Source organism: Ceratotherium simum, chromosome X (genome assembly GCF_057802395.1).
Source record: "Ceratotherium simum simum isolate JZ-2026a chromosome X, ASM5780239v1, whole genome shotgun sequence".
Classification (NCBI taxonomy): Eukaryota; Metazoa; Chordata; class Mammalia; order Perissodactyla; family Rhinocerotidae; genus Ceratotherium; species Ceratotherium simum.
The window spans coordinates 121,697,148-121,985,505 of record NC_141940.1 but is presented as its reverse complement, the minus strand read 5'-3'; the positions used below and the strand labels follow the sequence as shown (position 1 = coordinate 121,985,505).

The following is a 288,358-nucleotide window of genomic DNA, read 5'->3' as shown; positions in this document are numbered from 1 at the left end:
AAAATTCATATGTTGAAACCTAATGCACAATGTGATGGTATTTGGACACGGGGCCTTCGGAAAGTCGTTTGGTCATGAGGGCAGAGCCTTCATGAATGGGATTAGCGCTCTTATAAAAGAGATGCCAGAAAGCCTCCTTGCCCCTTGCACCATGTGAGGACACAGAGAAAAGTAGCCATCTATGAGCTAGGAAGTGGGCTCTCACCGGACACCAAATCTGCCACTGCCTTCATCTTGAACTTCTTAGCCTCCAGAGCTGTGAGAAATACATTTCTGTTGTTTATAAGCCACCCAGGCTATGGTATTTTTGTTATAGCAGCCCAAACAGACTGACACACACTTTTCTGTATATGTTTTGTATTTCACAATAAAAGTGATTGTAAACTACGTATGTTTAAACAGCAGATTAGACATAGATGAAGAAAGATTTAGTGACATTGAATAAATATCTGAAGAAATTACCCAGAATGAAGCAGTGAGTAATAAGGAGTTGGAAAATATGAAAGAGAGTGAAGAGACATGAAAGATAGAGAGAAAGTCTAATGTACATCTAATTGGAGTTCCATAAGGAAAGGACAGAAAAAATGAGGGAGAGGAAATATTGGAAGAAATAACTGCTGAGATTTGCCAGAACTGATGAAAATCATGAATTCGTAAATGGAAGAAACACCATGTATAGCAAGAATGGTAAATAAAAAGAACTCCAATGATCACTTTGTAGTGTATACAAACGTCGAATTCTAATGTTGTATACCCGAAACTTACATAATAAAAAAAGAAAGAAAGAAATCCACCCCTAGACATATAGTTATAGAACTGCAGCCATTGAGAAAAGACATTTTCATCTTCAAAGGAACGAGTCAGGTAATGGGGAATATCTTTTAAATGTTGGCAGAAAATAGCCCTCAGTCTAGCACTGGATTCTCAGCAAAACTATCCTTCAGGAACAAAGGTGAATTATAGGAGCTTCTCTGGGATTTATTTTAGGGTGAAGGAAAATAAACTCTGTATAAATATTTGAGATGCAAGAACAAATGATGATCATATACATTTATAAAAGCATAGGGAAATATAAATGAACATTATCTTTATAAATTAACAATATGAAAATGTTGTCTAAAATACTTCAGAAAAGTAGTGTGTCAGGTGGGAAGGAATTATTAGAGTTAAGTGTTCTCAGGTCTTTGAATTTGTTGGGAAAGAGTTAAGATATTGGTGAATTTTATACTTTGTTAAGTATTCATGGTAAATTTTTAAGGCTTTAACTTCTAAGACAGTAGAAGAGAAAAGGAAATTTAAAAAAAATCAAACATAGGAGGCCAGCATTACCCTAATATCAAACCCAGACAAAGACATTACAAGAAAAGAAAACTACAGACCAATATCTCTCATGAACATGGTTGTAAAAATCCTGAACAAAATATCAGCAAATCAAATCCAACAAGGTATAAAGTGAATTTTACCCTATATCACAACCAAGTGTGACTTATCCCAGGTATGCAAAGCTGGTTCAACATTTGAGAATCAATTAAAGTAATCCATCCCATCAATAGGCTAAGGAAGAAAAATCACCCGATCATATCAGTAGATGCTTTGAAAGGTCTTTGACACTCTGAGATCTCAAAAATTGCCCTGTGATTTCTTCTAGTACTTTTACATTATATATATGTTTATGTATATATATATATATGTTTATGTACATATATATACAAACATAAAAGTACACATACGTACGTCTCATTTATTTATCTGATATTTATCCTTGTATGATGGGTGAGTTATGAAACTTGTTTTTTTATTTATTTTATTTTTTTTGTGAGGAAGATCAGCCCTGAGCTAACATCTGATGCCAATCTTCCTCTTTTTTTTGCTGAGGAAGACTGGCCCTGGGCTAACATCCATGCCCATTTTCCTCTACTTTATATGGGACGCTGCCACAGCATGGCTTGACAAGCGGTTAATTGGTGCACGCCAGGGATCCCAACCGGTGAACCCCGGGCCGCTGACGTGGAGCACAAGCACTTAACTGCTTGCGCCACCAGGCAGGCCCCAGAAACTTTTTGTATTTTTTCCCAGATTTTTAGTCTGTTATACCGTGTCCAATTTATTGACTAAGCTATCTTTTTTCATTGACTTGAGATGTCAATTTTATCAGATACTGAAATTCTTGGATGCCTTTGTATCTATTTCTGGACTTTCTATTCTGACTCAATGATCTTTTTATACTTCCATGCTAAACCTTGTTTAAGGTGTTGTGGGTTTATAATGTATTTTAATATGTTATAGGGCTAGTACCCTTTTATTATTCTACTTTGTTCAAGAAATTTTCTGGTTATTTTTTCTTATTTAGTTTTTCATATCAACTTTAGCACTTCTATTAAAAATATTTTTTATTTTTATTGAGGTAGTTTTATATTTTGGGATTAATCCAGGGCAAACTTGACATCTTTAGCCATCTATTCAACAATTATCTATTGTGCACCTACTACGTGTCTGCAGTGTTCCGGGTGCAGAGATAGAACAGTGAATAAAACAGAAAAAAAATACTGCTCTAGAGGACATTATATTTTAGGTGGGGAAAGAGGCAATAAACAAGAAAAATGAAGGAGAATGTATAGTATGTTAGACAGTAATATGTGCTAAGGAGAAAATTAAAGCCAAGATAGGTTATTGGGAATATGGGCAATTGGGTTGTAATTTTAGGAGAAGTGGCCAGAGATGGCTTCCGTGTGAAGGGGCATTGGAGAAAGACCTGAAGGATTGAGGGAGCAAGCCATGTAGATATTTGGAAAGAGCATTCTGGGAAGAGGGAACAGCCAGTGCAAAGGTCTGAAGCCCTAGCATCTCTGGAGTGTTCAAAGAAAAACAAAGGTGGGGGAGGGGATTGGCTGGAGCAGAACAAACAAGGGCCAGAATGGTCTAGATGATGCGGAGCGAGAACTGGGGCTGCAGCATTCAGGGACTGATAGCCATTCTAAGGACCCTGGGTTTCACGCAAAACTCTAGCTGCAAAGGAGTCTGGAAAGGTTTTCAGCTTTCCAGCCTCTGTGTTACAGAAAGCCAAGCTGGAAGTCAAATGGAGTGAGTGTTGGAGAGACAGTTTTCAGTACTTGCCCTGAAAACTAGCCCTGTGTGTGTGTGTGTGTGTGTGTGTGTGTGTGCGCGCGCGCGCGTGTGTGTGAGATGGTGGGGACGGGGGGATGTTTAAAATGTAAAGGCCACTTTAAATCCAATTTAGTAATTGTCAGGTATAAATAGCCTATATAGGACATGCAAGGTGACCAGGAAAATTATTTGCACTTTATGCAAATAACTATGTGTGAACAGGAACAAACTATGACACGTGAGTTGGGGAAATGTGAGGAGAATACACAGAAAGGGAGATGAGTCAATTCATCAAAAATATGGGTCAGTTGGTCTAGTGACCAATTTGACTATAGATGCAATTTCCTCAAATTTATCTTTTCATCAATGTGTATTGATTATTGCAGAAGATATGCCTTATTGTTGTGGCTACTCATCATCTTTTTCAAATTCTTTCTATAGTTGGGGAAAGGCACAGGTTATGAGTTCTCAGTAGAGTGATCAACTGTCCCAGTTTGCCTGGGACTGAGGGGTTTCCTGGGATGTGGGACTTTAATTGCTAAAACTAGGAAAATGCTGGCCAAGTTGGGATTAGTTGGTGACCCTAGGTCTTAACTCTCAGATGTAGAATCAGAGCTCAAATTTCCAGGCTCTTTGGGGGCTAGGGTGTGGCATTTAATCAAGGCTCTGCCATCTAGAATAAAAAAGCCACCCAAGACCTGGATTCAGAGCTGAACTAGGAAAGCAACAGGCTTGCAGTGAGCTTCCACCTTGCTGGCAAGGCCGAGGGTCCGGCTGGCTGCCTTTCAGGGGTGGAAGCAGTGGCTGCAAGTTTGAGCTCCTGATGCAGAAGAACCAGAGGCGAGAAGCTCTATCACTTGCAATCAAGCTGAAATCCTGGCATTAGGGGGTTGGTGGCGGCAACAGTAAAGCAGCACTGGCGTCTCCCCCCAAATCAGGCTAATTTGCAGTGTGGTTTTGGCATTTTTCCTGGAAGCTATGCCTTGGATTTGTTTCTCCAGCCCTCCCAATGATTCCGGAGCTACTGAATATCTTTCAATAAATCCTTTTCCTGCTTAAACTCACCAGAGAATGGATTCCATTGTTTGCTAGTCAGAATCCTGACCAGTAAAGTAAAATGTGAGTACTTCATATGTGAGATGATGGATATAGCTCCTTTTAAGTATATACTTTCTTCACTAAAAGGATTTTTTTTTAGATATTTGGAGGGAGAGGTGAGACAAACTGCCTCAGGGAGGTTCTGCCCTAATTTCATATTCCTAACATATATTTACCAAATTTCTGCTACTGTAGTTTGATTACTCATTCTCCTTTTGTTCTTTTTGTGATTCCTTTGTGCCCCATTGGGTTTGCCAAGCAAATAGGTATGTGCTGTCACGACATAGGGTGACAAGATGCAGTGAATGTGTGAAAAGTGTTTCCATTGCTCTATTTTTTCTCACTTTTTATATATTTAGCTCTTTAAATAATATCATCAGAAAATGTTTTTTTGGGGGGGTCATTTTCCTAAATTGCAAGCCAAATTTTGTATTTTTTTAAAATAAGCTTTTTATTTTGGAATAATTTTCAATTTACAGAAAATTCGCAAAGATGATAGTACAGAGTTCCCACATATCCTTCACCCAGCTTCCCCTAATGTTAACATCTTACATAATCATGGCATTGCTCTTAATTTTCCATGACACCTAAATCACAAAGAAATGTTGGACCTTGAAATATCACATACTATCAGTACTTTGAGAACTGCTTCTCATAAATAAATAGAGGGCATTTGGATTATAACAACGATGGCTTTCTTTATTCTTTGCATCCAATCTTGCTATTTATTTTGATGTGGAAGCCTCTGCTGCCTGTGGACTTTGCTCCAGGTAGACCTCATTCTGGCCTTGCTGTTTCTCATTAGCACCAACGTCCTTGGATGGTGTGATGATCATAGCTAGAACTCGAGGAGCCACCCAAAGATAGAGTTTGTTGGAGGTAGCCCATAACAAACATAAGCTCAGCATTTCAACATCCACTTTACAGAGACTAGGAAAGAGAGGAGAGCTGGCAACAAAGGCTAGATGTTCACTTCACCTGGACTTACAGTACGCCATGGAAAGAAGCTTCTCCAATGTTATTGTGCATATGAGAAGCTCTCGTTCAAGTGCAGATTCTGATTCAGCAGGTCTTGGGTGGGGGCTTGGATTCTGCATTTCTAACAAGCTCCCAGTGATGCTCATGCTGCTCGTCCACAGACCACACTTTGAGTGGCAAGGCTGTGAAGACTGTGTTTCATTCGTCATGATGCAACTGTTTTAGATGGCGTTAAAAGAGCCATCCTTGGGGGCCGGCCCCCTGGTGTAGCAGTTAAGTGCGCACACTCCGCTGCTGGCAGCCCCGGTTCGGCTCCCCGGCGCGCACTGACACACTGCTCATCAAGCCATGCTGTGGCAGTGTCCCGTATAAAAAAGTGGAGGAAGATGGGCACGGATGTTAGCCCAAGGCCAGTCTTCCTCAGCAAAAAGAGGAGGATTGGCATGGATGTTAGCTCAGGGCTGATCTTCCTCACACACACACACAAAAAGCCATCTTTGCTGTGGTTGCTAGCTCTAAGGCCAGAATCAAGTGGAAATTCAAAGTGACATTGTCTTTCTTGTAATATGGATTTGCATCGCAAGCTTGTGTATTTCTCTTCGTATATGGTCAGTCTCTGAAAACAATTAAATATTACAAAAAAATGGAATGGATTTAGATGACCAATTACGACCATTTAAGTTCAGACTCTAAGATCCCGGAGAGGAAGAAAACTAAAATTTATGGAGAGTTTACCATGGGACTTGGGAGATGGTGGAAACATTTACGGGTTTGTTGAATGTCAGAGTTGAAAATATCCTCCATAGTCACACACCACATTAAGGATAAAACATGGAATAGAATGAATTATTTTATATTAGGACCTATCTTGACATTTCATAGAAGACTTTTATGTAGTTTGCTAATACTCAGGGGCCAGTTATTTAAGGAATTCATGAACATGTGACAGTAGAGTAGGTAGGGAAAACAGTGTATTTTGGGATATTTATAAATTAAATCAGTTCTCAATGTGGTCAAAAGAATTGTTCTTACTACTGTTTTAGAATTTTCAAGCCAGACTGAAAGTTTGACTAAGAACAGCTCATGAGATTTGAAATAGAATCTGCTATCCATGATATAAAAACGTGATTTAAGTTTAGGAATAAAAGAACCATTTTACATCAAAGCTAATATAAATTTTTTGTGTGTTTATATGCAGTTTATTTTAAAGGACCAAATTTTAAAAACCATATGCAACATTTCTATTTTCTGTAAGCTATTAAATACCAAACCAAGGAACCTGGAATCTACATTGAAAAACCAGTCAAATGCCACAAAACATGCTGGAGGTTACAATTCTCCAACATTCATTCCTGCAGATTCTCTGTCCTACTTGGGAAAAGGAGAGTATTTTCTAATATAAACTCTTTGAATGCTATGAGAGTTCAGAGGTGAATGTGTGCTTGAGGGCAACTTTAGTGCAGTAATAATCGAATTAGATGATCATAAAGGAGCCTATGTGGATCTGTGTTATTCAGAGAATCGATGGGCTTCTGGCTATGGGCTGCCAGTGAGGGGGGCATCCCTGAGGGATTTCCCACTCCGCCCAGGTGACCTCTGAACAGTATGCATGTTATTTATAAGAAAAGAGCTGTTGGGTGGAAAAGTCCAGCTTCTCTTTTCGACTCCATGTTAAAAGCCCACAGCGGGTTTCTCTCTCTGGATAGGACATACCTTAGATTCTGATCTATCAGAGAATTAAACTGATGATTAATTATAATAATAATAGAAATCACTATAGTATTATACGTATATAGCATTATAGGTATTAGTTTCCTATTGCTGCGTAACAGCTTACCACAAACTCAGAGGCTTCACAAGGCTGCAATCAAGTTACCAGCCCAATTGCATTCTCATCCGAGGCTTGACTGCGGAAGATTCTGCTTACAAGCTCCTTCAGGTTGTTGGTAGAATTTGTCTCCTTGTGGCTACAGAACTGAGGTCCTGGCATCTTCCTGGCTATTGGCTGGAGGCTGTTCTAAGTTTCTACAGGCTGCCAGCAGTTTCTTGCCATGTGGCTCATTCCATAGGTAGTTCACAACATGACTGCTTCTTCAAGGCCAGCAGAAAAGTGTCTCCCTCTCCAGTGTGCTAAGATGGAGTCTTCTATAATGTAACCATAGGAGTAACATCCTGTCACCTTTGCCATATTCTATTGGTTAGAAACAAATCACAGTTGCCACTCACACTCAAGACAAGGGAATTATACAAGCGTGTGACTCATTGAAGGGGTCACCTTAGGGTGTGTCCACCACAAATAGTGAGAAATGGGGGCAAAATTTGGGACACTGCATTGTTTTTGTTTGAGTGCTTCTGCCTCATTCTATATGGCATCTCATTTACCTTTGAGTGCCTGGCTCAGAGTAGGTGTGTAATGAACTGAGGGACAGTGATCCTTCTGGAATGGGCCCCTTTTTGCTCCCTCCTCTGAGAGGTGATGCTGGAGGCAAACAGGAAGGGAGTAAAAGGGAAGATACTTCCCCTGCTGCCTCCCAAACAAAACCTTGAAAAATGACAATATTTATAAAGTTATAAGAAAACTTCAAAGTCATACGAAAAATGACAACTGCACTGCTTCCATCACCTCACTGATTGGGGGATCATTCTATTTGTGTCTGAAGAGTTTTTAAAAATTATTATTAACGGTGACGCAGAGTATTTTTTCTACCAACTTCAATCAAGAACTCACTCAGTGAATATGGTGGTGACTCCTGGTATGTTTATACCATCTTTGAAAATCTGTTCATCAGTGTGGACTTTAAGTGCTACCATGGCCAGGGCAGGGGAAGTGAGGCAGCCCAGCATATAGCTGTAGAGGCTGCACACTGTAAAACCCCATTTACCTAAGCCATACCGTCTATTCCAACCAGTCCCTCTGAGGGAAGAGGGTCCATTACACAATTCTCCCCAGTGCCAATATTATTCCTAGTAAGACTATTCTGCATATCAATGGGCCATTTCACAGACAAATCCAGCTAAGCTTCAGAGCCACCCAGGTATATTATCCTGATTCTGTAGACGAGAAAACCGAAACTGAGAGGGTTTACATGACTTGCCTAGTGTCTAACAGTGGAAGACACAGGGCCACGGCTGGAACTCAAGACCAGGAATTTTAACAATACTCATAGAGCTGTCCTGCCCATGGCTCTTCCCCAGATAAATCAGGATGATGCACACAGCCTGTGCAGGGAATTCCCTCTAAGGTATTAGAATCTCTTACCCTGTTAGAAAGTCTTCAACTAACTTTAATCCACAAAAAAAGTGGTAGGGAAACTGCACCGCCCTCTTGGATGGAGTGCCTCTGCTTGCTTCTACATGCCTGTTACGTGGCGACATGCTCACCTTTGAATATCTGGCTCATGGCAAGTGGGCGGACAATGATCTTTCTGTAATGAGCTTCCTTTTGCTCCCCTTTCAAAAGGATATTGAGCTTAGAATTTGCCAGTTACTTGGCATCTTAAGCAGAATCCATGTGTTTTCAGTTCAACAAACATTTATTGGGCCCAATGTTGCAGCCACTGAGCTAAGGAAATGAAGGCTCTCTCAGTCCTGTCATCAGGGGATTTTAAGTTGCCATCTCAACCTCCTAGGGTATGATAGTCTTGTCCCCAATCCTATAATGATTCCGTGCCTGGTACATGATTAATTCTGTTAGTAGTGGCAGACTTCACTGTATCTTCAGGGAAGATATTTTTCTTATTCGCTCTTGCCAGTTGAATGTGGTTAGCAAGTCAATGATGGGAATTTAAGAGAGTTTTCTTTTAAAAAACATAGTAGGAGAGAAAAATATTTGGTCAGCTTTTCAAAGTGGAAATAACCATGGGGGAAAATGCTGTAGCAGGTATTTCCCTTGATTTTTTTTTTTTTAAGTTCATACTGCATATGTTCTTTAGAAGTAGAACCAGAAAGGAAATGTGGACGGAAATTCTTTGTCTAGGGTTTATCACATGAATATGAAAAGAATGACAAAAACCGTCTATAGGCTGACTGCTACTCTCCTGAAATATCTGGTATTCTCATTTGATTACCATTGTTAGCCTAATAGAATTTAATTGCATTTAATAGCTGGCAAGGTCTTCACTAGGTTTATGTACCCATTGTCCCAATGTGGTCTATTAGATTTTTGTTCAGCAGATATTCACTCCCCTTTCTCGCCTCTCCCCCAACAATCACATCTGTGGGAATGTATTTCTCTACCCCACTGGGCTTGGCCATGTGTCCAACTTGGGCCAATGGGATGAGGTCAGAAGAGATGATGTCTCAGTTCTGAGGTTAGGCCTTAAGAAGATTGGCCCTCTGGGAGCTTCTGACTTCTGCCATGAAAATTATATGCCCAGGTAGTTGCCGCTCCTCCAGCCTGAACCCCAGAATAAGATGTATGGAGCACACCTGGGCTCAACCTGCTATCTGAAGTGGAGCTCCCCAGCCAGCCTGCAGAAGCAGTGAGCAAGCCATGAGTGAGAAAGAACTGATTGCTGTTGCTTGTCACTGAGGTTTAGTGGCGGCACATTTCATAGCTAATCTAATACACCTGGTGATAGCAGATCACAAAAGTTACAGGATAACTGCAGTTAATCTACTCTAGCACTTCTCAGACTTGAGCTCACTTCATATCCACCTGGAGGGCGTGTGAAACGTAGATTCCTGGGCCCACGCCCAGAAAGCCTAAGTCAATTGGTCTGGATTGGGGCCCAAGAATTTGCATTTGTATCAATCTTCTTGGGGCTGCTAGTCCAAGGACCCACTTTGATAACTATTGATGTAAACCACTGAATACTAATTGGATCAACCATATTGGGCAGGTTGTGCTGCACAGATAGAAATGATTGAGTTCTTCAGATGTAGCCATTTTTTGATATGATATAAGCTGGGAAGAGGATCAATTATCCATAGAAAATAGACTGCAATGAAGAGAATACAAGTAGTATTGGTGGTGGGGTGGTGAGGTGGTGGGAAGGGGACTCTTGTCTTAAAATGGATTTTGATTCCTGAAGGAACGGAATGTAAGGCTCTGAAGATAATAATCTATGAGGAGTAGCCCAGTTAGACCTAGGCGTTAAGAGGCCAGATCGGGGGTGGTGGTACATGGACTAGCATTTTAGTCTTGTTAATAAACATTTATGTGTCTTCTGTCTTAGTCTGGAGATATGGAAGATAGGATTGGAACACTTAGTTTATTGGAACACTTTTAAAATATATAATAAAGACCATGAATGTAGCCATCTTTACGTCAAGATGAAAAAGGAACAACTTAAGGAATCATCTGGAAGTTATCAAACATCTGCAGACTTGGCCTCATGTTGATTTTGCCTGAATAAAATAAGTGTGTAATTTGGAAATGGGAAGAGACAAGTCTAAAACATTAACTGTTGGATCGTCTTGCACATTCTGCTCTCAGTGTAGATGAGGTCCCAGTGGCCTGATGCTGATGTATTTATTGATACAATGAGAGGCAGGAAGCTGATCACAGCTTGGCCAGGCACAATTCCTAGGAAAAAGAGTAATGAAATCAGATCACTTATTTGTAAAATGCACCCAGCTTTGAGTTACATGGATTCCCCTGATAGCCCTAATTAGTTATGTAATATAGGACAGTTTATAGAAATCACTTGATGGGTCAATTTGATTTTTGAATTAATATTAGCTTTATTCATATTTACCAATAATCTCAGAAGCCATTGCTGATCCAACTCCAATCCTCACCTTCTGAGCTCTAGAACGCTACGTTGCAAACTTCGCTGCGTATTAGAATCACCTGAGGAACTTTGTACATCTGCACCCCAGGCTGCACCCCAGACCAAGTTCATCAGAATCTCTAGGGGCAGGACCCAGGCATTAAGATTTTTTATAACTCTCCAGGGGATTGCAAAGAGCAGCCTTGTTTGGGGACCAAAGTGCTCACCTTGCTATTCAAAGAGTGGTGCTTGACCCAGCAGTGTTGCCATCTCCTGGGAGTTCGTGAGAAATGCAGAGTCTCAGGCTCCACCCCAGACCTACTGAATCACGATCTACTTTTTAACAAGGTCCCAGGTGACTTGCTTGCACATTAATGTGTGGATAAAAGTCGCACAGGACAGCACCAGGTTTCCATCCACCATCAACTCCAGCTGTGCAGACCCTTTCCTGACTTCCAAGCAAGGTGGATCTTGCTGCCACCTCTGCACCCGGCAATGAGCAGAGCACTGTTGCCCTCACCTGTTCTGATAGGTGTAGAACGTTTCTTCTCCCTTTGTTTAGTGAGCAAAGATTGGCATTTTTCAAAGAGAGGGAAAGAAGGAGGGAAGAGGGAAGAGGGAGAGGCAGAGAGAATGACAGGAACAATCACCAACACATAGTTCTTATTTAAACTCCAAATCTGCCACATCAAGTCTTGGCCATCACGAATTAAAGGAAAACTCCAGTTCCTTTCACCAACGACCAGAAGAAAAATAGCTTAGGGTATGCACCAGATCAAGATCTGAAGGATGGGGATGGCATTTCCTCTAGTCCAGGGGTCAGCAAACTTTTTCTAAGAAGGGCCAGATAGGAAATATTTTTGGCTTTGCAGCCATGTGTTCTCTGTTGCAACTACTTAGCTCTGCCATTGTAGCATAAAAGAAGCCATAGATGATGTGTAAATGAATGAGCATGGCTGTGCTCCAATGAAATTTATTTTCAAAAATAGGCAGCTCTTCCACTTGGGGGTATATACAAAAAGTAAGTGGAAACAGGTAAGCAAACAAATCTGTGTATGCAAATGCTCGTAGCAGACTATTCATAACAGCCAAAAAGTGGAATCAACCCACTGCCCATCAATGAATGACTGGAAACACAAATTGTAGTCCACCCATACAATGGAATACTATTCAGCCTTAAAGAGGAATGAAGTACTGATGCGTGCTACAATGTGGATGAACCTCAAAATCATTATTCTAAGTGAAAGGAGCCTGACACAAAAGGTCACATATTGTATGATTCCATTTATATGAAATATCCAGAATAGGCAAATCCATAAAGACAGGAAGCAGATTGGTAGTTGCAAGGGGCTGGGGGAAGGGAGAATGGGGAATAACAGCTTAATGGGTACAGGATTTTATCTTAAAGTGATGAAAATGTTTGGGAACTAGATGGAGGTGGTGGTTGCACAACAATGTGAATGTACTAAATGTCACTGAATTGTTCACTTTAAAATGGTTCATTTTATATTATGTGAATTTTGAATTATACCTCAATAAAAAAAAAGTTAAAAAAAAAAAAACAAAATAGCAGGCAGCTGCTGGATTTGGCCCAAAGGCCATAGTTTGCTAGGCGCTGCTCTATCCCATTCAGACCCCACTTTGATAGTTGATAGACTCTCCAACTCTGCCCAGACCTGTTTCCAAGTCTTCTCTGTGAGCAGACATCATAGTCACAGGGTCCAACTCTGGCCAGTCCCCTTCATGTCGTCTCTACAGCGGCACATACTCTCCTGGGTCCTGGCCTGGTTCTGGCTCTCCAAGCTGGGAAGGAGGCTCCATGTCTACTATAAAACGTCTTCCATGGAGCTTTGGAGACTTCACAACTGACCTTGCAAAAGTCTCCTTTCTCTCCATGGGCTCTTCATGCCTGAAGCACCTTCCCTAGATAGGGCTAGACTTGGCCCCTCTCTTTGGTGACACCCCAGTCAGCTTTTGGGCTTTGAATCTACCACCGTTTACAGCAGTCAGACAGACAGACACCCAATACGTCCCATTTCTCTTGAGGTCAGCGCTGTTACAAACAGACTTCCTGTTTTTCTTATTTCAAAGGGGCCCTAATTAAGTTCCTGTTTCTTCTCCAAGGAATGTTAGTTTGTAGGATAATGTCAGTCTCTGTTAACGCCTGGCCTGCCCCACGCACAGTGAATGACACAAGATTTTCCTATGTGAGGGTGATGGGTCTGCTGAAATAAAGGGTAGGACAGCAGACTTCAGTGTCATTCCTGCTAGTTCTACCTTTGTGGTCTTTGTGCACCATTTAACAGTGAGCCTGATTTTTCTTGTCTCTAAAGAACACCTGATCCTCTTATGTATTTTTTCATTTCGTACTTGAATTAAATGAGTTAATATATGTGTAAAAACTGTATAAATGGTAAAACTCTATGCTAATTATCAACTAAGGGAGTCTTAAGGGCCCCAGGAAAGCAATTTATGGTTTTATATTAAGATTATATTCTGAATGTAGTAAGGATACACATTTCCCATACTCGAGAGAAGTGTCATTCTCCCTATAGTAGTTAGGGTAACACTATAGGTTATATTGTACTAGTAAATAAACCTTGAAATACTAGTGACTCAACAGAAGAACATTTTATTTCTCACTCACATCGCGGACTGATACAGATCAAGACACTCTCTACCAAGACAACTCAGGGATCTGGACTGGTCCCATCTTGTTGCTTTATCATCTGGAACATAACTTCTGTAAATAGTGCTGCTAAGCTTTCCCTCTCATTTTCCTCCTGGTGGATGGAACACCATCTTGGTTTTCTTCCCGTAAGTGGCATGGTGCTAAAGCACTGAGGAATCACAATCCCATTTCTTGACTGACGCATCTTGCTTATATTAATTTCAAAACGTCGTCGGGTTAGTGTTGAAAACTCTCCAAAAATATCAGAGTTAACCACAATTCAGATCTGGCATTTCCCAACGTTGATATCAGGAAATACAAATAGAAACAGACTTGTACAGAATTCCTCCCCACTCAAAACCAAAGCTGCCATCTGTGTAGTTATTATACCATTAAGTCTCCCCATTAACTTTGCGCCCACCTTCCTGACAACCTTAAGATAGTATTTCTTAGTCCCTGTAGTAAGAGAAAATTTTATTTTACTTGTGAAAGTAACATACATACAGACATAATTACTGTAAACTATTTTTCTTTTTAATTCAGACAAAACAATGAATAGGAAACACATACACATTGAAAAGCTTACCATATCGAAGAGAAACATTTTGAAGGAGGCCATTTAAAATTCAAATTGCAGGCTTGCTTCCTGTGGTTTGAAGTTCTAAAATGGAAAACTGAAGGCCCTCATGCTTTCACTTGTCATGATTTCTCCATAATTATTAAAATTTCTTGTTGCATTAAAATAATAATAGAAAAAGTAAAATCTCTCCCCTGATACTGGAGCCCTGCTCATCTTGTTCCCATGGCACAGTTGCTGGTGCAAGGTTGAAAAGATAAGGGGAGGAAATTAGCCTGTCACTTCAGGAAAACAAGGTCTATGGATATACAGAAAATGGCTAATATTAGCATCTTTTCCAAACAGTTTGCTTCAAAGAACAACACCCTTTGGGAAGGAAAGATGAAAGTGATTTCTGCTGGAAGCCAACTTGATTTTATTTTGTTTGTTTGTAATGGAGAGATATAGTTTAAAAGAGGAGATTTAAAGGAAAAATGTGGTAAAACTATAGAAAGACTAAGCTGAAAAGGAACTTTCCGAGGTTTAGCCAATTTCCTTAATTCAATTCACTCGGTTCAGTTCAATTGAATTCAATAAAATCCACAAACATTCACTGAGCATCTATTATGTATCAGCCTTGGGGATGCAATGACAAGTAATATCCAGTTTGCCACCAAATATCTCAGTCCTTGGGTGAAGAAACAACCTGGAGATCTGAAGTGATTTATATAAGTCCTACAACTCGTCAGTGGAGAAAGCAGGACTAACCCCTTTGCCTCATGATTCCTGCTTCAGCAATCTGCCATCCAGACTATTTCTTCCCTATGCCAAATCAGAAACAAACACAGAAGAACTCACCCAATATTCACATGCTTCATCCATGCAATGCTCAAAAGAAACAAGCAAAATGATTGTTGAGGTGCTAAATATGAGAGGTGAGATTCTATAAGAAGGGAGAAAGGAGAAGGGAAGAAGGGACTAACAGTGCCTTAGAAAATTTTGGTGATTTAGATATTGGAGTCAGTTGTATCTGATAATCACTGAATTTTGTGGGTTGGAGAAATTGTGGGTCTCAGTAATAGTTATAGTAATAATAAGAGTAGCCATAATATGAGTAGATAATACTTTTTGAGTGCTTACTATGTACCAGTGACTATTCTAAGGGGGCATACTTAAAATAACTTATTTAAGTCTAAAAATAAAGCTATGAGGTAAGTATTATAATTATCTCCATGTAATCATTAGCTCTTATCACACTTAATGCTGTGTAACGAACCTCCCCCAAACTCAGTGGTTTATAACAACGGCCATTTATTATGGCTCTGGAGTGTATGGGTCAGCTGGTGGTTCTACTAGTCTTGGCTGGGCTTGCTCATTCATCTACAGTCAGCTAAAGGTCACCTGGGCAGTAGATCTAGGATGGCCTCAGCTAGGTTAACTGCACTACATGTCTCTTACATCCCTCCAGCAGACTAGCTCAGGCATTTTCCCATAGTAGAGGTAGGGGTGCATGAGCAATCAATAGGATAAGAAGAAATACACACTTTTTAAGCCTGCTTGCATCCTGCTTTTTTGAGGACCATCACTACAATCCTCTACCACAGAGGTTAAGTAACTTGTTATTTTAGTTAGGATATGGGTTAGCCTGTGTGTAATAAAGGTCTAAAACAATGGTGGATTATTAATACTCCACATAATAGTCCAAAGACAGGCAGTCTAGGCTTGTACGTTTGGTGTGCTCAACAAGGCCTCCAGGTGCCTGGGCTCTGTTTGTTTGGTTGCTCTGCCTTGCCCTCAAGTGGTGTACTCATTTGCATGGTCTAAGATTGGCCATCACTTCAACCATATTCCAAAGTAAAGATGGCTATCAGGGAGGGAAGAAAAGTATGCCTCCCCTCTTCCTGAAGAATAGAAGTAGGAATCTCAGGATTTCCACTTCTGGTAATGTGAACTAGGTAATATGGACCAATCCTCCCACAACTAAAAATGCTGTACAGATTATTTTTAAAACCTAAGGAGCATCCAAGAGCTAATAAGATACTGAGCAATTATTGGTCTGATCTCCTAGAGGCTGAGAACTCAGAAAAAATGAGCAAAGCACTTGGAGTTGCATTTGCCCTAGGGGCATTTTCAGTTGCCATACTTAGTTGTCCTTTTGGTGACCCCAAGGGAGTAGGAGAATAAATATCTGAATCCTCTTTAGGCTGGGGCCCAAAGGATTGTGCCCTAGAAGTAAAGGTAAACTGGAAGTAAACTAACCCTTGCCTCATCTGAAGCCCAACTTTGCAAATATACGATTTTCCATCAGAAAATCTCAAAACTTGATCTAAAACTTGATCAAGGTGATACTAAACTGCAAGCACCAGCCCCAGGTACCTAACAGAGATAAACATAACTAAGAAAATATTGCCTTAGTCTTCAAATTATTCCTACAAATAGTATTTTTAATATAATGTCAAGCACGTGATCAGAGTTAACTAGGCACACAAGGAGACAAGACCATATGGGCAAGAACCAACAAAAACAACAGACAGTAGAAATATGCCTGCAGACTACGATGATTGGAATGATCAGATATGGACTGTAAACAACCAAGATTATTATGTTGGAGAATAGGAAGGCAAATTTTTAAAAAATTGGCAGGGAACTGGAAGATATAAAAATTGACATGGCAATTTTGTAAAAGAGCCAAATAGAAATTCTTGATCTGAAAAATACAACAATAAAAAAATAGCAAGATTACCAACAGATTGAATGTAAGCTCAAAGAAACAGTCCAAAATGAAGCACAGAAAGTCAAAGGATGAAACTCAGAAGATAGGAGAGACAGAAGATAGTGATAAAGCTTAATATATGTTTAATTGGAGTCTCAGAAACAGAGGAGAGAGTGAGATTGGGAGGAAGTAACTTTGAAGAGATGAAGGTTGAGAAACTTTCAGAAATGACAAAAGACACCAATACACAAAAGCTCACTGAATCCTAAGCAGGATGAAAAAAATACACATACAAACTCATCTTATTAAACACTTTAGAAAACAGAATTAATAAATCATATCACTTTTGTTCTCACTGGCTAGATCTTGGTCATGTAGCTGCAACTACATACAGGAGAAGCTGAAAAATGTAGTTTTTTTTCTGTTGTTTATTCAGAACTATATGCCTGACAAACATTGAGAGTTTATTACCATAAAAGAGAAGAGAAGCATCAATATTGACATTGACATCTTTCCAAAGTCACACAGCTAGTAAGGGGCAGTTTGGATATTTGATTCAGTATGGCCCGGCTCCACAGTTTGTCCTCTCAGTTGCTATGCTACAGCAGCATATGGCTATGGTCCAAGGTCCAGGTTTGCAACCATTGACCACGAATCACCTTAGTGTATTAATAAAGCAAAAAGACTGTGAAAGCACATTGGAGATAGGGTAATCAGACCAGGATCGTGTTAGTAAAAATACTAGCTTACGCTAGTAAAAACTAGCTCTTCTCAAACATTTCAATGTTGTTCATATTCATTAAGAATATGCTGCCCATCATACAAGGTCTGAAAGTGCACAATTGGCTGCAAATACACCCACTTCAGAAGGGTTAAATTTGCGCTGGTAACTTTAGGCATCTGATTAATGTCTCTGAGTACAAAGGACATGGTTTCAGTCTCTTCACAAGTTAATTCTTTGGGTCTCAAAATGAGAGTCTGAAAAATGCACATAGTGGGAGAAGAGATGAAAAGCTGATTCTTGTCTTTCAGCATCCAAAGTCAACTTTTTCAAATATGGCCTTAGATACACACCAAATAGAATTGTATGTTTTGTTAAGTAGCCCTAAGCCAGGGCCCTTAGCAAACTATGGCCCAGGGGTCAAATTCCTCCTGCCATCTGTTTTTGTTATTAAAGTTTTATTGGTACACAATCACATCCATTCATTTATGTATTGCCTATGGCTGCTTTTGCACTACAGTGGCAGAATTGAGTAGTTGTGACAGAAACCACGTGATTTGCAAAGCCTAAAACATTTACTATCCAGTCCTTTTCAAAAACGGTTGGCGGATTCCTGCTCTAAGCCAATGACGATTTCATGATCCTAGGCAAAGATAAATTTATCTTCATATTTAGCCTCATTATAAAGGAACATCTGGGGTCTTTATCTCCTCTTGGCCTTCCTTAATTTCAGATGGGAGATTTTTGACTGTGTGAAACCTCCTCATGTTTAACAAACACCAAGAGTTGAACTTGACAATTTTGGGTATGGTTTTTAATACACAAGCATTTCATAGATTCTCATTTTCTGGTTTTGTTTTGTTCTTTTTTTTTACTGAATGAAATCATTTTCAAAATTTAATTTGGTCAAGCAGCTTGATAAGTGTAGGCAAAATAAAACCTTCCTATACAACGAGAACTCAGTCCCCTAAAAGGCCTGTTTGGTACTGGTTTCTCAAAAGCAAGGGTGTTTTCCTCTACAACCAGTGATTGAAAACCAAAGATATGTTTTTCTAAAGTCAGCATAAGGAATCATAAAATCAATATTTCTAGCATTTGCTCTCACTAGTTTTTGGCAATACACAACTTCTTGATTTTTGAAAAGCGGTACAAAATGGTGCAGAAAGCTTCTGGAACATGAATAAAATATATATATATATATATTTCTAATTTTAATGTAAACAAATTCCAAACATATGGATTACATTTCCTTTTAAAAATAAAGGGTTTAAGCATTTAATGGGAAAAGCGATTTGCAAAATATGCTTTGGATTTTGCCAAAACTGAATCACTCAAAATACACAATTAACTCTAAACAAAACCAAATTCAACTGTCTTTGCTTTAACTGACTAAAAAAGACATCTCCCATTGTTCATGCCTTTCAGTTTCCAAGTCGAGAGAGGGAAGTCAGAATGTGCTGTGAAATGTACTGTTCTTCGTAAAGTCATGCATCAAAATGTAGTTGAATGGGAGAGTGTTTCCCAGGGGAATATGTGTGACCTTCTCAAGTGTAAATCTATTTTGACTAGTTATGATGTTTAGGAGGAATTATAGAGAGGAACTGACGTGTTTCCTGGTAAGGGATCAAGTTGTTAATTTCCACCGGCTATGAAATGCTTATTTTTGTCCTGAGAGCTGAATAACCTGACAAAAGTCTCCTACATTTTAATGACCTTTTATATTTGTAATGAGAGCAGTAGAGTGGTAATAAATGTACCATTAAAAAATACATTAGGTTTTTTTAGGTTTTTCTCTTAGATCAGATTCATTTGCAGAAACAAACATTGCTGTTTTAAAATCAAGTGGGACTGACTAACTAATTGTTAGGGTGATACACCAAGGAGTACTTTCGTCCTTGCAATTTCCAGTTATTCATTCTCCTTTGCAGGAAGCAAGCTGACTGTGGAGTAGGCACAAACCCAAACCGGGAGCCCAAGGCTCCTGAGAACTCTTGTATCTACCAGTCTCTGCTCTTAAAATAATACATGTGCCTCCTTTGAGGAAACATAAAATTATGAATTAGGAGTGGTTTGGAATATGCAAGTGATTCTCATGAGAATTTAAATTTTAAATGGAACTTGTGGTAGGAGAAGATCTGCAAGCCATTTGCAAAGAGTTGAAGATAGTAATAAAATTGAGGAGTACATTATAATGTTGCTAATAAATTCTTAGTTCCGGACAGAATGGGGGAAAACAAAGGGACACTATTTAAATATTGAAATCTAGGAGCATAATTAGAACAGATGCAAACCCACTATACACACAGAAGAATAAACAATATAAATAAATACGAGTGTGAGAGAGAGGAGGAAAATGATAGGAAAATAAAAGGAGGGAAATGAATGAACACTCTGCTTGCTTCCCTTCCAGCCTTGTATCACATATCAAAGCATTCATTTTACTGTCTCACAAAGTCTTTCATTTTTCAAGGAACTATCTAGTAAGGAGAGGAATTTTATATTTTCATATCCATTTCTCCACTCTTCGATGCAACAAAAAGGGCACAAGAGCAAGAGAAAACATGTAAATTTGGCATCTCAGAGGTCAACTTCTTTCATGTTTCAGTAACATATTCTTATTATATTGGCACTTTCAGAACTTGGTGGGTCTAACAATTCTTCATGCTATATATATCCATTTTTAAATTTCTTGCCTCTTACAAACCTCACTATGTCCATTAGTATTTAGGTTCGCTATTTTAAGTTACCACCAAAACTGATCTAAATGTGGAACCTACACTGTTGACAGAGCAGCCAGGCTGCAAGGGGCAATAATCACCACTGTTCCTTGTGAATCAAATGCTTTTGCAGTTTGAGAGATTGGTCCCAGCAGTCACATCATTATTTCTTGAGTTGCCCATGATGTGGTTAAAATTTACATAAATATTAGGTACACTCAGTCCCTTCCCTGTGGCTTTTCCAGAAGGACCACATTCCTGTATATTTATTAGCCATTTTCAAAGCTTCTTGTTGTTATAACTTGCAGAAAGGAGAAAGTCAGAAATATAAAGAAGTCTTAGATTTGTATAAATCAGGGCTGTGTTCATCTAATCTTATGTAGATTTAATAAGTAAATGCATAACTGAACTCTAGAAGGCAGTTGGGACAAGAGTAGCATTCTCCATCTCTCTTTCTGGAAGATATCCATGGGTCATTCCTCTGGTCGTTACAGACTTCTTCCCCTCTGCCTTTATTTTTAGGGGTTACTTTCCCTCCTGATATTATATCACACATGACTCCTTGTCACCTTCCATTAGAGCCCTCGGCCTCTCTAACTTTGCTCCTTACTTTAAACTTCCTGTTTGGTTTCCCTATATTTTCACTGTATTAGGACTTGCTAGTTTCCTCTGCCTGGTTTACTCTCTCATTTCTGGTGCTTGTGAAGGCATCAATGCAAGGTTCATGAAATTGTTTCAATTTCCTCCTGGGCCCACCAGAAGACTCTTACATTGAGTGGGCCATGAGATGATGTCTACATGATGGATTTGGGGTGATGGTGATGTTGGCCCCTTCCAGGCCTGGCCTCTTGAAAGTCCTGCAGAATCTTCCACCTTCATCCTCCCTCACCGGATTGGCCTGTTGGAAAAATTCAGCAGTGTGGTTCAAGGCTCTGGAGGTCTCTGAGGCTGTAGGGTTGGTGGAACCCCAAAATAGGAGAAGACCGGTTGAAAGAGAGCACCTTGGTTTGCTATAAGGGTACACAGTTCATTCAATTCTATGAGTTGAAACTAGTATCTTACCTCTTGCTTTTCTTTCTTCAAGACAGCAACTTTGTGTTCTAGTGCTTACTGCAGTGCCTGGCACAGAGCAGAAAAATGCTCACTAAATCTTGGTAGACGTCACCCCTCCTTGAAAAGAAGGCATCACAAATGGGAGAATTTCAGGCACTGGAGCCCTCGGGGATGGAGTGGGGTTGGTGATAATTGAAGGTGTGTGGGGGATCAGCCACATGTCCTTCAACACCATCACTTACTCTTGTTTATTACACAAGGACTGCTTTGTCATCCTTCACTTTATACGGAGTGTAAACAAAGACAAGTTTACATAATATAATGATTGTTCTTACATAATCATTCATTCACAGTATCTGTCTTTGACTAAGCACTGTTCTAGATACTAGGAGAAAAGAGGTGAATATGACCGATCAAGTCCCTGCCTTCGTGAGTCTATTTTCTGAACCATTAGCATTATGATGTCATTTCTGAAACTCATCTTTTCTTTGCATGAATCAGGGTTGTTGATCAGCGTATGAAACATCGTGTATCCCTTTTGGGCAAAACATAGAGACCAGGCAAACAGTAGAAGCCAGCGGAATTCCAGACACTATAAATAGGGTATCCATATAATTGCTCCTATCCTATCTTCTCCTGTTCATTTGTAAGGACTTTATTATCTGATTACAGAGGTCACACATAATTTATAATTTAATTTCTCCACTTGCATTTTTTTCTTCTTTTAAATGTTTGAGAGCTCCTTAAGGATGGAGACTAAGTCTCTAATTCAGTTCAACAAACATTTATTGAACACAATGATCTATTTAATTCCTTTGGAAAAAAAAAAGATTACAGTTTCCTCTAAATTCATTTTATACTACTTACAAATAATCCCTGTCAAGTACTAAGCTTTCTTTCAAGCATTTACTGCTCAGTATTCTTTTTTGCTGCAAAAGTTTTTACTTGTCCCAGAATTCTTTCTCCCACCTTTTTTATCATACTTATTCCCCCTACATTTTTTGAGTCCACATTTTTGAAAAATTATATCATTCAACTAGTAAATTAAATCAGATGTTGAATGTCGACGGGAAATTTTCTATATGAATGAATTGTATGAAGAATTCAATCATTTAATTATTCATATTTATTATAAAGCAAAACTTTTTAAAAACCAGGTTTGATTAAAATAGTAACATGTTTGCATTCAGTTTCAATTCATTTCATTTTCCTAATGTAAAGCTCTTCAGAATGAGGTTTCTGATGCCTACCCCACAACCACTCCTCAACTTTATCCATTTTTCCATTTTTGGTGGAAAGGGGGATTAAAAAATGTGTCAAAGTTACTCAGGAGAGTGGTCTAGAGTGCCACAAGGAGAGAGTCTGCGCTCATTTTAGGAGGGGGAGTTGGGAAGTCAGAGGAAGGGAAGAGAAAAGTCGGAAGAAGCCATCTGAGGGAGAAGGAACTCAGAGACTCGTACTCGATACTGCCCTGAATATACAGAAAATAGAGTTGCGAGATTTGGCCAAGAAACAACAATAACATAAAACAGGATACCCAGTTAAATTTGAATTTCAAATAAACAATGAATAACTTTTTAGTATAAATATGTCTGAAATATGGCCCTATGACATTGCTGAGATCCTATGATTGCATGGGACATACTTATACTAAAAAACTTCATGGTTTATGTGATATTCAAATTTAACTGGGAGTCTGTATTTTATCTGGTGACTCTAACTAAAAAAGCCACTCAGGGGCTGGCCCCGTGGCTTAGCGGTTAAGTGCACGCACTCCGCTACTGGCGGCCCGGGTTCGGATCCCGGGCTCGCCCCGACGCACCGCTTCTCTGGCAATGCTGAGGCCGCGACCCACATACAGCAACTAGAAGGATGTGCAGCTATGACATACAGCTATCTACTGGGGCTTTGGGGGAAAATAAATAAATAAATTAATTAATTAAAAAAAAAAGCCACTCAGTAAAAAAGTGAAGAAATGTTTTTGAAATCCTTTGTGTGTGTTCATGATTGGCTAGAAATGGGGCATCCAAAGGCCCACTTATCCGAGATGTCATGAGCTACAACAGAGGGTTAAGTACAACTCACATGTGGTCCTACCCTTTGCTCCTGAGCTAAGGAGTGTGTTAAAGAATCAAGAAGCAGCATGGAAAGAAGCGATTGTTTGGTTTCCCAAGAGGGACCAGTCTTGTTGGTGGCACTGCCTGGAGGCCAGTTCTTTACAACACAAAGGATGACTTTCTGGTGGGAGGGTGAAGAGCCCTGATCCCTGTCCAGGTTGAAGGGGCTGGAACGGGCAGAGGGGACGGGGTGAGCTGAGAATGAGTCCCCACCGGTCAGAGCCCAGAGACAGAAAGTGGCCTCCCCTGGAAGATGCCTAGGGGAGCATGGAGCCCCAGATGGGCATCCTATGGCAAATTTTCTCAACCTCGGCTCTATTAAAAATTTGGACCCGGTAATTGTTGTACAGCTGTCCTGTGCATTGTAGGATGTTTAGCATCATCCCTGGCCTCTACTCACTAGATGCCAACAGCATCCCCCTCCCCCAGTTCCAACAATCAAAAATGTTTCCAGCCATTGCCAAATGTCCCCTGGGGGGCAACATCACCCCAGGTTAAGAATCCCTATCCTACAGAGAGAGAAGCCAAGGAACTGAGAAGCCAAGAACAGAATGGGATATAAACCAATGTTACCTCAATAAAAAAGAAAGGGAGAGAGAGAGAGGGAAGGAGAGAGAGAGAAAAGGAGAGAGAGAAAGAGAGACAGAAAGAACAGAATGGGGAGATGAACCTAGAAACAAATGGGGCCAGCAAGGACCGTGAGCAAGGGTAGCAAAGCTTCATAATCATAGCAAAATCTCACCATTACTTGTTTGCTCAGGAAGCCCACCCCTCCCTACCTGCCGCCCACCCTCACCACCTGCAAAGCCTGTGAGAAATGGCGGCCTAACCCACAGGATCTCCGAGGGCATAGAGGGAAGCTTTAAGAGAGGACCATCACTACTATGAGAACTTAACCACCGACCATAACCTCTAACTGATCTTCCTGCTTCCACTCCTGCCTGCTGTAGTCTTCTCTCCATGTAATCGCCAGGGCGGTCTCTGAAAAAACAGAAATCAGACCTCGCGACAACCCGCATCAGACTCTCCAGTGGCTTCCCGCTACACTCAGGCTAAACCCGAGCTCCTCCCCGCCGCCTGCCAGGACCTGCGTGATCTGGCCCCGCCTCCCTCCCCAACTTCGGGCTGCCCAGATTGCCTCTTTGATCACTACCCTCTAGCCACCCTGGCCTGCTTGCTGGGCTCACTCCAGGGCTTCTGTGTGTGCTGTTCCCCGTGCTTAAGATGCTTTCCATGAGGTCTCTGCTTAAATGTTACCTCCTTGAATTTTATCTCCCTGACCACCATATCTAACCAGCTAATTAGCAACCCCTTGTAAAGTTATACTTTTGCCCCTTACTATGACTAATTTTTATAGCATTCACCAATATTTATATTTCATTTATATTACTTATTTATTCATTATATTCATTTATATTATTCAACTTATTTGTGCTTACTTGCCTCGGCCTGCATTTCCAGGACCTAGAAGAGAGCCAGGCAAATAGTAGCAGGTCAATAAACATTTGTTGAACAAAAGAGTAACTAGCAATTGACAAAGCTAATTATGGAAATGCTGTAACGAATTGTATATGTTTAATCTAAGCATTTATAAATGCAGCTAGTATTTCTCAGTTTTTCTCCATAATCTCTTTGTATTTTAAGTGCCGTTGAGAACATCAGATCAATATCATTGACAGCTTAGGAGGAAGGACCGTATGTCCCAGGATGCCCAGGAGTGTCCCAATTTGTTCCTATTGTCCCAATGGAATTATTAATAGCACTCTCCCTCTCAAGAACATCCTCGTTCTTGAGACAATAAATTAAACTTATACAGGGTATGGATGTGTCTTTTAACAGGTATGGGTGATGAGTAATAGAAGTTGAGACTAAAAAGAGGTGAGTGGGAGGCTGGAACTGCCAAGCATGACTTCACGGAAGATTTAGGACTAAAGTTGAGCCTGGAAGAATTGATAGGAAGAAGGAAGGGCTTTTGGGATGGAGAAAGTCACATGTACAAAGGGACAAAGATGGGATTGTGCTACAGTGGTTACACCAGGCAAATTGTGATGGAAGGTTTAGGCAAGAGCATGATCAGGGGTAAAATACAAAGGCCGATAAGGGGCAGATTGTGAATGGACTAGATTCCAAGGCTAAGACTTAGGGCTGCGTCCTATAGGTGATGTGTCTATTTAAGGGCATTATTATGCCTTATCACTTAAACATAGATTTAGATGGCCAGGTTGGAATGTTTGACACTCATTGAAAAAACAATTTCTTAAAAACAAATGACTTTCTCAAATCAGCCCCAGGTAAGACAGGAGAGAAGGTGATATGGGCTTTAGGGAAACCTAGATGAGGTAGAATTGGTTCGTTAATGGGAGCTGTTCCAACAATTAGAATTAAGTTCAGCACAATGATTCAATTTAGTTTAACTAAATCAGTCTTACATTTCAGCTTCTTAATAGCTTCCACCCCTCCAGCGAGCCAGGAGAGCTTGGTTTTTGTGTTAAGTCACTGCCGCTCTTGTTTAGTCAACATTAAGACAACAAACCAGAAGGAGAAGGTCTGCTCTTGCACTCTTGAGAAAATAATCAAGTCACTAAGGACTTAATCCCAAGCAACTGGAAGAAGGTGGGCATGGCAGACTCATCCATTGAAGTTGGTAATTTTTATTGTTGGGCCAAGTCTTACTTCCCAAATAGGTCAACAACGTTTTGAAGTTTCATTAAAACAAACAAGCAAACAAAATCCCTCTTTCAGTCAACTTCACCTCTCTGAAAGTTTTGTTTTTATAAAAAGGATATTTTATCATTCAGATGCATTTTATCCAGTAGATGCTTTTTCCAGACCAGATGGATCCCCCCCTCCTGCCATTGTCGGCTAGAGACAAAAGAACGTTGCTGACACAATGATCCACAACACAGCTATGGATTACAGCCTGGAGTCTCTAGTCACAGGTGTTTCCACAGAGACAATGTTTTTTTGGTTCAAAAGCATTTTTGTTCTCAGAGTTACCTTCTGGGTTTCTTTAGAGAAAACTTGCTTTATGAAACAAAGGAAAAACAAAGATAGAGGCAGATAAAGGTCTGATACCATCTCTACCACCACAAAGTGGCTAGAGTAGGAAAAATGTGATAAGTTATCCTAATTGTCACTAAAGGATTTGAACTTTGGCTGACAGTCCTTCATCTACCTTTTGGGGCAAAGTTGGGGAAACCAAAGTCCCCTGGTTCTTACATTTCCATTGCTGTTTGAAATGTTCAGTTGCAAAGGATCGTTCTCTCAGATAAATGATAGAGTGGCCTTTAGACGGCCAAAACCCAAGCGCTGAGGTGAAGGCTAGGGTGGAGCCGAGGAGTCAGTGACAAATGATTCTATACACAATAAAATCCACTTTAGTGTGGCATTCTTTTTGTGATGAACTCAATTTAGAACTTTTTATTGTGCCATTGTTGGTGGTGGGGGAGGTGGTGGTGTTTCTGGGGATGAAATAAAATTCAGAGCTCTGTTTGGATGAATGTCTTCAATTTGCTCAAAAATAGACTAGGAAGATTAAGAGGAGAGATGGAATGAAAATCTACACATACAACAAGCAATTAAAGTGAAACCAATTATCTTTAAAAACTTAACTAATCTTTCTTTTCAGAGTTGGATTCTATTTTATTTTCATTAAAAAGAAAAAAATCAAGTTATTGGAAAAGAATTAGATTTTTTTTTTTTCTCAAAATACAAGAAAAAAATAGTCAAAAGAGAACACTTCTACTTAATATGGTGGAATTGACATTCTGGAATTTCCCAGGCTAGGGCATAAGAAGCCTTTCCAGGTTCTCTTGGAATGCTTGGTCTGGGTGAAGGCTGTCACCGTGCTGTGAGGAAGCTCAAGCTAGCCATCTGGAGAAGCTGCGTGGAGAGAGAGATGACTGACCAGCTCCAATAATCCCAGCCATCCCAGGCACCACACATGTGAGTGAAAAGCTTTCAGAGGACCCCAGCCCCAACCTCCATCTGACAGCTACCACCTGAGATGAGACTTTGAGCAAGAACCATCAGCTGAGCCCAGTCCACCCACAGAATCATAGAGATAATACGTTTTATAAAAGCCACTAGGTGTTGAGTAGTTTGTTATGCAGTAATCCATAATTGGAACAGTCTCTGAAAGTAACTTCCAACTTGAAAATTTGGTGGTAACTAGAAAAACAAGATACAGAGGTGGCTGAGAGCCACAGCTTTGCTGCCAGCCTGCCTGGGGTTGACTCATGGGTTCAAATGCTGACCCCACCACCTTGGGTAATTACTTGCCCTCTCAAAACCTCAATTTCTTATTTTTAAAATGTGGATGATGATAATAATAGTATCTTTGAATGGTGGTTGTGAGGTGCAAATAAATTCATGTAAAGCACCTAGCACACAGCTTGTCAAAGGATACACACTAAACAAATTTCATCTGTTTTTATTATTAACTAAAATGACCCATAGAAACCCATAAGCTTTTGGGGGGAAAATAACCTGTTTACTTATTTAGATAAATGGTCTCTATATTTGGATGGTTTGTTCTGCTGTTTCCAGTGGGCTGACCAACTCTTTGGAAAAGAATCATCTCTAAGATGGTAAACTTGGAAAAGGAGCAGGCACATTCAAAGATCGTTTTTGGGAAATGATGTTCTCTGTTTTATGGGAGTGAAAAGCTTAATGTTTCTTCTAAAAACCCACCAACAGAGAAGCAAACACAGAAATGAGTCTTAAGGTGTCTGTGGCAAAGTTAACTCCACTGGGCCCTGGGTAATGTATACTGTACATTCCAGGACTGGTGCTGCCTTGGAAATTTATTATGTGTAACATTTAATAAAGGGAAGAGTTTAACAAAACACTCCAGAGACCTGCGTTCTAATTGAGTATCTGCTTTGATGTCTGACTTAGGGCAAGTCACTGGAGCTCTGTCTCTTATTTCCAACTACTATAAAACAGGATTACGAGCACATTCAGAGCACACTCAAACACTGATAAATAAACGGAGTGGGGGTGGAGGACCTGAAAACACGGATGCTTAAAAGAGAATGGCCAGAAGGTGCACATGATAATACTGTTAGCATCAGGACAGTCAAGAGTCCCTCTGGGTTTCAGCAAGAGCAGACTAGGGGAAGGAGCATGATGAAGTCTAGGGGCATGGACACCTTCCAGCTTGTTACTTATTGATGCTGGAATGTTCAGAGACTAGAAAGGACCACCTTCTTATCTGTGGAATGAAGTGGTATACAAGGTATATACCATGTGATCCATATACCACATATATGGTGTATATCATATAGTCCATATACCATACCCAGCTATATGGACACTGGGGTATCATTTAGAAAACTCCAGTTGAAGTCATACTCACCTGGCTCTGATCAAACACAAGCCTTTAAAATCAGTGGAGCCTGTGGTTGACACCTTCAATAGGTCTTTGAAATTTACCCTATGAAAAGTCAAGCAACTGGAGAATTCTCCAATGGCCAGGAAGGGCATGTCTGTTGGATATATTAATGACAGAGTGTCAACTGCAGAGAGCACTAGTCACATTTCACCGAGAGAGACCCCTTCCATTTTGGGAGAATTGCCACTCCAAAGCAATTGTTGGCAAATACTTGGCTTTTCTCTGGTATTTGTATCTCTTGGTTAGGCCTAAATCACCTTTGTTAGCATCATAATTCATTCCATATTTGGCACATTCTTTTGTAGACTCTCAAAGTCATATGTCTCCCCAAATCATATGTGAATTAGAGATCAACTGATATGGAGCTGGAGTAAATAAAAGACACTTCCATTTAAAGATCTTCCATTTAAAGATCAAAGAGATAGTCATTGGAGCCCCAAGTGGTCCCTGAGACTATTGAATAGGCCCAGAGACTGGAAGCTCACTGGAGGAAGGGCCAGGCACTTTGTCTTGGTCACAGCAGAAATTCCAGCACCTAGGACAGTGTCCAGCAAACAGCAGGTGCTCCATAAATACTTGTTGCAAGGATGGTAACTTGAAGGCAGTGTTGGGCCAGAGATGCAGCTCTTTGGTGGCAGGTAGAGATGTGAAGAATGTGTGACCTTCAAGGGATCTTGTTTCAGAAACAATCAAGTAGGACTAAAGAAGAGAAGACAGCATCTTATGTAGGGTCTCTGCTCTGACCTTTGGGTCAGGGAAGGGAGACTCTAAGGCAGAGAAATTGTGTGCACAGACTCCAGGGGGGGACTGCCAGGTAAGGGTTCTGGTGTTTGTGAGGAGAAAGTTTCAGCCTGAAGTCAAGAAATAAAGAGCATTGTTTCTTCTGGAACAGGAGCAGCTCCCAGAGTGATCTTGGATGTGGGAGCCAATGACCACCTATGCCTGATGTATGTTACACTGAGCTCAGTGGAAAACAAGACCCATCCAAATCTCCACACAGCAGTAAAGGAGCCTTTGTTTCCTAAGTGGCCAAGTTAGAGTGGAAACTAGGGAGAGGGGGTATTTATAAGAGAAGACAGACAGAAGACTTCATTATTGGGCCACCGTCTTGGTTGGGCCACTAAGACATCCATAGTTCTTGTAGAAGAAATACATTATTTAATTATGGCGAAAAAAGAATTCCCTTGCTCTCTAGTAGAGGTGAGGGGGGCTATTCTAGCAGATGATTGATCCCACATTTGGTCATCTTTTTTCTTTTATTAGTCCTCTGGGTTTATTACCTTTTTCTTGGTCAACTCCTTTTAAAAACATGTTTGGGATTGCAGAACCTAACCATGCAATATGTGTGAGGCTCTTTATGGATTTCACACCATCACCACATCACATGCTCAACAGACTTGTATGACCATGTCATGTAACTGAGTCCATAAACCTTTTCCATAAAATGCCAGATTGTAAATATTTTCAATTTTGTGGGCTATACAGTCTCTCTCAACTCTGCACTGTAGCATGAAACCAGTCTTTGAGAATACATAGAAGAATGAGCGAGGCTGTGTTCCAATAAAACTTTATTTACAAAAATGGGCAATGGGCTAGATTTGGCCCACAGGCTGGAGTTTGCCGACCTTTAGTCTAGACTCTTGCTATTCAAAATGTGCTCTGTGGACCAGCAATATCAGCATCATCTGGGATCTTCTTAGCAATGCAGAATCCTGGTCCCAGACCTCCTGAATCAGAATCTGCATCTTAACAAGACCCAGGTGATTGGTACGTGGGCACATTAAAGTGTGAGCAGCACTGACCTGAACCGCATAGGGTTTCCTAAGGGAATGATTCTATTTTCCTCCCCTCATTGCCCCTAAAATCTACTGGGGTGCATCTATCTTCCTTACCCATGTCCCACCAGATCATATCTCAGGCAGAGCCCCTATTCTTTTTTGTTTCTTCCGGGCATTAGAACAGTCTCATTTTTAGCTATTAAGAAATCTGGTCCAATCTAAATTGATATTTTGATAGCAAATGCAATTCACAGGTTCTTGGTTCCCATTGCTCAGCCTGCCCAGCTTGGAAACCTTAGTGAAGACAAGGGGAAGGTCTCTTGCTCTTACTTCCACCTTCAGCCTTTCCCTTCTCCAGCTGCCTGCGGCTTCTGCCTCCTCCGCAGTGTCCAGCTGGAGGAAATCAGGGAGCAAAACCTTCTACTGGTTTGACACCCTTACAATCTGGTGTGGGGGCCCTGTTTGGGCAGCTGTCCAAAAGCTGGCTCTTTCTCGTGTGTGGTGCTTTTGTGGGATATGGGGTACCCTGCTCCCGTGGGACCTCAGACTCTTCCTAGCTTCCCAATGCCAGCCATTCTCTTCCCAGCTTATCTCTGACTGTGTGCCCCTCAAGGCCACCTTGTTTTAGGATCATCTCATTCTGGCAGGCATGTCCTTGGGCAGGTTGCTCTGGCCCAGCTACCTTCAGTATCACTCTCTTAGCCTCAGGAAAACTCAGCCCCCTTCCCCACCAAGCTCTGGAGGTGTAGGCTGTGCCAATCTCAGCCTCTGACTTCTCTCCTCATCTTTAAACTTGCCCAGCAGAAGAAGAGTCAGGTGCCAGTCTCTATGGCCCAAATGTTGGGACAACGGGGAAGATCAGGGTCCCTGAGGCTGGCTTCTACCCTTGGAGGAGGCAGAGAAAGCACTCTGATCACTCTCCCAAAGGGGACAAGAGCAAATGCACGGCCCTCTCCTCTCTTTCTATGTGCCGCTTCCTTCTCTCAGTGCCCGGGCTACCCTCGGGCGCAGGCAGGTGGTGGGCAATGATTAAGTGTCACAGGGTCAGTTTTGAGCCACTTAGCAAATTCTGCTTGGAGAGTCTAGTATCATTTATTGTTTTCAGCTTCAGGCCCCAGCCAGAGTTCCAGATAGGGAAATTCCCACGGAACAGCCTGTTCAACCGAGTTAATTCCAGTCCCTTTATACAGAGGAGGACAGTGGCACTTAGTGAAGTTAAGTGACTGGCACAGGGTCCCTCAACTAGTAAGGGGAAAGCCAAAGATCTATACCCCGGACTCCAAGGCCAGGCTCTTCCCCTCCCAATCCTTCGTTTTACATAGAAGCAAATGAACCCAGAGGTAAAAGCCAAGTTGCTTGATTTCCAGCCGAAACTTTGCCATTACACCATCTTTCCATTTGTGGGGAGTGGAAGATCCAGCATCAGATAAATAAGGGGAAATTTAAAAAATTCAATCATTTAAGAAAACTCTGCCTTTTACGTTTGCATGTTGAGAAGCCAGGAGTGAATTGACAGGGAAAAATGTTTACCCTGTGAAAAAAGCAGATCTCCAAACAGAATATATTAAATGATTCCAGTTTTGTTTTAAAAATATACTCACATGCATGTAAAGGTGCCTGCAATAATACGTCACGTGTTACCATTCTTGTTGGTCTCTAGGAGGTTGGTTATGAGCTCTTCTATATGTCTACCTATTTTGTGCTCTTCTTAGTGTTGGACGGTTATTCTAATGCTCATGTTACTTTTATAATAAGGAATAAGACACATATTTATCTTGACAAAATATAGAAAGGAGGGCTGTTTGTTTGTTTTTAGCTTTTGTTACTATCAATTTTCTATCCTCTGTAATTTCAGCATCAACCTAGAGAGGGAGAGCAATAACCAGCCTTTGGAATTTTGGCACCTTTGGCATTTAGGATCTTATCTGGGATCCACAATCTATGTTATAGGAAAAAGACAACCATGACTTTGATGAAATATGATTTTCAGGGAAACGTATGATTTCAGGAAAAATGATTTACCGAAAAAAATCCCTTCAGGGAGAAAAAGCCCCATATATGTTGAGGTGAATTTAGTGTTTGTTGGTTCCGTGATTGGCAGGGCCTTAGGATTGGAATCTTCTGTGTATATAATGAAGCTGGCAGGAGCCTTGAACTGCCTTCACCTTTGATCAGCAGAGGTCAAGGTTTCAACAGGGAAGTTTGTTGATTCTGCAGCATTTATTTCTTGGTTTCCTGATGGCCAGTTTGAAAATCACAAACTCAGTCCAAAACTCACAAACTCGACTCAAATTGCCATGCTGAATGCATTTAGATGACAATCCAACTTGGTCATCATAACCTTGAGATGGGTGAGCCCCCATAATATTGAGGGGCAAGGACATCCATCTCATTACCAAATCTGAGTGCTCTTCTGCACATGTCCTCCCCCTCCCCACATACCTTTCATTTTATCTTCATCCCAGCTGGGGAAAACCCACCTCATCCTTCCAGCTCCTCCACAAGGCTGCCACTGATAGCCCTACTTTCAACTTCCGGTCCCAAGTAAGAAGCAATTCTACCTTCCTTTATGGTTCTCCACACTGTGGCTATTTATTTGCGTGTTTTACCTCCCCTATGATGTACACTGCTTGAGTTTTGGGACTATGTGTTATTAATCATTGGGTTCCCCAAATGGCTTAGCACAAGGTCTGGCACAAAATGCACACACAGTAGCCTTTCTTTTGAAATCTAGTTATTATTTTTCCTGCAAGCTATGCATGCACACAGTTAAAAAAGGGTATATAGTCCCACAGTGTTGATTCGAAAAGCAGCACTCCTCTACCCTTCTCCTCACTTCTTATTTCCTACTTCCCAAGGCAACAACCTTAACTGATGGTTTGGAAGTTGATCTTCATGCTTCTAGGTTCCATGCTTATATCGCTACTTCTTAATTTTTCACTTTCTGCATTATCCACGGCTTTCCATTTTGGAGGTTGAGGATTGAGCTCTCTTTTATGTCGCTACCTCGTCGCCCCTGCCACCCACACGCATGCACACCTCCTATCCTCCCATCTTGGAAATACAATCATTCTGTAACTTTGGTCAGATCAAGATTCAGAGTTTGAGTGATTGTGATGAGGTAATGCTGTTCACTACTGAGCCAGCCTAACTGTTTGTTCTCTCTGGAGGTAGAAATGGTCTTTTTGTTTTTCTTGCTGGCTTAGTTTTCTAGGCACATATCAGATGCATTCTCAAGCATTACATTGCTTTTACATCTCTCCTCTCATTGCATTCAAACACACCAGGAAGTCTATCTGTGTCATCTTCTTAGGAAAATCTCTCCAGAGCTTCTGCCTGCTTTGTCTCTCCACCACTCTGATGTTTCCCTTCCTCAGAATCTTAGGGTTTCCCCCTTGCCCCAGATGTCCTGTTTCCTCTGTCTTCTTCTTTCTGATTTACTTCTTTCTGTGGTGGAGTGTATCTCTTGGTTGATTCTTGAGAATGGGTGCATGGGACATAAATTTTTTTTAATTTTATTTATTTTTTTCCCCAAAGCCCCAGTAGATAGTTGTAGGTCATAGCTGCACTTCCTTCTAGTTGCTGTATGCGGGACGCGGCCTCAGCATGGCCGGAGAAGCGGTGCGTTGGTGCACGCCCGGGATCCGAACCCGGGCCACCAGCAGCGGAGCGCCCGCACTTAACCGCTAAGCCACGGGGCCGGCCAAGACAAATTTTTTGAGACACTGCATGGCTGAAAATGTCTTTACCCTTTATTGATTGCTTTCTCTGACTATAGAATTCCATGCTAGATGTCATTTTCCCTCAGAAATTTGAAGATATTCTTTAGTTTCTTTCAGCTTCTGGTGTTGCTGTCGAGAAGTTCAATACCATTCTGATTCCCAATCCTTTGTGTGAAATTGTTCCTCTTTCCTCTGTCTCTCTAGATACTTTGACCATCTTCTCTTGGTGCGTAGTGGTCTTAGATTTCATGATGAGATATCTTGGTATGCGTCTATTGTCAAGCACTGTGCTGGATGCACTGCAGGGAATTCTTTCATTGGAAAATCAAGCCTCTCGTTTCTGGGAAATTATTTTGAATTATCTATTTGGTAATTTCCAACTCCCTGTTTTCATTGTTCTCTACTTCGTAACCTCTATTTTTTGAATTTTGTGTCTCTGGACGTTTTGTGTTCCCTCCCCCTCCTTACTATTTTTTTCTCCTCCAATTTTCCTTAACTTTGTCTTTTAAGGTGATTTCGTGGCAGATTTTCTCAACTTTACTTTCAAATACTTAAAGTCTTTCATTTCTGCTATTACCTTTTTGTTTCTAATAGCTGTTATTTTTATTCTTCAAGTGTTCCTTGTTCATAGCATCTGTCCTTATTTCATGCATGTGGTAGTGTCTGTTTTTCTTCAAGGATATTAATATCCTTGAATTTCCTTCTCCTTGCATAGCCTCTTTTAGCCCCAGACTGCTTCTTTTCTTTTTTATATTAATGCCATGTCCCTCAAATGTTTGGCAATCCTCGACTGTTCAAGAGTTGGGCACTAAGACTGACAGGCAGCTCTGAGCACACGGGTGGAGCTGTTTACTATGGGCTTCATTGACTTGTCTGCTTAATTGGGAACCTTCTGATATCAGTCTCTTTTGATATCTTTCTCTCAAGCTAATAGAATTTCTTTGAGATGACTCCTCCTCTCCTACCTGGTAGGAGCATGCAGAACTACCAGCATTGTGGGTGCTGTGTGTGGGAAGCTGGGAGGAGTTGTAGTGTTGATGTCTCAGTATTTAGAATATATATGTTTATTAATTCCATTCTTGCCAATGTGGAATTCTTGCCGTGACCTAGAGTTTCTCAACCTCGGCACTATTGACATTTTGGGGGGGATTATTCTTTGTTGTGGGGCTGCGCTGTGCACGTAGGATATTTAACAGCATCCTTGGTCTCTACCCACTAGATGCCAGTAGCATCCATCCCCCTAGTTGTGACAAGCAACAATGTCTCCACATATTGACAAATGTCCTCTGAGGGGCAAAATTGCCCCAAGTTCAGAAGCACTGACTTTACTCTACCTGGTGTTTCCCAGACTAGAGGCTCTCTGTTTGTCTCCTAAGAATAAACACTCATTTTTGTTCTGGGTTTAGTGGACATTAGATCCTTAGTTGTCCAGAGGATCTCAGGGTTTAACAGTTTCTTAAATAAACATTCCACTAACGCTTCTATCATTAGCTCCACGTTTGCACTTTTTTGCTGCAGAATCTGGGCCAATCAATTCCTGAGCCTTTGGGGGGTTCCATAATACTGGTGTTCCCTTGGCTTTCTCCACTGCTGATGTAGGTTCCCACTTTCTTGGGCCTGCTAAATCAATTAGCACATCCATCTGGCTCACCAGCTGCTGAAATTTTGTTCCGATTATCTCCTCTCTTTTCTTTGTTGTCCTGGGTTTCTGCCTTTTGTTTTGTAAGTGTGTTTACAGTCATGGGAGTTAAGGAAGGGATTTCAGGAAGGGGAAGAGGTACAAGTGTATTCTAATTCATTGTCTGTAATGGGGAGCCGAGTCAACCATTTTCAAGTTGTAGAAATGTTATCTATAATTTTTTTCGAGGGGGCACAGGTAGGGAGCTGCCTTATATGAGGATTGTAGGAAGGAGCAGTGACTAATATATGCATTCAACCCACCAGGTTTAAGTGCTAGTGCCCGCTCTATGGATATATGTTGAATGAATAGATGAAAAAATATTGGTTATTTTGCATCATTTTTTGGTATTAGCTTGAGTAATTTAAAGTCAGCCTATTTAAGTACTCCCAAGACCAACCAACATGTCATGTTTCCAACAAATTATGCTGACAGTACACACAAAGCACTTAAAAGGAAGGTGGGCCTGGGGAAGAAGCCTATTACTTGGCTCCCACCTCAGCTCCACGATAGGATTCTTTAGTGGATGAGTCGCTCTTTCCTTTAGGATGTGGCTTACACTGGTGTGGTATTAATCCCCTCTCATGTTCCATGGTTGAGTCATGAGGGTCTGTCCTCATCTCTCCTATCCGAGAAAAGCAGAGGAGAATTGAGTCTCAGGGAAATGTGAAGATGGTGGATGGAATACTTCAGTTCCAGCGGCCTTAGTTTCAGACCTTTCCCTGCTGCTCTCTGTGCCCCATCCCCACTTCTGTCTATTACATGAAGGGTGGGGTGGTCCTTCACCAGCCCCTCCCTTCCTCAGCTCCAGATTCTGTCCTTTCATTGGTTTAATTTCTCCTCAGGCCCGGTCAGAGGAGTGAGGGGTGGAAGGATAGTCTGTGTACCTTGGCTCAACTGCTTTATCTAATTTAGGGAGACAAATTCAGCAAATCATAGCAGTCTTCTGACTAGGTTATGTCGACTGGTACAACGATCACTGCTGTGGGATGCAGTTTATGCCAAAACATACTCACTGCCTGAATCATAAATATGACTAGTTTGCCTTAACCTTTCTTCTTTAAAAAACCAGAAACTAAATAATATTTTGTAGGAAAATTCCTGATACAGACTCTCCTCATCCTCTGAAATTAGATAATCCCAAACAGAACTTTAAGTAAACTCCTATTAATCGTTTTATAAAACATTTCTCACATGATTGTAACCTAAGCAATACAAATGTTATGGATATTTTTAGTGCTGTCACAAATATTCTAATTCTCCTTTCTTTCCTGGCATGCCATAGGATGTCACTCCTCTGATTGCTCTGAAGGTAAGTGTGGCCAGGTGACTTGCAGTGGTTAAAAAAATTGGGGGAGATGCTTTAAGAGTCCATATGAAATTTAGCATTTACCTTTTGCTTACCTTGTTTATTATGGAAGAATGTCCACATGGAGCTTCCATCAGCCTGGTTCCCTGAGTGACTGCAATGAGCATAAACCTGTGCAAACTTACATTGGACATATGATATGGGAAAGACTGAGATTTTATTGGGTGAAGCACTAAGATTTGGGGGCTGTTTGTTACTATAGTATAATCTAGTCTCTACTGACTGATACAAACTTGATACCTGATGGAGTTTGTGTAATTCAGAAATGTTTATAATATTTTCCTGTGAAATGTGTGTGTGTGTGTGTGTGTGAGACACAGAAGCAAAACTACTTTGTTTGAAGCCAGGTTGGGAGTCGGGAGACCCAGCTTGGCCTCTTCATCCTTCCCTGTGTACTCCTGAAACATCTTCTCACAATCTTATCAGAAGACAGATTGAAAACTATTACCAAAGACCCCCAAACAAATATCAAGAAGTTTTCATGATAAGAGTTTTATGCTTCCTTTTTATCCAGCAGCAATGTGAAAAATCCCTCCATAACCACTAAATAATAAGCTAAAGTGAATTATAATCAGGCAAATGAAATAAAAACTAAAACAATGGGGGTCTTTTCCCAGTGACTGTATCATAATCACATACACATGGGTTCAGTATGAAGCCAGCATTATGTGTCTGCATTTCTAGATGCAGTGGAACTTTGAGAACAGGACTGACTATCAGTATGGGAACCCTGAGACACCACGTTAACTTGTCCTGCCCTGGGTCTGCTTTTGCCTTCTCCTCCTCAGCTAATTCCTCATCTCCATGTCAGCTCTGCTGTCAGCTTAGTGATTACATTTTAGTCAAAGCTAAAGGTTGCAATGCTTTCAGGCATCTTTAAATGTCACAGTGTCTTAGTCCTTCGAGAATCTGAATTAAACCATGGACTCCAGGAAAAAAATCACATCTACATACTTAATATGTACATCAAATTGCAGGAGTTTCAAGGCCTACCTGAACCCTAGCTTAAGACATCCTGATCAAATAGGTCTTCAAATTTACCCAGAATGAAGTTGGCTTCCTGAAGATGTGTAAATGTCTGTATTTAGTCAAGATGTGTGTGAAATAGGGAAACTATATTTAATAGTTTCACATATTAGTTAGTATTTCAAAAGTATCTCAAATGGTAGAATTCTCTAATTCGATATCTTTTTTATGGTGGTAGAATATACATAACATAAAATTTACAATATTTAAGCATACAGTTCAGTGGCATTAAGGACATTCACATTGTTGTGCAACCATCACTACCATTCATCTCTAGAACTTTTTTCATCCTCCCAACTGTAACTCTGTACCCATTAAACACTAGCTCCTCATTCCTTCTTCCCTCAGCCCCTGACAACCACCATTCTACTTTCTGTCTCTATGAATTTGACTACTCCAGGTACATCACATAAGTGGAATCATACAGTATTTGTGACTTTTGTGACTGGCTTTTTTCACTTAGCATAATGTCTTCAAGGTTCATCCACGTTGTAGCACGTGTCAGAATTTCCTTCCTTTTTAAGGCTGAATAATATTCCATTGAGATCACATTTTGTTTATCCATACATCCATTGATGGACAGTTGAGTTGCTTCCATCTTTTAGCTCTTGTGAATGGTGCTACTATGAACATGAGTGTATACATATTATTCAAGTCCTTGCTTTCAATTATTTTGAGTATATACCCAGAAGTGGACTTGCTGGATCATATGGTAGTTCTATTTTCAATTTTTTGAGGAACTGCCTTACTGCTTTTCACAGAAGCTGCACCATTTTACATTCCCACCAGCAGTGCACAAGGGTTCCAATTTCTCCACGTGCCTGCCAACACTTGTTATTTTCGTTTTTTTTAAATAATGGCCATCCTAATGGGTGTGGTTTTGATTTGCATTTACTTAGTGATTAGTGATATTGAGTATCTTTTCATGTACTTATCGGTCATTTGTATACCTTTGGAGAAATGTCTATTCAAGTCCTTTGCCTATTTTTTTAATTGGGGTTTTTTGTTGTTGAGTTGTAGTTGTTTTTCATCTATTCTGGATATTAACCCTTATCAGATAGATGATTTGCAAATATTCTCTCCCATTCTGTGGGTTGCCTTTTCACTCTGTTGATAGTGTCCTTTGATGCACAAAAAGTTTTAAATTTTGATGTAGTCCAATTTATCTGTTTTTTCTTTTTTTTGGTGTCACATCCTAAGCTAATGTCATGAAGCTTTCCTTCCAAGTTTTCTTCTAAGAGCTTTATAGTTTTAGCTCTTATGTTTATAAGTCTTTGATCCATTTTGAGTTAATTTATGTATATGACGTAAAATAAAGATTCAACTTCATTCTTTTGCATATGTATATCTAGTTTTCCCAACACACTTTGTTGAAAAAACTGTGTTTTTCCCATTGAATGGTCTTGGCACTCTTCAAAATTCATTTGGCCATATATGCAAGGGTTTATTTCAGGGCTTTATATTCTATTCCATTGGTTTATATGTCTATCTTTATGCTAGTACCACACTATTTTGATTACTCTAGCTTTGTAATAAGTTTTGAAATCAGGAAGTATGAGACTTCTAAATTTGTTCTTCTTTTTCAAGATTGTTTTGGCTATTTGGGGTCCCTTGAGATGTCACATTAATTTTAGGATGGATCGTCGGTGGAATTCAATGGGGATTCATTGGGGATTCAATAGGGATTGCATTGAATCTGTAGATCGTTTTGGGTAGTATGGCCATCTTAACAGTATTAAGTCTTCTAGTCCATGAACACAGGATATCTTTCCATTTATTTGTGTCCTCTTTAATTTCTTTCTGCAACGTTTTGCAGTTTTCAGTGTAAAAGTCTTTCATGTCCTTGGTTAAGTTTATTACTAAGTTTTTTGTTCTTTTTGATGCTATTATAAATGGAATTTTTTAAAAATTTCCTTTGTGGATTGTTCATTGTTAGTGTATAGAAACACAACTGATTTTTGCATGCTGATTTTGTATGACAACTTTGTTGAATCTGTTTATTAGTTCAAACAAAAATTGTTTTGGAATATTTAGGGTTTTCTATATGTAAGATCTAGTCATCTGTAACAGAGATATTGTTAGTTCTTCATTTCCAATTTAGATGTCTTTTATTTCTTTTTCTTTCCTGATTTCTCTGGCTAGGACTTCCGGTACTATGTTGAATATAAGTGATAAAAATGGGCATCCTTGCCTTGTTTCTGATCTTAGAGGAAACGTTTTTCAGTCTTTCATCATTGAATATGATGTTAGCTGTGAGTTTTAATATATGGCCTTTATTATGTTGAAATTGTTTCTTTCTATTCCTAATTTTTAAGTGTTTTTAACATAAAAGTGTGCTGAATTTTGTCAAATGCTTTTTCTGCATCAATAGAGATGATCATGTGGTTTTTTTTCCATTCTTTTAATGCACTGTATTACATTGATTGCATATCTTTTTAAAATATAGAGTTAAAGATATTCTCAAATAAAATCTAGGCTAAAGGAAGCTTTGATGCATCATCTCATTGCTATCTGTGCACAAAGACTAGGCCTCTCCACTCTTCTTTCTAAGAAGTATCCTTGATTTTCTAGGTTTTTATCTTTTGCTTCTCACTTTCCTTGTGGTCTCCTCATGAAAAAATATTTTTCAAGTACTGATTATTTACCTCTTGAGAAAGATGCAAATCTGCAACACTAGAATCACAGGCGATTTTCACAAACTGAAAATGACTTCAGAGTTTATTTTGTCTGCCTGTCGCAAGGGCACAGAGCTTGCTTTTTTTTTAAAAAAAATGTGCCATTGACATATATTTCAACAGTCCAGGTTTCATATCTCATTATGTGTTTAAGGCTTGGTACACACACAAGAACAGAGAGAAAAATGATTACATATATAGGACTAGCTATGAGTAGATTCAAAACCATTTAACTTCAACTAGAACGTTTTCTTCCCAGTTTTACTCTTGTGAAAGCTATTTGATTATTTTTATACGTTAGTATGCTAATCAAAAAAGGACAATTTACTAAAATTTTCACTTACATTATCTCATTGAGTCTTTAAAACAACCCAGTGAGGTAGATATGATAATTTCCCATAGACACATACAGGTCAAAAGAGTGATTACAAAATAGTGGCCAAAAAGACATGTGGAGAATTCTAGAGAGAAGCGATATGAGTATAACTTGGGAAAGGAGTTGAAAGTGTAAGTTGTTGGGGCTGGCCCGGTGGTGTAGTGGTTGGGTTTGTGCACTCCACAGCCATGCTGTGGTGGCATCCCATATAAAGTAGAGGAAGATGGACATGGATGTTGGCCCAGGGCCAATCTTCCTCAGCAGAAAAAGAGGAAGATTGGCAACAGATGTTGGCTCAGGGCTAATCTTCCTCAAAAAAAAAAAAGTGTAAGTTGTTATATTGTACAGAAAATAAGGATTAAAAATTTAGACGCAAACAAAAATTTAAAAGAGATTTATTAGTGTTAGTATTATGATGGAAATTACCATATGAACTCATGACCTTAAATAGAAAAATCATTCTAACTCTATCACTAAAGTGACCTGGAAGCTAACTGCTCTTACACATGTAGAAGTCCTTACTACGTACCCTGAGTTCCCAGATTTGGGCTTCTAATTCTCTTTTCCATTAAAAGAGCATTTTGTGAGTATTGGATTTTATATCTTGCTGGAGGGAAAAACAAGGTGGGTATGAGATATTTGTTTTTACCAGAAAGTTGAGTCTATGGAAGGCTAAGAGTCCATGGTGAATACTAAAAAGGAAAACAATTAATATAAAGTGTCCAAAAAGAAGTTGTAATAAAAAAATAAAGATGACAAGAATGAGAAATATTCCATTCTACATTAATTTTATTACATAAGTGAGTACCGATTTAAAAATGTGTTTGTAAATGAGCTGCTGATATGCTTGGAGTTCCCCCTACTCTCATCAAGAAAATTAAAATGAACAGATTTTATTTATGGTGGCAGAGCCAGGATGATATTGACAGAATGGAGAAGGGATGGGCTACATGGAGATTGTCTATTAAAAACGTAAGGATTTTGTCTGTGTGTCATCAATGCTGTTGGGGGGAGATGATGTTCTCACCACCCATCAGATATCCTACCTCAGGGAAAGTCAAGAACTGGACCTTGTTACCATCAAGGTGTGCACACCTGGATGCTTGGTCTGAGCTGCAATCTGGCCTCTCTCCCTAAACCATGGGTCCCCATCTTTCTTTGGAGCAATATCCACACACACCACAAAGTGACAGGAATTTACTCTTGCAAGGGACCCCATTGGAAGCAGGGGAATTAGAATTTCCTGGCAACATATATACCAGGTAAAAGCCCCCAAGTGATTCTGACCCCTTCCTGCTTGGAAGGAGCTAATTCTCCCTGTCGAGAATCACACTTCTCACCAACCTAATTCCAAGGGCTTCAACTGTTGCAACAGGAAAAATAATACTCCATGAAACAGCACAAAGTATCTGGTTTCCAAAAGGAACTTTTCATATGAACTTAAAGAATTTAAAATAAGGACATTACGATTTAAGTGATTAAAGTGGACTAATCAAATCATCTTGCAGGCTACACTCCAAAGTCCCTAGTTTCTTGGTGTAGATAAAACAGTTCCACCAATTTCAGTTAAACTACTGAAGGATATAAGTATTGTCAATGAAGACAGTTAACTTGAAGAGAGCTACTTTGCATTTATTAATCTAGGAATTAAATAAAATGTATAAAATGCCAGTGATTTGAAGTGGCAAGCTTTTATTTTTTCCGTAATGTGCCTAAGCTAGCAATGAAGAATAGATTTTATGTCTTGTGTCAAATGCAGTTGATTTCTGTCACTGTGTTGGGCAGGATGCTGAGGTGTGCCCTGGTCTGGGGAAAGAGGGCTGTACTCAAAGGAAAGATGTCTGCCCAGGGTACTGGTGCGCATTTCCCATGCCAGGCTAGGGGTTCTTTTCTGTGAAGTGAGTAGAAATTACCCTCCCAATGCTTGAATAGCTTCCAATTTGGTTTGGGAATTGAAACACAAAAAGGTGAGGAAATAGAACATTTCTCAGGCAATGTAGACACTTCCGTAAAGCTCTCCTGTGCCCCTCTTGTGGAACTAATTGCTCCTTTTTTGTTACTTCCATTAGCATTTTATGGGCGTTGTTACAAGACTACTGCTTTCACTCTTGTTCTTACATTGTGATTGCTCCCTGTTCGTTTGTAATGCCCTCGAGGGCAGTGACTGCACTCCATTGCCCTCAGCGCCCTCAGCGCCCGGGTCTGTGCTTCCTGAGCTGAGGGGCCTTTGCTGACAAGAGGATGAGCATGTAAAGAGGCTTAAAAGAAATCAGATGAACAGAGTGTAAATACCAGGCTTTGCTCTCAGTTACCAGGCCCCTCTTATTCCTTAGCCCCCAACCCCAGGTTTTCTGGGCCTATTTCTACAGTGTCCCATTGCATCTATCAGATACACTTTCAATTTCCAAATAAATTCCTCTTCTCTTTAAAATCCTCAGAGTTGAGTTTCCATTGCCTGAAACCAAGCACCCTGCCTGGGACCTTCTTCCACAAATATCTAGCTTTTTCTCCCTTCATGTGTTTGCCCCCATCACCCTACCTCTTCTACCATGTGGGGTGATCTGAGAGCTGATGAAAACTCCCAGAACATGGGATTTCCAGCCAGTTGACTCTGGGATCAAATTCCAGCTCTTACACCCACTGCCAGATCTTGGGCAAGTGAATTCTCCTTCCAGACGTCCAGTTATCCAGGATGGAGTGGACACACTGTTTCCCTCAGGAAGTTCCTGTGAGAATCAAGGCAGATAGTACATAGCAGGCACACAGCTCAGTCCACACTGGTTACTCGGCTCCCCTATTCCCCTTACTCAATTAGCAATAACTGAGTCATTGCCATGTGTATCTTGGATATTGTGACCATTTAAATCCTTTATTATTTATCTTCTTAGGTACTGCAGCCTTATTCCCCTCCTTGCAGGGAAAGAGCCTGACCTCCCCCCAGCCTCTGAGAGTGCCCTGTCCACGGTAGGAGCTCAATACATATGTGCAGACTGAGTGCCTGCTTCTCGTGCATGTTCACAGCCACAGGGTGGGCTCTTCTTGCTTTACTTCCTTAGCATTGTGCTGCCTGCTGTCTGCGCTCTTGCTGACTGGTCAGATTTGCAGTCCCACTCCTGGAGGGGCCTCGGGGGGTAACGGTGGACAGATTACGACTGATTTCAGGGTCTCCCTGGTGCAGATCCTTGCAAACTGACTCTGGACAGTGTCAATGGCCTCCAGCCAAAGACCCCTAGGAACACACTTGGAGTTGAAGAAGTTGGGTTTCTTACTCCCAGTGAAGGAGAATGCACAGCTTTGGGACCAGTGGGCCATCTCAGTAAGAGGGTGCTAGAAAAGACCTGTGCAGAAAACAACAAAGCAGGCCTGAGACTGCTATCCTTTCAAAGGCCCATTTGCAAGGCTGGCCCTTGGCTTTCATCTGGGAATCTGGACTCCGGGAATGTTCCCACCATTCTGTAACTTATGAGTGGCTCACTGTGCGTAGAATGTCTATGCAAACAATGTGGTTTATGCTGAGCAACTGCTTTCCTTCTGGAAGTCTAGAATTTTGGTGCATGCTAGTCAGGGAGTGCCTGTGTAATCAGCCCCCAATAAAAACACTGGGCAGTGAGTCTCTAATGAGCTTCCCAGGTGACAACATTTCACATGTGTTGTTACAGCTCCACACTGAAGGAATGAAGCGTATCTTGTGTGACTCCACTGGGAGAGGACTCTGGAAGCTTGTGCCTGGTTTTCTCTGGGCTTCACTCACGCACCTTTTCCCCTTGCTGATTTTGCTCTGTGTCCTTTCACTGTGATACGTCTTAGCCAGGAGTATGACTATACGCTGAGTCCTGTTAGTCCTCCCAGTGAATCACCAAACTTGAGAGTGTCTTGGGGACCCTTGACACGTTTGTTATAGGATTTGAACTTATGTTAGGTGACTTTGGGGAGGGTGTAAGGAAGCGGGACTTTGCTCTGGATCACATGACCTCAGGGAGCGGGGGTAATGCTGGGATTGGGCATCACAATAAATCTCATCTAGGAAGAGGGAAGACTAGAACAAGGCCAAAGCTGTAGTTGATAAAGCAGCAATCACTTATATTAGCCGGGAGAGGGGGAAGTTTTGTATTTTGTGGCTTGGACGACGTTCTTGTGTTGTCTTATGTTCAGATATGATTACGGAGGACTGATTTTTGTCTTTGACCTTGTCCATCATGGTCACAGAGTGGCCTTGTCTGATGTTAATGTCCTGTAAAAGGGTTCATGTTCAACAAGAGAACACCCAGGGCTGGCTGGGAGTGCCTGCCAGCTCCTGGATGTCAGGGGCTCCTTTTCTTTTTCTCAACAGTAATTCAATCTGAAATTGTCTCATCTGTAATGCTACAGCTTTTGTTTATATGGAAAATTTTCTCCATAATGGTTTAGTTTTCTCAAGCCTTTATAATCATAGCAGACCTCCAATTTCCTGTATTCATTTAGTGAAAAATCCTTACTGATAGAGACCACGTTACTGGAGGAGTCTCGACCCATAGGATACAGATCAGATGATTTTGCTCTTCGTAATAACTGCTAACCAGTGAACTGCATTCCCCCTGGACAGCGGGCTCTCTGAATATTCAGTTCAGTCTAATTGAGGACTTTTGTCACTTGCAGTTACTTCAACAGTCTCGCGTTGGCTGAGAAGATACAGTCCTGTGCATTTTAAGGCAGCACTGTCCAAGTCCATTCACAGCACTCCTTCCCACAGCCCAATGATAGGGTTGCCACTCTAGCCATCTCTGCAGGCAGTTTCTTAAAAGATCCAGCACTGTTTTTTAAAAGAATCAATTACCAACTTATTAGTATTAATTAACAATAAATAAGTATTAAACCCAATGTAATAGTTTTCTACGCTGCTGAAACAAATTCAGTGTCTTAAAACAACACAAATTTGTTATTTTACAGTTCTATAGGTCAGAAGTTGAGTATGGGCGTCGCCAGACTGAAATTAAGGTGTCAGCAGGCTGTGTTCCTCTCTGGAGGTTCTAGAGGAGAATCCATCTCTTGTTCATTTGGGTTGTTGGCAGAATTTAGTACTTTGCTGTTAAAAGATTGAGGTCCTAGTTTTCTTAAGATCCAGCACTTTTTGACTCCAGCCGACAGCTCCACAGGCATCCGTCCAGCTGATGGGCGTGCCTCCTGGCCCTCTGCTCTGGATGAGCCTGCAATCCTAATGCCAATGAATCTCTGGCAGTACCAGCTCTGGGGCTGGCAGGCGCAGCTGGGATCCATCTTCGAAACCCACCAAGGAACTGCACCCTCCCCGCTGTTCACTCGAATATTCCGTTTCTCCCCAGGGCTCCTCTTCCCACTCCTGTAACCCAGGGGCAGGACTGCAGATCTAGTAGCTAACAAAGTATTCCACCACGGAACGGGATGTTCGGCTCCCCTCTTGCAGGTGGTTGTTTGAGATTTTTCAGGGATCTCTCTCCCTTGGTTTTAGGAAGGAATCTGGTCTAAGAGCTCTGCTGCTTCCTGGAGGGGAGAGAGCATCTTTTCCTTAAATCTGCATCTCTCATAATGACCTATTTGATATCTTCTGGGATGGGGGTTGTTGTGCCCATTCTGCTGACAGGGCCCCTCTCAGTGTGTCCCCCGGGGGATCGGTGGCTGCCAGCAGTTGGTGGTCCTCTGAGCTTAGGATACGGGAACCCACTGCCTTTTCTCTGCGGTGGGTCCTAACTCTAGTTCCAGGGAAGGATCCCATGTAGCACTTTGCACCAATAATTCTAACTTGATCAGTTAGCTGTAGTGGAGGACAAAATTTTAATATTAAGGAATTGATTACAATTGTGGCAAAGCTTCTAAATTTGCACTGTCCAAAACAGTAGCCACTAGCCTCTGTGGCTACTGAGCTCTTGAAATGTGACTAGTCTGAGTTAAAACGTGCTGTATTTGTAAAATACACACTGGATTCCAAAGACTTAGTATAAATCAAGAATTTAAAATATCTCATTCATAATTTCTATGTTAATAATATTTTTGATATATTGGGTTAAATAAAATAGGCTATTGAAATCAATTTTACCTGTTTCTTTTTAATGTTTCTTAAGGTGGCTACTAAAAATTTGACACCTCCTCTGTGGCTCCTGTTATCTTTCTCTTGGGCAAGGCTGTTCTAGACCAGGTGCCGGCAAACCATGGCCCACTGGCCAAATTCAGTTCATTGCTTGTTTGTGTACATAAAGTTTTATTGGAGCACAGCCATGCCATTTGCTTCCATATCGTACAAGAGCAGAGTTGAGTAGTTGAGACAGAAATCATATGGCCTGCGAAGACAAAAATATTTATTATTTGATCCTTTACAGACAAAGTCTGTCAACACCTGTTCTACACTAATAAATAAAATGCATTTTCTAAATTTGTGGAATTTATTGAGTTTTTAATTCAATATTAAATATATATTAAAGTCTTATTTCACAGAAAATTGATGCATTTAGCCTAATCCTATATTAAACTGGGTAGTTAAATAACCATAACACCCCATTGTCCAAATTAGTGGGTAGCAGAGGATTTGCTCAATTAGTTTTGTCATGCCAGTATCCTTATGAGAGAATCTGTGCTCACTTCCTCATTGATTATCCCCACCACACAGTGAAACTGGTAGGCGCTCATGAATTGGGGACTGGACCTGGGGAAATCCAGATTACCGCTTTCACATAAGTCTGAGTGACTAACAGGGCTCCATATCAAGATAAGTGTCCACTGTGTTTGAGCAATAGCCACGATGATTAAATGGCAATGCCTGTCTCAGCCTCCAATCACAGGCTCGAGGTCCACACTGAAATTACGGTTATGCAGAGAGCAGTGTCCTTTCAGAATGAGAGCAGAGCCTTTTGCATTATCATAGAATCGTATCTAACAACATGTGGTCTGTTTTCTTGAACTCATGCAGCAGAGCCAATTGTCGCAAATGATTATACTCTTCATCTCCCTACTGACCTTTCATCTTTTTTATTCTTGTCAATTTTCCTTGTGAAGCGTTACCATTTTGGTGGGGGTGTGTATGTCACGAAAGCACGTTCTGCATCGCACGGAAAATTATGGCTGCAAAGCCTCCTTAAATTACACTCTAATAGTATTTTCTTGGAAGTCTTTATGAATTTTGGTTCTTCCTAACCTTTGCCACTGGGGATCACATAGCACAGCTCAACGTTTCCGTTGCTGTGTTTTATAATGGTGGTAATGTAAGAATTTACTGGAGACTTTATGTACAGAGACAAAAGCACGCCACTTTATGAAGCTATTAAACACCATGGATTTTCCCACATGAGAGATCAAGCTTATTGCATTTCCCCAGTCTCCCAGCAGCTTCCCCCCGCCGCACAGCTCCATTGTGTGAGATGGTGTGGTTTGCCCAGCAGTCCCCTAGCCCAGGGTTGTTAGCGTCTTGACTGCAACCCAGCAAGATCACCAAAGTATAGCTGTCAGAGACGACTCGCCGCTCTATCACCAGGCTTGTTGCCGCAGGACACCTGGTCCCTACGCAGGAAAGGTTATTATATTTCCTTTTGACAATGGAAGCTTTTCAAGGGCCAACGATGCAATTTTTTTATAGCAGAGATTAAAGTTAAAAACATGACAAGCTGAGAGCAGTGTGCTTTTGTGCGCGGATATCCAGACATTTTCAGCCAAAGATGGCAATAAGCTGCATGACGAAAATTCTAACTTGAAACTCCCAGGGCTCTCCAATTAGGTGCTTATCTTTTCTTTTATGGGAGAGACTTCGTTTAAAACAAGATTTCTAATGGGGAAAATATGGTTTCACTACCAAAATGCATTGGCCAGGGAAATGGCAGGCCACTGAAATATACGAGACATTATTTGCATAAAAAATGATCAAGTAATATACTTTTATGTTCATATGATCTTAAAATTTTAGAACTATTTTCATTTAGGGGGAGCAAAGGTACTCATTAAGGCTCTCTTTGGGGTAATTTAGTTATTAAAATCTATTGTGTTTTATGGAAATGACCAGAACGTTTCTTAGATTTGACGGTTTGTGTTTAAAAAAATTAAGAGTTCTCCAAATCTGGAGGTATTTACTGTGTGGTTTTAGTCACTGATATAACTCTGAAAATATGTGAAGCTGCCTATGAGATATAAATCATTCCACTGCCAAATGTCCTCCTTCTTCTTCGATTAGAAGAAGAGGTAAGTGCTTTCTAAAGGTGGGCTGGTCGGTGAGCTGTGTCACTGTGTCACTGATATCAGGATATCCAAGTGGAAACTGCAGCTAAGTAAATATAAAAAGCAGAATATTGGTTGTGCATGGTTAAATCGCAATTGGGCAGAGACATCTGCCTGTTGGATGGACAGCTCACCAACAACATGAAGATTTTGCTTCTAATTCAGAGAGGTTTACAAAGGCGTAAGAGTCCCCTCAGTGACCTCCACCGCATCGTGTGCTTTTCACTTCCTTTCACAGTCCCCCTGAGACCTGGACCCATTCCACAGTGAGCCTGTAGGAAAAGCAATCACATACTGGGTGTACTCAATAGTTTTTGATTTTATAATCCTCATCCACATAAGTTTTCTTGGGACTCCGTGTTCACAGTCAAGTCCAATGGGAATGTCTCCGAGACAGGGAAAGTGAACGCAGTGCTGCTGGCGCTCAGAATTGGATGGAGTCACAGGACCTGCTGGGTAGAACTGTCTTCTATTGACTTATATTTGCTGACAGGATGCTGTCAGGGGAATCAAGGTGCTGTTGGAAGGACAGACTTGGTGAACGGGAAATACAAGACGTTTTAAGGTCCATCTCCTGAAAAAATAAACTTGAAAGAAAGTGAAATGACAGAGGACCTGACCCGATCCTCCAGCACTATTCAGGCGGCACATATTTTCAGCATCTGTCATAAAAGCTCACAGTGTTATGAGGGACTCTAAGTTTAATGGTGCGTAAATTTTTTTTAACTCTCTTGTTGCTTCTTAGCTGCTGTCTGTAAATGTGGAAAAGCTTTTTTTTTGAATTTAGTTTTACAAGCACAAAGAGGAAAATACAAAACACTAAATGCCTTGAGTTAAATGCACAGAGAATTTTGTGCTCAGAAAAACATCCAAATGCCAGGTCTCCTTGGCTTGTGGAAATTTCCAGACCCCAGGTGACCAGGGCACTGATATTCATTTTCTTTTGGCTGCTCAGACCTCCCTACCCGCATCTACCTGTAGTCACTGAGGACCCCAAATCACTGATTGACACCCCCTCAAAACTCTCCAGGGATCTGGTCACTCTTCGGTGGAGGAACCCAGTTCTCCCTTGCTCACTCAATCTCTCACATGCTTGGGAACGTGGGGGGAATTGGATTCAAGGAGAAATGAGAAGGAAATACTTTTTAATTTCAAAGAGAATCCGAGATATCTCTACACTGTGAATATATGAATACTGTACAATTTATGAGGTGCTGGAAAATATACTACATTACATAGTCCAATTTAATGCAATCCATGGAGCTCCAAATGCCCTTTAGAGTGTTTGAAGCCAACATTTACAAATACAATTTTAAATAGAGGATAACTAAATGGGTGTTACTATTCTGTTCTGAGCCTGCTAACGAATTCTCAAGAACGTAGCATGAATTGGTTGTCAAGGTAATGTCTGGGAAGGTGGCAGAAACTGTCACTAAGCCAAGTGGAAAAATTAAACCCTCTCTCCGTCATATTCCAGGAATTCTCAAGCAAAAAGAAATTCCTAGACACCTCTCGGAGCCCTTTTGTGTTCTCCTCTCTTTCATCCATCAACCCTCTTTTCTATTTCCCCATAGATGACCAAATGAAATAGAATGTTCCCCAAGAAAACTCATTTAAAGAAGTTGAGTTCAGGGTCAGTCTTTTATTTTATTTTATTTTTTTCCATCTACAGGTCTTTCTTTTAGTTCATACCCTCTGGGCTGATTCAAATTAGAAGAGTATTTTGGACTCTCTACGGAGGACACATGGTGGAATAACCTAAATTGGAAATGCATGTTTCATGATAACAGACATTTCCACTCTTGCTGGGCATTTCCAATTGCTGGAAAGCACCTCTGTGACATGAACTAATCCACAGACCCTCTGGAGACTCGGCAGAGAAACTGAGGCCATGAAAGTGATTACAGGGCCATTAAGCATAAATGGTGGAAAAGAAATTACATTTGAACTTTTTTTCATGTTCTGCTTTCATATAAATTACATAAGACAATGGAAAGAAAAGACCATCTGGGTTTGGATTTCATAAAATGAGACTCACATCTGCTTTGGTATGTCATATGAATATTCCCTCATTAGAAGGTTCAGTCTATGAAACACTTTTGGTCAAAAAGCATTAAGAAAAAAGGGGGAGAGATTGCTTTTCATGGATGCTGATTATTTTTAAGTCCTCAGTTCTAAATATTAACTGGCGAACACCGCATAGGATTGTATGTAACTTCATTTTTAGAAATTAAAATATCTTACACTGTGTCTACTTTGGCCAAATAGTGCACATTGCTTTTTTATTTGTTAAACAGGAGATCTGGTGCTTTTTTCGTCAAAAACAAGGGGACTTTCGTGTTCAGCTCAGCTTTTAAAAAGGGCCAAGTGTGTAAAGGTGTATGTTTGTAGATATATCCTTTGGCCTCATCAACATGAGATGAATGTTTCTAGCCATATGAGATTATTCAGCTTTCCAGCAATCTCTTTTGCCTCCTCCTTTTCTTACCTTCCATCTCTTGGTTCCATCTACTTTGTATTGGTTCCATCTCAAACTTCATGTGGTAGCAAGATGGTGGCAGCAGGTCCAGACTTCGACACCCTCTTAGGTTCAAGCCCATGGAGAAGAGTGAGAGGTACCTTCTCAGAATCTTATTGATGCTGAATGGGTGATATGCCTATCCTGGAACTAATCAGTAATCATGAAGCCTGGGAAATGTGGTGTTCTGATTGGCTGGGGCCTAATCAACTGCCCCACTCCTGAATCAGGGGAGTCCCATCCAATACTTATGGGCCAAGAATGAAGGAGGGATGATCCCTGTAGTAGGCAGTTTCTAAGATGGCTCCCAATGACTCCTGCCTCCTGTATTTATGCCTTTGTGTATTCCTCTCCCCTTGAGTCAGGGCTGGGCCTGGTCACTAGCTTCTAACCAACAGAATACAGCACAGGTGATGGGATGTCACTTCTGTGATTAGGTTACATAAGATAGTGACTTCCGTCTTGCTATCAGACTCTCTCTATTGCCCTCTGAGCTTGTACACTTTGATGAAGCAGGCTATCATGTTGGAGAGGCCCAATGGCAAAGAATTGAGGGCAACCTCTGGCCAATAGCCATTGAAGGGTGGAGGTCCTTAGTCCAACCCCCTTAAATGGAACTGAATCTTGCCCACAACCATGTGAACTTGGAAGCAGATCCTTCTCCAGTCAAGCCTTCACATGATACCCCAGCCTTGCCTGGCCACTCAGTTGCAGACTTTTGACAGACTGTGAAGCAGAGGACCCAGCCAAGCTGTGCTGAAACTCCTGACTCAAAGAAACTGTGTAATAACAGAGGTGTGCTATTTTACACTGCTGGGTTTGTGTTAATTTGTAACGCAGCAATAGACAACCAATACAGTGCCCCAGAGAGAACTAGGGGTACAGGAGAAGGGTAGTGTGTTAAAATGTACCGGAGATTTGTTTTAATTGGGTGTGGTAAGACATGGAAGGATTGTCATAAAGGGAGAACTTCATACTCACAGATCTCACAGATACTCACAGGTCTCTAGAAACAGGAGTCATGACGCACCACACAGGGCCACATGGGGAAGGATCAGAGTTGGTCAGGAGGCAGAGAGGCAAGGGAAAAGCATGGACGAGACCTTTGTTGTGGTTTTCACAGCAAGGAGGGGGCAAGGCAGGATAGATAGATTTGGGATTGGCTAGTTTGAGTAATTTCAGTGGGTTTAAGGATGTAGGGACTGCTCCTAGTTGCCTGGTAGCTGGTCTGGCGGTGATATTAGGGCAAGGGGACTGTCTTAGTCCATTCAGGCTGCTATAACAGAATGCTATAGACTTGGTGGCTTATGAACAACAGAAATTTATTTCCCACAGTTCTGGAGGCTGAAAGTCTGAACTCAGAGTGCCAGCACAGTCAGATTCTGGTTAGGGCCCTCTTCCGCGTTTCAGACTCTTGTTGTATCCTCACATGGTGGAAGGGAATAGAGAGTTCTCTGGGGTCACTTTTATAAGGGCTAAGGGCATTAGTCCCAAGCAAGTGGGCTCCAGTCTCATAACCTTATCACCTCCCAAAGGCCCCACCTCCTAATACCATCACACTGGGGGTTAGAATTTCAACATATGGATTTTGGGGGCACACAAACACTCAGACCGTAGCAGGGATAGTGGCTCAGCCTGAGAGAGCTCTGTCAAGGAGGTAGTTGGCAGGTAGGGGCTGTAGATTGATTGGTTTGATGTCTCTAGGAACTAGCTAGCTCTAGGAGAGGCAGTCTCTCCAAGATCAACAAGGCCCCAGATGTCAAAGCATCATAAAATACAGACAATAAACAACATAATTAATACAAGTAGGTAAAGTCTGGGCAGCAAAAACAATAGGTGCCTACAACAGTACATTATAGGCATGAGCTCATTAACTGTCTCAACAGTCCTATGAGGTGGCTCAACACTGCTTTCCCCACATTTTTGTAAGATGAGAAGACTAAAGCACAGAGAAATTAAATAACCTGCTCAAAATCACAGAGCGGGTCAAAACAGCACTATGAAAATGAGACTAGAGAGGGTAGAATATGCTACTGGCAGAGCACATTTGAACCTTAAGTAGTGTGAAGTATGATTGCTTCCTAGTCTCTGCATAGTTTGTTAGACTCAGGGAATTTGTTTCAGATTTTAGAGATTTTAGGTGCGAGACTAAACAGGAAGCTTCTCTATGCAAACTACTGATCTGTACCAAGCAGCCACACCAGGGTTCTTAAGAATCAACTAACCTTGTTGGCCAATACTGGCAGGAATAACAGGTCATTGTCACGCATCGTCAACCCTGCCTTCCCTCCCCAGCCTGCCCTGGGGCTGCCAGTATATGTTCTTTCCTGAGCAGTTTCTGGGCCAGTCCTGACCAGGACTGAGAGTGTCTCACCAATCTCCAGTCCACCGGTGGAGGGATCTGGAACTGGTTTTGCTTTCCTTGACCCAGTTCCTGCATGCTAGGGCTGAGCCTTTAAAATTGTGACTCCTCTGTCCCAGCTACGTTAGCACAGCATGCTTGCCTGGGAAGTTCCTAGTTTCTCTGCCAAGAACTGCATTTTCCTGACTGAGTAGGGTCTCTGGGACGTGGGACATCTGCAAAGAACTGAGAACTCCCCTTTTCAGGGATGTAATACAGTCATGAGCCACATAATGATGTTTTGGTCAATGACAGGCTGAATGTATGACGGTGGTCCTATAAGATCAGTACCATACAGCCTGGGTGTGTAGTACACTATACCATCTAGGTTTGTGTAAGAGCACTCTATGATGTTTGCACAATGACGAAATCACCTAACAATGCATTTCTCAGAGTGTATCCCGGTCGTTAAGCGACACATGACTGTAATGCAATCCAAGCACAGGGCAGGGACAAGACCAGATGGACTATAAGGGCTCTTCCCGTCTTGAGAAGCTGTGGCTCTACATTTGCTTGCCTTACCCTATCTTATATTATGGTAGTTTCCGTTCTCATTTTATCTTTCCTATTAGATTGGGACCTTTTTGAGATCTATGTATCTTGCACATAAATAGTTTTAATTTTTAAAAAATGTAAGACACAATTTTGGTAGTTCTTACTTTGGGGATGGAAATGGATTTAGGAAAAATGACATTTCAAAGAAAGGTAAATAATCCTAGAGATAAAAATAGCCTTTTATTTTTGGGAAAATATTTCCCTTTTATGATTTATATTTATCCTATATGATTAACTTTATATTTATCCTATATGATTATATTTATCCTATATGATTAACTCAGTGAGCACAGAATCCCAATGACCTGTGCTGTGTATATAATGATGATGGAGGTTTTGTTTCAGTTAAGACCAAACCATCTCACAAAAAAGGGCAAAGGTGTCCATTAATATTATTGATTACTTCTAGTACATTCTGGAGGTCCTAGCCGAGATTAGAGGCATATTGCTTAGTTATATTTTTAATATAATGACTAAAAATTTTCATGTTCTTTAACAGAATGGAATGACCTCAGATATTATTTCTTAACATAGAGCAGGAGTTGGCAAAGTATAGACTTTAGGCCAAATCTGGCCCTCTGCTTGTATTTGTAAATAAAGTTTTATTGGAACACCACCATGCTCATTTGTTTACATATTGTCTATGGCTACATCTGCACTATAATGGCAGCACTGAGTAGTTGTGACAGAGACTATATGGCTGGCAAAGCCAAAAATATTTCTCTTTGTCTCTTTACAGAAAGTATTTGCTGACAACACATCTTAACTTGAAGAGCAGTTAATAAAGTTCTAAGCTTTTATTTTATTTTATTTTATGGTGCTCATTTCCTTTGGAGCAATGAGCAATTGGCGGTTTTTCAGTCCATTTATATGATACCTTCCTCTAAAGAATTTTAAGTCTATTTGCTTATAGATTTGCACATCTGGTACAAGGCTTATAAGTTCTTTTCCCAGACTCAGAGAGGTTAATTAGCCTTCATAAATTTGCACATACAGACAGTAGGGGGAGCCCAGAAGAGAGCTCAAGTTTACAATTCCAAAGTCAGGCTCCTTGTGATGACCATTTGTGTTTGAAGTCATGACTCCTACATTGCACTAAAACCAATGTAAAAGGAAACTATTTAGTCAACTAACTGGTTCTCAGTATTCCAGTTAACCTGAACAATACCAATACCAATACCAATACCAAAATGTGCATCAATGCCAACAATCATGCTTCTAGACAAAGGCATCTTTCAAGAGGCAGTACCAGTGTCATCTAGTCCATGATGCCTTTTCTAAGTGGCTAAGTTAGAATGACACTTCCACTTTGTACCCCAAGCATGTCTCCCTTAGACCTAGGGAACGCACCCCCGTCCTGGGCCTCATGCTTTAAGCGTCCTCCTCTGTCTATCCCTCTCCCCAAGCCCAGGATTCTGTTGGGCTAAGTGTATCTGAAGCCTCCTTCTGGACCATGCCCCTTGTACCTGAGACCTAGGAATTCCCTGCCCAGATGCCCAAGCCTGCTTTCCAGCCTGCATGGATTCTTCCCAATGTCCCCCAAGTATCCAAGAGCAGAGAGCAGACTACGCTGCTGTGCACATCCTTAGGCCTGAAAGCTGGCCAAGGGGGCAGCTGTCTGCAGAATATTCAGATGGCCCTTGGATGTGCAAGCAGGGATGTCCACTGTCATGTGCCTTAGGCCCTTCATGGTTTGCAATGAAGCTGAGGACAGGAAGAGAAGGGGATGTGCTCTGGACAGGCCTCTATTTAGACTCTTGTCCAGGCCCTGCAAACTCATCAGGTTACCTAAAACCCATTTGCACTAATTGGTTTACAAGCAGTCTCTCCCTGCTAAACTGTAAACTCCTGGAATGCAAAAGCCGCCTCTCCTATGTTTCCACATGTCTGGTACGCACACACACAGTGGTTGGGACATTTCAGGTGCTCAGTAGATATTTGAGGACTGAAAGAACAACACCATCTTGTCACTTAATTGACAACCAAATGGAAAGTCAGTGTTCCTGTTACTATTGTTGTATAGCAGACCACCTTAAACTTAGTGCCATGAAAAAACCATTTTATTATGTTCACAACTCTGTGGGCCAGGAATTTGGATAGGGCAGAGACAGATGGCTTGTCCCTGCTCTACAATGTCAAGGGCCTCTGCTGGAAAGAGTCAAAGGCTGGGGTGACTCAACAGCTGGGGGGCTGGAATCATCTGGAGGCTCACTCACTCACATGTCTAGCAGTTGATTCTGGTTGAGACCGGAAGACTACCTGTGGCCTCTCTCTGTGGCTCCCTGGGCTCCCTCACAGCATGGTGTCTGGGTTCCAAGAGTGAACATCCCCCAAATAATCAGGCTTGGAAGTCACAAGCTCAACGAAGTTCAAGTGGAAGGAACCTAGACTCCTAGCTTTTTTTTTTTTTTTTTTTATTGCAGTAACATTGGTTTATAACATTGCAAAAATTTCAGGTGTACATCATTGTACTTCTATTTCTGCATGGACTACATCATGTTCACCACCAAAATACTAATTACAACCCATCACCACACACATGTACCGAATTATCCCTTTCACCCTCCACCCTCCCCCCTTCCCCTCTGGTAACCACCAATCCAATCTCTGTCCCTATGTGTTTGTTTATTGTTGTTATTATCTACTACTTAATGAAGGAAATCATACGGTATTTGACTCCTAGCTTTTGATGGGAGGAGACCCTAAGAAATTTTAAGAAGAGCATATGGGACAGGAAATATAGATGTGGCCAATGTTAGAAAAATAAAATCTGCCACAGTTAGGTAGATGTTCTTTTAGAAAAATTAACACATCTACCCAGACCTATGGAGAGGGGGAGAAAGCTTTTCAAATAAAACAAAAGAAGTAAAAAATAGAAGACCTACTTTTCACCACTCTAGTGTTTAGAGAGAGTGTGAAGAACCTATTGTGGAAAAAAGTATGGGCTGCATCTATGAGGTGAGAGATCTAAAATGGGCTCCATTTAAAATAATGACTAGTGGTTGCAATGGTTTCTTTCCCACTGAGTGGTTGATCGTTTCATTGTGTTCGCTATGTCCCAGTGATATACAGTTACTTTTACATGAAGTACTAAAATAGCTTTTCAAAAATAAGACGGGAAGTTTCATGCTCTAATGAACTAATACAGTAAAATGTCAATATCATTAACTGGAAAAAATAGCAGACAAATGTTTGAGTTAAACTCAGCTATGAAAGTAAGTTCTTTCCTTTGGAAAAGTTTTTGTATTAAATAATGTTTAATCTGACATTATCAAGAATTTATAGTCATCACCATTAATACAGCAAAAATGTATGACAAATAAGGAGACGCTGTGCATAAAGATTCCATGAATTCGTTGTCCAAATGATTTAATTTAAGTTTGAGGCACGTGAACAAAATATAATGATTCTATGAAGTCTTCAGAAATTTAAAAATGTATATAAATTTAAAGTAACAAAGTGAATTCAAAGAGAAGGAAGAATCTGAACTGGTAGACGCCATGCTGACACACCATTATAAAAATCCAAAAAGGGTAGCCTCCCACAGTTTCTGAAATTTTAAAATTTAGTTTTCTCTTTTTGATTCTGAAAGTGGCTCTCAAGAAACTGGAGACAAGTGCTTCCAAGATTGGGTCAGAAGTGATTTTACATGGTGTTTTCCAGACTCTCACTTTAAGTATTTCTTTCTACACCTCATCTTCCTCCCAGCTCAGCCTTCTTAGGGGTTGATGAAGTCCCTGCTACCATTTTGTTTGGGTCTCAGAAGGGGCAAACTCTTAGCTCCAAGACATCCAGCCTCTTCCAAAACACCCTTCTCTAAATGCAACTTCTAGGTCTTATCTGACAAGCACTGGCCTGCCAGAATCTCCAGGGTGAATAAGCAGACCAAATTTACCTTGGAGATTAAATGCCCACAAAGATAAAGGAAGAGAACCTTCCAGTTGTGTAGCCCCGTGGTTTTCAAATCCACTCTGCAGAACATCTTTCGTGCCCACTTGTGGGAAGTAAAGGGGGCTGTGGAAGACCGAGTTCTGTGTGCCCCACCCAAATTTTAATCAGAGGGCTCTGAATTTATTTGTTTTATGGAACAGCTTTCTTTGCAAGTTTTCATTTGAAGAACTTTTCTAAGTTAGTGTAGCACTTCACTATTTATATTCATCTCAGTTGGTCCTCAAAAATACTGGTGTTACAGAATGGCTTCTGGGCATCTGTAAATAATTTAAAGAAAGCTCATTTCAGTTCTCCACCTTCCACTCATGGTTTAGCCTAGTTAAACCTTTTTAACAGCAAGAACTAAAAAAAAAAACCCAAAAGAGGTCAATTGTTGTTGGAATTATGGATGAAGTAGTGGTGCCAGATGCTCTAGATCTCCTGCTTTTGGTCCCCAAGTAGAAGATGCTCAGGATTTGAACCTTCTTTTTATTGAACCTTCTTATTATTTTATTTTATTTATTAAATAATTGAAAATTATTTAATTGTTTAATTATGAAAAATACATAGACAAATATATCCTGGGCGATGATACATGTTGACTGTGCCTTGGTTCTGACTGGAGTCTCACTATTTTGTTTGTTTTATGAGGCAGTTTGGGGAAGGAAAAGGGAAGAAGTATTGAGAATGTCACATTGAATCTCAAGTTTCAACCGAAGAAGATCTTGTTTACTTGAACAACATATATGTGCACTGTGGCTGTCCCATCCTTTTATTGGGACCCTGTCCTTTCATAGTAGCTCCCCCCCAAAAAACCCTCTTCTTCAAGGTAGCTCTCTGCCGATTCTTCTATCTCAAGGCAATTACTTTATCATAAACAGGGAGAGAGGAATTTATATTTCATTATTCCAACTACTTTATGTTACTTAGTGCGGCGAGCCATCTCTAACGTGGCCCCCAATGACCCTTGCTTCCTCATATTCATGCCCTGTGTAATCTCTTCCTTTTGAGTGTGGGCTGCCCTAGTGACTTGCTTCTAACCAATAAAATATGGCAAAGGTGATGGGAAGTCACTTCTATGAGATTGTGACCTGCAACTCGTTAGCCAGATAGGGGTAGTTGATAAATGTTTGTGTGGCCCACCAGATCACCCTAGAGTGTGTTGTCTCATCTGGGGTTCAGGTTTGTATTAGGGTAGATCAACTGCTGTAACAAAAGGTGCCAAAATGTACATTGGCCCTAATGCACCAAGTTCATTTCTTGATTATGACACAGTACTGGGCAAGTTAAGAGGTTGGCAGGATGTCCCTCCCTCCTCCACACAGTCATTCAGGGACCCAAGGTGACAGAAACTCTGCCATCTTTAACACAAAACTTCCAAGTTTGCTCTGGGTGGGGGAGTCATCTTTATTCCAGCCAGTTGGAAGGGGAAGGGCACATGGAGAAATTCCACGTAGAAGATTTATAAGCCAGGCCTAGGAATGGGCACGACACTTCTGCTCACATTCTTTTGGCCAGATCTCAGCCACCTGATCACATCTAACTGCAAAACAGGCCAGGAAATACAGCCTTTGGCTCAATGGCTATTTCCTAGTGACAATGCTATACCAAGGAGAGGGCGTAAGAATTTTTGGTGGGCAGTTACACTTTCTGCCACACTGCTTCTGGGAAATTGAACACTTTGCCATGGGGTAGCCAGATTAGCATTCAAATGTGACACAAAATGTTTAATGCTCTAGGCCCATTCAGCAAGGTCGATTCCTTCCCACTCTTATCACCAATTCCTCCATTCTTGCTGCTTCCACCCAAGAACCACCCAACAAGACCTTTAGCTACTACCTCTGATTCAGTATTGAAACTAATTCAGACCTTCTGTCTTCCCATCCCAGGAAAAGGAGGAAATGAGATGTCCTGCTTGACTGTATGTTGGGGGGATTTCTTTTCTCCACTGTTCCTCAGGGCCACCTGCAATTGGGACTGTAACATCCGGCAATCTGCATCAAGCCAGTGCGACATATCCCTTATAGACCTGCCTCTGAAGTTTCCCTCATCAGAGTCACTTCCTCATTCTTAAACCACTTCTTCCTTTGGCTTCCTTGGATATTACATTTCCCTCACTCCTTTCTCCTCTCTCCTGAGATGCCCAGGGATTTAAATTTCTCCTTATAGACTTACTTACGACTTCCAATTTTCTATCTCTAGCCTTAATGTCTCCTTTGAGCTAAAAGACTGTCCACTTGACATTTCCAGGCCAGTGTCAATGGGTAGTCCACATTTCATGTGGCCTCCTCAGTGACACCATTCCTGAATACTAACTTACATTAGCCAACCTCTCCCACTCCTTGTCAAATATCCACTTTTATTGCCTTTGTGACGTTTATCACTACCTGAAGTTACTTGTCCGTTTATTTGTTTGGTTATCAACTATCCTAGATATATACACTCCACAGGTGCTAAATTGCACAGTGGCTGGAAAATCGGAGACGCTCCATAGATATTTGTCAAATGAATATATAAAGAATTCATTGTAGGGCGGTCCCCTGAAGTCACAGATGCAGATCGTGGGACACTAAGCTGGAAGTAGCAGACATATTAGCTGGGTGAGTTGGGAATTACTTTCCCACCAAGACCACTCACAATAGGGGGGCGGTAATTGCCCATCAGGATACTGGAGTGCTATTCTGTCGGAGTGCAGTGGTGAGGCAGGTAAAACTCAAATAATTACAAACTTTTAGTTTGTAAAAACTTTACTAAAAGTTTGTAATTATTGCATAGAAAAAAATACAGTGTTGAGTCCCTGGATCCCTAGATCAGGGTGGACAAACATTTTTCTGTAAGAGGCCAGGTAATAAATATTTTGTGACTTATAAGCCATATGGTCTCTGTTGAAACTCAACTCTGCCATTGGAGCACGAGAGTAGCCATAGACAATATGTAAGCAAATGGGCATGGCTGTGTTCCAATAAAGCTTTCTTCATGGACGCTGAAATGTGAATTTCATATAAATTTCACATGCCACCAAATTTATTATTTTAACTTTTTTCCAACCATTTAAAAATGTAAAAACCATTTTGAGCTCACAGGCCATAGAAAAACAGGCAGCGGGCTGGATTTGGCCTGTGGGCTGTAGTTTGCTGACCCCTAACCTAGATGATCAGACAACTCAGCTTTGAATATACTGGGATTGTCTTTTTCCAGCTCTGATGGCTACTTTGTAAATAAAGTTTCATAAAATATTTTCCTGTAATCCTTGGACTTGAGTCTCTAGGGGTGTTCTGGGTTGGGGGGAGGGAGTAGGAAGAGAGTCTCCCAGGCCTAAATGGTTAACGTTTATATTGCAACATAAATTATTCTTTGCTCCAGATTGCCTGGCTATCCATGTAGAATGATTAATGTCAAGATGATAAAATGATGCAGTCTCTTGAATTTGATTCCAGCTGTTCCAGTCTTTGATATGATTTGTGAATGACATTTGTATTTTTCACTGGTGATTAGTTAATGCTGGGAAGGACAGCCAGATGATAGCTGTCTAGAATTCTAAAGCCAAAGATTTACTTGGCTGGAAAACTGTTCAACAGAATATCGTTACAACATTTACCACAAATTCATTTGGTATTTGTCATTAGAAGGTGCTTAGCATCGGGGAAGCAATCTATAGCCTGACGAATTTCTTAGACTCTTTGATTTTACTGTGATTACAGAACAATGGTAACCAAAAAATCTTCCATTCACATGATGCTTTGCTCTTGTTTAGAACACAAATGAACTCTTAAAGAAATGATTTCACTTTTTCTGAAAGCCTTTTACTGACTTGTTCATGGATAGAGGACATCTCAAGTGTGCGTCTGAGTTTGAAAGCCAAGTGTCAGAAGTCACTGGGTTTAGCCCCCGATGATGACAGTGACCATTTATTGAACCACTTATAATGTGCCAGGCACTAAACCATTTTTAAACTCATTTTGTCTTCACATCAGTGCATTTAAACGTTATGCTACACCGTCAGGATGTTTGTCCACCCACCAAGTCATTGGAAGGGCGGGCAGATTGGTCTCTTGTTCTCTCTGCATGCATGTGGACTCTTAGATTGTGATTCTGTGTGGATAAGCATGAGATGAGTTTAACTCAGAGTTCCTCAACGTCAGCACTATTGACATCTGGGGCTGGGTCATTCTTTGTTGGGGGGGATGTCCTGTGCATTGTAGGATGTTGAGCAGCATCCCTGGCCTCTACCCATAGATGCCAATAGCAATTCCCCAAGTTGTGACAACCAAAAATGTTTCCAGACATTGCCAATGTCCCCTGGGGGACAAAATCACCCCAAGTTGAGAACCATTGGTTTAACTCAATCTCCTCAGTTGTAGCATTGAGCATATAAAATTGTCCTTGGGGCTCAGCCTGTATTTTCACTTCCTGCTTGAGACCACCTGGTAATGAATTTCTCTTCAGCAATTGAAATCTGAGCTGTGTCTAATTTATCATGAATTCTGCTTCATGGAAAGTAGAGTTCATTATGATGTTGAGAAGAATGACTGAATTCTCTACTCTCCATCTAAATTAGTATAAAGGAGGTATCAACTTGTTTTGATAAGTGAAAAGAGCAGATAATAAAGAAGTCTCTCTCTCTTTCTTTCCAGCTCTCCTTCTCTCTCCCCATCTCTTCTAGATCAACATCTCCATAACCTTGAGGTAAATAAAGCAGTGTTTTCTCCTCATGTGGGATCACGGGAATATTTTTTGTTTTCCTTTGTGCTATTCTTTATTTTCAAACTCTCTGCAATAAACATATATCATCTTTTAAAATCAGATAAAAATTCCTTTAAAAAATGGAGTCACTAATCCATGCTTAGATTTCTAGGTTATGTTAACAATTTCTTTGAAATTGGAATGTGAGACTTAGCTTTCTGATCAGAACACTAATGCCATTGTAGCTCCAATGATGAAACTTCGTAGGGAGAACTTGATTGGCGGATATGGGAAAATAATATCTGTTATTCAATCATGAAAATAAAATTAGAGCAACATCCTGAAAGTTTGAAATGCCAGGGACCTGGAAAAATAAACATCCCATCACCAGTTTTGAGTTATTTAATATTTTCACTGAGGAACAATGGAGGACAGGAACAGCAGTTGCTTTGAATTACATGCTGTTTGGGATCCGCGATAGTGGATTAACAAGGTTTTACTATGTTTCAGATGTTTGTCAATGATTGATTGTTGGCATTCATATCTACATATGCTTACCAGGCTTTCGGGGCACCGGGTCTTTGAGACAGAGGTTATGTCTTTTATTGATTCTGCAAAAGGCCAAACCACACTGGAGAGCCCTAATACGTTGGCAGAGTATTTTGACCATTGATAACAGCGTGAGGACTATTTAGCTCAGAATCCCAAGGCCAAGGTGGAAACAGCCTGGGAACAATGCCTGCAAAGGCCTTTTATGACTAAAAGACCCAAGCAAGCATCCAGCTTTCCCAATCAGCAAAGGCACTTGGCTCCAGCCTGTCATTAAAGTGTGGGCATGGACCCAGCCCCTAGTCTGGGAAAGCAGTCCCCCTCCAGCTCCATGAGCAGGCTTCCCTGAGTAGAGCAGGAAGCCCTGGCCGCGGGCCCTCTGGAAGCTGAGAAGGTTCCTGAGTGGCCCGGACGCCAGCTCCAGCCTAGAGAAGTTGAAGTGACGGCTTTTGGGCTGAGTCTTGCAGAAGTAGAATTCCCAGCCAAAGAACATAACCTGGAAGTGGAAAAACAAATGAAATCCACACAAAGTGAACCCAACAATTCCCTTTCCTCATTGGAAAGGGAATGGTTGGGAGATGGTTGTGGATGAACACTACAGAGGGGCCACACTCCTTCCTTCTTCTTAAGGCAGAAGCCGGAGGAAACTCGGCTGAGAGTTAACGAGGTCAGGAGGGTCCATCCATCTGTTGGTCCTTCTGATTGGCAGCACCCTCCATGGGGTTCCCTACGCCATCATGACAGATTTCCTTTGGTTCTTAATTTTTGTTTAGCTTCTGGCTCTTTGACTGATGGAAGCAATTGGATTTCTTAATCAGAATTAAATTGTTAAGTCTCTTACTGCGCAAGGGAGGAAACGTTCTCAAGTAATTTTCATTCAGACGAAATGGGGAGAAACTGGTTTTGAAATAGAAGGAAAGAATTAAAGTAGTAACTCTATTCCCAGGTATGTTTTTCTCCCGTAGGAAGCAGTGGTTTAAAGTTTATGGAGCAGGTTAATGAGTTGGAGAACCTTGCCTTTTGGCCCATGTCCTAAAATAAGACTTTTAAACACACTTCAAAAATATACAACACTTCTCATTAATGGCGAATAAAGAATTAGGTCTTGAATCAGGATGTAAAGGCAGAATGATTCATATAGTAATGTGGAGGAGAAATGAGGTTTTTCAGAAAAGAAAAATTTCATTGATTAAATGATTCCTGGAACACCATGGGCATTTATTTTGCTTTGATTTTTTTGTGTTCTTTGATATTTTTCAGAATTTTCTTCAATAAATATACATTACTAGACTGGAGAAAACGGACTAAATTTGAGAGCTGAAAGATTGACGTGGTATAAAGAAGACCTTTCAAGAAGTGGAGTTGCCTTGAAAAGTCTGTAAAAAAGGAAAATAGTATTTTTTTCAGCTTTGCTTGAAGGTCGTGGGACAAATTGGAGGACCTTTAAGCCTGTTCTTTTACCCTAATTCTGTTTCTCTTTTGTGGCTCCAAAGCAGAAGCCTTTGTCTTCTTTCTAACATTACGTTAATGGGAATATGTGTAACTCGAAAAGCTGAGCATCCATTGACTCGTTACAGTTGCTCATTTTCTCTTGCTGTCAGCTTTCACTCAGCCGTGTCTCTTGGACCACCTAAACCAGCATATTGCTCCTTTTTGCTCTGCACGAGTTGCTGGATGCCAGAAGCACTCCTAGTCTCTGGGTAATATGGTGACAATGAGAGTGGGTTAGGCTAACTACCAGTTGTATAAATTCTTTAGATCTTGGAACAAATTTGAATTGAGTAATATATAAATCTAACATTGATATCCTCCCTCCCTCTCTTCCTCCTTTTCCTTTTTCCTTTCCTCCTATTTTCCTTCCTCTCTCCCTTTCTCCTTTCTTCCCTCCCTCTCTCCTTTCTCTCTACCTCTCTCTTTTCCTCCCTCTCTTCCCTTGTCCCTCCCTCCCTCCCTCATTCTCTCTGTTCCTTCCTCCTTCCTTGCTTCCTTTTCGTATTAAACATCCACTGAAGACACATAACAAACTAGGTAATGTGTTAGTCACCAGAGATATTAAAAAGTAATAGTTAAGCACAATTCCTCCCTTCAGGGAACTTATGTTCTAACAGGGGAAAAAAATCCCTCAGGGGAAGGCAGACACGTGTGCATCCTTCTGAATTGTGTAAGGGAGGAAGAAAAAGGAAAGAGAAGATATGATAGCTATACTTTAGGGCTACCATATTCTTTCAAAAGCAGCCCCTCCCCCATATTCTATGTAGAATATGTTTCTAGCCATTAGGAAAAAACCACTATTCTCTCAAGTTAGCCTTGGGAAAAGAAGCTTAATTTCCTGACAGCAGAGCCATAGTGTGGCCATGATCGGAGGCAGTGTCTTACCTTGAGGTCTAATTTGGAAGGTGAGGGTGCCAGGATTTCCTGTGCTGCAAGAAAGTCCAGAAATAATCCATTTTTGCAGTGCAAAGAAATATTCTGAGAGCTTAAGTAAATTCCTTTTAAGTATTTTTTTAAAAACACACATTGTAATCTCAATCTCTTTTTTTTTCAACAATAATAATTTTTATATTATCAGCAAGTATACCAAAGTTTCTTCTATCTGAATTCCACATATGGGTGGGATCAGATCTCTTGGGCATTTGCTCATTGGTGGCCTCCAGATCCAGGGAGAAGCTGGAGGTGTTTATTCTTTCCACATCCCTGCCCCCCTCTCTCCTGACTTGGCTGATATACCCTGGGTATGCCCAGAACATTGAATCAGTGAGCTGGACACTGGCGGTATTACCAACAGACACCCCACAAGTGACCCAGCGGCCTGGGAGCAGAGAAGAAGGAATAGAAAATTGGTAGGTAAGTGATATGAGAAGATTCTGTGGACAGAAGGAATGTTATAATGATAGAACATTGACATAACATATATAACATTATAATGTTGTAATGATATAACATTGATATTATGACCGAAGTGTTCACCTAGGCCAGTGGTTCTTAAACAGGAGTGATTGTGCCCCCCAGGTGACGTTTGACAGTGTCTAGAGACCTATTTGGTTGTCACAGTTGGAAGGGGGTGTTACTGGCATCTAGTGCGTAGAGGCCAGGGATGCTGCTCAACATCCTACAATGCACAGGACAGCCCCCTCAACAAAGAATTGTCCAGCCCCAAATGTCCATAGTGCTGAGGTAGAGAACTGCTTTAGAGAAGGGAGAACTGGAGAAAAGACTGAACCACGAGGAAAAGGGCATCCGAAGACTTTGTCCACAGAACAAGTGAGGTGAGGAAGAAAAAGTATCACAGAAAATATATTCAACAGATACTGGCTTTCCTGTCTTGGGTATCCATGAGGGTAGAAGATTGTACTTGGCAATCTCATTAGACCCAAAATACATAGGCAAACAAAGTTTGTAATATCCTGTGTAAATTGAAAATGAAAACTTGACACCCAGACTGGAACTGGCAAGAATGAACAACTTCCTCATTTTTACCCAATTCACCAGGGCATTTTAACACTCAGTCATCTCATTTCCTTCCAGAGCTGTAGAGGTGTCATGATTTTAATCTCCCTTCAGTGGAATTTTTCTGCAACACGGAGCCTGGCCATTCCACTTTGGGGATGTTTTTGATGCCTATGTCCGATGGCGTGAAGGAAAATTGTTCACATTTGTGTCTTGGACGCTGTCATGAGCTGTGTTGATTTTCCTCCAGTCGGAGCTGTCCCTGAGGATTTCCTGGTTTTAAGGGCAAAAACCTCAGATAGAATGAACTGCCTTTGAAAGTCGGCTGCCTGGCATGAGCAGTCACCCTCTGAAGTCATTCAGACAGAAGCCCAGAGTGCTGCTTCTGTGTTGGTCCAGAAGCATCTCTTGGGCCTGGTTCCCTGCAGGGAGTGGGAAGCCTGGGGGGTTTCTCTGGGCTGTCCTCCATGCACAGGATGTCTCCCATGTGGCTCTCTGGGAGGATAACTGTACTCTCATCCCTCGCTCAACAAATGTTAGCATTGCTTGAACAATTCCACCAAGAAAAGAGTGATTGACTTGGAAATTTTAAAAATACGTGTATTTCAAGGCCTAGAAATCTAGCCCAGGAGGGAGCAAGGCGGCCTTATGTTTTTGGCACCAAATCCAACGGCATTGCTTAATGAGAACTGCCTGTCCAGAGGGATCAAGGGCTTGGGCTCTGCAGGCTGGTTGGCCTCTGTGAACTCTGGGGTTGAGGGTTCACGCCCTGGCACTTCTGCTTCCAGTCAATCATGTGAAGGTTTCAAACATATCCCCACCAGCAACCTTCTCCATTTCAGGACGTCCTGCGTGCCAGGTCTGGAATGCGGGCAGGGAGCAAGAGGCAACGGGTAACAGATGCTGCGATTTGGACACTCTCCCCTCCTTTCTCTGCATGTACCAATTCCCCAGGGGCCGAAGGTCAGAAGCCTTGTTTGGGCTCATTGTTACACGCTGATGGTTGGACGTTTATTCTTGTCTGTGTCTCTTGTTGCTTCTGAACCTGGCCTCGCCAAGATAGGGTCACCTCAAGGCCTGACATGGGGATTTAAACGAAGAATATTCATCTCTGTCATCATCTACAGTAACTTATTTATTGGGTGCTGACACCAGACTCCAAAAAAGTAGTAGGCCCAAGCAAAAGGCTGCATAGCCAACTTCATTTGGATAGTCCTGCTCCAAATTTTCCAACTCCAAACCCTGTGTTCCTCAACTAACCCCGTCTTCGCTCTCACTCTCATTCTTTTGGGGGTGAAAGAAAATGGGATTAGGAGGGAATCCTGCTTTATTTATTAAGTGAATTGACTCCAGGAAATGTTCCTTGTTCAGAAGTCTACTTTGTTTCCCGTTAATATAGCTATTCCAGCTTTCTTTTGATTACTGTTTGCATGCTATATCATTTGCCATTCTGTTAATTTTAACCCACCTACGTCTTGTTTAAAGTTAAGTTTCTCGTAGATTGAATATAATATAGGATAGATGAGCCTGGAGTTGTTCTTGAGTCACTGTATCTTTGAGAAATGTGGATGTGACCAGTTTATTTAAAGGGCCTGAATGGCAAACCGACCTGGGAACACTGAAACAGACTCTGAGGTGATGAAGGAAACAGAGAAATCAGCCCAAGCAAAGAAGCCTGGCAGGAGCACCCAGTTGGTGACCTAAGATCAAGTTGAGCAAGCAGGCAACCTAGGCATTGGGTGGAAATCCACGTGGAGATCAAGTCAGAGGAGTTCAAGGACAGAGAACCCAGCTGCTGAGAGGACATGAGAAAGGAGGCTGGGACTCCGCAATGCTGTAGTGAAGAATAGGGAGTCTGGTTTCCGGGAAATTGGGTGGAACTACCAAGGAGGTGGGGCACCAAGGCCAGAGGGGACCTTCTTCATGACAGGGGTTGACAGTGGTACCTTAGAGCCCATTTTATTTGCACCTGGATTGTCTTAGAGTGTGGGATGAGCCGAGCCTGCAGGCGGGAATTGCATAAGTGCAACTCCAGACTGAGAATTCAGAGCCAGGAGCCAGGCAAGGGATGATAAAATACACCAATGGGAAGATTCACTTGCCCAAATTCAAGGTTTTATTTTTGCTCAATGACCTGCAGCCGCTATAGGGAGAGGATGGAATTTGCTAGAAGGTAGATTTTCTAGCTTTTATTTTGATATTATTTTTTATTCTGTAGGTATATGTGGTTTCTGCAAATATGAAGCACTTTTTTTTTTTAACACAAGTGTTTTAAAAATAGTGGATGCTTCGGGTTTAAGGGAAAGTTACAAGTAGAACACACTCATGAGAAGCTGGAATTCTACTCTAAATATCTATTGAGCACATACTACGTGGCAAACATTGAGCTAAGTCATCCTGATCTCAGACTTCAGGAATATTACTGTCTAGTGGGGGCAAAGGAACAGAAATAGTAAACAAAATTTACACAAACAAGTGCTAAATTGCAACTGTGACAAACATTATGAAGGAGGCTTTGTGAATCGATATTAGGGGAACGTGGCTCAGGCAGGGAGATCAGGGAAAGACTCTTTGGGAAGTGATGGTTGAGAAGTAATCTGAAATATTAGTGGTAGGTAAGAAGGTGAGGGAAGAGTGGTTCAAGTAGAGGTCTGTAGCAAACCCGAGCATGGCTACAACAGCCAGTGTGGCCAGAGTGCAGGGAATAAGGGGAGAATGGTCCAAGATGATGCTGGGGAAATACGCAGGGACAAGACCCTGGAGGATCTTATGGGCATTGTGGGAGAATTTCATGATCAGTAGATGGGAAACTTTGAAAGTTTTTAAGTCAATGTGTGGGGGTTGGGAGCGGGGATAAGAATGGTGAAAGGAGTGCAGGGGGGTATGTGTGACATGAACCAATTTAGAGATTGCCTTGGCTGCTCTGGGGAATGAATTAAAGGAGGAGACGCAGTGTGGATTACAGGTAGACCAGTTAGCAGGTTATGTCAGCTGTAGAGTGAGAGATGTGAAAGCTTGGACTGGGAGGTTGTGTGCAGAGGTAGAGAAGAGTAGGTCAGTTAAGGAGATATTTAAGAAATAAAATCAACAGGACTTGGTGATCCATTGGACATAGAGGGTGAGGGGGGCGTCAAACATGACCCTTTGGTTTTTGGTTCATGAAACTGGTTGGATAGGGCAAGGTTTGGGGGAGAGATCATGGATGCAGTTTTGGACATGTTGAATTTGAGGTGCCTTTTAGGCATCCAAAAGAGATTACCAAGGAAGCAGGTCAATATTTGGGGCTGAGCTTAGCAGAGAAATTAGACCCAGAGATTTAAATTTGGGAGGCATCTGCATAAAACAGCGAAGGAGGTGATGGTGTGGATGGCGTTGCCTACGGAGGGATTAAGAAAGAACCAAAGTAGTCAACATCTCAAAAGCTGCTGTATATCAAGATGAGGCCAATCAAACATCTATGGGAATGTGTGTTGATGCGGATGCCATTTTTGACATCAGGGAGCGCTGTTTAGTGGAGTGAAGATGCTGAATGCCTGACAGAGTGTGGGGAGGTACAATGAGGTGAGGAAACAGAAGTAGAACGTCTGAACAGCCCTTTGAGAAGCTTGACAGAAAAGCAGAGGCGAGAAAGAGCAGAAGCTGAAGGGAGAATAAGATTGGGGAAGGGGTGAAATAAGCTTTATTATCTGAAATACTTTACTAAAATTGAACAGCTTTTAACGACCATAATCAAAAATTGAGCTTTGAGAATAAGTAGACTGTGCAAAAGAACCAATGTTCATTAAATAATTTTTCTGTGCCTCCCCTTAATTGGTAATTGGTTTTCCATCATGACATATTTGCTTGTTAATTGCTGTACTTCCTATTTAATCATGCTTTTATAATTCTCTTAGGAGAACATGACTGAAAAAGATCCAAAGTGAGACCAGAATTCCTTTCCATAAATCGCCCATATTAAGACAGGACAACTACAAGAAAGTCCTCGACCCCATTTTTATTTTATGTTCTTGAATGTGCATCCTACAGTGAGAATGATGCTCAAGGGAAAAGCATTTTGCAAGTTCCACATGTCTCTCTTTTTATGCTTCTATTAGAATCATGAGCAACTATCTTCTTCGACGTATTTCACTTGAATATTTTTGAAAATAATAATATACTTTTTTTTTTGTGAGGAAGATTAGCCCTGAGCTAACATCTGATGCCAATCCTCCTGTTTTTGCTGAGGAAGACTGGCCCTGGGCTAACATCCGTGCCCATCTTCCTCTACTTTATATGGGATGACGCCACAACATGTCTTGACAAGTGGTGCGTCGGTGAGCGCCCGGGATCCGAACCTGTGAACCCTGGGCTGCCGAAGTGGAGCGTGCGCACTTAACTGCTACACCACTGGGCCGGCCCCTGAAAATAATAATTTAAAAAAGAGGGGGATGTTGGCTACTCTCTGGAGTGTATGACATGCCTTTCAAGTTGTCTTTGAAAGGTGATTAATTACAACAGTGTTCAGTTTCAAAAGTTCAAATTAAATGTACTTCAAAACTCTTACTAAAGGGAATATATTTTACACACCTGTCACTTGTGAAAAGGGCTGATTCAAGTCAAAATTATGAAAGAGGTAAAGCTAATCATTAGAACTGGCACCCCCTATTCTGTTGAATGAAAGAATCTTCTAATAACCCTTGAGTGGCCCAGTCTTAAGCACTCCTTAACTAATTCTCCATGAGTTCTGTGATGTCACAGAATTGCTGTCACTCAAAGTTGGAACGGACTTGAGAGCTCACTGAGGCCCAGAGCCATGAGGGGACATGGCTGAGTTCTCAGTGAGTGAGGGGATAGTTGGAGAATGCCCTGATGGCTTTGGGCCACCAGTCCAATATTGTATCTGCTATGGCAAGAGTTGGGAAATTACAGCGTGGGCCAAATGCAGCCCAATGCCTGTGTTTGTAAATAAAGTTTTATTGGAACACAGCCACCCATTCATTGACATATCCTCTATGGCTGCTTTCACTCTACAGTCATAGAGTTGAGTAGTTGCCACAGAGACCACCATATGGCCCACAAACCCTAAAATATTCACTATCTGACCTTTATAGAAAAGGTGCTGAGCACTGTGATTATAGCATTGGCTGCCAATCCTGGCTGCACTTTATAATCACTTCCTAAAAAAAGTACAAGGTGCTGAGCCACACTCTAGACCTTCTCATCCCCAATCTTTCAGGATGAGATCAAGGAATTAGCATTTGTAAAAAAGGTGATTTTAATGCTCAACCATGTCAAGAATCACTGCATTACATTAAGCTGCCTCTAAAGCACATTGCCTTGAAAACACGTTTCAGACTATAAGTGCATTTTCATGTGGGATACGAGACTGGATAAAGCCCTCCAGAGTGGGCCTTCACACACTTTTAAATCCTCTTGAAGAGCTTGTTAGAGCTGATTGCTGAGTCCCGCCCCCAGAGAGTCTGATGAGCAGGCCTGGGGTGGGGCTGGAGAACTGGCATTTCTAACAAGCTCGCAGGTGGTGCTGATGCTGCAGACTCCTGACTACACTCTGCATAGCACTGACCTACACCAATTGCGTCTCAAATGCAAGTCAAGTCTTGTGAGCCATGGGATGGAGTTGGGGATCGATTTATGGACCAACTGCTGGGATTGTTCCAGACCACACTGTGAAAACTCCCACTTTTCTGCTCCAATCATCCTTGTTCTCCCCGCCTCCACTCTGTCTGTAAGACTGGAAATCAAGCCATTCTTATTCTGGATCTCCACTCCTGTATAGGTTTTCTTTTACTGTAGTTTTATATTCTCTGGGGGATATTTTGAATCTTGTAAAATAACTATTTTGACTGTAGAGAGGCAGGATGGTGGATGTGAGAAAGTTTAGGCACAAAAGAAAACGAATTTTACTTTGCATAGCAGTATAAAAACACAGCAGAAGTTGAATAAATATTTGTGGAAATCATGAATGCAAAAACAAAATGATGAAAAGGCAACAGAGACAGGCAGAGACAGTGGGCCTTGGAACCACAAAAATGATTTTATTTAGAACCAGATAGCAACAGCAATCGAGAGATATTCTGGGCTGAGGGCTTGGCAGTGTGACTCAAGTACCAGCGATTGAACCGACTTTTCATTTCCAAACTAAGCAAATCACATCCAGATCTTCATGACACTTATCAGTGGATTCCCATTTACACAGGCTTCAATTGCTTTTCAGATTTCAGATTTTTGTAACGATTTTGTAAATATTTTTAAAAGTGAAGGAGCCACCGCAGTGAAGGTTTTGAACTGATTTGGTGTCCCTTTCCTTTTTTTGGTATATTAGGCATTGAGTCAATTACAGGAAAAATAAAAGATATTTGTGAGAGTTTTGCTTTCAAAATCCCCCCAAACAACAAGCGTTTCTCAACTGCGGCACTATTGATATTTTGGGCTGGATCATTCTCTGTTGTGGGGGTGGGGGGCTGTGCCATGTATTGTAGGGTGTTCAGCAGCATCCCTGGTCTCTACCCACTCGATGCCAGTGGCACCCTCCCCCAAGTTGGGACAACCAAAAATGACTCCAGACACTGCCAAATCGCCTCTTGTTGAGAAGCACCATTTTAAAAACATCCTCCCACCCCCATCATTGTCTTTGTATCCTCTGAAACATTTTATAAGGGTAGACCAGATCGTCAACTTCCCAACACCAAAAGCACCTGTACGCGAGCATAAATGCTTGTGTCTCTGCAGGCATTGCATATGTGCCTGGAGCTGAAATAGAATTTCATGTTCACTGGAAGGCGCTGGTTCGATTCCTCAGGAAGTTTAGGGTCAATATATCAGTACCATAATAAAAAGGCTGCCTGTCATCAGGCCTTTTCCTCTTTTCCAGCAGAAATCATCATCATTTACAGTTTTTGAAGTCATTTTCTTTTAAAGCTGGAAAGAAAATCTTCACCCAGGCCCACTCTCATCTTAATCCATTTAGATTCCTACTTGAATTATATGGCCAGCCACTTTCAACATTGGATCCAAGTTTCTTCATTTATATCCACCAGGAAGAGAGGTACCATGTTTCTGAGTTCTGAGGACTGGCTACATAATTTGCAAGGCCCAGTGCAAAATGAAAAGGCAGGCCCTTTGTTCAAAAATTACTAGGAATTTCAAGACGGTGACAGCAGAGCATTAAACCAAGCACTGGGCCCTTCTGGGCCCGGGGCTCTGGGCAACAGCACGGTTCATATACCCACGACGTTGGGCCTGGCAGCCTTGGTCGATGCTGCATCAATTTTGTTGTATTGATTTAATTGGCACTGCCATCTCTTTCTCCCTTGTATCGCAATGCCTCTTCCTGTGAAGTGAGGACCTCAAAAACAAAACACCGTGACCCCAATCCATTTAAAGAATTGTACTGCAGCAAATGTTTATAGCATATATTTTTTAGACTTTCAAAAAATCCATATGGAAATCTTTTCCACATCATTACAGTAATGAAAGTACACTGCAGCCTTTCACCATATACATATTTTCCTGTAAATATGACAACATGGAAATAGTAACTGCTACTATCCACAATGTTTTTAAGTTAGCAGAGTGAGACTTCCACGACAAAATTATAACATAATCCCTCTTGTCCTTAGAAAAATAGCCAAAACATAACCTAAACGGCTTGCAGTGAAAATTTGAGTAGTAATTTCTTTGTATTGAAAAACATTATATCCATGGAAATATTATCCTTCTGGTAAATGCTTTACATTAACATCATAAGGCAAACTGTAGCATTTATTGGTACCTGGAAACCGTGATTTAAAAAACTCAGAAGCTGAGTTTTAGACCCTTTTATTTAAAACCTGTTAGTGTACAAAGTGCATTAAAATATCTATTATCCAGCTACCAAAAAGAGTATGTAAAAAGTACTGAGACAACCTTTTCAGCTTATGCAGGGAAGGCAAATACACAGTTTTTATATTGTAAAAAAAAAAAAAATCTCATTAAGTTTCTAGAGAACGATTAATTTTTTTCCATTGAGGTGTCCATCTTTTAGATGTGAAATTGTCCTAAGTAGCTATCAAAATATTCATCTGGGTATAAATAATATAGGAAATATATAGACTCTATCTGTTAAGAAAAAGGAAAGCATCTGCCCGTGAGGAGGACAGAAGCACCCCGGAAGCCGCCCGTGGAGTCCAGACTCACAATCACATAACGTGATGCTGAAACCGTGGGTCTTTGGACGGATGTCAGGGAAGCAATTGGTCGATTTGGTTAAAAACGAAATCACTAAAAACAATGCCTAAATCCAGCAGTCCGTTCAGTCAAAATGGCCAACCCAGTAGCCCAGATAAATATTTTAGCAAATGTAACGATTTATAGATGTCCTGCCCTTCGTCAAGGTAGAACCAATGGCAGATTCCAGGTCCACGGACTGCTTGAGAAAGCCTTAATTCACAGACCATTCCGTCCTGTCGGGTCAGCATGCCAAGAATCCCATCTGATATTCTATCAGCAGGTTCCAGCATGGGAATAGCAAGTTTGATTTTTTTTTTTCTTACAACTCTATGGTAAACTACACTAGAATATATAGAGGGACTTCATCTTGCAAGATGTGTTCAATAAAGGTCTGTGTGTAGTAACTTTTGAGGTACTAGTGAATAGTACTTGATGCAACGTCCCTTGTCATTACCAACTCATAAATATTAAGTGTTTTTCAAGTGACTTATATTCGGACATGGTAGTGGTGGTAGGGGCCATGTGTTGATGTCCTGGAGAGTAAAATCAATCCAAAGTGGTGCTGCCATTTGTGACAGAAAATGTTTATTTCCTCAGCCCCAGCAAGAAAAGAAAAATGATTTGGGGGAGGGGGAAACAGGACAGTTATTAAATGTAGTCAAGAAAGTTCACAAGCCTAAAGCAACTATTAAAAGGAAGAGCGAAATAGATTTATATCATGAAATAGAATCCTACTTCTGATAAAACACAAATCAGCCTGAATTTCTGAATAATCAGTAGGATTCAAAGTGACTATTTTCAATTGCAATCTCATTCTTAATGTTCTCCCAGAATCCTTAATCCTGGGAAAAGCAGGGCAAAATATAGCCAAAGGTTTCAGAATCCTTCTTTCCAACATTATCCCAGCAGCCATCAGAGGGCAGTTAAAGATTTAGCCACGGCAGATTCCAAGCTCCAAAGTCAATTCTTTGCATTCTCTCTTTTGCTCTCCACCCTAGTTGATCTAATAAAAGTTTTTGATATCACAGTTAAAACACCTCAAAATAAACCTGAGTAAGAAAGTTCATTTACTTCCCCACTAGGTTCAAAACTATTTTTTATTTTTAAACTAGTTGCATATTCTGTTATGCACTGTTGAAGTGACAGGACCTACGGTGAGATCAGTATGAAATACGATGAGGTGAGAAGGTGAATAAGCATACGAAACTACAAGAGAGCTTTTCCGCAAGCCCATAGACTGGTGAAACAAAGGCTGTAAAGAGCTGGTAAACTTATGGGCCTCTTAATGTGCACAAGCAAATAATTCCTAAGAGTTGTAATCCTGGTTATGTTTCTTTTATAAATAATCTATAAATTTTCCTGTAAATACAAAAAAAATTTGAAGAAATTATTAAAGCCTGTACTTAATACAAAACACAGTGACGGGGGGAATCGCCCATTTTGAGTCCTATCTTAGCTGATTTCTGGACACTTTCTTGGCGAGACTTAATCACGCTCTTGAAGGCTGTGCTTTTTCTGTCCCCGAAATGGTGGCCATAACCCTTTTTATTCCCTAGAAAGCAGCTCCACGTGGCCAGGTGCTCACGGCAGCTGCTCTGTGCAGTCCAGATGGTCTGGGATGGGAAGGCCAGTTATAATGGTCAAACATTTGTTCCACACGGTGAAGGTGGGGCACACAGGCTGCGAGAATGTGATGTCGAAGGTGTAGAGGTGGATGGAGTTCAAAGCATCGTAGAAAGCGATGGAGCCGTTATCATAGTCCAGCAGGATGCCGACACGCCGGAGGTGGGGGGCTGGCTCGATGGGGATTTCCTTGCTGTTGTGTCTCACCACCCAGTTATTGTGACAGCGGCACAGCGCCCAGGAAGCCGAGTTCTTCCCAATCCACTCGTGCTTCGGGGCTGATTTGTAAGCAAGGCCAATGGCATACCTGCAGTCGTAAAACAGCAACAACAAAAACAATGAGCCATGTTGCATATGCATGTTAAATCCTTTCTATAGTCCTCAGGGGTCATGAAAACATGATCCTCTGTGGTCCCTGTTCGTTCTCCTTAAGTGAAAGCTTGGCAAGAACCCTGACACATGTGTTCCCCATCTTCTTCCCTCCCAAACACACAGCGGCTGGAAAGGGGCCATTGTATTTACCCACATTCCTGTTTTCAGTTTGGACATTACAAGAGAATTTGAACTTTGTGTTTTTCTGCCTTTTTTTTTAAACCCTCATGAAGACACAATGAATTCTCTAGACCAGTGCTGTCCAATAGAACTTTCTGCAATGATTGAAATGTTCTGCTGTGTTCAATATGGTAGCCACGAGACACATATGGCTATCGGGCACTTGAACTGTGGCTGGTGAGAGTGAGGAACCGAACTTCAATTTTAATTGTTAAATTATTGAAATAGCCACATGTGGCCCATGGCTACCATATTGGACAGCACAACTCTAGACTTTTCCTTTTGACTTTCTTTGAATTTTTCAACTGACACCACATCTGTCATTTTCCACAACTTTGAGTGCACTTTGGAAAAGGCAAGCATGGAGAATAATTTTCCTTTATGGGGATAAGTTCCTTGTCATCTCAGCCTCAGTTTTCTTATCTATAACACAGAGACAATGACAGTCTCCATCTCTGAGGGTTATTTTGAGCAATCAAGGAAGGAATACATGTAAAATCCTGGGGACAAGGCTGGGTATGTAACTGTCATTTTATTATTTTTGCCCAATGACACATTACTAATAAGTCCCAGAATCAGAATTTGAACCTAGGATGACTCACAAGGCTACAAACTTAAACATTCTCTAGTGCCTTCTCTCACCAGAAATTGTGCAATTCATCACTGCCAAGAGCCCTTCTGATTATATTTCTTACTACATTAAAAAAAATTCTGAATGTCTTTGAGCAGATGGATATCCTGGTTATTCTAAATGTTCTCTCACTGCTCAAAAAAAAAATGTTAAGAATTCTTTCTACAATATTCTAAGCTTCTTAATCTCTTTACTCTGCTGAGGTATGTCTTCATAATATTCGTAGTATTTCACAGTTATTAAGATAAAGGAAAATCCACTATTTTTAATAAAGAGTGAATGACTCAGAGTTCAACTTTTAATATGTTATAGCAGAAACCAGTCTAAGTGGATATTGAGGGCTGGCCTGGTGGTGCAGTGGTTAAGTGTGTGCGCTCCGCTTCGGTGTCCAGAGGGTTTGCAGGTTCGGATCCCGGGCACGCACCAATGCACCGACGCACCACTTGTCAAGCCATGCTGTGGTGGCATCCCATATAAAGTGGAGGAAGATGGGCATGGATGTTAGCCTAGGGCCAATCTTCCTCAGCAAAAAGAGGAGCATTGGCATCGGATGTTAGCTCAGGGCTCATCTTCCTCACACACACAAAAAATAAATAAGTGGATATTGACATATGGTACCTTACCCAATGCAGAGAGAAAAACTTCATTGGTCTTTGATAAAATGATATTCTCTTAAAAATCACATGTTGGATTTAAAATACAATCATTTTAAGAGTGATGTGTTAAAAAAGAAAATGAATATAACATGCCATCACTGAATTAAAAAAGAGGATGGAATTGATAATCCGTTAAACCCAGTATACCAGCCTGTCTGCTGTCAACTCGGCCTCCTCTCTTCCTTCTCATAAATCCTACTCTGCATTTCCCAGAATCCCCTTTCCAGCAGTAATAGTCTGGCTCAGGTTCTGCCATTGTGACGCCCTTGCACAAGATCCAGAAGCTCTAAGAGGAGGGGAAACAGTCTTTTCCAGACAGTAGACAGTAGAGGTGAGGTTTGTGGAAGCTTCTGGGTGAACTCCTGGGTATACTTGCCTCTGGGCTGTGGGTAGTTTTCCAGCACCCACAGCTTGTCTTGGCCTCATGGACCGGAGCAGCAAGCTCCCCGGCTGACTTGCATTCCCAGCCCTTCCAGGGCTGCCGTAAGCCTATGATTCCCTTCCTCCCTGAAGTATGCAGAATGATTTCTTTCTTTCTTTTTCTTTTTGGTGAGGAAGATTGGCCCTGAGCTAACATCTGTCGCCAATCTTCCTCTTTTTGCTTGAGGAAGATGGTCCCTGAGCTAACACCTGTGCCAATCTTCTACTTTTGTATATGGGATGCCGCCACAGCATGGCCTTGATGAGTGGTATGTAGGTCCGCACCTGGGATCTAAACCCATGAACCCCCGGCCGCCACAGCAGAGCGTGTGAACTTAACCACTATGCCACTGGGCCGGCCTCTCTCGAGTGATTTCTGTTTTTCTGCTGAACCCTCACTAAGACACTTTGGAAACGTTTTTGTTTTGCAATTTTAAGTACTCTCCCCAAAGATGTTCTCTATGCCTTGGCAGACACCATTTCCATTTTCCATATAACTCGGAACCTGCATTTGCATCACAGAATAGCCATATGTCTACACTGTTTCCTTCTCATGGCTGCACACTATTTGTATTTTTTATTAAAGAACTTTGATATTTATTTCCCATTTGAACCTTAACTGAACCCCCTATGAAGTAGCTGTGGCAGGTATGACTGACTTCATTTAACAAATGGGAAAACACAGAGCAGGTTAAAATTAGGAGCAAAAACCACAATCTCACCCCCCGCCCTTGACTTCTGGCCCAGTAATCTTTGCGTGAACCCACGTTTAGTTAACACCATTTCATAAGACACCAAGTGCACGTTAACAGCATTAGAGAGTAAGAAAATAAGTACGTGTATAGTCCATTAAGCAAAGGAAAATACCATTATATTATCATTAATCTGTAAAACTATGTACATATTTCCATTGAACTTGAAAGGTGCAGGCAGAAGGTAATGTTCCATTAAGTTACGCAGTGAGACTCGGAGAATTCAAAAAGTATAAAAATTATGTTTCTCAGAGCAATGTTAACATGCCCCATTGCACAGACCATAACATATATGTTAATTTAAAGTCAGGACTATATTTCACAAGAAAATATATGTGTCATTAGCTATTGCAAGTCAAGGCATCGTAGGCATTTGCTCCTCGGAGTTACCCCTTCCTTGCTAACATCTCCCAGGAAATGTTAAACTACTTGCTACATGAGAATTTTCTGAAATTGACACAGTCAGGTTTGTAAAGATCCAAAGTGTGGCAATTAATTTTAGAATTTTTTCCCTCCTCGTGAGTTGTTTTTGACATCTGGAGGGTGTTTTCAAGGTAATGCTGATCTGTGTTTACATCACTGCAGTGGGCTGGTGGAATTCCCCGCACCATTCATCAACGGGAATGAGATCATAATGATCAGGTATCATTTATCGTAAATAATTATTAATGGGGTTGTAATTATTTAGACACCGGATTCCATCCCAGATTAATACAGCACGTTAATTAACTAGAAATGTTTGCTCTTTTGCACCTGCACAAATGCATTGTATTTTCCTTTGGGCTTTCATCTCGCCTCAGTGCAGCTAAGGACTATAAATGCCAGTCTGGCCCAGAGCTGACTGGGGAGGAAGGATTTGTCCTCCATCCTCCAGCAGGATGTTGGAACTGGAAAAGGTTCTGGGCAAAGAGAATCGTGAGGATCACAACAGAAGAAAATCTACTTGCTTGGCCAATATGGGTACCATGGTTGGGAAAAATGAGCCACACAAGCTTATGATTTCACTTCTTAGATTTCAGCTGACTTGTACCAACACTATAAGAGACTTTGACATAATGTACTATTTGCATAGATGTGAATTGAAAGGTTTTTTAAACAAATAAGAAGTGTTCTAGCATCCTTATATCAAAAATAACTCAGTTATAATAGTCATCATTTTCAGGTTATGCAGTTTTGAGTTTTATTTTTTTTTAAAGGAAGGATTAAGCTATCACTCATTAAGCACACCACTGTAAGCCCTAAGGAGTAATTATAATGTTCCAAAAATATAGCGTGGTGGTTAAGAGCAGGGATCAGCAAACTACAAGCCATGGGCCAAATCTGGCCCTCTGCTTGTTTTTATAAATGAAGTTTTATTGGCGCCCAGCCAGCCCCATTCGTGGCTATATGGTCTATGGGTGCTTTCCCACTACAACAGTAGAGTTGAGTAGTTGCAACAAAAATCATCAGGCCTGCAAACCCAGACATAGTGGTTCTCTGGTCCCTTACAATGTTCGTGGACCCTTGGTTAGGAGATTGCACCCTGATTGCAGACTTCCTAACTCTGCCACCTCTGAGCTTTGTGAACTTGCGTGTGTGTCTCAGTCATCTCATCTGTAAAATGGGACACTAGCACCTACCTCTGTTAGGATGAATAAATGAGTTAGCATCTGTAAAATGCTTAGATCAGTGCCTGGCACATAGCTGTGCTAGATGAGGGCTTGTTAAATAAAAATAAAACAGCTCCCTTTTTGAGCAATAGCAAGCAGGCACGTGAGACCGACGGCCAGAGAAAGGGGTGCAGCCTGTGGGATAGGTAAGGTCAGCTCTGTGAGGCTAACTTGGCAAGGTAAACCAATTCCAATGTAGACTGCACCCTGACCTTTGCCCTTAGGCTTAAAGAACTCAGTGGGCTGAAGTCACTGGGCTGGATCTACCAGACCTTTTGAAATGATTCCCAGCAGACGATCACTGCTCCTTCCCAGCCCTCAGCTCTTAGCTATTTGTACCAATTGGTCCAGTCTAGAATCATAAAACATACAAGGCAACAGAAATTAGTTTTTTAAAATGATGAAGAGTAATGTTTTGGAGTAGGAATCTGCAAACTTTGTCTGTAAAGGGCTAGAGAGTTAGTATTTTGGCTTTGTGGACCATTGGATTCTGTCTTAACTGCTCAACTCTGCTGTGTAGCTCAAAGGTAGCCATAGACAATAGGGAAAAGAATGAGCATGGCTGTGTTCCCATAAAACTTTATTTACAAAAATAGGTAGCAGACTAGGTTTGGCCCAAGCGCTGTAGTCTGCTGACCCTTTTTTTTTTTTTGGTGAGCAAGATTGTCCCTGAGCCAACATCTGCGCCAATTTTCCTCTACCTTGTATATGGTACACTGCCACAGCATGGCTTGACAAGTGGTGTGCAGGTCCGCACCTGGGATCCAAATCTGCGAACCCCGGGCCGCCAAAGCGTGAACTTGACCACTACGCCACTGGGACAGCCCCTGTTGACCCTTTTTAAGGCATAAAAGAGCAGCTCTTCCAGGGACCAGGACTGTATCATCTTAGCTGCAATTCTTGCCATAAATAAAAAAATGGATGGACTTAAAACAAGCTTTTTTTTTTTAATCGGTTGAATGGTAGATTAAATGATTGCTTGGCAAATATTCACTCCCTCCTCTCATTTTGATGGGAAGAATATACTTCCTTGCACCATTGGCTTTGGGCTTGGCCATGTGACTGGCTTTGGCCAATGAGAAGTTAGTAGACATGATGCAAGCAGAGGCTTGAAATGTGCTTGCATAGTTGGGCTTGCCCTCTTGGGCTCTTTGAGAAGGACACGGCCTGGGTAGGCCACATGTCCAAAGAGGATGAAGAGACACATAGGACAGACCTAGATCCAACCTACAGCTTAAAGCAAAGCCCAGTTGAGATTAGCCTTGATCAGCTAACCCACAGATGTGGGCGTTAGTGAGCAATAAGTAATTGTTTGAAGCCACTGAATTTTGGGGTGTTTGTTACACAGCATTACCATAGCAACAGCTGACTGATACAGCTTTTCTGCATATTATTCTTTAAGATGGACCCTGGTATGGGTCAATGCTCTGACAAAGTACAGAATGAGATATTCCTTTTTACAATTGGAGGACAATAGATATAATTGCCTACCATGTGCTTCCACTTATGACCACTTCCCAGTAATGCCGGCCACTATCAATGAACACGTTTCCAGCTACACCATAGCTCCCCTGGCTGGTGAAGCGTTCAGGTGTGTGACTCTTTTTGGATGATGACTCATCACGTTCTACTGTCAAGTTATCATGGGACACTTTTAGCTTTCGATGTGCAGATTTGGGGTCCAGTTTAAATGGTTGGCCTGGAAATAAGTTTACAAAACAAAAAGAGGAAGAGAAAAAGGACTGTTGAACATGACCAGTAACATATTTTCAGAATCAGATTTAAAAGCACAGTAAAATAGTGAATATGAACATGTCCCTGCCTTCATAAGCTCCCAGTCTGTCAGTTCTAAGATAGGAGATCCAAAGGTACTATGCTACCTCTTCAGCAATAGCATGCGAAAGGATCAACCAGAACATGTGGTATAAGCTATCCTCATGGATCCTGGCTGTACACAAGCAGCACAGGAACATACTGGCTGAACAGCACCCCGAAAAAGAGGAGAAAGTGAAGACTTCATTTTCAACCATTGCCTTGATCAATCCAGCTTAAAATGCATTCGTGCTCAATAGAATTCAGACCAGAAACCAAACAAATCAAGATTGCAGATTTTAACACGTATAATATTCTAAAGGCTTATGTTATTTTGAGATTGTTCAAAATTAAAGCACTACTCTCACGAGCTTAGAATGACTATAAAATTGTGTACTTTTCAGCCTACAAGATCAGGAAAAGAACGTGATAGTAACACCTAGGTTTTCGACTCCTGAGTTTATTTATATATATAATAAAGCCCTCTCTATTTCATTATTCACGTTTGCGTTTTGAAGATTGAACCATTATAAAATCTTGGCAGAGTCACACCTAAACATCTTGTTGTAGCTGTTACTTCTTTGAGAATTCAACACTGGTTTGGAGGACTGCCTGTCATTCAACACCACATCAGGTACAAGACATTTAAAGTCAGGAAATGAGTTATAAGCTGATGCAAATACCATGGTGTCCAAACTCCACAGTCACTGGTGCAATTAGTAGATCTCCTCTGCCCAGTGTACAGATCTCAGACAATCATAGGGAAAATGTGTGATCAATTCCATTGTGGTAATACATGATGCTGGCTGAGAAACTGAGGCAGCAAGCATGGGGTAGTGTGTGTTATGTCACACACAGGTAGGCCAAAGGATTTCCAGTTCCTGCTTGGATACAAACATGACACCAGCACCTCTAAAATCCTTTCTTTTAGATCAGAGACCAGCACACTTTTTCCGCAAGGGGCCGGATAGTAAATATTTTCAGCTACGCTGGCCATGTGGTCTCTTCTGTAGCTATTTAATGCTGCTATTGCAGCATGGAAGCAGCCAAAGACAATAGGTAAATGGACAAGTGTGGCTGTGTGCCAATAAAACTTTATTTACAAAAACAGGCAGCCAAATTTGCCCCGTGGGCTATACTTTGCTGACCTGTTTTAGATTTTTGTCCAATCAAAGAAAAGCTTAAAGGGGAAGCTGAGAAAAGTGCTGAGCAGGGAGCAGGTATTCTCAGAGGCTGTAAAACCTGCTGGATTACATGTGTAGTTTTGGCTTGTCTTATAAAAAAAAAAATGTCCTCAGGAATAATCATACCAGCAACTACTAGGGATAAAGTATGAACTAAGACAAGAAGAGTCTGAAGATAGTTTTGCCTAAGATATTTCAATTTTTAAAGGTGGGAGATAGAATGTGTGTAAAAATAATTGGACGCTAATGGGTGGATTAGGAAGAAATTCCATAAAGGCACCCATCATCGAAAATGAAGGCCATGTTCTGCATGTCCTTCACAAAGTGAAGAATATCAGAACGTTAGAGCCATCAGAAAGACTGGCCTCGTAATGAGACGTATCCTGCTTGCCTCAGCTCACACCCTCACAGAGCAGGATCATGCCAGCTTAGGTCAGGCCCGACCCCCTGCATCCTCAGTGAGCAAATTCCACCTGCGCCTCAGATGCATTTCTCGAATAAACCATCACCTACTCTGTCCAAGTTCAAGGCTTTTGTTTCAATGAGGACAAATTAGTTCAAGGAACAGATTAATCATTTACTTTACTAAACAATTCAACTCACGGTAATATTTGTACACACAGGAGTTTGGCAAACTATAGCATGAAGGCCAAATCCAGCCCACTGTCTGTTTGTCAATAAAGTTTTATTGAAACACGGCCCATTTGTTTATGTGTTATCTATGGCTGCTTTTCCACCACAATGGCAGAGTTGAATAACTGTGACCAAGACCATCTGACCCGTTCAGACCCAAATATTTACTATTTGGCACATTACAGAAAAAGTTTGACAACCTTTTGTATATAACTTGATAACATCTGATCAATGATTGCATGTCTAGAAATAGAAGATGACATTACCTGTCTATATGAAATGAATAAATTATCTTTAGCAAAACTGATGAAGCACAAATAAGATGTCTCAAAGATATATTCTACAGAGTTAACCTCAGTGTATGCATTCATTCCTTTTTTTCCTATTTAATCTCTAAAAATTAATCTTCTTTACCAGCAGAAACATTGAGAGGAGAAATTAGCTTAATGTTTAAGAGTATGTGTCTTAAACACGTATATCTGGAGTAAAATAGTTATTTGACTACTGAAATCAAGGATTTGGATTCAATGAAGGGTCCTCTTGAAAAGTAGTTAATTGTTCCTGTTGACTGGCTGGCAATCCTATAACAAGGCTTAATACTGACACACTCCAATTTGCTTTCCTTTGAGAGGTCTTATGCAAAGAAATACTGTGTTATATAACATAATATTTCTAGATCAAAAAGATGTAAAGAAAGAAGAGAGGATAAAACAAAACATATGTCGGCAGAGACAGACAGAGGAAATTAACAGTGTTACAAGATGCTTGTATAGGCCAGATCATTCTTTGCTGTGGGGGCTGTCCTGTATATTGTGACAGGTTTTCCATCATCCGTGGCCTCTAACCACTAGATACCAGTAGCATCCACCCGAGTTGTGACAATCAAAAATGTCTCCAGACATTGCTCAGTGTCCCTCAAGGGGGCAGAATTGCCTCTGATTGAGAACCACAGACTTAAGACAGATATCTGGAATAAAATGAAGAATTCCTGAAGAAGGAGTTATTAATTTGCTATTCTACTATGGAAAACAATACTATTTGCCATTTACAGAGCCCCAACTGTGTGTCAGGCTTTATATATATATATATATTCTAATTTTCTAATTAGAAATATTAGATATTAGAATTGATGGTCTCACAGTCCTTAAGGGGTAGAGTCAGTTTTGGAACCCAGAGGTATCTGATACAAAATCCACTACTCCACATTGGCTCTTTACTTGCTTTTCAAGGCTGTCAGCAATCCCTGAGACAGAGAAAAGGAAAAGAAAGGGGGACAGAGGCAGCTGAAAGGAGAGCAGATGAGAGACGACAGCTCTGCTGAGCTCACGGCACTTACTATTTGTCTTCAACTTCCCAGGCTCGCTGCTGCGGCTGCCTGCCTGGTTGATGGCCTTGACGATGAAGATGTATTTGGTGCCGCTCTGCAAACCATGGACTGTGTAGTGGTTCTGCTTGATGTTGGGCACGATCATCCAGCTATCGGCTGAGTTACACAGACCTGCAAAGCCACCCAGACATGGTGCAGTTCTTTGGTGCAAGCACGGGGCAACGCTTGCATAATGTTAAGGTTGCATAATTTTAGGTTATTTGAACCATAAATGGAGTGCTTTGTCACTTCCTAGGGAGACCACCAACAAACCTGAGTGCTCAGTGTCCTGCCTACAGTAGGAGGTCAACCTGTATTTATTATTATATATTCCTATTGTGCGTTCTAAATTAAAAAACCCAATTAAAATTATTATATTGCAAATTCCATTCAGTGTGAATAAGAGCAGCAAAGGTGATTCTGTCGGGGATCTTAAGCACTGCAGATGTGCATGATACAATATTAAGTGCTGTGGGGATGAAAAGAAAGCAGCAAGTAACCACTGATTCCTCTCCCTGAACCCTCACCCCCATTCTCATTACAATGATGATTAAATTTTGGATCTCACCAATTTTGAGACTCCCAGAAGGTAAGAAGACACCCAAGTCATGTATGAGAAGTTGACTTCACTAACGTAGATGTAGTTACGTTACATTGCATTTTTTGCCTGTAATTCTTCACCAGGCCTAAGTGACTTTGCAGTTGCTCCCTCTAAAGAGATGGAACATATTCCCTTATGACATGCCTTTGGATTTGGCCATGTGACTTGCTCGGGCCAATAGGATGAGGCTGAAATGACAATGTGCCAGTTGCGAGAGTAGGCATTACAAGGCCTTGCGAGTTTCTGTTGCCCCACTGTGCCTCTGCCATTGCCATGGGGAAAACAGTCCCCAGATAGTCTGCTCATCCCAACAGGATGAGAGACACAGGGAACAGCTCTACGTCCAGCTAATGCCCAGCCAATGCAGGAGCGAGGCCAATGGAGACTGGCCAACACCAACCCAACTTCTGACAGGGGAGCTAAGAAAATGATCATTGGGGTTGTTTGTGATCCAGCATTAGTATGGCCTTAGTTAACTGATTCAGGAGACATATTCCTAAGTGAACGCTGGAGCAGCGGCATCTATGGGCAGCTCAGGGCCCAGTGTGGGTCTTAGAAAAGCATCAACAGGGATCTTGACCAGCTGCATCCCTAGCATGGCTGGTTTCAAGTACAGCAGGCTGCCGCTCTGGCTGCATTCTGCAGGATGTGGGTTGGGAAGCAGGCTGAGAATTTATGATGCTTGGAAGAACATGTAGGAAAAAGGAAGCCTGTTTTGTTTTGCAGCTGGCTGATGCTGAAAACACCTCTTTGGTATGGGGCCCAACTCTCCTCTCTCCCCTCTCCACCCATCAATCTCCACTCTAGTAGAAACTTTTCCCAGCCCCCTGGTGACTGGTCTGTCATGAAGTTTCCTGACTCCAGTGAATTTCCTTCACCAGTTCTTGGTAGAGGGCTGGGCCCCTCCACTTCCTGAGGGGCTCTACACTTGCCTCCCCCTCTTTCCCTTTCAGTGGATTTGCAAGTCAAAGGGTTAGTTCTTTTGATCTTGAGGCAACTTATACCTTACCATACTCCCAAGAAGCAGTCCCTTAATATTTCTCTGGTCTCACCTCTTTGAGAATCTAATAAAACATTTTGTAGAAAGAAATTCACAAATGCATATCTATATCAACCCACAAATATGTGCATAGCATTTCAAGATATTCACAGCCCCATGACATCTGCCTTTGAATCTTACTAAATACCTTCTCCAACTTTTGAATTAAACATTGTTCATGGCAGTCTCACAGTTGAGAAGAACTCAAGAGTATTTTGTCAATTGTGAAAATTCTCCCCATATGATTTGTATCTTAGGTGCACAGTATTTTCAGGCACACTTCAGTGACTCTTTAAAAAATATATATGCATACATATATATATGATCTTGGGAATTTTCTATCACCTCTTTTCATTTCCACCTGTGAACATGTTCACCAGGAGGACTGCCAGATTTGACAAAGGCAGCATAAAGCCAGGCAATACTGAGACACTCACAGAGGAGGCTGAGTGTGTGTGTTCAGGTTTGGAGATGTAGTAGAGCAACTAAGGCACCATCCCCGCCCCCCCCAATTTCCCCCTAACTCTTAGCCCTCTGTTCTCCTACTAATTCTCACTTGTATAAGATCCAGGAAAACATCTACTAACAGTTTAGTAACATGGGACTCTCCCTACTACATATCCTTTGTGATACTTTCTCACCTTACCTTTTCCTTGAACATAGCTGTAATAAACTCAATACTTCTGGATAGTGCCACAGCCAAATAGTAGATTTTGATCCAATCAAAGAAGAGTCATTTTGAACTCTGAGCTCTGGGCCCCAAGAAGCCTGTAACTCACTTTAGATATTTAATAATAATATTACAAGAGTAATAAAACAAAAACAATGAGCTTTTCTATTGCCTAGGATAATCCACTCATATTGCTAAATCTTTGTCAACAGCAGTCAGGCAGGAATGAAAACAATAACAGCATTCAGTAGAATCAAATGAGAATCCTATCAATGTCACCGCATTTACACTGTTCCTGTTTAATTGCATATGTTACAGTAAAATGACTATTGTGGTCAAAGAGAGCAAATGTAAAAATGTTTCAATAAACTTTACATCATTGTACAACCCCAAGGCTGGGTTTAATGTGGTGGGGGAATGCTTTCAGCAACACCATAAAGCAGATGTGTGAAACTGCTGCAAACTGCAACTTGGCCTTAACCCAACGAAAAAGATTTAATGTTTCAGAAACCTTTTCCAAACAAAACACAGACCCGGACTATCCCGATTATTTTGAAGAGGTCACTAATTTTTTGCTTGAATATTAAGAGAACAAAATGTTTATGGAGTAGTAAAATTTGATTGGATAGCTTTACACTGGGACAATCCGCTTTCATAAATACTATTACTGTTTAGGCTTACCTTTATACTATTATTATTGCCAGGGTAATAATTGAGAAGTTGATTAAAAATGCCAAGAAAGCAACATCGACCATTTTATTCTAGGGGCTGGAGTAACTGGGGTGCCTCGGAGTACACCATTATTGTGTTGCTAGTGTTGGTCTTGCGCCAGTACCACTTAAACTTCTTGCATATGGCGCCAAGTGCCAGACTTCCCTGCCTCGATACCCCACTGTGTTGGGACTGTTGACCAAGTTCTATTCATCTCTTTATGAAACACCCACATAACCATCCTGACTGAAACTTCACTTTTCACCAAATTCATTTTCGATCATCTTTGATGGTATTCCAACATTCACCTTCTCCGATTCAGCTTGAAGTATTAAAACAACAATGGAACTTGGAAGATAATTAGTTCATAATGGAACTTAATTGAGTTTTTTGATTCTGTACATTTTTTTCTCATTCACAATGGGTCAGAAGCATTTCCCTACATAATGCCGCTCATTACAAGATCCTAATTACATTTGAGATTTCAGAGCCTTGTATAGTAACTGTCACCTTGCAGTAAAACATTATGTATAAAACATTATGCAACATGGACACCCTTTGGAGAGGCTGCATACCAGCTTCTAACATCCTTTGTCTCTTATAACAGGTTGGATAGAAGTGAACCTTCTTTTCCATAAAAATAGTATATGTTTAATAACTTTCATGAATGTTTCCAAAATGACTGAAATAAATTAAATACAGATAACTACTTTGCCATGAAGGCTTAGAGATGCATGTTTTGATTTTTGCTAATAATAAAAACAGGCTGCTGGGAAAAGGCCCTAATTTAAGATTTAATTAATAAAAATGTTAATAAAAATGAAAAATAAAAAATTAAGAATGTCATTAATTTTGCAGTTGAATGTATGAATTTGATTAGGGAGAGCCTTTTTATAAGATTAAAAAGCTCCATAGATATTATCTGATTCTCCTTCACTAAAGTCAGTGGAGGGCAATTAACTAGAATTTATTATGATGAGTGAAGGAACCATGACCTAGAGACAGTAAAAGATTTCCTAGCATCATAGGGAGCTACTGCAGTTTTTGAACATCATCTTCTAATTTTCGGAAGCGTTTTCCTCTTAGATCTTGTGATTCAATATAACATCTGCAAAGGATATTCCTCCAAATGGTAGGACAGATGGACAAACAACATTCAAGGAAGGCCTTTCACATGAAGATTGTGTAAAATGCTATCATGTAGATAATCCTGGCAAATTGCACGATTGGCCTTCATCATGTGACAAAAAATATCAGCTTTTTAAAAAAATGCAATGATGGGTGAGTATAGTCTATATTTTTGTAGGAATAATAACTTTGAATACCTATGTGCCACCACTGTGGCAAACACAGGGCTAAGACCTTTACTTTTATTATCTCAACCATGTGAAGTGAAAACAGTACCTCTTCTTACCAATGAGGAAAGAGATTCAGAGGATGTTAAACAATTTGCCCCAAATTATAGAGCTAGTGAGGTCCAAAGCTGGGATTCAAATCCAGGTCTCTCTCAGTCACTACAAATATGTATAAGAGTTCAGAAGAAAATAATTTGAGAATGTTTGCATCTCAGTTACTTTTGTATCTAAATTTATTCTTTCATTGTTGCAATTTGATCCTGTAGCATCAGGACTTCACTATATTGGTTCAATGGACATTAAAGAGACAAACAAATCCTGATACTAACAAGCTGATGAGAGTTTCCCAGTTAGATGGGCACCTGCAGTTTCTGTGTTTTCCATCCGTCCTGGGAGAACAGGTCTTTTGGCATACAGGTCCATAATCTTCATGAAGCCATTTACATTTATTTTCTTGTGGCAACTGCTTTCCAAGATCAAAACACCTTCTCTGGAATGACCCAGTATAGTGTTGCTGTCGTTGGATTTCTGTAGGCATGGCCTTTTTCATCTATTCCATTTATGTGTCTTGTTTTCATATTATTTTCCATGCCAACAGCATGGAAGTCAAGTTAGTTCCAGTCTGGCCACCTGGGAAACTCTAAGTTTCAAGCAATAGATATCTTCCTTTCATTCTGGGGATGGAGTGAAGCTCTGGCATGGAGTTAGGGTTCTAGAGTACATCACCTTCTGGCTCTACTTCCTTACTCCTCGCTGTATCCATGCCCTTTGCCGTGTAACCTTGCAGGCCCTCTCATTCTGACTCGACTCACTCATGGGACTTGCTTTGGCCAATGGCATGTCAGCTAACGTGACAAAGACAGGGGCTTGAAAAGCACGTGTGCAATTGGGCCTGCTTTTACACCTTCACCTCTGCATTTACCAAGAGAGCATGCTTGAGCTGGATTGCAGGAGAGAGCTGCACAGCAGTCGAGTTGCCCCGGTTATCAGCCTGATCTGCAACGGAGTCTAACCAAGATCAGCAGGACCTCCTTGCTGACCCCCAGATTCCAGATGCACAAGCAATAAATGTTTATTGTTACATGCTATTTAGGTTCTGTGGTTGTTGGTTATTCAGCAAAAACCAACTGGTACAGGGCCCATCAGTCCAGGCCAAGGCTATATGTACGGTCCAAACGCCCATGATAATTTGATTCAAGAAATTTCAGGAGAGACAAAACCATCTGTGATGGACATGCCTTTGGGTGACCCCCATGATTCCCACTCCATACTATTCATGACTTTGTGTAATCCTCTCTCCTTGAGTGTAGACAGGACCTGTGACTTGCTTCTAACCAACAGAATATGGCAAAGCACAAAGGTCCTATCATCTTTATCACTCCTCTGATATTACATTATATGGCAAAGGTGAAGGGAGTTGGCAAATGTAATTAAGGTCCCTAATCAGTTGACTTTGAGTTAATGAAAAGGGAGATTATTCTGGGTGGGTCTGACCTAATCAGATGAGCCCTTTAAAGGAGGGTTTAAAGGTGAGAGACTTGAAGTAGCAGAGACTCTCTCTCTCCCTCGCTGGCTTTGAAGAAGCAAACTTCCAAGAATTCCACAACCATAGTAAAATAAATTCTGACAACAACCTGAGGGAGCTAGGAAATAGATTCTTCCTTAATTACACCTCTAGATGAGAATGCAGCCCAGCTAACACCTTGACTTCAGCCTTATGAGACCCTAAGAAGAGGACCCGGTTAAACTGTCCAGAATCCTGACTCATGGAAACCGTGAAATAATAAATGGGTGTTGTTTTAAGCTGCTAAGTTTTGAAAAATTTCTTACCCAGGTATAGAAAACTGATATATTTTTTTCCTGGATCAAGCAAAAATAATTTCAGAGAAATATAACATTCCTCATGTGGGCCAAGAAGCATCCTTTAGGTGTAAAATGACTCCAAATGTTTCCTTTTTCTGGTTACATTATTCACTCATCAACAGACATTGATTCTATCAGTCCTCTGTGTGTCTTCAGAGAACCTTGTCTGTTTTTTGAGTCTGACACAATGCTTATTGATCCAAGTTCATTTTTGGCAGTAAATCATGCCTTTATTTCTACCTGCTCTTCTCAAACTCTCATCCTCTCCTTTTCTCTGATTGCCTTGGAATTTCTGACCATCTTTTGAATTTCGTCTTTAAGTGAATGTTTGATACAATCTCTAGTTCAGTTTACCCAATATACTAGTAATATTCATCCCAGGACACTGAGGAAGTAATTCCTTAAGTGAAGACAGAAAGAAATTAATTATACTTGCTTCTTTTTGCTGTGTTTTCCCTTCCATGCCATACAGCATAGCAGTGTGTAGGTTAGTGTGTTCAGTTATAGTCTCGGTATTTAGAATGTGATCATTAGATGCTATTTGTTTACCTTGCTTTAAATTGGGGTGTTTCGATCTCAGCACTACTGACATTTTGGGCCAGATAATTCTTCATTGTGTGTGTGTGTGGGGATGTTCCTGTGCACTGTGGGATATTTCCCATCATCCCTGGCCTCTACCTACTAGATGCCAGTAGCACCTCTTCGCCCGGGTTTTGAGAACCAAAAATGTCTCCAGACATTGCCAAATGTTCCCTGGGGGGCAAAATTACCCCTGTTTGAGAATCATTGCTTTAAATGAAGGAGTGACTATTAAGTATGACCTTAGTGATTATAGAGTGATTTGTACTTCAGGTTTATAGTGAAGCATAATCAAGGTTTGAAAATCTTACTAGACTTTAATTCCATGTTAAGTTTATGGTATACATATCCTAAATCAGTGAAATATAAGCTCATATAGATGGAAAAATGCATTTGAAAAATCATATGTCACCTCTCTGAAGGGTAATTTGTCAACGTCAACCAAAATTAAAAGGCAAATAATCTTTGCCCTAGCAATTCCATCTTAAGAGCTTATTTTATAGATATAATTTCCTGTGTATGAAAGGACAGATATTCAAGGATATTCATTGAGGCATTGTTTATAAGGGCAAAAGACTGGAAACCAACTAAATATACATCAACAGAAGACGAGATAAATCAATTAAGGTACATCCTTACAACAGGATAGTAGGCTGCCTCAAAAAAGAATGAAGCAGTTCTTTATTTGTGCTGAAACAGAATAGTCTCTCAGATACAATATTTAGTGAAAAAAGCAAAATGAAGAACTATGTGTGGCATGTTACCTTTTGTGCCCCTAAAAAATGCATATGGGGGTGTGTGTGTGTGTGTGAGTGTATGTGTGCCCTTGTCTATAAACAGACTATCCCAGGAAAGATGCAGGAGAAATGGAATTGGTGCAGTGTAACTCTGGAATCTGGGTGGCTGGTATATGGCAAAACATCCAATCTTCACTATATACATTTTATATATTATTATACAATGTTTCTGCATTACTTCTAAAAAAAGGTTTCAGAGAATTAGTATTGCTTCATGATTTGTAGCAGAACATGTAGAACTGGGGATGAGGAATGATACCAGAAGAATCCAAAATCCTGGAAGAAGAGTGAAATGATGCCTAACCATTGCTGTAATAGTGCTTCTCAGACTTGCCCCCAAAAGCACTTCAAATATCTGGGGAGATGGCCAGAGGTAGAGAAGTCTTTCTGGAATTATCTTCTTTCCTGCTCCACTGCTAGTGCCATTTGCAGGTCTTGGTTATCCCTGCCTCTGTGAATTACTATGAATCTCTGAGTCCACGTCTCTGCTTCTAGTCTTGCCCTGTTCCACTCCATCCTCCACAGTGCTGCCTGAGTTGGCTTCTAATTGTACACCTGATCACACTACTGTTCTGTATGTCTCTCCAGACCACAGGGTAAAATCCAAACATGGTGTGGCCTGGGGGGCCCTCTGTGGTCTAGCTCTTTACTGTGAATTAGGATGAAGTGACTGATGATTAAGAACATGTACTTTCTGGAACCAGAACTTTACGGGTTTGAGTCCTAGTTCTATTTCTCTATCTTCATTTCTCAGTCTCCCCTCCCTCACTCAACTCTCCAGCCAGGCTTAATTAGATGAGATCTCCCAATATGCCCTACCTTTTTATGTTTCTGTAGGTTTTCTTGGAATGACACAGCTGTCTGGGATCCCCTTAACTTGACGATATGTACCCACTTTCTTTCAAGACTTAGTTTAGGATCACTTCCCCCAAGACCTTTCTGTTGCACCCACTATTTCTGCCCTCTCTATAGTTCCTACCTACTCAGGGAGCTTGCCAAAGCTGTTCTCAACGTTCATTTTCTCCCTTTCAATCTAAAATTACATATCCTTGGAAAATGGTAAGATTTTAATAAAAGTGTCCAAGGCAGGCCAGTTAGGGAGTGGAAGGTCAGAGGGTTGAGGAGGGGATGCTGGGGAAAGGCGATGTAAGGAAGGCACCATTGGTTGGTATGGGTCATGGAAACTTTAGTCACTTAGAAGCAGGGGTCTTTCTGCATCACTCTTAATTAACCCTAAATCAAATTTCTATTTTAAGCATCACATGCCTCAGAATTATTTGTTCTAGGAAAGAACAGTGTAGTTAAGAGAGAAAAGGTTTATATAATAAAAGCACATTAAGTCGATATGGATTTATTCAAAACATTTCTTTGTTGAAAAGTGACTGCTATTCTATTCTATTCTATTTTACTTTGACATATTCTATTTTTATTTGCTAAAGTTAAATTTCAAACTTGCTCCCCTGAGAAGCCATTTCTTCTGGTCCTTTGCCATTTACTCAACTCAATTTAAATAACTCTGTGTGGTGGGGAGGAGTGCTTCCTGTGTTATCATCTGTCTGGCCAGCTACTGCTGCTCTCTGAGATCATCAAATTGTCTCCGATACCAAATATTTCACGGGCCCCAGTGAGAGAGGAGCCTCTCTGTTTCAGGTAAGGTCTGAACTTCTTCCCAGGTGGGGGCCAATTACTAACAGTTCAAATGATGGCCCTGCTCTCCTCCAAATGGAACTAGGTATTCGGCGTTCTTTGGCTATTCATTTTATTAAATCTTTTTTAAAAAATTGTGAAATAAGACTCAGAAAAGCAAATAAAACTAAATGTATGATATAATGACTAAGCCATGTAACTCCCACCTAGAAAGTGCTGTTAACCCCATGAACCCCTTTATATTTCTTCCCCAAAGTGCCACTACCCTACTGTCCTGGAGGTAACCATCATCCTGACTTTTATTTATAGTTTTTACACCTACATATGTAACTCTAAACAAAATAGTTTATTTTTATCTTTAAGTTATGAATGTATAAATGGACTCATACTGCATATATTCTTTTGTTTTCTGCTTCTGTCTCTTAACAATATGTTTGTAAGATTCATCCATATGGTTTGCTAGAGATCATTAATTTTCATCGCTATTTGGCCAGTTATTTTTACTAGTATAGTACAAGTGAGTGCTATCATCTTCTTGATTAAGAAGGACAAGCCAATAAATATTGTGTATTCTTTCTTTCCTTATCTTCCCTAGGTCTTTAAATTTGGAAATGCAATCTATCTGAAAATAGCCACCAAACAGAGAAATCAATAGGGCATATGATACTCACTAACAACGTTGGCTTGGCCAGTGAATATGGTGTACTGGAGCTCGTAGGAAACCACACTGAATTCATCATCGGAGGTCCAGTGAACGGTGATGGTGTCATAGGAAGCTGTGCAGAGCTCTTCTCTAATTGTGGGAGGGTTGGGAGCTGTGGGGATCAAGAATGCTCATCACCTGAGAAGCAGACACGTCTGGGATACATTTCAGAGGAGACGTTTGACAGTCAAAGGAGGCCTTTCTAAATAGGTCCATCAGGACTACTATCCTAGACATGGTGACCCCAATCCAAACAACACTTGGTTGGCTGGTTATCATTGTGATTTTTAACAGGTAGTGTGACTTCAGCCAGCCAGTATGGACTTATCTCTACTTATCATGAACGCAAGCTTAAGAGGTTAAGCAAACAACAGTCTCTTATCCATGAAAGAAAACATGTTAAACAAAAAGTAAACAAGATGAACTTCTATAATATCATCCACACTGGGGGGAAGGGGGTGGCAAACTTTGTGTTAAAGGGCTAGATGGTAAATATTTTAGGCTTTGCGGGCCATATAGTCTCTGTTGCAACCACTCAGCTCTGCCTTTGCACCATGAAAGCAGCCATAGACAATTCATACTCAAATGAACATGGCCAGGTTCCATAAAACTTCATTTACAAAAACAGGTGAGGGCTAGATTTGGCCTGTGAGCCCAAGTTTGCCAGCCTCTGAGCTACACAATGCCACATATTTTTACATTTAGGCACCCAATTGGAAAAACTGTTGCTTGTTATCCTATCATGAATCAGTCAAATAATTGTTTGAAAATTTTCTTTCATTAGATGTTTTGATGCCTTATAAAAAAACCTATTAGTGTGGCCTTATTTTCTTCTCATTTTTAAATTTATAGGTGATACTTCAAATTAAGAACATGATTAACAATCAGTCAATAGGTAAGAAGTACACTTTCCTTCCATAAGGAAAACACGATTCCTTGGCATTTGGTTAACTTTATCGCTGGAGAAGGCTGCTGTTTTATGTCTTGAACACATTCTGGAGCAGAGAAGTCTAAATTCTACCAAAATACTTATTTTAAGTTGATTTCAGTAACTGGTTTTATGAGAAGAGTTTGCGAGCAAGAAAAAGACTAGGCAGTGAGTGCTTTGCACTGGCAATAATATTTTAGAGCAGGGGTTGGCAAACTATGGCTATGGGCCAAATCTGGCCCACTGCCTGTTTTTGTAAATAAAGTTTTATTGGAACACAGCCAGGCTCATTCATTTATGTATTGTCTATGGCTGCTTTTGTGTAATAGCAGAGTTGAATAGTTGCGACCATATGTCCTGCAAAGCCTAAAATATTTACCATCTGGCCCTTTACAGTCAAAGTTTGCTGACCCTTGGTTTAGACAATCTATCCAGGCCTTTATTTCCAGTCTTCTGTAAGCCAGAACCTAACTTCAAAAGGAGAAATATATCTGCAATCTACAGATTAGTAGTAACCTTTGCTTACACTATTGCAGAGTTCTCTCCTGCTGTAAACTTTGATTAGGATTGATGAGTCCTAAACAAACCCAAAGAGGGAGAAAAGTTTATGAAAATGGTAAATTTAAAACTCTGGTTGTTTTAGTATTCTTCACTTTGCCACCTGAAGATATATCCAGAACAAGTATCTTATGAAGCAAGTAACTGTTACGTTTGCTGTATAAAGTCAATTAACTCACCTTTGTCTATTGGTTATTGAATTCCACAAACATTATTGAGCACCCACACGTGGCAGGCACTTCATTCAATTGTGCATTAAGATAGAAGGGCTCTACAGAGCCCTTAAAGCAGTCTTTCTGGAATACGTATTTATACATCCATCTCCTGAAGTATCCACATGCAAGGTTTAGTGTCATGGTGCTGTGACTTGGATGTGCATGAATCAGTGACACCAATCAGGAGATACATTCCATGGGGTAGGCCCAGCTGCATCCTAAAACATGCTTATTATTGTCTGTGTGGTCCCGGTTTGTGTGGACCACCCTGCATGGATCAGTGGAGAAATACTTATTCTCCCATAATCTAAATAGTTCCTTGAATTATTTCTCCATCAACCATTGTAGAAAGATTTTGTTCTTTCTGTATTGCAATATATGATTCATTATAAAGAAAGCTATGTTCAAAATAGGCAAGTAGCTGTGAGACACATGGCGGTAGCTGTAATCAGGGAGGAAATGTCCCCTCTCCGGGTTATTAACTTGACATACCACTTAGAGGCATGTCATAGGGGAAAAAAAATCTTGTTTTCACAGCCAGGCAGGCTAACCCTGTTTTGATTATAAACCCAATGGGTTTGTCCTGAAAAGTCAATACCCAATTTACTGTAAATGAGAACAGCAGCGTGTTGCCAATTTCAATATTCATGGAATCAGTACCAGAACTGTTATTTTCTTGCCTCTATCATAAACAGGACACAAGAAATGGTGGGCTAATACTCTACAAACACTTCATTTCCTGCTTACAAATGTGTGATAAACTATTTGGATTTGGCAATATCAGCCAAGCATCGTATGTTATGGCCAGGATTGATGTTATGTCTAGAAATGGGCCAAATTTGTATTTGAGGTTGACAGCTAAGAAGGCATAATAGCAGGTACCCCATATGGTCTTTAGTTTGGCATAAACAGCCATCAGGATGATATATGGTGTACATGTTGCTAGTCAGGACAAACTACGTTGACAATTTCCCCTTTAACCAGTACTTTGGCATTCACATAGAGATTAGAAAGGGCATACATTGTCAAAATACCATTAAACAATTATTGGGAAATGGAGAGGACACATTCTTGTCAACAAGACAGTGATTTTGTGCAGAATGGCCATGTGTCCACCCAAACATTTTTTCAGTCTTCTCTGCCCTTGCGCATGACCTTGTGACATGGGTCTGGCCCACAAGACACAGTGGAAGTTTTCTAGATGGGTCTTCTGAGCAAGCTTTTTGTTTTCCTGATAAACAAAGACAAACTTGTCTGACAGAGTTTTTGGTCATCAATTCCCCACTTCCTTTCTCTTTTTGTGTATAATTTGAACATGCTTGGAGGTGGAATAGTCATGTTGTGATCAGGTGGCAAAAAGGCAACATAATGAAGCTGGCAGAGCAGAAAAAGAAGAAGAGCCTGGGGTCTGAGGTCATCACTGTACTGCTGCCCAGCCCTGGATCACATACCTCTGTTCTCCTATTTCTGTGATATGAACACTCCTTGATGGGTTTAGTCACTGTTAATTGGATTTTCTGTTGTTGCAACCATACTCATTCCCAAATGATATAAGAAAAAGGGAGATTTTTAATAGGATGCCATTGTGAAAAACAGCTCAGCCAGAGAAAGTCTAGGCCTGCACTGTCTAATACAATAGCCACGAGCTGCACGTGGCTCTTGAAATTTCAATGAACTTTAATTGAAGTTAAATACAAGTAAAAACTCACTAGCCACATTTCAAGTTTTCAATAGCCCCACGTGGCTAGCAGCTACCATAGCGGACAATGCAGATATAGAATGTTTCTATTATCATAGAAATTTCTGTTGAATAGTGTTAGTTTAGATAAATCTCAGAGTTAAAAGCTTAAAAAAGGAGGGCAGTATACTCATAAATATTTGAAACCAAGTCTGGTTCCTTACTGTAAATGCTTTTTGCGTCAATTTCTTTCTTCCTTAATAGGAGTGGAAATGCTTTTTGCGTCAATTTCTTTCTTCCTTAATAGGAGTGGTATGGTTTGAAAGAATTACATAAGATAAGAAGTTTGTGGGATGACTCGCTTCCCTTGCAAATGCAGAAAGGCTGAAAACAGCACCTCGGGTCCTTGCAAAGAAAAAACCCGTCTTCTGGGTACAATGCTCCTTGAATATAGAACTCCTTGCTTTCTATCCACAGACTGTAAAAACAAACACCACAGAAGGTTCCCTCTCTCTGGCTCCACCTTTCCCAACCACTCTCCCACAAACAGGCACACACAGAATTAGAGTTGAGAAGCTGACGCCACGCTAAGTTAGGGATGTGGTCTCTTGAAGGCAGCATGCCCTAAGTTTAGTGCACATCTGGCTTCACTGTATATATGGAGTCTTCCTGAAGTCATAGGCACCAGTGACTTTGGTTAATACAAATAAGGTCATCTAAACAGTCCACATTCTACCAGCAAATGTTTTCAGTTCCCACGTTAGAGGTTGACAGCAAAGAAAAACGTGGAAGCATGGTTAGAAATAGGAGGAGCCTGAGGTTCTCTTTTATGGTTGTTGCTTTTGTTCTTTAAGCTTGATTCCCCAAAAATGCCTATCAGAAAGCAAAGCACTGAAACATGGCACCAGGAATTCAAATGTGATTTTTGGGATGTTTGCCATGGTGACCTTCGCCAAGATGAAATTCATTCTTTTACTAGAAAGAGCAGAGGTCTTTGGAGTCTCTACGGACCCAAGCCAAATCCTAATTCTGCCATTCCCCAGCTATCTGACCTCCAGCAAGAGAGATGACCTTCGTCATTTGCAAAATGAGGATTATAATACTTGACCTCAATTCAGTATTGTGAAGATTAAACAAGGTCGCAAGATACAAAGAGCTAGAGCAAGGTAGACACCCAATCAAAGCTAGCTGCCAATTTTTTCTCTGCCAAGGAACTGTGAGACTCAGATGCCTTACTGACATCAAGTGAAAAATAGTCACGCTACCTTATTTTTCTCTTTGATGGCCAACAGAGCTACTATTTGTGGTACCCACACTCTGAGAGTGAGGGAAATGATGGTAAGTATGCTTTTAATGACTGAGATTCTCTTTTTTCCTCTGTCCCCAATTTAGTCTTAGACTGTGTTGTTTTGGTTGGGGAAAAAAAAGGAGTGTCAGAAATTGCTTATGGGAATATTAAACTCCATTCCTAAATCAGAAGGCCACACCTCTTGTTTTTAGGAAATTGATCTGGTGGCAAAGTATTTGTATCACTGAACGTACAGAATATTAAAGAAAATACAAAAGACAATACCTGTAAGGTAATCCAGACATTCTAGCAATTTCTTCTCTCGGGAAAAATCTAAGGCAAAGGTGTCAAATGTGTCATTGAGGTTGATTTCAGGAATTAGGACCTGGGACGATGCAGTTGCCATGGAGACTCTGTAATTTAAACAAAACAACATTTTAGAAATGTCAAGGTGGCTTTCATCATCACCGTATAGGAATGAAAAAAATGAAACGAAAAGAAATATCATTAAAAAATGGTGCTGTTTTTATACGTGAGCCTTGAAAAGAATCTCAGAATGGCACAACACAGCCACACAATGCAAATGAATGCAAGCTTACAGAAAAGGCAAAGGAACTGAGAAAACAGCAGAATGGTTTCTCCCCCCTTCTTTTTACTATCGGAAAAAAATCCCCCATGGAGGCGAAAGGATATTCATATTTCATGTTGCTGTGTATTTAACAGCCTGGCCCCGTCACATCTAACCCCAGCGAGAAGCACATAGCTCCAGGCACTTCTTCACACATCTGTCTGGGAAACTGTTTGTTCCTTTCAGACTCGACCCTGCCCCACTTCAAAGAGGAGTCTCCAAAATTTCAAACTGCATAAAAGGCAAAGTGAAGATTAAAAAAGAATGTTTCCAGATATTGGATTAGTTTAATCAATTACTAGCCCCTCTCTAAAATAAACATTTAAAAAGGAGTTTTTGTCTGGCTCGTTTTCATTCTTGCATTCGTTTTCTTGCACCATATTCCCAGCCAATGCCATGGAAAATATTCATGAGACTTCTCACAAATTCCCCCAATGGATGCACCATTTCTCCTCTTCATTTAGCATTGCTAGTTAAGAGTTCTCATTTATAAACTATAAAGCAAGGTACTGGTAAGTATCAGTCTCCAGCTATGGACTCTCAAGTTGATTTGGAAAGTTCAATTATTAATAGCAGAACATTTTGACTAATTAAAAAATGCAAGTGATTCTCTTAAAAACAAGGAAATTGTGGCACAATGTAAACCACTTCTGAGCATATCAAACTATGCTCCACTTGTAATCTTGTTGATTTTTGTATTTCGTTAAGTTCGGTAACCACCACCACGGACCTATACCATGTGTAGAGTACTATGTAGGGCACTGGGAATTTTTGAGCAAAGAAATAATTTTGAAATAATTTAGCTCTAAATCTAGTTACTTATTTTCTAATTAAGGGCATTGGTGCTTATTTATACAAGGCCACAAAGCTAGCTGGGAGAAGCCAGAGGGAGAATTCCAGGTCTGTATTTTTGCATTTAATATAGAAAAATTTCAACCTGGTTACCCAAAGAGATATATCTCCTCTTGCATCTCTTAGTGGCTCTTAAAGCTTTGGATTTTATAAAGATAATATATCTTGGCTATAAAAATTACACCTGTGGGTATACCCATACAATGGAATATTATTCAGCCATGAAAAAGAATGAAGTACTGACACAGGCTACAACATGGATGAACCTTGAAAGCATTATGCTGAGTGAAAGAAGACAGATACAAAAGGCCACATAGTGTGTGATCCATTTATACAAATGTCCACAATAAGCAAACCCACAGGACAGAAAGCAGATTAGTGGTTGCCAGGAACTGGCAAGAGGTGGCAATGGAGAGTGACTGCATAATACGTATTCTTTTGGGGTGATGAAAATATTTTGAAATTTGATAGAGGTAGTAATTGTACAATACTGTGAATGTACTAAATGCCACTGAATTGTCCACATTAAAATCGTTAATTTTATGTTATGTGAATTTCACCTCAATAAAAGAAGTTACACCTGTGAAATGCTCAAAATCCTTAGAAATGAAGTTTCTATAATTGCATTTCTGGAGCATTTTCAGTGCCGTATAGGGAGGGAAGTAGGATAATTAACAATGTAATAATTGGAATGACACTAAGATCCATAGATGAAAGTTTGAAGAGGTATAAACTCTAGAAAGAAAAGTTTCAAGTGTTTGAACGAGAGTGGAGAATCTAAATTCACCACCTGACCCTTTCACCAAGAAGCAGTGAATAGCAGAGTTGTGTGATTTTCTTGGCTAAATATTTCACCCAAGGGAATTGGGTTAATTATTGTGACTAACACCTGCTAATTCAGACTGATGGATAAAGGGATGGTTTGGTTGCTAGGCATTTTTCACAGATGGTCAAACTGTACTTAAAAAATGCTTTCCTTATGACCCGTAATCACAAAAACTCCTTAAAACCCAGAGAGATCCTAGGATTATTCAACAAATAGTTACTAAGCCCTTAAAGTATGTCATGTACTAAAGAGCCCAAAATATTTGCATCAACACAGAAAAGTTAAAAAAAAATGCCATAGTGCCATTTGAACTCCTCAAATAAAAATTTCAAAGGGAAACTCCAGTGAATTGTGTTTCATGATGATCAGCAGGGAGAACTGCACTGAGCTATTATGAAACAAGCGCCTACCTTTCTATTGCATTTCTCTGCCGTTCAAGCGTGGCACAGACCTTGTGCTTAACAGGTTGGAGGATCTTGATTGCTCTGAACAGATAATCTCACTTGAGCACCTCCCCCGTCCAGTGGCAGAAGCCTCTGTCCAGGTTCATCCAAAACAGATTTCATTCCCAAGTTTCTCCTGACTCTATGATTCACAAACCATTAACTGCAACATGCTTTAGTCAAGTGACACTTAGAAACGCCTGCCTTCTTGATGGTGGGAACTTTGTGGAGTGGGAACGGAAAGGATGAAAGTTCCTAAGCCTGGGAGGCAAAGACTGACAGCAAGAATCTTTGGAGATTAGTGCAGCTTTTAACACCTACACATTTATTTCATGGAAGGAAAGATATTTATCTTTGGCTACAATTTCAAATTCTTAATTGGAGTGACAGGCGAGGGGAGAGTTGCCAAATTCAACATTTTAGGCCATGTTTTTACTCCTCAAATCCTTGTTGCCCATCTTCCGGCCTTTCAGATAAATTGCCAAAACCCACCAGCACCATCAGTGGATATGCCACCTTCTCAATTCTGTGCTTTCACAGTCACGTCTGTGTGTGTGTGTGTACGTGCACATGTGTGGGCATGCTTATGGGTGTGTGTGTTAATCTGTTAACATATTGGGGAAATAAGAGCATTGTGTCCTATCTTGATGCTTCAGAGGATGGGCTGCACATTACTTCCTGTTTCTATTTAGACGTTGACACCCCTAATCTCCATGACACTCAGTTGCTAGCAGCCACATGGATCAGTTTTCCAGAAGGCGGACATGTCTAGAGCTACAGTGCTCACAGAGTTTCTGCCAAATGTCAACACCAGGGAAAGAAGTTCCACTCTTCCTGCCTAATACCACCCCCTCTGCCCCATCCCCGGCACTTAAATGGGTCTCTCTGGGGTGCGTGGACGACAATGCACACCACATGGTAAAGCCCGTGAGGTCTCACAGTAACAAAATGTGATTTACTTTGATCAGCTCAGGATTTCCCAAATGCATTTGGCTCTGGAACCTTGTTGTTGTTTTAACACCAACTGACATCCTGCAGAACACACTTCAAAAACTACTCATCAGATGTGACCTACTTCTTAGAACCAAGCAACATCTTTCCATTCCAGAGTCGACAACTGGAGTTCTTGGCTTTGTATTCTGGGAAAGTCTGATGGATCCTTTAACTGCCTATGGTGGTGAGGGACAGAGGGGTCACCTTGTGGAGTCTGAGACTCTCCTAGGAGCTCTGAAAAATGGCTACTGTTCAGAGGGAATTTTCTTTTTACTGTCCTCTTGATACAGATAACTTACTGCTAAAAGTAATTTTAATTTTAGATTTCTCATAAGCAATAGACCAACTTTCTTATGCTTGGATTTAGTGAAGAGTTTTGCTTACTTAACATCATTTTATAAGGATGCATATACAATCATACCAAAGACCTGTATATTAGAGTGGCTTGAGAGTAGAGTATGTTATACGATCCATTTGAGTCCATTTAGGGAGTGGGAAGGAAGGGAATTAGCATTTGCTGCCTGTTCACCTTGTGACAAGAACTGGGCTGACATTTTTACTACATTATTTCATTTTATCCCTACAACAACCATATGAGGTAGGAATAATTGGCCCTATTTCATAGATTTGTTCACTCATTCATTCGTGTCAGGCTGTTTGCTATGTGCTGGGGCGATAATGGTGAAAACAACATGGCTGGGGGTCCTGTCCGCTGGGAGCATCTGAGCAAGATTAGACTCACAAGTCTTAAGGAGCAGCCCCAATGCTATCCATAATTACTACTAAGCAATTAGCACAGAGCCAAACACTTGATTCCAAAGCATGTGCATCTCCTACAATGTAAAGCTTGAGGCTCTCTCTCCTTTTGGGGTTTTTTGATGTTTCTTAATTGAAAAACTTTTCGCAGTTTGATTCAGCTTGTAGGCAAACATATCCATTTTAAGTCATTTAATGATGCAGAAAAATCACATCCAAGTCTCACTTTAGGAAGGCCTGAGGATTAAGTTTGCTCTGGGCTTTCTACCCTTGAATAGAAGAATAAAGATGGTTTAGAAGTATACAGGCACCAAAGCCCAAGGGAAACACAATGGGAGGCAGGGAACTATGAAGTCACATCCTACAGAAGAACGTTAAGTAAAGGGTTGAAGAATGGAGACAAGTAGACAGAGACCAGCATTGGAATAAAGACATACAAGGAGGGGGTCATACTAACATTCTAAAACATGAAAATATAAATCCAACAAACATTACGGAGTATCTATGATGCTCAAAGCCTGTTCTTAGGAGTCATTAGCAATGTCATCACAACTACCGATAGAGGTAGCTATTATGACCCCAATTTTATAAGTAGAAAATAGCTCATGGATAAACAAAAGAATCACAGTTAACAGGTGGCAGTGCTGGGATTTGAACCCAGGTTTCCCAACTCCTAGTCCAAGCCCAGTGCCCTTTTACTACATTCCAGTTGCTGGCAAGAGAGAAAGGCTCAGGAATCAACCAAGAGGACTGACAAATAGAGACGGAAAGAGAGGGGATGCACAAACAGAGGGACAAAGGCTCCTAGCAAATTTGTACTGGCACTATGTATTCAACCTTGATGGAAGTTTAGACTTCTCAGAAGCAGTAGGCCAACTTTCTTATGCCTGGATTTAATGGAGAGTTTTATTTAATAAAATTTTATAAGAGTGCACATACAATCGCACCAAGAACTATACATTAGTGAGGCTTGAGAGTATGCTATATTGTACAATGCATTTGTAGAAAGAGAAATCAAGGTCATGTTTCCATTCTTGATGAGATGGGCTTATTACAGGTAGAGCTGAATGGGATCACATATGACCTGCTGGATCTGAGGGAGATCACATGTAGGCATTCATGTGCTTGTGTTATACTTTGAATGCAGGTTTTCTTTCAGAATGTTCTCTCTTAACTCTTATAGGGCCACATTCTCTCCTCTCGCTATGTGAGAATTTATTCATATTATACTTGATCGAATTTTTAGGGATGCTGAGAAATGCAGCTCATAGTAGCCATTTCATCTGGACATCTCACGATTTATAGCTGGAGAAAAGTACTCTTGGATTCCAGTTCGAAACCACGACATAAGTGTCAATGTCGTCTAGTAGATTGTCGTGGGTACACTGGACTATTAGTGCTGTTTGTAGTTTTTAATTTTAAGATGAATATAAAGCAACTGAATACAGTCCAGATGAGAGCAGCGAAGAAATTTTAATACTTGGAACCTAGGAGTCATGAGGAAAGAAACTGCCTTTTCTTAGAGTAGGGAGGAGATCATTTCAAGGATGTAAAAGGGATGATAAGCAGCTGTTTATCCACGCGCTTTGGAAGAGATTAAGTATCTAACCAGCTGCAGAAGGAAATTTTCTCAAATATAAGAAATAACACAATGAAGCTGGTTAGATACCAGACCACAGTTGTAAAAACACTATACACTACTCTCATTGAAAGAGCAGTGAAGACGGAAATATCAATGCCTACTTCTGTGTGATAGTTTGAGAATTAGCACAGTGTCCAACACAAGCAAGCACTCAATAAATGTTAGTTTTCTTTCTTCTTCCTTGAAGAAATTCAAGTGGTAAGATGGTGAATAATTTTTTTCCTAGGCCAGGGGTTGGGAAAGTACAGCCCGAGGGCCAAATCTGGCCTGCCGCCTGTTTTTGTAAATGGTTTTATCTGAACACAGCCACGCCCATTCGTTTCCATACCATCTATGATAGGCTGCTGTAGAGCTGTCATGGCAGAGTTGAGTAGTTGTGATGGAGACCTTATAGCCTGCAAAGCTGAAAATATTTACTCTCCGGTCCTTTATAGGAAAAGTCTGCAGACTCCTGCTCTAGGATAGAGACCAGCATGAATGAGCTGTCTGGGGACTTCTAGTGAGAAGATTCTATTAGTGCTTTGGATAAGGGGCAGGTGACTCTGAAAATTAGAATGAACGAAAAGTCAAGGCCATCGGCGTTGGTTGAAGATGTCATTTAAGTGGTGTTAAGTGCTTTTCTTGGGCTCCACTAGAATTGCTATAGGGGTCTGCATCAGTGAAGGGAGGTAATTTTATGCCAATCAAGCATGTGTACTGAAGGAGCACTGACCCCGCCCCCCCGTCAGTTTTACTGCTGAGCTGACCATTCAAATAATGTCATTTTTATGTTCCCTACCCTGCAATAAAGGATATTTTAAAAGAAGGAGGTACAAGGTTGACAGTTTGGTCCTTTCTCTCCCACAGGAGTCAGCCTTGACCTTTCAGGAGAGGCAAAGCTTCTCAACCAAATAAAAACAGGCCTAACAGAGAACAACACTTGGGCAATTTTTTTTTTAATAGATGGGCCCTGAGATGGAAGAAAAGATTCCCTTTTATGTTTTTGCCTTCATTTTGATTCTTTGTTATCAAGTGTACGATAAGATCAGGTCTGAGAGTCACAATAAATGCTGTTTTTGTGCTATCATAAGCTTCCCCGTCCCCCCAAAAGCAGGCTGATTTTATTCTTCCTAACTGGTGGACTTGTTTCAAAGGCCTTGAACTCCAGGCTGCTGCTGAAAAGGCTTTGACATGTCAAAGGGAAGCATCTTCAGCTGGAACAAGGCAACTCAAAGCCTCTATTCTCTCTGGTACTCAGCCTTGAAAATGAAAACAAAAGCAAGACAGGGCAAGGCCAACCAATCACACCCCAGACACCGGAGCCCCGCCGCTGAGAACTTCCCAGCAGCCTCTGCACTCACCTCTCGGTGATATTCTTCGCGGTCTGTAGGAAACGCGCATGATCATTCTCCTTCAGAGAGTGTTCCGCTTGGGAGATGAGTGATGCCGACCGCTCAATGCACTGTTTGCAGTTTGCAATCTGCTGAGCCAGTTTGCGAAGCCTCATCACCTTGAACAAAAGAGGCACGGAGATGGTTACACGGGTGGGCTCACTTCGTGAAAATGCATCGGGCTGGGCCCTTCTAATGTGTGTGCATTTTGTTGTATGTAAGTCGTCCTTCGATAAAAGTTCAAAATGTAGGCATAGAAATATGGAAATCCCAGTTATGGGACTCTTGTCTTTGATATTCTTTATCTCCTTGGAGAAGTGTTGCTAATTTGTTTTATGAGGAAACACTGAATTGCGAATTGCTTCCCTGTTGATGGGGAAAAAAGGTGTTGCCCAGTGGTAAGTTAGAGGGTCACTAGACCTCTTGTCTCAACTATTCCACACAATTACTGTTAAGATCCTAGGGAACCCTGGAACTTGCTTAGTTTTTCAGCTGGGCCATCAAGAAAATAAAACATTTCTATAGGTGCGAATGTGTGGCTTAAGTAAAAACCATTTTCTAAAAAGTTCTTTGCAATCCATGTAATAAAATTGTGATGTAAAAACATTAAGTATTACTATTTCCCACACTATCTAAAACTCTTGTGTTAAATTAACAGAAAGGGAGCATTTTTTCCATTGATTAATATTTTTCCTGTTGAGCAGATGAGAGAAAGCCAAAAAAAGCACAGCTGGGCCATTTCCCCTCACTGGGAACGTCATTTCCAGGCACTTTGTGCTTACTTGATAACCAAGAACTATTTTGATAAGCATTTCCCAGTCGGGATAAAAACACATGTTTGGTTCCAACCTCCATTCCAATTCCTGATTCCGTCTTGCTTGAAAATGACCCTCAAACGTAATTGACCATAACCTCTGGGGCAGGCCAAGATAAGTCCACGGTAACCCACTTGACCGTTAGCTCTGGTGTCTGAAATGTGCTGTGAGATGAAGCCCTCTGGCCAGAAGCCAAGTTAAAATTAGACTGCTAATTGGAATTGCCGTACGCCTAGTGCCCCCATCCACACGGCCTGGGACAGGTCTTGGCTGGCTTTACGTTCATTCCGGAATGGAAAACAGCCCTGGGTGAAAGTGTAGGGAGGAGACCAGTTAATCTGTCTTACAGACAAGGCTGGCTCAGGCTCCCTCCAGAATTCCTGCTAACTCCAAGAAATTCCTTCTTTTTCCAAGTCATCATTATCATCCCCATGCAACTCTAATCGAAGAAAAGGAAGGAAGGAGATGTCAGAACTTGAGGCCTCTGAGGAACGTCTAATTCCAGCTATGTCGTACTACAGCAAACAAAGGAAATTCATGCTGAATTGAGAAGCAGCAGCCATAAGATTTCAGGCAAGAGTGAGAAAAATTCCTGGAAGTAAAGAGTTAGAGAATGAAGTATCAAAACTTTGGGGCAAACAGTAGTGATCTTAAGCCTGGTAAAAGACTTAACTCATTATAATTATAGTGACCATCCACAGCAGATTAACTGTGTTCATTAGGTGAATAAAATAACACTTATTTTATAGAAAATAGAATTCAGCTTCTAACACCTATTGTATCCAGAGATAAAGCTAAGAAAGGCATAGAGTCCACTTAAAGATATCAGAACGCATCCATAGGAAATTGTCAGAGGAAGAAAAAATAACAGAGTCCCTAGAACAAACCAAGTGAATGGAACATTTAATCGCACAACATAAAGAATGCTTTAAATTACATGGCAGAATTGAAGATGTTCAATATAATTCTAGCAAAAGAAAAATAAGGTCAAAATATTCCTTTAGAATAACTTCATGTCAATCACCTATCCTTTCAGTATGCCTGTTAGTGACTGCACAATTACAAATGTAACAATGCTTGAACTCTATTTTCTCCCTTCTTTTCTTCCATCATGATACTGGAAATTAAAAGTGACGTAAGAGGAAAAGGAAAACAAAAAAAGCCCTAAATCATGCATAAATTAAAGCAAGCCAAAATGAGAGCCTCATTTGAAAATACAGGAATGCTTTACGGAAAACAATTGTTGGTATAATTTTAATTTTAGTTTAGTGTACAGTTCCATCTGATACACTGGACTGGAGCTTTTCAAACCTTATGTGCACAAGAATCAGCTGGGGATCTTTTTTAAAGAAAAACTGTAGATGTTTGGGCCTACTCTCCAATCTCCTTGGTAAGGAGTTATAATTGGCAGAGCAGGAGGAATCTGCATTTTAACAAGCAATGTTTTCTGGTCTGCAGGTGATGAATCATTAGTGTGGTCAGGACTAGCATTTAAAAAACTAAATAGAAGAGAAGAGGAAAGGAGAAAAGAAAGTAGCAGAGTGCATTCCTCGTAGAAAGGGCAAGCTAGGTTTTGTAAAACGGTGTGTGTGTCTGTGTCTGTGTGTCTGTGTTGGATTTGATGTCATGTGTATTTCCTACTGCAGGTTTCAGTAAAAAAATAAAGAAAAAAAGAAAAACACTGCTCTAAGTTAGGTGCTGACAAACTATGGCCTATGGTGATACCCAGCACACAACATGTTTGTGGAAATCAACTTTTATTGGCACACTGCCACATTCATTTGTTTATGAATCATCTATGGCTGCTTTCACACCACAATATTGGGCAGAGGTGAGCTGTTGCAACAGAGACCGGACGGCAAAGTCTAAAATACTTATTATCTGGCCCTTCACAGAAAAAGTTTGCCGACTGAAATGATTCTGATCAGGGGGCCCTGATCTGAACCACACTCTGTGAAACACTATCCTATATGGTATGGCACTTCAGAACCAGATAGTGAGCAGAAAGCCAAATACTCATTTCTTCACTAGAAAACACTTTTTTTAGATACTATTTTAAAAATCTGACAAGATGAATAAAATGTGATTTTTTAAAAGAAATACTAGCTACTGATCCATAAGAAGATTCTCTACATGTACGTGTTATTGTTGCTGGGGAATTTTTCCAAGTCGGCACTGTTCTTTTTTCCTTTGGGAAGTGTGATTGCGCACTCTAATTTTTGGAATTCACTCCATACTCATCATGGAAATATTCTGTCTGTTGGAATCTCCTTTTAGTGGGGACATAGGACTATTAATATCAATTTATTTGCTGTTTATTACACCTTACACATGCTTTTAAAAGTAGCCCTGTATTTTTCTTTAAATGAATTTTAAATATTTTATATGTGTGCTTTTATATATATGTAGGATTCCCATCCCAAAATTGTTATGTCCAAACAATTGATCCTCAATTAATACAAGTATCTGAATTGACAATGAGGCCTGTACTCAGTGTTTCTATAAGGCTATAGAAAAGCCCGAACATTTAGTCCAAGTTAATTCTCTTAAATTTTGCAGATTTAGAGTACATAAGAACAGTGAAGAGAAAGGACTCTTTTTCTCTTTAGCTATAGTCTTCTACCATAATCTGTGTCTGAACATAAAATGCATAATTTGCTTAATTTGGAGTTTGCCATCAGCTTTTTGTGTGCTGACATGAAATTTATCCCCTACTACTGAAGAAACAAGACAATTCTTTTCCAGGGAGTCTCATGGCTTGAGACTCTTCAGTCTGTCCAAGTATAAAGGCTGTCGAGCCATTTATTTCAAAGACAATGGTCTGAGAGCAGGAATCACTAGTACGTACTAATGTGTAACAATATCGCCTGCTTGGCAACCTCCCCAGTTGGAGGATTTGTGGCGAGTTTGTTTCCACCAGGTCTAAGGGCCTTGTGATTGGCACCAGAGACAGATGGAGGCAAAGTCACGAGGTGGATGAAATTTACTTTTGTGGTCCCCATGGTTCTGCCGGTTCTTCCTCCAGCTCCCTACTTCCAAGTGCTGGTCAGAGAACTCCACTGTCCCGTCCTGGATTCAGTGTCCTCAGACTGCCCAGCCACCACCCTGGGCACCCGCACTGGGCACCAAGTCCACACTTGCCTTCCCTGCCCAGCACCTCAGATTTCCAGGGACTCAGTCACTGTGAATTCCGGGGTTTGAGATCAACTAATCTTTGGTCATGTGCCAGAGCAGTAACTCAAGAGAAAGCCAAACTGGGCCCTCAGCTTTCCCAAGTAGCGTTTGCTTTCTAATTTCGCCTTTTGAGATAATATCCCTGAGCAAATGTGAATTTTTTAATAACTGATAAATTTCAAACATACAGACCATTTTTAAAGTAATATAATCAACTTTCCTGTACACAGTACCAGCTTTACCAAATCGCAATATTTTCATCATATTAGCATCAGATTTTTCAAAAGGAAGTAAAATATTATTGATAGCGTTAAAGCCCTTGTGTGTCCCTCTCTAATTTGATTCATATCCCTCTCCAGAGGAAAACATCCTCTTGAATTCAGGATTGATCACTCCCAAGCATGTTTATGTGTACATGCCTAAACGTTGCATGGGTTTTTTTTGTAGTTTATCAAACTTTATATAACACTTCTCATTCCATACTAATCATTATAAAACTTTATATTTTTGCGATTTGTCCATATGAATACATATCACCCTAGATCGTTAATTTTAATTTTTGAAGACTGTTCCATTATATAAATATACAATTTACTTGTCTTACAAACAGCTTTATTGAGATATAATTAACATATAACAAACTGCACATATTTAAAGTACAAATTTCATAAGTTTTCAAATATGTGTAAACCCATGTAATAGTCACCACATTCAAGATAATGAACATATATATCATACCCCCAATTTTCCTCCTGACCCTTTGTAATTCATCCTGTCCACTCCTCCCTGTCACTCATTCCTAAGCAACCAGTGGTTCGTCTTCTGTCACTGCAGATTATTAGAAAGTGTCATTTCTAGAATTCCATATGAATATACTCATGCAGTGTATACTAATTTCTGTCTGGCTTCTTTTACTAGCCATAATTATATTGAGATTCATCCATGTTGTTGCATGTTTCAATAGTTCATTCCTTTTTATTGCTGAATACTATTTCATTGTATTGTTACATCACAAATTGTTTATCCATTCTCTTGATGGACATTTGGGTCATTTCCAGTTTGGGGCTGTTACCCTTAACATTAACATGAAAATTCATATACAAGTCTTATATGGACATATGCTTTCATTTCTCTTGGTAAACACCTGGGATGGCTGCATCATATGGTAACTGTATCTTTACTTAAGAAACTGCCAATTTTCCAAAAGGCACCATTTTCATTGTTAAAAACAGTGCGTGAGAGTTCCAGTTCCTCCACATTCTCACCAACACTTGGTGCAGTCCGTCTTTTTAATTTTGACCATTCTAGTAGGTAAGTAGTGGTATCTCATTGAGGTTTTTTTTTTGTCGTTGTTGTTGTGAGGAAGAGCAGCCCTGAGCTAACATCCATGCTAATCCTCCTCTTTTTGCTGAGGAAGACTGGCCCAGAGCTAACATCTATTGCCAATCTTCCTCCTTTTTTTTCCCTTTTTTCTCCCCAAAGCCCCAGTAGATAGTTGTATGTCATAGTTGCACATCCTTCCAGTTGCTCTATGTGGGACGCCGCCTCAGCATGGCCCGACAAGCGATGCGTCGGTGGGCGCCCGGGATCCGAACCTGGGCCGCCAGTAGAGGAGTGCACGCACTTAACCCCTAAACCATGAGGCTGGCCCCAACTCATTGAGGTTTTAATTTGCATTTCCTTAGTGACCAATGATTTTGAATATCTTTTCATGTGCTTATTTGCCATCCATATATCTTCTTTGGTAAAGTATCTATTCAAATCTTTTATCCATTTGGTGAAGGGGTTATCTGTTTCTTTATTAATGAGTTTTGAGAATTTGTTATATATTCTGGATACAAGTACTTTATTAGATAAATAATTTATAAATATTTTCTCCCAATTTGTGGCTTATCTTTACATTCTCTTAACAGTGCCTTTTGAAGAGAAGTTTTTATTTTTGATGAAACATAATTTATAATTATATAATCTGTAAATATTTCTCTTATGTTCTTGTCATTGTATATAAATAATCTTTGCCCAACCCAAGGTCACCAAGATTTCCTCCCATGTTTTCTTCTAGAAGTTTTATGGTTTTTACCTTTTACATTTAGGTATATGATCCATTTTGATTTAATTTTTGTATATGGTATGAAGTATGGATGAAATTTCATTTCTTACATGAAGATATCCTCCCCTATGTGGAGGCTAAAACTCAGTTTCCAAATTTCCCTTGCAGCTGAGTTTTCTTTGTAATTTCAGTGTCTACATTTTTACCTCCAAAACTGTTAATTTGTTATTTTCATATTTATTTTTTCTTACTTCATATCCTTCTTTTGTGGTTTCATAATTTTTGCTCTTTTATAATAGAAGTTATTCCTTCATTTATCTCTTTGAACATCTTTTTTATATTTTCTCATAAAATTAGTTTCACCTGGGGTGAGATATCATCTTTGCTGATTTTTATTGGCTGTATTTGTAGAAATTCAAGATTTCCTTATATGCTTTGGAATTGTGGTTTGAATTTCAGTTTGAAAGGGAAGGTGTCATTCATAGTTTGTTTCTCCCTCACCCTCCTTGCTTAGTCTACCCTGTCTAATGGTTTTACAGTCGCCTTCACCTTGTCTTCGGGGGTCCTCATTCAGGAATCCTATATTATCTCTGCATTTCTGAGGCTCCTGTTTTGTGCAGGTATCAGAAATAGTGCAGAGCCAGGCACTAAACCAACAACTCACTTGCTCCAGACTCCCAGGCCTGAAGTTTGCTCAAAGCTGTGGCCCTAGGTAGAGGTTGACAATAATCTTTTTTGTCCCTTTTAATGAACTGGGAAACCATATGCAGCCCATGGCATTAACCAATGAGCCTGATTTCAGCCCCCCATACCATCTGGAGTACTTCTAGCCCATTTACCCCAATGCTTCAAGAACTATTTATCCACTGGAGTTGAAGGTGTAGCTGATTTGGTCTCTTCCAGACCAAGTCCCAGTAGCCTGTGTCTTAGCCACAGTCACGGCTCTGAAGTTTTGTCGCATTTCTGGCCCGGAAGATGTTATTCATCTTGTTTTGGGCCCAGCTATGTCTCTTTGCTTTTCTACTTTACTATGTTGTCTATCACTGATATGTGTTCAGGGTGGAGCGGGGGCACCCAAGCATGAACCCCACGCACCACCATGGCTGGAACTGGGGATACCCCTTCACTACTTTGATCTAGCTCATGAGAGACACCCTCATGCTGGGAAGTTAAGTGAGAGAAAGGAAGGCATGCTGGCCAGGAAGCTGTGGTGGAGTGTCACTGCAGGCTGAATAAGGGCCCCCAAAGATGCCCACATCCTAATCCCAGGAGTTTTTTTTTTTTTAATATGTTACCTTACATGAGAAAAGGGACTTTGCAGATGTGATTCAGTTAAGGATCTTGAGATAGGGGATATTATCCTGGATTATCTGGGTGGGCCTGATGTAATTATAAGGGTCCTTATTAGAGAGAACCAGGAGAGTCTGTCAGAGAAAGATTTGAGGATGGAGGCAAAGGTCTGAGTGATGTGATGAAGAAACTGTGAGCCAAGGAATGTGGGTGGCCTCTAAAAGCCAAAAAAGGCAAGAAATGGATTCTGCCCTAGAGCTTCCAGAAAGAAACAGCACTGCCAAAACCTTGACTTTAGCCCAGTGAGACTGATTTTGAACTTCTGACATCCAGAAGATCAGATAATAAATCTGTGTTCTTTTAAGGCACCAAGTTTGTAGTAATTAGTTACAGCAACAATAAGAAACTAATATGAGTATTGAGAGCCAATCCCTGCACACGACCATATAAAGGCAACAAATCACCTTCCATTGCATATTAATAATTAATTGCAGCTGTATTTCAGGCAGTCAAGTGTCTGAGAACCTGGAAGATGTAAGGTATTACGAGATGTACGTATGTGGTGCAAGATGATGGAAGAGGAAATATATCCTGTAAGGATTCCAGGCTGACACTCAGTGCTCTTCTAAGTTGTACAATTTGCATGTGAGAAAAAGTAGCTTCTCAACACATCTGAGTCAGTCTTTGGCCAGGGAATAATTTCATATTAATTTGTTAATTCACTGTAACAGTTTTCAGAACAATTTGGTTTGATTTGACTTTAACTCTTCTGATCACCATCACAGTTTACATGCATAAATATTTTTCAATCTATATAGACAAAGTAATCTAAAACATTATACAATATTACAAGTACCTTTTACATTTTGTAAAAAACAGAGCAGAGCGCATATATTAGCTATTGTAATCTCTGTGTACTACTTAATACATGCTAATTTGATTAAATTATACATATTTCATCAAAATACAGTTATGAGCAGTAATAGAAACTCATGAATTCATTGGATCTTGAATATTTCTATTTTTTAAATATTCACAAAATTATCCTTTGAAGGTGGACAGAAATGGGTAAAATAAAATGGATAAGTATTTCAATAAAAATATGACTAATTTAAAAATAGAATAAAGTGATAAATTCTAAAAATACCAACAGTTTCTGAATGAATTTTGAATAAATAAGAAAGTGGCCATAAAGAATATAATATAAATTTGTGAATTGCTTTTTGAATATAGTTTACTGTAAAACCAAAGGACTTTTAAAAATACAAACATTAGAAAAGAAGTACTATTAATATATCCACAAAGGGGTATATGATATAGTGACACTATAGGAATTTTGCCACCATGAAATTATACCTATCTAAATTCCCTCAAGGGCATTGGAAAGCACTTCACAATTTCTATATATAAAGTCTGATTCACTTAAACATTTATTTAACACTGTGTTAACTGCTAGGATATAGCAATAAATATGAAATGAACTCTTCCTCTACGGAACCCCTCTTCTCACAGAGAAGAGAAGTGGAAAACAGTGGCTATAAGAGACCAGAGCTCCATGCGGCCCCCTGGAGTTGGGTAACGGAGCAGCCCTTATATTACAGGTATGCATAAGAGACCATAATACAAAGAAAGGGGTGGAGAAAAAATTGGCCAACCAAGGGGCTTTGAACTACATCTTAAAGACTTAAGAGAAGATGATAGAAAATATAGAACAGGAGGGTATTCAATATTTCCTAAAATACTGAAGGGCATGGGAGTATGATATTTTCTCCAGGTAGAGAATATGAAATCTTCTGCCCTAGAAATCTTACCTTCCCTTCTTTGATCTTGGTTCCAATAATTTGTCGTCTCTGCTGAATGATCTCAATGAGAAGATCACACTCCTCCATCAATTTGGCTTCTTGACGTGATGCATTGACCTACAGGATAGATGGAATGGTAAACATTAATTTGGCCTTTGTTTCCAGTTAAATGCTCTTTTTAATGTAGACTAGAATATTTCTGGTAATTGCTGAAAAGATATTTTAAATGTTAACTCTTTTTCAAATTATGCAGGGATGGCAAATATAGGACTTACATGTCTACTCCCTATCTTGCAACCCTGGAAAACATTATTATCCAATGATAGCGCTCTTTTCTGCTAAACCAGACTCAGCCTCAGAATCTTTCTTAGCACATTATGTACATAACATAGCTATACAAATTACATACCTGGAAATTGACATGAAATATATTTGCAATTTCTGCTTTTATATTTTGAAAGAAAGTGCAATTTTGGCCTGTTAAACATAAAAAGTAAGTTAATAAAACCTAATATTATACTTTTATGGTGAATGTCTTTTGGAAAAATTTTTCAAAAGCTAGGTAGCAAGGTTACTTCACATTTATTTGACTTTTCTTTGAAATACAGACATCCAACTTTGTATTTAATCACTATAAAAACATCAAAAAAGAAAAAGGATGGTTGAATATTTTATTAATCTTATGACATAATTTAAAACTTAACTTCTGGTCTATTTCTAAAAGACTAAGGTTCTACAATGATAGCATGCCATTCTCCTGGAAAGGTAGATCATTATATAATGGCTTGTATTTGAAGTTTTTAAGACTCATTGTATGCAAGGGAGGGTTACAATTAGCTCATTCTTGGCAACTGGGCTTGGGAAATACTCTGCACATGCTATTTCCTCCACCTCGTGACAATTCTGAAATGCTTATTCACAAACAGAGACCCAGAAACCACAGCTGTGGGAAATGAAGATAGCATGCATGGGTTTTATGATTTTAACACAGCGCAGGAGAAGCTGCAGTGTTATAAAGAATGACAATAGCAATGATTACTCTAGCATATCTCAGGGAGAAGACACGGCCCAGTCATTAAGCCCTTTTGATTTGGGATGCTTTATGCAACTGGAGTAATTTCATTCTCTATGAATGAGATAAACTGGAAGTAGGGTCAGGAGTTCAGGATAAAAGTCCATTGATGGCTGTTCAGAGAAATCATGTCCTGTTTCCAGAGGCCAGGATTCCTTGAGTTTTATTCATGATCATCATAAGACACAGTAGAAAGACTACTCAAGACATCTTATTGAGAAGATGATGGTCACTGGCCATTGCAGCAAACCATGAGATCATGTCCTATGTCAGATTGGCACATAGACTTGTTTGCTAAATGTTTACTCAACAAAAGAAAAAATAAAAAATGCATTGGTGGACAAGTACAGAATGTGGAACTCAGGCTAATATTTCAAGCAAGTTAACCACTGGGCTCAATTTCTCTTACCATTACTTTTATGTCATCCTTTCCAGTCGCCTTTGAGGCTTCCTAAATAAATTTAACTATCTATGGAAATATTTACTTGAAACTCCACTACTTTCAAGAACTTTCTTCTCTTTCCTTTTGACCTCAAACTGAATTTAATAACTTACTACAACCGAACTGTGAAAAGGATGGGTTCATACCAAAACCATGGGCACATTGTGATGGAGAAAGTGAAACTGCTGAGAAGTAGCACCCTCCGCTTGGAAAGTATCTCCTAGAATGAGCCCTAGGAGCTAAGTTGTACTTGAGCATACAATCAACATAAATCCAATAGGATGTAAGCTCCATAAGGGCAGGGATCTTTGGCTGTTGTGTTAAATGAGGCATCCATCCCAAGCACCTGGTGCCATATCTGGCACAGAATAGGCATTCAAAAACTATTTGTTGAATGAATGGAGAGTGAAAATGACCTTCCAAGAGACAAGGTAAAATGTAATGAAGCAAGTAGCTATCATGATATACTTCAAGCACTCAATATGCAGGAATTGGATTTATTGGTTTTCTAGGACTGTGTAGACGTAAAATTGTGTCCTAAGGATTATTTTTGGGGGGAGGGGCATTGATTTTTTTTTACAACTTTATTGAAATATGTTTCACATACCATGAAATTCACCCATTTAAAGTGTCCAGTTTTGTGGCTTTTAGTGTATTCAGAGTTGCACAATCATCACAATCTAATTTTAGAACATTTTCAACATCCTCCCCCCAAAATCCCATACCCTTTTGCAGTAACTCCACATTCTCACTATCCACCTCCCTTCAGGCTTAGGAAACCACTAATCTACGTTCTGTCTCTTTATGGGTTTGCTTGCTCTGGACATTTCATATAAATAGAATCAAACAATATGTGATCTTTTCTGTCTGGCTTATTTCACTTAGCATAATGTTTTCAAGACTCCTCCATGTCAGAGCACGTGTCAGCACTTCATTCCTTTTTATGCCAAAGAATATTCCATTTTAGGGATATACCACATCTTGTTTATCCATTCTTTAGTAGATGGACATTTGGGTTGTTTCTATTTTTGGTTACTATAAATAATATTGCTATAAAGATTTATGTATAAATTTTTGTGTGCAAATATGTAGTCATTCTTCTTGAATACAGGAGTGGAATTGGTGGGTCACATGTCAACTCTATGTTTAACTTTTTGAGGAACCGCCAAACTGTTTTCCAAAGTGGCTACATCATTTTGTACAAGGCTTTCAATTTCTCCACATCCTTGTCAACACTTGATATTGTCTATCATTTTTGTTTTATTCATCCTAGTAAGTATAAAGTAGAATGTCATTGTGGTTTTGATTTGCATTTCTCTGACGGCTAATGATGCTGAGTATCTTTTCACGTGCTTATTGGCCATTTGGGCATCTAATTTAGAGATACAACTATTCAGATCCTTTGCTCATTTTGTAATTGGGTCATTTGTCTTCTAATTATTAAATTGTGTGATTTCTTTATATATTCTGGATACAAGTCCCTTATTAGATATGTGATTTGCAAATATTTTTTCCCATTCTGTGGGTTGTCTTTTCATTTTCTTGATGGTGCCCTTTGAAGCACAAAAGTTTTTAATTTTGATGAAGTTCAATTTATCTATTTTTCTATTGTCACTTGGTCTTTTGGTGTCATAGCTAGGAAACCCAATCCAAGATCAGGAAGACTTATGCCTCTGTTTTCCTCTAGAAGTTTTACCTCTTACATTTAGGTCTATGAGCCATTTGAGTTAAGTTTTGTGTATGGTGTGAAGTAGGAGTCCAACTTCATTCTTTTATTAATGGATATCCAGTTGCCTAAGCACCACTTATTGAAAAGACTATTTTTTCCTCCATTGAAGCCTCTTAGCACTTTGATCAAAAATCAATTGACCAGATTGTAAGGTCCTCAGGTTTTGATGTTCTTGCTAACATATTCTGTGCTTAAAGATATTCTGGTTTTGACTAAACCTAATGAGGCTCCACTAGTAGTTCTACAGTAGGTGCCATGAAATGTGGTGGGGAGTACCAGCTCTACTCATATGATGATATGGGGAAAGTCAAGGAATATCTCCATTTCTAAGTTTTACTATTTTGTAAAATGAGGTGAGTAATATCTGCTCTCTCAGCCATGTGGGATTATTGTGGTAAATACAGGAAATAATCTATGAGGAAATAACTAACATTATGAGGCGAAAGACAAATCTGAGGTAGTATTGTCTGCATTGAGAAGTAGTTTTGTTAATAGACTATGATTTAGTTTGGGATTCATTTCACTCTCAAAATCATTGGGATTTGGGTTGCTCCATAGTAGGAAAAGTGTCCCAGTTACCATTGTAACATGGGGCTCAATTTAATCCAAATTCTGACTATTCAATATTTATGATGGATAGCTTCTTTTACAAAAAAGTGGACTGAAATCTACTTTGTTCAGCCAAATATGTTTTGAGAAAGCTGATACCAAAACCACCATGGTCCCAAAATATAAATTTCCAGAAATTTGGGAACATGATCTGTTAATTTTAGGCCCAGTATTTTCCTTAAATCTTTCAAAGAATACAGAGTTGACTTTCCTTTGAAACCAGGAAAGTTGAATCTCTTTTTCTACTTTGATGAAGCTTCCAAATTTTTGTAACTTTAACATTCTCATATTTCAAAAGATACAATAAAATAAGTTGAGTGCTATCCTATATTTCTAAAATTCTTCCACTACAAAGAAATTTTCCAGTTTTGCTGTTTCATATGTCACTTTAAAAAAGTTAATGATTTGATTGGACTTCATTTCCTATATGGGCTATTAATTCAAATATGGCAGGGTTTATTGGTTACTTGCAGTGTGTTCAGGTGCTTCTAGTTCCCAGGTTTGGTTTGGAAGCTGGCAGCTCCTGGTTATGATTTTAGCTTTCATTTCTGATTCACGTTTTTTGATTCAGAAATCACTAAGGCTGATGGAAGTGCTTTGGGTAGGGCCAATCTAAGGATGCAAGAAACAACCCCCAAATCTTCTTTTGTAGACCTACATTTCCACCTTTGTGTCTTAAGTCTCCTTCTTGGTCCCTAACCTAAAGACAAAAGTGGGATGGAGATAATTAGGAAGGATGGTCAGTGGTAGGTGACTACTGTATCTCTCCTCTGGACCACACTGGAAATGGGGCACTTAACCTTCAGAGCCCTTGACATCACAGGACAGAATATAGCTTAAAATTGGGCCCTCTTCCCATCCCAGACTCCTCATGGTTACTTTTTTTTCTCTTCGCAATTATACTCATGAGTACATATCACATCAGCCCCTCATGAGGAGAAACTCAGTCACTTTTACCTCATCTCTGTTTCAGCCTCGCCCATGTACTCAGCATGCGTCTTCTCTACATCTGGAATTACAGCTTCCTTTCTCATCTTGAAATGCATCATTTCCCCCCATCATCGTCTTCTAGTTCTTAGTAATAACTTAATCTTTTTGCAAAATACCCTAAATTAATTCTAAAGTTAGATCCAATCTCAATTCTTTCAGAATTTACTTCTTTCAGGAGTTATTACCATATCTCTTTCAGGCCCTAATGCCTATCTGAGGCTGCAAGTCCCTCCTATAAAACACCTGCAGCCCTTCACTTTGAAAGAGCTACAGACAACTAGTGATTCACTCATTTATCCATTCACTTTTTCATTCGAATAATAGCAACTGGGTTCCCACAGTGTATCAGACAGCATTCCAAGCTCTGGGCATACACTGGGGTCCAAGAGAGACAAAGTTCCCGTTATTACAGAGTTTACATATAAGCATAGGGGGACAGGCTGCACAAGTCAAGAAATAAATAAAAATTTCAGATCATGACAATTGCATAAAGGAAAGTAAAGAGAGTAATGTGATCAAACGTGGCTGAGAGTAGGGTCTTTTTTATTGGTGGTCAGACAAGAATTCTCTGACAAGTCTCTCAAGGAATGAAAAGGAACCAGCCAAAAGATGTGGAAAGGGCGTTTGTAGGCACTCCTGACTCTGCTTTTAACAGGCTACCTCCTAATCATACAGTCTAGTCTCATTATTCACAGATTCTGTATTTGCAAATTTGCCTACCTGCCAAAATTTAAAAATTAATTTGCACCCCCAAAATCAATACTTGTGGCCTTTTCACATCCATTTGCAGACATGCTGAGAGCATGGAAAAACTCGAGCCACCTTACCAGCACCCAAGTGAGGTTGAACAAGGGCATGGTCTGCCTTCTTGTTTCAGCTCTCATATAACCAGAGGACGGAGACAATAGGGGCAGTGCAGTATAGTGCAAGCAGCTCCGGCTCTGGGGCCACTTGCATGGGGTTTGAGTCCCAACTCTGGCGTCTGTTAGTAGGCAGGTCTCAGGCAAGTCACTTAACACTTCAGAACCTCCTTTTCTCTTTTATAAAATAGAGAAAATAGAATCTACCAGGATGACTTGTTTTCAGGATTTAAGATTATAATCTGTGTGAGGGGTGTGTGTGTGTGTGTGTGTGTGTGTGTACCCCCTAAGAGCAATGACTCAGTATTAGCCAGTTCCATGTTCCTGGTGACTTTGTAGAAGATAACTACCACAAACAACAAGAATTGATTGTATTTATCTACTATCTAGTGTATCCATAATTGTCCTAAGTATTTTGGGGGCGGGAAGAGAAATTATATAAGTAAGACACAGAAGAACAGAGTCTTGCTTGTAGAGAGTGCTAACCCACTCTCTGCTATTCCTGGGGTAATTTTGCTGCTTCTTCGTGATAGACTTTCTGATTCTTTACAGTCTAATGAAAGAGAAATTAGAAAGTCGAATAATGAAGTGAGTGTAGAAGGCCAACACTCATGTCTTGCCCTCCTAGCCTTGAGATCTAATTCAGCACTGAGATCTAATTCACCACTTGGCCGCATTATCGGTCATATCAGATACCAATAATCAGTTGCAGTCCCACGTAAGTTGGCACTGGGTGTACAGTTTATCTGCCTTTTCTAGAAATGCAGTTACATGTACTCATTCCCCAGATTAATTAATGATAACATAAATGAGTTGACTATTTTCTCCAGGGCACTTGGTTAGCAATGCCCAGTAAAAAGTTCCCCTGCTAAGTTTTATGGGCTAATAGTGTTACAGCATTTCACAGAAGAGGTGGGGTGAAGCGAACAATTCATTATTTTGTTCTTGTCATATATGTATAAACATTAAAGGGATTTAATTACATACACACACTAAAAATTAGACTACGTGTCTGTGAAACGTTCTTTAGCAGTCTGTAAACAGTTTCTAAGCATTTCTTAAAACTTGCTCTTTTAATTTGACTTGTATTCAACTACAAAATAAGATGTTCAATGCAGAGTATAAACATCATTAGATTTCAGAGACATGTGGCCTTAACATCTTCAGAAATATTTTATGGAACTCTTGGAAGGAAACATCAACGGGGAAAAAATATCTGGCCTCTCACAGGTGAAATTGGACTAATATGCTTTTAGAAATCCTCATTTTCTGATTTTGTAGTGCTTTGTTGAAATGAGTTAGCCATCTCTAGATTTTCAGACTAAAACCTTTTAATTCCTCTTGCGAAAAGGACACGCTAACTTGATAGATCACTTCCTATTCACACACAGGGGCAAACACTGGAGAGAGCTTAGGAAAGGATAACCCTGATGTCTTGGAGAAAGGACATTTTATTTCAGGGTGTTGAGGAAAGATGGCGGCTGGCGTTGGACAACTCCAGAGGCCACCATTCACTTTCAGTTCCATGAGAACAGTGCCCCCTGATCTGGGCAGCCCAGGAGCCACCTACCGCACTGGCCCACCATTAGTGCAGTCTTGAAATTGTACCATCAAACTGTGACCCCTTTGGTTTAAGACTCTAAACCTTGATATCCTGGAAATCACTACCAGCGAGATTGGGGGTTTAAAAGACAAAAGTCTACGTTACAAATTTGCCTAGAATTGGTCCTCACGGCAAAAGCAAAGCTGTACTGTGATTTAAATTAAGGTGACCTTGAAAAGATTAAAACTCTCTTTTATCTGATGCTTTGTTGATGTTGCTGTTATTGTTTAAACTCAACAGCACTTTTCTCTATAACTAAGGTTATATAATTTTGAGTCTGCATTCAAATTTAAGGAGGCTAGTGTTATTATGTTTTAATAACACTATTATTTCATACCGCTATATGTTATAACGTCCACAACAATCCTATTTCGCTCAAAAAGAAAAACATTGGAGGACTTAATTTCAATCTGCCCAGGGCTGGAGCAACTGAAACACAACTGAGCTGCAGATAAGCTGATAATATGGCCAGGAAGATGAGGGGACAGGGAAATGCAAGGGGGCTCTACGCCCTACCGTGGACTGCTGACCAGGTGCGAAGAGAAATATGAGGATCTGAGGGTGCTTTGGGTTTTATTGCCAAAGGCAGCTGTGAGGAACATTCCAGACCCTGGGGTAGAAGTCAGACAGACCTGCCAGAAGGAACAACGAAACGAAAGAGACTCTAATACTTGAGTTTATATATAAAACTGAGCCAAGGAGAATTGAGTAAGAGCAGACTGTATGACTGTAATTCATCTAATATGTTTATATGTAATCTTCACCCTGAAACTCTCTCACACCAAAGTCAAATATCTGCGGACCTAGCTCAAGTAGATGAGAAAGAGAAGAATGGCCAAGTTCCCAGAGTCCCTTTCTTCAGAGGAAAAACTGGAGTACAGGACAATACTATTTAATATCTAATATTTTAATTTAATATTGAACATTTTTGACTACAACTTTTTAAAGCCCAAGAAAGGCTTTTCAGAAAAATAAAAAATGGAGTCCCCTCCTAAAGCGCTTTTGATGGCAAGTAACAGTAGTGATGGCATGGATAGAAGCTACATGTAATCCGACCTTTACCATGCAGTGACGTGGTGGAAAATGATTTGGCCCAGAGGAGACCAATTCTACATACTGATTAACTATCTAAGTGGGATTTTGCTATATTTCTGCTATGGGATCAAAAAATAGCTCCCAGAAACCTCATGATAAATCTTCTTTTCTTGAGGTTTCTAAGATTATGAAGCTTGAATGTTGGATAAGGAAGTGAGATGCCATTAAAAATGGCAACACACTGTGGGAAGCCGGGCAATCAAAGTCTTCTTATAAATGAAACACAACTGTAACAATACAATAAAGCTGTCCAGCAAGGGTGCCACTGCTAATGCCTACAACTTTGAAGCTTCACACAACGAATTTTTCTTCCAAAAGCAGCACACACAACATGTCCATCCAAGACGTTGTTGATGTTGTTACTTTTTCAGTAAAGCAAAATTGTCAAACAAGGTGAAATAATTTAGACTGAACAAGGGCTAGAGGAGGCAGTAGTTCAGAACTCAGGGTCCTGAGGAAGTCTTCCTGGGAGTGAATGGCAGGACTCCCTTCCTTACTAGTTGCATGTTCTAGGGCATTTGCTTAAACTATCCATTTCTCAAGTTCTTCATCTGCATAATGAAGAAAATATCAACTCTTACCTGGTAGACCAGGTGTTCCCCCAGGGGACATTGGCAACGTCTGGAGACATCTTCAGTTGTCACAATTGGGGGTGGGTGTATGTGTGTGTGTGTGTTTGCTACTGTCATCTAGTGGGTAGAGGCCAGAGATGCTGCTAAATATCCAACAATGCTCAGGACAGCCTTCACAGCAACAGAGAATTATCCAGCCCAAATGTCACTAGTGCCGAGGTGAGAAAACCTAGGGCAGACTGTGGTGAGGGACATGAAATAGGACATGAAAAGCCATTGAAAAATGCGTGGCACATAGTAATTACTCAAGAAATGTTAACTATCACTATTGTTAACAAACTGTTTATGCGATATGTCCATATAGGACTAGTCAGCCTATGTTGACTACAAGTTCTAGGACTAGTCAGTCTGTGTTGATTACCTGGGGACTTTCTAGCATGAATCAAAGCTTTTATCCATCTACATTTTTCATCAAAAGAATGGTTTTGGAAGCTATAACATAAGGACTAACTCCAGAAATTCTTGAGTTACTTGCAAATCTCAAATGCATTCCTTAAAGGTTCCTTCCTGACACAATGCGGGTGGGAATGGGGGTGGGGGACAGAAGAGAGCCTTCCATGTTGTAGAGCGGGAGTTGGCCAACTTTGCTATAAAGGGCTAGAGAATAAATATTTTAGCTTTGCAGCCCATATGGACTCTGTTGTAGTATGAAAGAAGCCACTGATGATGTATAATCAAATGGGGGAGGCTGTGTTGCAATAAAACTTTATTTACAAAAACAGGTGACGAGTCAGATTTGGTCCTAGGGTCATAGTTTGCCAACCTCTAGACTAGAGGAAAAGATCATGGACTTTGTAGTCAAAGAGCTGCAGGTGTGAAAAATGTGTCGAATTGCTGCAAGAATGTTTCCTCATTTGCATACTTTCAGTGAAAATATCTATAAACTATCTGGCACATAGTAAGTAGGTGCTTGATAAATATTCCTTTTCTTCCTTCAAGGCATGAATAGTTGCCATTACCGAATTCATAGGATTTCAATTTGAAAAGGACAATATACTTGCAGTATGGCGTCTACTTTCCCCGTGATGTCCTGCCGACTTCTGTCACAGTGATAATAAAAGCTGCTCTTCCCGTGATGTTTTTCGCAGTTTTACTCAACTGGCTTCAATCTTACATTCTTGGCATTAATGCCACAGACTTTTCTTTTTGTGTTTAATGGTAACTCTGTTCAAAGCAGTTCCAAAATGAAGAAGCCGAATGGAAGGTGTTGCTCATAATTCATTCAAAAACAATAAACTCCTCCCTTCCTTTCTCTTATTAATTACACACTTTATAAAGCAAATGCTCCACACCCTTCCGTTTGGGTTGCGCAAACAGAATGAAAAAAAATCTATTAACCTGTCATGGGCATTTGTCTCTATCAAGTCTTTTTCATAAAGTTTCTGATAAATGGTACTTTCTATTTAGTAATTTTCAACAAATGTATTTGGTAAAAACCAGACTTTAGATGGTGTGGCCAGAACCTAAAAAAATAACTTACAGAAGAGGATGGTTAATTGAGCACCGGGGAGGACGGAGGTGATATATTTCAGGGAAGGGAAGTCATTTCTAATGGAAAGAGGAAGCTTCTATCCCATGACCTTACATTACTCATTTTCAATCTTACATGTCATTTCTCATTAAGTGGCATTCTTTTTAGTTGTTGTCCCGTGATTCCTGAATAGCAATGTCCTGGAAAAATACAACGTTGGACTCCTATTCGGGCTTGAATTACTCAAGTATAGATGCCAGCAGCTCCCCTGCAAAGTTATGGAGAGTGGGGATTGGATCCCTGCTCTTTGGTATTCCTTACAGTGAGCGAAACATATTTGATTATACCACTGATAAGACTTGCACTTGGAAGTACAACTGGAAGGTGTTAAGCTTTGTTCTGTCTTTCTGATGCATCCACAAGTGATATCTATGAAATATTTTGCCTGGTTCTTGTAACTCTAGAATACCAGCAGAAGCTGGTAGATTGATTTTTGAATATCTTTGATGCCCAGTGTATAATATTCACATTTATTCAATACAGTGAAAGAGAGGAGAGTTTAGGGAAATTGAAAACGTGAGCTGTCACGATGGGGAAAAGGGATTTCTGCCATCATTTCATTTTAGAGGGGGTCTGTGGTCTGTTCTCCTCGAAGCAGGTCATGAGACTAGGATGGAAGTACAAGTTGTTGCCAGGAAACACCAGTAGGGTGGTGGGGAAGTGAGATGGGGAAAGGTACGAAGTCAGTAAAGTGTGCCTTACCAAGACCACCGTGGGTAACTGGCAATTAATCCCAATGGGTAACTTTGGAAAGTGCAGAACACTCAGGTGATGGGGAGGAAGAGTGGTATTTATCTAATATCTCCCATCAGTGGCTGGTTGAAGGCTGTTGGGGGTGGGTGGGCATTAACTCCCCTGTGGAATTAACTGGTGGGGGAAGGGAGGTAGAAAAAGTCCCCAAACAGAGTCTTAGCCGCTTGCAGCTGGAAGCTCTCAGGCCAGGGAACATGGGACTGATGAGTGCGCTATGGGCATGGCACTGACAGTTTCGGACAGGAGCACGTTAGAGGGGACTATAATTCTGACATTTCTTAAGAAGAGCTCTAGTGGAGGTCAGAGGGCACTGGTGTCACAGTCGTCCAGTTTGTTCTATAGCTCCAACGACTTACAACTAATTGCAGGGCTGAACAGAGTTTGCATCTGACAGTGTTTTCTATCCTAACCTTGGTCATTCCTGACTTCAGGGCTACAGTCTACCTACAAACGCTCATTTGCAACTAACCCTAAATGAGTCTAAATCTGAGCAACAGCAGGCAAAGTTGCCTGGAAAATTCACATGAAATCTAGTGAATCAGACTGAAACATATATATATATATATATATATATATGTACGCACACATATTTCTTTATCTAGAGACCTGTCACTTTTCCATCATTTCAACTCACTGTGAAATTATTATTGTCTTTCTAAAAACAATGGCTTTACAGCTTTAAGGCTTAATATGTACAGTTTTCTGCAGTAAAATTGAATTTTAAAAAACTTGAGTTAGGGATTACAGAAAGAAGTGCTTCTCTCTCTCTCTCTCTTATCCCCTGCAGTATCTGAAAGGTCAACTATATTTCTATATACAAACAGACAGATGTTGCCTTCTCCCCTTCCTACCTGGGAAACAGAATGCTCTGTTTACGTTTGTCAGGATCTGGGGTGGCGGGGAGGCGGCATCCTGCCAGGTAATGGAAACACTGCTTACTTTAATTTTACTACCAAGAACAAAGCCTTCTTATTGTTTAATAGAACCCTTAAAGGTGGGCCTCACGGGCATAGTTCTAATTTCTTCGAGACCACAAACAAGAGGAATTCTTTAAGGCCACTTCATGAAAAACAGAGGGAAAAAATACTTTATTCTGCAAAAATTAAAGCAATCCTTTGTTTAAGTAGCCTGAGCCTGACTCCAAGTTAGCATTCGCATGTGCTCTCCTTATATGGGCATTTCTTGGCATTGTTTACCTAGGCACCCATTCTTTCAGTAAGATTAGATCGAGGCTATGTCAGAGATATGAAAGAAACCACCTTCCTTTAGGATATGGTCTCTTTGGCATCATTTTCAGATCACATGGTAAAAGAAGAAACACTTTGCACCAAAAATAAACAAGCCAATGCTCTCCCCTTGCAAATCCTATTTATAAAACTAGGAACCACAAAAATCTTAATTCACTGCTTATTATGATTCTGCCAGCAAACTAAACCTTCGATGCAGTCCCTGCTTCTCAGCTGCAAGTTTCACTTCTCTCTCCACTTCAACTATAGGCAGCTAAAGCTACTGGTTTCTAGAGATCTTTGCAATAGTCTTAGTAGCTAAGGAATGGAAGTGAGAGGAAATGAGGACATCTTATTTATCCACAAGTGAGGAGGATGTTACTGGTTGACCAGTGACAACACATGAAGCAATCTATGGACTTACTGAGTGCCCACGATTTGCAAAGCACCACACTAGGACCTGTGGTAGAAACAGAACTTTGCACCCTAGAGAGAATGACTTCGCTAGAGAACAATTAGCAAACATGCCAACTGCACACAGTATTAACTGCTAACCCATGGGCTACAGAAGTTCTAGAGCTGTGTGGTCTGATATGGCAGCCACTAGCGACTTGTGGGTTTTGAGCATTTGAAATGGTGGCTAGTCTGAATTGAGATGTGCTGTGAGTATGAAATGCATTCATTAATCATTATTGTATTGATTCCATGTTGAAATGATAATGTTTTGAATATGTCGGGTCAAATAAATGTATTAGTCAAGTTAATTTTACCTATTTGTTTTTACTTTTTTTTAATGCAGTTAGTTGGAAAGTTTAAATTACGTAGCTCCCATTACTTTTCGACTGGACGGTGTGGTTCCAGAGGGTTTCAGAAATGGGGCAATTGGTGTGTGTGACTAGCTGGGAAAGGCTTGCTGCCGAATATGGAAGTGGGACTGGTCTTTGGAGATCAGAGTGGGCAAAAAGGGAGTTGGGAAACCCAGGAGTGAGGAAGATGAGAAAGGCACCAGAGCAGAGGGAAAAAAGAGCATGTCTGTATGACAGCAGGAAGTTAAGGATTTATTTCAACAATGTACAGGGTGCAGTGGGCATGTATCTTGAATTGGGTATCTGGAGTAGAGAAACACCAGAGCCAGTTATATCTTACTGCGCCTTGTGAAAATCCCTGTTGGGGTCAATTGCAGAGAGCTGTCTACGGCTGATCTCACACAGAGCCCAGCTAAGGCAAAAAGGTGAATAGGGAGGCTTAACTTTGGGTGTGTATGTGGGATCTTTCCTTGACCTCACCATCTTCTAATTGACTTTCTTTGTATCTTTGACCTAGTGGGCCTGTACCATCTGTCTTTGAAGCTATCCATGCTTACTCGCTCTCCTAGGGTTTTCTTCTGAAATTGTGGTGGTGGTGCTGGTGAAAGTTACTGGAGGGCAATAGGAGGGGAGATGGGAGGGAAATTGGAGAGCACTGTCACTGTAAAAGATGGGCTTTGCCAAAAGGACAGTGAAAAGCAAATCTAACCTGGTCCGGAAGAGAAAATGAAAGACCATAGAATTCAGATGTTTGTCAGTTGCTGATTTTGAGGTTGTGGGGTATGTGTGTATATGTATGTGTGTGTTTGGGGATCAAGAGTCTGATATTGAAAACGTTACCCTATAAGCCCTCTTCAGACCTAGGCTGACTAGCCGTCCTACACATGTGGAAGTGTTTAAAAATGTTTCCCCCAACTTGATTCAAAGTGGCTATCTGGTCATTTTTTTCTTTTACAAACCAGAAGGGATAGAGAGGGTATCCCAGAGAATCAAAAGGAAAGGGATAGGTTTACAATGACGGGACGAGGAAGACCCACTCTGTCCTCCTTAAGGGCTCAGCAATGACCCAATGGACAGCTCTCTCATTCTTGACTTCCCTCTGCCAACCCCCATCCTCTTAGCACTCATCCGGAGGCAGAGCCTTCATGCTGGGTGGAGCTCCCTGTGTGCATCATCCATCCTGCTACTGCCTCCAGGGATTTGTGGCTGCTGAGATCTGCCATCATGTCCTGTGTACAGTCTTCTCAAGAAGGGTCCTTTCTGCCCTTCAGGATGAGAATTTATCTCACACGCTGATCTATGCAAATGCGCTAGTGACAGAGGAGGCAGTTGGTCTCTCTGGGAGAGTCCTGTTTTCTCAACAATAGCCATGTGCTGTGCACTAAATGCAGGAGATGCTAGGAAAAGAAAGACACTGCCATGCTTCCCAAGGAGTCCAACCAACTAGGAGAGGGAATAGACATGCACTTAAAGAGGATTTTTTGCCCAAGGACTGTAACTATATCAACAAATCACTATGTAGTTTTCCTTAAGCTTTAAGTTCAAATTATGAGTCTCATTATTCTATTCATAAATCCAAGAAATTTTATGAAACCAAGAATAATCACTCTCAGGGGGTCCTTGAATCAATGTTTGATTAACTCAAGTTGAACAGACTCAACTCCATTAAACAATCAATTCCATCTATAAATTAGTTGATTAAATTCCTTACACATTTTTTTAATTGAGGTAAAATTTACATTCAGGGAAATACATAAATCTTAAGGGACAATTCAATGGATTTTGATAAACAACATAACCAACAGCTTAATCAAGATATAAAATATTTCTATCACCCCAGAAAGTACCCTCCAGCCCCTCTTCCAGTCAATTCTCACCCCCATGAGTAATCACTGTTCAGATTTTTATCACCAAATTCCTGTAACATTTTAAATTGCATTTATAAATGTAACATATTCAATTTACTTTATAAGCACTTTAAGTGCCTAACGGGGTAAAATTAAAACTCTAACAAGGCAAACCTTCCCAAGTCCTTAAGTAGCTCTTAGAAATCTAATAAACTAAACTTACAAATGTAGTGAAACTTAAGTTCTCTTGAACATTCAAATATCGGTTTGAAACAAACCATTTTACGCTTTCAACTTAAAATCACAGGTCCAAAATAAATTACATGTTTCAGATTAGAAACTCAAAGCTACCTTGTCAAATTTCTGTAACATATCATATTCTCTTAAATGCTACAAACCCTTAAAATACAAACATATGTTTTAGTCCTAAATTGTAACACAAAATATTGATTTTATGGATATTATTTAGGTCTTCATCTTTACATATAATTCTTAAACTTCTTGGGGAGGAGGAAAAAAAAGAACTTTATTTACTAAAAGAAGCAAATTGATCATCCCAAAGAAGTTGAAGTTACCAGGTCAAGGATTACTGGTCAAAGATTCGAGAATAATTCACAAGACCTGAAGGCTCACTGGTACCACAGATGTATACTCATCGGGGACTTGTTATGGTGGGTTGGACAGGGTTTCCAATTCCCCAGCAGATGGGATTGTTTCTTACCATGAGAATTCCCCTAGGAATCTAACTTTTTAATCATCTCTTTCAACTCTATCACCTGGTTTAGGTAGCTGACGTTCAGTTAACCACTCCAATTGCTTTACTACTTGATTGAATTCAATCCATTTTCTTTACTGGCTGATTCTTGTTATGCCTGGCTTCAAGTCATATTTCTATGGTTATTTGAACGACATTTACCTCAAAAGGCTTGTGGGATAATTAAATCAGGAAGTGATGGTAGGACCTTGTCAAGTGGTCATTATTGTTTTTCATGTACATTTGCATAAGTCCTACCACTTTTGCTTTCCCTACACCGCAGGCTATACCTTGTTATGGAATTGTAACCACTCGATACAGTAATCATCTCATCCTTTTACACCTGCAAGTATAGACGACGCGCCATCTTCCCAGCCTATGTAAATAGATGGAAGGCTTCCTTGAACTCATCACAGCCCAATACCGAGCTTGCCTGGGTAGAGAATTAGGTTACTATGATAATTTTCATCACCTCATATATGTGAACCTGATGTTTTACCTAGTGAAAAAACTTTTAAAAGCATAGTAAAAGCTCTATCATAAATTCCTAGGCTGGGAAGTTACCTCACTTGGTTGTAAAAATCTTTATTTGTGTTGCTCCTCACTGAAAGCCTTTTACATTCAGTAGTAGCCTCAGGCTTTTTAAATAGCTGAATTTAAAATTTCATATTTCTGTTTCAAACAAAAATAACAAGTGCTACAATTGCACTCTTGTTAACGAACATTTTATATGCATGACTCGATTTTGCTGGGGAATTTCAAAATTAGAACAAAGCTCTTCAGTTTTCCCTCCAACATTTAGCAATTACAAATGGAAGTCAATTGAGTGAAGGTAAAAGATGTGTCCTGTTTCTCTCATAATCTGTAATCATCTTATATACAGAGATAACTTCAGCTTGATCATCATAAAAAGCAATTTTATATTCATTTATTGAGAAAAAGAACTAAAACTAGATATTAAGACCAAGAAACAAAAGAGGTTGGTTCAGTAACAAAATGATGGATTGATGGTTGGGATCATGTTTACGTCTGAATGGGACTCAATAATGGGACCCAATCTTCTACCTGACAGTCACCCTCTCACCTGGGATCATTCCTCCGCACCTGACTCTTAATCTGGATCCACCAACTACCACCATCTCATGTGAAGTTGAGTTAGAACTAACAACAATGGCCATTTTTTAAAAAAATTGTCACAACCCATTCTTAGTATTCTTTATATCATGCCAGAAACATCCCTGCTGCTCTAGCCAAGCATCTAAATATTTCAAGGCAAGGAGGTTGTGTTTGGATAGTGCAGGGGAGACGTGACAAAGAGTTCCTGTATTATGGGGAGAAACCCCATAATAAAACCACATCTTCTTTCTTCATTCCTACTGCTTATCCATTGGGCCCCCAATTAAGGCTGACTATATTTCACATCTAAGCATTAGTCTTGAAAATCTGCATTACTAAATTCAAATATGTCAGAGGGATTGTCTTCAGAAGCACGTACATGTGATCATACTCCAATCCAAGCCACCTGATAGGATTCTGAATATGACACAATAGTTCATTCCATCCAAACTGGAAAGATCAGCAGATGATAGCAGATGATGAAAGGTTTGGATCATGTTTAAAAAAAGGTTTCAAAGCTGAAACTTGGGAATGTTATTCTGAAAGTAATACCAAAGTAACTAAGCCTTATATTCATTCATTCATAAGATTAATCTCTTATTTCTCTATACGGGAAGATTTTTTACTGATGTCTTGTCTTCTCATTATTCTTCGTGAATATACCTAAGAAGGTAATAGGATCCAATGCCTTTTATGAATCAGTTTTTTTTAAGGCAAGACCATTGAATCTAAGGGGAGACATTCAAGTATGTGTCACATACTACTTTAATAAACAGTTAAATTTAATATCCACCAAGAAAAGCTAAGTTTGCTTCATGATTTGTCAATTTTAGCAAACTTGGTGTAGTAAACTGGATACATAGCCACTATACACACGCAGTAGTCAAAAAATGAATCTTCTCCAGAGAAGATGAAGTTCTGTGCAGCCTGAGAGTTCTTTTTCTCCTTTGTTCTGGGAATCCTCAGACTTGACTTTGGGAGATCAGCCTTTACCAAAGTCGCTCATCATAATCTAATTTCTGAATGCTGCCATATTTGCACGATCACATTATCATCATTCCAGAACCGTTTACATGGAGAGCCATAGATGACTGTGTGTTGCTTGATGTGGTTTAATGAGGCCCAGAATCTGATTCTAATTATACCTTGAGAGCATTCTCACAGGGGCTCAGCTGGGGTGGGAATCTAACCCTTATCTGCAAGTGACAATGGATTATAACTTTGGACATTCAAGTTGGCCCTTAGCAGGACACACATCATCCAAGATCAGATAGCTGTCCACAAGACACAAACAGCACGTGTGGTGTTCGGATGCTGGTCTTCATCCAATGGCTCTAGATGAAGTAATTGCCAAGGCTTCCATAGAGAGAGAATGCTTTGCACAACAAAATTAATTTAAACATAAAGGTTCATCTTCCTTTCTAACCCAGTGATTTTTTTCTTTATTTCAAAATTTACAATTGAAGGCTTTTAGGGCTTGGTGAATGGCTGAAAAAGTCTTTTACAGACACTCATTTGTTTTCCAAAATCAATTTTCACCGTTTCTTACAAGATACCATAACACATCACCCTCTTCCTCCTTGATTTACAAAGCCCAACATCTGAGCAAAAATTGAATTAAATGGCACTTAATTTACCTACAAGAAGTTTGTCACACCACATGCCACCTAGCACTGGAAAAACTCAGAGAAAGCCAGTAAGAGGGCAAATTTTCCATTAAAATAAAAAAAATAGTTTAAAAACTTAGTGTGAAAAGCAATGACAAGAGGAATTAAAAACAAAATGATTACAAAGAAGGCAAGATAAGCCAAAGGAGCTAATGCCAGGATTTTGACGGGATGCTGGCTTAGAGAATGCCCTTCTAGGATGAGCTTGGGCAAGGTCGGTGAGGTCAGCTGAGCCTTTATCTTCTCCAAACTGCTATGGCAATAAGCCACCCTTTCGCAGTTTTTCTTTACCATCTCACTGTGGATTTAGTCATTGGTCACCTGTAATTCCCAAAATGAGCATCCACTGTGTGTCCAGGTGTTGTATTCCCTGTGAAAGAATCTGAGTCTCAGAATGTGTGGAGAATTTGATATACATCAGTGATTCTAAGTATTTGCTTAGCTAATAAACTAAGTCCTCTGATTTTTAAAAGAAAACAGGGAGGAGGATGAGATGATGAAGAGAAATAGTCCATATTCAGCCTAGAATTGTAAGCTCTGTAGCTGACCCAAATTTTGACCACTTCTCGTAAGCCTGTCCTACATCTCGTACATAACTAACTCCAAACTCATCCCAAGGGAATTTTCTACTGTAATCCTCTCCTGAAGAAAACAACCCAGTGGCTAAAAGTCCAGTAGTTTTTAGAATTCCAGGCACCAAATTACACTAACATTTCTTGGGGGTCTACCTGATATTGCTCTTTCAATGCCTCTACTTCCCAAGTCCTAAATTGTCTTGGCCTTCACACCCTCCATTCTCCAGTTTTAAAAAGATTTGGTACTTACTATCAAAAAGCCATTTCATTGCTCACCCTCATTTTAAAAACAAGTTATGAAAACAATGGGGATGGGGGGAGACCTTCAAACTCTTTTCATTCTAACGAAAAGCAGAAGTGAATCCCAGGAAGGAGGTGTGGACTTATAAGGATGTGGCATTTCCTCAGGATTCGGTGGGAATTCACTGATTTAATTTACAACAATTGCGAGTTGCCTCTGTGCTTTGAGTTTTTTAGCTCCAGCTGGCATGGGGACTATTTTCCCGAGGAATGCTCATACCCGAATACAAGGACACCTTCAGGAAGAGGAAAAGGAAGAAATACAGTCTAGGAACCTAGGATGTGAACCAGGAAATTCTTTTCCACTACACTGATTTAAAAGACTGTGATGCTGGTGCCTTACAAATTCCACTACCTTTTTGGAGTTTACTAGTGCTGTGATGTCTTCCTTGGACGTGCAATCGTTTTGCACTAAGATATCCATATTATTTTCTCAATAACCAAAAATACCATTTCCTGGAAAGAGTTAGGGATGTCAATTGTAACTGTGAAAAATACACAGGTCCTTGTGTTCCTTGAATCCTCACTAAATCTTCAAGACCAAATAGAGTTCAAATTCAGATGCAATATATATTTTTTAAATTTCTTCCAGTACTTTTTTTTTTAAATATTTTATTTATTTATTTATTTCCCCCCCCCAAAGCCCCAGTAGATAGCCGTATGTCATAGCTGCACATCCTTGCAGCCGCTACATGTGGGACGCGGCACCAGCATGGCCAGAGAAGCGCGGGTCGGCGCGAGCCCGGGATCCGAACCTGGGCTGCCAGCAGCGGAGTGCGTGCACCCAACCGCCAAGCCACAGGGCCGGCCCCAGATGCAATATTCAAGTCCACCCAGCTCTCATCTCTCCAAAGCCAGTTCCTACTTATCCCCCCTCACACACCTTCCATTTCTACAGAATGAACTACTTGCTTTGTGTACATACACTCTTCATTTTTCCATCCACATGACTTGGTTTGCCCTATAAGCAGTGCCTTACCCATTCCTCCATATGCCCAAATGTTACCCACTCTTGAAGTCAGGCTCAGATTGTGCACTATCTCCCCTGGCTGAAAGAAATTTCTTGCTTCTCTGATATTCCAAAGTATATAATCTACACTTCTCTTATGGCAATTAGTTTTCTATTTTGTATTGTATCATAGCTGCTCTTTTGTCTTAGTCAAGATAGTAAGGTCCCTGTGGGCAGGGTCCTTGGCACCTAGCATAGTGCAACACACACACAGTGGATGCTCCATACACACTAACGGAATGAACAAACTAGCGTGACACTTGAACAAACCAAATAAGCGACTGCAGGCAACTATTTACACCCTCACCCAGAAATATTTATTTAGCGAACACAGCTCATAGATCAACAGTGTCCAGAACAAGAGGAGCAGAAAGTCATGTTAAGCTAAATTATCCAAAACTTGGAAATAAGGCAAAAAGAAGACTGGGAGCCCTTTTGGTGTCATACTAGAGCATACTCCATCAAGTCAGCCTAGGGAAGGGTCATCCGACTCTCCAGGTTGGGATGTAAGAATTTGACTTTCTATTTACAATTGACTAGGGTTTAGTCTCTGCCAAGTTAAATGTTAAATTAGAGAAAACTGATGATATGAAACTTATTTTGCCCAAATGTTATGACTATGTTGCCGTTTAGGTCACTAACCAGTTTTGCATCTAATTTAGCTAACTTATTCTAGCTTTTTTACCCCCCTACTACCCTCCTCCCTCAATGTTTGTGCATATCAGTTTCCGATATCCTCCTTTAAGCCAGCTTTATCATCTTGCTGCTTCCTTCATCAACGAGTTAAATAAATCTTCAATGTAGACTCATTTGATTATTATATAAGAATTGGATTCTCAATTTTTTTTAAAATTATACCTTGAGAATATTAATAATTATGAATAAGGGAACACATGTAAAAATAGGTATTGCTAGTATCATTATTTTTCTACTCATAATTAATTTTCTTTAATTTATCAAGAATAAATTTCTCAAATACCAGATTTACTCATCCACAAACATTTCTTTCCATCCCAAAGGATTTATACAGAAATAGCAACAGTGAAAGGAATGAATATTCTTTACTCCTTGTCTAGAATAACTTCTAACAGCATGTATGGGTCTATTTGCAAGTCTTCTACAATCAATTCAGTAATAGCTTTATTTAAAAAGCCTATATCTCAACTAAATATCTAACCATTAAAATAAAAATAAAATCTGCTTGTAAATTTCTTGAATGACACATCTATCTATCATTTGAAATTACTGAGCATTATAGAATGTAATTTTACATGTTAGGACGAATAGCATTTTGTAAATTTAGGCCAGAGGAACGAGACAGTTGCTCTGAAATCACTATAGGCCATAATGGAAACCAGACACTAATGCTTAAGAAGTAACTAGCTGAAATTGAATGAAATAATCACCCAATCCATAAAGCATTTATAAGATTTCCCCATAAAACACAGGTAATTTTTTTTTACTGAAGAGAAATAATTCTTTCTTATTGTCCTAAACATCAAATGCCATCACATCATAAAAATAAAATATAGCACATGGATCATTCCATTTTGTCATCCATTTATTCCTAAATTACATATTCACTTTACCCTACAATAATGAAAACATTATGCTTGTTCCTCATTATTTACAATGTTGTTTAATCAACAAAGCTCAAAATGTTCCCTGGAGAGAGCATTGCCAAAAGCGAATCCATTCTAAGCAGAGGGTTAGAAAGATCTGGGTTCTGTAACTTGCCCTTGTTGTCACTGCTGCCTGCACACTCTTGACTTAATCCCAATATGCTGCAATTGTGGTCAATTTCATGGAAACATATCTGACAACCAAGATGCATTTAATATACACATGTAGCGGATTGAATTCTGCCCCCCACCAAAAGATATGGCCAAGTCCTAACCCCCAGTATCTGTATTATAACCTTATTTGGAAATAGGGTCTTTGCAGACGTAATCAAGTTCAAGTGAGTTCATACTGGAGTACGGTGGCCCCTTATCCAACAACTGGTAAGAAGGAGATTTGGACACAGACACAGAGACACACAGGGAGAACGCCAAGTGACGACAGAGGCAGAGATTAGAGAGCTGCAGCTACAAGCCAAGGAACTCCAAGAATTGCCTGGAACCACTAGAAGGTGGGAAGAGGTAAGGAAGGACCCCCTCCAGAGCCTTCAGAGGCAGCGTGGCCCTGCCAACACCTTGATTTCAGACTTCTGGCCTCCAGAACTGGAGAGAATAAATTTCTGTTGTTTTATGCCATCCGAGTTTGTGGTAATTTGTTATGGCAGCTCCAGTAAACTAATACAACACCTTTTAAATAGTGTTTTTTTTTGGCTGTTCTTTGTAAGGGTGATTAAAATCTACAATATTAGGAATGCAAAGTGAAGCTGGATCAGGGAGAGCTGTGATGGGAGTGGGGGGCAGGACAAAGCAGTGGATGGGGAGAGATCCTCTGAGGTTCTAGTTCCTTCCAATCTCATCCATCTGATATATTTGGCTTATGCAAAAGATCTAATTTTAAAAAGATTCCCATTTAAAAAATATAAAGGGTCAGAGTATAAAAACTGATCCAGCAGTTTCCATACGAAACATATCATACAGAGATACTCACCTCAACATGCTGACAGGTTTGGATGAGTTTAGCCAAAAGGGTCTCCAGTTCCGTGTTCCTCTTAATAAGGCTGGTGAGGTTGCTTTCCAAGTTTTGCTGTTCAAAAAAGAGAGGGAAAAATATTATTCTGCATACTTTTAATACTTTTAGTACATACAAAATTACTCAGACTCAGGAAAAACTGATACATTTTTCAGAAACCTCAATGAAATCTATGCAGTTTCAAATATTTATAGATTTAAACTGGATTTTGAAAAGTCACATTTAAAAGAAACTTTTATGGTAGTTCTATCCTTGATTTTTTGAGGAATCTCCATACTGTTTTCCATAGTGGCTGGACCAGTTTGCACTGCCATATGATCCAGCTATTCCACTGTTGGGTATTTATCCAAAGAACTTGAAAACACCAATTTGCAAAGGTACATGCACCCCTGTGTTCATTGCAGCGTTATTCACAATAGCCAAGACTTGGAAGCAACCTAAGTGCCCATCAAGGGACGAATGGATAAAGAAGCTGTGGTATATATACACAATGGAATACTACTCAGCCATAAGAAACGATGAAATCCAGCCATTTGTGACAACATGGATGGACATTGAGAGTATAATGCAAAGTGAAATAAGTCAGAGGGAGAAGGTCAAATACCGTATGATTTCCTTCATTAAGTAGTAGATAATAACAACAATAAACAAACACATAGGGACAGAGATTGGATTGGTGGTTAGCAGAGGGGAAGGGGGAAGGGAGGAGGGTGAAAGGGATAATTCGGTACATGTGTGTGGTGAAGGGTTGTAATTAGTATTTTGGTGGTGAACATGATGTAATCTATGCAGAAATAGAAGTACAATGATGTACACCTGAAATTTTTACAATGTTATAAACCAATGTTACTGCAATAAACAAAAAATTAAAAAATAAATAAATAAATAAAAGAAACTTTCAAAAATGTTCAAATTTCATTCTTTTTGTTCCTGCTTCTTGCACTAACTCAGGCATGTTTAACTGAATGATTAGTTATAGGTTACTTCTAGGTCGTGAACTAGAGAGAGAGGAGGTAACTGGATTTCTATTCCTTTACCTGAATCAGAAATGGCAATAATATAAGGAACATATTCTCACATCAAATCAACTACTATTGGATTTTTAGGATTTACCATCTTATGGGCAGGCTGAGGTCAACAATCCCTTGGAGGAGGGTTTCAACTGTCCAACTATTGCTGACATTATAGCCATTTATAGGCTTTTATAAGAAGTCCTCACCATACGTGTTTACTCACTCATAGTACATTTTATTGTACATTTCTATTCTTTGCCTATCAACCTATCCATGTCAGATCAAATGTCCTTGAATGCTACATTTTTCATGTCACTATCCTGCTTAAGAATCTAGAATTATTCCCTATTCCTTTAGAACATCAAATTTACAGTTCCCCACAATGACTATTAAATCTTATTTTCAACTACAATAACCCTCTGTTGCGGACAAGATTCATTAAGAGTACTCCACTGCTTCTTATTATGTACGCTCTTCCTTTTCACCATCCTTCATTTATTTATCTATTCATACAAGTACTTATGGAGCTTCTAGTGTATGTCAGACTCTGAGAGAGGTACTAGGGAAACAAAAATAAAAATATCTACTCCCTGTCCACAAGGAGATGGCTATGCCACTGGGAAAGAGATGCTGTAAACAGAGAAGGGGAAGAGTCAGGGCTGCCTGCAGAAGGTTTCCAAGAGGACACGGTCTTTCCGCTGAGGCTGGAAGGATGGGTGAGAGTTTTTGGTGAACAAGAGTGGGAATTTCTTGAGAAGATGGAATGGAGGTGGAGGTCAGCACGGGGAAGTGTATTCCACGGGCAGAGAACAGAACAATGTCATATATCAAGATCGGGGGTGGTGTGAGAGGGCAAAGGATGAGGGCACTATGTGTTTTAACATATAGACAGTTCCACAAACACAGTGAAGATATGGAACAAAAGGAAATTTCATGGAAAAGAAAATAGATCTAGGATTTGTAATGCCATCTGAGAAAAAGGACTTGGAAAGAGTATGAGGGGGATTTTGAAAATTAACAATTTCATAAAGGTGATAATAGTTCATTATGCTGTGAAATTTATTTCTAAAAATGTTTACTCTTTCTACTTTCCTAAATTTTAGATTTAGAAAGGTATATTTGGGAAAAGAATCAGTTTTATTTAATGCTTAAAATGGATAGGTCAGAAGCAGAAATCTCTTTGGTCATTCTTAAACAAGTTATGCTTATTAATCTGGTGTTTATCCTATTGCCTATTTTTTTATTTCAATGACCATACTTTTCATTTCCAGTAGGTTCTTTATCACATCTCTCTCTTCTTGTTGAATTACTTTCTGTTCCTGTTCCCAGGATGCAATTCCTTCTTTCATAATTTCAAGAGAACTAAACACACTTACTTATTCTTAAGCTCTTTTGAGAAAAGGCAATTCCGTATTTTCCTGTGTTTGGGTAATGTTTCCCAAGAAGCTGATTTTATCTGCGTCTTATAATTTTTGTCTGACAGCTCATCTGACGTAAACTTTGTTCCCTGTGCTGTGATTTGGAGATTGACATAGCTCAGCCAGATGAGGTGCCCACTCTGGTGTTAGGGCTTGAGGTTGTTTCCCCAGAGAGGGCACTCCCTCAGACACCCATGTGCCATAGAGGCACAGAGCCTGGCTTGACTCAGTGCCTCTGCTTCCTTCCATGAGAATTCTGTCTGGCTCCAATTCCAGAGGAGGTGGGAGGCACCCTTTAAGCCCCATGTGTACACAGGGAGGCCTGGCCTCCAGGTGTATGGGGCAGTCTGAGGCTCCTGCCATGTGCAGGATACATTCCACCACGTTTCCCCTCAGGTCCCCACTGCCCCATCTTCTCTCCACTTCTCGTGAGCAGCCCAGCTTCAGCTGTCTCACTGTTCTGCACCTCCTTTCATTTCTGATCCTTGGAGACTTTCAACTTATGTTTAAGCTTGGTTATTATTCTTTAAAATCCACTCTGAAATATTTTATCTATAATTCTCATGTGTTCAGAATTCACAGAGAGGTTTTGTGCATATTTCATCTGAACTGGAAGACCAACAAGAAATCTTCAATTTGGGCTTTGAAAGACTCAAAGCGTCTCACATATAAATATTTTAAAGGAGAAAAATGACTGTTTCTCACTTAAAGAATAGGATACAACAAAAAGCCAGAGAATGAACCAGACAGAGTGATTTAGGTGGAACTTAATGATCTCATGTTTGCATCAAAGAAAAACTTGCTTTCAAAGCTCTTAACAACAATGATAACAAAAGCCAAAAGTTTCACTGTTTAGATTAAATGAATTGCAACCACTAATCACTTTAGGTCAGAGACTAGAGAATAATTTTGAGGCATTCCATTATTCAATATCCTTGATTTAGATATGACTACTTTATGGTATATTTGTCAACTTCTTTTGGTATGTTAATCTTAGGGAATCCTTTTACTTTTTTTTTTGGCTGACCCTTCAGAGCAGGAAATTTCTAGGGAAATACATCATCTAACTGTTTACAGTTCAATTGTCATAGGTATAACTTTTTTAAAGCTAGTCAGCAAGAGAGAGCCAAATAAATATAATCTAACACATTTCGATTTACAAACATCTGCTTGCTTTCCCCTCCCTTTATTAAGTACACATCACGTATAAAATCTGTTTTTAATCAACTAATATGCAGACTAAAGCCTGTGGTTTAAACACATTGACCTATCTGGATCCTTTGGGGTTATTCAAATTTAAATAGTACAAGTGTTACTGAAGTCCACAAAGAATTACTGAGTCACTTAGAAGTATAATAAAGGGAAATGAAGCTGGGAGAGAGATTTGTTTCCAAGAGGTACCAAAGGGACTGACAACACTTTTGAAGAGAGCTGGGTAATGGGAAGGTAACAAAATCCTGTCTTCAATAAACCATGCATCCATAAGCTTCCACCACAGGGACTTCTGTGGAGTTTTCTAGAATTTAACTGTATCACTAACATCCTGTGTGGCAGTCAGCAGGTCCTATAACCTCTTGATTTTGACTGTGCTTTGTGCAAAAGAGAGATAATATTTTTTGGCATAAGAGTCTTGGGACTAAGTGGATATAAGTATCTACTTCCCTATGGATATCTAAGGAATTCTACAGAGTACAAAAAAAAATAGTTTTAGTTTCCTGTTCTCACCTCAAAAACGTCAATATATTTACATCTCCTTATGGAGCTGAGCTTTGTAGAAATCCAAGGAGTCAGGCATGAGTGACCACACACGCAGAGTGAGGATACTGGGGCTACCATTTGAGTTGAATTCTCCTGGACAAATGACTCTCGGGCTCAGTTTTCCCATCCACGATGTGTGGATAACCATAAATCTACCTATCTATGGTATTGTTAAGATCAGAGGAGAAAATGAACACATACACCAGGAACTATACAAATGTTTGTTGAAATCATGAATTACAGGATAAAACATTCAGTTTGGTGTCATGAGACACTATAGGGGTCCAACACCATGCCTCATGCAGTCACCATTCTCAAGCTTGCTGATGGCTTTTTGCTGCAAGCACCTTTCCTTTCAGCTCCAGGGCTTCATCTGGCCCCAGGCAAGGCAGGCTGGGGTGCTGGGGAGAACAAGGGGAGGTTGACGCCCCCAGGAGCCCTCAACCAGCAACTACCAGCTGTTGGTGGATGAACAGCCCAGCTTCCTCACCTCCCAGTTGGGACTACTCTGAGTCATGTTCCCTCAGATCTCCCAGAAAGCTCAACTGGGAGGAGCCCAGGTGCCCAGAGCAACAACCTGCTAATGACCACGCCTCTTTCCACTTCCTTCCCTTCTCTGTCCCACTTCCCCTCGCCCTTACAGATGCTTCCTGGATCGCCTCCCAATTCGAATTCTGAGTCAGGGTCTTCTTCTGGGAGAACTCAACTAAAACCTTTTCCATAGACATCCTAATCCATTATTTTTGAGTATTCCTTCTGATGAGGAATAGCCCAAGTAACAGAAGATTTTATTGCTTTTGAAAGATATTTGCAAACACCACAGATTTTTTTCTCTTCCCCAATTTTCCCTCTTTCTAACTTTTTCTATAGGTCACATGTCCTCCAAATTCCAGGCTCTAACCCAGCACTGTCATTAGAACTATAACGTGAGCCACAAATGTGAGTCACATTTTAAATTTTCTAATAGTCATGTTAAAAAAAAAAAAGTAAAAAGAAACAGGTAAAATTAATTTTAACAATATATTTTGCTTAACTCAATATCCAAAATATCATTTCACCATGTGATCAATATTTAAAAATTGATGAGCTATTTCACATTTTTTTCTTTCTTTCTTTTTACTAAGTTTTTGGAATCAGGTATATGTTTTACACATATAACACATGCAGCTGGATGCAGCCAGTGGCTACATTTTGGACAGCACAGCATTAGAGTCTAGAACAGGGGTCAGCAAACTTTTTCCGCAAAGGGCCAGGGAGCAAATATTTTAGGCTTTGTTGGCCATATGCTCTCTGTTGCAACTACTCAATTCTGCCGCTGTTTTAGGAAGAAAGTAGCCATAGACAATATGTAAACGGGTGGGCAGGGCTGTGTTCCAATAAAACTTTATTTACAAAAACAGGTGGTGAGTGAGATTTGGCCCATAGGCCAAGCTCCTCCTTGGGTCTGGGCACATGCTCTTCCCTCTGGAATGCATCTGCATAGCAGGAAATAATTCTACTACCAAGGAGAGAGCATAACCAAAGCACAGTATGTATTGAGTACCTGCTGTATACCCATCACTGCTTAGTCCCTTCCCATTATGAATCCTCAAATATTCATCGTGGGAATAATTAGCAAGGAAAACGGAATATCCATTGGACAACTCTTCTGAAATCTAATGTAGTAATCAACTAACTAGTTAGTTCCTTAAACAACTACTATAGATTGTTAAAACAACGCTTTCTATCAATTCAGGCTTTTTTCATTGGGAACATTGAGTCTGAACCCAAGAAGAAGGGCTTGACAGTTTAGAAGCATTCTGAAGGAATGCCATGTAACTCTACCAGACCACAAGATTTCTGGCAGGGCCGGCCCGGTGGTGCTAGCGGTTAAGTGCACGCGCTCCGCTGCAGCGGCCCGGGGTTCGCCAGTTTGGATCCCAGGCGTGCACCGACGCACCGCTTGGCAAGCCATGCTGTGGCGGCGTCCCATATAAAGTGGAGGAAGATGGGCACAGATGTTAGCCCATGGCCAGTCTTCCTTAGCAAGAAAAAAAAAAAAAGAGGAGGATTGGCAGATGTTAGCTCAGGGCTGATCTTCCTCACCAAAAAAAAAAAAAAAAGATTTCTGGCAGATGGAAGGCAAATACTACATTGTTCAACAAATTTTTATAAACACAGTTTTCTATAAATAGATAGTCTAGCAATTACCATTGACACATCTATTTCAAATTCTATCTAAAACCAAAGTCAAGTTGCTCCTAGCTTGAATTCATTACCTCTTCTCCACATGTTTGTTTCACAGTACTCTTATTCTGTGAAGGGAAAGGATGAGCTAAGGCTCTTTGTCCAGAGAGATGAGGCTTTTGTAAGTGTGCAACTATTTGATGGAATTCAACATTCCCCTCCCACCATCACCACCAAAGAAGAGGAATATAAATAATTCAAGATGGTCCTTCTAGAGATAAAGATGCAAGGAGGCAGATTTGGTTTCTTAATATTAAGCAAAAGATTGGGTGCAAGTCAAATACGTGAAAGACAAAGTTGTAAAACGTGTTGCTTAAAGAATGAGGCTCCCCTACATGCTTTATGCAGAAAGAATGATTAATTTTCCTATAATTTTTGTTTTTAATGCATATACTTGTAATGCATTTTCAAGGAGCCATACTCAACCTCCTTCACGTTATATAGTTTTTAGTGAGACTTAAGTTGATAATTGAACAATCTGTTGCAGGACAGCTGATTTGACACCAACCTCAATACAAGCCTTGAGGCACGGATATGGACACCAGCTGAGAATAATAAATCGAACTTCACAGATGAGCTTTGTATTTCTACATACGCTGATACCCAAGCAAATAGCAAGGTAAGCAGACAAAAATACCCCTAATTTTAGCCTTTGGAGACCTGTACCTAAGAGTCAGGTTGCAGGGAATTAATGACTTGTCATTGAGCACTACTATTAAAATGTATGCCTGAAACAGGAGATTTCAGTAATTCCTTTCGGGTTTGTCCAGGCCTTAAAGAATGTTTGCTCTTATTCCGAAGTCAATGCTTCAGAATGTCTTTAAAGTATAATATTAAGTCTGGATACCTTTCAAGGCAAACACAAATCTGGCTTGTTTCAGTCCATAATATTCAGGGCGACATTCAGGAACTGTGTTCGTAGCCCTGACACCCAACACCACCACTCCTGCACGATCAGGATATGAACACGTTGAGTGCCACAATCCGTATATTTTCTTCTAAGAAACTTTAATCACAATCCTTAATATGAAAACATACCTGTATTAACACATGCCACCTGCATAAAAGCATAAATTCTTTATATGTAACTAAACCCTTGAGATGTTTTAATTACATTGCAGGAGTTTAAGGCTATCTTCAGGTTCAACTTATGACAGACCGCAAACACGTGTGATTTATGCCAGTTTTATTTTTTAATGCCCCTTTTCATTGGTTATGATGGTTAACATTTCCAAATGCCCTAGCAAGACAGGTTGCCCAGGGAACTTCAGAAACATAATAAAACCCAATCTGCATACAAATTTAAGTCTAGTGTTCCACGGACTACAATTTAAGCCATTTTGATATGCGATACTGTATTTACCTTGTCAGGTTTTATTTGCTATTTCTATATTAACTCCACATATTCTGCTCTATATACTTATAAATTCCATCGTCAAAAGTTCAATGTTTATTATTCTAATCTGGTAGTCAATAATATACAGAGAATAATTTTTAAATATTGTTTATGGTCTAGAAGAGCCTTCAAATTTTAATGGAGAGAAGTAAGTATCTTCATATAGTTATATTCATTTACTTATAATTTCAGAAGATCCAGCGACAACTGCTTATTTCCAGGTATTAAATATGTGAATGGTGTTTCTAGTTCACTCCTCACCCGAGCCTTATTTCTGCCTATAATAAGAGAGGTGAGCAACTGACTAATAAACACATTTGTCAGTTTTGAGAATCAATATTGAGTGAAGGAAGCAGGACTGCTAGGAACACTTGAAAATCTCTAACTTAAAAATAATGCTCTCCATTGCAAAATTTATCCCTGGAGAGAAAAGTATCAGAGAAAATAACTATAACTTTTATCAAAAGACAGCAGCTCTCCTGCTGCCTCTCTCTGCTTGTTTGCCCCTATTCAGCTTCTGAATCCTTCTCAACACAGCACTCTGGGCTGCCACAGCATATACATGGAGTTGACTCAAGAGAGATGACCAATTTGTCAGTTAAGAATTAGATGATGAAAGGATTATGGGAATATTGGAAAACAGACTAATAATAGTTAATTATTTTTGCTCAAATGAAAGCTTTCAAGTTGGGGAAATATTTAATCTCCTAAACCAGGGGTTGCCAAACTACAGCCCACAAGCCAAATCCTGCCCGCTGCCTGTTTCTGTATGGTTTGCCAGCTAAGAATGGTTTTTACATTTTTAAATGTAATTTAAATGATTAAAAAAAATCAAAAGGATAAAATTTTGTGACACACGAAAAGTGCATGAAATTCAAATTTCTGTGTCTACAAAGTTTTATGGGAACATAGACACTCGTATTCATTTATGGGTTGTTTGCTGCTGCTTTTGAGCCACAATGACAGAGTCGAGTACTGGCCCTCTACCGAAAATTGCTGTCTCCTTAAAAAAATAAAAACATCTTTTTTTAATAATCTGAACACTTTTTATTAATTAATAGAGCATTTTCTCTGTTGGTCCAAACCATTTTAAAATTTCAATGTAATTCAATTTGCTTAACTTTTCAACCCCTACTATGAGAGTGTAGGAGGTAAGCCTAAAATTTCAATCATTCACGTACTCAAAATTCTAAAGAAGACTTTCTTTTGTTGGCTACCAAGATAATTTTTAACTAATAAAAGAAAAAAAATAGCTTTAAGTCATGGGAAAAATGCAAGGTCTGAATAAATTCCTCTGTCAACTTTTGTTCAGAGAAGCAGAAGATTCAGCCTGGGAAAGAGTGAGAAAGGATCTTACACTGGATCAAGGTTGCTGTAGGAAGAACATGGTCAAGAGGGAGTAAAGAAAGCCCAGCACGAAGATTAGTCAGTTCTTTCCATTTTGTGAATTAGTATAAAGTGTTGGGGTGTAAGTGCACAGCGAATGTGGAATTACTCACTGATTGCTGTTTCCATCAATCTTATTTTCCTCGGTCTCTTTTTTCCTTAACCATAAACTACACCTCAAAGCGGGGCTTAGAGCACTGGATAATTAATGGCTATAAAATCCCCTGATATTGATGGATGTCATACACGTTGTTTGTATATGTCACTTCAAGCTTTACTTCCTCCATCACTCAGAGATTGAATAATTTTGATCTTATCCCCTTTCCTTGCATTCATTGCATCCTTCGTCCCCGACTTCACCACCTTCACTCAGCCATTTCCTCCGCATTTACTGGGACTGATGCTGTCTTTGTACAATCAAGGTGATTTTGATTGACTTGAAATTAAAGAAATGTGGAAGTTATGGAAGAACGGAAGCAAGATGACGACCATCCACTGGGTGAGTGGTTCCCACCCTGGCCTCTACACTGCAATCACCTGGGGAACTGTACAGCTACCATGCTCAGTCTACACCACCTTCCCAACCAGAGAGTCTGAATTACTTAGACTGGGGTGAGGTCCAGGGATTGGGATCTTTAAAACTCCTCAGGAGAGACTAATGTGCAACCAGGTGTGAGAACTATTGCTCAAAATTGAGAAATCAGGTTGCTAAGTCGTTGGATCAGTGATAACAGTGAACAAAAATTAATAATTTATTCAATTTACTAGTTTTACACTTTAAGATTTATTAAGAGTAAAAGGAATACTTTTGTAATACAGCATTTTATATAATAAGTACAGGAAGAAAATTATCTATAGGTGTAGCTAGAAGTGTGAATTTATCATAGGAAATCCCAGGAACATTACTAAAACAGTGCCTTGCAGGAAACACTGATTCTTACTGTTAAGAAATTTAGAGGGCTTTTTTGACTTGAAAATATAGGGGAATGCTTTGTTGAATCATTCAAACATTCCTGATGTGTAAAAAGAACTCCTGATTCGTCACCTCAATTTATATTTTGCAATAGTATTAGAAACATACAAATTTGGTTTTTTGATTTTTAACACTAATTATTTCACCAGAAATGTAAGAGAAGTACACTACAGATGTTTATAATTCAACAAGATTTTTTATACGGTAAATCAAAGATTTAGGGAAAAAAAATTAAGAACTCTGATGACAAAAGAATAGATTTACTGCCCTACCCAAATTCTTTTAAAGGTCCACTCAGGTAACACAATTCCCCTGAAGGCCAGAAACTCCTCTGTAGTCTGAAAGGTAAAATGCAAATATTTGCAACAATGGAAACCACAGTGATAACATTTAATTCCTTCCATCTTTGTCCATAGTAATCTGTTTCTTTGACGGATGGCCACCTGTCTGCTAGGAAAAAAAAATCTGAAGAGTTAATTATTTAATTTGCGGTACTTTACAAAAAAACGATCAAGCCATTTTCCCAGACTTGGTTTGTGTATACATGACTAAAGACAATTTAAGGGTCAACGTATTTCAGAAATGAACTAACTCATTTCCCTGGAATATATTTTAGTTTCCACAGACAATGTTTTGCTAAAGAGGAAGTCAAAGAACAAACATCACTTACAAAAATATTTTAAGCCATTTGCTTCTAACCTACTGAGAGAAAACTGTCCAATATTCAGAGAACTGGGAGGAGACTTGCCAGTTATACCAATTACGAATTACAAAGTCTCATCTTGTCTTGTCTGTCGAGTCTAGAATGAAAACCAGAAGTTCTCAAAATGTAGTGTGGACCAGCAGCAGCAGCCTCCCCAGAAGCCGGTTGGGAAGGCAAATTCTTGGGCCCCACACGCCCCAGACCTGCTGAATCAGAAACTGTAGAGGTGGGGCCCAGCAACCTGTGATTTAATAAGCCCTCCTGAGGATTCTGATGAGTACTAAAGTTTGAGAACCATTTAACTTGAATGTTGTAACATCCGTCAGTGTGTGGGGTTTAAAATTTTTACAGAGAGGAGAAGCTAAGTAGGAGGTAAGAGATCCCTGTGCTGCTCTTTCCATCCTCCCCTTTTCGTGGACACTGTGTCCTATTACTCAGTCTTTGTTATCAGGCTCTATTCTTGTGCCTTTCCCTAGTTCCTTCAGTCTAAATTGGGGAACAGGAAGCAGGAATGGAAGAGGGTGCTAGCCAAGGCATAAGAGAAACAAGGCAGGGCCAGAGAATTTGGGAGGTGGGGGGCTATGACCCAATGTCATGGTTGAGGGAAGGATGGAGAATGGATGTGCACCTCACTCAATCATGCTTTTTACCCCATCACCACTGGCAACTCTGAATTGCTTTTTTAAATAAAAACATAGATAGAACTCAGATGTTCAGAATGTTTCGGAAAAAAAAAACAGTCTTGTTGAAGTTGCCCAAGTGTATTCTCAATTACTTATAAATGCTGTTTTAAAAAAATTTTTAAGTGGTGTTGAAAGGGGGAGAGGGCAGTCAGCCAGCAAAAGACCCAAACTCATCTGTTTATGATGAAAAAATAATGCCCCCCCATTGGTTGGAGTCAGTACACCTCTTTAAGATTTGGCTTGACACAAAATGTATCAAGCTGAAAGCAAACATGTTAAACTTTGCTCAGGACTTTTTAGTGTGACTTTCGTCATTTGATTTTCAAATATCTGTGACCTTGGATGACCCCTATGATAGGACACTCCAGGGAGGCAGGATGTTAACATGTGACATCAGAGACAGCTCAATAATTAAATGGCAATAGTAAATCATATCGTGGCTTTCCACTAACCATTTTCTTTCTCCAATGCGTTACTTTTATTTGAATGAAGTGTCACTTATATAGCTAATGAATACATTCTCGAATCAAACACATTTACTATAATGAAAGGCAGACTGTAGCACCTTGTAATTTTGTCTGCACATGAATTTTTCACCAGAACATGTTCTTTTCATCTCCAAACAATTATGACAAAACAGTGACTTCATATATACATACTCACTCAGCAAACGAGTACTCTTCAATAGCTTCAACTCTCTCCTCTGTCCTGATAATATTCAAATTTCGATCTCAGATCTCAACTCTGACCTAAACTTTGGTCTCTCATTCCCACCTCTATACCAACTTTTACCTTTGATGATCTCCTGTTATTTTAACTCAACTTTCTTAACTGCATCCTCTGCCCCTTTGAAATTTCTTCCCATTTTCTAGTCTTTACGAAGGATATTACCATTCTCCAGGTGAGAACCGCAACATAATCTTAAGCTTTGACCTCTCCTTCAAGCCTTCTATTAATCACTCTCTAAGGTTGTTTGGTTGTTCATTAAAAGACCTGTTGGCTTCAGCCTTCCCTTTTCTTCCCAAGGTTACCACTCTAATCATCTCCTTCCATGAATTGCTGGTTTTCATTCCTCTAATTTTTGCTCAGCCAAGCAGGTCCACACACGGTCACCAAAGTAATCTTTCCAGTAAGCTTGTATTACTAGCCTACCACATTCTCCAAAGTCCAAAAGCTGTGCTCCGGTCTTAAAGGATCAAGTTCAAACTCCTGAGTTGGCATGAAAGGCCTCAAAACTATAGTAGGTTTAGAATTTCCTCAGTAGAAGCCAGCTATAATTACCACTGCCCTGCAAAATGAACACTCAACTTCAGCTAAACTGGATTCCTTACGGCTAATAACTGCCATGTCAGTTGCTCCTTCTGAGCCTTTGGTTGTGTCTTTCCACCAACTTAGAATTTTTTTCGTTCCCCCACAGCATCTCAGAATCTAGAAAAGGGCTAGCTGTGCAAACAGAGGCACCAGTAAATGCTTACTCGATAAAGAGGACATGAATAATATTAATGCAACTAAAAGTTTCTTATCTATAAGAGAAATCACATAAAGCCAAATCTTAATTCTATTTCAAAATCGGATAAGATTAAATCATACATTTCCGAAGACATCAATACATATTTGAGACATGAAGCTGGAGTTCACTATAGTATTATAAAAACACTTTGATTAAATTAGTTTCAGAAATTGCTCTCTGGCCAAGGAGCTATCTACTACACAATGGATCAGGCAATAAATCTTAGACTATACGTGCTGACAGGTGTAAGATGATTTATTGAAATGTAAGACAAGGAATTGTGAAGCATTACTAAGACAATACATACTCTCTTCCAATGCAACATTATTTTACTTAACAAAAGCAATTTAGGAGGAAACTGTACTACTAAAATAATAGCAAATGCTTCCCATACAGCTTTAATTCTGTATATTAAAAGTAATCCAGGAATGAAATCATTAGATTGTGCTGCTGGCTCTAGATCAGACGGATGACTTAATAATGATCCATCTCCCTAAAATAAAGCTCACCTCTGTCTGGTAATAATCAGAGAATTTACACTACCTGTGACCTCCAATATTGCTTCAACCACATGTTAGCACTGTGATTTTTACTCTTTTATTTGATTTTTCTTTGCAATCTTATTCTATTTTACATAATGATAACTAAAAAGACTGAGCCACATATTTAACTTTCTCTTCATGATTAAACTTGATTATAATGGTTTCCTGAATTTTACCATTGAACCTGTTTCTTGAAAATTAACACTATTTGCAAGTATAGTTTTCCCAACAACCAAACAATCACAAATTTTAAAATTAAAAAAAAAAGTATCTAAGGGGACCTTCATGTTGGTTTAATGAAAAATGGCATCTTTGGTGCTCGGGATACAACAGTAACTTGAAGTACCCTGGAAGAGGTTTACATTTATGCCACAATATATACGTGCAACAGCTTGGAGGTGTACCAATCAGAAAGGCATGTTTTGTTTTGTCAAGATGGAATGATATTGCTAGAGAATTTGATACTCTTGCTCTTGGTCTCTAGCTCCCACAGAGTATGCTACTCCTAGACAAAATCCTAGGCCAAGAAAAGAGAGCCCCTTAGGAGCCCACTCTAGGATGGGATGCCAAAGAGTTTGATTCTGGCTACAGCCAGCCTCTGGGGTCAGAGGGAGGCTGAAAGATAGTAGGTATGTGGGTTCCTGGCTCCTTGTGGAATCCAGATTTACATGAATCTTAATGACCATTTAGTTATTGAGACTTTACAGAGGAACTCAGGGCCAGCAGTTATTGGAGAGAGCAACACCAGAAGTGGCTCTATTACACTCTTGCTGTATGGATAACAGAGTGATTGGGCCTCTGTTCACCACCATAGTGCCAAGTGCTTTATTAGATGGGAATGGAAGCTCAGACAGAGGCAGACCCCTGCGTGCTGCCTGCAGACCTTTAGAGAGTAGACCCCTTTAGAAGGCCTTTGCAAGGTTCCAAGCTCCGGGAAATTCCCAAATTCTTCATAGCATCAAGTACTTATGAAATTAGTCCCAAGAGTTCTGCCTGTGACCATAGTCTGTTAACTGGGCTCTTAGTATTCCACACAAATGGTTTTAGCTGCTGTCCACAGAATGCTCTGCAGTTCATAGAAATAGGTTCAGAGCTGAACTAGCTCAATTATAGACTCGGAAGCATTGCTTCAAAGTATGAAAATCAGTTTGTCCTTGATCATCTGAGACCCAGTATCTCAATCCTCGGAGTCATAGATCATGAAGGTCTATTATTCCAATTTAGATGGTTCCATCCAAGTTGAATTTATGGTGTGGCTAATGAGAATCCCACCCAAATAGTCAATTTGGTGAATGCTAAATTGACCAGTGCCAATGTTCTCTAGTAACACATACTGAGGTTCTCTCTACCTCTTCTTATAGTAGTTACAGGACTTTAGGTAGAAAAGACTCGTGAACTCCCTTAGAAGGAAAGCATCATTAGGACAGGACTCCTGTCTCTCTTTTTCCCCATTGGATTCAAAGTAGCTAATACCATGCTTGCTGCTAATTCTCTTCTGTACACATGCTGAAAAGAAAGGCCTCACTCCCAGGGCTACATCTTCTACTCTTTGCCTGGAAAGTTTCTGTCACAAGTTAGCAGATGAAATTAGTAGACACTTGTTTTTGGATTACAGACAAACAGAAAACACAACAAATATTTGCTAAAGAAATGGGCAGATGGGTGGATGAGTGAGTAGGCGAGTGGGCAGATGGATGAGAGGGTAGGTGAATTAGGGCTCGTACAGAGTTTGGGAAAATAATTTGACACTTTAGTCCCAAATCTTGAGAATGAATTTAGGGGGTGCAGAATGTTCTCAGATTACAGAACTACGCTGGTGCTGCCCGAGAGTTGGACGTTTTTCCAGTTCTTTTAGATGGGCACTTCTGATTCTATTGAGAGCCTTCTGAAAGGATCCAATTACTTGGCATTCTGACGTTCTACAGAAGATATCAAAGGCAATAGGCCTATTTGTCTCATTCTCTGCCAAAACCCCTAATTCTCTTCTATACACGTGCAGAAAAGAAAGGCCTGACTCTCAGGGCTACAACTTCTACTCTTTGCCTGGAAAGTTGCTGTTTCAAATTAGCAGATGAAATTAGTAGACACTTGTTTTTGGATTACAGACAAACAGAAAATACTGAGTTCAAGTGCTGGCAACACGTTTTCCCTCAGTAATTCACAGTTGGCTATTACAACTTCTCAACATCTGAAATCACTAACTTTAAAACTTGAATCTGAAGAAAATATTTTTCAGTGTACTCTGAAGCAGGCTATGCGCATGCCATCGCTTTTGATAATCAATTACATATATCAAGACTGAAAAACAAGAAGTTGTTGTCAATTGACAAGCATTTTCTTTCCTTTAGTCCTAAAGCACAATGAGGGTTTAAAAATGAGGACACTAAAGCAGTTTTACATTATTGCATTTTATAGTACAGTAAAGTATCTCCTAAACACATAAGCCTGGAATTGTAGTTTAGTGTCCATTTTAAGAAGCATCCCAGAAATGTAAAAGGAAATTGCAAAAACGAGTTCAAGTCACAAAATAAAAATCCCGTGTGAATTTTCTGAGCACAGGTAGAATAAATGAAGAGTCAGATAGAGGAATGTGGGAGGTGGGTGGGAGGGTAGGGGCTTTAAGAGAGAAACACTTTACTTCAAAGACTTTTGGGAATCTCCATAGCTGGGTATTTCCACTAGATTTTCCAGGCCTAATCAGACTCCCCAGGACTGTGGTTCATTTATTTCCAGGCAGCCAATTTACCATTTGACTTAAGAGTCAAATTTATCAGGGGTTTTATCACCACTAATGGAAGCTAGTGTGGACAGTGTTCTGACGGCATAGAAGGGAATTTGGCAAAATCAATGATCATTTAAAATGGTTAACAAACTTCTGCATCATATCAATTAAATCCTTCAGAGAATTTTCATCTAAATTAAACATTACAAATGTACAGCTGGAAGGCATGTTAACAACAACAACAAAAAAAAACCCCCAAATCCTCAACTGTATACATTACAACCGTTAATGTGTTTTGCAGATATTTTTAAAGGCTGGGATGAATCCAAATTGACCATGTGTATGCTGTCTTTGGCAATCATATGGTTTTCCAAAACAATTATAAAAATAAAAGAAACATTTGCTCATTGCTACTAGTGTATACAATGTCTCCATAGGGTACTTGTGCTGTTGGAATAAATGCTCAAGACCTTAAAAAATGTTGTAGTTCATTATTTACCAATGTCTGCTAGTTGTAAGAAATGAAAGAGTCATGATGAGGGCTGGGGTGGGGAATTTAAGACTTAATTAATGAGGTAATTAACATCAGAAATAGTGTCTAAACAAAAAGCTGAAGAATAAAGGATTGAACTTGTAACTTTGCTGCTCTAAATACTTTCTTTCCTTCAACTATAATACGAGTCTATAATGAAAAGTAAAATTTTAAAAATGATCATAGATTAAATATAGCAGCTAAGCTTACTGGATAGTAACCTCCTTAATGACAAAGGTATCTTTGTGCTAATGTTAGTGTCTTGCCACCCAAACATCGAGTAGGATTAATAGATGTTTGAATTGCATTGGAAAACTTATGGACATTGGTGGTCGGAGTAACTGAGGTACTCCATTCCACTCTACTTCAAACTCAAAACATTGCAAAGATACTCCAACCATGTCACATTGGAAGGCACATAATTACATTTGAATTTAATTTTCTTTTGGATTAAAAAAAAAACAATTTTTAGTGCAATTCAATTCCAGCTCATTAGGTGGAAGTTTTAGTTCAAGTACCATGTACCAAACATATGATAATCTTCCCCATATGACACACTTGCTGGTATAGACATGTTCACGATAACATTCACACAACAAAGTCCATATACTTCTAATGCAATTTGAAGTGTGTTAAGTATTTGCCAGCTTCAAAAGATCAAATATTGACCATGAGATAAATCTCAACATCTTTGACAATATTCGATTTCAGAAAAACAATTTTCACAGCCACATAAACTCAGCATTGGGAACATACTCAGGTTCTCACATCCTCTATGGTTCTATTATTCTCCATAAGTTACTCTTGAGTTTATCTAATTCCAAAGCACTTGGTCATTCTCCTATCCCAGCTAGAAAGTGAGCTAGGACGAAGTAATGACTCATTTGTTTAGAACTGGAAGAGGTGATTCCTCTTTGCACACAGCCCTCCTCACTCAATAGGAGTCATAATAGTAATGGTAATACTAGGAGTATACTAGTAGTAGTAACAGCCATAGCAGAAGTAGTAGTAGTAATGATAACAGCAGCTACCGTTTATTGAACATATACTATGTGCCAAGTATTTTGCATATTTTATCTCTAGTGCCTTTAATAATGCTAGAAGGAATGTATTATTACCCCGATCTTTATTGATGGAGAAATATACTTAGATAGGCTCACTTTCCCAAGTTCACACAGCTAGTAAATGCTGGAGCTGGGCCTCCCAGCCCAGTTCCATTTGATTCCAAAGCCTGTTCTCTCCCTACACATCCAACTTCTGGAGTAGATTTATGTCTTGATTCTCATGGCATCATTCTCTAAAAAGACAACTCATTTCATTCATTTCTTTGCTCCCTTGTAACAACATCTCCAGAAAATAACTCATAACGTAACAACATGTTGTGCTGGTTTGACAAATGGAGACATCAAAGAGAGTCAGTGCTTCAAAAGGAAGGTTGGGATTTCCAAGGTTACACACTTACAGGAGAAAAGCAAATAGGCAAGATTCTTTATCTAAGTGACACTGGTTAGAAGCAAGAGGATTCTAAATCGCAGTCAACATTAATTGCACCATGAGGAAAGACCTCGTCTGGGAAAAGGCATGCTTGGAACTGCTTATCAGGAATTAATTAAAAGACTCTAATTTGGGAAATGCTTTTCTACCATGAATTGTAATCTTCATCAGAAGACTTTTCAGAAGAAGGGAAATATTGTTCCATTTTAACATCCCACTGACTCTAAATAAAACCAACTCTGAGCCATTGACCTATTTTAGAGTTTCATAAACAATAATGGGACTGAATCCAACTTAAGAGGAGAAATATAGATCGTATTCCATGGCATCATCCTTTTAATACCACAGGTTTCCTGCAAACTTTTATCATGGGTTAATTCTTATTTAGGTCTCTATCAATCACAGGGAGATCTATTTAGCCTGATGAAGGTTTGGATTCAAATTTGTAAGGAAAAGCTAATTAGACAAATTCAGACCAAGTGAAAAAATCGTGCTGTCCTATATAGTAAAAATGGAACATAATTATAAACTCTATTTTGTGGAAATTAAGTTTTCCTTGTTTCCTTTCAAATTAAGTTTTAGATCATTACATATGTATACTTTGACTTACTTCAGGATTTTAACAAGAAAAAATATCTGGATACAAGTGTGTTTGTGAAACTTAAGGTAGAGAACATTATGGAAAGTTCCAGCCTCTCTTTCTTTAAAAATGTGGAATCTTGAGCCCAGATGAATGAGACTTTCAACACATAGTAGGCTATCATGATACAGGTTGACAAACTCGGAAGGTAATTTTGGAAGCCTGTGTCTTTTGTCATACACGATTGAAATAAGAAATAAAATAATGTTCTTTACCCTTTCTGTAGTCTACAATCATAGAAAGGCTCATTTTCTTTCAGTGCATCTAGTAATCCCTTTGCCCACCAAAAGGATGAAAGTCACACCAATATTTGGGCCATAAAATTAAAAGGGAGGGAAAAGCCTCTGGTAAACATCTTCAAAATCGGACGTGTGCCTATGGTAACAAGATGATTATTTCTGAATGAAGGAGCGGAGAAAGAAACACATCCTAAATAATGCTACTTTAATGCTCAAAAACAAGTCTGAGGTTATTTTATTTTATTGCTTTTTAAAAAGTTTTGTTTATCAGTTTATAGTGGTTATGATTCTTATATTTATATTTTCTTTATTTTTTTTCTTCTTTCGTTTTGTTTGGCAGTATTAGCTGCTGGAGTAAACAAATAATATATGTGAATAAGCCTATTGTTTAGATTTCCAGAACTTTCAAAAAAAAGTTGAATATTGCCAGTGTATTTTAAATGAAACTCCCAAACAATTAGCATGTCCTACAGGGACTTCCAATGGTAGTTGAAGACTTTACAAGATAAATGGCCAGGTGCCATGAGGTTGCTTCCTCCATCCTGCCATGACATTTTGGGCATGCCTGAAATGTTCTGGCACTATGCTCTCTGCTTCTTGTCTTTTATTGCATGGAGTTTATTACTTAGGAAAATTTTTAAAAATATTTTAAGGTAGTAATTATTCTTTAAGCAGTAACAGCAAAAAAAACTCCAAACAAACCAATATTTAGCAACAGTAAAATGAAAAACAATTGCCTCAATTTTGGGGAAAAAAACCACGTTCTGAAAGTTTTGTTTTTGTTTCAAGAAAATTATTTGAATTTCAGCAATTATAATTCATCATTCAAGGGTTTAGTGGCATTCAATGACCACACTCTGTCTTCTTTATAGCTGTTTGTTCAATGATAGCGTGAAACAAACAAACCCATTTTTATAATATTTTCTACGCCTTTTGTCCATCCTATTAAGATCACGTCATGTGTAGAGCTTACCTAGATAAGGATCGGTTCAACCTTCAGCAACTGTCTTATCACCTAACATTTCCTCGTCAGAAGAAACACTTGGTATTAACTCATATCACTCATCTTCTAGAACACTCCTTTAGAACACTTTATTTCATAAAATCGCTTAGGGCTATATAACTCTCAACAGTACTGGAAAAATGACCCTCCTTGAGCCTCAAGAATCAAATACTAAGGCAGTAGTGGAGTTTTACTAGGGTGGAGTGAGCAAAGTAGAGAAAGGAAATTTAGACACAGCTGTCCTCACATCTGTGGGGCAGCATAGAGAGGAGGGGAGGGCATCATAAAGAGGGGGATCATAGAGATGGATAAGGGATATTCCTGTGGGAAACAAATTTGATTTTGTTTCACCGTCTCTATTGTTTATTCATTCAGAGAAATCATTGACAGAAAGCTATTTTATCATTGTAAATATGACAGTAATTTTTTCAGTACAGGAAGCACTTTTATCAAATGTATTGTTTAGACACAAAATGGAAGAGATAGAGTCATCTTCTCTGAAAAATATAAATATGTAGGTAACTATCAAATATAAATAAATCAATCTCCAAGGAAAATGACCAGATTCAATGGCTTTTTAACCTTCCAAGAAACCTATTTTTATGAGCGCATTTTGGAGGAAGGACTAGACAAACAGTGGAAAAGACCGACATTGTCATAAGAGCCAAACACATAACTCTTCACATTAATTGTGATGGCTTTATTTCCACCACCTCGGCCTTACTCCATGGTCACTCCCAAGGACTCTTAGGAGGCATCTCTAGCTATTAGATATAATATTAAAATTTGCTCAGATTTATTCAAAAGAAATCTGAATACAATATCCCTTCATGAGTCATCAGCACAATGATAAAGAATTAGAGATTTGCAACTGATTTCTTCACTGGTTGAAAAGAAACTCAGATCCCATTTTCCTTAGCAGAATGTTTTTTCTTTTTTTTCCTTTTTGCTTGGGTGATCTGATCACATCATCCTATTTTCTGACTTTCCAGTTGAAAAAATCTCTTGGATAGAAATATTATTGACTGGCTTATTACTTTAGTAGAACAGAGACATCGTGATTATTATTATCTTAAATTCGATAAATATCTTCAAAATGAAGACCTTTCATAAGAACACAGATAATGAACATTTCCGTGCTCTAGATTAAGAGTATGTACACTAAGATGCTTGTCTTAACTTACATAAAGGTATTTATTTAACTTCTACAGAAGTAGAGTATGTTATAGACACTGCCTCAAACAGGAAGACTGCATCAACAGAAACCATATGGCCTGCAAAGTTGACAATATTTAGTAGCTGGCTTTTACAATGCTTGCTGATTTCTGCCTTTATGAATTAATTAGGGCCTCAGTTTCCCCATTTGTAATTGATAGGTTGGGTAAGACCGAAGTTTTTCAACCAAGTTTGCACATTAGAATCACTTGGGGAGTTTTGGGAAAATCCCAGGGCCTGAGCTGCACCCCAGAGGATCTTGTTCCATTGGGCTGGGCCCCTGCTCAAGATGTTCTATGTGTAGCCAGGACAAGAACCAGTGGACTAGACAATGATAAAGGCCCTTCCAGCTCAGGGCTTTCACGACATGAACCTCTTGTGAAATCAAGAGTATCTGCCTGCAGGAACAAGCACTTGGAAGTTATGCCTAAATAACTTCGGCCTCAGCATTGAAGACTCACATTTGATTTATGCCATTCCAAGTCTCCAACTTCAGGAGTTTAGAATCTAGTTTTGCACAGATAAAGATGGAGAGCTATATAAATATAAACGGTTCCTTTGGAAGACAGATTTAAAATAGACTAACAGATTTAATGACTAACTTTTGATCTATGGAAACAATTCACTTTGAATATATCACAATTAAAACTATTATACATCAAATATAAGCCATTTGGGTGAGAATCTCTGCTGCCAGCCTGTTCTCTGTAGACTTCCCACTTGGTAGAAAGCCCCAGGCTGTCTCGGATACAGACAGCTACACCAGGAAGGTAGTCCTGAACGTGAGCAGCAAGAACTAGGAAATCTGGGGGATAGCAGAGAATATCAAGTGCATCTAAATCATGTTTTGGGAAGGGATTAAAGAATATTTAATAAACCTTTGGAGCTTTAAATATTGCTGAAACAGCCCGAAGGACGGCATGTGCGGGCCCAGACTGCTCAAGACCGGCTGGGGGCCCGGGGTGGAAGAAGCCTGCCGTGCCCAGAGCCTTGGGGTGGCTGCCAGCCTGCCATTCAGGGCATCCACAGACGGCAGGAGGGGGATTCTGCAAGGGTTTCGGAGGTCACACAAACAAGTAAATGCCTCCGAGAGTGAAGCTGAACATTTCCCTCGTATTGCGGGCAAAGACACTTTGGTTCAATTCAGGGTGTCCCCACTATTGACGTTTGGGGCCAGATGATTTTCTGCCGTGGGGGCTGTCCTGTGCATGTAGGATGTTTATCAGCATCCCTGGCCTCGATCCACTAGATGCCAGATCAGCCCCCTCGCCCCTCAGTAAGGAATTGTGTACTGCTAAGTTTACGCCCCAAGGTCTTCAAGATTTCTTATCATCTTGTCTCTAAGTGGAATTAAAGATAACTGTGTTCTGAGGCAGCAGGGAACAAAATAAATATATAAAAATATATATGTATACAGTATTATTTTATCCTACCCCTTGTGAATGACAAATATCTCATCGCCTCTGCCTGAACTAAAGTTTTAAAAAATCAAATGGTCTCTTTATAATACTTTCTTGAAAGAAATCATTGAGGAGCAATTCATAGATTCAGAAACAAATGCAGAGACCTGAAAAGCAATATGTAGCTGGCTTATCTATTCAAAATTCAAAAGAATGGCTGGTGGGCCATGGTTTTCCTTTTTTATCTGATGGGCAAATTCTACCGACACAGTAGAGACTATAATTTGATTAAATTATTATGGTCTGTTCCGTTTGTTTCAACAAGTATTTACTGCTGATAAAATACATTGTAGCTTTTTAAAATGCTCTAGTCATTGAAAAATGAGTAATCAGATACAAAAGAACTATAAAATACAGTCACTGGGCTTGAGAAATGGACAAATGGTTGGGCTGGGAAAGCCTGTGCCCAAAGAATGTTTATCAAATAATATGGAATGCTATGCAATTATGAAGGGGCGGTAAAGACAATATGGAATGTCTGAGATCAGAGAATTTTATGAAAAGTAAGCTAGAGTAGTCCTTGGTGAGACTAGAGTTGGTCCTTTAAGAATAATCTGGAATTAGAAGAGAAAGGGATGAAAGGATTGAGGAAGGAGATTATTCACTTTTATTTACATAAACTTTATATTGTCTGACTTCTTAGAAGAACCTATATTGTCTTTGTAACTACAGTAAAAGCTTAAAATTTGGAATAAAGGAGGGAAGATGGAAGACTTCCAGGAATAACAATAGTAACAGAGAGAGGAGACACTATCCTTTGTCCAGGGCAATCCAAGGGTCACACACCACAGGGTTTAATCCTGAATTATTACCTCTGTTTTACTGATGAGCAAATGAGGCTTAGAGAACTTAGTTTTGTTTTTTTCCTTAACCTAAATTCACACAAGTCTAAAATGGCAAGGCCAGGGCACAAGTTGAAATCAGACTCCAAACGCCTCTCAGACCTGCTAAATCAGAATCCACATTTAAACAAGACTCCCAAGTGGTTCCTCTGTACATTTATGTTTCAGATGTTCTGATCTAAGAAACTAATTTAAACCTACAATTCTGACTGATAAACAATCCTACAAAGAGGAATGGCTAACAGACCAAAAAGCTTTGTTATTGACTAACACGTGGTAACCATTTTTATTTGTATCCATGCTTTGCCAAGAATAACTAAATATGAATAAGAACTCATTTAGGTCTCTTAAGAGATTTGAAATGTCAAACTCAGAGACCAAGACTCTAAATTCAAATTTTTAACCAGGGCAAATAAATAATCACGTTTCAAGTGATGAAATGAATTAGGGGATCATCAGAGATTCATTCATTCCTTCATTTAACACTTATGTATAGAGTATAGAGCAGCTGATGAATATTGAATAATTCAACAGTACTGTAAGTAAATAGAAATTATTCCACATGGATTTCCATATTTCAACTTTGTATTTTTATTTCTTTCTTTATATTAGAACAGAAAATAGATCATCTTCAATCATAGTCACCACTTTAAAGGAAACTTCTTTGCTCAGTCCAGGGATCCCTTGTGTCAAAAGTTCAGGCAAAAGCACTTTGTCTCTCCATCACCCAAGCTCTTTTCCTTCTCGCTAATTTTTGCAAGGGTGGTATGTTTGGGCCATAGTTCTTTCTGCCTTAATCATAGGCCATGATTAGTTAGGGGCAAGATGGGATCCCTGGGCCTGAGCCCTCAAAATTTTTCTGACCATAGTTACGCTATTTAATTTCCCATGGCCTCACGTTCCACGTGGTTAAGAAGGTTCCTATTTACCGAGCTTCTCTCACCCACTAGACGCTGGGCTAGACACTTGGACCTATATTATCTCATTTAATCCTCCCAAGATCCCTAATGAGCAGGTGTTACCATTCCCATATTTTTGCAGGAGATATACGGTTGTTCCAAGGATCAAATAATACTTGAAGGTGCTTTACAAACTGTCAATCTGGAGATTTACAAATGTTAGTTATTACTCTTGGTAAAAGCTGGTTCTCGGTGTTGAATCAACAAATACCCTTGAACCACATCTCAAAACAACTTAAAGCAGCATCTTGAAAGATAACTCTGCCTCCATCTACTACCACCCAGCCCTCGCCTACAAGACTTTTTTCTCGAGGTATGGAGGCGGCATAATGGCCTTGCCTAATATGTTTCCAGACGATTTTCTAGAATAAAAGAGAAACTGGAACCACTTCACTTAACGGGCTGCACACTATAAATGGGTAAGACCCTTGTTTCCTGGGATCCTCTAGAGATTGATTCAGCAATCCAGGGGCAAGAAAGGCAGTTCCCTCCACGTTTCTTGGGTGGGGTTTGTATGGGTACCTTAGGTCTCCTAGGAGTAACAGGTCATGCTAAGCATGAGTCCGAAAGCCCGCCCATTTCACTCCTCTCAGCCTTAAATCTGATGTTGCAAACCAAGAGCAACTGAGTTCTGGACAGCCATGTCAAGGGTCAAAGGAGAGAGAAATAAACCTCTCTACCAGGCCAGGATATTCACCCTAATGCCTGAGTTTGTAAAAATTCCGTAACAGATAAAACAAGCCCACCAGCCGGCTTGGCAACACAATAGCACTTCCTCCGGTTGCCTCTCACAAAGTCTTCCTCGAGATGGGTCCTTTCAGAGTGGAAATGACATAAACTGCTTCTGAGCCTGGATATTTACCTGACCTATTAGCCCTGTTCAGGAAGGAAACGGAGACCTCTGAGGAAAGTACGTGAGAAGAGTCCAGCCTGTGAACAGCAGACCTTTAATAAGAAAGGGTCTGGCCCAGATTCTATCATGGATTGGAGCCCTCATATTTTGCCCTTACCTGCCACTCCAAGAAAATGCACAGTGTGGATGTCACCGTTTGTCCTCTCTGAACGCTGCTTTACATTGAAATCTGTTTTCACTTCAGCTTTTGGAATTAGGCAATTTCCAGATAGCAACACCTAAGTCAGCGATTTTTGACTATTCTTCATATTAAAAACTGTCTCATGGATTGAGTTTCATGGAACTCTTTTCATAGCCCTTTTATATACTCTTATCACATGTTATAATTACATCTAGACCACGGAAGCAACAACTTATCTTTGTGATTCATTTCTGCACTCCCAGAGTTTACCCAGTGCTTATCTCATTAGCTACACACAAATATTCCTTGGGTGAATAAATAAGGGTTCTTTTCTTTCTTTAAAACAAGTGGGATTTGATAAAGCAGATGGGGAAAAAGATCATTTATAAAGGCACAAAGGTGGTAGAAGCTTTTTATGATTTCCACATTGTTTCAGTAATAAAAACCTAGCCTATCTCAATGTGAATAAAAACCATTATTTTCCTGATTTTCCCCCCAATAAGCAGTAAAGGAGATATAAAGGAGGGGGCAGATGATAACACCGTGATTCTATGCCTTCTGTCCTAATGGCATAGAAGAGAGCATGGAGAACAAGACACCCCAGTGCCACTACAATGGAGGGGCTGGAAGCCTTCTCCTGCTGCAACCTCCTTCACTTCAGAGCTTTCCTCCTCCCCTAGCCCTAACCAATATTAAAACCCCTCCTCTTCCTATTCTAAGGGAGACAGCTGCTAACACGTAGCCCAAGGCCAGCTTGCTCCATCCTTCACTCACACACCAAAGGCAATCTACAATAAAAAAGAAAGCTGGCCGACTGAGCCTGTGATTGGTCCAGGCTGCCTGTGTGTCATGTCAACTCTATTTGTCTCATCTGTCTATATGTGTCTAAATGTGACAGTCATGGCATAAACCCAAATGCCAGCTTCTCTTTCCTAGGAAACAGTCCTCTATCAACATCTATGGTGTTGATTCCATCAGATAAACCAGGAACATGAAAGACTATCTCGTCCCCCATAGACTTCAAAATGGTGCTTATTTTTAAAGCCATTTCTTTCAGTTCACCACTCACTCCCTCTTAAAAGTCCATTTTACTACTCAGCTTGGTTTAGAAAGAAGGACAAATCAAAGTTTCCACCCAATTATAATTCCCCCGAGGGTTGTTCAAAGTTTCCCATGTCAGCCAGAAACACAAATCGACCCTATAACCACTGAGTAATTTATGATACTGTCAGGAAATCCACGATTGGATTACACCAATGAAGCCCTTATTGTAACAGTAAATGCCCAGATATAATAATACCTCATGTTCATGGAACGCTTACTATGTGCCAATCACCGTGTGAGGCACTTTACAAGCATTTTCTTTTTTGACGAGAAATGCAAAATGTGTTTTCCTCTGTCAGCTTAAAAGCTATCCTCATGGGTATGCAAAGACCTTAAGTATCAGGTCCCAAAGTCCAAAACATACACAGATAAGTTTTAAGCAGATTTTGTAAATGTAGTTTTAGCAGATTTTTCCAGAATGCTTACATCACATACTGAGAATAACCCAAATCTTTAGCCACATTCACTTTCTCAGGCCACTCATGTCCTCTTCATTATTTACCCATCCAATGTCGAAAAATTTACCAGTCTTTCTAAGAATAACCTAATTTGTGATTTGTCAATGACATAGAATGAAAGAGAATTTTGAATATTGCCTTAAAAAATGAAATATTTAGTTAATGCAATTTCAGCAAATGGTACTAGCTTTAACTTTGTAATTGGTCAAGATGAATTGTGTTCTTTCAAAACTTTTCAACTTAACTTTTTTGTGTGTGTGTGAGGAAGATCAGCCCTGAGCTAACATCCATGCTAATCCTCCTCTTTTTGCTGAGGAAGACCAGCTCTGAGCTAACATCTATTGCCAATCCTCCTCCTGTTTTTTGCCCCAAAGCCCCAGCAGATAGTTGCATGTCATAGCTGCACATCCTTCTAGTTGCTGTATGTGGGACGTGGCCTCAGCATGGCCGGAGAAGCGGTGCGCCGGTGCGCGCCCAGGATCCAAACCCGGGCCGCCAGTAGCGGAGTGCGCGCACTTAACTGCTAAGCCACGGGGCCGGCCCAAAACTTTTCAACTTAAATTCAAATGAACAAATTTGTTCAAATGAACAAATAGATATTCCTTACTTATGTTCACTCATTTTATATATTTAAATAAAATTAAATAGTTATCTGTATATTAAGATATTCAGGAAAAAATTACCCTAAGAGGGAAATTAGTGAGCCCATTGAAGATGCAATTACAATTCATTTGATTCCACATGAGCATCTCCTTTCCTCTGTGGTGTCCCTGAGGTCATCTGGGTCCATCTTTGTGAACCGAGCTCTTGGCATGAGCTCTGGCCGTTCCCACGATGGCTCAACTGTAGAAAACTTCAGCATGGGAATATCTTAAGGCAGCTTTTTTGGCGACCCTAGAGGCATCATCCCATACCCATGATGGTGGCCTACAGCCAGGCCAGGTGTGTGTCTAAAATCACCATAAAATAACTGTGTTTAAAAACCTTAAAAGAAACCTCAGAAACGACTGGACTACTCGAAAGGCAATACTGTCCATGCCGGCACCGTTAGCTGCAGTAGGAAGTAGCCAAAGAGATACAGAACAAACTGGACAGCAGAGGAACTGCGTTCCAGTCCTGGTTCAGAGGCATCTGGGGAGATGATTTGGGGTAACTCCTTTTACCACTCTCAGCCTTAATTTCCTCATGTGCAAAATGAGGATGAAACAACACAAGCTCCAAGGCTGCTTTTGGCTCTAAAACGTTACTTAGGCATTCAGAAATTTGAACAGCATCCTCCTTACAGTGAATCAAAAAGCCAGAAGAAATAAGCACACTCATCGCCAGTGGGTCACTGCACTAGGAAAGCAAGAAAAGAATTGTATTTTTGCCTGGATCCAAGAGCCAATCAGCAATGACACCTCCTATTTCTTCTCAGTCTTCATGGGCAAGACATTGAATCTCACACCTTTGAAGGTTTCTGCTGACAGTGTGGTGGATTTTGACCTCTGATACTATTCATTTTGCCAATTAAAAAAGATACCACAAAATCTAAAGTAAAGTGAATGTCTTTTCCCCCTTCTATTTCTTCTGTGGACACAGTAACCCTAATCTTTCTGATTTCCTCATTTGACCTTACCTTCAGAAAATATACATCAGCCTTTCTCTCAAAAACAAAATTACTTCAGTGTTACCCTATAGAGAAGAGTAAAAATGCCCCAAACCCTTAACCTGGTATTCAAAGACTCAGAATCTTCCCCCAACATGACTCTTCCAACATTCTCTCTCCTGGCCCCTCAGTTGGCACCCTATGCTCTAGCCAGCATTGTCTAGAATCCCTAAGCTGTCTTGCAGATTCCTGACAACAGGTCTCTGCTGGCCTCACTCCCGAAGAACGCCTCTCTCTTCTTCTTTGATGCATAATCCACCGATCTGTCAAGGCAGCTTAAACCCTACCACCCTGAAGCAAGGTTTCTTGTCTACTGACAACCAGAGTCCCCTCTTCCTCCTCCGAATCCTGAAACACTCCTCTAACCCATCAGTTCTGCACGTGTCCATAAACAAGTGTTTATTCATTGTTGTGCCTCTGCCCAAAATACATTAAAGCAACAACGTGGACCCTTATCTTACACACAAATAGTACAAGCAGTGGTTAAAAAATAATTGGCAGGCAGTCTACCTCCAAAGTCCACACCTTAACCATCACGCCATTCTACCCCGGGTTTCTAACCTATATTGTTATGTTCTAGCATATATTGCAGGCTTCCTCTTCCTCCACAGAGAAAGCCTGTGCTGAGGGTTTATTTCAAACATTGCATTTTGTTTTCCCAAGTTTCTATGCAAGTAAGTACACTATTAGCCCTCTTTTACAGAGGAGTAAAGGGCGGCACAGAAACATTAAGCAACATGCCCAAGACTTACATTTGTTTACACAGTCACATGACTAAAAGGTACCTTGTATACTTTGTGCATTTTCCAGAACTCTCTGAGCTTATCAAAAATGATTCCAATAATAATAAATCATCAGGCAATAATACATTCCTCTCTGCAGGTGAAGGAGGGGAGAGGGGACTCATCAGAGGGAACAGACAGGTGAGAAGGAGAGGGGAGAAGGATGTGGCCTTGAGCTTACTGTTAAAAACATATCCCTGGAGATGTTTTCTTTTACTCCGTATATCATGAATGTTTTTTGTATTAAACTAAGAAAATTAAAATATAGGTTTAACATATTTTACAAATATTTGGAAACGATATTTTCATCACATGGGAACCTTAAAAATATATATAGTGCAGATTACAGAAATGTTCCTGTGAAATAAGCACAAGCAGAATTGCATTGTGAAGCGGCCAGCTGGAGCTGGTGAGACCCCATATAACTAAAATATCTTAGAAGACATACGTCTGACTTACTTACATACCCCAATGGCATTATGTGATGAAATATCACAAGGTATATCCATAATTTAGATTAAAATCTAGCCTGGAATTATTGTGAACTAGTTTGAAAAAACATACAGGGTTACACAAGGGATGGCATATGTGATAAAAATAAAGAATGACTGATACCAGGGAATTGACAGACATCTAGTAATTCGACATTGTTTTCTAATAAAAGGTTTGGAAATGGTAGGTGTAATGGTCCTTTTTCTGGGAAGCCTTTCTCCATCTCTCAGTCTGGGGTTGGTGTCCCTGCTTTGGGCATGGTGTGCCTCCCTCCACCACCAACAGAGAAAATATTTACCTATCAGAATTCTCTACCAGACTATAAGCTCCATGAAGGAGGGGGACTGTGTCTGCTCATAGAGCCTTCATTTATTAAGCATATATTAACTTACTTTTTCATGACCTCTCAAAAAAATATTTATACGCCAGATATGGCTGATGGGAGGATAAATGAAGCAACAGCTGTGATGGGTCTACCAAGAGTCCGTTATATAGCAGCATGAAACAAATGTGGATTGTTCTACAATTATTTGAGATCTAGTTTATCAAAATTCACACCATTAAATTTAAGTCAAAAAAACACAAGATAGACCAAAATAATGGTTCATGTCCAGTTGGATAAAATATAATGTAATATCTGGCTTAACTTATTTAGAAATTATCTTACAGAACACTTTGTCATATATAAGAATGAATATTTGCAATATTATTATGAATTTAATTTAAACTTTCATGTAGGGTTAAAAGTTGATCATCAGTGAAGCAACTGACAAGTATTTATTGAGAAATCAATTATCTGCAAGACCCTGTGGTCAGTGTTAGGTTAGTGATGGAGCAAAGGTCTCTGCCTAACTTAAGGTGATTAAATCCTTGATGGAGACATAACATGTGTTCCAACGACTAGATAACTGGGTATATACTGGAATAAGTGATTGTTGTGGGCTGAATTGTGGCCCCCCCCCAATTCCTATGTTGAAGTCCTAACGCCCAATACTTCAGAATGTGACCTTATTTAGGAATAGGGTCATTGCAGATAGAATTAGTTATGATGAGGTCATACTGGAGTAGAGTGGGCCCTTAATCCAATATGACTGGTGTCCTTATAAAAAGGGGAAATTTGGACACAAAGACAAGCACACAGGCAGAATGCCATATGAAGAGACACAGGGAGAAGACGGCCACCCACAACCCAAGGAGAGAGATCTGGAACAAATCCTTCCCTCACAGCTCTCAGAAGGAATCAACCCTGCCGACACCTTGATCTCAGACTTCCAGCCTCCAGAACTGTGAGACAATATTTTTCTGTCTTTTAGGCCATCTGGTTTTGGTCCCTTGTTACAGCAGCCCTAGCACATTCATACAGCGGTAAACACTACATTCTTGTCACAGACGAGGGTTTCTCAACCTGGGCAGTACTGACATTTGGGGCCAGATAATTCTATATAGTAGAGGTCCGTTCTGCACATTGTAAGATGTAGCAGCATCCCTGGCTTCTATCCACTATATGCATGTCACACACACACACACACACACACACACACACACACACACACACCTTTCACTGGAACCTGCGCTATATCTGCTACTATTTCCAAAGAAGAAATAACTTATAGAAATTCTAAGGAAAACTAAAAAAGTCTAGCTCAGTGTCTACTTACAACTTTCCCAATTAGAAATGAAGTATAAGGGCCGGCCCTGTGGCTTGGTGGTTAAGTGCGCGCGCTGCGATGCTGGCAGCCTGGGTTCGGATCCCGGGTGCGCATTGAGGCACCACTTCTCTGTCCATCCTGGGGCCGAGTCCCACATACAGCAACTAGAAGGGTGTGCAGCTATGACATACAACTATCTACTGGGGCTTTGGGGGCAAAAAATAAAATAAATAAAATCTTTAAAAAAAAAAAAGAAATGAAGTATAAGACTTTCAAAAATATAGAACCTTACAATCGACAAATGAAACCCAAGAGGGAAATCCCGTGTCTTTCAGGTAAGAAGGGCCACATAGGAAGGCTGAGCTTTAATTGGAACCTTTATCAAACTATTACAAAATTACAACGGGATGATCTTATACAAAAAAACTCCCTCAGCCAACCTTTAGAATCAGAATAGCAAAACAACGGTTTGGAACTTCAGACACAGCTAACCTGAAGTGGGGTTATGCTGAAATTGAAGGGCAAGGAAAGGTCAATTTTTCTCAGTTTGTATATTTTTATAGGTGTAACTAGAGAAAAGAAACAAGAGCTACAACACTGTATGTTGGAACAGAAAAAAGGAATTACTGCATAATAATTCCCCCAAAACTCTGGAATGCATTATATTAAATTCTCCTATATGTTATGTGGTTCACAAACCAAACTTTTAATCCAAGTTCGGAGGACTGAGAGGTTTCTTAAAATCCAATTAAAATGATGTAAAAAGGTCTATCTACATTATGATATGCTCCATTTAGAGACTTATGCATTTGGCAGGAAGACTTTTCTCTTTTTATCTTAAAATAGAGTTCAGGAAATGTTGGTTTAATTTTCTCTTTGCTTCAATATTTTATGAGTGCTTCCCAATGCATAGCCTCTGAAAGCGTTAGATTACCGTCATGAAGCTATTTCAGATGATGTGGAGGACTTTACTTGCACGAATTCTACATATTGGGATTTTTATGGTTTTTCTTTTGTGCCTAGAAAAAAAGTTGTAACGTACAAAAGTATATTCCAATTCTTCATAAAAATACCTGTATACTGAAACCTAATATGAGTAAAAATGTCCCTCAAAGTTTAGTGTTATTGCAAGAAATAATTATTTTTCATAATCAGTACAAAATTTCCCTCTTCAAATAATGGACTGTTACTAACAGAAGGACAAAAACATTTTCAAACAGGAGACACCTGTGTCCTTACACATCCAAATAAGTAAAGCAAATTGTCTTATCCATGAAAGCAATTTCTCAAATTTGTCCAGGCTTTGTATTTCCACATCATCACAAATCCATTTCTGTATGAGATGCTAAAGCCTCAGAAAAATACACTTATAGAACACATTTACTTTTTCAGATCAAAGTAATAATTAACAAAAATACACTTCCTTGGTTTTGGTCCCTTCAATATACTATATTACTTTCTTCAAAAATCAATGTTTATATTGTACTTAGGTTTTAAACAAAGCAAGGAAGCACATATGTTCATAAATATGTGATAACTGAAATCTTATAGACACCCAAATGTCATATACTCTTATTAATTTTTTTATTCTAACATAAGTGGCATGTTTTAGAACAAACATGCTATGCTAGCAGGTTATTTTTTTAAATGCTCATAAGCACATGTTGTGAAATGGCTATAAATAAATGCTCATAAGCATATTCTGTTGAGCGGCTGTAAATGTGTTTTGGTGCACTGGGTACTGTTTATATGCTTATTTTTACATAATTAGAAGATAAAATATACTACATCGTTAATCGTCAGGTCCTCTCAGTGACAGTATCAACAACCGCTAACCCACTGGCTTGATTAGACAAGTGTGCAGGGCTCATAATTGAAGGGTTTCATTTTGATCACAAAAAGGGCTAGAGCATGACAGTGTCTCATAAATTTGGAGACGTTACGTAAATAATTAATAACTCCTCTGTGACAGTACACAAGTAATGAGCAGAACTTGACTACCAGGTTTAAATATCAAGTCTGGGAGTTGTTGAATATTGAGCGTCATTGTGGTGTTTTAACAATCGATCATTAAAAGGCAGTGTTAATCCAATAAAAGGAAATTTTTTATAAAGAAAAAAATGATCTGGCATGTTTACACTTTGGAAAATAAAAATACCTATGTCCAATGATACTAAACGTCCTGTCCCCAACCAAAAAAGGGGGGGAAAGATCATCTTGGCTTCTAAAACTTAACAGCCGTATCAGTTTCTGAAGAATTTGTTTTAGAAGCACAATTCACACATGCATCGCCTTTGCTAATATTAACTTTGGAGGTGTGCTTTTGGTTACTGCCGTGCAGTACACTAGAGAACCAGTCAGTGCCTGTCTTCCCGGCTCTCTATCACTAAATCCTTGGGCTTAACTTCCTCTCCGTGTTTAAAAATGGATTTGCACCCGTCGTTTGGACACTTGGAGTGAGGCTTGCTGCTCAGGTGATGTTTTGGTTCCCCAAGTGACAATTGGAAGCAGGGATTCACTTCAGCACATCAACTTCCCTCAGCATATCAAGCAACAGCCAAACCAAATAACAGATGTAGTCTGTGAATCCCAGCATCACAAAACAAACTATGGGGTCCCAGTAAACCCAAGCAGCCCTGAGTGCTAAGGAGAAGTGACAGGAACTGTTTGTGAGGGGTGACGAAGTGCTCTGAGTGATAACACTCTTTTGATCACGTGATTTGTTTTCTGTTTGCGCAACAACACAGTGTGTGTCTTTCCTGAAAGGAAGGACTTCAATATATATATTTACTCAAAGCTCTTAATTTACACTTCCTTTCCTTTTAATTGGCGTCCTGTGATCTAGAATTCGCTGGTGAACACAGTGTCTCACTACCAGAGCAAACTCTCTTGGCTGAGTTTGCAATAATTAGACCCACCGTTGCCTGAAGTTGAAGAGACATCTGGAGACTTGGCTTATTTCTTCCCTGGTGCATTCTATCCATATTTAGAGAGTGATTTTTTTAATCTGACGTATAGTCATATTAATTATCATTCCCCGAGCTGCAATTAGGTTTAATAATTTCACGTTAAAAGTGAAGTTCAAACAGTCTTGCCTGTAACCTTACTGAATAAAGAGGCTACACGAAAAAGAATTCTTTCGTGAAACCCGAGATGGTCCGAGCACTCTAGTTCACCAATAAGCTGGGTATCATTTACACAAGGAATAAAAGGTTACATGTCCTCCAAAATCCCACATTTGCTACAGGCATTCTTCCCACTACTCTTTTGTTTGTGCGGTAACTAGATACAGGTACAATGCGAATGAAATTAGTTTTCCCTGATGAGTGAGGAAAATAAATGCCCCAAAACTGCCCAAAGCCAGATTTTATCTGCTGTTCCTTCTTGTTCTCTCTCTCTCTCTTTCTCTTCTCTCTCTCTCTCTATTTCAACTGCAAGGATTGAAAACGATCCAGATTTTTCGAATTCGCCCTCACCTTGACAACGCTAAAATTACAAGCAGCAGTCAACTTTTACAAGATACCCTTATTGTGCAACATTTATAGGCTGCCAAAAATCATGCTAAAACTAATCAGATAACAAAGGCGAAGAGAAAACCTTCACCTGCCACATCGCTAGCAGTGAATACACTCTTTATTTCCATGACATTTGCTGGCAGAAAGAGGTTGGCTTAAGGCGGATGGGACTAACCTTCAATTTGTCATAGCGCTCACTCAAAGCTGCCACCTGATGATCTCGGTGCCGCCCAACCAGTTTACACAAGGCACAGATTAACTGGTCATCGGTCACACAGTACATATTCACCTTCTCATCCTCGTGCTCCAGGCACATCAGCCCCCGGATGTGTGAGTCCGGAATTGGCTCAATCAGACGATGGCCTGTAAAGGGCTTCTTGTTCGGGTGAGTGGCTTTCAGGCACTCATCACAGTAGGACACTTCGCAAGTGACACAGGTCTTCACAGCGTCCTGGGCAGGATCCTGGTCACAGAATTGGCAGAGGACTTTCTCGGTGGAGGTCATGGTGTTGGCGTCAAATGCCCGCTCTCGGCGGGTCTCGCTGGGGGAATTGGGCCCGCTCACTGATGCTTTCTGAAACCTGTCGATGATGTTCTGCAGGGTGACGTTTCGCTTGAGCCCGTCTAGACCTCGCTGGCTGAGCGTGATGACATGTCGGCAGGTGGGGCACTGGAAGGCGGTGATGGACTCCACGGACTCGTTGGTGGTGCAGTGTGACACCAGGATGCGATGGGCGCAGTTGAAGCAGAGGCTGTGTGCACAGGGTAGCAGGAGAGGGTCCTCAAAGAGCTCCAGACAAATAGGGCAGGTCAGCTCCGACTCCAGTGTTTCCATCTTCAGGCAAAGCTCTCCTGGGTCATCAGCAAAATCCAAGGAAGCTGATCAGCTATCTGGAAACAGAACGTAAGATTTGATTAGGCACGAGGGGGTCAGCCATGGGGAGCTGTCAGCTTTGAATGCATCTCAGAATAATTTCAAACACAGGTCATGGAAGGGTAAATGTGTGTATATTCCAAATAATTCTCTTTCTATTCACTGGGGAAATAAGGAAGGGAAAAGCACCCTAAGCCAGCACACCAGCTAACGTTTTCTCAAAGTTCTAGTTACTGAAAGGAGCAAATTCTTTTCTTTTTTTGCAATTTGTTTTAAAAAGGTCTTACTCCAAATTGGCAAGTTACTGAAATTGTAATTTCCTTAATTTGTATCTAATCACAATAATCTTATTGTGTCACAGTCAAGTTTTACCTTACTTTGAAAATTAAAATGTAGAAACGTTAATTAATGAACTATAGAGTCTTTCATAACTTTGAATTTATGAACTTACATGTTAATGTATATGTGTTTTAAGGACTTTTTACTCTGCAATACCAAACCAGGCTTCTTCAGAGAAGTAGAAAGGCACTTATTACAGAAATGGGCATGAAATGTGTATGAAATCAAATGCATGATTTCAGCAGAAATGATAATGCTTAAATATGAGATGTCAACTTCCAAAATATACTCTTGAGAAAAAACATTGACTTACACAAAGATGATTGTGATAGAGGCCATGTTTTTGTTCCTCTTCTGAATAATTCTATTGTTTAATCCAGCAGTGGGACATGGGTGGGCAGAGAGAAGCAGAGAAAAATATCTGGGGGCCTTTTTAGTGGCTGTGGTGAGCTTGGGTACCAATGGCTAATGACGGTTTAGTTAGTTAGAACAGGGATTTTAGTAGCTACAATATTCATTTGATAAGTTATAACAATGGTAATGATTACAGTTCAGAAAGCGGTTTAAGGTAGTTGCATTACTCCGAGGAGACTTGCAAGAGCCACTGAAGGACCTTGCACAGCCCTCCTGGCCTAAAAACTCCCATCAAGGGCTTGTCAGTGTCGCCAGCGACAGGCCAGGCTGGCAGGAGGTCCAGCCTCACACTCAAAGCCGTGTTGGCCCGGGCACGACCTCCGCCAGCTTTGTTGCTCCCCTCCAGGCCGCCTTCGGGTGGCCCAGCTGCACACTCCCCTCGCCATGAAGACTTGCTGCTTTTGTGAACTCCTGCCTGCCTTCCCTTCAAAAAGGGTAGGGGAAAGAATCCCACATAAACTCCGGTTCATTAAGGGGGAAGAGGCCTCATGCTCATTAGCAGGCCTGGGAACCAAGCCTCTTTGAACCTTCTCCCTTTCAAGACCATTAGCAGAGGTCTGCAGAACAGTGACAGGCATGTTAGATGCAGCCCACTGCGGGCTGTGGGAGAACAGTGCAGTTCACCCAGTGGACGGAAGGTTCAAATCACCCTCCGGGGGGTCTTCTCAGCTGGATTTACGGGGAAGGTTTCACATCCAAAGCTATGTTTAGTGATTGCGACAATCAGCCTTTTTGTATTCACACCTGCATTTATTTACAAAATTCCCAATTTCTAGAACACCTTGACCCTTTCTGAAATAGCATCTCTCAGAAATACCATGCGGTACTTTGCTTAAACTAATGCTCATCTTGCTATTAAGTGAATGGTAACTGATCATTAAAAGTGTAAAGTATGTGCTGAGCCTGTTAAAAATTAAAGAGCTACTGGCTTCACAGAAGCCTAGTATCTTAAAAAAATCTTCAGCCATTCGCTAATATTAACTACATAAGAAAGAATAAATGGGCCGCTGAGATTTGCAAGATTAAAGCTCGCCCATCTTTCCACAACCTGCAATGGAAACCCCAGGGCTGCTGTTGTGAAAAGCTTATCATCCCCCCTTGGTCCCAGCCAACTCTTCCCACAGGTGGCTTGGAAGAAATTGAAAGGTTTTACCTATTAATCATTATTTTGGTTAATCATGGAAAAACAGAATTATCTCTAAATCAAATTTCTTCTCTCTTCCCATCAGAAGAATGTAAATTAAAGGGAAAATGTAGCCATTTCGGGCTGCTTTGTTCTCAGGCAAAACAAGGAGAAGACCTATCGATGTATCTCAACAGAGGGATGAGTGTCAATTACGCTTGGAGAGCTGTGATGATTCTATTTTTATGCAGGTGCCAGGATTCCATCCCAGGGTGGTGCAATCAGAATTGCTAGAGGTGATTCCATTGCTGACCTCAATGGAAATGCTGACATTTTATTCAAGAGACATTTACTGAATGCCAGGCACTGAGCTGGCTCGAAAAGCCAGAATCTGGCAACCTCATCATGCCACCTCTATAATCATGGGTGAAGCCAACATCACGTCTTACCTGGATTATCACAAAAATTATCACAATACTTTTTTAAATGGTCTCCTGGCTTCTTCTCACTCTCATCTCCCCTCCCCACACATAGTCTATCTTCCACTCAGAAGCCAGAGATCCTGTTAAAACATGATGGAGCTTGCCTCTCCTCTGCTCTACCCTCCTGGGGCTTCCCATCTCACTCAGAGAGAAATTCACTAGAACAAAACCAGCCCCAGAAAACACAGACTCAGACAGTGACCTCATTTCCTCCCACGCCACCCCTTGTTCTGCTCTGGGCACACAGCCTCCTTGTGATCCCTCAAACACGCCAAACACGTCCCATCTCCTTCTCTTAAGGTCTTTGGAATCCACATGACTCTGCTCTAGTGTCACCTTCTTTGTGAACCCGCAAAAAACCAATTCTCCTGCTACCACCACGACCACCCACCCATCCATCGTAGCAATCCCTCTTCCCCCATTTCAGTGTCTTTCTCCATAACATTTATCACCGACATAGTCTATTAGTTTGCCCGTTGCTCCATCTCTCCCCACTGCCCCACCACTAGAATATAAGTTCTATGAGAGCAGAGACTTTGCTTTGTTCTTTGAGGGATGTACCACCAGCGCCTGGAACAGTGCCTTGCACACACAGTAGGACTCAGACATTTGTTGAGTTAATAAATGTACTGATGTTGCGGTTGAAACCAAAAAGAATAAAACATAACCACTGCCTTCAAGGATCTCTCAATAGATTAGAAGAGAGGTCAGCAAATTTTTTCCATAAAGGGCAAGACAGTAAATATTTTTGGCATTGCAGGCCGTACAGTCTCTGTTGCAACTACTCAACTCCATCGTAGCCACGCGAAAGCAGTCCTACACACTACATAAATAAATGAGTGTGGCTGTCCAGTAAAATTAGCTTTACAGAAACAAGTAGCACACTGAATTTGGCCTGTGGATCTTAATTTGCTGACCCACGTATTAGAAGAGAGAGACACGTACAGCTAGCTAAAATGTAAATGAAAATCCCTCTCAGAGAGGTATGAATAAACTGCGGTGCGGGCAACAACAGCAACAATGGTGGAGTAAGACTGAGACAAGCACGGACAAGTTTTGAGTGCTAACGGGAAATGATATGCCCTGGGATTTCACCCTGACTTCAATGGAAATGATGTGAGTCGAGTGCTTAGGGGCAATTCATGTAAGAATGATTTAACAACAGCTGCTCAGACTGGATCTTTTTCTTCTATTGCCATGGTGCTTGGTGTGGTGCTTCGTGCAAGTGTCGATGCTGTAAACATTGGTTAATTGTATTAAGTGATGACAAAACATCTAAATGCAAAGTGATGTTCAGCCAATTTTCCGAATCTTTTGACAGTATGCTGCCAAAAAGGAAGGGGGTTTTGATTTCATATCTATAGTGGATTCCATTTTTTCTACTTTTATCCAGATTTTTGCCATGGTACAGGTAACATTTTTGTTAAATGACTCAACAAGATGTTACTAGTAAGCATGCACGCCATTTCTTCACCTAAAAAAAAATTAGCATGGTTTACTTTTTAGCTTTCTTTTAAATATCTATTTTGCGAAATGAAAGTACCATTCATTCTTTCATCAAATATTGAAGTCCCTCTAGATTCTCGGTCCTGGAACAACTAATAGTAACACCTGGCCCGTCTCAGTGATCTTATGATCCATCAGGGGAGAGAAAATATGAACAAACTGCTATGCAACAGAAGACAAAAGACACACGCCGAGGGTTGGGGGAGAAGATGGGGAAGCTTCCCGAAGGAGGCAATGTGCGAGGTGGGTTTTAGAAGATGAACAGGCGTTTGTCAAGCAGATAGAGGTGGGGGGGGGGGAGAGATTTTGTGCAAAATGTTATCTTTTGTCTTTCTTTTCTTTACTCCCATAATTTAATTTCTAGGCCTCAAAAAAAAAAAAAAGCGCTTCTTAGCCTTCACTACAATGGAAGGAAATCACATGTGCATATCATTGTCAGAAAATTCTATAGCTCTACATTTTTCTGAATGGACTGATTGGTCCTCATTCAGAGGAGGATGTGGGTAATCATGGGAACCCCTTACAACAACTGGGAATGGCAACAATCCACAGCTCATGCCTCTGCTTGTCCACGGTTTGTAGTCTAGAACAGAACACTGAAAATAGTGAGTGGAAGGGGAGAGTTGGATGGGTGGCCAGACAATCTAGGACCATCCGAAGCTCGGCTGCTTATTATCTGTGTGTCCCTGGGTGAGCGTCCACAGATGTTCCTTCCAATTCCTTCTAGCACTCACTCTAATCACATCCCTAAGCAGGCTGAGTCTATAGTCACGGGTTGCAGTTAAACCCTGCATCCTGGGACGCACTGGATGCAAGCCATCTTTTCAAGAAGATTTCTTACAGATTCAAGGCTTCTGAGGAAAGCACCACTTTAAAATGGAAAATTAATAAATGGATATTTTGGTGGAAATGATGATGTAAATGTTTTCCCACCTCTCCCTTCCTCCTTTCCCTCCCTCTCTCATTCTGTGTGTCACTGAAACTGTGGTCTTCTGGTTTTCCTCTCTCTCTAACCACTGCTGACTTCTCCTTGCCACCAGCCTGCGTAATAGCTCATTTTAGAATTTCATAACTTTATTCCTTGTAGTCTCTCCTGACTTCTGCTATGACACAATGAAGATAACCTGCACCTTGAAGAAACACCTAGGATCTCTGTAAAGATGGCATGCATTGCAAAGTTTAATCCATGGCCAAAGTCAAATGGAGCAGGCTTTCCAGTTCAAAATCCCAAGAGTATGAAAGTTTCACCCATATATTCAAGAAGTGACCAAGAATTAGGAGTCTCTAGACAAGTGCATTTTGTGAGTTCAATCACTCACTAGAATAGGGAGATATTCAATTGCCAGATCATCATTCATGAGTTTTTTAATTCCAAATTTCTAGGGCCGGCCCTGTGGCTTGGTGGTTAAGTGCGCACGCTGCGATGCTGGCGGCCCGGGTTCGGATCCCGGGTGCGCATCGAGGCACCACTTCTCTGTCCATCCTGAGGCCGAGTCCCACATACAGCAACTAGAAGGGTGTGCAGCTATGACATACAACTATCTACTGGGGCTTTGGGGGCAAAAAATAAAAAAATAAATAAAATCTTTAAAAAAAAAAAAAAAAACAAATTTCTCTTAATGGACGTTTTGACATTTTAATCATAAGGTAAACCCATCTCTCAATGCTTCCGTACATGTATTCTATGTCATGTCTGCATACTCCATGAAAAATAATCATATTCCTAATTTGGCATATATGAAAAAGAGCATGCATTCTAGCCACCAATAATTTTACTTTCAGTTCCTCACGTTGTATGGCCCTGAAAGCCATTACTATGAGAAAAATGAACAAGTCACTAGACCAAGGAATAGACTTGGATACAACACTGGTGGCCTGTGGTCAATTGTTAATACTAGGTGGCTCTCAGCCACTGCCCGGATGATTCCCAAGGCACTTCCTTGGGTTTTTTTTCCAAATATCCTCTGGGGTACGGAAACTAAGCTTAATGTTAAATTTACCAAAACATAACTGAGATAACCAACACACTGTCAAAACCTCACAATGGTACACCAGATCACATAAAAACGGTTTGGAAAAGGAAACTCCTAAAAGTGTTGTGATTAACAAACAGCATCCAAAATGCCATGAATAAATTTAATTCCTTAAGAGTCCTAAATTTCAGAAACACGATCAAATCAATTTCCTACACCCTCTCTTCACATGGGTAATTAAAATTTAGTTGACTTATTGCCATTTGGATTTTTGCCATGAGATTATCCCTATTATAGAACCATAGGTGGAGTATTTTTTTAAGGACTGTGGAATGATGTTTTTATCTTGGATCAGCAGAAATACAGATTTTCAGAGGACTCAAAACTTTGGAACTGTGAAACTTCGGAAACTAACCTCAGTTTGTAAGGCAGGGTTCGCAATGGGGACTAAACTCAGAGGGACTTGCTCTCTTCTCAGATAAACATAATCTCTCAACTCAGAAAATTATCTGATAGAAACTCAATAAAAACTGGGTGCTACTTCCAAGACAAATTCCCCACAAACAGAGAATTTTAAATAACATAATACAAACCCCCAGTGTCTGCATATTCAGTCATGGGTTAGTACTTAACTTTGAGTTATAAATACCACAGAATAAACACACTACCAAATGCTACTGTACTGATTAGTACCCTGGCTGATTTGAAATGCAGGTGAGTCAGTAAATGCACAATAAAACAGGGTCATGAAGTGATGGAAAGAGAGGAGAGGGAGATCTAATTGAATTTAACAGCATTCTGAAAGACTGGAAATTGATACCACAACATAGGCTATTTCCCACCCCAAATTATGGCAGAGAGCAGTAAAAATGCAAAGTGGTTCTTAAAGCAACAGTATAAATAATACACTGAGTAGGAACAGGTGAAAAAAAAAGTGATCCCCTAACATTCTATAGGTAATGCCTCTGAAATATTACTACGGTTAACCTCTGACTGTCAGCACACTCAAATTCATTCACTCAATCAGCAACAGAAAACTAAGAATTTCTGCCAACCAAATTTTAGGGACCAGAGGAACTGACTGAAAAAAAAAAAGTGACAAGCAGATAAGCACTGAGGCACTAGCCTCAAGTTTTCAAGTAACTAATTAGTACAACAGATATTTTTAATAACTTGTCATTTCATCTTTATTCTAAGGAGTGCTAAGTTAAAATGTTTTACCTGATACCTAAAGTAAGGACCAGGGAAGACTCTGAATTTCACTAAACACCCACCTGGTGGAATTCATGCAAATTAAATTAAAATGTTCACAAAACCTTTTCTGTACTTCCACATCTGTCTATAACATGCTCATTTTTTAGTAATTGGATCTCTAGGATATTCTTTAAAATAATCACATACTCTCTTGACCATGCAACCTGATTAATAATGAATGAACATTCCTGAAAAGAATCACTTGGAAGCATGGCAGATGTCTTTAGGGATATGAAGGCTTTAATGATAAAAATTAAGAAGAAATGGGAGCTAGGTCACACTGCCTGGTTACTTTAATTGAAACCTAGTCTTCCAAATTTACTTAACAGAATGCTTAAATACACCTTCTGGAGTTCATTTATACAAGCAGCCAAGCAAAAAGACACGAATGACAATGCAGAAAAGCAATCCTGATTTCTCAAGGAACAACTGCCCGATCCTGCTCTGTCTTAATAGTGAAGAAACCCCTCAACAGTCTCAGAAACGCAATTTTTTCAACTGAAAGACTGTTAACCCGGCCCAAAACAGGAAACAGCACATTTGTCCTTAATAGTTCTTTCAGCATCTCTCCAGATTCTTACAAATAGATTGCCTTGAATACCCACCAATGGACTGCACCCTAGTTCTTTTTGAAGAAACATCGCCGTAGGCAGAGGATGGGGACCCACGAAATGACAGACAGGCCACCGAGACCAGATGGTGGGTGGCAGGCAGTGCTGGAGCGGTCCTGTGTGTCTGTGAGAGCGTCAACAGTGAAACACAACAGGAAAATCGACGCGACAATTCCAGGAAGGCCAGCTCCACCTCATCCACCCCGCCAGGGTTGCTGAGTTGAAGAATCAGAACTCCCTCTTGCTTTTCCAACCGCCTTTTCCACGGACTCCACTGGGGCTTCCCTATGCCCTTGCCCACTCAACGGTCAAGTGAAACCAAAAGAAAAGGCAGCTCAGGTCAGATCAACACCCACTGCCTTGGCCCCAAAAAATGATGACTTGGCACCAGGATCTCTACCCTCATTGCTCACAGGGACCAGCAGCGGGTCAGTGTCCTACAGCTGAGCATTGGATGCCACCTTTCCATGCTGCCAACAGGAGCCATCCTGCCCAGCTCCCGGGGTCAGCAACGGGCGCTCGCCTCCCTTGCATTTTGTGATCACATTATGCCCTGCATGCTGGTTTGTTATTTTTCCAATAATATACATATTATTTTGTGTCTATCTTCTGAATTAAAATATAATATCTGGAAGAAGTTTCTTTAAACATTACATCAGGAAGAATGATGTACAGACAAGCAGAGTAATTTTTCTCCAAAAATAGAGACCTAAATTGCAATCTATCATCCTGATAAACAATCGAAAATATATATGTGTATGAAATATATACATATGTATATACACACACAAGCAAGTTTTACATATATGCATACATATATGTGTATCTTATGCACACATATATCATATATACATATCATACATACATAAACATAATGTTTATGTATCTAACATACACACATACACACACACATACACACAGCAAATCTGTGATGGGTGTCCCAAATTTCAGTCTCCAGAATGGCAAAGAAAGAGTGAATTGAGAATGGAAAGTAATCTTTTAAAAATTGATTGTCTAAAGGAAGAAGGGGAAGTAGTCTTCCCCAAAGCAAAAAAAAAATTTGCCCTGCACTGCAGTTCTTTCAAGGATGTTGCTTATCACTATGCAAGACAAGAAACTGCAACTAAAGTAAATCATCAAGAAAGTGTAAAACAAAACAAAACAAAACAAAAAAACCATGCTGATTGCAAACTGGCACGATTCAATTTATAAACCAGACAGCTGGACTCCACCAAAGGTGTTTAAAGAACATTCTTGATAAAGGGCAAGCAAGAGGCTTCCTCCTGGGGGCTGACCCGGTGGCGTAGTGGTTAAGTTTGTGCGCTCTGCTTCCGCAGCCTGGGGTTCACGGGTTCGGATCCCGGGCGCAGACTTATGCACCATTTATCGAGCCATGCTGCGGCAGGCGTCCCACGTATAAAGCGGAGGAAGATGGGCAAGGACGTTAGCCCAGGGCCAATCTTCCTCAGCAAAAGGAGGAGGATTGGCAACAGATGTCAGCTCAAGGCTAATCTTCCTCACCAAAAAAAAAAAAAGAGGCTTCCTCCTGTTGCCCAGTTTGCGTGTCACGACACTTACTTTCATGCCACTGCAACACCTTACAGTGAACCAAAGCATGCTTCACATGTTTGGACATAAAAATGCAAACATATATTTTCTTGGCTTATGTCTCTACAAACTATAACTTCATTTGTCTTTTAACAATAAACAAAGAGATTACTCAATTTCACATACAGTTGACTTCCCTAAGAAGTCCTCATCATCCACAGAAGAGACACACATACATCATCAAACAGAATTTGAAAGAACTTTTCATCAAGAGATTTGAAAGCATTGCTTTCGTTAAAACATCAAAATTGTCAAAATTTCTATGAGACATTTTGGCATTGTAGTGGAAAATCAGCCTGGATATCTTAAGTTGAAACATCAGGAAACAAACATTTACTCCACCCCTCAAAAACAAAAGAAAATGATAAACAACAACAAATTTTATAATCTTCTAAAGAACACAATCTGATAATCTCTACAGGAAATTTCCCACTCTCAGAGGGTCTCAGACATTTCGCATCTTTTACGGTTTATGTTAAGAAATAAAGCTTCCGGTTTTAAAGACAAATGGAACCTATTTTATATTAGACTGAAAATGACTGATGTTTTCCATACCGTATATACTGTACTGTACTGGGTGTCAGGCAAGAATTTGACTCTGCAGGTAGTGATAGCAGTCTTGAAAGAGAAGGAAAAGAGTGAGAACTTGTCACACCTAGCCTCCTGACAGAAGTCTAAATTGACCCTCCTAGAGAGCGGACCAACAGCATGGTGGTGGCAGAAATGGAAGCCACTGATTCCCATGAAACCACCCACAGATGAAAAAAGCACTCAAACACTGCCTTCCCTGAATGCTTTTCCAAGAGTAGTTATAAACACTTGGAAATGATAGGCATTTCTATATACAATCATAGAACCATTTCTATGTCTATATACAATCATACATATGTCTACAAAGGAATTAGTTTTTGTAGCCATATATAAATATATATGTGTAGATACATACCCACTATACATATACAAAAGCACCTTTGCAAAATTACTTGGGACTTGATAGAATTCACTCTTACAAACCTCTCAGTTATAGCATCCCTCTTGCATTAGAGAAACATTCCTTCTTCTGTGCAAAAACAGAAACCTGTAAATAATTTATATATTAAAAAACAAAACAAAAAAACACCCACTCATATCTGAAGTGTTACCTGGAAATTAGCAAAATGACATAAGAGGTCTAGTCTCTGAAGGGCAGACCAGTTGAGCTGGGTTTTTGCAGCAAGTAGATTCCACCTGGCAAAACGCTTGCCACTTGGGAAAACTTTTTCTTACTTCATTCACACAGTACTCCTCTAGAAGGCAGAGAAAGTGCACACACTCCCCTTGCCACTTATTATCCACCAGGAGAAAAATGCATCAATAAATAGTTGCTGATGATGGCCAATGTAGCATTTCATAATTGTTTTCTGAACACTGAAAAGCTTAAGTTCAACAACCTGAACTACTCCGGTCCCATGACTCATTGAGGTAATGACAATATTACATAGTAACTCATTCCTATTGTACGAACAGATTGAGAAATTCTCTCAAATATGATAGCTCCTTTTCTCAAAGGAAATTGCTTTTTCTCTCAACTTCAAAGTTAGCTACACACAAAACCTCATGCTCACAATACCCTGAAGCTACTCTGCGATCTTAAAAAATAAAGAAAAGCAACCCTTATTCACAACTCCTGGTTAACTATTATGAAGAACATGCTTTAAACATTTCCCGTGATCACTGAAGCCCTACAGTCAGGGGATGAAGTCTTTTTTTTTTTTTTTAAGGCAACAGAAAGAGGAGTGACTCTTTTGTTCTGAATTGTTATTGTAAAGCACCACATGAGAGAAGGGGACCGATGGGAACACGGCAATGAAAAGGACAACAGCGCTGACAAACGAAAACAGGATATTAAGAAGAGCGTCGGAACTGTGTGTCCATGCAGAACAAAGGCGGGAGGCTTCTTGGGAGAAATTCGAGCAAAAATACTTTGAACAGATTTAAATGCTAATGAATGAACTAGTTTTCCAAGCAGCAAGAGATCTGTAAGTCTGGGGCAGTAAAATTAGGTTATCATTAAAACACACACACATACACACACACTTTAAAGCATCATAAAAGTAAAACTGCTTTCAAATCACTCACTTTTCAACCCTTGATCCACTTCTTGAAATTTCTGGATCTATGTTTTGCTCCATCTAAAATAAGATACTGTTTTTTATTAAATAATTGAAATTAGTATATATTCCTAGAGAAACTGAATTTTTTACCCAAAAAAAAAAAATCTCTCTCCATTCAGAGCACACTCTGATTTACACTTTAAATAGAGCTTTCAAGAATTCCCAGAGAAGCTATAGAACGGGTTCTGCATTGAGAAACAATCACCGCAACTAACTAGCTAACATTAATATAACAGACTGTTTTATCAAGTCATGCTTGTATTATCTTATATTTCTCTTCTGATGAAACTTCTGCTAAAGCTGTTAGTATGGTGACACATTTAATAAGATCATCAGAGTTCGCATTGGGCTTATCACATAATAAGAATTATAATTATTATTATTGCAATCTCTAAGCTAAAGGGGTTCAGAAAAGTAAATAATATATCCCATCTTGCATTGCATTTAAAATTGCAATCTTTGTTTCTCTTCTCTATGATCTGCTACTGTTCTTTTTTTCTCTTTCCCCATCTTTTCTTTCTATTGTGAGATGAGAGATGAACTAATAGGCTTTCTTCTTTTAGATAATGCATTTCATCTGGCTTTCTCTTTGACGTGTTGTCAGAAGACTCGGGGTTAAGCCCTGAGCTCAGCTGGCCCAATTGTCCTTGGTCTAGTTTTGGGGTGAGACCATCAGTGTGGCATTGTGCAAAGAAACATGTACCTTGAAACCAGATAAACCTGAGTTCAAACTCTGGCTCTGCCATTTCCTAGCAAAGGCGGATAGGAGTCAGCTACTCAACATATCTTATACTCACAGATACTCTTCATATCTTATACAGTTTCCTTATCTATAAAATGTGACAATGAGAGCAATCTCAAAGGATCCTTTGAGGATTGAGTGAGGCAAAGTTTTAAAAGTGCCTGACAAAACTGAAGCTCTCACATCCTTCTTCCCCTCTTGTCCTGAATCACCTCTTCCCACTCTTCTTCGAATATATTAATTGCCTGTATTTTTTATTGGAAATCTCTTCAAACCACTTTTGGAAACAGGAAGGATATAAATCTATTTATTTATTCAATAATGTTCCTGGAGTGTCTTATGCGAAGGAACAGTATATGACTAATAAATAAACTAGCATTCCTATTATTAACATTAATAACTCTTTAATAACCATCTTCACATAGGCAATTACATCTACTTCCTAGACTTCGACATACCTCTATTCATTACCATTGGAGCTCCCACCATGATCTTGAGGCTTCAGTTCTCTGCACCCCACTGAAGATCTCCCTGTCCCATATGAATCCTTTGCCAGAATTTTTTATTTTGCCGGAAATAAGGGACCCTGGCATTGGTGGGGCAAGTGAGACTATCAAGAACAGTGAGGGGTTTCATATTTTTCCTACTTGCAAGCTAATTGGTGAGCCTACCAGTTTCATGGATGCTGGCAGAAGACACGAGACCCCTGAATCAGAGACAAAGGATGTTTTTAGTCAGGGCAGAGCAAGCATCATGTGTTTCATGTTCACATCAGTTCCTCTTGTCCCTCAAGTCTCACAGAGCGTCCCAGGTGCAAGCTGCATATGCAGGGGGTTTGCATCAGCTGAGCAACCCCAAGCTTAGGAAACCCGAATCTTTTATTATGGATTGCAAGCAAACCTGCCTGACATTTGCCCAGGAGGGAGACATTATCTTTATTATAATGGACAACGAACAAATCTGTTTTCTACCCTGGAGAGAGACACTCTACTTCTATCTCCCAAGGCTGTTTGCTACACAAACATCCTTGAAAAGATAGTCTGGAACAAAGGCCATCAGCACTTCAGCTCATAAGAGGTATAGATCATAAGACAACCATGGAGAATTAGTTCCCAACAGACACAGCTCCTGTCCCCTGGAGATCTGGCCAATAGTGTCACTAGAAATCAGATCACCATTGGGCTTTCTAGCAGTTATGGTTGAGGCAGTTAACCTGATACTGAATGACCCTTGAGCCATGGAAGACCAGAGGTAAAAAGAGCCTGCAAAAAGGAGCCACACTCATGCTCACCATCCTCCAACATCAGCTGTTGCACCAGGAAAACTAGCAGAGAGAAGGTAGGCCTCACCCATTGATTTTGCCCAAATAACAGAGCCCTTAATAACTTCCTTATTAGTCTCAAATCAGCCTGTATCTGGTCTGCAAGTTCAATTCTTCACTCTTAACCTAAACTCATTTTAAGAGTTTGGAAGAGTAAGCCAGTTTTGTTACTTTTATAACATTCAAAATCCTATATGTATATTAATTTGGCTTTCTTTAAGCATTTTTTTTTAATTTTAGAACTACTTTTGGAGTAACACCAGAGAGAAAATCATTTCTCTGACTATTCTTTCATCCAACAGGCATTTCTGAGCTCTTGCTGTGTGCCAGGTCCTGCTCTGGGCACTGGGAATACACTGGTAAATCTGAGAGCAAAGGCCTGCCCTGGGAGAGCTGACATTTTAATGAGGGAAACACAAAATAAACCAGGAAACGGGTGAGAAAACATGATAATTTCAAAGACCCATACATAAAACAAAAGAAAGAAAAAGAATGAGATGATAGAAGGTAGAGGGGTGGGTGCAGGTCTACTTCAGCCAAGAACATATTTCTGCTCCTATCTGCGCAGGCTTTCTTGATATTTTGGCTTTTCCCCTGTCAATAAACAAGCAAAGAACATCTTAATTTCAATATAAAACATTCCAGCATTTGGGCAGAGAGTTGTGATTTAATTTCTCAAGTTGTTAAATGTTTTAGATTTCCTTAAGGAATAATTTTTTTTCAAGGACATTAAGTCCAACTTTTACTATTTCTTAAATGAAAAGACAAAGTGACGAATTATTGGAAAGCAGTGAACTCTTTATTTTAGCAATGAAATTTGAGAGAGAAAAGCCACGATCACATGGTAGATCAAAAAAAAAACAGGAACTATGGTACTTAGAATTCCCCGAATGTCTGAGGGTTTGACGGCAGGATGTTAACCCAAAGTTAAAAGTAACTATGGACATGCAGTTAAGGGTACAGGGAAGGGTGTGAAGGAAATTAATAGAGACATTTCAAGAGTCATTGGTTTTGCTTTTGCCTCTCTAGGAGAAGAAATTTCAGTAAGGAAGAGAAAAGAAGTGCAGAGGGAAATGAACAGGTACAGCCAGGGCTTCATGGCTGGAGGATCAAAGATGAGTTAAAACTAGAAGATTCCGTTGCCTGAGAGCTCTATTGGTGTCTTACTGACAATGGCAACAATAACAAAAGGTATCTCGAAATAAATAAATTCACTGGCTAGGTAAAATTGCAATAGCAGCCAAATCATTATTTTTAGAGATTATTTCTTTAAGAAGGGGCTGGAAGGGAGACCACAGAGGGAACTGTTAGGGGAGAATAAAGAGTTGTTATTGTAGCTGCGTGGTGGGTGCCAGCTACCCCACAGTGAAGCAAATAAGAAGGTTTAGGAGAGAGGATGGAGTGGTAGGTGTAGAGGTGGTTATCAAGCAAGTAATTCTCGGAGAGTGAGTGATCCTCAACCCAAAGATTTTGGGCCTAAAAACCAAGATTTAAAATGTTTCTTTGGAGGCTTGATAATTCTTCAGAAAAAGATGTAAAAAAAGTATATTTGTAATCTACATGAAAACAAGTCCCATAAATGCTACAAGGCTTCTAATGTCTTTTAAAAAATACTCTCAAGGCAGGCTAAACTCTGAGAGATTTTTCTTGCATTATCCAAATATGTTTCTTTGTTGTATCTTTGAGAGAAAGTATAAGTGCCATTTATAAAACAGGAAATCAAGACATTACCTTGGAATTAACATTAAAAGGAATGATCTTAGGGACTTAATTCTAAGGGTTGTTGTTTTGTGTTTTGTCTTATTTGTTTGTTGATTAGGATTACTTGAGTCCTAAAGAAAAAAGTTTCATTTTAAGCTAATAAAGTGTGCATTTCATCTTGTACATTTTATCGTTTCATTGAATCAAATTGTACAGGAAGCTGGCTTTTTGAATATAAGAAAAGGTGAAATTGAAAAGACAGTACTTGAGATGCAATCTAGGGCTTGAAAATTCACTTATGAAAAAATATCTAGCTTTAAGAGTGAGTTTTCAAGGTGGCTAAGCTATCTTAAAGTGGAGATATATTTATTTTGAGAATAAATATGAATGTTAATTGGAGAAAGTATCACAATTATACGAGAAAGCATTGCATTTTTGAAAAAACACTTTTTAGTGTCTGATTTATCATCTTGATCGTAAAGATTGCTGGGTTACCCCTTGTTATGTAGCTTCTTTAGCTTGTCCTTATTTAAATCAGCACACACTTGACTCAGGGCATGGTTCCAAACAGTTCTGCCAGTTGTCTAAATCTATTCTTTCCATCATAAATTCCTCCAAGTGACTCTCTTGTAAACGGATGCAAATATTCCATTTCATATCTCTATTCATTTTCTTCCTTACAATACAGAATTGCGAAATTGCTTGCTCCTGGGGCTCTGAGCAAAGGGTGCAAGACCATGGCAGGGTGACTTCCCAGAAGGGAGCTTTGTTGTGCTCGAGCCACTGCCAGGCAACCTCCCCTGAATCAACTGCCAAAACACCACGATCCAAATAGGGGCGCTCTGATCCTCCTTCCCGGCCCCGCCTATCAGCATCCAGAAGCAATTCTTTGCATGGGCGCTTCTTCATCATGATCCTGACTGGCAGCTCTGAGGATTAAACTCAGGTCCTTTATGCACATTTGCCCCCTGGAGTGTTGAACTCCAAAACCTCCATTTCCCCCCGAGTCTACCCTGTATCTTACAAAACCCTAGTTAGCCACTATGGTACACAGCCTTTCTTCCATTCTGGGTTATCAAAAGAAAAGAAAACAAAACACCAGACCCTACAACAATATGATGGAGATGGTAATGATCAAGGGTTTGTAGGGTAGTTGGCATATTCCAAGTTCTTTCATAGCTGAGACTTGGGAACCCATTTACTTCTTTATCATTAAGACTTCACATTCTCATCAGCAGAATCCTGCTTACAATGGCACAAACGATCAATTGGCTGAATGAAAACTGTGTGTTGTATGTGAGTTTATATATATAGCCATAAAAAAAACAGCCCTCAAAACTGCTGAATGAAAATCAAGACCAGTGTCTTCTTAATCAAGCAAAATTTCCTGCTTAGTGACTGCACTAAAAAAAAAAAAAAAAAAAGACCATCTGGCCTCTCTGCTACTTGAGGGGTTTTGCTCCTCACTTCCTGGTTATCTTTAGCAAAACATTATAATTTCACTTATAAATTATTTTTACCAAGATGCATTTCCTTCTGTGTACTACTTTAAGAAACAGAGTAGAAAGCATTGTTCTATTTCTAGGAAAATACTTCTCAGTTCTAAATGGCAGGTTTGAAAGGGGAAAAGCGTACTTGAGAGAGGAAGCTGTAAGTCAAATCACAGTGAGAGCATTAACTACTCATCTTTCTTTAAACATAAACACCTCTGCCAGCCCGCTCTCTATATAGATATGTATAGCTATAGATAGATAGATAGTAATAATTAAAAACAAAAAGCCACGACTTCCCTGTTCATTTAAGGTGTTCATTGTGCTATGCACTCTCCAAGAAATAAGTCAGAAAATGGAATTCATTTCCGTGTGGGAACTAAGACTGCAATAAAAGTACAGTGAAACTTCAATTAATTGAAATTCTCTGGAATGGGAGAGTTCTGGTTAATTTAATTTTCTGGTTAACTGAACCCTAAACAGAAAGCCTTTTTTTTTTTTTTTTTTAAATCCTCGTTGAAATGTTCCTAAAGTGTTTGAGTCCGCTTTACTTGCATAACTACAAACCACATACTGGGTCTAATTTAAAGGTTCTTAGGTAATTCCAAATTTTATTGTTCCTTGAGGTCATCATTATAATGATCTTTTTTCCTTTAATCATAAATAGAAGAGATTTAAGAGATTGAATTGAATGTATATTTGTATCCATGACCATGAATTTTTACATTAATCCAGAATATTGCCTTCTTCCTTGTATTTCACAAACCTCTGGGAAAAGTATAATGTAGAAAACTGTGGTTAGTAGAGAGGTTTGATTCTTTTGGCAAAATTCAGGTTAAGTCGAGGTTTTTGTATGTTTGCGTGCTAAAGGAAACTGACAATAATTCCTCCTCTTCTACTTGATGTTCAATAAGTGTAAACAATGAATAATTTTAATATAGTACTTCCAAACAATTTTATTAACACAAATTAAAGACTGTGAATTCCTTTGACGTATATATTGAAACTCACTGAGAAAGTGCTAGGATTTAGGTTTCATGGTGGAACACAATGGTGGCTCAAAACGGGCCCCAAATGTCCTCCTTCCACAATTTGGTCACAACCAGTCCAGCCCTCACTTGGGCTCCACATTCCAATTTCCCATAGAACTTTCTACTGTGCCACCTTGAGCAACCAAACAATAACACCATATTGAATCAAATTATTGCCCAACAGAAAGAGACCTCTAGTCTTACGTCAGGCTTCCTGGTGAAGATTATTGTAGAAAGAACTCCTGCATGGGGTAGGAGACTAGAAAAATGTCAGCTAAAATCATTTCCAATTCCAAATACCTTGCACTGTATCTAGAAACATAAGACTGAGGGTCATGCGCTCTCTCTAAGTAGAGACACACTCTCTCTCTCTCTCTCTGTCTCTCTCTCTCTGTCTCTCTCTGACACACACACACACCTCTTTTGCGGGGGGAGGGGGGAGGGGCGTTACCATGCACTCATCTTCAAAGCAGCACTAGGCAAAATCTAATGTATACTGAGATCCTATTATTTGCCAGAAACTCTCTTAGCTACTGGGCACACAATAGGATTTTCACAAAGATTTCCAGAAAGTACTGAATGAAGCTGAAGGGATCAGCTCTCACTTACGAATCTACAAAAGATTTCCATATAGGTAGATCAATGATGCCAAATTTAGTGGCAGTGTTGGTGTTTCCGGACAATGACTATTTTGAAAACAGTACAGTTGTTATACCCTAAAAGTGGGACTTCATTGTAAGACATAAATACACCCATTTATGTATTAATTTTATCAACTAATACGTCTTGGGCACAAATGTATTGAGTCTGTATTGAGGATATATGTGTTGAGTATATATTTTAGATCTCAATCTACAACTCTTTGTAGACCTTGCCCATGATCAACGGGTTTTTCTTTTTGCTCATTTTGTCCTTCTATCTGTACTGTCCTCTCTCAGTATCTTTTCACCAAGTCTTGCCCTGAAGAAGGGTAAATACACTCAAATTATAGGCACTTTTTTTCTGAGGATCCCTCAGGGAATACTATAGACCTAAAACCTTAGCGAGTTCTGCAGAGACCTTCTAAACTGGGATACTCAAAAGTGGTGTAAGGAACCCAAGGGTGATTCGGCTCCAACACCTGTCACCACAGTGATTTCCAGGTTCATTAGGTGGATATGACTTCTTTGGTCAAGCGTCCGGACAAGTAGCCCCATCCCATTTCGAACTGCCATATAAACCCTCCTCCGGCTCATCTGTAGCAGCATCAGGAAGTACTGTAGATTGTTATCCGCTAATTCTATGTGAAGTTGCCCTTCCATTAAATACTTAAGTAGCTTCCTTAAAAAGGGCAAAAAGGTCTCATGATACATTACTTAGTTAACTATTATATCCTGATAGACAGGTGTGCTCATATTGATTCTTCACTGTACAAAACAAAGAATATCTATCAAAGGAATTGTTAACTTAATGGAAATAATATTTATTTGGGGAAGTTGGAGACCTTCTAGGCAAGAATAAAGAATGCATTAATATACCTAACACCCAAATGATTGACATGTAATGCAATTTACATAACGCTTCCTTTGAATTTCCTTTTTTTGACCATTCCTTCATATATCCATAGCTGACATTTTTTTAGTACCTACAATTTGTCAGGCACTTTATATAAATTGTCTCTAATCCCTACCCAAACCCTAAATAATAGGTATCATTTTCCCCATTCTGCAGATAGGGAAACTGAGGCTCAGAGTTAAGGCATCTTGCCCAGGGCCACACAGCTGGCACATGGCAGAGTCCAGTTTAGAATATGGGTTTTTCTGACTCTTAAAAATCTCCTTCCTCAGCAACGTGTTGCTGCTACATCCGCAAGGAATTGGAAATTTCTGACATACGAAGGTAAAAAAAAAAAATTTAGACACTGTAGATTCTGGTAGTGCTTCAACTACTTCTAAACTTGAATAAAAAAAACTAATAGTTAAGCATTGGTCATGCATCTTCAGCAGGAACCATTCAGGAATCTCACAAGCTAAGTATTCCCCAATCTCCCTTAGAAGGACTGACATCTGGGTCATATTGGCAAGTGGGTGCTTTAAACATGAGAGAAAATTAGAAGAAATACCTAAGACTGGATTACTTTCACAGGTTCACTCACCAATATCTCCCCAAGTACTCTTTTTTTTTTTATAACTAGCTTGTCATCCATCCTTTCTACTCAGGGAACAATGGCTTGTGACCTCCCAGGTAGCAAGTTCACAGGAGAAATATATCAGTTATAATTAATGTTTACTAGAATAAATGTAAATATTTAAAAACATACAACAGTTCCAAACACATGTGATTTCCATTTTATTTTATGAAACACTAAAAATCCACTTGTCCACCCCATTAATTATAACCTGCTCTCAGCCCTGACCTGTATATAATTCCCTCTGACGGAAATTGGAACAAGGTGCTCAGAATGGAAGCAGCCTACGCCCCAACTGAGCTACAAAATGTCCAATTCCCAAACCTCTCAAAAGTGTAGCCTGACATTTTTCTAAGATTAGAGGCAGTTTGTGAATTTGAAAAGAGGGCTTAAAGACTCACCACAGTTAAATCCTATAGTAACTCCTGAAATATCCAAGGTAAACAGGACTAAGGGGGCTCTGGGGACACTAAAACCTTGCTAGAAGAGAAGAAACACTCTTTAGTAGGTGGTATTTCTTTGCGGAAATAATGTACATGCGTTCAACCAGAATTAAGAAGACTGCAACAATAAACTTTGAGTCATGAAGCCCTCTAGAGACCTAAAGGAGTCGAGTGGCCCATGTAAAATATTTCTCCTTTTGCTACATGTGAATGATTGAGTTTGCACTGCCCATTAATCCTAAATGTTGAAGGCAAAAAAGAGAACGATTAACTTTTCTAATAGTATTTTTCTTGACACAATTGTAATACGTATGCATTTATAAATTCCCCCAAAGAAAAATGCCTAGAAAAGAATCTAACCACTAAGAAGCAGCATTTGTTAGACTGATCTTTTTAGTCATTTTTCTGTACATCTTATCCACAAAAATGGGATCATACTCTATGTTTAGTTTTGCAAGTTGTTATTTTACATATAATATATTAGGTGATTTTTCATGTTCAAATACACTTCTGATTTCTCAGGATTAATTTTAGGTACCTTTTAGTACAACTGAAGTATTACTGCCACTTGCCAAATCAAATAGACCATGTAAACTGAAGATTTAATAAATATTAAAATATAAGCAATTTCTTTTTTCCCATTACAACATGCATTGCCAATGAGGGCGATATTGCCGCCAAGGAGGAGAAAATTAGCTCTTGGTTGCAAAAAATCTTATTCTTTTTATGCACAAAGGACAAATATACATAAATAGATATATAATATAGTTATAGTATTAAAATTTCATGGAGGGGGGTGATTAGGAAAAAATATTTGAAAAGGCTCCTTGGGAGATCAATGATGAAAATAATTTGTGAAACAGTGCTACGGCATTACGCTTGTAAATAGTGGCCTTTACAATGCTAGAATTTAAAAGATGAATTTTTCCATTTTAAATGTCTCATCCTTGAATGAATTCCAGCCCATTTCTGAGTTGGAGAAATCGAGGTTCCAAGGAGCAGATCTTCAGCGAGGTGATTTTTTTGTGATATGCCTGTGGTCAGAACATGTTATATCTGCCATGTTCGTACTAAAGGCTCAGTGGGGTCTGGGTTAGGAGGCACATATTGACTGAGAAGATGCTTTGAACACAGATGAACAGATCATCTCTGACAGGCCGAGGACCGAGTGAGTCTGCATTTCAACATTTACCAGCTCTTGCTCTGTGCTGCCCTCTTGTGCTATCTGGGCCTCCAGCATGCCTCATCTCGACAATCTTAAATTGACCCAAACTGATGGATCCTCTTCCCTCCAGTGTTTCTTGGCACCAACACCCAGGAGGTGGTCACAAAGCGAAGAGAATGCCCAAAGATACAGATTTCCTCACAGGAAGAATCAAGTGTCAGGAGGAAGGAAAAGCCATAGAGTTTCTCATCTGCCCTTTAACCCTGGGAGAGAGTGGACCAACTGCTCACAAAGCTGTTGTTATCATAGGCAACACAGCTCACAAAGGAGCGAGGCAGCAGCTGAAAATCTTCATCACTTTCTGTGGTAGGCAGAATTTTTTAAATGGCGGCCCAAAGATGCCTTAATCCCCAGAACCTACGAATGTGAGCTATCACTCCCCTAATTTTGTTGTGTTATATAGCACAGTTGACATTGGGGGAGGGAGATGATTCAGATGAGCCTGACCTGACCACATGGGACTTAAAAGCTGAGAGCTTTGCCCACCTGATGGCAGAAGAGGAATTTAGAGAGATCCTATGTGTGCGAAAGACTCAATGTGTTGTTGTTGCGGGGAGGATGGAGATGGCTACATGAGAAGGCCTGTGAGTGGCCCCTAGGAAAAAAGAGTGGACCCCAGCTGACAGCTATCAAGGAAATGGGGAGGAGTTCAGTCCTAAAACTGCAAGAAAATGAATTCTGCCAACAACCGGAGTGAGGTTGGCAGTAGATTCTTCCCCAGGGCCTCCAGATCAGAGCCTAGCCTGGCCTACCCCTTGATTTCAGCTTCATGAGACCCTGAGCAGAGAACACAGCAGGCCACCCAGACTTGTGACCCACAGGACCATGAGTGGTTTTAACAGGTAAGTTTTTGGTAATTTGTTACACAGCAATAGTAAACCAATATATCTTCCTTTCTGTACTCTACAATCATACCTAAATCATACCAATAGGTGGCATCCTAGCAACATTTGTCTCTTTGGTCACAGACCCTGGTCAGTGACAATCAGTTCAAATAAAGTTTCCAATCTGGGGCTTCTCACTGACCTTCTCAACCCTTTGAGAATCTACAATCAATCCTGCCAGTCAAGTCCTAGCTCTTGACCCCTGCTCTGATCAATTGTCCCTTAGGAGGATTTTCATCACCTTCCACTTAATGATCAAGTTCTCAGTGCTCTCCATCTTCCCTCCCTCCGCCATCTGGTTTACTTAGTGCTTAGCATCTTCTCTAGCTCATGCATCCATCTGATGTATTTCACTTGGATTGTCTCTTACCTGCTTAGAACTTTTCTTTCTCCACCTAGAACATTTCATCTGCCTCTAAGTCCCCAGTACCTTCATTTTCCTATAATGGGCTGGTCAAGGGATTACAAAGAAGATAAGTGGAAGTCTGAATACTCTTCCATGCCTTAATTTTCCTAAATTTTCTGTAGGGAAAATAAAAGTAGTGATGGCTAAGTTAAATGCTAAGGTGCAAAGAGAAGGAACAGGGGGTGCTGGCCTGGTGGCATAGTGGTTAAGTTCACGCACTCTGCTTTGGTGGCCTGGGGTTCATAGGTTCGGAGCCCGGGTGCAGACCTACACACCACTCATGAAGCTGTGCTGTGGCAGTGTCCCACATACAAAATAGAGCAAGATTGGCACAGGTGTTAGCTCAGGGCCAATCTTCCTCACCAAAAAAAAAAAAAAAAAAAAACGAGAGAGAGAGAGAGAAAGAGAGAGAAGGAAGGGGATTAGGCACCAGATCTGGCTGAACCTGAAGTTTTCCCAGTATTTTATCACCTCTGGTATCTGCTGCATGTTTTAAATCTTTCTAGGTCTCATTTGTAAAAAAGTAATAGTAATATTTCTCAGAACGTATCCCTGTCATTAAGGGATGCATGACTGTATTGTATGATGTGGACACAATCATTTGACATTAGGATGCTGTATTCATTACCCTGACCAAGAATAAGGAAAGAGTTTTAGGATTAGGAAGAAAGTTTTGCAGTTGCCATATTTGTTAGGATATTTCTTTTGGTTTTTCTGTAAAGTTGAGTAAACCATAAGCCCCCTGAGGACAGAGCCCATGTTTAACTCATCTTGGATATCTACAATGTCTGCTGAGAACTGTGGCCTTATTTATGCATCAAAAAAGCACTCAAAGAGTGAAGCTTATGCTCAACATTTGATTTTTTTCCCTGAATTCTCTTATTTATGATCCTAGTGAATATAGGTTTCATTTTTCTTCAAATTAATAGATCTAAATACTTCTATGACAGAATCAAGGTGCGTATCTGAGGGTTACAGGGAGTGGGCCAGACCTCCCCCAAATCTCCATGTTCTTCAACTTCTGATTTGTGCTCAGATTGGAAAATAAACCCAAAGAGTGTAATATAAAATGGCCAACGTATTTCAAACTGTTTTCTTCCTCTTGCATTTCCGGCTCATTACCCAGGACGTATTTCCAGTGTCCTAGTTGCTGCATCCTCTAGGAGCCATCTACCGCCAACTGTTCCTTCATGGATTGGCAAATCAGGGACTTCTAGTTCTAGATTGAAGAGACACACTTGCTGAAGAGCTTTTCTTTATGTAAATTACTTGTCATCAAAATAACAATAGATGCACTCATTAGTCAAATTAAAGATCATCTTTCTGGAAGTGTATCAAATGCAGATAAAGTATAAAGAAGCATTGTTGATAGTTTTAAAAAAATGTGAACTTAATGAATAACTTTGCTATTGAAATTCAGCAGCCAGAGGCAATGAAAAATTCCCAGGGCTTTAAATTCACAGCCTTGAAAGACTTCTTAATGGCCTCTGTTCAAGATATCCATAGCTTCCCTGACTTAAAAATAAAAATTTCAAAACCACACAAGGTAACATTATTATACTCTAAACACTCCTTAGAAAAGATCCTATTAGCTAATTTTTCATAATTTGCTAAAAAGTTGATTGCTGCAATTTAGTCTCTCAATAGCTCGGACTTTAAACATAATGTAGCATTATTTAGTGCTTTACTTTGTACACTGGCTTAAGGAATTGAACATGCTTCACAACCACCTACTGATTAGTCGAGTACCTTTCTAAGCCATTAGTCTGGAGCCTGGGTCTGCAAACTATGTCCCTCCGCCTGTTTGTGTGGCCCACAAACTACGAATGGTTTTTACATTTTTAAGTGGTTGAAAAAAATCAAAAGAATAATATTTTGTGATGTGAAAATTATATGAAATTCAAATTTCAGTGTCCATAAATAAAGTTTTTTTTGGAGCACAGTCACCTCCAATTGTTTACGTATTGTTTATGGCTGAGTTGAGTAGTTGCAACAGAGACTGGATGGCCCCCAAAGCCCAAAATATTTACTATCTGGCCTTTACAAACCAGTTTGCTGACCCCTGGCCTAGATTTATGTGGTATGAGAACAGTGCAAACAGCTTGAAACTTTGCTCCCTAAGAGTGCAGGTTGTCCATAGAGGGAACCTGCAAGTCTCATGACCTAGCTCTGAGCACTGCCCTTGTTACACTTACACACACACACACCCACCCACCCACACACACACTCTCTTTCCTAATTATTGGGGATGAGGAAGGAGGGAAGTACCAATAGCAGAGCCCACCCTCCATTCTCTATGGTTGTGGGAATATTCTGCTTGTTCCCTTTAGAGAGATGGAATAGGAGTATTTTAATCCGGGATAAAATCTACATAACAATTAGCAAGTGGTTCCTAACCTTTTAACCACTAAGAACCCCTTCTTTTTTTTTTTTTAATGCTAGGTGCTGTGCTTATCAGTTTTAAAAACAGCTTTATTGAAATACAACTCACATATCACAGACTCACCCATTTAAAGTGTACAATTGAATGGTTTTTAGTGTATTCACAGAGTTATGCAACTATCACCACTATCTAATTTCAGAACATTTTCATAAGTCCAAAAGAAATGCCACACCCATTAGCAGTCACTCCTGATTCTCCCCTCCTCCCAGCTCCTGGCAACCATTAATCTACTTTCTGTTTCTATGAAATTTGCTTATTCAGGACATTTCATATAAATAGATCACACACTGTCTGACCTTTTATGGCTGACTTCTCTCACTTAGCATAATATTTTTAAAAACGTCTTCCCTTTTAACTTCACAAATCCCCAGGTTTAGAAGTATCTGATGAAAAGAATCATTTAAAAGTAGTGATTGTATAATTTCCTTTGAGTTTTTCAAAATGATGAAAGTAGCCCACAAACTTTTCTTACAGTCAATAGGGACGCCTATGAGTCTGAGCAATGCCATTCAGGGCGTCACTCTGCCACCATATGCTCATTCTATCATTTACTCAACACATATTTATAGAGCACCTGGTATATGCCAAGTACTGTGCTAGAGGGGGAATAAGACACGCCTCTGAGTTTCAGATCTAGCTCTTCACAACCTTACTTTTCATTAGATACTGGCTTGATCTGTCAACCCCTAAACATCTTATTGCCAACACATTGTGTATATTTTCCAGAGTTTTAGTCTTTTATGTAAAAATGATGTAATTTCTTAAGATGTTCAAAATAATTTAAGTTGCCTTCAACTTCCCAGCTATCTGAAGAAAGCCCCTGATTCCTCATTCCCTTCTTTTCCTACTTATCCACCCTTATTTTCTTCTCTTCCATCTTAGGACTCCTTTATTTGATTAATATTTTGAGTTCTATAACACACATCAACAAGATATTGCGAATATCCATGGAGTATTAGACAAGCAAAGGAACAAAATTGAAACCTTGTCCATTAATGATTTTTTTCCTTAGTACCTAGATGCCTGCCATCATGTTATTGCTTACTCACTAGCAAAGACTCAGAATTTCCATTACAGAAGTAAGCTAGCCAAAGTCTCTATAATCCAGGAGGCAAGAGTTTAAATAGTGGCTTTAAGATCACTGGGTATTAGAAGCCGAATGGTATCTCTTTCCTCCAATCAGGTGAGTCTCTCTCATGGACAGATCATTTAACCATTGGACATTTGTGCTTACTAACATTGCTTGATCCTAAAGGATAGAGTCCAAATCAAACACATCTGGGCATATTTAACCTGGAAAAAGGCCCCCAGAAAACCCTGTTAGCTTTATCTTTGAAGCGCTGTCAGAGAACAAAGTAACCGCATGCGTTTTGTGCTGTGTAGAGGGAGCCAAACATGGGTAAAAGCAATAGGGAGAAGATACGGATCTCATCTAAGGACAAACTTTGTACCTGAAAAGAGGTCCCAAATCGGAATGGGTCTCAGGAGAATCCCCTGCTGTGCTAGCATGCCTGGGGCCATTAGAAAGGGAGTGCTGGTGACAGAGGAATTCAAACAGGACAAGGTACCAAGAAATGAACCCAAGACTTTAACTCCCAGTGATGTAGAGTCTCTGGGAATGGTGGTGACAAGGAAGCCAGTTGAGGAGATTTTTAGTTTAAAGAAGCTATAATGGTTCAACTCCAAAGAGTGGCGTGTTTTTGAAAGTGATAAAGACAATGGCTCAGTGTCAATGGTAACATAATTTTTAAAGCATTTATGCAGCAATTTAGCAAATGAAAAGGAAAGCATTAACATTTATAGGTAAATGTTGGAGATTTTTAACCTGTCCAGATATTTAATATTATATCCTTTTAAAAAAATAAGATATTTGGGTAAAAGGCCAAAAGTAGTCTTTTGGAATTAAAAAGAAAAAATATATATTCATATATATAAATTTGAATGATAAGTACTTACTCTTTATACGATCATTAGACAAAAGCTCCATGAGAAAACTTGAAATTTAAAAACACAAGGCAGTATGTGTTTTTTACAAGAAAATCATGAACCATAGGGAGGACTCTACCTTGACATTAATTATGAAGAATACAATAATTTAAAATCTAGAAGCACTCCATTGCCTTAGGCTGGAACTAATCAGAAGTACTCTTCATTTCTTGAAATTACATTTCCTACCCTTGGTTCAAAGTTAAAAATCTCAAAACTATTGTACAGTTTGAAATGCTTTTAGAAGGCTTTGTTATCAGGAAAAAAAAGACATGAATTGCCTCTGCTATACACATTTTTTAGAGTGACAAATTTTTCTTACATTGAATATTGCTTTCTTATCATGTTACAACTTGTGGGCCTCCAATGAGATTTACTACCACCTAGAGTATATGAAAATCCCTACAGCTTCAATTATGATGTTCTATTTCATAGAAGTAACATTTTATCCCAAATAACCCATGTTACATTTTAAAAATTCACTTTCTGTTAATTAATTTAGTAATCCACACATTCAACAGATAGGTAAATAAGGTTCGTGCTAGGCATTGAGGAAAATTCAGATCATCCACAGGTTTCAAGGACTTATTCAAAGAGTTGTTTAAGAGAATTACCAAAAAATTGAAGTCTTTTTTTTTTCTTTACTGACATTTTATGGATTTGAGTGAACGTTCAGCTGCTGTTATAACCTCAGCAAATCAATCCCAATTTGTGGGAAGATATTCTAAAGGTCACCTTATACATTCCTTGCATGTAAAGGACTAAGAAGAGGCAAAGATGAGCATGACTGGGGACCAAGGTGACATTATTAGGTATATCCCATGACACTGTATCTTTAAAATAGAGCTTGTCAGGCAATATTGGAAATTAGAGATATGTTATTTTGGGTTCTGACAACCCTTTGCTATATAACTCCCCAAATAAATGAACCTCTTGCTCTGCTCATAAGGACTGTGTAGGAAACGGAAGTGTGTATGATGTTACTATAACATAGATCTTAAACGAAGTTACGCGAAGGATGTATGAAGTTATAGTGTTATCACTTCATAGAGACTTCCTGGAAGAATATTATATAAAGAAAACTGGTATCATTTCCTACAAGAAGGGCAATTTTAGCCTATGAGGTAATTTGTATTCTCACTTTAGAAGTAAAAATTCCTCTATATAATCCTATAAACAAAGGAGGATCATTTTCTTGGCTCATATGGATATAATATTTCTTCCTCCAAAGCCTTCTCTCAACATAATCTACAAATCCCTTTGGGCACTTTTTAAATAGAGTCAACCATTTTTAAGTATTTTTTAGTATTATTTGTCATGCTATGAAACATACATTTACAAACGTATTCTATTATTTTGGGAGTCAATCTGTATTTCAGTGTATTTTTTCTCGGTAAATTTTATTAAAACTCATACACTCCCAAGAACCTTTGCTGTATTTAAGTGTCACTTGAGTTTAGTCTGCTGGGATCACAAGCGCATAGAAAAGAACAAGAACACTTCAGGACACACCTTCATCTAGAAATAGCGATACCTCCGGGCAGTTTATAAATCTCTATCCCTGAGAAAGAAAGGCTTAATTCTGGATTGGCTCAGCATTCCTGGGGGATTTGTATTATAATACAACTCAACGGTGTATTTACAGGCAGGGCCATAACAGCTGTGGATTAATGATGACTATTGTCCGAATCTTCAGGCACACTGTAACAACCTACATTCTGTTACTAATAAAATGAGGGAACGGTGAAAAATAAAAGTGGATTTTAAATTACATAAGTGACACAGGAATATTTAACTTTTACATGAGGCTATAGTTTATTCTTTTCTCGGGTAATTTGTAATTTATATGTCAATATAAGATCCGTCTTTTAATTCTAATACTAAGAATACACTATTTACAGAATTTCAAACTAATTATTTTCACCCTCTTTTAATTCTGAAATAGAAAAACATTTCTATATATAATATATTAAGATATAATAAATACAAAATATACTATTTTTACCCCATAAATATAATTTAAGGTAAAAAAATGTAGTTTTTATATAATAAAATAATTATTTTTACCATATAATTTAAATTTTAAAAATAAATTGTATTTTCTCTTGCCTGTTTTGGAGTTCTTCACATGTCTTAAAACCTCTACCATTAGAGAATTCAGTGAAACAAGTTAAATCAGAAGAAGATCCAGTATTGTGCCAATTTCTCTATAAAATTCTCTACGCATATACAGATAAACCTCATTCTATAAAGATATTTTATTATCTATTCAAATTTTATATCTGTTGAAATAATCATGATATCCAATATAAGTGGTAAACTAGCAATACAAAGTAAAACAAAACCATGCTTGCATGAAGTTTTGTTTTTAATTGTGCGCTCAATTCACATTTTAAAGAATTGAGTATAAGCTCTTTAAGAAACACTGGCTGATATCTTTCTCCATTAACCAGTAATCTTCAGCCATAATGTGCAAAAGCAAATTTAAAGAGACTGGTATTTATCAGAAGTGACCAGGTGGGTACCCAAACCTGCCTCACAGTAAGGAGATGCTCAGCAAGTTTCTGCAACGCAGTGAGCTAACTTGGAGTCTGAGATTCTCTTTCTCTTCTACCTAGACGACTGATTCTCAAAGGGGAGGGCAGGTATTTTGCCCCCAGTAGACATTTGGCAACGTCTGGAGACATTTTTGGCTGTCACAACTTGGGAGGGCAGAGGGGTTGCTACTGGCATCTACTGGGTAGAGGCCAGGAATGCTGCTAAACATCCTATGATGCACAGAACAGTCCCACAAAGAATTATCTAACTGCAAATGTCAATGGTGCCAAGGCTGAGAAACCCTGACCTGGAAGAATCTAGAATGGGTATTGGGGAACATTTAGGATGAAAGAGCCTGTGAACGTATGTTTGTGTACATACACCCATCTATACATATATTGACAATGGAGCTAGATCATGCCCCTATTTAACTTATGCAAATGCAAAGGCAAGGGAATATGTTTGGGGGAGAGGGAGGGGAAAGAGAGAGAAAGTTTAAATAGTCTCGGCAATTCTTCCTGATATTAAATGTATCTATTCCCCAAAGTGAATGTGCGTGAAGTGTGGGTCTGCCATGTCTTGAGTAAGTCTCAATTCTCTGTGTTTCTCAGAGTATAAATTGAAAGCTAATCTAACATTTAAAGATATATTTTGCACAACACTGCTTCTTTTTTGTTCATCAATATTTTAGCCAGGACTCAACTGAAGACCCAGCAATCACGGGTAATTTTGACAATTCAGTCCTGCACTAAGTTAGGCCCATTTGGGTGTGAGAATTTTACCTGGGAGGTATTGAACACACCTACATTGGATTATGAAGTATTTCTTCACCTTTTCAAAACCAACACAAATGAAATATCACTATACACCTACCAGAATGGCTAAAATAAAAATAGGGACAACACCAAATGCTGGGGAGGATGCAGAGAAACTGGATCATTGACACATTGCTGGTGGCAATGTACAATGGTTCAGTCACTCCAGAAAACTGTTTGGCAGTGTATTATTAAACTAAACACACACTTACCACATGACCCAGCAATCACAGTCCTGGGCATTTATCCCAGAGAAATGGAAATTTATGCTCACACAAAATCCTGTACACAAATGCTCATAGCGATTTTATTTGTAATAGCCCCAAACTGGAAACGACCCAAATATCCTCCAGCTGGGTTAACAGTTAAACTGCAGCACATCCATACCATGGAATACTACCCAGTAATGAAAAGGATCAGACTACTGATACATGCAACAACTTGGATGAAACTCCAGAGAATTATGCTAAGTAAAAAAAAATGCCAGTCTCAAAAGGTTACAGACTGTATGATTACATTTATATAATATTCTTGTGACAAAATTATAGAGACAGAGAACTGGTTGCCAGGGGTTAAGGATGGGGGACAGGGTGGGTGATGGGACCTCCTTGTACATTGTTTGCAACTTCCTATGGATCTATAATTATTTCAAAATGGAAAAATTTTTTAAAAACTGTATTTCTATACCAACAGAGCCTCGGGAAACAAGAGCATCCAAATGGCCGCATTCACAGTTGTAGAGTTGGTCAGCATTATGTTCTTAGCTTTCAGTGGTGGCAACCCTATGCACCTCTAAAATACAATCTTTTCCAATTCTACCTTTCGTATTTACTGCTCTGCTTAGTATTTTTGTTTTTCCTTTAAGGACATAAATACATAAACGCGAATATAAATGTAATTTCATTTCTGAGTATAGTTTAAATATAAAGTGTATAACATTGTAAAATAATTTAACCATTGTAAAGAATAAAATAGATGAACAAGAAATGCTTTCTCGCATTATGCTATGTGACAAAGACTCTTTCCTTAACCAAACTTTAGTCAAGCTCCTCTGAGCCCTCCTTTTGACTAGGCCTCAACCTTGACCTCTGTCCTTGCTGGGCCTACACAGCCCAGTGTTAGCAAGAATGCTGCTAAGTCAGTTTAGAGAGAATCTCCCATCCTTGATCTCCCATCTGATCACCCTGGCCTGCCTTCAGTAAGAATCCTGCTAAGTTGGTTTAGCAAGAATTCCCCTACCCTTGATGTCTCCTCTTAGTAATTTTCCATCACTCTAAATTCCTAGCTGTCTGTGCTGTATTCGGAGTTGAGTCAGGTCTCTCTCTCCTAGTGCTATGACAATAGTCCTGAATAAAGTCTTCCTTACTGTTTTAACAAGTGTCAGAATAATTTTTTCTTTAACATATGAAAACTAATGATAAGTGATCATGTCCCTCGATGAGATTTGGTATTGTTTTAGCATATTAGGAGAATTTGACCTACAAAGGTATATTTTTTAGCAACAAATTACAGTTTCCTCACACTTTACAAGGATACTTTTATATATACATACGAATATATATGCATTTGTGCATGTCTGCATAAACACACACACACAGATATCTGCCTGAAGAGATGTCTTTAGAGCATTACATTCATGTGTGTACATGTGTGCATATATGCATGTCTCTGTGTGGGTGGATATATATTCATTCAGAGGCTAACAAGTGGAAATGTCCATAAAACCGACTTCTCTGAAACCTTAAGTTCGTTTCCAGAAAAAGAGAAAGTAATCTAACATTTCTTAAATGCCTGATATGTAACCAGTACTCTGTTAAGTGCTTTATATTTCATTTTTTATATACATACAGCTCTTCATTTAGTCATCACACAAACCCTGTAAGTTGGTGATAGTATTTCCATCTTACAGGTAAGGAAACTTGGAAGGCTTAAGGAATCAACCCAAGGTCACAAAGAGCTAGGATAGCACATCAGGGTCCTCACCCAAGGGATCTGATATTGTGCTTCCAAATCTATGGCCTAGACTGATTCTCTTAAACAGTAGTTTTATCACTGTCAAAATAATGTCAAACACCATCGTAGTAGACCTGGTGTTTTCTTTTTTCTTTTTTCTTTAAAGAAAGATACCTTTGTTCAAATGAAATCTTAATCAGAAGCCCAATATTTTGGAAGAGCAGAAAAGCAGAAGAAAACATCCAAGCTCTTCTTGTTAGAATGGTGGGGAACTAGAGGGTGACTCTTACCCCCTCATCTCTTCCCTCTTCCTGTGTCCGGGCAAAATCACTCGCCTCCTGCCCCAAGCAGCTCTGTGGAACTCTTAGGGCTCTGATGAGAAAACATTGAAAGATACTTCACTGGACTACTATTGGAAGAAAATTCTCCACGGATTCCTTGCATTTCACACATCTTACGAGCAGAGGTACTGGCAGCATGTTCCAGACTATCTTTTCAAGAACTTTTGTCTAGTGAACAGTCTTGGAAGATATAGATAGTGTCTCCCTCCAGAGCAATGGGCAGGCACGCTTCTGTCCATTATGAGAGATTTAGGTTCCCTCAGCTCAGGATTCACATCTGTGAGGCAAACCCACCACCTGCACAGCATCCACCTGGGCTGCTCTGTGCTGCCCTGTAGGACTCGGGGGGCAAGGAGAACCAATGTGAACATGAAGCTCATGCTACTTGCTGCGCCATGAGTAATAAAGTCCTTGCAAGTAGAGTAAAGTCTCAGACACTCCATAATTCTTGACAACCACCATTCTGTAACTTATTTAACACACACTTACATAGTACTTACTCTGTATCAGGTGCTATTCTAAGTGGTAGACAAATGCTAACTCATTTAATCTTCCTAACAAACCTGTAATATAGGTACTATGATTATTATTTCCATTTTACAGGGGAGGTAACTGCAATCATACAGCATTAAGTAGTTAGCTCATTCCCATAAAATGATAAATACTTGTTGTGCATATTTATAAGCACTAAACGATTTTCCTTATTAAAAAAAAGAACACATATGGAAACCTCAGAGCTACGCAACTGTTCTCCTCTAGTTGGTCTTGATCATAAAGCCCCAGTTTTCAAGAAGGCTGATACAGAACCACCCCAATGTACAGAAATATTGAAATCTTTCTTATAAATGATGCACCCTGACATTTGGTATCCACGAGGAAAAGTGGAGACTATTTCCTTAATGGCTTCTCCAAGGTCTTGAGTCTTTAAAGTGGAACCTCTTCCTTCCTTGGAATATGGTCGCAATTCCAACAAAGTGAGTACTAACAACATAAGCATCCTCCTGGAATTAGACCCTCAGTAGCAAGCTTTCCATACTTTGGAGGTTATTTTTGCTTTATAAAGCTAAGCCCCTCGATATTCGCTGGCTCGAGAGTGGATGAGAAAGAGATAAACAGGCCTAGAAATCTAGACTCTAACATGATGTTTGCTGTGAACCACCTCCACTTCCATTCACATAAAATCTTTAGAATTAGCTACATTACTACAGGAGTCCCTTTCAGATGATTTCCAACATACTTGGGGGCAGTTAGCAAGATATATCACTCTGGTGAATGATTATAAAGATAGAGTAAAAACTGAATAGCAAGAACAATCTGAAACGGAGGATGTGAACAGACATTGTACAAGAAATGCAAACGGCCCTTAAATATATGCAAAGATGCTCAAGGCCAACTCAGAAGAGAAAGGTAAAGCTACACAGTGATACTTCTTTTCATGTATCAAGCAGGCAAAGATGTACAAGTTGGACAATGCACTCTTTTGGGGAGACTCTGGGGAAGCACTCACACACACTGGATATGCAATTTCACTGGTTCATCAAAATTAGAAACTGCATTCACCCTTTGACCCAGCAATCCCACTTCTGGGGATTTATGACACAGACACACCTGCCCCACATAAACTGATGAATGCCTGAAGCTTTTCTATGCACATTGTTTTAATGGCAAAAGATTGGACACAACCCACGTGACCAGTAGGGGAAGGGTCAAATAAATTATGGTACGCTGTCACAATGGAATGCTATGCAGTTGTTAAAAAAAAGGACGGGGGAAGCTCTGTGCACTGTTATAGAAAGATCTCCAGGATATATTGTCAAGTGGGGAAAAAATAGGGTGCAAATAGTGTAGATAGAAGGCCACTATTTATGTAAGATGAGGGAAATATATTTGTATCTGTCTACGATAATCAGAAAAACTGCAAGGAGTCTGCCATCAAGACCTAGAAATGGATATCACTATAGGAGACACATAGCATATGTCACAACTTTGGGCAGCTCAGGAGTGACAATGTTTATAACCAATTAGGGATTCCAGAAATCCTCTAAGAAAGTTTTCTTCTGGATGCTAGTACTCAAATTAGCATAAGTATCAGACATGGAATGCAATACTCTGAGTTGACTGTTTCAAACAACGTTTGAAGCCCCCTGGGACCACAATTAGGATTTGTGCCTATCCCAATTACTCTCACACCATTTCTTTTTTTTTTTAATTTTTATTTATTTTAATTTTTATTTATTTTTCCCCCAAAGCCCAAGTAGATAGTTGTATGTCATAGTTGCACATCCTCCTAGTTGCTGTATGTGGGACGCGGCCTCAGCATGGCCAGAGAAGCAGTGCATCGGTGCGCGCCCGGGATCCGAACCCAGGCCTCCAGTAGCGGAGCGCGTGCACTTAACCGCTACGCCACGGGGCCGGCCCCTCTCACACCATTTCTTTAGATGATCCACAGCTAATCAGCAATTTACCTGGTTAAAATTCAGTTGGTTTGGTAGTGCTTTGAAGGGGACACTCCTTTCTTAGGTTTTCTGCATTCAGGCAGAGGATGTGCAAAGGAGCTAACAACAAAGGGATTTAATTAGAAAACAAGAGCAAATGGTCAATTTTTGAAGAGGAACCATGAATACATATTCGTGTTGGCTCTTGCCTGATTACATTTGTTAATAAGAAATGCCAAAGTATGTGCACCAAAAACCGTTCTAGGTCTTTTGGTAGCAAATTGTATTTGTAAATTTGATGCAAGTTGATCACTGGAAGAACTCACACTCTGAAGACTTGAATTCATAAATGTATGCAAGAATTAAACGCTTCTTTCCCCTAGTGATAGAAAGTATTAAATGGCAGAAAAAAAATGTGCTTGAAATCAACTGAGGAAATAATTCATTTTGAAAAACGCTCAATAAAAATGTTAAATAGGAAAAATATGTTGGGCCAGTTTGTACTGGATGAATAAAGCAGAAATATGCAATGGGCAACCTTAAGGATGATGGGCTGGGAAATGTCCCATCAACCTCTTTGTCTTATTTTATTTTGTTGTTACTCAACTATGGCAGTCTTAGGCACAGTAATCTATTCCATCCCCATAAGACAAAGAAAGGAAGACTAATTCTGATCAGCAGAAAACTGGCTGGCCTCTTGGAGCCTTCAAGAGGGCAGTGGCTCCGGATCAAGGAGAAACAAATGCCTTTGAAGACTGCATCTTAGATTGTTTTGTTAATACCTAAAATCCTCTTTGTCATGCAGAAGACTCATTTCAAAAAGAAAATGCAAGTCAACGAGGATTAGTTTAGCTTCTTGGAGGTCAGAACTAAATATACAAACTAATAAAATGACGCTGAAATAAACAAGAATGTGAAATTGCTCATCCGCTGGGATGATGTAACTAATACTGACATAATTTCCAAGCAGAAAAGCAAAACTAGGTCAAAGCACGTTGGCCTAACATAATAAGCATTTTTGCTCCCAGAATTTTACCATGTAGGCTGTGTCTGCGGGCATTAATGTCTTCTGTTATCAATGTTCGGGGCTGTCACAAACAATTCATGTCTTATCACTCTTTGTTAGTTAAACCAAAACAATGTAGTTTACATGTGAACTATTCAATTCTGACAGCTGAAATGTTAGAAAGGGGAAATGTTAAAAATATTCAGGAAGTGTCTCTTCCAGGCTGAGAAGCATTAAGCAATAAATATTCATTATTTAATAGTCTACTCTCACGCTTTTCTCTACAGTATTCAGAAAGCCATACCCCTCTCAATCAGTTATTTATGACTTTTTTCCTTCTTTCACTCAGAGCCATATAAAAATGGCAGCACCATCGATATCTCTTTAGAAATCCACTTTAAACATTGACAAATAAAAAAAAACGGAGTCACTCACCCAATAGCCAATTTTTCTATTCTGCTTTCTCCATATGTTGACTAAAAGAACTAACAGTTTCTTCTTCCTTCTATATGTTACATTTCACTTTCCTGCACTATTTTCACAAAGCACAGCTGATCAATTCATAGAAAAAAAGAATTCACCTCACCCCTTAAACTTTCTTCTATGTAAACATAATCCTCTTAGTTTTTACTCTCTGACATTTTCACAGTTATCTAGAATCAGAACAAAGAATATATAGACAGAAGTAGCACAAAACCCAAATATAAGACTATTGGACTATTTGGATTTTTCAGATAGTATTTTCTCCTAAATGTGATGCAGTTTTTCCTGATTCTTGACTCATTATAAACCATCAACCCATTCGAACTGTCTTGGAATTTATTAGCACATTAAATTAGCATGTGACCCAAAAACATCCAAATTATATCTTACTAGAAGGCATGTAGCACAGTCAGAAGAAAGTAAGATGGAGAGTCTAGAAGACTTAGGTTTTAGATGTAAACTTGCTCATACCTTTATCCCCCAATGGAGGGTAAAGCATTCCTCTGTGCTAAAATTTCAACCCACAAATGCAAAACTTGCAACCAGCACTCTTTGTCTGAATTCCTACTGCATCTCCTATAGAAGACTTGATCTTATGTAAATAAATAGATTTCAAATATTTGGTGATGCCTTCCATTTACATATTGCTTTATCTGGCCATTCATCTAGTTATTAGTAACTCAGCAGGGCATTCAATGAATTCCATTTGTCCACAAACAGCTCCTTTCCTCTTAATTGGGGAAGACCACTTCAAAATACATACAACTGAAGCCACACTCCACAACTTGACATATGACAGATAACATAGTCTACCGTGCAGTCCCTTTGAAAAGGTATTAGTCCTGTTGTCTCTATAAACCATTAAATGTCTCAGAAATTTCTATTTCATCATTTTAACCATAACTCTCAGACAGTCTATCACACTCAGAAGCAAAGTGCTTTGTCCAGCGTATATCTTGAATTTCACTGCAGAAAATGTGGCTTCCATATGCATGGAATAGAGTAGAAGACTTCAGTCTCCTCCCAGAAACAATCTCTCAGCTGCTGAGTGACCTTGGGCATGCCACTCACCTGGCAAAATAAACCAACTGCACATGGGCCAAAGGCCTAAGACATCACGTTGGGCTCAATGAGAGCAAGCAGCAGATTCTATCTTTGCTTTTACGCTTTAAGCTATTGGAGGGCACGTCCCATTTCTTAACCATTTCTGTAGCCCCATCAAGGAGAGTATAAGCCAAGTTGCCTGCCATGTTCTGGGTTGTGTCCTCACCCATAACACAATCGAATGCACTAGATGGTTAATCAATTGCAACATATTTTAAATTTTCTCTAATGTCAATCTATTCAGTCCTTGCTGTTCCCCCAACCTTTCTAATGCCCTTTCTTCTTCATATCCCCTCTGATCTTAAAGAGCATTTTTCATTCTTTTTCCTACTAAAATTCATCCAGCATGTGCCTGTAAAACACTTAGTGATTCTTATTGTGTGCCAGACACTGTGGTTGGACCTGACGATTCAAAGGGAATGAAGATGTGACTCTTGCTCTTAAGTAACTCAGTCCCAAGACAGGCAGACAAACGATTAACTGGAAATATAGACACCATTTCCAATACTTGTGTGGATAAGAGGAAGCTCCAGCTACTTCCTTTCTATTTATTCTAATCCAAATAGACAGTGCTCAGTTTACAAAGAGCATACTTACAAACAACCAAAACCCACAAATGCCATCACTCCCCGCACTCAGCCCCCTGTGGCTCCCTGGCTGTGACTCACAAAGAAGCCAGTGAGTCCAGAAGTTCAGGCAGAATGCTGAGACAAGAACAAGTGAAGAGGTCTGACCCACAGGCAGACACACCAGCAAGTCCTGTCTGCCAAATGCACGACTCTGCCCACAAATATTGTCCCTGAGAGGACAATCATGATTTTTGCAGCTCCAGGCTCTACTGCCTGCTATTTCCCCAATTAAAGATTCATCCTGAGGGTTAAAGGGTTAAGAGTCATGAGATTTAGCTCATCCATATTGCTTCTCTCCCAACATCTGGTCAAGACCATTGTCTAGAGGAAATAGGAGTGTGGTTTGAAGGTGGGGGCGAGGAGAGTGGGAAGATGGGCAATTATGGAAACTCAATTCACTGTATATTAGGATAGGCCTAGGAGAGACACCCCAGTGGGACCCAGAAGATATTAGAAGGATGGAGAAAGAAAAGTGAACACTAGTGCAAATGCTCCCTATTTCAAATATTGCCAAGACTGGTCTGTTACCAAAAGTATGGCAACTCTTTCTCCTTCTATGATCCATCCTGTATAACATGGAGTCATGTCCTCAAAACTCAGAACTGAATCTGACATTAATCAGATTGGTTATTTTTTAAAATAGTATTTTTAGATTGTCCCAATCACGGCATCATTTCTTATTAGAAAATGTTCTGGGTTTCAAACAACAAACTCTTAGAGCATGAAGCATTCCTATATTGGGGGCTGCCTATGAGTTATTTTTCTCTATTGAGAAAAATTAATTAACTTACTATTTAATAATTATGATAAATTTATTTTAACTAGGAATTCATAAATTTCTACAAATGGATATATGGGTAAAAATTAACTAAATCTCACAATTACAAATCATTTCTCAAGTCTCTTAAGTTCAGTAAAGTTTTGGCTACCATGAATTTATCAAGCAGATTCTTATCCATACGAATATAGTTATTAATGAGTAGGCACTTTGCCCATGAATAACTTACATTGTGCTATTGGTACAATAAATTGTACACCAGATCAAAAGTTATTTGAGGGCCAGGACCATATCAAAATCATGTTTGTAGCCCAAAAGTGGTATATAATAATCCTTTAAAGTAACTTTATTGAATGAACTACTGAATATATTAATTCTGTAAGTACTCAGTAAACGTCCTTGAATGATATAAGAAATGAAGGAGAGCCTTTGTATTATCCTCATCATAAACAGCTGACTATATGTAAAACCTTCAAATCCACTTGTACTACAAATGATCAGCACATCTTCCATTTTTTTTGCCTGTTTTATCCAGAACTTCTCTTTTATAGCACAAAGCAGATAAGTTTTTAGGTTTGTTTGTATTTTAGGAAAGTCCCCTCTAACCATTTTTTTTCAGTGCCTCAATTTTCTGAGCTCCTTAATACCACCTAACTTTCTGTAAGCCATTAACCATCCTGATCTGTGTCACTGGAATATTTTCCTCCGGGGTGGGGGGGAAGTCTTGTGGATCTGGAAGAGTCCCTAATATTTTGTCCTTTTGTTTAAAGAAATTTCTAGAACATGCCAGTTCAGAAAACGAGGGAAACAACTTTCTAGAACAGAACCCCTGAGATGAGTTTCATGTGAAATAAAAGGAGTCGGTAATGAGCCAGCAAGAATCATGTTGATAAACTGTCCCATATCTAAATGGAGATTAGATTCCTGTTTGACCTGGCTTTGTAGCCCTGTCTTTAATCACAGTGCATTTGATATTCTCTTCCATGAATGAACTCGTTTTCATCATGGCTTTGGTCACAAGATTAAAGAATCCCTAACTAATTGTTCCAAATAAGCAGAGCAATTCTCTCTGACTCTGATCTCCACTCCCAGCAGTGGCGTCCACTGCCTGGCCTTCCATCATAGACACTTCAAGCCTGACCTCTGCAGGTGGATAACTGAAATGCACGCTGCCCAACCGGATCATAGTCTTTCTTTTTAAAATCTCACCAAGTTCTGAAAACAAACATTCACACTAAGTATAACAGGGATATTGATATTATACGTTGGACTTCTCTTTCATTTTATAAGTTGCTTTTTGAAAATAGCAACCACTTGATCAAAAAGCATTTAAATTACATCTGCAAAATACTCTGTGGTTAGCCATTAATTCCTTTTGCCTATTGAGAAAAATCCAAATGATTTGGATAACTGGGATCCTCAAAGCATGCGCGTTTAAAAATGCCCTGATCAGCCCCACCTTTTTCTAATCAAACAAGTTATTCTTTGTCCAGTGACCAAATCCCCCGCTTTCACCAACGCACAGCCCAGGTTGCCATAGCTACCTTGGATGTCTATTTACCACACAAGGGATCAAAGCCAGGAGACATCCACATACACACACAGCCTTAAAACTTGCTGGAATGTCTGCGGATACCATGCAACTACCAATTAAAGGATCTGCTTGCAGTCTATGCAGTCCACAGCTAAGCAAACTACGAACGCACGTCATAATGAACGGCAAGGAAAAGTCAACTTGACAAAAATATTTCAAAATGACCAATAAGGATCTTTAACCTGGCAGCAAGTGGAGTATAACATTCCCTGCAAAGAAAGAGAGCAGGGAAAAAATGAAAATTCTAACGTGTGTTGAAGACATTGGACCTCCAAACCATGTGCAAAAACTTAAAACTGTTGAAATGGAACGTTTCTCAGATACATATTTTAAATTCCGGTTAGTTACAGTATCTTTCTATCTGATGCCATAAAAGCTGCCTGATCTCACTGTTGGGACAAATGAGAACAGAAATGCCTTTTAAACGTTTACAGGCTTGACTTTCAAATGAAGGAAACTATAAAACATACTTGGGACACTACGTGCTGGTTACAGAATGATAAGCAAAAGGAAGTTGTAGGAGAGTTCTGTTTTAATCCCTAGACTATTGCTTTCGATTCCAAGACTGCATGGGTAGCCTGTCTTTTGGGTGAGTAGTATTCATCCTCAGACTGGCACCTAACTTGCTGTGTATCTTTATACTTCACCTTTCTCTGCCTTCACCTCACCATTTGTTCAGTGAGGATCAAATTGCCACCTTGTTCTCTCCTGGGGATGTGGCAGAGAATAAATAGATCATGTTAGTAATCATGTTTGTAAAAGACTTTCTAATCCTCAAAGGAAAGATTAATACAAAGACATTCATTATTAAACCAGATGTCCTAGGCCATTTTAATTCCAATCTAAAGAATGTAAACCGGCCTAATCAAACTGAGTCACAGCTTCCTTGTAACAGCACCATCCTAGCCTTTTAAGAATTTAGCAGCTGCTTCAAGCATTGGCTAACTACCTTATTTTTCCCCTTCACACTATAAGGCAACTGCAATGATTTGTTTTAGTCCATCAGAAATAGAGTGCGCACCTTCTTCTCTTAGAGTGTTTTCTAAAGTCATCAGGATATTAAAAACACAAAATATGTCTGGTAGGCAATTTTGTCTGGAGAACATGATTTTTTTTCCAACTCGAGAAAGAATTATTTGTTCTACTCATGTGCAGGGACAATGGGTGGTGTGCTATTTGGGGAGGATATTTGCAGTTGCGGGAATGCCACAGGCAAACCTGTTGTTTTTGGCTGGGCTTCTAGAACAGGTGGCCATGCCTTTCCTTTTGCCTTGGGAACACAGCAAATTCCTTCTCAAGGAAGTTTCAGGAAAGTTTCCCATTTATGATCAGCGTGCAGAGAAAGGTTGGTACACACTTTAAAATTACTTCCTGATAAAGGCAAATCAGGTTTACACTTTTCTTTTGGCCTAACTCAGCACGACCTTAGGAACCCTCAAAGAATATTACCCTTCTAAGCCATTCTTTTTCCGCCAACCTGGCAGAAAGCAAACCCCCTCTGAATCTCATCACCAGTCAGGCAGCTTTCAAATTCGGCCGGCAATTTCTGGCTACCCGCTGTGGCTAGTCAGTGGCAGGGGTCTCTTGGCTGCCATACCATTGTTCAGCGTTTGTGCAGCCCCAGGGATGGATCATTCCTCAGCGAAGAGATTGGATTTCATTGCAGAGCTGATGACACACGGACCTGTTTGATAGTTAACTCTGCAAACCCAGCCGGGGCTGCAGGGCTGATAAGACAAACGGGCTGGTGGGTGCGATTTACCCTACCCAGACGCAACAGTCAGTTTTCCCCCAAGAGAAACTCAAGTAAAGTTAGGATTAATCCAAGCCAATAACTCCACCATCCCATTCCCCTCTACATTCTTGTTCTAGCTGTTGTGGAACAATGTGTTAGATTCCTGAAATGCTGGATTGTCCGGATTCTTTGGATGGGCAACCACTCTCCCCCTCTCCCCCTCCCCACCCTGTGTCCCACCCCTATTTCATCCTCTTTTCAAGTACTGAACAGGGAAAAAAACTATTGGACATACAGAGTTGTGGGATAAAAAGTTGCCCATTCATTAAATAACTAAGGAGTTACTACATGTGTACCCTTAAAACTTCAATACTGGGCTGAATTCCAATTGACATGAATGCCACAAGGAGCTAGGCATGGGAGAAATCATGCCAAGTTCGGGACAGCATGCCTTTGGCATCAGGCACGAGGAGCGCCCCACCCCAGAGGAATTGTGTGGGAACAGGGATTCTGAAAATTGAGCTCAGACACCATCGAGGAGAGGACAGGTGGCTCCACACAGGATCAAATGACCTCTTTGTTCCAGCCAAGGACCTTTTTCAAAAATGTTTTGCGTTCCTCTTTTTCCTTTTAAATCCTTTCCTTTTAGGTTTCTTGGTCCTTTTCCCCATCCCATCTGATTGCCCGATATAAAAAGAATGGGGTCGGACGGTGAGTTTGCAGAACTTAAAGAAACTGAGCCTCAGCCCCACAGTCTCCAGCAAGGCCAGCCAATTCATTGAAAACACATGGCACTTGCTCGTCTGTGCTTTTCTGCACTCACGGCAACTTGCCAAGGGAGCAAGCGACGGGGCAAGAAGAAAGAGGGTCTTTCCGCCTGACCATTCAGTGGGGGCTCTGCTTCACCTCCCGAGGCTGCAGGAAAGGGACAAAAAGTTCCAAACCCCTTTCCCCAGCCCCTAAACGGAAAGTTTGCTTCCTACGCAAATCACTTCCCCCAGAGTGCGCAGGGAAGCGGGTGCCCAACCCACTTAGAAGAAAAAGCGAAGAGCTTTTCTGGTGGTAATACAAATGCTAACTTTCCCCACCCAGATTTGTTTAGAGGTGGCAAAAGCCACATTATTCCTCTTGTAATTCTCTGCCCTTGCCAGTCTAGGGCATGTGTTTCCAGTCTTGTCTTCCCCTTGTATGAGTATTGATCTTGATATTTAAATACTGACCTAAGATTCTTCCGTAACTTTGATTGAGTTGTAAATTACATCCTTTTTTGGCTTCCTACACTCACTTTTTTCTTTTCTTTTCTTAACAGCAAAGCTATAAACCTCTGCCCGGGCTGATAAGGAATTTTATCGTCACACCGTGGAGCCACGGAAGAAGCTACTGGTTTAGAATTCTTTTCAAAGACTCATTTAAGTAACGCTCGAGCCCTTTCTCTGCTCACTACTTTCAGGGCTGTCTGCTCACGTCCAGAAGCAATAGAATTTCAAAACTGCTGGAAGCGAAAAAACAAATCTGCATTTTTCTGGAAGGACTGTCTGTGTTCATTTCGGGCTGGTTCCGCCTTCTCAGCCATAAACACAGTAAGTGCTCAGAACGGGAAGCCAAAATGAGATAAGAGGCCCCGTGTAATTCTTTTTCAGGATATTCAGTTGTCTTTATTCTAACCCAAAGCATAGGATAGAGGCTAAAAGCTCGACATAGATCCTGCACAATACATTCCTACGACGGCAAACTGGAACTGATTTACATATTCTGCAAACCGCTTTTAAGCACTTTACAATGACTGCCTGACATCACCAATCACCATTAGAGGCAAAAGTGGGGAGGGGTAGCGACGGTGGGCGGGGGTGGTTGTTGGGCGGGGGGGAACCTCGGGAAATCTGCTTCTTTGGTTCCCTTAGGAAAATGCAGCCTGATCTTTACGCCAAATGGATCAACTTGGCCAGGCATCTGCTAATCCAGCAAGCTCTCCGGAGTAACATCCCAGGGGGCCCGAGCTGCGCCCTCCCTCCCCACCCGCCTGCGCAGCTCCCGGAGCTTACCTGCCTCATGTTTAGAATTCCATGACCCATCCGGCAGGGAGCGAGCTGCCTCGAAGCCCACGCCGCGGTCTTCAGAGGGGGAACACTAAACCCAACAGAAGCCCGCAAGACAAAAGCAACTCAGCGAGATCCACAGGCAGCAAAGAGCACGTTTTCTTCCTCTTTTTCTTTGATCTGTTGCTATACGCACTCTGCCCAAGACAATGTCAAGTTTCTCAAGCTTTTCTTCCCAGCCTATGAAAAGTCGGTCTCAGGCAGGCGAGGACCGCCTGGCTCTTATTTCAAATCGGGTCTCAGAGACCTCGTAGGTGGCTGGCGTGGGCTCCGGAGGAGACTCGCCAATCAGGAGGAAGGGGTGGACCCTGGGAGCCAGCAAGGCTGCCTCCGCGAGGATTAGAGAGCTTTCAGGATTTAAATGACTGGAAGCAGCTGGAAACAGTGTCTAAAGCTCCAAAAGTAAAAGATGAGTTCTATTCTTACCTCACAGCCCTGGGTCTGCTCAAAGCCTAACTAGCCACGGACCTTAAAGCCCTGGCTTCTAGAAGCTCCCTAAAAGAGCCAAAGCATTTGGAAAGTGCAGAATTATTTCAGCCAGAAAGATGCAACACTCAGAAGCCAGACGTATTTTGAAAATGGTATCTTGCACCGAAGTCCTACTTTTGCAAAGACGCTGGGGAGGAAACCAAATTGTTATGCAGAACACCTTAACTGAAACCAGCAATCAAGGGAGGAGGGTGTTACTCACCTCATTTCCCTGTAGATGAACTGTATATCCATCTAAGAAAAACAAATCTTAATGGGAACATGCACACAAATCTGACGAAATGCAGCAAACGAACAAGAATCTCTATCTATTGAGGGCCAGAGGCATAATTTTAGCTAATAAAATTATTAGAAAAATAAACACTGATGTTTGGTTAAGAAGAAAATTTTTAAAAATAAGTGTCTCTACCTTTCACTATGGTTCACCTTACCTAAAGGGCTGATCTGGTGAACTTACTAACAGGGACATTCTGAACGTCATCTCAGCACGATGGGAAAAAGCTAACTGCCTTCTTATAAACTTAAACCCAGACTTAACAAGAATTTCCAAAGTTTGCTTTCATAACTCCGTGGAAACAATAACTTTATTCAACTCTCAGCCAACATGATTTCAGTGCAAATCTACCTTTTGGATTTCAAAAAAGTGCAAGTCGATTGAGGGAAGACTACTTTGTGTGGCACCAGTGGCATATGTTTTTTCCCAAAGAAATGGCCAGAATTTTGTGAGAATAATTCAATAAATATTTTTAAATTTTTGGTATCAGAGGGAAAAAAAACAACTTAGCAAATAATGAATTGGCATCTTCAGGAGTGTCATCTGCATGAGTTCAATAGATGTGAGTTATGCCCAGTTATGTGAAAATTTGGCAGCCCAATAATTGGGCATGGAGGCCCATAACTTCACCGTAACCCCCCATCTTAGCAGGTTAAGGGCCCACCTAACAACACAAGCTGACTTCAGTCCTCTTCTTGTACTTACTTCAGAGCCCTTCACTATGACCTACATCATGGTTTCTCAACCTCAGCACTGTTGACATATGGGGTCAGAGCGTTTTCTGTGGTGGGCGCTGTGCTGCGTGCATTGTGAGATGTTTAGCAGCATCCCTGGCCTTGGCCCACTAGATGCCAGTAGCACCCCCACACTCATGACAATCAATAATAATCAATTACCAAATATTCCCTAGGAGGCAAAATCGTGCCCCAATGAGAAGCACTGATGCACCAGCTTTGAAATATTGGTTCTCAAACTTGTGTGTGCAAGGAAACTTCTGGGGAGATTGTTAAAAATGCAAATCCCCAAACCCCTGCTCCTGCTCCAAAGGAATCTGATCAGTAGGTTTGAGGAGGAGCCTGGAATCAGCATTTTATCCCACTGCCAAAGGACTCTGATTCACTTTGAGATATACTGTACCTATTCCTGCCCTAGGTATGCCTCAGCCCCAGGACACAGAGAGCTGTCCAGAGCTACTGCCATTAAATATCACTGGAGTTAAATCCCAAGGCACATCTGTTTATCACCTTCAATAGAAGCTTTTCATGACTGCATTTGCCTTCTGCTGTCATCACCTCAAAGGTAAATATGAGCTGAAATTTCCTCTTGCAATCACTGTGCCCTGTCAAAGTTTCATCCATTTTTCTTCTCCTTTGGCCCACTCCCCCGTCATCCTACAAGGTCAAATGTCACCACTCTTGTGGTTTCCCTGAATGCCCCAAGACAAATTAATCCCTTCCCTCTTCTATGCTCATAAAGCAGTTTATAGACACCCAGTGGTGTGCTGGTAAATATTTAACAACCAGTTCTCACACACACACAGAAAGCCAAGATCTGTTGTAGCCTTTGCCAATTTCCATGGTATAAACACTCCCTCCTTTCCCCCAGCGAGGACACTGAACACAGAGCTGGAAAGAGCTGTACTGAATCAGGAGATGGTAAGCACCAGCTTGAGCAAAGCATGGTACACCTCTGCTGTTGACTTCCATGCTGTACTGTAATCTTGCATTCTTGAGTCTGTCTCTCCTTCCAAACTATAAGACTCTCAAGGGCAAGAATGGTATCCTATTCATCTTTGTAACCCTAGCCACTTTCATTGTACCTACTATGCAGTAGGTGGTCAACAAACACATGTGGAAAGAAAGCAAAATGCAATGTGCAGCTTCCCTGAGATATGGAGACCAATCAGACTATTGGTCACTGCCACATTAAGGAAGGGAAAAGAATCTCTTGGAAAATTAAACTATTAAATTTCCCTTCTTACCATAATTTAATATCTGTTCTGTACTTATGAGAACAATAAGCATAATGCCATCTTCCATCCTAACACTACCACACTGGAGCCATATCCAGGTCAGAGTGAAAGAGAAGAGACCAGCCTTCTAAAACAGAACCTTGGCTTCATGGACATATTTGTTAGACAGTATATTTTATGTTTTTACATGAAGGCATCACACACGTTTCCGTCTACATATTATACATCTTATCAGCTAGAGACTACAAGATCTCTAGGAGAAATATATATGATAATCTCTGGTAGGTATATGAAAAGGTATCTCTGCTGGTAAGAGATATAGTGATTGATGATGGTTATTTCTGCCATCTCCTCATTACGCATAGGGACAGGAATGCTAATGGTGGTGTCATTAACAAACACCACTTACAAGTACCTACTATGAGCCAAGAATTTTGCCAGGCACTTCACAAATGTGCACCATTAAATCTCCACCAAAATATCAAAAAGTAGATATCACCATTGTCAGCCTAAGAATGAACAGTCAGGATCATTGAGGCAAAGTAAATAACCCAAGGTCTTATTGTTATAAATTGCTGTACCAAGAATCAAATTTAAGTGTTTGGGACTATAATTACTCTGCTTTTTGTCATAAAATAGGCTGTCCCCAGAAATTATTCAGAAAACTTTTAAGAAAAGTGAACAGTGTAAATAAATGAAGTCTTCTTTCTCATTTACAAGTAAACATAATTTTTTAAACATTTCTAATTAAATAAATGGCCCTTTGGGGGTTGTCCATTAAGTGAGGATTAGATCTACTTATTGGAAACAGTGTAAGCAAGTAAAGTGAAGCAAGAAACTTGCTACACCAAAGGAAAGGATGGTCTGTTCCCCAGTCTGTGATTAACTGCGTGTGCAAATAACAGCTGAAGCGATGTTGTAGTCTTGACAGATCCTCCTTTATAAAGCAGGCTAGACGATAATCCTGTGTAGTCTGTGCAAGTGTGGTTATAAACAGACCTTCACAGCAAACATAACATGGGTTCCTGGGCGGATGGTCATGGACAGGCCCTCCTGGACATGGATGGACATTGGTACAGCACCTTAGACGACAACCAGCAGAGCTTGTGCCACCCCTTTCAGTGTTCTATGAGGTCAAAGCATATGGGATTAGTGTTCGCGTAAGTAAAAAATGGTTGACTATGAGTAACTTCATATAGTTTATTGACATATGTGTCAGGACACACCATCAAAAGTCAATGAAAACCAAGCTGAAGCTACCTACTCAGCCACCTGAGTGTGCCTGGTGGAAGTGCAAAGTCCCTGGGGACTACGAAAAAGTGTATTTATTCTCCCTCAGAGGTTCCAGAAATCTAGTTGTTTTATACTTATGGTGGCAGAGGAAAATTTGAGGAATACTGTATTTGAGGTGATTAGTGAAGGTAATTTAAGTTGACAAAAACATGAGTCGTCCCTGTTTAGAAAAAAACAGAAAATCCCACCTATAATTCTTAGATGTCACAAAAAAGAAACAAGTTTCTACTCACTGAGTACAGGTACTCATTAAGTTAGTTTCTTTCAGTCGGTTAGCAAAGGTAATGTGGCATACCACAAGCATGGGCCACAAAAGCAATTTGGAGTCTATTTTTGGTGTTGATGTGGCCACTAAACTGGCTGATGGACCTCAGGCAAACCAATGGACATATCTAAACTCAAGATTTTTCAGGGGACAGTTGGGCAAGTTATGGACTGAATGTTTGTGCCCTCTCTCCCCCAAATTCATATGTTGAAATCCTAAACCCCAATGTGATGGTATTAGGAGGTGGGGCCTTTGGGAGGTGCTTAGGTCATGAGGGTGGAGCCCTCATGAACAGGATTAGTGCCCTGATAAAAGAGACCCAGAGAGCTCTCTTGCCCCTTCTGCGATGAGGACACAGCAAGAAGATGGCTGTCTGAAGCACGAAGCGGGCTCTCACCAGTCACCAAATCTGTCAGAGCCTTGATCTTGGACTTCCAGCCCCTAGAACTGTGAGAAATAAATTTCTGTTGTTTGTAAGACATCTAGTCTATGGTTCTTTGTTATGGCAGCCAGAATGGACTAAAACAAATGAAATTATATATGGGAAAGTTTTTTGTAACTATTGCTTGTCGTATGAGTGTTTTGGATGACAGACTCTGGAAAGAAGGGAAGAAATCTGTGAATACAGAACCAGAACAAATAGACACACTGTGAGAAATCGTTTAGAATGGACCCTAAAGGCTGACTTTCAGACAGGACAGAGCTGACAAACTGGTCACCAGTCAGAGTTTTAAATAAATTCACCTTAATGTTTCCTCACTTGAAAATTAAGGAATTGAAACAAATCATGTTCTTTTAAATTTTAATTATAACTTACTATTTAATAATTCTATGCTTTTAGAGGTGAACTATTTTGACATTGTCTAGTTTTTGTTGGTTGATTAAATACAGCTGATCTTTCACTACCTTCCACTTAATAATCTGGTAAATGTTTATGCATGAATTTAGCGATGGCTTTTGTATACTCCTCCCACTCTCAAATATTCTCTATATTCCCAATTGAAAATTCTGCTTCATGTCACCACAATAATATCCTACTTCCTAAGAGCAATTCTTCAATTTCTGAGTCGTCTACTTTTTTACTATAATTTTGTGTTGAAATTTCTAAGAGGAAAATTATCATAATAATTTATTTTTTACTTGTCTTATTAACCTCTTTCCTAAATACTGAGGTCATTGAGGCCTGTATCAGTCAGGGTTCTCCAGAGAAACAGAACCAATAGGACATAGAACATATATATTGAGATTTATTTCAAGGACTTGGCTTATGTGATTGTGAGCACTGGTAAGTCTGACATCCATAGGACAGGCTGGCAGGAGCTCATCCTACAATTTTGAGGCAAAATTTCTTATTCCTCAGGGAAACCTCAGTTTTGCTCTTAGAGCTCTCAGTTGAATGGATGAGGCCCACCTACATTATCAAAGATAATCTCCTTTACTAAAAGTGAACTAATTATAGATGTTAACCACATCTACAAAATACCTTCCCAGCAACACCTAGATTAGAGTTTGATTGAATAACTGGGTACTATAGCCTAGCCAAGGGACTATTGCATGTCCCTTATAACAACAAGCACAGAGTATATGGTCAATTAGTCAATAAATGTTTATTGAATTGTTGCAACTAGTAATAAAAATAATAATAATAATAATGTAAACACCTCCATTAGCAGAAGGTTCTCTTCTTTATAAATAATGAAATTTTGCTAATAGATTTATTATATTCTTCTCAACTGCAACACTGGAAGGTAGGAGCTATAAAATTTTGAGATAAAATGATTTCTAACCGGTGTTGGCCCCATGGAGTAGGGGGTAAGTGCACGCGCTCCACTGCTAGCGGCCCGGGTTCAGATCCCTGGTGCACACTGACACACCGCTCATCAGGCCATGCTGTGGCAGCATCCCATATAAAGTAGAGGAAGATGGGCATGGGTATTAGCCCAGGGCCAGTCTTCCTCAGCAAAAAGAGGAGGAGTGGCATGGATGTTAGCTCAGAGCTGATCTTCCTCACAAAAAAAAAAATGATTTCTAACTGACAATTCTATACCAAGTCATACTATTCATCAAATGTCAGGATAGAATGCAATTATCTTCATAGAAAGACTCAAAATTTTTGCATCCCATGTACTCTTTCTTTGGAATCCACTCAAAGATGTGTTTTGGCAAAAGGAGGGAATTAAACCAGGAAGGATAAGCCAATGGGACTCAGAAAACAGAGAAACCAACATAAAGAGAAGTAAAGAAAGTCCAAGATGATAGATGCAGCAGTCTTAGAAAGGCCCCAGTCTAAATTGTAGCAGGAGAATGAAGGACTCCTGGAGGTAGATCTCTAGGGGTAAAAAATGATACTGATAGGGGCCGGCCCGGTGGCGCAAGCGGTTAAGTGCTTGTGCTCCATTGCCACGGCCCAGGGTTCGCCGGTTCAGATCCCGGGCGTGCACTGACGCACCACTTGTCAAGCCATGCTGTGGCGGCATCCCATATAAAGTAGAGGAAGATGGGCATGAATGTTAGCTCAGGGCCAGTCTTCCTCAGCAAAAAGAGGAGGACTGGCATCGGATGTTAGCTCAGGGCTGGTCTTCCTCACACACACACAAAATATGATACTGATAGATCACGTTTGAGGATGAACAGGTACATATAAATATAAGCAAAAGGTGAGGCTATTATTAGCTCCAGGAAAAACAAAAGAACACACAAAAAAGGAAGCATAGTCATAGAACACTCCTTAAATTGGCAGTGATCTGTGATATAAATACTGTGTCAGAGACTATTGGTAGCCATCCCAACATTTATCTTCCTCTTGTTTCTTTCCAACAGAACTTCAGTTTATTTGGAAGCAGAAGTGTGCCCAGCTGAAGAACATTTCCCAGTCTCCCTTGCAGGTATGGGTAGTCATGTGAAACTATTATGGCCTATGGAATTTTAATAGAAGATGCTGTGTAGGGCTTCTGGGAAAGCTTCTTTGAAGGAGACACACACTGTTTGCCTTTTACCCTTCCTGGATTTCCCCACCAGGAATATGGTTGCAACGCCTGAGGGACTAGGACCATTCTCTAACCATGAGAAGGATGGAACACATGATAAAGCTGGATAACAGAAAAGGTAGAAGGATCCTGGATTCCTGATGGCATTTTGGAGCCTCTGTTATATGTTTTTGTGTGTGTGTGTGTGTGTGTGTGTGTGTGTGAGAAAGATCAGCCCTGAGCTAACATCCATGCCAATCCTCCTCTTTTTGCTGAGGAAGACTGGCCCTGAGCTAACAGCTGTGCCCATCTTCCTCCACTTTACGTGGGACGCCACCACAGCATGGCCTGACAAGCGGTGCGTCGGTGCGCGCCTGGGATCTGAACCTGGGCCGCCAGCAGCGGAGTGCGAGCACTTAACCACTACGCCACAGAGCCGGCCCCTGTGAACACAATTCTTAACTGTCACAATTATATTGGGAGGATGTGGGGTGGGGATGAGGAGGGTAGTGTAAGAGAGGTAATTCTTTTTTGATCATATGTAGGATGTTAATGTCTAAAATTCATAAAGCAAGAAGTAGTAGTAAAAGCATATTATGGGAGATATGTAAGTACATACCAGAGGAAATATTTACAAGTTGAAAGTGATTGCTCCTAGAATGGAGTGGGATGGGGCAGAGATTGCTGTTTTTCATTACAAGTCTTTAATATATTTGTACTTTGAATATGTATTACTTTAAAGATTTTATTTATTCAGTTTTTTCCCCCCAAAGCCCCAGTAGATAGTTGTATGTCATAGGTTCACATCCTTCTAGTTGCTGTACGTGGGACTCGGCCTCACGTTGGACGGAGAAGTGGTGCCTCGGGGCGCTCCCGGGATCCGAACCCGGGCCGCCAGCATCAGAGCGCGCGCACTTAACCGCTAAGCCACGGAGCCGGCCCGAATATGTATTACTTTAATAAAAATTAAAATTAATTAAAAATAAACAAAAAGGGCCAGCCCTGTGGCATAGCGGTTAAGTTCAGCACGCCCCACTTTGGTGGCCCGGGTTAGCGGGTTTGGATCCCAGGCATGCACCTACACCACTTGTCAGCCATGCTGTGGCGGTGTCCTGCACACAAAATAGAGGAAGATTGGCACAGATGTTAGCTCAGGGCTAATCTTCCTCAAGCAAAAAAATGAAAATAAAAAATAAACAAAAAGATACTCATTGGTTATTAAATCAATTTCTTGTCCTTAAATTCACTTCCTGTAAACTAGCAGTATTTTATGATTATCTGGCCCATAGTTGACCAAAGATTCAGGATAGAGCTTTAGAGAAGTTTACCTGTCTGGTGGTTCATTCTGATCCCCAAGTGCAATGTCACCATGTCATGCACATATGATCTGATTGGCATTTACCCTTTTCCCCACTACAGATTTAATTTGCTCAAAGTTTATGGATAATTTGCCATGTTTAGTGAGAAATACGTATATTAGCCCTGATCCAAACTGTTTTAGGCATGCATTCTTTTAGGTCTCCAGGAATGAAGATTCTACAACCCAGATGCCTTAATAATTCATTAGAGTAATCAAAAACCCCATTTTCTTCTTATTCCTAATTGGCATCATTCTTGATTTAAATGCATTTTTGTGTGTGGTTTTAAGTATGGCTAGGGATAGCTGGTTCCTTGTCTTCATTTATGACCATTTTACTTCTTATCCTTATTCTTTTCTCTCTCTTATTTTTCTTATATATGAAAAGGATTAGTCTCTCAAACCTTTAATATTTTAACGCCCAAAGCTGATTTTTAAATTAGCCTTAGAGATTAAAGAAAATTGACCTTTGTGACTCAGATCTCAGTTTTTATATATTAGAAACAAGCAAATCAGGCTGGTTCATTGATAATCACATGGACAGAAGGAGGTGAATAGAAATTTTAATCAAAAGAAGCTTTAGACAGGATTTGAGCTCCTTGCTTGTAAAAAGACAACGCTTTATCTTTTAGATTGGCACTTCTCAAATGCACAGAAAGATTGCTGAAACGGTTGTATTTTTTTTCTGATTGGTGAAAACCCTCTCCCACTTCACACATAATATTTATACTTGGATTTAAGATGGTGGTAAATATAAAAACTACTTAAGAATCATGGTTTACACGTCTCTTTCCTTTGCTAGACACAGATCAGGGTCTTTTTTTACTCTCTCTTAATAGTCATGGAAGCTATACTTGCCCTTATTTCCTTATAACTAGATGGCTCATCGTGAGCTTTTCCTCTGCTGGGAACCACTTATGAAAATTCACACATAGTGAGATAGGCTTTCCTATACTATTCCCCTGATATAAGATAAACATATTGAGTCATGGCAAGGAAAAAAATGCAAACGTTGAGTATCAGCGCCTTAGCTTTCTCCGTATTTACTGAAGAGCTCTAAATGTCCGAGAAACTGCATTCCAATGAGCCTTCATTTTATTTCTCCTTTGATTTATTAATTTACAAAAGGAAGGGCTTATATTGCCTGTCTGCTTTATTTTATAAATAGTGCTGCTATTTAAATTATTTTAATGTGAGTCATTTAAATAACATCATACAATGAACAAGATAACTATACTCTTATTTGTAGCATTATCCATGTTGTATCAAAAAGGCCTTCTGATATTTCTCTTAAACTACATCTATTAGGGGAAAAGATAATTTTGTTATGATCATCTTTAGAAATCAACCAATCGACAATACTTATCTTCAACTGGGCAAATTAATCTAACCAAATTAAAGGAACTCAAAACCCACTGATACACCACATACTAAGAGATCTAACTTAGTTAAACCTTAAATTAAAAAGTGGTTACCTGCATTAGAGAGGTGTGCTATTTAATACAGTAAAACCCACCAGGAGGTATTTGTGCTGAATGAAAAGGGAGGAAATGAAAGGACTCTTGTATCAGTCATGGACCAGTTATGCATCAGGCCCTCTTGAAGATGCGGCCAGTTTATGGTTTGTATACGGGAAGTTGGAACACATCTCTCTCACTCCAAAACCTGTGCTCTTTCCAGCACACACTGATGCCACCCTAGTTCAGATGCAGTTCTCCTTTGGAAAGAGGCATCAAAACCCAGAATGCCCATGACTCGCCACAACGCTCCCTCATCCCTTGTGCCTCGTACAGGGGTATTTGGGATTTACCACTTAGATTCTGATTTGGTTCTGAAATCCCCAACCTCAACCCACCTCCCAAAGGATCTCACACTGCACCTTCAAGATAAGCCAGGAGTTTACCATTACATTTGAAAACAAACCAAAGCACTTTAATGATTTTTATTTACCTTGAATAATTCTCCAAATTTGGGCTGTGTTCATGTGATCATTTGCAGGAAGGGAAAAAACCACACATATGCCTATTGATGGAGTATTCCTCATGGAAAAAGATGTCGCTGTTGTGCTATGTTGGGCAGGATGTGGATTTTAGGACTATTTCCCCAGGACTGTGAATGAGGTTTTCCTTCTCCATTCAGAATTTCCCAATGGCCTTCCCGATGGGATACATTTCTGTGATTCATTTCCACAGTTAGTAATGTAGCCTGTGGAGCGTTTTTTTCTTATTCAAAGCTAATTAGTGCATCAGTGGTTTAGCCATTGATTTCATTAGCAACATACAGATTTTTATAGATGTCTATGAATTGATTTTCATTACTCCCAGAGCATTCAAAGATCTCAAGTATAAAGACAAGTGCCTCCTATAAGAAAAAGAGGCTGCAGGCTCTCATGCCTTAACCTCATGCTAACAAAGATGCAATGGTATACCTTCCTGATACCCAAATGGCCAAGCACTCATTCAACAAATATTTATTGAGTGCCTACTATGTGCCAGGCATTGTTCTAGGTGCTGGAGAGGCAGGCAGACAGGTACAAAGAGGCTGAGGGCTGCCCTCATGAGCATACCTTCTAGTGGAGGGAAATAGACAAACAAATCAACAAATAAATATAAGGTGGGTCTGATGGTGATAGGCATAAGGGGGGTAGGGAGTGCTGGTGGGTGAGGTAGGGAAGTTGATTTTTATAGGGTGATATTTCAGCAAAGTGAAGAAGCAAGACTTTCAGCTATGGTGCTGGATGGGGCAGAGTTATCCAGACAGAGGGAACAGTAATTGCAGAAGCTCTGAGGCCAGGGCAAACTCGATGCAAGGAGCGTGTGGTGGTTGGAGCAGAGTGAGTAAGGGCGACAGTAGGAGGAGCTGGGGTCTCAGGAATGAGAGTGAGTGTGTGTGTGTGTATGGGGGGGCAGTGTTTGCAGGTCATGTTGGATCTAGTAAATCACCAGAAGAGTTTTGGGTTTTCCTCAGAGTAAGATGGGATGACTTGGAGGCTTTGAAGCCAAGAAGTGACAACAGCCAACTGACTTTTTAGAATTCAGTGTGACTGCTGGGCAGAGAGCAGCCTGTTGGGCAGAAGGAAGGTTGCTGAGGAGGCTTTTTCATTCAACTGGGCCAACCAGGTAAGACATGGCTGTGGATCCAGGCAGGGGTGGCACTGGAGGTGGGGAGACTCGAGTAGATTCTGGATATATTGTGATGGTAGAGCCAATGTGATTTGCTGACAGAGTGAATGTGTCAACTAAAGAAAGGAGACTAGGATGACTTCCAAGGTCTTTGCTAGAACAGCTGGAAAAATGGAGTCACCAATTACTGAGATGGGGACAACTGCAGGGGGAGCTGTTGGGAGGAGGGGCCCCCTCCCTGCTTCAGTTTCCTGTGGGAGGGGGAGTCTGGAGGCATTGTAAAATTGTCTAGAGAAAAAGAAGGTCCAAGCATATGTCAACCAAGCCAAAAAGTTTATACTGTGCATGGAGAAAAATTGCCTGTAACTACTTGATTTATTATCCCAATCAATGCAGTATAGCATTATGGCTAGGAGCACCGATTCCGGAAACAGTTTCAGTCCAAATATCGACTCTGTCTCTTAATAACTGTGTGTATTTGGCCCATCTGCTTATTCTCCCTCAAAATTATTATGATTTGAATGAAGTGATTTGTTTAAAAGTAATAATATTATTTAATTTACTGATTACTAGATACCAGACACTTGTAAGCATGTATATTCTCCTTTACTCCTATGAGAATAGGTACTAACACTATTCCCATTTTCCAGAAGAGAAAACTGAGGCACAGAGAGGCAAAGTGACTTGCCAACGTCACAAAGCTAAGAGGTCGCAGATCCTGGTTTATGCACTTAGGCTGCCTGGCCTCTGAAAACATGCTCATCTACAGAACGATGAGAACGCAGCACACAGTAAACGCTCAAAAATCGTAGCTTGTATTATGATCAAGTAACTACTAAAACAATAAAAACGTCCAACAATTAGTTGTACGTTTGTGTAACTCCACTTGTAATCATCCCCTGACTCTGTTTCCAACCGTGCCTCAGTTTCCCCAGGTCTCTTTTGGGTACACAGCCTTGCGTGTACTTCCTCCTTGTGTGGAATGCACAGATATGGTGAAGACTTTGCTGAGAAAATCAGAACAAAACATTCATCGTTTGCAAGTTCTCTTTAAAAATAAATGCCCAAGGCACAGGAATCCTTAAGAGTCATAAAACCCATCACAAGTGTGCAAATGTTGGTTTCTCACTGTCATTAATGACATTTAAGACTGTAAGCTATTTACGTGGCTTCCAGATATGGAACAGGAAACAATTGCTCAGATACACTGGCAAGTGGCTCCAGGGTAGGCAACGACATTTGGTGGCTCTCAAGGTTCATTTTCCATCCGAATCTTGGAGGTCTCGCCTCGGCCCCAGAATGCTTGCATACAGGCCATCCCGAGCCTCTGCACCTTATTTCTTCCCATTATAGTGACATCGTCTGGCCTAACGAGTTTCTAAAGCTAGTCTTCGTTTTATTTAAGGCATGTTCCCAGATGTGTTTTAAAATTAATCAGTGCTAGCAAAAAAAGATAACATGACCCCTTAAGCTTCTGGCAAATACATTCCATAACAAACATACTATTTTAACGCTCATGTATCTAAAAAAGTGTAAGTGGGCTATACCATCCCTATTTCCTCTTGTGTCTCAGGCAAGTTGCTTAAACTCTCTGAGCTAGCTTCTTTATTTGTACAATGAAAGCATTAGTTGCCTTGTTTGCCCATTGAAATCACCTGAAGGAGATAGAGGTTGAAGATACTGGTAACTGGGTCCCACCCCCAGAGACTCTGATTTAATTGATCTGGGCTGGGCCTTGGTGGGGAGATTTTTTTAAAGCTCCCCAGGAGTGAGCAGCTAAGGTTGAGAACCATAGATGGGTCTAGATCAGTGGTTCTCAAATTTGAGCAAGCATCAGAATCCCCTGGAGAGCTTGTTAAAGCACAATTCCCGGGCCCCACCCCAGAGTTTCCGATTCAGCAGGTCTGGGGTGGGGCCTGGAAATTTGCATTTCTGACAAGTTCCCAGGTAGGGCTGATGCTGCTGGTTTGGGGACCACTTCTCTAGATCAGGGGTCGACAAACTCCAGCCCTTGGGCCAAATCCCGCCCCCCCATCTGTTATTGTATGGTCCACCAGCTGAGAATGGTTTTTAACATTTTCAAATGGTTGAGAAAAAAATCAAAAGAATTCTATTTCACATTATATGAAAATTATATGAAATTCAAATTTCAGTGCCCATAAATAAAGTTTTATTGGAATGCAGCCACACGGGTTCAGCTGATCATTAAACCAAGCTTGGGGCCTTGTGTGACTGTATGCTTGCCTATGAAACTAGCCCTGACTGACACTGGCTAATACAAGCCCCAAGCTTCATGTGTTTACCTCCTGAAGGGGGATCAGAATATGCCACTCCAAAGTATGCCACTTTGGCATCAGGATTATTTTGAGCTAAAGTCAACTGACGACCAATAGATGCTGGGAGAGTTCTCCTTCCCCTTATCTGCCTAAAATCAGGGCATAAATTTCCCTTTGAGAAAGCTGCCCCCCTCCCCCATCGTACCAGGGAGAGAAGAGTGATTCTTATCATCAAAGATGGGAAGTCAACACCAAGATGAGTTTGCATAAACAAACCTTACTAAAATAGCCCTTATCGTCTGTTAGTTCCTCCATATATCTCCTAGTTACTTCCCCACATTTTATCATCCTGTGAAGCCCAAACCCTCTTTTCATTGTGAAAAGGGTATACAAGCCCTGGAGTCTAACCCCTTCTTTGAGTTTCACTCCTTTTCTGTGAACTCCCGTGCACGTAAATATTAATAAAAATTGTGTGCCTTTTATCCTGTTAATCTGGCTTTTGTTAGTTTAATTTGCAGGCCCCAGAGACTAAAGCTAAGAGAGTGGAGGGAATGTTTTTCCTTCCTGACACTCCTTACCCAAGAGATTGGAGAAGTTGAGCTATTCAGGCTCCTCAGTTCTCAAGTACCCCTTTACCTTACCTCAATTTGCCAACAGATATTATCAAAAGCCCCACTCCTGGTTTTTCTCTGCAGCCTATGTCACATAACGTGACCAATTGAAAGGTCACTCCATCAGACAGAGCCTCTTGGAAACAGGATGACCTAGGTAATCACTTCAAAACAGAAGGATTGTAGACTTGTCCATGATCCTGTGTCATTTCTGGTAACAAATACCCATGAAATGACCACCAAAGATCCATTGCAGTAAAACCCGCAGGATAATACCCACTGTGTATGCTAAATCAAGGATCTAAGAAAATGGTAGGTATGCTGTGGGCAGGAAGAAGAGGAGGGCTGATATTTATTCTCACATATCTGAAATCCAAAGGTATTTCCTGGTATTTTAATAAAAGTCCCATACATAAGAACCTTTTGGTGATGAGGAAGGCATGAAAACACATTCTACTAGAAATAAGCACATAAGTTGTAAAACTTTCTTAAAACCCCCTTCTCCTGAATCATGCCCCTAATTGAATTTAAACCCAAGTAGTATCATCCATAGTTAACTAATATGGTTTTATTTCTCCGTTTCTTTTTTTTTTATTAATTTATTGATTTTGATTTAGTTCCTTAGAAATTGTGTAAAGCTGTACAGATTAACTCTTTTTTTTTTAAATTTTTTGTTTATTGCAGTAACATTGGTTTATAACATTGTAAAAATTTCAGGTGTACATCATTGTACTTCTATTTCTGCGTGGACTACATCATGTTCACCACCAAAATACTAATTACAACCCATCACCACACACATGTACCGAATTATCCCTTTCACCCTCCTCCCTCCCCCCTTCCCCTCTGGTAACCACCAATCCAATCTCTGTCCCTATGTGTTTGTTTATTGTTGTTATTATCTACTACTTAATGAAGGAAATCATACGGTATTTGACCTTCTCCCTCTGACTTATTTCACTTTGCATTATACCCTCAATGTCCATCCATGTTGTCACAAATGGCTGGATTTCGTCGTTTCTTATGGCTGAGTAGTATTCCATTGTGTATATATTTCTCCCTGTTTCTTTGAAAAGATGTGTATCCTTTCGGGTAACTATTCCCTTGACAAAGAGGTTGCTATGGATACATTTTTTTTTTAATTGAGTGCTGGTATTTTAAAGCCTGTGCAATTTAGTGATGTATACCTGGCCTGAGGGTTATACTAATTTAAGTGTCTGTCTTTAATGCTAACAATTTTATCTTAACACAGTTGCTCTGTGCGTTTGACATGTAGTGTTCAAGAGCGGTTGGAAATGGCGTGGGAGTTTCTTAAGGAAAAGCAAGTAAGACAAATATCACACGACCCACCTAACAGCAATTGAATCAGTGGATGCTTCACTTGCCTGGAATGTGTCTGTTCTCGGCATGTTTAATAATGAGTCATGCAATGCGTTTGCAAGGCTCGCAGGGCCCAGGGCCACGTGATGATTTTCTGTGCCTAAGTCCCTTGTCTTTGTTCAGACAGGCCGCTAATGCATCCCACAAAGCTGACCTCATGCTACTTCAGTGGGTCTGTTTCTTCTGTGGCTCGGCTCGAACGTGATATTTCGGAAGTCAATTGTCAGGCATGCAAATCGAGAGAAAAATATGCCACGTTAAATCATGACGGTTTAATAAGGTATTACTCATGGGCAAATGACTTCTGGTTCTCTCCTTAATCGGGGCAAGCTGAAAAGCGGAACCTGCCACAGAGAAGGAATCTAACACTTTCATTGGGATTCCACCTTTGTCAAAGCATTTAGTGAAACACGCTCCAATTTATGTGTCATGGCTGCCTTTATTCTACCCGAAAATATAAGCAACCATGTAACCTACTTTAGTCAGGAATTTAAGTAAGGATCTCCACCATTATGATTACACTTGCGGTGAAATATCAGATGTTTCAAATGCTTCTAATGATAGTTCCACTCTATGAATATAATGGCACCAAACATTTAGGAATCTTTCATGGTATCTCAGGAATTTCTTTTCAGAGCAAAATAAATCTTTACATTTTTATCTTTTACTATAAATAGACAATAATAAAGTAGGTATTCATTTTCCTTCAAGTTCAATGGATTTTTTCTGTAATCTATAGAAAATGAAACACATTAAAGGCATATACTTAAATTATACCTTTTTCAATCAGACATGGAATTTTGCCAAAAAAAGAAGTCTAGAATTAAAGAATTGCAGTGTTGAAATTTTCCAGATCATCTATACATTGATGACTTTGCCTGCTACAAAACTATTAATTTGGTATTTGCCATGGCTTTAAAAAACTTTACATGTAACTTATTCTCATGTAAGTATACTAATTAGGGTGACATATGTAACAATAACATAAAACCAGTTGTTTTCCATTGGCTGATCATTGTCTACCACAATCATGCCTTTGCCTCAAGAAGACTGAAAGCAATTTCACATGAAGAAACTAGTTTCAGTCCTCAATTAACAATTTAAATCAGTACTTAGTTGTCCAAGATTAAATCCGAAATACATTACAGGCACCGAAACCATTTTTAATCCTTCTTACTTAACTACAGATACTCCTTCGTTTAATTTTTGGTTTGTTTTGTTAAAGAAGAAGACTTAAAGGAGAAAGACAAAGATTTAAAAAGTAAAACAGAGAGAACAGCATGAAAGCAACTACAAAATGCTAGTAAAATGTGGAAGAATAGAAACCACGTGGCAGTAAGTATTGTGGAATAAAGGTTTGAAAAAAAATCTTCAGAAATCTTCTTTGAAAACACAGTAACAAAGAGAAAAAAACGATGAAAAATTAGCAAATGCCAGTAGGAAAGCCTCGCCCAATTCTCTTTTACTTAAAAGCAATAGAACAAGATTAAGAGTTTAAAAACAGAGAGGAGGGCAAAACAGTAATCTGAAGTTTTTGTCTTCCTTCAGCGCCTCCTCTTTACTATAATTAATCATCTACTCCAGCAGCAGACCACCAGGGAACTGCATTGAGTGAGGACAATTCAAAGCAATGGAAGCCAAATCAGTCCTTACAGGTTTCCTCATTGGGATTTGGACCCAGAGTGAACAGAGGATAATGGTCTCAGAGCAGCCTCTGGTGGCTGAATGTCAAAAGCTCAAGAAGTCAGAGGCCACCTTACTGGTATTCTTAAGATTTTGTGCAACTAGAAGTTACTATTTAAACAACTTCAAGGCAGTAGCCCAGAATTGACTTGGTTGGAATTGAAATTTATTCATTAGTCTCAAAAACTCTCACAGATGATGTGGAGATCTGATGCTGACAAATTGGGCTATTCTGACAATAGGTAGAGTTTTTCTTATGCTTGCTCATCAATTAAAGTGTTAACTACAAAATGATCTCCAACTTTCCAAGTATCTCAAATAAATGATGGACCAGCAGTGACTGACACCTGAAATTCTAATTTTAACTTTTAAGCAATGGGTAATGTTTTTTCTCTCTTTCTTTTCAAGCAATGGGTATTTTTAAGCAATCTAAATATTTTCAATTCTTCAAAAGCTCTCTCTGTGTGTGAGCATGTGTGTGTGTACACACACGTGCAGAGCTCTGTCCATTAGAAGCATTTGGGAGCATTTTCTTGTCACAGCTTTCCCAGCTGGAAAACATCTGTTTAGGACAGAGACCCATAAATTCCATCTGGTAGGTTCCCCATTGAGCCATCTCATCTGGGGTGTTTCCAAGGGCCCCTTTTCAACATCTTGAATCTTATAATGTCACCTGTGTCAAACATCATGTCCAAAAGAGTGCTGCCATCTGCAGCAGGTTAGAGTGTTTTGTTCAAAAAGAGATATTCTATGTTCCCAGAAAAGACTTGAAGGTTTCACACAGAGTTAAGGTGAATATTCAAACACATATTTTAAAATTGGTTTCAATAGGGATCAGCATTTTTTTACTTTTAGTAATACACCAGCAGTTTCCCAGGACTGCTAGAAGCCATGGAACTCTCATAGGACCACGTCAACCTGACCATAGACCCATGGTAATTTCTTTGTGTACAATGTTGAAATTATAAAGCCCGCTTACTGCTCACTCACAAAGAAGTATCCCAGTTCAATCAAATATCAACACTAGATCAATAGAATGATCTGGGCTCCTAATTAAGGCCTAAAAAAATAGAGAACAGCTACTTAAAAGTACAAAGAATTCATAGTAATGTACCAATGTTACTTTCTTAGGCCCAATGGATGCACCATGGTCACGTAAGATGTAGGAAGCTGGGTGAAGGGTATGTGGAAACTCTCTGTACTATCTTTGCAACTTTTCTGTAAATCTAAAAATGTTCTGAAGTCAAAAGTTTATTTTTTAGGGGCCGGCCGCGTGGCATAGCAGTTAAGTACGCGCGCTCTGCTGCTGGCGGCCCGGGTTCAGACCCCGGGCGCGCACCGACGCACCGCTTCTCCGGCCATGCTATGGCGCAGTCCCATATAAAGGGGAGGAAGATGGGCACAAATGTTAGCCCAGGGCCAGTCTTCCTCAACAAAAAGAGGAGGATTGGCATGGATGTTAGCTCAGGCCTGATCTTCCTCACAAAAAAAAAAAAGTTTATTAAAAAAAAATACAAAGACCAACATGGGTGAATACACTGAGGAGAAGTAGGAAAGGATGGACAAAATTCTCCTATAGAAAAAAGGATTAATAATTGGCCATCATGTATTGTTGTTTGTTATGTACTGGGCACTTAACTCTGCACCTTAACAACATTAGCTCATTGAAATAGTGCCCTTTAAGTGCATTGATAAAGGAATACTGTTGCCTACTCTGATTAACAAAATAACCAATTCTTAAGGAAAAAACCCCCAGAAATGTGGTGCTTAAATCTCAGTAGGAGAAACTTCCTTTAGCCTCCCTCTCAGTTATCTATTTTCTCCTATCCTAGGGTCTTAGGCCCACTCCAAACCCTATCTTTATTCCTTCCCTCCATGATGTTTCTTTGTCATCACTCATATGTTTGAGTATCAGAATAATTGAACATACAATTACTCTGCTACTGGAATATTTGAATTTAGAGATCAATAAATTCCAATACTCAAATATTTAAATTTAGAGCTCTCTAATATCTCCTATTATTGCCCATATGAGAAAGCAAGGGGTGGTCGATGTGCTGGTGGCAATGCCATGACCCTAGTTAGAGCCAACCTCAGTCTAGCCATGAGGTTCCATTGTGAATGCTCTGGACTTAACGAGTTCCTCTTCAGTATTCATCAAGTAACCTAATTAGTATCTCAGCTATTCTTAGCTCCATAACAGGGTCCAAAGTTCCCATGACAGTCACGCAGCATGATTTCCAAGCGTGACACAAAAACCTTACTCCCTTCCAAACTCAGAAAGTGTTAAGATGCACAGATTACAGGTGTAAACAGTAGGTCTCCAAAGCCTAGTTTCATTTTAAACCTCTCTTGCCTTCCTTCTAATTCCACTGACACTAACTGTGTGTATTGCTCATTTAATTATTGATCCTGTTCTATCTTGCATTAGCTTCCCTGTTGTTATTGCCATTATTGAAGCCAGACATCTCTTTTGAACTTCTTCCAAAACTTTGTGGGTCTGACTGCATGGCACTTTGCTCTCACGCTTTTTGACCACAGCAGGGGTACAGCAAGTGTGGAGCAGAGACATTGCAATGTGGCTGAACGTCCCAGGGAACAGGGAATCAGGAGAGCTATCTCTGATTCTCTGTGCCACCAACAAGCTTTGTGTCCTGGGGCAACCCGGTTAACTTCTCAGGGTCTCCAAGTCCTCAGGGAGGCAGCGAGGGATTGGACTTCACTTAGATAAACCACTAGGGTTTACTGAGCACCATACTGGACGCCTCTTAGGCACCACATCAAGGCCTCTCGTTGCCACCCCTTCCTCCAGCCACCGCCATGGTGATCATATCTACACGGGCTTCAACTGGTTTCCCTTGGGTACGACTAATGGTGTCTTGCTTCTGGGTGTACCAAAGACCTCTCAATTCCTGCCTTGGGGCTTTTCTGACAGGGCACGGGACTCCTATATGTCAGCTCTCCTGGATGCACAACTCAGAAGCACAGGGAATTGACTCTCACGGGGCCACCCAAGACTGATGGGGCAGAGACGTCTCTTGTCCCAAAGATGAGTTCTGAGACACATTTGGTAAGCTCCTCAGAACACTCCCTGGGATGAACCTCTGTTGCCCATGGAGGAGCCAACTTGATCATGTCCTTGGGCCGGCTTTCTCACTGTCTCTGTCACTCCCCCATCCCGTCCCACATTTCTGCTCCCTGAGACCACTTCCTATACAGACTTCCTACAAGGAGGCTTCAGGATCTGCTCTGGGGGTGTCCAGGCTAAGACAAGCACCTACTTTACATCATACATTTTCATCCTTTCCTGCTTTAAATTTTGATGGTTCTACAATTGCTTGCTGGCAGAGTTCAGTTCTGCCCAACGGTCCTTGTAATAAGAACAGGCTGGGAAGAGGCTGAGTGACCAGAATAACTGAAAATTACTTCCAGCTTCTTGCCTGACTTCAAGAGGCCACAGGGCATAAGGTGCTGGTACAGTCCCAGGGTGTATTTGGTTATATCACTCGGCGACCTAATATAAATGGAACGGAAATATAACAGAGAGTAATTTAAACAGAAATAGGCTAATGAGAAAGACGCAGAAACTGCTCTTCTCTCTTTCTACTCCCTGATGTTAAGGAAAACGTTAAGGGAAGGACGTTTTCACCTGCATTTCTGCTCAAAACAAGAGAAGTTTTAAAGTTCAGGAGAAAAATTTCTGAAACTGCATTTTTGCATGTTGCCAAAAATGAGAAAAATACGTCATCTCTCCCTTTGGAACAGAACCAAGGGACAGTAGCAATTGTTGGGGGGGTGGGGGGATGGGGAGCATTCTTTGTCAATTAAGTTTGGAAACTAAGCAGTCTCTCTCTTTTATAAATGGCAAGTTTTCTCTGAGTCTTTAAAATATTAATATATATTGTGATTCTTTGAGAAGGAGACTCAAAAAGCAGCATTTCCTTAATTTATGTTCCACAGAAGCATTTCCCACAGGCCATTTTGCAGAACAAGAAGGTGTGGAATAGGCTTAAGAAATGAAAAGAAGGCTGTCTTTTTTGCATGATTTGAATAACGTCTTAGTTGAAGGATGTAATAAGTAAATATTTGAGCCTTCTCTCTCATTATGATCCTGATATCATACTACTGGATAAGATATATAAATGACCTAATCTTTGCCTGGTGAAATAGGGTTTACGTGGCATTGTCACATCTCTCTCACACCTTTCAATCTAAACAACAATCCGGAAGGCAGGTAGAACAGGAATCCTTACTTGTTAGTAGAGGAAAACAACATCCAGTGTTTGCCTATGTTTAAATGATAGAGGAGGCAGAGCCGGGTTATAAGATCTAGGTCTTCTAGTTCCTGACCCAGAAATTTTACCACCACCACATCTACATTTTGACATTTTTATTAGTTTGTTTGTTTAGCTTACCATTCTATTAAAGAGGAATCACTTCGTATTTCTTTTTTTTTTAAAGATTTTATTTATTTTATTTTTCCCCCCAAAGCCCCAGTAGATAGTTGTATGTCATAGCTGCACATCCTTCTAGTTGCTGTATGTGGGACTCGGCCCCAGGATGGACGGAGAAGTGGTGCCTCGATGCGCACCCGGGATCCAAACCCGGGCCACCAGCATTGCAGCGCGCGCACTTAACCACCAAGCCACAGGGCCGGCCCTTCACTTCGTATTTCTACTTGCTATTTGGTCTTTTCCCAATACTACTCCCACAAAATGAAATATATGAGGTTGGTAAGGGTCAAAATCATCTCTGGAAAACTGTTAAAAGAATTATGTGTCTTTTAATTCTAACTTCAAATGGAGAATTAGACTCTTGAAGGGTTCATGTGAAAAAAAATGCTAATTTTTTTTTCAAAATCCCCAAACCTGAAAGATAACAAATAACTCTAAAATGGAAGAATAAAAGGCATAGACTACTCACAGTACCAAAACCAAATAGATAGGTCATAATTTGGGGTGTAGTTGTGGGCTTAAGGATGCGTCTGATTCCATGTGTCCAAAGCATGTACAGATCCTGATCAGAACAATTTCATCCCTTTGTGTGGGTAAGCATGGAAAATACAGTCATCGCCATTCAAGTGTGGTCCTGGGTGAAATCATCAAGCATCAGAATGGTCTTATGTGTAGGTAAAAGAGAAACAGAACTACTACAAATTACTCAGCCACATTTTTCATTCCTCATTTCAGGGATTTCTTCCAGTTGTCAAAATTTAATTTTCCTTTCATCTTATACACATCACTGTGTGCCTATTATCTTTATGGAAAAGTATTGAACAAAATTCCTCAGTAATCTCCAGCCATCGGCTCTAACTATCCTAGTTCTGATTTTTTTTACTTTCACTTCTGCTAGAAAAATATGAGATTTCATTGCCATAAGCTCAGTTGTTAAAGATTCCACGCATGTACACATGAGCAGTGACAATAAGAAAGATTTCTCTGAGGCTTCCCCCATCTGTATATTTTAGCATATGTTTTTGTAGCTATGCTATTGTTACAGTGCCTCAGTGACTATGTACCTTTGGGTAAGCCTCTGCTTCAGTTTCCTCACCTAACTCTAGGGTTATGTTAAGAATTAAATACAACCAGTCGTTAAACACTGTCCAAACGTGAAGTCTACAATCCTTGTATATAGGACACTGTGCTAGGCACTGGAGATTCAAAGCTCAATAAGACGCTCTTTTCCCTTGAAGAGTTCATAATTCATTGGGTGAAAACCAAAATCCAAGTAAGCAAGTACAATGTATCATCGTATTGTGATCAATAGTCTATTGACTATTAAGCAATGATATGTACAGGTAGACACTAAACTGGCCATCAGAAAATTCACTTTTAGTCCTACCTCTACCCTTATCTAGCCATATAGCCTGGAAAAACAAATTAACCTGTTTGAGACTCAGTTTATCCATCTGTAAAGTGAGGGTGAATTAACTAATTTCTAAAGTCCTTTGATTCAAACCTGTGCTCTAGTGTTTCTCATTTTATCACTCATTTCTAATACTTAGTAAGAGGTGAGATTGTATGTGGCAGACACTGTTGGCTGGCCGCCCTGTAGCCATCGCCCCTTCACCTTTGCTAATAGCACCCTCCCCCAAGTTTTGTCAGGTCTACGGCAGCAATATACTGAGGGAAGTGTGTTCCTCTCAACCCCAAGGGGTGAAATGGGATTGTCAAAGCCAATCATAGTAGTCCCATGATTTTTGCCACTGATTGGTTTAGGCACAGGCATACAAATCACTGTTGACCAATGAGATAATATGGGAAGTCTGCTAGTAGGGTTCTAGGGAAGGTTTTAATACTTGATTAAAAGGAAAAAAAAGAGATGTGTGAAGAATAACTCCACTTCCTGCCTTTGGATATGGGAGAGTGAGGAGGTGATGCCAAGAACTAGGGCAACCACCTTCCAACCACTTGCTGACGTAAAGCTGACTCACTGAGGATGGCAGAGTGGAAAACCAAGACACACCAGGATTCTTGATGACACCGTTATGCCAAGGAATTAATCAATCCTGGAACTGGATGTGTTTGAATTTGTGTGTGTCAGATTTAAAAAAAAAAAAAAGAAATCTGTGTTCAAGTCATCAAAAGTAGCCAACTAAAACATGCAATCCAAAAAGCTGAATTACGGTACTTTGAAATGTTTATTAATTCATCCACAAGCCAAATTTAATATTGTGAGAAAGTGAATTCATTTCAGACCAATAAGAGGATAAGATGAGTGATTCAGGGAAAGAAAAGCCTTAACAAATCTGATCTTCAATTTCCTCATCTGCAAAATAGGATCCAAAGTATATCTAACTCATTGAGATGCTAAGTGCACAGTAAGCACACACTAATTATTGTTAACTGTTTTATTACACATGAGAAGCCTGGTATGGCAGAGACAATGCTATATAGCCACCAAATCTTGTTATATTTTGTTTTTCTTCCTGGACACACAGGAAGACCATTATTTCCCAGTTTCCTACGTGAATAAGTTTCGATCATGTGACTGAGTTCTGGGTTGTGGGAAGAAGTGATGTGATCCACTTGTGGCCTGGCTCTCATTAAAATCCCATGTGATCCTCCTGCCGGCTCTTTCAGTGTTATGTTACTGCTAAATTTCAAGGCATGAGACCAAGTGTTCATATTGGCCACTAGATGGACATTGAGTAGTTTTACTTTATTAAAATATTTAATAAGATTTACTTAAATTTACAATGATGTCCTTTCACTCATGTTTCCTGTTTTCCATTTAAAAATGCAAGGTAAATTAATAACTAAGAAGGATAGCTCAAAATCTATACGAAAATTAATATGGGGAAATGGCTTTAAAATATCAGATAAAGTTGCAAAATCCGTGGGCAAATTCTCCCTAGGGAAGCAAAGTAGTTACTCCTTGTAGAACAAGTCTGCCTCTCTAAGTAGGTGCAAGTAAGTATATTATTTATGCCTAAACATCTACCAGAGAGAATGCCTGTAAAGAAAATGATGTCCTTAGGCACATACATTTGTTTTTCCTTTTCTCAAGTACAGCCTAGACCTCTTATCTTCTCCTGCAGCTTTTAACACACTCTCTGCATTTCCACTCCGTCTGGCAGGGCTGGTTTCAAGGAAGATGTGGGGTTATGGGAAAATGCCGAAGGAGAAATCCAGCTTTCCTTCTAGTTGGATCACATTACAATGAGATGTGAGCAAGTAAAATGCACGTGCCTGCTAATGTCAACACAGTTTTCATTTTTTTTTTTTAAAGATTTTATTTATTTTATGTTTTCCCCCCAAAGCCCCAGTAGATAGTTGTATGTCATAGCTGCACATCTTTCTAGTTGCTGTATGTGGGACTCGGCCTCAGGATGGACGGAGAAGTGGTGCCTCGATGCACACCCGGGATCCGAACCCGGGCCACCAGCATCGCAGCGCGCGCACTTAACCACCAAGCCACAGGGCCGGCCATCACAGTTTTCATTTGATGAGTCTTATCTTGTTTATAGCAACTCCTTTCTGTAAGCAGGCACAACAATAGAGTTACAATTTTTGTTCATCTAATTAAAAAAGAAAATGCCGTGAAAATAATTTCTATGTAAGTTACCTAAAAGATAAAGAAGTCTCTAGCATTTTTTGAAGAAACTTAGCTGGCATTATAAATTTTTTAATGTGAACTATGCAATGTGGAATACTACTGACTTAACAAAGGAAATGATTTTAAAACCATAGCTCAATGAAAAATAATGTACATTCTTATTTGAATTTGAATTTTGTATTTCACTTGAAACAGGAATTAAATATGAATTTATTGATTTTGCTATAGCTTGACTTTGAAAATATTAAATTTTGAACACTTAATCCTAAAGGGTCCACCTCACTGGAAGATTTAAAAGAAATAGTTCTTTTCAGTAATGGCATGCACTTGATAACTTTTAAAAATACATATTAAAATAAACTGATAAGATGTAGAGAAGAATATAGAAACTGCATTCATGTTTAAGATAAGATTATGAAAACAAAAGACTTCAAAGAAAGTTTGCTGGAAACTATACACTGTCACTTGGCAGTTAAAGATCATACCTCTCTGTTGACAGGGATACGTTAGTGGCAAGTTTTCAAAAGTACTGTACAAGTTGTTTGGTCAAGTCACTTATCTCTAGCTTGATTTTGCCTCAAGAGTTTCACATCTAAGTGGGTATTCTTGAACACATCCAGGAACAAGGAATCTCATTCCCTTCCTTGCGATCCCTTCTACAGTTGGACAGCTCTATAAGTTAGAAAATACATTAGTCAGGGTAAGTAAATCTAGCTGTTATAACAAAAGACCCCCAAATCTCCATGGCTTGACACAATAAGGGTTTATTTCTTGTTCATATCACAATCCAACATGGAGTTCCTATCCTGGCTCTTCTCACGCACCAGGCTCCTTCCATCTACCATCTTCTGGGGCCTCGGAGTTTTCCCCGGGGTCCTTTGCATCCAGCCAGCAGGCAAGGGAACAGACAGCATGTGGAAGATCTCAAAAGAGGCTTTAGGAGTCAGGCCTAGAAGTAGTGTACATCCATCTTACCACCATTTTATTGGCCTGACATAGGCACATGGCACCACCTAGCTAACAAGGGGGCTAGGACATATAGTGTATCAGGATCCCGAGGATGGAGATGAGCTCACAGATATTGGAGAGCACTAGCAGTGCCTGTTATGGAAAGCTATCCTTCCACTGAGCTAGTGTTTCTTGCAGTAGCTTTCACCTATAGGACCCAGCTTAACTTCGGGTCATATTGACTTAAGTTTAATTCTGTTTTCACACAACAGCCCTACAGATATTTCCAGAAGGCCTTTCAGAAAAGATAACAGTTGAGCAGAGACCTGAAGAAAGTAAGGGTGCAAATTATTTGGTTGATGGAGGTTAAAAAAAAGACAGTGAGGGAAACTCATAGAGATACAAGCTCACCTTAACAAACAAGAAAAAGCCCAAATAGGCAACCTTAAATTACACCTAACAGAACTAGAAAAAGAAGAACAAACAAAGCCCAAAGCCAGCAGAAGGAGAGAAATAATAAAAATCAGAGCAGAAATAAATGAAATTGAGACCAAAAAAACAGTAGAAAGGATTAATGAAACAAAGAGTTGGTTCTTCGAGAAGATAAACAAAATCGACAAACCCTTGGCCAGGCTTACTAAGAAAAAAGAGAAAAGGCTCAAGTAAATAAAATTAGAAATGAAAGAGGAGAAATTACAATGGATACCACGGAAATACAGAGGATTATAAGAGAATACTATGAGAAATTATATGCCAACAGATTGGACAATCTAGAAGAAATGGATAAATTCTTAGACTTATACAACCTCCCAAAATTGAACCAAGAAGAAATGGAGAATCTGAATAGACCAATAACAAGTAAAGAGATTGAAATAGTAATCAAAAACCTCCCAAAAAATAAAAGTCCATGACCAGATGGCTTCTCCAGTGAATTTTACCAAACATTCAAAGAAGATTTAATACCCATCCTTCTCAAACTATTCCAAAAAATAGAGGAAGACGGAACACTTCCTAAATCATTCTACGAGGCCAACATCACCCTGATACCAAAACCAGACAAAGACAATACAAAGAAAGAAAATTACAGGCCAATATCGCTAATGAACATTGATGCAAAAATCCTCAACAAAATATTGGCAAACCGAATACAACAATACATTAAAAAGATCATACACCATGATCAAGTGGGATTTATACCAGGGATGCAGGGATGGTTCAACATCCGCAAATCAATCAACGTGATACATCACATCAACAAAACAAAGAATAAAAACCACATGATCATCTCAACAGACGCAGAGAAGGCATTTGACAAGATACAACATCAATTTATGATAAAAACTCTCAATAAAATGGGAATAGAAGGAAAGTACCTCAACATAATAAAGGCCATATATGACAAACCCACAGCCAACATCATACTCAACGGGGAAAGACTGAAAGCCATTCCTCTGAGAACAGGAACGAGGCAGGGCTGCCCACTCTCACCACTCCTGTTCAACATAAAGAGGTATGATCTTTAACTGCCAAGTGACAGTGTATAGTTTCCAGCAAACTTTCTTTGAAGTCTTTTGTTTTCATAATCTTATCTTAAACATGAATGCAGTTTCTATATTCTTCTCTACATCTTATCAGTTTATTTTAATATGTATTTTTAAAAGTTATCAAGTGCATGCCATTACTGAAAAGAACTATTTCTTTTAAATCTTCCAGTGAGGTGGACCCTTTAGGATTAAGTGTTCAAAATTTAATATTTTCAAAGTCAAGCTATAGCAAAATCAATAAATTCATATTTAATTCCTGTTTCAAGTGAAATACAAAATTCAAATTCAAATAAGAACAGGTTTTGGCCAGAGCAATTAGGCAAGAAAAAGGAATAAAAGGAATCCAAATAGGTAACGAAGAAGTGAAACTCTCATTATTTGCAGATGACGTGATTGTATATATAGAAAACCCTATAAAGAATCTGTTGGAAAACTATTAGAAACAATCAACAACTACAGCAAAGTTGCAGGGTACAAAATCAATCTACAAAAATCAGTTGCATTTCTGTATGCTAATAATGAACTAACAGAAAGAGAGCTCAAAAAGATAATACCATTTACAATTGCATCAAAAAGAATAAAATACCTAGGAATAAATCTTACCAAGGAGGTGAACGACCTATACAATGAGAACTACAAGACATTATTGAAAGAAATCGATGATGACATAAAGAAATGGAAAGATATCCCATGCACGTGGATTGGAAGAATAAACATAGTTAAAATGTCTATATTACCTAAAGCAATCTACAGATTCAATGCAATCCCAATCAGAATCCCAATGACATTCTTCACAGAAATAGAAAAAAGAATACTGAAATTTATATGGGGCAACAAAAGACCCCGAATAGCTAAAGAAATCCTAAGAAAAAAGAACAAAGCAGGAGGCATCACAATCCCTGACTTCAAAACACACTACAAAACAATAGTAATCAAAACAGCATGGTACTGGTACAAAAACAGACACACAGATCAATAGAACAGAATTGAAAGCCCAGAAATAAAACCACACATATACGGACAGCTAATTTTCGACAAAGGTGCTAAGAACATGCAATGGAGAAAGGAAAGTCTCTTCAATAAATGGTGTTGGGAAAACTGGACAGCCACATGCAAAAGAATGAAAGTGGACCCTGTGCTATTGCCATTCACAAAAATTAACTCAAAATGGATCAAAGACCTGAAGGTGAGACCTGAAACTATAAAACTCATAGAAGAAAATATAGGCAACACACTATTTGACATTGGTTTTAAAGGAATCTTTTTGGATGACATGCCTACCCAGACTAGGGAAACTAAAGAAAAAATAAGCAAGTGGGACTTTATCAGATTAAAGAGCTTTTATAAGACAAATGAAACCAGAATCAAGATGAACAGACAACCAACCAGCTGGGAGAGAATATTTGCAAAACATACATCTGACAAGGGGTTGATCTCCATAATATATAAAGAACTCACACAACTGAACAACAAAAAAACAAACAACCCGATCAAAAAATGGGCAGAGGAAATGAACAGACACTTCTCCAAGGAAGATATACAGATGGCCAATAGGCACATGAAAAGATGTTCAACATCTCTAATCATCAGGGAAATGCAAATCAAAACAACACTAAGATACCACCTCACGCCCATTAGAATGGCTATAATCACCAAGACAAAAAACAACAAGTGTTGAAGAGGATGTGGAGAAACAGGAACCCTCATACACAGCTGGTGGGAATGCAAATTGGTGCAGCCTCTATGGAAAACGGTATGGAGGTTCCTCAAAGAATTAAAAATAGAGATGCCCTATGATCCAGCCATCCCACTACTGGGAATCTATCCAACGAACCTGAAATCAACAATCCAAAGAGGCTTATGCACCCCTATGTTCATTGCAGCATTATTCACCATAGCCAAGAAGTGGAAGCAACCTAAGTGTCCCTTGACTGACGATTGGATTAAGAAAATGTGGTATATATACACAATGGAATACTACTCAGCCATAAAAAAAGACAAAATCGTCCCATTTGCAACAACATGGATGGGCCTGGAGCGTATTATGTTAAGTGAAATAAGCCAGAAAGAGAAAGACAAACACTGTATGATCTCACTCATATGTGGAATATAAACCAACACATGGACAGAGAAAACTGGACTGTGGTTACCAGGGGCAGTGGGGGTGGGGGGTGGGCACAAGGGGTGAAGGGAGTCATATATATGGTGATGGACAAACAAAAATGTACAACCCAAAATTTCACAATGTTAGAAACCATTAAAACATCAATTAAAAAAAAAAAAAAGACAATGATAATTTTTATGGCCTTTTGCCAAAATCCAGTGTCACTTTTGGAAAAGAAAATACTTCCCAGCCATACCTTTTAAGGTTTTGCTTCATGGGAGTGCAAAAGAAAATTTCCAAAAAATTAATGTTGTGTAATTCGTTCCTGCCAAGTTTTCTATTTGAATAACAGAAAATTCTACCAATATTTTAATAGAACTGTTCTTTAGCTTCAATTAATTAAACTCCTTAGTGAAGCATTAGAAAGATCTATGCATCATTTCTATGGTGATGCAGACAATGAATATTTGTGGAGTGCATGTTTTATACACAGAGTTTGAGAAGAGAAAAAGATTATTCTCAGCAGAGATAGTTCTTGCAAAGATGGAATTTCTGCTGGGTCAACTGAATCTTTAACCAGGATATCTAGATATAGCCATTAATATAGTTATAGTTATATGTAGATATAAATATAGCAGCAACCAAAAGGAATTTGGTCTTATTCTATATAACAAGTTTCATGTACTTCCTCTACCTTGAAAATATAATTTAAAGAGAGAAAAATAATTTTGTCATGAGAAGAACCTTCGCTTCCAATAGCATTAGCAACTTTTCTTTTCTCTGGTAAGTCAGTTATTTATTTAAGAACAATTTATGGGGCTCCTACACATGCCAGAGTGGATAGGGCACTGGAGATATAAAAATGCATAAAATCCTCAAAAACCCACGGTAGAGTGGGGGGGGGGACAATTGAAGGGCAACAATAGGAGTGTATGCTACAGAAGACTCACTCTGATTTATTCATTCACTCAACAAATACTTCTTGAGTGCCTGCTATGTGCCAGGCACTGTTCTAGATGCTTAGAACATATCAGTGAAATAAACTGACAAAATCTCTGTCTTTGATGTGCTTCTATAGCAGGATAGAAAGATAATAGACAAGAAACAAAATAAACAAGTGAATTACATAATATCTTAGAAGATAAGCCCTATGGGGAAATAGAATACGGTAAGAGGCATGGGGAGTATTGGTGGCAAGTTGTAGTCTTTGTAATTTACATGAGAAGTCAGAGAAGACCACTTAGGAAGGTAACATATGATTCTCTCAACTCATGTAATGTGCATTTGTGGGATGACACCAGTACGTAGTGGAAAAACCTTGATTTTAGAGTCAAATTGGCTTGGATCAAAATCTGTTCCATGTTATTTAACAATCTGAGCCTGAATTTCCTCCTCAACAAAATGGGAACAATAACACTTCCATCACAAATTGTTGGGAAGATTGAAATAATATTTGCCAAATCTTTTTTTTTTACATATGCCTGATGTATAGTAAGTACTTAATCAATTTAGACCCTAGAGTATCTTAAGCTAAGGGCCATTTCCCATCTGTGGAAATCCACCTGGAAAGAGCAACCCATCTTCATCCCTCAACGTGCAGGTCAGGCCAATCACCTTTATGCTCAGAATTTTCTTAATTTGGCCTAAGAGAAGAGAATACTTTCCTCTCAAGTTATGATGCAGTGAGAATGTGAGCCAAGAGCTGAAAGTGACCAGAGCCCCTGTCTTGTCAAGACAGCTGGCCCAAGAGATTGAAGTGGGTAGAGAGAGAATAGAAAAGATGGGAAGTAGAGAAGGTGTTCTATCATTGTTGTATTCCTGATTCTGTGTGTCCTCAGCTGCCCTCCTCTAGTAGATTGCAAAATTTGGCCACAAATTCCATCAAAAAGTGGAATCCATCCACTCCTTGAATCTTGGCATAGCTATCTGGCTCTTCTTGGCCGATGGGACTTTAGTGAACATGAAGCAAGTAGAGGCTTAAAAAATGTTTGTGCTTTAGGGCTTGCCCTCTCTTGCTGCTGGAAACCTTTCCATTAACATATGCAATAGTCCAGGCTAGCCACCTGGAAGATGAGAGACATGTAGAGCATAGATCATATAGACCATGTAGGAGCATCTTAGCTGATGCTTCCTAGACCAACCAGTCCCCGGATGACCTGCCAGCTGACTGCACACACATGAGTGTCCCCAGATGAGACCAGCAAAAGAATCACCTAGCTGAGTCCAGCTAATTGCTGACCCACAGAATCATGAGGTAATGATTGCTGTTTTAAGCCACTAAGTTTTAGGATGGCTTGTTATGCAGCATTGGATAACTGATACACTCTTCTCACACACACCCAACACAAACTTTCCACTTTTTTCCTAAAGTAAAACAGGTTTTTTTTTTTTTTTGCTGTTTACAACCAAGAAAAGTATTGACTAAGATGATAGGGCTTCCTATGCTCACGTTATTGACTTGGTGCCCTGTCCATTAATTTAGTTTATTCCGTGACTTGAACTATGCCCCTAAATCCCGAGCTTCTCCTTCCAACCCTCATATTGCATTACCCACCTATGTTCTGTCCTCACAAACTAGCAAAGAACTGTCTCCTCCCTTCTCTCCATGCCCAATACCTACAGGTTGGACCTCTTCCCATGGCCTTTGCCAAGGGTCTGTACCTGCCACTTCCTGTTGACTCTTCTCAAGGCCAACTGCTTGACAATGTGACTCTCCATCTGTTACTGATCATCAGACCTCCTGCCACCACTTTTCACTTGTCTGTGCAGACTTTCTCCTATAAATAAAAGAGCTATCCACCTGCCAAATGCTGACAGCCAGTTTCCTCCCTAGATGTTCTCTTCTGTGAGGCCCAGATTCCATGCTCTTATTCTTCTCGTTTATCCTCTGTCTGAGATACAGCTGAGCCTGGGATGTTAGGCGAATCGCTATGAGCTCTCATATTCAGATGACAAACTGTATATAGTAGAAGTAGATGGTGATTTTTTTAAAGACAAGTCATGAGGAAATCATGTCTCTTCCTGGTAGAAGAATATTGACAAGGCTATCGCAGGGGCTTGTGGAGTGTGTGTGCTGTCTCTGGGGTTGGTAGACAGTGAAGTTGGTTCCCAACAGTATGAACCAGATAGGCCAATGCTCTACTCATATTCGTTTACGTCTTTCCATTTCTGTGCCTGGTAGCCTGAGGTCCCACTGCCAGCCTTTACATCTTTTTGCCAGAGGTGCTGGAAAATTAAAGTCTCCCACCTCTGTCCCTGTGCAGTCCTCATCCAGTGACTGAGCAGAGTTGGTATACAAATATCCCAGCTCCATCACTTGGATGGGATACCTCTGAAGAGTGTGTTTTATACTGGCTCCCAGACTTCCCCAGTAGGATTAAGCTCCTGTTGCTCATAGTGATAACTTACTTGATAACACCTTATTGGCTTCCTTCCCTCCCCTGTCTCTCTCCTCCAAATAAATTACTTGCACTTGAAATTTGGTTTCAAGATCTGCATCCAGGAGAACTCAAACAAAGACAATAACACACCTATTGGATGCCTTGAAGGACAAGAACTGGACCAATGAAGGTGGTGGCAACAATTTAGGGGGAAAAGAATGTAACAGTGTGATGATAAACAGAACCAGCCGCTTGGATGGTAAAGAGGATAATAGCCGCCAACAGGCCCCCTTTGCCCTCTGTGCAAGAGTCTGGGTGATTTTCCTGATAGTAGAGTAATTGAATCAAGGATGAATACAGGGGAAATTTTGGTTTTAACGCGATTCATCTATAACATGGGCATCAGTCACTTGGCACAATATCCATAAGGCAATAAACTTAAGGAATTTAATTTCTTTTAATGTGGAGCTATTTAAGCATTACTTTGCAGATTTTTATGGGAGAATGATACTCTGATATGGTTCTTTGTCTAACAACAAAGTACAAGTTAAAAAGATAACCAGGGGTGTTCCAATAACTATGTTCAAATATTTATGAAACACTGACTTTTTGGTCGTAGGCTAAAGCACAGAGTTTAAATTGGTTAGTTCTATTGCCAAATGCCTTCAGACTTCATTGACTTTTTTGGAATTAGTACAAAAGCAGAGATTAGATCCAAAACTTGGTCAAGGATTCTGTGTGGTCCAGAAAATTATGAGTCTTTACTTGTACATATGAATTAATATTGAATTTTCTCTTTGTTCACTCTTTATCTTTTGGGACAGTGAGCAATCAAGGTATCTGAACTGATTGGGGAAAGACCTCTATAGAAATCTATGATCTATTCTTCTAACAGAGAGTGGGAAAATTCTTAATCGTTCTGAACGGTGAACTTTCTAAGAAAAAAAGTGATTTCAGCATCTGGGAGGCAATGCTGACCCTCTAAAGAGGGCTCCCTTTGCTTGCAGCCAGTATCGCAGTCATTGCTTCGTCAAGGATCCTGAGAGTCTTCAAGCATGAAAGGAAGGGTAGGGAATCAAATCTCTCCACTTAATAGGGAATGTATTAGAACTGCTTCGAAATTAGCCTTGGCTCAGCTTAATGAAATTTCCCCATTGTTCAGCAGCGGCCCACCAAATCCACAGCATTCAAACGGCAGCCCTTCAACTGTAAAAAGCCTCGAAAATTAGAGCACTTACAAGATAAAGATTATTATTCCTCTCCCTCAGGTTCACAAAAACACTCAAACCTGCTCGGCCTTTTGAGTAGGCTAAATATTAGAGGCATCCCGACTTGGGAGGACACGCTTTATTCTCAGTGCACAATTTAACTCGTGAAATGCCTATGATATAGAGCCAGAACTTTCTGCAAAGAAACTCACCAGCCCTGCTGTGCCCGAGAAATCATTTTAGAGGACAGCAGAGTAACCAAGAGACAGGAATTGGAGCTACTCCTCTCCGGTGTCGCTGAAGTTTCTCCAGTGGGATGTTATTTGGAAAGCCTTCCCCCTCGAGACTTCTCCCCAGCTCTGGTTAAACTAATTTGCCTTCACTGGCCTGAGATAAGAGAATTATAATTGCTTCTTCACTCTCCATCCCTTCCATTCTGCACCCACACACAATATTTGTGTTTCCAAAATTCTTAAAAGATCACTGTAATATCCAACATTACTTTCTTTATGACATCAACATGTGCATAAAATCTGACACTCAAAGCTCACGTTCTCTCACTCACTCTCTGTCTATTCGTCTTCCTTTGGCCTGAACAAGAGTACGCCCACACGTACAGTCTTCGGAGCACAAATCAATGTAGCAACGTAGCCAACAAAGGATCTCCCGATTCAAATTATACCAATGTCAAATGCTGATGTGTGTAAATAATTAATTGTGTTTTCACTGGTAAGTCCAGTTTGATCTTTCATTGCTTGGCGACCCCTGGGGTCTGCGGCTCCCCAAGAAGCAGGGACATTTAGGATTTTTTATTACCAGCTCATAACTAATTTATAGGCTACTATGGAGTCAGGTGCACAGATTCAGCATCTCATCTATCACTATAAGCAGCTCCAGCATTAAAGGATGGCTACTTCCCAGAAATCAACGAAGGGGAACAGAGATAAGGAAAAGGGACAAGGCACATATGCCATAGAAGGCATATCTTTTAGAAGAAGCACAAATGTTTCGAGGTAAAGAATTTCCTACTTACCAAGCCAACCAATGATAAAGTTCTCTAATTATTTCCTAAAGGTAAAACCCACTGTACGTTGCATAGCAAACATATATCCAATTGTTATCACTGATCATTAAAATTCTTTATCTGGTTTTCCTCTCTGATTTACCTTCTTCAGTGAAATTTTTACCAGAACAACTGCATGAGATTCAAACTTGTCGAAAGTACAATTGCTTTGAAAAAAAAAAGGGGGGGAGACTTTCTTAACAAGAAAATTTTATCATGCCAGAAAATGACCTTGAAAGAAGAAGAAAATATTGAAACTTAATTACAGCTTTGACAACATATGTGCTGTGTCTTTTGGACAACAGCATTGAGTGTGGAGTTCATTTCCTTATGATTTTCTGAAGTGTGTTGTACTATATACACATGTTGTCATGTGACAGAAAGAAGGGAAAAGTGCAAACACTGAAAGGGCCATTTATTACATACTTTCAAAGAAACCAATAATGACTTAGAGATGTATATTACATTCCTGAGTTTTACACGGCTTCCTGGATAGCGAGCGTTAATAGTTTTCTGCGAACCTACTCGAGAATTCCATTTCCATCACAGCCAAGTATGTATTCCCACCCTCTGACCCCTCCATGTGTCCACAACTTCTACACAAAGCTCGTTCTCACAGAGCAAAGGAAAGATGGGTTTCGTAAATAGAACCTAAACCCAGTGGAATCTGAAACAAGTACTAGCGGAATAAAGAAATCTCTCAACATATTCATAAGGAGTGTTTCTTTATGGTACTTTTCTATGTCTCACGGACAGCACCGAAGCTGTGCCACATTCTGAAACTGTTGCTATGGCAAAGCGTCTTGTTTTATTGACTATGGAGCACATTGTTGTGTTTAAGTCATGTAAATGATCAGGACACAAAGGAAAGGGCCCGCAGCAGCCGCTGCTCAATCACGATGGCGCTGGGGTCTTTCCCCCTTGACACATGCCATTTACGCAGCATGGGAAGGCATTTCTTTCAGAAAGCCTCACTCCCTGGGTGCTGCAAACTGATCTTTGGAGATATTTATGAGATCTCCACATCTTTCAGAACCGATTCTGCAGGGGGAAAAGAATACACAATGATGAAGCCGTTGTTTTTGTTTTAAGGCCAGGAAATTTCTATAGAAATTTTGCATTCTCTACCTATTAACACACTTTTGTTTCCAGGCTGCTGGTCTTGTCTAATATTTCAACTTTCTATCAGTTTCTGTCACTTAGAAGCAAAGTAGGAGAGTTTCTCTTTTGTTTCCCACTTATATCTCAAATATGTGTTTTTAATTAAGTATTTTACTACAGCATCAATTCACACTGATTAGACATAATTACAGAAACAAAATATGCAGAATACATTTTAATAACGCCTGCCACCTCCGAGGGAACAATGAAGATCTAATTTAATGATCTAAGTGTTGTTTGAAAGCAACGCAGAGTTAAAAAAATAGCAATATATTTTGAAATGGAGCTTATTAGTATTTTTGGCTACAAATGTAAGCTAAAATGCACTATTATCCAGATTTCAATGCTTGTAATTTAAAAAAACAACACTTAGGGCAACATTTGTTTACAGGAAGAATCAAATGACACCCTTTAATAATAAAAGCTTGATCAAATGAAAACAGTTTCAATTGTGACTTGAAGAGCTTTGATAATTTGTAGCCCAATTTCCAAGGGAAATTTTACCACTATGAAAATCGATTTTTGATAGTATTTTGTCAATGTTGATTTCCAGGTTTTGACATTATATGTGTTTATGAAGGATGTTATCACTGGGGGAAGTTGTATGAAGGGTACACAGGAACTCTCTGTACTAGCTTCAGTCCCTTGTGTGCCTTAAACTGTTTCAAAATACAAAAAAGTTACAGCAAAAATCTATTTTTGATGCAAAATAGAAATGTACTTTTCCAACTTGTAGAGGAATGTGCTGTCTTTGTGGAGCTTAGATAATTACAATTACAGAGCCATAGGACATGTCATTCCCAGCACTTGTGTTGGCATCTGGAATCAAAGGAGTTTTGGACAATGAGTTAACTTTCTCAAGGAAAATTCCGTTTATCCCACATTTTCAACTCATTCAGAAAAGAATTCTGTTAACAATTATAAACGAGAGATCTATTTATTCTTACCGTTTCAGATGCTCTTCCCGTAGTTATTAAAACAGTATTTACAATTCCCATAAACCTGGTTGTGTTACTGGATCTCTCACTTTCTTTAACTTTCTTGTTCTCTTTTTAAAAAATTGGTAGTTAAAATCATAGTTTTGCATTCCTCCCCATTATGAGTGAAGTTCAGAGATTAAAAAAAGAATATAAAATATATCACAAACCAAGATTATATCTAATGTAAATGTCCATTTATATTTCATTTGGGTGTGATGTGTGTGTGTGTCTGTGTGTGGGGGGAAGGTGTGTAATCATAGAATGTCGGGATTAAGAGGACCATAGGAATCACTTAATTCAACCTAAATATTAACATATTAAACAGACATATATTTGATATTTATAATACATAATGCTGGTTCGATAATAAGTCTTTGCATTTCCATGGCATTCTATAAGGGGCTGTGATAGCACACGTCTAATTTTATCCTAATATAATTCTGTGAGCTTGCTAGAGGTTGCTACCATTATTCTCACTGAGGAAATGGGCAGCTAACTTGCAAAGAGGTCCAGCCTTTGGCTTACTTTTGAAAGGCACGCTAATGGTGAAATTGGGGACTAAAACCTAGATTCCATCTCCTTGTTCAAGGTACTTCATTCTGGGCCACATTCTCTAAGGCCACAATCATGCTTAAATTGTCTTGTTTGATATCTCCAATAGTGCCACTTGGAGAAAATTTTTAATTAAAATGATAACAGGAGTTAGCTATCTCTTTTTAAACTATAACAAATGAAAACATTTTTTGAACGACCTAGGAACACTGGGCTCTGTATCATAACTCCCTTTCTTTTCCTCTTTAACAGCCTCATCGACATACAATTCACATACCATATAATTCACTCATTTAATGTGTACAAGTCAACATTTTATTTGTATATTCACATTGTTGTGCAACTAGCACCACAATCTAATTTTAGAACAGGCTCATCTCCCATAAAAGAACCCTTGTATCCACTAGCAATCACTTGCTACTCCTCCCGCCTTCCACCCCCCCGACCTTGACAACCACTAATCTACTTCCTGTTTCTAAGGATTTACTTAATCTGGACATTTCATACAAATGGAATCATACAATATGTGATCTTGTGTGACTGGCTTATTTAATTAGCATAATGTAGCATGTATCAGTACTTCATACCTTTTTATTGATGAATAATATTTCATTGTATGGATATACCCATTTTATTCATCCATTCATTAGTTGATGAACATTTGAGTTGTTTCCACTTTTTGGCTGTTATGAATGATGCTGTTATGAGCATTCATGTACAAGTTTTTGTGTGGACATATGTCTTCATTTCTCTTGGGTATATACCTAGAAGTGGAATTGCTAGGTCATATGGTAACTTTAGGTTTAACTTTTTGAGGAATTGTGAGACAGTTTCCAAAGTGGCTACACCATTTTACATCTCACCAATAGTTCTTTTTCTTAACCTGAGCTGACAAAGTTACTCTGGTGTCTCCAGTCATTTACTGTAATTAGTAAACTCCAAAGTCCCTTCTCTCACACTCTTCTGGGTCTGGCCAGTTGAAAGGTGCGAGAGTGTATTTGCCTCACCATGATTTCAGAAAAGTGATCAGGAATTAGAATGGGAAACAAAGAAATTAAGGATGCGTTTATCAATTCTACACCTAGAATGTGAACCACCTTTTGGTGAGGAAATTTAAAATTTTAGTTGCAACGAATACACACACACACACACAAAATTCAATTGGCCATACAAAAATAAAAAACAAACCAAATCAACCAACCAACCAGCCACACAGAAACTCCCAATGTATGTGTTTGCTGTTCCATCAGTAACCCTGGAAGAAGTAGGGGCTATTTGAACTGCTTTTTTATAGTTTTCAACAGCAAGAGATATTTTTGGCTATAAAGACATCCATGCAAAAGCCCTCACACCTGCTTCTTGCCCACAGACACACAACTATTTAAAAAATCTTCAAAAATCTATGAATAAACCTTTTATAATCTCAAGGATTCTTATGTTTCTAGACAGAGATCAATACAGACCCTGGCTTTTAAGGCAAGCTGGGACACCTTCTGGAATGTAAAACACATGCTTTGCCCCTGACAAATTAAGTAAGAGTCTGGACATGAATTAGATTGGTTCTTTTATGCACAAACCTAGCAACACTCTGACTAGCTCTTTTTGTGTGGCCAGAAAGGTATGTGCTAGAAGAGGGATGCAAACATTTTCTGTGCTGGCACTGTTAGGCAGCTGGGGCTGAAGTGGCCATTTTTGCTTCATCACCTTGATTCTTATAATATCCATCAGTTGGTGCTTTTGACTTGTTCTTATCTGTGACCTACGTGGCCCGATTTCAGCTAAGCCAGTACAAAGCTAGAAGGGAAAATTGTATGGGATGTTTCTCTCATTCCAACGTCTCCCCCCGTGTCACCCCCAACCATGATAACCAGACAAATTTTCTGGCTGGGGAACAATCTCAAGCAGGGATAGCTGGAAGGTGTTGAGTGAAAATGGAAGAGATGAAGAGGGAGAAGGAATGAGTACCAAGAAAAAAGAGAGAGTGAAATAGGGAAAGAGGATGTCATGAGACAAAGGTCAAAAGAGGGGAAGAGTGGCAGAGAACAATAAAACAAGAGGGATGAATCCTTAGGCTGAACTAGCAAGTGATGTTAGTTAGTGATACTCTCCTGGGATCATCCCAGTTCCCACTGAGGTCTTCATGCCCTTGGTTTGTGGAATAATTCATTGATAATGCCCAAATTGAGTTTGCAAATGACTTCAGACCTCAGCAGGAGTTACTGGTGGTTTATAGCTTTGCAAATTGAAATTGAAACTCAAAATACCTTTGATAAACTGCAGTAAAATATTACAAAGCAAATAGAAGAAATCCCCTTTATGTTACAGAATAGCACACAAATAGAAAATCAAATTATTTTTAAAATGGGAGAATAAACAAAGCTGGGCAGCTAACTAATGGCAAGGACTGATTGTAGAAGTTAGTTCAATATGGAGGTACACTAAAGTGTTAGATACCTATCCTGAGGAAATCAGGCCATTCACACTATTTCAAAGGTACTTTGCCTAGTTCCGAGCTCCACAATTAAAGAGGGGTGTGGAGAACTTGGAAAGAGTTCAGAGGAAAACCACAAAGAAGATCAAACAATTAAAGAAAAGGGACCTGAGAGGACAGAGTCAGGGAGCTGGAAAAATTCAACCTGAAGAAGAGAAAGTTAAGGAGATAATTTAATTATTCCTCAGCTACATGAGGAGCTTCTCACAGGCAAGGTGGCCACCTGTTCTCCACTTCCACTATGGGTGGACGAAGAGGCAAGAGGCTTGAATATGTAACATGCGGGATCTCCGTTAAGCATAAGGAATTTCTTTACATGAGAGATAGTCAATAATGAAATGCGCTCCTGATCTTGGATGGGAATAAGGAATATCATTCTCTAGTGTCTTAGAAAATAGGCACGCTTTTCATATGTTTGGGATGGCTTACAGACCTTGCTACCTAGAGTTGGGGTGGGATGGGGTATATTCTAACATTCTAGAACACACTCTGGTATTTAGGTTTTACTCAGGCTCCTGTAGTCATCACTTGCCTGGCCAAATTTCTCACACGTCTAGGGCTTTACACAAAATGCCTTGCCTGGAATACCACTTTGATATATAACCATTTCATCTGTGAAAAAGAGCACTGGAAAATATCTTTTGAAGAGTGGGAATCTGTTGAAGAAAAAAAAGTCAGCTAAACAAGACCCACGGGGTGGGGGTGGGGTAAGGCACCTCGGAGTGCATGCTGGGATTAGGGCTAATTAAGATGTTGACTGAATCTATGCTAATCATGTCCCACCAGACTCTGCTGGATTAGTATGTAAATTGGTATAAACTCTGTTCTGAAATTGCCCTACCAGCTGAGGTCTAATTACTGACTAGACATAACAAATAATAATGGGATTTGTATTTTAAGATGTTTAATTACGGAAATACACGTCTGGAAAAAATACCAGTTGTATTGCGCAGAAAGAGAATTCATAATGTTTTACCAAAAGTTTATGAAATTTTACACCTTTAACAAGGGCACCATGAACTGGGATGGGTGGGGGAGTCCTTTCAGAGATCTAGCATTTGCAAAGGGGGCCCAGAATCACAAAGACTAATTTGCTGCTTGCGCAATTTCCCCCAAAGCTTCTCAAAGACTAATTGTTTCATTGCTGATACACAGCATCTTATGAGCTTTTAGTTCTATCACCAAAAGAACTGGAACTCATCCATGAAGAATAACCAAGATGCTATGGATTTAACCCAACTACTCCGTAGCATGTATTCAAATGGAATGAAAAGCAACAAGCCAACAATATTGTAGGAAATGAAGCCCCTAAAATAGTTTTTCTTCACCGCAATTATTCTATGATATTGAAATCATTAAATTTATAAATCAGAAAATGGTTAGTCCAATTCTGAAGCAAGAGAGTGTATTTCATGGTTTTAGAGAAGAACAGCTTGAGCTCTAGAATTCACTGAATGGGTATCTTGGGACAGAAACTTCTTTGCAACCATTTATTGCATCATTCTTGGACCCACCCTTTCCATAAAGTAACTAACATAGGAAGAGTTATAAACAGAGTTTTAGACAGAGTTGTAATAGCTGCCTATATTTGCCCACCATATTGCTCTCTCTCGAACAACTTTAAAGGCATATGGGTGATCATTAAATCTTTATTAGGTTTTACATCATAAAATAAATTATTCATGTTATTCTAATACTTACTGATACCTTTACAGCCCTTCTGCCCACATTTAACTAAACAACTCTCATTTGCATACCATTTTTATTTTAATTTAGGACAGTTTTGTTATGAAAATATAAGGCTTAAATGCCTATTATGTCCCAATTATGTGCCAATTTCCTACACTTTTCTTGGGTCTATACAGTGCATTCCTAAGAAAGTTCACATAGTTAACAAAGATGGATGATTTCCTTTTACTTATAAGCAGTTTTAGAATGTTTGCTCTTGCTGTTATATGGCAAGAGGCTAGGTATTATCAAATAAAATTCAGTGAGTAAGCTTGTGTTTGCAGTAGCTTCAAGCCTCTATATATTTGAAGTTACATGTGTATATGGAAATTAAATTTGTTGATCACCTTAAATTTGAATTAGTGAAAACAAAGCGTTACCTTATCCTTGTGGTGCAGAGCTACAGGGAAGAACAATACACTATTACATATACGGTATGTGACCTGAGGATATCCAAACTGTGTAATGGAAATTCATTGAATAAAATATTTTTTAATCGAGGATTCAGGCTATTTGTCTTTGCAGATCTTATGGGCTTATTGATAACTGTATTTATTTAGGTTTCAACTGTTCATTTTAGCTTCTTTTTTCATTAGTCTTAAAAATATAAGACACACTAGGAGATGTTTGATTCCCTGACGGTGGATGAAAAAATCTCAACATACTTTCCCTATCGATATGATACTGACTTCTCACCTTCAAGCACTGCTATTAAGCTTGCATGATGACATCTTCCTGTAGGCAATATATCACTAAAAACATTATTTTAAATGTTATTTCCCAATGCCCAAAAGCACCTGTCAGCAATTATGTATTATTTACTATTACAACTAATCGTGACCTACTCTAAGCATTGAACCCAGGGTCAGATACTCTGGGATGATAATTCTTGCTGTGTCCCCTTCTTGTCATGAATTTTGGGAGACGTCAATGTGGGGTGAGAACATTTGGAAGGTTCACAGAAAGTGTTTTGCCAACACATATGTAAGCAGAGTGTAAGCCTGAACAGATGTCATCTTGAATGTAAATCTCTCAGCGATTGGCCAGCAAGCCATTGGATAAATCTCATATTTTTTGGAATTCTCACTTTGAAGCAAATTATACAACTGCGAGAGTTATCCTTTCAACAAATGGGCTTTGAAATCCTCTTTCATTAAAGCAAGCTGCAGATTATCTTGATAAATAGGCATATTGATCCCAAAATGTGCCTAAATTTGGTCATGGGGATATAACCAAACTCTCCTAGTGTGTTATTCCAAATGAAGAAATATCATGGAGTCTTTCTCCAGCAGCTCTGAGCACGCAACTTAGCTCAGTAAGTTGAGGGGCATGCAAGCAAATCTTTCAGGCTAAGGGGCAGAAGCTAGGAGCTCAAATTTGGCTGTGCCATTCTCTGAGACTCTCCTTCCTCCACTGTAAAGAGGAGCCTTCCTAACAAGAATTGCAAGAAACAAATAAAGAGGAGCCTTCCTAACAAGAATTGCAAGAAACAAATAAAATCAAATGCGTGCCCAACACACAGGATAGCAAATGATTGTTGGTAAATAAATGTCCAGCAGAAAAGGTTAAACAAATCTAAATTTTTCTGTTACATAAATTAAGGAGCAAACTTAAGGGGCAAGGTCCCATATCTTCCTGGTGATCTAGCTATAACAGAAAAAGAAAGCACCACATCCCTATCAATAATATCTCTTAGTATTTGTTACCTAACTATTACTATATATATATTTTTTAGAGCAAATAGGCTCATGTTTCATAATTTCACATTATAACTTCTACAAAGATTATAGAATATAGAAGATAAAAAGAGAAGGTTAAAGAGAAGTTTACATACATCTTTCTTGGCAAGGATGATTTTTCTTTTAAAGACCACCTACTCTGAGCGATACTCAAATCTTCACTCCACCCAACAGACTAGTCAAAGAGATTGATAATAAAGAACAACCATATTAAGATACCAGCACCTTAAAGAATGTAAACATTATTTTAAGATTCCTGAGGCATTTTAAAATTTTATTTAAAAGTGGTTCTCTCTGGTATATTGAACCCACATCCTTTCAACAAAAACGTGGCAGAGTGAGAAACGAGATCTTGGGGTTCAAATTTCACTCTGTTGATCATCACAGAGTTGTGGCCTCAGGCAAGTTCCTTAACTGAAACTCCCTCTGCCTTGATTTCTCCAACTATAAGGCAGAGGTAATTTTATAGTGCGGTCATAAGGATTCAACGGGAGAATGTATAGAAAGTGCGGAGCACATCGAGTCATTTCACAAATGCTTGCAGCATCCCTGCATCTGATCATCTCTATCTTTTCACTGCCTTGCTCGTTCCCACTCCTTTAGAAAAGGACTATATCCTCACTTCAGATTTATCCAGAGGGCCTTGGAACCATTTCATTTTTAATCATCTATTTTTTATGATTGCAATATGGTTTTCTCCATGTGGATATAAATTCTTAGAGAGCAGGGAAATAAGATCTTTCTTTAATTTTGCCCTTATGCCCAGTCCATGCGCCATACAAATGTTTTATTTTATCATGGATCACATCCTCCTGATGGCCAGGAGTCTATGGGAATTTGCTCAGAAAAATTCACAGTTCATTTTGAGAGCAATAATTGCTATCCTTGTGGCCCTCTCATGGAAATGTACAAATAGTTGTCATACTAAATAACCCATAAAATTATAATTAGTTGTGAAGCGAGGCAGTAGAGTGTAAGAATTAAAACCATGGACCCTGGAGCCAGTCTACTTTTCTTCAAATCCCTTCTCTCCCCTTGTGAATTGCTCAAACTTGAGCAAACTTAACCTCTCTTTGTCTCAGTTTTTTCATCTGAAAAATGGAATGATAATGATACTAACATCTACCTAAGAGGGTTGGTATAAAGATTAAATGTGGGGCCGGCCCCGTGGCTTAGCGGTTAAGTGCGTGCTCTCCGCTGCTGGCGGCCCGGGTTCGGATCCCGGGTGCGCACCGAGGCACCACTCCTCCAGCCATGCTGAGGCCGCATCCCACATACAGTAACTAGAAGGATGTGCAGCTATGACAGACAACTATGTACTGGGGCTTTGGGGGAAAAATAAATAAATAAAATCTTTAAAAAAAAAAAAGATTAAATGTAATGTGCTTGGGATAAGAAAAAGCATTCAATAAATATGAGTTATTGCTATTATTACTATTGATATCTTCAAAGATGGGTTTGGAGCTACATGAGCGAAGAGGTGTTCTGGCCACAGTCGTATCCCCAGCACCTAGCGCAGTGTACACACAACGTCTTAGAGTCACCCATTCTCTCTACCTCCCCATCATCCATCCAAGTTATCAAGTCACAAACTCTTTCCTCTCAGCTGTCCTGCCAATGCACTCTTTTTAACATCTCTCAAACTTTTCCCCATTCCGTCCTCTACAGACTCTGTCACAACTCATGTTCTCAACTCCCCTCTCCTGCATTCCAGTCATCTCAGTTGGGCCTCCATTTCCATAGGGCTCTCTCCGTAAGCTTTCTAATATGGAAACCTGATTATTTCACCTTTCCACTTGAAATCCTTCCATGGCTCCCCATTACCTAGAATATCATGGAATAAATAAATATAGTAGCCATAAAGAAATATAAAAAAGGGTGTGGTAGTCAGAATAATGGCCCCCCAAAGATGTCCATGTTCTAATTCCCCAAACCTGTGAATATGTTATGTTACATGGCAAAATGGACTTTGCAGATGTGATTAAAGATGTTGGGCTGGGCAGATTTCCTTGGATTAGCCTGGTGGGTCCAATGTAATCACAAGGGTCCTTATAAAGGAAACAGGAGAGTGAGAGTCAGAGAAGGAGAAGTGATGATGGAAGCAGAGGTCGGAGTGATGTGGGGTCAGGAGCCAAGGAATGCTGGTGGCCTCTAGAAGTTGGAAAAGCAAGGAACAGATTCTCCTCCAGAGCCTCCAGAAGGAATGCAGCCCTGTTGACACCTTGGTTTTAGACCCATTTCAGGCTTCAGACCTCCAGGACTGTAAGCAAATAAATTTGTGTTGTTTTAAGACACTAGATTTGTGTAATTTGTTACAGCAGTGATAGGAAACCAATACACCAAGCAATTGGATAGATAGTGCTGACTAAATAAATGTGCTGAGGTCAATCAATGACTATACTAGGAATGTGCCAGACTAATGCATCAATATATTTAGAAGTCTTTTTTATTAATGACGTGCCATTGTTTCCTTTCTCTCAACTAATAGCTTTAGAAGATGGCAGGGGATGCATTTCCTAGGTTTCTACAACCCCATCCTTTCCTTTGCCCCCCAGCTGGAGGCAGGAAGTGAGGCCAAGCGGGGATGGAAACTCACATCTCTATACAAATTGAGAAGCAGACACAATTGCATCCCAGCTCGCTTGCAGACTGGGGTTGCCTACTAGATATATAGTGAAAACCAGGGCAGGCATGGCCAAAAACCAAACCGAATTTACTTCTCATTTCCCCCAACCAAGCAAATCCAATATGCTACATTCTGTATTTTAATCGAACATGTTGTTTCCACCTTGACATTTTGAAAGCAGCTTTTACACATAATATGTACGACACCTAAAGGAAGTCAGGGAACAGGCTAAAACTGTCAAGGGAGATTCTCTGGAAGTATTAAGATAAGCTGTAGGGCATTATCAATTGATATGGGATCTGGGAAGAAAGACGGGTATTAAGAAAGCAGTATAGAAGTGGCTAAAAAGTGCTTTTGTGGAGCAGGAGACAGATCTGGGTTTGCTGCCTTAGTAGTTGCATGACATGATTTCATTCTTAAATTCTCTGGGCCTCAGTGTCCTCATCTTTAAAATGGACAAAATAATATCTATTTTGCAGAATTGTTTTTTTTTTTTTTAAAGATTTTATTTATTCAGTTTTTCCCCCCAAAGCCCCAGTAGATAGTTGTACGTCATAGGTTCACATCCTTCTAGTTGCTGTACGTGGGACTCGGCCTCGCGTTGGACGGAGAAGTGGTGCCTCGGGGCGCTCCCGGGATCCGAACCCGGGCCGCCAGCATCAGAGCGTGCGCACTTAACCGCTAAGCCACGGGGCCGGCCCATATTTTGCAGAATTGTTGAGTAGATTAAATGATAACATGCTTGTGAAGATGCCAGGGCAGTGGCTGCTTCATTGTGGATTCAAGAAACGCTCATTTCTTTTCCATGATGCCCTGTTCCTATTGATATTATTAATTATGTACATTATTGTGATATACCATTTAACAAAACAAAAATATTTAACAAAAACCATCTAACAGAAAAAAAACCCTAATATATCAAGGCAAAAAATGAGAAGGAACAGTAATTTATAAGTTATAAAGATTAAGCTTGCTAAAACATTTTGGTCCATCTTTTCCCAACTTGAGCAATGGCCAGATTAATTCATGAGAAATCTTACTTTTTAATTATTTAAATGCCCAGGGATGAGAATAACATACAGCAGGTCTTGTGCAATGTGAGAGGATTATTGATTAACTCAACTCCCAGGATCTAAGTAGCCAGTAGCATATTTTAATGTATCAATAATTCAGAAGAACGAGCATTTTCTGTTGTTGCTGAAACCACATTTGCAATTGAACAATGTGAACATGCACAGAATTGTTAGAACAGAAAAAGTTGGTCTTTTCCCTTCTAGCCTTGGCCACCTCTGCAGGAAGACCCATCAAAATATAGTTTTCATCTCTAACAGCAAACATGGGCCACACTAGTGACACTCAATAAATATATGCCAGATGAATGAAAATCTCATGAGGTGGTAGAGAAAAATGACCAGCAAAAGTATTTTAAAAGATCAACCTGGAAAGAAAATCAATTCTAATAAACTCGATGCTCTCGGGCTCAAATATTATGAAGGTAAATAGTCTTTGAAACTGGATCGAGCATGCAGTAGAGAATAGTAAATAACATTGATCACAATTTGAAAACCTCCCAGGCGTCCTCAGAGATCACAGATAAATTGATTAACTGTTATCTCACATTCAGGACCCCCACATTAACTGCTTGCATTCCATAAACAATTCCTAAAGGCAAAGATAGAACTGTTTGGTTGAATTAGCATTTTCAGTTGAAGAAGAATGAAAACTGAAATTGAAAGGGAATTGGCTTTCATTTTTTTGCGAATTTTAGGGCAGGCAAATAATTAGCTCATTTTAAAGAAAGAGCATATATTTTTTTCAGGCATTCACATTAACATGCATGCAAGGAAAGTTTATTTAAGTAGTTATATACTTTAAAAAACTGTTGTTAATGAAATAAATGCCACACATTTTCAATTTTTGAATATTCTAATAATCAGGCCATCTTAAGACAGCAGAATTAAGTAGAAAAAACTCTATGGGCCTAATTTCAAATGAAGTTAAAATTGCAGACCTGGGTAATTAGTTGGTGTTGATCATTTTATTTGATCATTTGTTTTCATGAGGCACAGATTCAACTGGAATAATAATAAGTGTATTATTTGTTTGATGTTAAGTTTAGAAACTAAACATCTACCATCAGAACTTTGCATAAAGATTTTAGTTTTATTTTACTGAGGAGGAAAAAAAATGTAGAGTCAGCTACGTTAGGCAGCATCCAAACTTCCTCAGGGAAAAACAATCACCACAACAAAGATTACCACCCCCTCCTGTGGGGTGGGGGCGGGGCGGGCAGGGCTTGCAGGAATTTGGTTCTCAGCTCCGAGTACAGGCTTCTGACTTGTCCATCACCGAAACAACAGCTGTCTGTCACTTATATCTTCTCCACACATACTCCAACTCAGAAGGACTTGAGCAGTTTGCTTGAGGGATAATTCGCCTCAAACTGAATTAATATATTTCTAAACTATTCAGGGTCAAGTTTCCCAGGATATAATAAAAGGATATATATATATGTGTGTGTATATGTAGCCATATAAATTATGTATATCTCCACACAGATATAAAAATCAATTCTAAAAATAACAGAATGGAATTAGCGAGTAAGAAGTACCGTTTGCCGAATAAGGCTGTCTGAGCGAGCCGATTCCTTGAAAACGCTAAAGATGTGGTACCTATTCTTTCTGATTCTGGGGCAGCTTCCTTATTTCTTCTTTCTGATTAGAACGCTGGCTGAGTAACAAATAGAGAATATAATGTTCTTCATGACTAACTCAAAACTCTGTTTTCCTCACTTTAGTGGGACCACTCTCCCATTATTTCACCCTGTCTGGAACTTACTCTTGGGACTACTTGGTTTATCAGCAGTGGTTTTGGTCCCCACAGCCCTAGTTACAAAACAGGGGAAATGTACATTCTCACAGGAAACAGACAATTTGGAATTTTCCAGAAAGGCTTGATTTTCTCCTACTCCCCATGCAGTTGTACCCCCAAACTAATCAAATTTAGATATAAATGCTTTAAAAATATGATTATCCTATAAATAGGTGCATTCCTATATGGAGTATAGTTTCTGTGTGTGCATATGTTTTGTTTAAGTCAGTTGCTCAAAAGTGATGCTAATCAAGTTTGGGAAAAGTAAAATTGTGCTATGGCTACCGGCTCTTTGTGCAGGAAACAGTACCTTTCTCATACATTAGGCAGAGACAATGCAGGATGTCCCCAGAATCACTAACCAATTTCCCTTCCTTCCAACACCAGCACTTTAATAAAGCAATTATAGTAGCATCCCAGAGCAGTAGAAAAAAATGAGCCTTACCAGTTTCTCCTACGGTAGACGAAAGAAAACAACCCCACAGCTGCTCTAGGCCAGGCAACTGGGTTTCTTAGAGTCACTTCACTGAGGGGACCAAGAAAGCTGAAGTCTTCCTTCCCTCTGTTTGGTTTCTCTCCAGCAACCTCTCCCAGGATTTTTCTCACAAAGCGCTCTCCTATTCTCTAATCCCCTCACAAGGAAAACCGGCACACACACCAAATGACTTCTGCAGAAGCGCCTCTCCTGGGGAGCGGGAGAGGAGGGGGGAAGGGAGGTGTTTGCTGGCATTAATTCCTGCAAGGCGAATCCTCACAGAGGCATCGAACTCAGCCCTCTGCACCCCTCAGCGACAGGACACGAAGTACCAAGGCCGGGAATAGGACAGGTCCCTGGTAAGGCATGGAGATGGGCGTTTGCTCTTTCTACACCCTCCAAACGCCTGGCAGTATCTCTCGGGGATGGGAGAGGGGCTCAGCCTAAAACTTCATCTGAGTTCTACACCCCTTTATACTCCCTTCCAGAACAGAATGATTGCAAACAAGCTATGTAGAAGTCAGCTAGAAGCTGCCCAAATTTACCTAGCACTTTAAAAGCCCTGACAATTTATAGCAACTGTTTGTTTTTAATTTATCCCCAAACTGAAAATAAACTGAAAACACCAAGAAAAGGCAGAATATCAAATACGAAAACGTGGATCTACATGCTCTATCAAAGATCCTGAAAATTACTGTTTTTACAAAAATTTGTATTTTTAAAATATTAAATAAAAGTAAATTGCTAAGTTGTAACGCATGACCTTTTTTAAGATCTAAAGTTTACCTTATCTTCCCAGGACAGGGTTTACCCTTGCATTTCACAACAATATTCACACCTTATAAATCCAAATCCCCTTCTAACTTAAGGCAAATATTTTAATATATATTTCAGATATGCTATAATCAATCTGGAATTCCTCCCTTTCCCCTCAAGTTTTTAAAAAGAAGACTTACCTTTCTATTACGTCATTTAAAACCCTGAACCGAATAAATCAAAGAGGAGACAAGCAGATGGCACAGTTCTACAATTTGCAATGAGGGCTGTTTGCCTTGGAGTCATTATTTCTAAGGAGACGCTGCTGTGCTTGTGTCTCTGTTCGGCAGCGTGCCATTTGGGCCTTTGAAACCAAATGAATCGGCTTCACACCACCAGCTCTACTACATACTAACACTTAAGAATGCCCAAACTGGGGCATGCTGCCTCTTTCCATAGTGACCCTGCATAGAATCAGAGGTGACGGTTTGATGGATGAGTTTCCCAAGAGACAATGCAATCTGTGACATCACCGTTCTGTCTGCACCCCCTACCCCAGGCCCCCATCCAGCCTCTCCTCTCTCGAAAGAAAATTGCCTCTGCTTGGTGACAATGCCATCTCAATAGCAATAATGAGCCCAGGGTGCATAGCAAATGCTGTAACTTATCTGTCCTTCAATTTTCTGATTCCCCTTTGCTGGGTTAATGGAAGTAGGATGAGATATGAATGTACTGGGTAGAAAATTCAGAGGAAACAAAAAAACAAGTGCAGAACTCAATATTCTGAAAGTTTATCACCTGACAGCAAAAGAGTAACCTTCAAAAGGAATATTTTGTTTATTTTTTATATCACTATTAGACACTTGCACAATGATACTGTCTTTCTGCTATATGTGATTTAAGATATTTTACATTAAAATTATACGTAAGCAACTACAAAGATATTTAAAGTGTCTGTATGAGGACTTTCAGACTTAACTGGAACTCATTTAACATCACATTTTTCTTGATTATAAAAGATTTTCCTTTTTCTCATTATCGAGTAATATATAGCTCTTGAATTAAGCTTGACCATTTTGCTCTATCCTGTGTCTTTTTTTTTTTTTTTGCAGGGAAGATTTACTCTGAGCTAACATCTGTTGCCAATCTTCCTCTTTTTTTTCCTCCCCAAAGCCCCAGTGCATGGTTGTATATCCTAGTTGTAAGTCCTTCTAGTTCTTCTATATGAGCCGCCACCATAGCACGGCAACAGACAGACAGGTGGTGTGGTTCTGCGACCGGGAAGCGAACCCAGGCTGCTGAAGTGGTGAAAGCGCCGAACTTTAACCACTAGGCCATCAGGGCTGACTCTCTATCCAACGCCTTAGTTGTTCTCTGTACCAGTATGTGTCACCAGCCTTAACTTAAATCTTATCAGCCTTAAAATAATACTTGGTAAATCCATTTGAACTCCAAATACTAACTTACTTACAAATAAAAACTCTAATATCTTTACGACTTTCATCATCACCTCCATCCTTTTCACCCATTTAAATTTCAGATGTTCAACACAAGGAGAATAAAAAACCCAGAAGATATCTATATCTACATCTACATCTATATCTATACATCTTTACTACCTATATCTATATTCATATCATATATATCTACATCTATATCATCTATATCTATACTCTATCTATCTATGGCTGATTGGTAGATGTATCTACATAAAAATCAAAAACTTTCCCGTGGCAAAAAACAGCATAAACCAAGTTAAAAGAAATGATGAACTGGGACAGAGAGCCCATCTCCTTCATGTTTAACAAGTGCCTAAACTTGGAAAAGAGAAAAACTTACCACCCAAAAGAAAAATGGGCAAAGGTTATGAAATAGTGGAGATATACAATTGGCTCTTAAATGTACGGAAAGGTGTTCTTTCTCACTTGCAGTAAAATAAATACAAATTAAAACTATACCAAGATATCGTTTCTTGTCTAACGGAGTGGACTGCGTCCAAAGGTTTGGCCCCATACACTATTAGTGAGGTTACGGGAAAACAGGTACTCTCACAGGTTGCTGGGGGGAGTACAAAATACTACCACAAATATGTAGGGGATTTGGCAATAAGTAATAAATTTACAGATGTGTGTACCCTTCCACCCAGTAATACCACTTCTAGGCATCTATTCCACAGAATCACCAGTACAAGCATAAAATATCACACGTTCAAGCAAAATGATGGAAACCACACAAATGCCCAGCAGTAGATTGATTAATCTATGGCATATCTACATAGTAAAGTACTACTTAACTGCAGAAAGGAATATCGGATCTCTATGTACTAATATGGACCAATGTCCAGGTAATCAAACCAAAGTGTAGAACAGGGCATGGGGCTGAGAGAAATAAGGAAGGTGCAGTGGGAAGACTAAAAGTCTATATATGCTTATGCCTGTATTTGCAAAAAAAGTAACTCTAGAAGGATAAACAAGACTCTAATAAGATTAGTTTCTTATAAGGAGAGGGAGTGAATGGGGTGAAAAGGACAGAAATGGACATGAGATTCCTCTGTGTTTGCTCATTCTTTTATGCCAGGGGCTGGCAAACCATGGTCTAAGGATCAAAAAGGCCCTCTGCCTGGTTTTGGAAATAAAGTTTTGTTAGAACACAGCCATGCCCATTCATTGCATATTGTCCATGGCTGCTTTGATGCTACAGTAGAAGAGTTGAGTAGTTGCAGTAATGGACCATGTGGCCCGCAAAGCCGAAAATGTTTACTATCTGTTCCTTTACAGAAAAAATTTGCTGACCCCTACTGTGTGCGATGAGTTTTAGCATAATGCAAGAGACAGACTTAAGAAGATGGGGTAGGGCCGGCTCCGTGGCTTAGCGGTTAAGTGCGCGCGCTCTGATGCTGGCGGCCCGGGTTCGCATCCCGGGAGCGCCCCGAGGCACCACTTCTCCGTCCAACGTGAGGCCGAGTCCCACGTACAGCAACTAGAAGGATGTGAACCTATGACATACAACTATCTACTGGGGCTTTGGGGGGAAAAAACTGAATAAATAAAATCTTAAAAAAAAATAAAAATAAAAAAATAAAGTGCATATCTTTAAAAAAAAAAAAAAAAAAAAGAAGATGGGGTAGATGTCCCCCTAAAGTGGTTTCCACTTTAGAAAATGTTGAGATCAGAATACTTGTGTTCAAGTCTTGGTTGTCTGTCTGGTTACTTAACTTCCTTGGACTTGCTTTCATCATCTACAAAGTGATGACCTCCTGGCTTTGTTATGAGGATCAAATAAACAATGAAAACAAATATGGGAACACCTTGTAAACTCTAAACTACTATACCAATCTAGGTATTATTATTATTAATATTATTGTATTGGAAGGTGACAGGTAACACACACATACATAATTAGTAAAGACAATTGATACTAGAATGGCCATGACACTTTAAAAATTTGCAGCACTTAACACGAAAACATTACCTTTAAACATTTCTCCACTTAACATTTTTAGGTAATAATTGTATCAGCTATAGTCACATGGTAACTCTCAGCTCTTGTCTGTTCTCCACAACCAGTCAAACCATTGCATTTGGTCATCTGACAATACTGACCCAGAGGTAAAACCCTAATCAAGACAAGGTCTTCAGACTGCAGAATTGTTTGGTCTTCAGAAAGCTCTAGAAATTTCTAGACTTGAAGATATCTTTAAGTTCTAGCTGTTAAAATTCATCTAATACATGTTATCTTACTATGAAGTGTGGTATATTAAGTGACTAAGTATACAGCCATGCATCTCTTAATGACAGAGATACATTCTGAGAAATGCTTTATTAGGCAAATTCGTCATTGTGTGAACATCACAGAGCGTACTTACACAAACCTTAGATGGTATAGCCTACTACACACGTAGGCTACATGGTACTAATCTGTTTTTTTTTTGAGGTTTCTTTCTTTCTTTTTTTTTTTGAGGAAGATTGGCCCTGAGTTAACATCTATTGCCAATCTTCCTCCTGTTTTCTTTCTTTTTTCTCCCCAAAGCCCCAGTAGATAGTTGTATGTTATAGTTGTACATCCATACATGGTACTAATCTTATGGGACCACTGTCATATATGAGGTCCGTTGTTGACTGAAACATTGTTATGTGGTGCATGACTGTATTTGGGATCCATCTAGGGATTATATGTGACAAATACGTAATCAGACTCGAATAAGAGACTCTCACTCTCAAAATTCATGTTTGCATAAGCACTTTTTCTTCTTAATTTAAATATTTGAATGTATTATTTTTAACTTAAAAGCCAGAACTTCTTTTTGATTGAAATATCAGTGTTTTTTCCTATACTCAATGATCTTTCCTTTTCAGTTATTGAATTTCTAGTGATTGATTTTGCCAAAGTATTTTAAATTTAACTGTTTCTAAACCATACATATCTGTGAGCTTCTAAACTACATTAAAGTGAACTGTACCAAATTTGCATCAAACTCCCTTAAAATAGGCATATCATTTGACCTGCACTTCTACTTTTTGGGAAATAACATTGAGGAAATAATGCTACACATACAATTGTATTCAGAGACATATATACAAGTGATGTTTATATTAGCAAAGCAACAGCAACATCAAAATACTAGTAACAACAGAAATGTCCAAAAATATGGAATCACCTACAAAAGTTGTGGTATGGTCATTCAAAAGAATACTGTTATTCCAATTATCTACTGCTGTGCAACAAACCACCTGGCAACTTAGTGGCTTAAAACAAGCAACATGCATTTTGCTCACAAATCTGTGATTTTAGAAGTATTCACCGGGGACAGCCACCTCTGCTCTACTTGGCATCTGCTGCTGTGGCTCGAAGGCCAGAGTCATCTGAAGACTCACTCATCGCATGGCTGGAAGTTGATGCTGGCTGTTTGTTGCCTGAGACCTTAGCTGGGGCTGTTGGCTAGAACACCTACCACAGCCTCTCCTACGTGACATGGGCTTCCTCACAACATGGTGGCTGGGTTCCAAGGGTGAGTGTCCCAAGATAGGGCTAGGCAGAAGCCATATTATCTTTTATGATCTCTCTTGGAAGTCATATGGCGTCACTTCTGGTGGATTGAGGCAGTCATAAAACTTCACCAAGGTTCAGGATAAGGGGACATAGATTCTACCTCTTGGTGGGGCATGACAAAGTTCAGAAAGTGAAAGGTGTGAATGGAAGGGGTTGCTGTCGCCATTTTGGAAAGTACAATATGTTGTAATTATGCAGCCATTAAAATGACATAGCAGATCCAAATTTATTGACATGGAAGGACATTCAAATGATAGTAAATGCTGAGTTGACAAAATAGCAAATATGGTGCCATCCAGTAGAAATAACACTGGCACATAATAGACACTCAATAAACATTTGTTGAGTAAATCTTTGCATAGAAACCAATTATGTTTTATGTTCATGTCTATATTGAAAACAGTCTAAGAGAAGCTATATCAAAATGTGAACATTAGTTATTTTATTGTGATGGGATTGCAATTTAACTTTTTTAAGATAGTGAGTTTATAATATTCTTATAATGAATGTTCATAGAAAATTAGAAAGTATTTCAAACAGAACCTCAGAGGACAATAATCTGAGTTGATTGTCAGAAAGGTTGACCTAATTTTTTTTTTAGATAATTGAAAGCTAATTAGAATGCTCCCTAGCAAAGCACTTTTTCTTTTTTCTGCTTGTTGGAATGATTTATTGTTTAGCTATTTGTAAGCGTTTAATTGACATAAGGTAAAGTATTTAAGCGATGTAAAAATAAGAACTTTTTTGTTTGTAATAAAAGAACACCAGCAACATAAAATACAATTTTTTTTAAAAAAATAAGAAGATAGCTCATTAAAATAAATATAATTTGTCTCCAAAGTAGTCATGGGTGAGAATAATAATAATAATAATAATAATGATAATAATAAATTCACATTTTAATCACTGAAACATAGGATATAGTTCCATGGGGACCAGGATATCAGAAAAGAAAAATTGTGCTGTGCATGTAATGTAATATTTTAAAAAATATAGGAAAATACAACTTATTTTTGGAAGCAAAATTGTTAAACTTCTCATATAACAAATACTTTGGAAGCGCTGTTTAACCAAGATGTTAGAATTGATACATGGACAAATTTGAATGTAGTGTTTCCTCTTGTGGTAAGAGAACAATAGTCAGAGTGTCAAATTTGGGGCACTGGATGAAGCTGGATTAAACAAACAATCTTGGTATAATGAGAGTCATTTGTGTGACACTAAAAGGAGAATATAGTTTTATCTGAACTCATAAACTCATTTAACAGTAATCAGCTTTTAGTAAACTTTGTCTTATTTGTATTCAATTGTAGTCATTTCCTTTTACTTGACCCCAATTGAAATCTCTAATACTTCATGCTAAAGCTCTTACTTCAACCCTTGAAAGGTCACTCCTCTAAAAGAATGCGTGGATGAACTCAGCACGGATTGTCTAGACACAAAAAGAGTTCCACTGTCAACCCTTAATGACAAAATCATTAACATCCTGAATAAACACAGTTCTTCTTGTTTCTGGAAGCTAGGGTTTCTGGTCCTCCTCTTTGGAATTGGATCATTATACACTTGAATCACACACACACACACACACACACACACACACACACGTAGACTTTATTCATCCAAAGAGTCAATCATTCAATCGTAAATGTAACCTCTCACCAGGAAGTACTCTATGATGAGACATGTGCTGTAGGAGCATTGAACACTAAGGTCCAGCCTTTCTGGAAGGCCAGGGTATACTCTGTAAAAGAGGAACTGCCCATCATTTTTCTAAAAAGTTTTTCTTTTTTTTAGTTTGTAAGTTAATTGCATTAAGTAATAAATGGTAAATGTAGAAAATTTAGATATTAAAAAAATCTAAGAAAAAATCACCTATAATTCAAAAATGAAGTGATAACCACTATTAACAGTTTGATACATATATTTATAGATAGATATATGACAGATAGATAGAGATAGCATTCAACTAGTTGAGTTCATACTGGATACGTATACATTTTTATATTGTATCTTTTGAAAAGTGTCATTATTTTTGAATCTTTAACAACTTTATTGAGGTATAGTTTACATATCATAAAATTCACTCATTTTAAATGACTTCTAGTGTATTTGCCAAGTTCTGCAACCATCACCAAGAGTCAGTCTTAGAATATGTCCATCACCCCAGCAAGACCCCTGTGCTTTTTTAGTTAACCCTCGTTCCTACCCCCAGGCCAAAGCAACTCCTTCCTGCTTCTATAGAGTTGTCTTTTCTGGACACTTCATATAAATGGAATCAGACAATACGTGGTCTTTTGTGTGTGACTTCTTTCACTAAATAAACCGTTTTTGAGCGTCATCCATGTTGTAACAGGTATCATTACTCCATTGGTTTTTATTGCTAAATAGTATTTGTAGCTCTTCATCAAACTTACCATAAAAACACTCAGGTTTAACCACTTTGTTGGGTCTTCACATCTTTATGAAGGCTCTCACGTCATGTAAAACATATTAAATACATGTGTATTCTTTTCTCTTGTTAATCTGTCTTTTGTTATAGAGGCCTCAACCGCCAATTTAGAAAGGTAGAAGAAAAAGATATTTTTTTCTCTCCTCCAAGAGTATTTATATTTGGTTGATTCATTCCACAATATTTATCAAATGTCTATTATGTGCCAGTCCACTGTCCTAGATGATAAGTTCACATTAACATACAGGAAATTCAGAGCCGCTCCTGCCTTCCCAGGGATTACAGTCTATTTGGGAAGAAAAGCACTAAACTTAAGAGGATAATAAAGTGAGTGAGAGCTACAGAATGGGAGGGACAAGTAGCATTAGGGCATGAAGTAGCAAAACCTAACCTTTTCTACAGTTCTGTGGGTGCCCACTTGGAACTACAGAATTGGTATAACAATTATTTTAAGCTGAAGACATTTGAGATTCAACAGATGCAGAAAGAAGTCTTCTCGGAGCTTCCTTTATCTGGCTAAAAGCAGAAACTTCTGAGAAATGCGAACTGCCATAAATTCCCTCCTCAGGGTGGCTTCTACTCCTAGGAGAGAGACTGAGAGTAAACCTACCATAAATCTCGTCTCCAGGGGAGTTGTATGGTCATGAAGGAAACAGAAAGACTACTCACACCTGCATAAGCAAACATTATCATAAACTTTTTCTTTTTTTTTTTTTTTTTTTAAAGATTTTATTTATTTATTTTTCCCCAAAGCCCCAGTACATAGCTGTCTATCATAGCTGCACATCCTTCTAGTTGCTGTATGTGGGACGCGGCCTCAGCATGGCTGGAGGAGTGGTGCCTCGGTGCGCACCCGGGATCCGAACCCGGGCCGCCGGCAGCGGAGCGCACGCACTTAACCGCTAAGCCACGGGGCCGGCCCTAACTTTTTCTAATCTACCATTTGTTCTCCTAAAAACCCATTTGACTTTCCTAAAGAAATCTATTTGTTCTTCCAATAGAAATCTTTCTCCCCACTCCATTTCCCCTACTAAAAGTGAGGTATATAAGCCCCAAATTCTAACCCCTCTTTGAGCTACTCATCACCAAGCTCTCCCGTGTATGTGTTGCACACATAAATAAACTCTGTCTGTTCTCTTGCTAATCTGTCTTTTGTCAGTTGACATTTTCAGGGCTCCAATCACTAAACTTAAGAGAGTAGAGGAAAAGTTTCTCCCCCAACAGTTCTTTCCGGAAGAATCAACTTTTGTGAAGAATAAGTAGGAATTAGCCAGGTAGGGTGGGAGGCATCGTGGAGAGTGTTCCAGGGAGAGATTTGTACAAAGACCAAGAAATAAGAAAAACAACACTTGGGGCTACAGAGTTGAAAGAAGTTCCCTAAGGCTGGAATGTGCATTTTACAAGGGAGAGTGAAAAAATAGAAGGAGTTGGCGAAATAGGCAGGTTCCGGGCTGTGCTGTCCAGTAGAATCGCCACCAGCGCCATGTGACTACTGATCACTTGAAATGCGGTAAGTCTGATTGAGATGTGCTATAGACGTAAAAATACACACCAGAGTTCAAAAACTTAGTATGAAAAAAGAATGTAAAATATCTCATTAATAATTTTTAAAATATTTATTACATATTGAAATGATAATAACTTGGATATATTGGGTTAAATAAAATATATTATTACAATTAATTTTATCTATTTTTTCTTTTATTTTTAATTTTGCTACCTGGAAAATTTTAATTACATATGCGGCTCGCATTATATTTCTGTTGGACCGTGCTGCTCTAGACCAGGGAGGGCCTGGAAAACTAGGTTAGGATTTGTTTGTAGGACAATGATGTATCCAGAAATAACACTGACTATAAGTGGTCTCTATCAGCAATTTCACCCAACTACATCCTGGCTAATAATTGTGTTGCCTAGAACAAACAGGAGGCTGACCTTTGTCCATAATCAACCCAAGTGTTTTTCTGAAAACAGTTTTTTGAGAAGTCATTACTACAACAATTCTCATCTACCTTCACGTTCTTATACATTTGCTACCCCCTCCCTCCATTTCAAGAATCACAGGGTGCTGGGACATCCCCAGGTTCCCAATATTATTTATCAAAGAATTGGGAGATTGGAGACTCTATTTACTCCAGAAATCTATCAGGTGGTTTTGCTTTTCAGTTACAAAAATCTGCTACTTCCTCCAAGAAATAGAAACAATGGCTTACCAGGGCTACTCTCAGCGGGTGAAAACACTGACTTGATTCTACAAAGGGATACCACTGTCAGCTCTTAATGGCTCTTTAATGATCCATCCAAGGATCAACATTCAAAGGACTGGATCCCAGAATGCCTCAGGGGACATTCCCTAAACTCAAATTCCAAACAAAACCAAAAGAAACACTGAGAGAAACCAAAAGAAGCTTGGAGTAGGGGAATTTGGGGATGAGAATTGCCTCTCAGTTAGCAAGAGCTTTCAAAAGGAGAGCAAGGGAGATGATTTATACAGGACTGCCTGTGTCCACTCATCACTGATGACTTTTTTCCCCATGAAAAATCCACTTGAGTCTAATAAAAAAGAAAAGCTCAAATACCTTTACTGATGATTCAGTGTGTTTGTTTAAAAACACACAAGAGTCTTACGAATTGATTGAAGGCTTCGGTCTCTTTCTAAATACCTGGCGCGGCGTCTGCGAGTGTCCTGCGGTGGTGGTTTGTTTTCGGAGCCATGGTTGGGAGGCAGGGGTGGATGCTCACTGACATGTGGTGCCCCGTGATGTAAAGCAGGTTTTCTCCATCATGGCACTATTGACATTGGGGCTGGATCATTCTCTGTGGTGGGGGGCTGTCCCGCGCATTGTAGGATGGTGAGCAGCATCCTTGGACTCTACTCACCAGATGCCAGTGGCACCCCCCACATTCCAGTTGTAAGAATCAAAAATGTCTCCAGACTTTGCCAAATGTCCCCTGGAGGGCAGAAACACCTTCTTCCTCCTCTTGAGAACCACTAATGTAATCCCTTAAAATACAGTCTTTATAGAGACAAAGACTTCAAAGTATGGATGTGGATTTTCCTGCTTGTTTCTTACCCCTAAGTGCTATGATGCATACCTTGATTTGTGTGTTTCTAAAACCTTTCTAACAAGCTGGACAATGATGGAGAAAACACATTTGCCGCTGAGCCATGACCCTGTCAGGCAGGCTGAGATTCCAACCTTGGTCTGGAGGGACAATTTACTGGGGAAGCTCTGGTCACACGTTGACACTCTGATGTGGTGAGTCCCACCCCCATCCTCCGTTACCATCAAAAAGAAACCGAGAAATGAGATAGTCTCATAACATCGGTTTGAGTTCACCCTTGAATGAAATAAAATGTTAACAACAGTCCGTCATAGTTTTTCAAAAACAGATCTCATTTAAATGCACAGCTTATGTCTTGACAAGTGCACAATTCTAGAGAGAATATACATTTAATAGTAAGGTAGACTGAATTTATACAGGTGTGCTATTCTGAATGTTGTTCTAAAAGTGATTCAGAAAGGGTAATAGGGTGCCATTTTATAGTGAGGGTATTAACATGCTCAGTGTCCCCACTTTTTACTTCTACAATCATATACCCATGGAAGGGGATCAGAATATGCTATCCCAAAATATGCTACTTTGGCATAATGATGATTTTGAGCTGAAGGCAATTGAGAAAGAGCAGACACAGAAAAGCCCTCTATCCTCCCCTATCTGCCTAAAGGCAGGGCGTGAATTTCCCCTTCCACTCTCCGGTATCAGGGAGGGGAAACAACTCTTATCACTGGAGATGCACTGACTGAAATCTGCATAAACAAATCTTACTGAAATAATCCTTATCTTCCATTAGTTTCCCCCATATATTACCTTCTCGCTATTTCTCCTAGAAGCCTGAAACCCTTTTCCATTGTCTTGTGACTTCGCAAATTTATAGCCCTTTGTTAAAATAGTATGTAAGCCTCCAGGTCTGATTGCCTCTTTGGGGTTTTCACTTCATTTTTGTGAAGCTCCTCTACATGTGTATTAAATTAACCATTTTCTCCTGTTAATCTGTCTTTTGTCAGTTTATTTTGCAACATCCAAGATACTGAACCTAAGAGGGTAGAGGAAAAACCTTTATCCCTCTCTAATTCCACGTTGGTACCTAGGTGAGGCCTCCCATGTGGACGTAGAACAGACCAAATCGACAGACTGTTGCAATTGTGCAAATATGTGGGACTGGCATCTCCTATTCAGAAAAAACTTTACCAACACTTTTATTCCACCAGCTGGCCTTGCCAGTTTTAACCATCGCTAAATAACTAAATCCCTGGACAACTGTCTCCCTAACCCCCTACAAAGAGCTGCCCTTTTGAGCTTGCCCAGTTTGCTCCATTGCAAATTGAAGGCTGCAGCTTGGAGCTTCACCCCTATGGCTTATGCCTGGAGGCTCACATTGGAGCCGTTATTTGTTTTCTGTAGCCCTGTTTTGATAGGTGTGGCTGGTCTTTCCCCAGAGCAGTTATCTGCGTCTGCCCCTTCCTCCTGCAGAATTATGTTATACTTCATGGTGGCAAAATAAATTTCTGGACATCATAGAGACTATAATTTAAATCAGATGATCACAAATCTACTCTTTGGATATATTAAAGAACTACCTAAGTCTTTCCACTTAACATCATGCAGTTTCTAGATAGACACTTGTAACACTTGTATGTAGATTAGGCAAAGGGGCTAGCTCGGTACTTGAATAAAGTTTTCCTGTAATGCAGTGGAAAGGTAAATTTATCCTGTGATGTAGCAAAAAACTGTTATAATTTTCTTTATATTTAATATATTTTATATCTCATGGACTGTGGAAAATATGAGTATAGGAAACAGGGTAAAAAGAAATTTTTAAAAAGTTTTTTACCTTTAGGAAAGCGGGACTTCAAATAATAGATTAAGTGGCAAAATCTTCCATAGTAGCAGGGCAAGAAAAGAGGGAGGCAGCTTTGAGATAGCTTAAGGAAAGAACTGGATTTGCCTTGGATAGATAGAATTAAAGGAGCATTAATATTTTTGACTAAACAATTGGAAAATAAACCAGGTCACTGTTACTCTAAGATGATGTGAAGCCTACATATGCAATGGTAATGTTCTTTTCCAACATCAGTGAGAAAAATGATTTTGTAGACTCTAGCATCGTTTTTTTAATGCCATCTACAAACAAACTTCTTTGAAATTATGAAGACAAAAAATCGTTTCTTTAGACAACTAAAGAGTGGCTTGCAAGCCTGAACACAAACCACTGAGAATGTAGTGTGAATCCCATTAGTGTCGAAGTGTTTTCCCCCTCTTCGTCCTCACATCTTAGCCAGAACAGATTTAGGATTTTACTTCCATCTGCATCTCAGGGCTGGTAAATAGGACCCATGGAGACGTGCAAAAATGGGGAAGCCATTCAAAAGGCATCTTCGTCTTCGTGTAAGACTTTGACATACACACAATAGGCAGTGGCCAAAGTCTGCCCGAACACCCCTTTAGCGTGCTTAGGTGGACAAAATAGGGAGCTGGCCTCCTCCAGCTTCCCAGCTTCCCCTGCTGCCCCCATTGTCTCTTCCCAAATACACAATGATGCCACTTCGTGATTGGTACATTAGAAATGGAGCGCTTGGGCCGGCCCTGTGGCTTGGTGGTTAAGTGCGTGCGCTGCAATGCTGGTGGCCCGGGTTCGGATCCCGGGTGCGCATCGAGGCACCACTTCTCCGTCCATCCTGAGGCCGAGTCCCACATACAGCAACTAGAAGGATGTTCAGCTATGACATACAACTATCTACTGGGGCTTTGGGGGGAAAAAATAAAATAAATAAAATCTTTAAAAAAAAAAAAAAAAAGAAATGGAGCGCTTGGAAAAGTTTCTTTGGGGAGCTCAGAATTTAAACTTGTTCCATTTAAAGAAGAAGAAGGGGAAAGTAGAGGAGATGTGGCAGCAGCTAAAAAAGTAAAACATCTGGAAGTTATCAATGACTTATTTATTTGTGTGCCCAATACCAAGGTGATACACTAACTTTAATATTGTAGTCCCGCCGACACTGATTGTTTATTACAGCAGTTCATCTGCAGGGATCTGTAATCCAAATCCTTGATTTGTTTTTTTCTGTACCAAGATCTGTCAAGTATGTCTCCTAAACCAGATTGTGTCATTGAGCAGAACCAAATAAAATCATAAAATGAAGTTACCTATTCTCATAAAGAAAAATCCAATGTAAGAAAATATCATACCTTGGCAAAGATTTTCAACATGGTTGCAATCAAGTCATTTTCCAATTGTATAAGTAAATAACATTGACCACATGAACTATTCTGCCAGAAGCACATAGTTGCTATGATATTTTTAATTAAAGGTGTAAAGCTAAGTGTTCAAATTTAAAATTATTAAACTTGAGTTTCAGCACTGAATGTGTGCAGTGAACATGCAGGATGATTATACCACTGTGTGTTTAACACAAAGAGCATTTCTATCTTGAGGAAAACTTTCTGATTCTCAACTGCACAAAGCTGTACCAACCTGTCAAGAATGAGGAAATTAAAAAATCCACTGGAAATAACATTTGGTTGTTCACATTAGCATTGAAGACAACTGTGGTTTAGAAATTTCCCTT

At 39.7% G+C, this 288,358-nt stretch overlaps 1 protein-coding gene across 3 annotated transcripts; it reads right to left on the bottom strand.

Annotated features, from left to right (window-relative positions):
* Positions 1 to 73,769: 73,769 nt before the first annotated feature.
* On the bottom strand, positions 73,770 to 273,687 carry MID1 (midline 1). 3 transcript variants are annotated; one of them, XM_087426530.1, is made up of 10 exons: positions 273,446 to 273,687; positions 177,352 to 178,067; positions 141,739 to 141,834; positions 118,525 to 118,632; positions 109,355 to 109,503; positions 102,160 to 102,287; positions 97,176 to 97,319; positions 87,213 to 87,374; positions 83,739 to 83,946; positions 73,770 to 77,894 (listed from the first exon to the last, which is right to left on the bottom strand). In XM_087426530.1, exons 2-10 carry the CDS (start codon positions 178,009 to 178,011, stop codon positions 77,546 to 77,548), a joined length of 2,004 nt encoding a protein of 667 aa, XP_087282656.1. In that variant the 5' UTR covers positions 178,012 to 178,067; positions 273,446 to 273,687; the 3' UTR covers positions 73,770 to 77,545. The 3 variants fall into 3 exon arrangements, with proteins under 3 accessions (XP_087282656.1, XP_004435155.1, XP_087282657.1); XM_004435098.3 differs by lacking the exon at positions 273,446 to 273,687 and adding an exon at positions 222,806 to 223,384; XM_087426531.1 differs by lacking the exon at positions 273,446 to 273,687 and adding an exon at positions 222,806 to 223,384 and having other exon boundaries at positions 177,466 to 178,067.
* Between the last annotated feature and the right edge of the window lie 14,671 nt (positions 273,688 to 288,358).

Bases quoted from the DNA above. Each gene is read 5' to 3' on its own strand.
- MID1 (XM_087426530.1), bottom strand. From the start codon at position 178,011: ATGGAAACACTGGAGTCGGAGCTGACCTGCCCTATTTGTCTGGAGCTC. The intron at 141,835-177,351 runs GTTAGTCCCATC...TTTTTTGAACAG, and splicing joins AGCGCTATGACAAATTGAAG to CAAAACTTGGAAAGCAACCT. The intron at 109,504-118,524 runs GTAAGATTTCTA...CTTTTGTTCAAG, and splicing joins CCAAGATCAAAGAAGGGAAG to GTGATGAGGCTTCGCAAACT.